Below are 222,988 nucleotides of genomic sequence, written 5' to 3'. Positions count from 1 at the left end.
TGGTCAATGGAGTGTTTCTTATAATACATGATTCATATCAAATGTGGAAGACAGCTAGATGGGACAATGGGGAAGCTTCAGGTTCTGATTGTGTGATAGCATTATCAATGGTTGAACTTTATAAAATTTCAAAAATATTTCTTTCAATAAACCTCTTTGAAAGCAAACTCACCACGGCTGCACTGATTCTTATTACATTGCATGGGACTGATGGTTACATGTGGATTCACAAACAATGGGCCCCCGAGCACAGACATGGTAAAGAGCCACATTTCCAATTTACCAGAGCTCCTTCAACCCACTTCACCCAAACCACACACACTCAGTGTTCACCCATAATAGCTCGATTTTAAGTAGCCTTTACTTGTTATTCACTCAGTTTATAAACAGCGCACAAATACACATTTACATACTGCACTACACAACACTACAATACAAAGCACAGCACAACACTATAATACACAACACTACAATACACAGCACTTCACAACACTACTCTACAATACACAGCACTACACAACACAACACTACAATACACATCACTTCACAACACTACTCTACAATACACAGCACTACACAACACAACACTACAATACACAGCACTGCACAACACTGCACAACACTGCACTACACTACTCTACACAACACAACACTAAATAAACTACATACACTCTGAACACAAACGCAGCAGACGAGCATTAGCCTGGCATTAGCCCGCAGTAGCTGTGGCCTGTAATTTATATTTATTGCCACAAGGTGTCGCTATAAACCTAAAATATGAGACTCGTACCATTTTGAAAACAGCATTTCATTATTTCCCTCCCATGTACTTTAGTTGGAGCTTCATGTATTTACCATCAGTTACTACACAGCAATGATAACCATTATTAAAACGACTCATGATCACATCAATCTTATAAACAGTGAATAGTTTGATATGTTGTGGAACATTCACTTCTATTGGCTTTATTACAGTAAACATGAGATCCCACAGTATGAATGGGCCCTGGTGGATCTGTGGTCCAGGGCCTCGGATGAGCTCCACGCTGTCCGGCCGCGGTGTGTCTTCATCCCGGTGACATTTCGGTGATCCAGGCGCTTTCAGGGCGTCTTCCTGGGCCGTGTCCGTGTCCAGAGCGCGTTCCTCCCGGCGATTGGACCCGCGGCGTCCCGTAAAAGGAGTCAAACTTCTCCATTGCACGTGCAGAGTGTCTGTCAGCGGTGCGCGCCGTGACGACGCAGGGCCGTGATTGGACAATAGCCTCGTCGCTCAGAGCTCAACTCCCATTTGATTGGATAACCCAAGAGCCAGTCGGCGGCATCGCTTGGTGATTGGAGGAGGGGAGGAGCACGTTAGTTCGATGCCAGCGGACAACCCTGTTGGGTGGGCGGATCGCAGCGGTGACAGCGACGCACGGAGACTCCTGACTAAAAGTGTCAAAAAGCGGACAACTAACGGTGAGTGGCGCGGAAACAAGACGCGTGTGGGTGAGAGTGTGTGTGCGCGCGGGGCGGAGGTGTGTGTGCGGAGTGTGGAGCGTGTGTGAGCGCGCGTGCAGGGTGTGTGAGCAGTGATTGTGGATCACCTCTGCATCACGGTGCAGGAGGATGCTGCCTTCATGGGCTGCTCGGAAACTCGCTCCCTTTCTAGGGGGAGTCCGCCGAGTGCGCACGCCCTGTTCGTAATGCCAGAGTCAGCGGAAAGAGCAGCTGCAGCTGTCGTGTCAGCGCCACCGTTCGATTCCCGACTTTCACTTTCCCCTTCTCCGACATGTACATGCACTCCTACTCTAGTGGGCAAACCAACATGGTGGCCCGGTTAATTCCCGGCAACACGGGGGTGCGCACTGAGGAGTTGCACTGTCACAGCGGGCAGGAGGAAAGTTGTGCAAGCTGTGTGTGTGTGTGTGTGCGTGCGTGTACGTGTGCGCGTTTGGACTCCATTCATTTGCAGTGTGTGGGAGTCCACGTCTGAACAGCTAAACGACTTGTGTTGCACTATGTTTAGATCACAAAGCCACTGTAGTTGACCTCTATAAACTTAACCCTGTACGTGCATGGATCTTCTACAGTTAATGTTTATAATATCTTTGTTCCTGGCTGGGTCCGTGTTTCTAGTTAATATTCTTCTGCTCTTCAGTCTGATCAAATCTGAAAATCTGGAGAGAAGAAGCATATTCTCCTCCTCTCCACCGCCCCTGTGCTTTCAGCTCCTGTCACTTCTCATCACATGTTGCTGAGGATAAACCTCTGTCGTTCCCTTTTTTCAATTCCCTTCCTGCACTGATTTACACTCACCTCACAGATAGCCCTGGTCCACATTATGCAATGCAGCAATCCTCCTTTAAATCTGTACAAAGATGATAATACTCAGCTTTGATCGATGTTCTCAGAGAAGAGCTATGAATCCACTGAGCGTCAGAATATAAGAAACATCTCTCACTGCAATGAGTTGATTTAATATCTTTGTGACCATGTAAATCAAACCTGAGCATCTTGTCTGTGATAAAGTAGAGATCGTGGTTGAGTTGTTGAGTTGTTGAGTTGTTGTATAGTATGTCCTCTTGTTTACATTTTTCATAGCTTACAAATCATAGTCTTGGTTAGCGGATGAGGTTTTTTCAGTTGTAAATACGTCCTTTATGACAGTTTTACTATTAATAACCAAGAAAATTCCGGAAATAAATGGACATGAAATAAATGGACATGTAGTTTTCAAAGTGATGAACTGTGTCGGTTATGAAAGATATAAAACTGAACTATTCACATCATGCATTGAACAAAGCTCTAACAATACATTAATCCGCTGTTTGATTCCATTGTGCTCAGCATTATATCCACACGACATGATTGTGTTGAATGTTACATAAGATGATCAGCCGCTCCTAATGATGTCCACAGACAGTTATCTAATAACAAAACCCCTTCCATCACTGGGGATCACACCTTCTCCATCTTGTGAAAAAGATTGATTAAAAAACTGCTGCACAGTCTGACACGGGCATTGCTTCCACTGGCACTGGGACATTATGTACTGTTTTTGTTATGTATTGTCTATGACAATATCATTATTGTTGTGTTGACGATGTGCTAGCTGGCATTATTGAGTACGGTAACCTACTCAGTTTTCAAAAACACGCATTGAGATTTCACGCCTGACTGAGTCATGTTGCCCAGTAATATGAGACTGTGCATTGAGTGTGTTGCAGTGGGCCAGTATTTAGTCATGGGGATGACTGGTGTTAAAATTAGGGAACCAACGGGGACAGGAGGCACAGATCAGACACCACCAGCTTAGCAGTATTCATCACCAGGTTTAAATACTACAAGTGGGTCCTCCTCACTAGCTTACAGGCAGTTTGTATGCTCCCATCAACTAGACCCAAGATACACACTGACGATAATATTCCAGTGAACCAATATCCTCCTACCCACCCCTGTCTGAACTGTATGAGTAATATGCTACAATTAATGTCCAATTACCAAGAGCGAGTACAGTATAAAACCATATAAGACTTTTTTGAATGATGCTAAATTGTCTACTCATCGTTAACAATGAAATTCCCCTGAATATCTACACAGAAACTGACAAAAACAGGAGAATCCCAGCAGAGAGGATTGTACGTCACCCTACCCCCACCCCACCCCTCCCTGTCTCCCTCACTGTCTCACTCCGTCTATCCAGATTACTCTCCAATCCTCCACAGCCAGATTACCGAGTGGGAAATAAGAGGTGGGACTGATCTAAGGCCCGGAATTCATTATGGACCTGATCCAATCGCATCCCTAAAACGTCCCACTGCTGGTTGCCTCTCTGTAAGCCTGCCAAAGTGATCAGGTATTAGGCCCGAACGGCTGGCAGCCATCACACAGGTCGCACTCAGTGACATTCTGACTTGCTCCTGAGCTGCTGAACTGAACAGTGTCAGATGTGTGATGCACAAGTTTCATAACATACAGAGATGGATGGACATGAAACACATGTTGTGCTGCACCTTAAGCTGCTGTTTGACCTGGACTGGGTGTCTCCCAGCTCCCCTGTGGTCTCTAGAGAGAACACTCAGCTGTGCAGGAGAGAATAGATAAAGAAACATCTTCATTTCTCAATTAGAAACATTACAAGTCCAAGTGAAAAAGTGTGTGTCCTTGTCTTGATCGATACACGGACACATAATGGATTTATAATAAGCATCAATACACTTTCATAGCAGGAAGTGCCCTCTTCTGTTCAGTGTTGCTCTGCCTGGTGGAGGCTTTGCGTTACTTTGGATTCGTATTGTGAAGCTAGTTGTGTTGAAACTCCTGCTAAGATGAAAAACTCTGTAAGTGCAGCCATGTATTAGAACCACTGCAGCATGACTGGTGCCACTAAGAGCAGATATTTCCACTTATTAAACTTCCTAAAAAGAAAACCATCTGTTTTATTCCCTCACTCTTTTATAAATACACCAGCTCAGCTCTTAACATTCTGCTACAGTACATCTGAATCAGTTTCCTGAGCAGGCCCACTTTAATACTCAGCGGCCTGTTGCCAATTTCAAATAGCACTCTCCGTAGTTTTATAGTTGTGGATTTTGGATTCTGGGGGAAAAAACTCTTAAGTGTTCTGAAGTAGAGAAATCTGACTGAACAATAAGCTGATGAACCATGTAACAATGGCAACAAGCATAGATTCTGGTGGGACATTGTCTCTGTCCCAATTCAGGGGTCTTCTCCTTCGCAGGCCACGTATAGAACACAATAGCTGAACCGAACTGAGCAAGTTCTACTGAGGATTTCCTTGATCGGCGTCAGCAGCTTGTTGTTTTAACACGTGTAGCTGTTCAGTTGAGTTAGAGCCTAAAACTCAGGCATCAGATGTTTGTCTCTTGCCAATACCTCTTTGAAAAATGGTTAGTCACCAAAGCGCAATGGATCCTAGGATAGGTTGGGTTGGGTTTTGAGGGATCCACCCATTGGAGCCTTCTTTTCTCTGGGATGGAGGGATGCATGTGGAGGATCCTTTAAAATGGCCCCTGAATCGAGACACAGTCTTTGACAGTACACTGTTCCTGGTTGTAAGTGGGAAAACAGTCACCGCCTGGTTCAGCATGACATTCACTAAAGCTGCAAAGTGGATATCTATGTTAGACATTAGCCACTTTCAGGAGAAATTGGGTAAATGGATCAATTAGACGAGTTTGCTAGAATCTCATGTCGGACACTGGCGTTGGATAAAGTAAGCTTTGTTTAGGGAGCATCGTTGTAGGGTTGGTGGAATGGTTGGTCGTCTGGTTTCTCATAGAACCCTGAAGTGAAATAATATACAGCACACTGCGTTTAATACCTGTAACATATTCAAATCCAATGACTGTTTGCTGCAGAAGGTTATTAACGTGAAGAAAGTATGTAAACCACTGTCAGTGTTTTCAAAAATGGTATTTCAGTCTAGTTTGATATATTTCTTCTGACTAACAAATGTGCAAACATGAATAGTTATTAGTGATCAAATAATGTCATACAAAGTCTAATAAACAAATCAATGGTGTATAAAAAGTATTAGTTCAGTACTTTTTCAGCACATCGTAACAAGAGGTCTTTTTTCCCAGCAGCCCCGTTGACATGCTAGAGCAGGTGTTGGTAAACACATTAATTAAGGGCCTGTAGCTAAAAAGAGCAGAGGCTTAATTAATGTGTTTACTCACACCTGGGTTAAGCTGCTCTAGCATGACAACATGGCTGCTGCGAGAAAGATCTATACCATGATAATACTGAGAACATTGTTCTAGTCAATCTAACCTGTGGGTAAAATCCGGAGAATCGGCCACAGAGTTTACCCAGAGTCTGTCTTTCACACATGCACAACGCAGCAGGAGGTTTTCTGCACGGACGCGTTCACAACAGCATCAATTCCTCTGCATTATTCAGGCGAGAGGTGGAGCAGCCGGGTGCAGCAGACAGAGACAGGAGGTGACGTATGATCAGCAGCAGAAGGTCATCTGGATTCTAATGTGATTGTAATGTTCCATCTTCACAGTGGGTCCAGAGGGAAGAGTTTATAAAAAAAATCATTTCTGTTTGTTTAATATTTAGCACAGTTATATATTCAAAAAAAGAACTCAACCAATTGGCATCAAATGTTGTGGAGGGATGGTGGAGAGGAGATCAAATCAAATCAAATCTACTTTATTGTCCCGTGGGGAAATTAGTCTTGGGCCAAAGTGCTACGGCGGCTGCAGAACAGTACATTGTACAACAAACGACAACAAAAGAAAACAGTACACAAGGAAGGACATATCACGTAAGACCCTGAATAATAATGCAGAATAAAAGTGAGTTGAATATTGCACCTGCCCTAAAAGCACGTAAAATGATAAAACACTAAAAGGATATAACAAGGCATTAAAACACAAAACCCAAAGTATACAATGTGCCAGACAAAGTGCACAAGTTATTGAGATATGTGACCAAATTCAGCACGTCTCCATATTGAGTAGCGTGATAGACATTTGGATGAATGAGAGCCTGAGGCGGTTGGTTTTACACTTACAGGCTTTGTAGCCTATAGGAAATAATCTCCTTATATTTTATACCCAATCACTGCCTGTGTTTAATTATGATTTTTCTCAGCTGCATAATGTCACCATTTTTCTCCTCTATGTATTACATAGACCACAGGTTTGCATCTATATATGGGAAGAATTATTAGTGCTCTTTTGTGTGTGTAACTCTGTTCTTCCATAAACAAACATGGAGGTTCATTGGATACGACATAGACCAGAAAACTATACCTTAAAATTATACCTCACACCGTTAGTAACACTAACCTCTTTTACCACCAACACAAGGATCATGGATGAGATTTACAAAAGTAAAGGGGAGAAGTGCTCAAAACAGGGAAGATATAAGGAGGAATAAACTAACAGACCGTTCCTGATTGGGAGTGATCCTGGTTTCTTCACAGATCCAGTCGACTGACATCAGCTGACTGGATCTCAGAGATGTGTGGGAGTGTCTCTTGATCTTCAAGGCACTCTCACAGATCTGTCTTTTGGCTCTCCAAACACGCACACACACACACACACACACCCTCCTTGTGTCTTCTCACCATAAATTATCTTTAGTGAGCTGTTGTGTTGAAGCTTATTTGGGAGTTTTCGGTCACGGGTGAATCTGAGGTGCAGGAAAGCTGATATGGGCTCGTCAGTCAGGGTTTTCCCGACTGTAGCAGGATACTCTCTTCAAGGTCGTCACACTGCCTCATGCCAGCCTCTGTCGAGGAGTCAGGAAGCAGAGGAAATCCATAATGCATGTGCTCCTGTGCTGCCGACCGCTGCTGGTGTTGAGCGCAGTTTAGTCTGAGACAAAGACCACATTATCCTGACATGGTGAGGCTTCCTCACTTCTGTTGTACTTCACCTTTTTTTTGACAGGACAGGTTTTATTCTCACTTGAGTTCCTTAATTGTCAGAGATCAGCGTGTCCTTCATTAGACTGTGTGTAGCGTGGATGTTGGGAACATTTGGAGCCAGTTGCATGATGGGAATACCATGCGTTTCATGGTGGTCAGAGTGGTGAAGGAGGGGTGTGATTCAAACAAAGTGCTGTTTGTCCACTTCTTAAGAGCAAGTGTTTATTGCTGCTCCAACTGCTCAAAAGCATGAAGAAATGTAAAAGATGGCTTTCATAGAGATAATCCCTCAAAGAGGCCCACACTTTATGACAGTGGCTCTTTGAAAGGTATTCAGCATGTTGCACTTTGTAGTGCACAAAGTTGCGTGCACTCGATTGGGAGTTCAAGTTTGAAGGAATCTGTTTATTATGCTCTTTATTAATAAACCAGTCAGTTGGTCTATAAAATGTAAGAAAAAGGTGAAAAATACCTTCACAATTGCCTCTGAGGCAACGTCTTGAAATGCCATATTTTCTTTGATCAACAGTCCAAAACCCAAACTCAGGTCACTATCCTAGAAGGCTAAAGAAATCCTAAAACACTCATGTTAGGGAAGTTGAAACCAGAGTTAGTTAGTTGGTATTATTTCATTTTAAAATGCCCTCAACCCTTTCCTTATCAGCCGTCGCACCAAACAGAATCCAATCTGTGGATCTCGTGGGAAATATTTAAATCAGTGTTGACCCTACATTCGATGTGGGAAACGTTTCATGTGGTTAACTGTCAAATCAATGTGGCTGTAAAGATTTGGATTTCCACCAAAGCATCTGTTGTAGCTCAGTTGTTAGAAGTGTGCAATTAGTTCAGATTTATGCTCGGAGACGGTTCAGCCAGGTATGTTGGCTTGTAGTTAGGGTTAAGATTAGTCACAGCCAAATGTAAGTCCAAACCCCAAATGGCTTTAGTCAGGTTTCAGTTTGTACTGATCAACATTAAAGCTAAATTAAATTCTTGTATTTCTGTATGGGCTTGTTGTTAGAATAACATTGAGGTAAGTCACAGCCAGATTCCTTTATCAATGGTCACTCTTGCAGGACTTTATCATACCCAAAAATGCACTTCTTTTTTCATTAGAGAATAAGAGGAAGTATGTTTCTCAATTGATTATTTATCACAGCTTATTGATAATTCATGTATAGCAGCTTTTAAATCGAATGGGCAAATGTGTTCGCTAAGGGAATGTAAAGCAGCAAATAGCAATGTGTCTATGTCCGTCTCAGTTTCCCAGAGACTAAATAGAGTTTTTTATCTGTTTGACCAAAAGTCCACAAGCAGATTGTTTCCAATTCAGGACCAAAAGTACAGCGAAAAGTAGCATCTTGATTGCTTTTGGAAATGCTGCTGGCCCTGTTTTAGTTTGAAAACTCTGGGATGTATTTTAGTGTGAAAGGGCAGAAACTGAGAAGAAAACAAATGCAGCAGTGTGGACAACCTATAGTGATTGATCCCAAAGTGCTGCTGACTTTGTTGTCAGGTCTGCACGAGGCCAGCTATTATATTAAGCAATCTGCGACGATTCCTGTGGGATTGCACATGCCAGTATACCTGCATGTAAAACAGTGTTGAAAAATAAAACATATAGGTGTGAAAGGAGCCTGAGTAAATTAAAACTCCTGCTCACTGATTCTTTATCAAGTATTTACATGTTTTAATAATCAATGCGTCAGGGCAACGTGTTAAAACAACACTTAGCACTAGCTCCGAAATGTGATGAGTAATCCCCAAGACATTTTAGTTAACGGAGTCAATCATGTGTGAGAAAGTTCTACCGACTTATTACAATGTCATTTTTCTGCTTTAATCGTGTATACAGTGCTTGTTAATAATATACGTTGTAGTTTTGTGGATTTATAAAGTTTACAAATGGTGGCAAGTGACTCGACCAACAACTTGTCCGATTCTTTTGGTTAAAGGACTCTTTTCTCTCAGCAACCCGTCGTACCCTGTGGTGACTTTTCACAAAAGATGTCCATATGCGTTAGTGAGTGTGAACACGTACATGGATATTTAATATGTGTGTGTGGCTGTAGGGGTGGAGTCTGACATTGCGTGACAGCGGCGGATTGAATGAATGAAATGATGGAGGGAAAGAGGGTAGAGAGGAAGAATGGGATGATACAGAGTGAACCGGTTGCTGTAATCCCCCCCTCGTAACAGTAGCAGCTGGAGCAGTGTGTTGGCGACCCGGCTTTAATACTGCCAATCAGCCCTGATGGGAATTATACAGCAGGCTGAAGAGGGGAGCCACACACATGGGTGGATAGGTAGATGGACAGATATGGTTGAGAGGTGTTCTAGGCTAATATTGCTAATATTAGTGAAATAGAAAAATATAATTTCCTGTTATCTTTTCATATCCTCTGCTCATTTATAGTTTCATAAATGTCTTTAGCTTTAAAGTAGAGATCTGCTCCTGGTTTCGGATGTTAAATTACCCTTAAATGTGACTGCACATAATATCGAAAAAGGCGTAGCAGTGCATCCTGAGAGGTATGATATAACAGAAATGCTATAATCCTAGCTTAGTGATGAATTCGAAAGAGTCTGCCAGACCGTATGTAATTAAATAGACAAAATACCAAGAAAAAAGGGTAAAGGAGAGTGACTGAGAATGCTTGAATAAAAAATAACAACGGAAATGTGCAATGCTGGGGAAAGCCATGGCTGGAACATAGTGTTTTTGGCCATCACTCAATAATTCATATGTTAATTATGACACATTTGTTTTACCCATGTCCAATTGGATAAAATTAAGAAGTCATATTTATCTGTAAGGTCAAAGGTCATCTTCACTGTGACGTCTTAGCGTTCAGCCATCGGCCAAACCCAGGAGGAAAAGAACTGGAAGATAGTGACCCTGTTTCCTGCCCGTTGAGTGGTTGGCAGAGCCTGTGAGGCGAAGTGGTTCTTACTGTTTGACCACATTCAGAGCAGAATAATCTTTAGTGTTCCTTAGTGCCAGTTAAGAGGTTGAATCTGAGGTTACATGTGTAAAAACACAGTATTAATATCCTCACTGTGAATATTCAACTAGAGGAAGAAATGCTTGCTGCTGCTTTGACAGTGACTCAGCCGTTGTCAGGATTCTCCAGGTGGAAGGTACATTTTTAGTTGTGTTGCACATATTATATCTTTGCGTGACACAGCTGTTATGATACACTAACCCTGTACTATCGATGATATATTATGGAGGAAGACATGACAGCTGCCAAAGAGTGAAGACAAAGTGTCTTGATCCCCTCCTGCTGGCGGCAGTATAGATCACACATCCCGCATCCTCCATGTTAGTGGCTGGGGCAAACTAAGGTGTCAAAGATGGTTCCTGTCTTTTTAGGTAATTCTTATCACACTGATGTATAAGACTGATACTGACAACATAACCTACCTTATTTCTCCCATTAGTTATATCCATACTTCTCTATTTTCAGTAAATATATATGATATTCATATGTATAGTATTTTGTAATATTTGAAGATGAATATAAATCAATTGTTGGCATGTGTAAAAGAATCAAATATCTGTGAGCAGGCATCAGGAATGTGAAGCATTTAAGTTCAGGGTCAGGTTCACGAGTAACGGGGCAGACAATTACGTTTTTTGTCACATGGAATCCACTATTGTACTGGGCCAGCAGACCAAGCTGCAGTGTAGACACACATTAGTGAATACCCTCTGGCATGTCCTGGTCGTGGATGAGTGTGGGTCCACTACCAGTGTGTGTTCAGTGTTTGTTTTGGGATTAGATTTTGACCTTTGTGTGTCTGCCTGTGAGAGTGTGCGCGTCTGCCCTGCTTTGCATTCCATTGCGATGTGTAAAGCCTCATTCTGCAACAATAGGGCATAGTTCCCAAAGTGTGTATGTGTATGTGTATGTGTATGTGTGTATGTGTGTGTATTTCAGGGTGTGTAGGCGAGTGGGGACATACAGGGAATTCATTCAGTCACTGAGGCTGTGGGTCCTGCCCAAAAGAGGTGAGGGAGGGAGGGGAGAATGAGCAGCAGCAGGTGGAGGAGGGGCAGGCTGAGCATGATGGAGGGTGTGTTACCTGTCTGTCTGCCTGTCTGTCTGCCTGTCTGCCTGCCTGTCTCCTTTCAAACATGGATGCTAATGGGATAAAGCAAGTGTTCAGTTATACAGAAATCCAAGAGTGCTTGCTGTGTAATTCTATTAAGAGTACAGGACTCTCTCTCTTTCTCACTCACCCACTCTTTCACACACACACACACACGCACACACACACGCACACACACACGCACACAAACAGAGTCAAACACTAGCCCCTTTACTTCGCCCTCAAACAGGGCCACTGTGGGTCCCATCGAGGCACTGTGTGGATGTGAGAGCAGCAGGGGACACACACACACACACACACACACACACACAGTTGTGTCTCCATGACTCCGAGGTAGATGACGTTGACCTACATAGACTTCCTGGAGACGTACTCTTATGTTAACCTAAACCTAAAATGAAACATGTTTTCACCTCAAAATGTGACGCTTTGCTTTTGTCCACTTAAGGAAGATGAGTCCCCATGTGTAAACAGATTAAGGTCCCCACAACATGAGTAATACCTGAAACAAACACACACACACACACACACACACACACACACACACACACACACACACACACACACACACACACACACACACACACACACTCTAAATTAAAACCTTAAATTATATGTTGCCATCAATCCTCCTCTGGATGCAACACCATCTGATGAGGCTGATGGGACTTGGACAGAAATAGTCTGGTGACGCACTAAAGCAAAGAGTGCACATAGGCCTGGAAGTGTGTGTATGTGTGGTCATACACTGGCTATACATGTATGTGAATTAACATGTGATCACATTAACATGTGTTTACCTGGGATAAATGGTAAAGTAACTGCTCACAGGTCTTTCTGGTTTAAAGCCTTTTCAGTAGAGACAGTGAGGACATGCATGTGTGCATCTACCATATGGACAAGATCATTATGTAACATCATAGCTCTTCTGCCCAAATATAGTGCATAATGAATAGTATGTCATAAGCAGATGAATAATGCAGATGGTGCAAGTGTGTAAAGGCTTTCCCATGTAACCGACAATGTTTGCTGTACAGACTAGAGAGCCCTGTCTTCCTTGTCAGTGATGGTTTCAAACCGTGACAGAGGAGAGGAGAGGAGAACTTTCATTCTGGGATGGAAGAAAGATGTAAAGGAGCAGTGGGAGGGGTTCATAGCAAGATTCTTCAAAACGTTTTCATAAGATTATGGGTAGGTTTAGGTTTGTTCGGACAAATACATAGAAATACAGAATATCCAACATTATGTCCGCAGCTTCCTGATCTGCTCGTATCAGCCTGTGTGTCTGTGATGTATGGCTCTATTCACTTTATGATATTTAGATTTGCCGTGTGTGTGTGTGTGTGTGGCACTTAATAAGCACATTATTGTTAGACATATCATTGTTTTCCGTCAGCTCTAATGTATAACAGCCTGCAGTGTTGTTGTGTTATGACTGACACTTATAAATCCAGCATTGAACCTCTGTTCTGAAAACATTGAAACAATAGTGATATATGTATATATTAATAATGTAAAACCTGACTAACTTACCTTTTCATGTAACAAACGTCCTAAAACGAGTGTGTTCTCGTTGTCTGACACTTTTTATGCAATATGAAAATATTATCAGTGGATCTCCCTCCACCTTCCGCTCTGTGCGTGTGTGTTTGCTCAAGTAAGAATAGAACATCTGAGAGCAAAGTTCACACAGAGAGGATATTTTTAGAGTATTTTTGTCTCTGTCCTCATATGTTTACGTGTCACTCCAATGTGTAGAAGCAACACTGGCTTTGGTTTTGTTTCAACTGCAATTAGGGATAATCCAAAAGCCTTAAAAGACAGTTGCTATGTAGTAATTGTAAAAGATGCCAACAATGGCTGTTCCATGCAATCCATGTATTTTGTACCTATCTTGCTACACAATGTACATTGTTCGCTCCTAATATTCATTCAGTCTAAACTATTACTACTACTACTTTTGTCATAGTTTCTGTGGACCCTATTAACATTGAGGGGGCAATGGAAAGTATTAGCTTAGGAACAGGGAGGTTGTGACAGCAGGAACTAGGCCCTGCTCAGTTTTTATAAGTTGGAAAATACCTGAAGTAATACAGAAAAAGGCCATTAGTGTCTTAGCTCTGCAACTGCACCTAATCACTCACACACACACACACACACACACACACACACACACACACACACACACACACACACACACACACACACACAACACACAACACACACACACTTCCTTCCTTTAGCTTTAGGCCACTCCCTGTATATGAAGACAGTCCAGGGGCCTGCAGGCTCTGTCTCTGACTTGTTCTTTGCCTCTGACCTGTCATCATCGTCTCATCTCTCATAGCTCGCTTAGTAGTCGCAAAGCCTGATAGTGAACATACCACCAGCCTCTTACATACAACTGTGTGTTGGTGTGTGTGTCAGAGAGAGAATGAGTCAATGAGAGATTTGTTTTCACAGTATTTGTCATTACCTGAATTGCTAGGCTGTGGGTTGAAATGAGAGAAGTGTGTATTAATTGTTGAGTGTCATTCTGAGGTTTCAGAGAATGTTAGTGTGTGTGTGTGTGTGTGCGTGTGCGTGCGTGCGTGCGTGCGTGCGTGCGTGGTTAGTTGATATTACCAAAAATAAAAAAATTGTAAGGTTACAAAACTTTCACCCACACTTGAAATAATGACTTTCACCCAGACAATACAATATTGATACTTTAACAGCAGTAGAGGAGAGTAGAAAAGGATCCTTGTAGCAAATCTTCACTTTTTGGAAGCAGTTCCATGTATTTGTTGAAGGTTTTATAGCTCTGTGTAAACGCTGCAAACACGTCGTGCTGTGAGCCTGAAGGCTGAGGTGTGATCTCACAAGTCCAGAGTACGGAGATGTTTTAAATTAAACACCCCGGCTCAAAACTTCAGTTAAACTATCATCTTTTAGTTATTACTTGTCATTGTTTTGCCAATACTGTGATCCACCAGTCCGAACCAAAACTCCATACACATATGTGTGGTTGGTGGCTCTATTTGAAGAAGCCCTAAGATTCTCGTGCTCCATTCTCCTCGTGTTTGTGTGTTAGGGTGTGTTGACAAACTGCTGTGATTGTGTGGCTTGGGGAAATAGAATGAATGGCCTGTTGGGAATGTCAGTGATACCATCTCTCTCAGATTAGTGGAATGGCAGCTGGACACAGGGACACCTAGAAAACACACACACACACACACACACACACACACACACACACACACACACACACACACACACACACACACACACACACACACACACACACACACACACACACACACACACACACACACACACAAACATACGGTACACAGTAATAAATGGTCATTCTGGGGGATTTGCCATTTTACTGTCTGACATTATCAATTAGACAGTTGTTAATTAGCATATGTTACAGTTAACAAGTTGTACTTTTCCTAGAAGTATCTCTGCTCGTTATATTCTGTCCCACTCACACACAGAGACACATACAGACACCACTGCTGAGCCCGTTGAAGTAGATCCCCTCAGGTTTGTGTATCAATTAGTAAAGTAGATTGTGAGAAAGAGAGAGAAACAACTAGTACAAGTTAGTTACATGTGTGTCACCAGGTGCTTGTCAAACTGGTCAAGCAAGTGACGGAAGTCCAACCAGTTCCCAGCATAGTGAGAAAATGATTTTGTTTTAATTGATTACCAGTTAATCATGTAATTAGGGAGATTTATTAACAGAGATTATTTTTACTATAAAGTATTAATGATACCCCACACAGAGAGAGGGAGAGAGGGAGAGAGAGGGCTCTAAAAGTGCCTCATCAGCTGTCTCTGTATATCAGCTGGAACACAAACAGTAGTGTGGCTGTTGAAAAAAAAAAAGGGGAAATGCCTTCAAATACACACACACACACACACACACACACACAAAATGAAGTGGTGTGCTCACTGATAAACAAGACTGCCCTGTCCCAATGAACCACTTGGCCCTACCCCTTCATTTTGCATGTGGCTGTGAAAAGGTAGTGTTCCTTCAAACACTCCTTGACCCACACTGTTTCTTGTAAATTGCTTTAGGAACAGAGGAAGCAAATCAACATGGCGACCACTGCGGGTATCTTTCAAAATAAACATGGAAACCTTTTCAAATCCAGCGCAATATCTGTAGCAAATGAAATGTCATTGAATCGCAGTGACAAGCGTTTCAGGGAAATCATTATTCAGCCGTCTAAACAAGCATGAAACAGTCTGAGTGAGAGTAACGAGTAAATTGTGTTACTCCCATGAGTACTTCCCCTCTCATGTTATAACGTTTTCAGTATTTCAACGTTTTCACGTTTTCATAGTTTCTATGTACAGGAGTAACATCCATTACTGTTCTGCAGTGGTCAGATCTGTCGCTATTATAATGTTGGTTGGCTGCTGATGACGTAGCGAGTGGTGTCCCAATTCCTAGGGGAGGATTTTCTAGCCCTCCCCTTGTGGCTCCGTTTGGAGGGGGACACTCCCAGCGAAGGGCACTTCATATCTAGGGTCGGGCCAAGGGAGAGGAACTGGGACAGAGCAAAAGGTCATGCAGTATATCCTCTCTCCTCCCACGTATACGTTTAAAGATGGATGTGTGGTATCACCAAGAGTACACAGATTTTACATAATGATGAAGATGTTAATCATAACTTGTGCCTGTTATTTTAGGAACATTATTTTCGCTGCACTCATCAGACTTGAAAATATTATGTAAAAGTGTAAATGATGAATGCCTCTTGAATGTGTATTTGACCACAGCCACATTCACAGTCGTAAACTCATTCAGTCAAAGCAGCAGAGCGCGCCAACTCTCATTCTGTCTCCCTCTCTTTCTCTTTCTAACACACACACACACACACACACACACACACACACACACACACACACACACACACACACACACACACACACACACACACACACACATGCTCCCACATGCTCCCACTATACACACCCTCCTGCATGGTAACATAGCAGGCTGGGCGTTCAGAGGAAATGTCCCACCTCTCTTAGAAAGTGACATCAGAGGAGAGCTTTCCACACAGTGTCTACAGGCCCGGGACACCGAGCACTATGTTTTTACAGACCATGTTGAGGCCGTCTACTTAAATACATATTACACACTGTACTCATCATACATGTGTGTGTTTGACAGTGGGTTGAATAGTTTTATTAAATGTCACATGGCCAGCATAATATTCAAGATGCGGAAACCCCCCATTATTATGGCTGTACATGGTGATTGAATGATTTAATACTCTGACTGATCTACTTTTTCAGTGAGTCATAGAGATCCTAACATGATGTTTTCACTTGATCCACACTGATAACGTGGATCTACGCTCACAAACCAACAGAAAGGCTGCCGACTGGATGGCTGTGCTGATTGGCTGATTTATAGCACGTGTCTCTATCATTGTTTCTCTTTCACCCGTCATAAATTTGGAAAACGGTTCAACCTGAGCTGGACGACTCAATGTCAGAAGTGTTTGATGGTTTGACTCCTCACAGTCTGATATTTGTCAAAGCAAAGTTATCCTGAAGCCCTGTCAGAAAACAGACGACACCTCCAGAGGTAGTACAACAAATCTCCTATTGTCTACCACATCAAAAATACTAGAAAGATGCTGAGTGATTCACCGAGGATATGGTGACATTAGATTTAAGATATTAATGCTCACCTTAGAAATATGATCTGTCAGTGTTTTTAAGACAACGATAAAAAGTCCACAGGCTGGTTTGAGTCTGTATTTTCTCAATAGAACATTTCACAACTGAGTAGAAAGTTCAAAATTCTGATCATGGTGTGTTGAAAAGATCATGATATGAGTCTTTGGGAAGATCGCCCACTTCTAGTGATTGTGATGAGTTGTCCATCTTTAAAAAAGCTCTTTGATTCATTCATGTTTTTCTTACGTGTACTTATTGTGAGATTTAAAGAAGATGAAGAATTGGCGCACATTTTTCATTTATTCTGTCTTTTACATAACCATTGTCTGTAGTTGTGAAAGAGTTGACAAGAAGTATTTGTTTCACTCATTTGAAGAATTTGGAGCACATAGATGATACTTCTGCAGAATGTCTTTATAAGAAAAGAGCTTTCCAAACTGGTTATAGACCAACAGATATATTGTTTATACACATTAGGTTCTTATCTCTTAATTTTATTTAATTTTACAGGTTTGATTTTTCTATTTTGAAATCTGAACTTCTGCTTAATGCAGTGAAAGATGACAGAATTTTTTTTTTTTTTGTATCATTCGTAACAAAAGAGTTTTTAGAAAATTCTAACAAAAATATTGGGGGTTATTGCTAAGAAAGTAAAATGAAAGCGCGTCCTGTTTCTTTTCTGATCATCAACTGATGAAGGATGGTTTATTGTGGCTATAAAAATAAAAAGATTAACCTGAAGTTGTAATAAAATCTAAATAATAATTGTCCAACCAAACACAGAATGTGTTCCTTACTTTGAGTCCAGTCAGGTAACAGTGACTGTTATCTGGTTTTAAATGTCTTTATCCCAAACAGGCGTGCTAATGTTTGGTCTTTTATCTGTAATGTAATACTCAAGCTCAATATCGACTTATATCCTATATCTGCACATACATTATACAGAATAACTTTCCTCCTCTGTCCATTTCAAAGCCTTAGTCTCTGCCAGATGGATCCTACACTGTGTTTCCTCTCAGTGCTCTGACCATGTGACCACTCATAATCATAGGTCCACATAGTGAAGGGATATTAATCTGCCCTATGGTTGTTTTACTGCCGTATTGTCCTTGGACATTGGACTACTCTCACTGGCCAAACCTTTAGAGTAATAGTTAGTGTAGCTGGAGGGAATCCAATATTGACATTGCAAACACTAATTTTAAGTTGTGGATTTTATGGAACCAGACATGTAAATCCCTGCTCCTAACAGCAGACTGGTCTGTCGCAGGCTCCCGGCAGCACAGGGATATCATTCAGTGTTTGACCATGACCGTGCAGCATGTCAGGGAATGATCGAACACTTTGTGTGACTCAGGATGAACCTCTCACTTTTCTCTTACTTTTTTGGCCGTGTGACTCCAGGGAAGAGACATTTGTCTTTTCACATTTCTTAGATAATTATAGCTAGACCACAGCAGCTAATGCTGCAATGCCTTGCTCGGCGGCACAGTCTAGATGTCTCAGCAGCTGTTATGTATCTGGTTTCAAACCTGCAGCTGAAATGCACAAGTGCATATATCAAGTGTGTGTGTGTGTGTGTACACATCCATCAAGCCCACACACACACACACACACACACACACACACACACACACACACACAATATTTAATTATGGATTTTTAGGTCTGAGCCAAGAAATAATTAAGGTTTAATGATATTCAAAGAGTAAACTTCTTATCATTAACATGTTACCATCTATATTGTTATTTAATGTTTAACCAGGAAAGATTAGATTAGATGTAGATCATGTGATAGTGTTTGTCTTAATAAAAACATTATCATTGTGCTAAAAATCCAAATATGGCAGCAGGAACCGAACCATCTTTTAACACGTCATGGGTTCAAACATGTTTCTATCCAGTCTGTGGCTCAGGCATGATTCATCCTGGTGTCCTTTAGTCACTGAACAGTCTCCAAGGCTCCTGCGTTTAGCAAACCAGACCTTTCCTCGGGATTAACCCAACAGGACATTACATCGTTTTGTTGTATATTAGAGGAACAGGAGGTGAAAATACGGAGGGATTTTTTTGGATTAGATTCACAGTGTTATGTCACCCATCACCATGACAACTGCTATATGAGCCTGACACTGCTAAGCCTATGGAAACTCCCACAAATACACGACACGATTTTTCTCCGTTCTCTTTCACTCCCTTTTCGATTTACAGAACTTCTTCTCTCAGTCTTTCACTCCATTATCTCGACTCTGCAGCTACTTCTACTACTTCTGGTCCCGAGGACACACACTGTACCATTAATGCTCATTGTTTTCCACTTGTGGCGACTTTCACAGATTGCGAATTAGTATAGATCGATAATGGTCCAGGTTTTACCCAGAGGACACATCCCATCAAGGTTTACTGCATCAGATGCATTTGCAAACCACACAGCTCAGAGTCTACCGGTAATAAAAAGTCTGGAGAGAAATTCGAAAACAAAAGCAAATACACTGTAGATTACCTACCAGTGTCTCTCGGTTAAAAGAAATTGGGCTACAGTCTTAGTCTTTTCAGTTAATTTGGTGGTTTTAATATACGCTTATATCTGCTGATCCATACATCATGGTTACGCAATTTAGATATTGATCATACAGTATCTGACATAGCGAAATAACACAGGGGATGTCTTGATTTCATAAACCTTAGTTATGAGCTTCCTGATCCAAGTACTGAAGGTCAAGATTCAATAATGTCTACAAGTGTAAATTATTAATACGACATAAATGAAAGTTCAGTTGGGAGCATGACACCCTGACAGGAGATGACTCACTATGTTGCATTTGTTGGTAGTCAATAAACGTTCTTGTTCGTTGTGGGTGTGCAGTGTAGCTCCAGAGTGGATGTTCTCCTCTCATGAACTATCTTTGACCCGCACAGACAATGGTGTACAGAGAGCACAGAAACTGACAGCAGCCGAGTTTAATTAGTGACAGCTGATATGAGGAACTGCCAGCGGCGTTTGTTAGTTCAACTGACGACACCATCGCTCGGGACCGACTGAGAAGCTGCGGCTTAATATTTTCTTCGCTGACTTGTGAATGATTCTAAGCATTGGAACTTACAGTGAGCCTGTGTGTCTCTCCAACCACAGTGTCTGCCCCCAGTGTCACTGCTGAGCCCAGATAATATTTCACATTCACACGCTCATTTTCACTGGTTTGTGCAGAAGCTTGTTGGATGTTGCACGTTGGAGCCCTTAACTAGTTATGAACAGCAGTTGCACAGTGGTTTCCCCTCTTTGACAACAGTGTGGCCACGATTGCAGTTTTGAGTGAGTTGAAAAAAGAAAAGATGTTCAAAGTCTGTGAACATATTTTGTCACCATAGCCTCTTGTAGCATCTCAACCAAAATCTTACTAGTAAATGCAATTGAGGGCCCTGTTGGAAGATACAGTAGGTTTGGGCTGACTCAGGACAACTGAATAAACAGTGTCTTTACAAACTCCAACTTATATTATTAGATAGTGACTGTAGATTGTATTAGAGTTTACATCTATTTTTCTTTTTTCAAATGTATTTTTGGGGCTTTAATCACCTTTAATGGATAGGACAGAGTAAGCTGGTGAAAGGGGGATAGAGAGAGAGTGGGGGAGGACATGCATACATGGCCGTGGCCCAGGAATCGAACCCAGGCTACGGGTTGAGGCCTTGCAGAAGCAGTTACCGAGTGTGGACAGTGGGGAACAGAGATGTTAAAGTTAAGACTTTAAACATCATCACAAACATCTTAATAAAACATTAAAAGCTCAGTATTGAGTCCTCTGATCTACATCCCAGCATTAACATTAATGTGAGCTTTTGCATCCAAGATATTTTTGGCTTAATTTCTGGATGGTTGGAGATGCGTCATATAGCAGTTTGTTATTCATACTATAACTGAAGTTTCTATTTCAGGATTACATGTAATAGCACTTAGTAATGTTTTGTGGACCACTAAATAAAAAAAGAAAATGCGGCAAGTAGACTCAGGGACTTTTATCTCCCTGGCTCATCTAAGAAAAACAACTATGCAAGGACATCAGCAATGCTACCACAATATTTGCTATGTACAGGATAGGTTTGTGATAATGCCTATTGCAATTATGGTACAAAACGGGCTTCTATAATACATTTTAAACACAGTAATTTATATAATTGCAAGTTCGATCACTCCCGTGTTTGCTTATTCTGTCGTTTTGTTTACATACAAAAGTGTTGTGTGGAAGCAGATTAAGAAGGAGCTTAACCTTCACCTCTGCTTTTTGGCAGGCAGAGGAGACCCACCCACCGGCCCGTGAGCACACACACACACACACACACACACACACACACACACACACACACACACACACACACACACACACACACACACACACACACACACACACACACACACACACACACACACACACACACACACACACACACACACACACACACACACACACACATATGGGTTTGAAGCGCAAACATAAATGCACAACTAATCCACACATACACTGGGACATTTGTTAGCAGACTACACAATAGAAACTGCCGTTTGCGTGGATTTCCTTCCTTTGTTGAATCCAGATTATGTTTGACTGGCCACACCACAATCATGAGCAGAGGGTGGAAAACAGGACCTGGGCTTAAATTGAGGCCCCTCACAGGGTCTAAAGATCCTCGTATTTAGAATTGTCTTAACCCAAATCCATCCCGCTGTCGCAGCAGACTAATGAAAAGCTTCTGCTCCTGTGGTCATGTGGGAAACCACTGTAGAAACAGAAGCTGAAACACCCAAATAGGAACATGCTAAACTAGACAGTCTTTTTCAACCATTCATATGATTGCTATTGGTCTCTTTCTGTGTTTTCTTGCTTGGTATGGGTGGCATGGATCACTCGGCTAACTGCAGCCAGCACAGATGACGTACAGTATGCTAAACACACACACACAGATGATGTGGGGTTAAATATGGAAACTGGAGCAGTGTTTCTGACCAGCATGGTTTTGTGGTCAAGGCAACAGCCTTCCTGCGACACACCCTGCAAGGTCTCAGCACTGGGGACTCACTTACTGCTGCTGATACACTGGCAGCCAGGCATGTAATGAGCACACACACGTGTAGTTTAGATTCATTTATATGTCTCAGACACTGATTTCATAGCTTGTAATACTTTATGTAATTTATTTTTTACTTGTTGACTAACTAATTCAATCTGATTAAATGAAAGAGGACAGATTCTTAAAATAATAATAGTATAATTTTAATTCGTCAAGCCCATTGAAATAGAGGCCTGGACCTGGATTGGTTGTACTATATGTTCTATTCAATTTCCTTGTAAAATACAACAAAATGTCAGCAGAACAATTTAAACCTGTATTGGCAATGTTCAATTATATTATATTTGTGTTGTGCCAAATTACAACATACATTATGTCAAGGCACTTAAGTAAGGTTAACCCTAACCCATAACAAGCATGCACACTATTACTGTAGCAAGAACAAAATATGCCTTTTAATGGAGAGATGGGCATCTGCCTCAACCGGTTGGTGTGAGCGGAGAAAAATTAGGGGAGAGAGGAGAGTTGGCTGGAGATGTGATGCAGCTTCCAGACATCCAGGGTCAGCAGGACCCCTGCAGATTCTGGATGATAAAGCCTGTCTCACAGTTGGTGTTGCAATTCATCCTAAAGGATCTGGTTAGGGCTTAGAGCTCTGAGAAAACCAGTTAAGTTTTAACTGGGAAAACCATATCTCTATTTCTGGAAGTATACCTTTGTACCTGTTCTCTTTCAAGTCAGTGAATGGACAATCCAGCAGATGGGGCTGTGGAGTTGTGTTTGAGTTTCAACCGCTCCTGTTTGAGGCTTGCAACTAGTCTCAATATATTTATTAAGATAATGATTCCAATCTCAAACCTAAAAATAATTGTCTAGTAGGAAGAGTGTGTGTCATGAAAATGTGTGAGATGTACTTTCAGTGAATATAGTAACCTCCACTGATTTGTCATGCGGCTGCAGTTTAAGAAAGAATGGTTCATTCATATTTATGTGTGGATATAAATGTTGTTGACTGTCAGATAGAAACTAACACCACACGTCTCATGATAGATCACCTTTGACCTTTAACCACAACTTGCTGCTTGAATAGTGTGAGAACAGGATGTTCAACCAAGAGGCCAGAGATGTAGTGTGTTTGATTCAAGGAGGGTTGATGACACAGAGGTTGTCTGGGGAGCAGAGAGAGGCTGGCTCCTCCTCCTCCTGCTCCTCCTGCTCCTCCTGCTTCTCCTGCTCCTCCTGCTGCTGCTGCTGCTGCTGGCACCGCAGATAATCTGGCATTATAATTGGAGGATGACACAACACGACTCTGCAAGTTCCCCTGGTGTCCATTGGTCAGCCGAACTCCCAGATGAGCTGGTGACTGCTTGGATGAGGGTCTCTTTGTGTCACGGAGCCCATGTTCAGGTCCAGATTCTGCCTCTGTGTTGTACATGCATAGTTTTCATGTTGTGTAATCCCAACTGAAACTGTGCCTCCCTGTGGTAGACAGTGGTATTATGTGTAGGTTTTCCTCACTGTGCTTTGTGTAGCTGCTCTCCAGAAACATCAGGCCCAGGCCTTGCAGCTTGTGGCCATTCAGTGTGTTGCTCAGGGGCACCTCAGCAGGATGAACCCCACACCACAGGGTTTGGATCCAGGTTCTCTGGTCTTGTTGCTGTTTGCCAGTTATGTTCACATCAGATTTTGCCCTGAACACAGAAAGAAATATATTTAGTCGTTTTGTTCATCATTGTAGATTAAATACATGCAAAATAATGAGGAAGGCTTTATTTTCGGTTTTCTATTTCACCATGTGGGACTTTAACGTGATTTTGACCTCTTGCTTCCTTTCACCACTCTTTCTCTATTCTGCTTTTCATCTGATTCTCTTCCTTATTTTTCCTCCACTTCCTGCAACGTTTCCATTTCAGCAATTTACAATTACAACCATGATCAATAAGAATGATTTTAGTCACTTGAAAATAAAAAAGGAACCCTTTTAAAAATGTTTGAGGTTTAAGTTAAATTGGTCTATATTTAGTTGAACATAGAAGGTTTGTTTTAGAAACTGCACGTTTCACAAAGCCATTGTTTCACTTGCATTTAGCATTTTCTTCACTGTAATTCAACTTGTAGTAGTTAGGAGTAGTGGCTTCCCATTATTTCAAAGTGATCATTTCCCAGAAACCGAGCACTCTCTCCCTGAGAGTTTCCGTAAATTAAGTTTAAAACCACAAATTGAAAACCTAACTGAACAAATTAAATATAGAATTCAGATTTTCTGGTGTAATTCTTTCATTTTGATTATATCTTCCGTATATCAGTTCCTCTTAACTATTTTTGAGCTGAACAGAAGCAGAATGAATCATGAATCTGTTTCCCAGTCGTCTTCACATTTACAGATTACAGAACTGGCTCGAGCTGTGTCTGCTACAGTGGGAGGAAAAAACTTCTCACCACGTGAAGCCATGTTGTGTTTTTCTAAAGGTTTTAGGAACAGGAGCTTGGATGTTTAGTTGTAACATGAGAGAGGTCTCCCAGACTTGTTGACCTCCCTGGTGAATGTTCGTCTGCAACCTGATCTACTTACATTTAAAAGTTGGGTGAACATGTTGTCAAAGTTGTGTCAAAGTGCTGAGGACACACAAGCACACACGTTTTACAGCATATTAGTTTTTTTTTGTTGTATTTCTTAAAAAGTAGCCCCCCCTCTAAGAGATGAACCCTATACATTGTATTGGAAAATGTCATCACTATTTCTGTATTTTTTCTTGATGTTTCGTTGGACATCACCACTCATCAAGTGACCGTCCCCTTGCTTATCCCTGTGTCTCTGTGTTTGCGTGCAGTCATGGCGGAGTTAGACCTGAGTCTAAGTGACGCGCTGACAGATGCTCCTCAGACGGGGCAGGTGGAGAACCTGGTGGAGCGGGACTTTGTGGCTCAGCTGGAGGCAGAAACCTTCGACGACCAGGTGGGGGAGACGGTAGGAAAGACGGACTACATCCCCCTGCTGGACGATGACACCAGGGCAGGTGAGACGGATATGTTGAGGACAAGGGAAATAATCGTTTTTTGAGAGATAAGCAGGGCTAACAGGAGTGTTTAGAAGAAATCACCACTGATCACTGACATTAAAAAACATTAGAGTAAGCTGAATTTACAGTGTCAGTTCAACATCATGTCAAGAAATTGCACGGAAACAGCTTTTTTTTGGTCCTCTTTATACTACGAACAAATCTGTCGTATTGATTTGATTAAAATCTCCCTGATAAAATGGTATTATTTTGATCTGCTCCTCTGAATTTGATCTGATGCATCAACATAATTTTGGCCCAGATGAAAACGTGTGTCATGTAACATAAACTGCAGCTGCGCCCTAATGACAGATAGTCTCAGGCACCGCTGGACACCAGCTGCCATTTCTGATCTGTGGAGGTGTCATTCAGCCACAGGGAGGATAAAGGGGCCTGAGCACGAGCCGATTTCAACCTCCAAGCTAAACATTTGGGATGTAAACTAGAAGTTTTGTCCTCTGAACAGTTGTAGTGCAAATAGTCAATCTGCGACAGTGAAGATGTGTAAGGTTCAGTTCCAAGGTCACATACCTGATGATCCCTGAAAACCCCTGTCCAAGATCCCTCATGGGAACAAGAGCGTGTCCTCACCAAGGTCATGGGCTTAGGATGACAGTATGTTATCAGCTACATGTTAATCATGTCATGTCATTGTGCAGGGAGGGAAGTAAAACAGTACGATTGTTGATGTCACTTAATTTGCTCGTACTCATTTACTAAAGCTTATTGATGATGCTTCACCAGGTTTTAGTTCTTTTTCTGCATCGAATGTGCAGAAGAAACAAGTTCCCTTTTAACGTTTAACTTTGTTGTGTAGCATTGGAACATATTATATCTGGTGTTTGTGCAGTTGTAGCCATTGAGTTTATTATACTTTTATACAGTGTTTTTATCTTATTGATCAAATTCACTTGTGAAAGAGCCATTACCAAGTTGGTAAGCTGGTGTTTCTGTTGTTTGTTTTTTATCATAGTCTGGTTGTAGTCATCATCAGGCTGATAGGAAAGGTTTGATTTGCTTTTGTGTGACATTTAAAATTTTTTTATATATACAGTAAAAAATAAAGCCAGGAGATAACATCCTGTTTAAAATATTAACACTAACTATTGCCTCTTACAAACAAATAATTACAATGACACAAGGTTTGATTGGATACCTCGAGTATGACTGCTTCCTACTGAAATAGAGCATTAAGTAGCACACAAGCTAAAATCTTTCACCTTTATTACTACAGTGTCCTCAAAGTAAACCTGATTAAAATCTATAATCTATAATATGAAAAATAAAAAGCTGCTTTCACAGACACTGTAAACAAAGACGGTGAAATTATTTACAGGTCAACAAAGCTCTAAAACATGAGGTCTGGATAGTTTTCGAGACTTGTCATGTTTCCGGTCAGTGTTAGATTTTGATGTTATATGTTATACATAGGGAGCATGGATCTACATCTTTGGTTGGGTTAAAATATTAGATGAGACGGAATCAAAAAGCAGATAGGTCGTAGGAAGGTCTCTAAACAGATGTATAAATAGTGGATGGATCAAATATAGATCTTAGCACATAACCAGATAAAGAGAAGTGACAGTGGACTGGGGATGACTCGGCTCTCAGGCCTGCTGTGGTCACACAGACACTTTGGTCAGACAGTCAGACAGTCAGACTGTGTATGGGCACTCGTCAGTGGCAGCCGGCCGCAGGACGAGCCGTGGGTGGCGTTGCCAGTGATCAGCTGTGGCACGCTGTGTGCAAGTGGACAAATGCTGACACGCTGAGTGCCAAATAGCAGGGCTAGGCAGTCCGCTGTTCATTGTCCCCTGTCAGCGAGAGATCCAGACGAAGGAGGAGAGTTTCTATTTTATTTGATTGTTTTTTATTCAGAGATTATGTTTTTTGCACTGATGCACGTGTAATGTGCATTTCGATTGCCTGATGTTTCGGTGTCCTATATGTTAATGTGTGTGGACTCTTATGAATCCTACATTCTGTTCTGAATGCAGTGAATGTGCATGTTGCATGCATGTTAGAGGTTTTGGAGTTTTGCATGGCTGTGTGTGTGTGTGTGTGTGTGTGTGTGTGTGTTAATGTATTTGTGTGTGTGTGTGTGTGTGTGCACACCTTTTTTGTTGCCTCTTTAGGACGTTTTCCAACATAAACTCTGACCTTGTCAGGACCAGTAGACGTCAAGGGGACCAAAGCCTGGTCTAATGAGGCTAAATATAATTTCTCCAGTTTAAGGTTAGGGGTCAGATGTTAGTAGTGGTTAGGTTAAGGTTAGTGTCATGTATGAACTAGTCCTGGTTAAGGTTATAGATAAGGTTTTGGTTAGGCTGTCCACAATGAGTGGAAGTAGCTGCAAAGTCTTATGGCTTGTATCACAAAGCAAGTTTAAATATATATATTAAAAAAGGAAATGCATTCTTGTTAGGGTTGTGTGTTGGTCAGAAACATTGACATTTTGTTTCTTCAGTTCAAAGCATACCATTCATTTCTATACTTAAGGTTGTAATTATGTTTTTTTCTGTGAGAGCTAATTGACCAATTTAATAACCAGCTCTGTGATACTGGTTATTAAGGAGTGTCAATGTCAGGCCCAGGTAACCAAATGACATTATAACAAAGTTGAACTCAATGCATGATCCCTTAAGGCTCCGTAGTAGTGTGGGTTGTAATAGTAGTATATAACATACACCTTTTTACACGTGCACGTACATGTGCTATAAATGTGTATGTGAGTGTGTATTTTGTAATATGTGTGTCTATGTGTGTGTGTGTGTGTGAGTGGTCTTGTTGCTGCACTATATAGGAGTAAATAAACAACTACACACACACACACACACACACACACACACACACACACACACACACACACACGACCCCCCTACCGGTTGTCTCATCCCACACACACATACACACCATGAGAATCACAACACCCCCCCCTTACTTTTCCCTCACATTTGCATCTAATTCCTCTGATCCCCCAACTTTTATTGTTTTATAACGTCCATACCAACTGATGTTAGGACACACAACTACACACATCACTACACACCCCTCTGACATGCACGCTCATGTTATATACTACTTGTAATCACAGGGTTGGAGGTTCAATTCCTGGCTTGACAAAGTACCTTAAAGGGATAGTTCACCTAAAAATGAAAATTAACTCATCATCTAGTGGCCACTATGCCGATAGAGGGGTGGGTGAAGTGTTTGAGTCCCCAAAACACCTCTGGAGTCTCAGGGGTAAACTTTGTTGCTGCCGAATCTGATACAATTGAAGTAACCGGCGACCGAGACTGCAGACGTAATAATACAACTGAAAAAACCTGGTGTAAATGGCGCCGTTTCAAGTTGAATTTGAATTTGACACGACACGAGCAGCAACAAAGTTTACTTCTGAAACTCCAGAGGTGTTTTGTGGACTCAAACACTTCACCCTTCCCTCCATCGGCATCGTGGTGAGTAGATGATGAGTGAATTTTCATTTTTCGGTGAACTATCCCTTTAAAGCAAGATCGTGAACCCCATTGCTCCCAGTGGTTTGACCAGCACCTGGCGTGGTACTGTACCTTGCTACCATCTGTGTGAATGGTGAGTTCAATGTGTGTCTGTTGTGCAAATTTGAGCGACTCAGCAGTCAGATGTCACAGAGCATCACCTCCTTCAGTATCCCACACTGACACCAGCTGACGTGCTGACATGCTGCCCTCCTCTTTCCCACAGCCTGACCATAGATCGACTGTGTGGTATTAACATGCACACACACACACACACACACACACACACACACACACACACACACACACACACACACACACACACCTAAAGTGCGACAGCTATATTGAGGAGCCTTTTAAAAGCCTAAAATGGTCAATGGTCGTCCATTTAAGTTTGTTGTATCTCTCCATACAAACTTGTACGATGTAGATGGATTTTCTATCTCGTCTGGCCATTAGCTCTCAGTAGTAATGTGTTTGCTTGTTTTGTGCGTGTGTGTGTGTGTGTGTGCACGCAGACACGGGTTCTGCATTGGAGAATGGAGAGCAGGAAGCTCATGGGGTGCAAAAGCCTGGTAAGACATATCCCACAGTTCCCTCTGCCGCCTGTCAGTCTGCTATAAGGCCTCCTCATCATCCTCATTCCTCCAGTCATGGCCTTTTTCAAGTCTTTTCTTGTCTTTCAGTCTTGTTTACTTCCTCCTTGTTCTTCACCTCAGTTTATTTCTGTGTGTTTGTGTGTTTACGTGCAAGCCCTTTATACTGGCATTTTAGAGCAGGAGCCGCTCTTGTTGCTCTCAAGCATCCTTTCAAGCTCCTCCTGAACAAGGCTGCTGCTCTCATAAGTCTCCAAGAAGCTCAAATTGGGGAGTTGAACTGAAGAAAATGCCAAAGTAGGGATTTTAAAGGCCTCTCCACCCCGCCAGGAATCTAATTCTGCTGCAATGACAGACTCCTATTCCTCTGGGCTACAATAGTTACCTATAAATGTGTGAGTCAAGAAAATAATACGTGGATCAGCCTTTAAAATATTATCATTACAACCCTAAATTCCCACAAAACTTACCAGATACATGAAAAAATTAAAGATTTCTCTTGTACCTGAAACTATTTAACCCTGCACATTATTACACATAACTCACTATTAGTTTGTGCATTGTAGTAGCAGGGAGAACAACATCATTAGAGGATTGTAGGAGGGGGTTGTCTGAGTCTCAAACTGTAGATTCTTTAATCGCTTTGGCACTGCCAGGACCGTCTCCATTGTTCCAGGAATTGTTTCACAATCAGTGAAATTTACAAGACCACCTAAACATCCAAAACATAGTGGCTGTGAGTAAAAGTATATTTTTTCTTGATTGAAAATAATGAGAATAAATATTGGATGTTGCTGCAGGTGTATTAAATGTGATAACATAATTGACCTTAACTGTCAGTGTGTAACATAATAATATCAGCTGGCTTTAAACACTGATAGACTGTCAGGTTTAACATGTTTCTCTTTTATCGTTAATGGGGGTGGGACATTTCTTGTCTTTCACCTTAAACATTTGATTTAAAGTGTCACCAGTGAAAGTTGCATTGCTTTCTCCAGCTCAGGATATACACACAGGAGTTAAGACTTCATTTTCATTCTGCTGTGAAAATGCAAATGAGTTAAATTGCATAATCAATTTATGAAAATTATACTTAATTGGCAGCAGAAATTGTTGCCCTGATAACATCAGCAGCTCTGCTGGTAACAAATGAAATAACACGGCCATTTACACATGTCCCTTTTACTAAACACTCCTATTGTCTACTTCTAATGCCAATGAATCATTGTAGTCTAATCTCATATCAGAGATAATTAGCTGCAGGGAAGAGACTCGGCTCTAGAGATGAATGTTTATTGTGTCTAGTGACGAATCCTCCTTGCCTGTTGGCTTTCTGCTTTTACCGAAATAGAACAAGAAGAGAACTGTTTCTGGTGTGTGTGGGTGTGTGTTTATGTGTGTGGTCCTATTTGGAAACCAGCTTATCGGTTGTTGTTTTTTTAGTATTCTGGTCTAATTTTTCCTCAGCCTCCATACTCCACACACACTCCTGCTCCTCATTTCACTTTGTTCCATTTCAAACTTCACAGCTGTGCATGCCGCTGGCAGTGAAAGAATGTTGCACGCCAGCATGAATTAGTATGTAAAAAGTCTCCTACACTGAAAACATGCAATTAGCACATATATGTAAAGTAGAACATATTGTACAAAAGTCAGTTCAACAACAAAACTTCAAAAAAGTTCAACTCTACTGACTGAGGCAAACAGCAGGGTAAGAGGAAGTGATGCAGACAGAGATCTGATACACTGACTCTACAGGGTGTTAGGGCAAGAGCTGTCACAGATGTAAGAGATAAAATAAACACTACCAGGGGGAGGAGGCCTTAGACTATGAAGTGAATTGACCACTGTTGACAAACTGTGCTTTGCTTGCACAATCAAAGTCTCAAACCTAAAGTGGCCTTCCCAGGGTCTTTACAGCATAACACAATGTCAACTATGAACTAGTCGTACAAATGGCAGCAGGTTAGCTCTGAAAATAGCACATGCTCCTGGCTAGAGGTAATGATGCTACATTGATAAACAGAATATTAATAGAGCTATTTGGATCAATTGGGTGGCTCCATGTTAAATTCCCATCCACTAACATGGAGGGGATGGTGTTTATAACCTATACTGCAGCCAGCCACCAGGGGGCAAGCAAGACGCTTTGGCTTCACTTTCGGGGAGCTGTCATGTCGTCCACCTTTATATACGGTCAACACAATAGTGTTGCATTGTGATGATGTGGTAACTGTCTGAGCCCTATTTGGAAGGTTACCAGCCTTTTGTCCATCGTCCTAGATTATTCTCAGAAAAAACTATAAACAGAAGGTGTCTCTCTAAATTCCACTGAACTCTAATCAGTACAAGTGCAACGTAGGAAGGTGAAAGCTGCCCAACCTGCCTGCTGCCGTATTCATGATCTGCATATGATCCACTTACGTGTCTGAAAAGCTTGGTGGGGACGGACGCTGCTGATGGTGGGAGGAGTGATCTGCATGTTAATCTGACATCTGCGTTGGCATGTTCACCGCTTGGCTGTCTGGCTGTTTGCATGGCATGGGGTGGCTTGTGTTACCATGGTTACAGAGCAGTATGTGTGTATTTCAGTTGAGTGGATGTTCCCTGTAACTTTTGGTTACAGTTCTGTCTCAGATTGCCCAAACTGTCCTTATAATGAAATCTGCAGTGTAATAGAAAAGGACAGTGTGAGGTGTGGCATAATAATTTTATTGGGGCTACTTTAGTGAACAGAGCATCTGGCTTTGTCGAGGTGCGTTGGATTCATTCATCATTGTTATTCAAGCGAACCCCTGGGAGCAGATGCAGGACGCAGGCGGTATAAGTAGCAACTGGGTCAGAGAATTGAGAGCGTAAGCTGAATCCTGACAAGAGCAAATGCAGATGTGTGTATGTGATGCTGCATGTCACCGCTGCTGCATGAATATACTGCATGGCCTATAAAGAAAACTATATATATATATAAATGAGTGTTTTCCCAAATAGTTGACCAATGAGCACCATTGAAAATGTCATGTAGATAAATCTGGCACCCGACCTGCAGACGGACATAAATCTGGCATTTCTCACGTTGGTCAAGTATTTGACATTTGTTAGATGAGTAGCAGTTGATTTTTTGACAGCTTTACTAACCTGCTTTCTTCCTCCCCCCCCTCCTCCTTATCCCTCCCTCTCATCCTACTTTGAAATGATTTATTATCTTGTACTTTCATTTCTCCTTTATGCCACTTTATTTTGTCTCCTGTCCCAATGAATTTTGTTTGATGCACTTATTTTAAATTTCCTTTCCTTCTCTCCCTCCCTCACTGCGTTCCACCCCATACGTTTATTACCCTTCCCTCCTGATTTTCTCTTCATCTCCCTGATTTTTTTTCTGTCCCCCTCCTTTCTCAATCCCCCATGCTTCAGAGGACTAGAACCCGCCTCCACCACCATGCCGACTGTCAATCAGCTGTGCTTCCGCTTCTGTGCACCTTTTCCCCGATCCCTGTGCAACACACACACAGAGCCACCACACAATCTACCCCAACTGTGGCTTCTTTGACCCCATGTGAAGAAGAAAGTCTGAGGTTGCGTCCACATTAGACGTTCACACACACACACACACACACACACAGACACACAGACACACACAGACATGCCATGCTCTCCTGACTTCAGCACACGCTGTTCCTCCAAACAATGCTGGCACACTGTGATTCGCTCCTCTGGGCAAACTGTGTGTCTCTCACACACAACTGATTTCAGTCACATTTGAAAGTCAATTTGTTTTTTTATTGTTTGTAGTTCCTTTTGGCCATTGTCCAATGAAAAGTCCTCTACTCAGTTTTCTTTTCTAAACACCTATTAACAAAGATTTATAGATTTTATTTAATTTAAGGTATTTAAAAGCATACCGTGGCAAATTAATGCACATTGAAGCAGACAGACAAGTTAATGTTTATATCCTCACACACTCCCACACATACACACACAGATTCAGAGGCGTAGACCCCACCGAGCTGCCAACCCTTGTCCTCCTGTCTGAATCCTCTTACACTGAGTTCCCAGTGCTACAAGCCTCATCTGTCAACACCCAGCGACCAGCACACACACACACAAACATACTCACATATTAACCCACCAAAGGACCATTTTTATTTATGTCAAACTGTTTGTTTTTCTCCTGTGATGGACCAGGACTCTCTAACTGCTTTGCACTATTTTTAGATTTCGTTAACCAAAAAGATAAAGAAGTAAATATTAAAGCCAGACCTTGAGTTGACAATCATTATTGTAAAGAATGTAAGAGAGATATCCCATTGGTCTCTGAGTCGTCTTTTGTCCCTTTTCACTGTTGATGAGCTGTAAGTCTGCACTTCTTTGGTTCTTAGAAACTCCTCAAAGTCTCAGTTTATATTGAATTATAAACTTCTCGCCTATTTAATTTGCTTGCCTCCATTAATTTCTTAAACATATTAATAATGTCATGTGTGTTTGTTGTTTGTGTGTTATGCTTTCTTGTGTTGTTATGCAATACATGTAAACGATAAAACACTTACATTCACCTCAAAATAGATTATTAGGTTTTATTCTAGATTTCAGGGTGATGTAGCCACAAGCTATTGAGGAAACTAGCCGACAATAACTGGGCCTCATCCACAAAATCCCCCTTAAATTCAATCAATTTGCACCAAGTTGACCTCATGCATGCACCACCCTTAATGTGAATGGATTTGTTTCATAAAAATCCATGAGTTATTCCCTCTTAAAAAGGTGAAAATTATGAAATAATGATCTATCTCTGAATGTTAAAGGGATAGTTCACCCAGAAAGGAAAATTCACTTATTATCTACTCACCCCTATGCCGATGGGGGGGTGGGTGAAGTGTTTGAGTCCAGAAAACACTTTCGGAGTTTCAGGGGTAAACAGTGTAGCTGATTAGTGACCTATCTTCAGACGTAATAAAACAACAGGAAAAACATAATATGCCTCCGTACTGCTCATGTGGTGTCATCCAAGTGTCCAGAAGCCCCGACATTCAAATTCAACTCGAAACAAGGTCATTTACACTGTATTTTAAGCCTTAAAGTGAAGAGGCCACCGGAAGAGGCTAAGCTTGCGGACCTTGTCGAAAGATATCAGAAGACTTTTAAGCTTAAAACACGGTGTAAATCACCTCGTTTCGAGTTGAATTTGAATGTCGGGGCTTCCAGACACTTGGATGACACCACATGAGCAGTATGGAAACATGTTGTGGTTTTTCTGTTGTTTTATTACAACTGAAGAAGAACTCACCATTGACTTCAATTGTATCTGATTCTGCTCTAACAAAGTTTACCACCTGAGACTCCAGAAGTGTTTTATTGACTCAAACACTTCACCTACCCCCCCCATTGGCATAGGGGTGAGTAGATAATGAGTGAATTTTCATTTCTGGATGAACTATCCCTTTAAAGAAAGAGGAAAAAAATATCTGAATCCGCCCCCTGATGTGGATCTGCATCAAAATTTCTCTAATATGCACCCACCATCAAAACAAATTAGTGTTCTAGCATCTCTTTTTTGTTTTCCAAATACGAGTGTTTGCTTTAAAGCGTGAGTGATCAGAGGTCACTGTCTGGCCAAGAAATAGTCCCTAAGAAAACTGTTGACAAAGAGTTTTATGGATTATCCAGAGAAACTTGTAATGGAAAAACCAATATAACTTTGTTTTCATTCTTTAGTACCACAAATACAATACCTCTTAGCACCATGTATTACTACAGTGGTACAGTAGCATTCTCACAGAGAGATACAAGAAATATTAATCTGAAATGTTCTGCTTAGTGAAAATGTTCACAAGGAGTTGTGAATGAGGCCTAGTGAGATTCTGTGGCCTGCCAACAAGTCAAAAAAGGGCATTTCCTCTCCAAAATGTTAAAAAAGAACAAGCATGTTGAACTCAGTTGACATCAGTGAAACTCATCTGATCATCTAGGTGCTGCTGACAGTAAAAGTCACTGTAGACCTCTAAACAGATGTTATTAGGGATCAGAGGTCGAGCTTAATCCTGCCACTACATCCGTGTTTCAAATTTGTTCACCTTGTAGTGTAATGCACTAAATGTTATTCATCCTTTTTGATTGTTTTTTAATTATTCTTTAGCTGCATGCGAAGTTCATACATGTTGCATAATGGGTTAGATTCAGCCTCTTCAAGTAGTCTGTTCCATATAGTGTCTATCCCAGAGTGTCCTTTTATAGATGTGCCTCTCTCTGTAGTCTGCCTGCACCTTGTGCTAATAAAGCAATATATAACACACACTTACCTGGCTTTGGGTTTCTCTTTCTTCTTCTAACCAACCTGAACTAAATCTTTTATCTACTGTCTAACTGCTGCCTCTCCCTTCTCTTGGCTCCTCTCCCGTCTCTCCTGTCCCTCGCAGCGTTTTGAATTATGCACAGTATTATTTCCTGTTTCGGATATTTTATACCTTAGCAGCTTTTTGAGAGAACAAGACGCTTAGTCATGCTGGCTGTAACCTTTCAGAGGACGTGGATTTTTTACAGTGCGAAGCTTAAAGATTAGTGTGTGTGCCGCAGGGACGTGATTTTCTTTTACTTCAGAAGGATGGTTAGAAAACACATTACTTTATTACTCTCTCCTTTTTTGGGATAAGAATAAAAACCAGCAATTGCGTTTGCCTTGTTGCTTAAAACACACATAGAAAAGGAAATAAAGGGGCTTTTACCTTCTTTAGAGAGGTTTGTCAGGTATCAGTACATTAGAGGTTCTCTTTCCAAATTACAGGCAGACTCGCAGGATTTAAACATTAAAGAGCTCATAATGCACAGAGTAGAGAGAGATATCATGGCAGAAGCTCATCTGCTTTTTCAATAGTTGGCACTTGATTACACTGGACCATGCTCAGCTGTACTAAATAAAACTTGCACAAGTCTACCGACCTAAACAACAAAGTACTTGCCTTTCAAAGTGACAAGTATGAGTGTTCATTGGTTTGACACCCCAATCACCAGTCAACAAAAATGACTTAATGTCATATTTGCTTCGCATTTTTCATTCTCCCTCATTATTGTGACATAGGAATCCTCAACTCAACCAAGTCCAGTTGATGTGTTTTTTTTAGCACTTGGATATACCATGACCTGGATGACTGAGAATCTTCACAGACATGAATCCTATCTCTCTTGAAACATCCTCCTAAGTATGTCAACTTATCTGTATCCTCTTTTGTGGTTTAATAGCATCCAACTGGAGAATTAGTGCCACCAAGTTATTATCATAATGCTCCCAGCTTCTAAAATACAGTGGTGGGTGTAAACACAAATTCATTTGCATATTATTTTCCCGATTCTTTGAAAAATCAGGGGAAATGTTTATGACAACTTCTTACAATGTGGCGTTATTTCCTCCTTTACTTTATGTGTGTAAAATAGAGTGTTGAAGTTTATTTATTAAGGAGCAGTACATCTACCTAATAATTCCACAAACATCTGTGATGGAACACATCTCCTGAACCAGTCATCAGTTTCATTTTATACAAAACACTGACTATAAAATACTCACTGTGGATAAACCAGGTAGGATGAACTGAAGTTTTCTATTGTCACCCTGCACCAGTGACTGTATATACAAAGAATACAACAAAACAGAGACATCATATTGTAGGCCTGTTAGAGAAGTGATCATTAATGACAAGGAATACTTCTGAGCTCCGGAGCATCAACACAGATCAAACTACAGTCCATTCCAAACTGGCAGGTTTAGAATGGGCACTGCAGGATTGTAACTAAATCACTAAACCTAAATAGTCATGTCAAAGTCAACTTTATTGTCAATTCTGCCATATGTACAGGACATAGACGGGATTGAAATGCCGTTTCTTTGTTATTCCCGGTGTAAACATATAAGTAGACAGATCATATAAGTACGCATAATAAGTACTTAAAACATAGTACACAGTACAACTCAGTATACACATAGTATGCAGTCATAAGGCACACGGGGGGATAGGATGAGAGTAGTGCAAACCGGAACTGCAAAAATACTTCATGGGAAGTAATGTAATGTACATCCACAGGATGTAGTAAATAGCAGTTGGGGGTGTGGTGGACCTTAATTCTCTAATGTAAATAAATTTGGCTTGAGGCAATCGATCTCACCCCAAAGCCATTAAGTGCCTCTCTCGATCATATCACTTGATCTTCATCAGCCGGGTTTTGGACGAAAACACTCAGAAGACTTCACCTCACTCTGTTCTGCCAAATTATGATGGATAGTTTGCTTTAGACGTTTTAAAGACTTAATGCTTGATGAAATATGAATATAATTATCAATCATTTAACTAATGGTTAGTTGTGTCTCCATTCGAGCATACTCTATCATGTAATGACCTTGTTGAGTTAAGTACCAGCAGGGTAGCTCGGAGATGACATGCGGTTTTGCTCAGGGTTTACCATCCACTATACTGTAACCTCCAGAGATCACTGTGACCTGTGCAATGCTCTCTGTCAGCATGTGTGTGTTTGCACGCGACAGTCTATATGGGGCAGCCTGTCCTACTTAGACTGGGAGTTGTGGCGTGGGTGATGCAGGGAGGAAAAGAGGAGGAGATGGTTTGAACTCTCTGTGTAGGCAGATGTGCTATTCAGTGGAGGGATCATCCCCTACCTTTCCGAATGTACATCACAAATAATCTCACACACACACACACAAGTATGAACCTCCCGACCCCAAGAGAACCTCACCCTGAACAGCTGCTCTCTAACTTTACCCTTGGATGGTGAGAAGGAAGTTTCAAATACAATAAAATAAGATTACTATATTTAACAGACTGAAGGGGATAGAGACTTGAGGAGTTGTGTATATAAAGCATATAGCCAACCCTCTACATTAGTACAGTACATGATGTGGATCTGCCCACACAGTGAAGACATGCATCATCTGAGGACCTTGAGCTCCTGTCATGGTTCCAGGGTGTTTCATTTATGTATGATCCACTGCATAAATGCAAACCATCACATATGGCTCAAATAGGGAAAGATGTTGAAACCCATGCAGCCATGCCATCATGACATTTGTGTGTGTGTGTGTGTGTGTGTGTGTGTGTGTGTGTGTGTGTGTGTGTGTGTGTGTGTGTGTGTGTGTGTGTGTGTGTGTGTGTGTGTGAACCCTAACAATGAGCATTACAGTCTTGCGAAGCCATAATCCTGCCTTTAGACTCTGTAGTTGCAGAAAGTTTTCTTTTGGTCAGGTTTAATGACTGTCAACAGCTTTTAACTTAACTTACTTGCAGCTAAAACTCACACAGAGTTGATTCAAAACACTGTATATATACTGTATATATGTAAGAACTCATTGTCGTAGCCTCATCTTTTGAAGAAGGAGAAGTTGTCACCATCTCTTTAACACCATAACTCCAGTTACTTTCAGCAGCACATCACCATCACTGTGTAATTTGATAAACTCATGCTGTCAGCCTCTTTTAGTTGAAGAAGTGATGTGTCAGAAATACGGGGTAAATCTCCTTTAAATATTCATGATGCAGCTTTAATCCCCGAGCTGGGAGAAAACATAATTCCCCCCTCACTGATGCCTCCTCCGTCGACGGAAAGCCTTTCATCTGTGTTCCTCACATGTGAAGGTGTGTGTGTGTGTTTGACTCTCGATTCTTATGTCTTGGTGTGTATCCCCACGTATGTGTGTGTATGTTTTTGAGTGAACAGATTTCTCCCTCTTTATTCTCATGTCAGAATAAAGCGCGTGTGTGTGTCTGAGGCCTCACACTTTCCTTTCAGCTTCAAACGTGAAAGGCTCTGAATGGGGAACATCCAGCACAGCATGCAACTAGTGATTTTCCTCCTCTTCGAGTACTTGTTCACTTCATCTGTTGATTTGACGGGTACTGACTGCACAATCCCTGCTGGTGGGAGCTAAACGCAGTCCCCCTGCTAGACTCAACACATCCATGACTGCAAGGAGAAAGCGTGACAGCTGGATTGCAAATTCAGGCAAAATCCTTCTCGGTAGTTCAACTCCTTAATCCTGCCAATAAAAACTAACAAACACTGACACGAAGAAGGTCAAAAGAAAGTTAGAGGGGATTAAAATAGCGGCAGAGGGATTGCCTCCGCGTTGTTTTCCTCTAAACACACAGACAAACACAGGCTTGTTTTCAGGTGAGGGCATGGACGTGTGGAATATACAATGGCTTGGATTGGATTCAGAAGGAAAGGCAGCCTTGTTTTGAGAACCTCTAGGTCTTGTCAACCTCCTGCTTCCTACACACACACACACACACAGACAGAGAGATGTCTCATCCAATGCACCTTGCTTCTCAACCGCCTGTCAATGCACATCACCCTCTCGCACACGGAATTAGTACCAGCGTTGCATTAGCCTCCTGACTCTCTGTAATCCCAGCACCATTTCATTTAGAAACACATTTTTACTCATGGAAAAATGTAACCAGAAACGTCCCAAAATGCTTCTTAGCTCAGACATTTTACACTTTGGCTCATCTCAGGCAATATAATGAAACAATTAATAATAACACCACTAATAATAAGAATTTATATGTGAAAGTGCCTTTCTAGAAATCCAAGACATTCAGACAATAAAACAAACCATTAATGCATCTTCCCATTTGCTGTAGGCCTACTTCCCAAATGGATAGAGCCTATCCCAGGATGCGGCTTTTGTATTGTTTGTTTTGCTGTGATCGTAATAGATGCTGTTAATAGATAAACTGTATACAGACCCATGTCTCAAGAGAGTTAATGAACTGAAGGGCACAAAAACAAGTGACCCTCTCCCATCACCCACCCAAGAATAAGTAGCATCATCCCCCTGGAGTGATAGATGAAGAACCTGATGAATAAGTGGATGGATGAATACTGTAACTTCAAAGACTTGACTAGTCAACAATATAGTGAACAGCATTGACTTCTCTGTTCTTGTCGGGGGGCATTTTAAAAGAAGCACAAAGGTACTGGACACTATCTCACTTTATGAACATGGGGAGGGTCAGCAGGTTCACAGGGAGGGACTCACATTACTAAAATGCATGCAGGGTCGGACTACTAGACAACTGTTGTTTGTGGCTATACTAATGATTCAAATCTTGATTTTTATATAACTGCCCATTGTAAACATACCTATTTGGAAAGGGCTGTGGTGATGCTGGCTGCAGCTTTCTCTCTGAAACTGTAAAAGTGGCCTGCAGTGATTGAGCGAGCATCACCACTGCTGCACAAAAAGCTGTTCACCTGTTAATTCAAACTTTGGTGAAGGTCGACTCAGTACGTAGAACCCCTGAACTGTAGAATCAGTTGTCTTTGCCGTGAACAGTTTGTTTTTGACCACGTCTACAGAGCACTTACGCTGAGATACGTTGAGCCCTAGTCGCCACTGCTACAGAGCGCTGGTCGCCTGTTTATTTTTGGGCTGTTAGCAAACCAAAGTGTGAAGCCAATAAGATGAGCCACATACAGACAGACATAGATTTCTGGAATTGATAGATAGATAGATAGATAGATAGATAGATAGATAGATAGATGTTTGAAATGTGACCATCACTAGGCACAACACCAGATATTTATGAACCTGAACAAATCATGTGGGCAAACCTTACAAGTGTTTAAACCAGGCTAATACTGTACATCTGTTGAATTTTGCCTCATGCATGTCCACATCACATTCATATACTTTACACGTGAGGTAAATACCAACAGAGAACCCTGGATATACTATAGTTTTGTTGATGTTGGTGGTATCTGTGTGCATTAAGGCCATGTGCCCTGTCTGCTGCAGGAGGAGCTCTTAAAGTTAAACCTTGGCGAGTTACTGGCTGGATTAAATAAAACTAGGCCAAGCTTTGATCTCCTATAATAACTGGTCAAAGAACCAATGGAGGAAGGAATCCAGTATGTCGCTGTGGTTGAATATCCAGTCGCTATAGGTGGGGAAAGTATGTCAGAGTAACAGAAGGGGGAACTCTTCACACAGTGACTGGGCATTATACAGCATCATTAACCACAGAGGCACTGTCGGAGTCCTTTTTACTCTTCTAATCCCTTCTCCAGATGTGCGATCTCCCCGTCTCTCCTCATCATACGTCTTCTTTCTCTTTCTCTGCTATTAAATTAATTCCATTTTGTATTTCTCCTCTTTATATTCCTGGAAGAAATGAGGACCCCTAGTAGGACCCCTAGTTGATGTTACAGAAAAAATGTTAATATATTTCCCATAGCTCTATAAATCGATAAACCTGATCTAAAAAATAAAATAAAAAAAATATATATAACCTTTCACATTCATAATTTCTGTGTGGGTAAAGGTGGACAGAAAGAATTACTGACCAATTCAATCTGATCCAAGGTCTATGATTAATGCTGTGTCATGGCTGAATCAACTGGACACTCTGAATGTTTGTCCTCACCAGAGAATAGCACTCTGTCCTCTTAGTGAACCATCACTCTGTGCCTGTGGTCCTGCGGTGACCCTGACCCTTCCGGTTCTTAGTATCTATCCTAGCCTGAGGAGCTGGTGCTGAGGCAGAGGAGCCGGGAGAGGCTGGAGTCAACTGGAGGACAGCTGCAGGACGTCAGCCTGTCCTACCCTGTCCTGCCGGGTCATCCCAGATTAGTTTTGGTTAGGAAATCGTAGGGCGTGATATTGATGGTGAGGCTGCCACAAAGTGCATCTCTACCACTTGTTCTTGAATTTTAATATACAGAATAGCCATTTATAATGTTAATGTACAAGCTGCCTGACAAACATCCTAAGTAGGCCATTGCCTTTTATCCAGAGGGTGCCTGATTGATGAAAGAGCCAATAAATATGTTCACTTGCAAAGGAGGTTCAAGGATATAGGCTTCTGCCATGTTTAAATTGGTAAACCTTGTACGCCACTGAACTACTAATGTTGTTTTTGTTCCTGGTACTATAGTAGCGTATGGTTCATCAGGACAGAGACTATCCCACAAGATGTTAGCCACAAGGTTTAAAGTTCTCCGGTACTATGCCAGGACAATGCCAGGATCAATCCAGAAATACATAATTTTATGTCTATAGAAAATGTAGCAAGAACATGGGTTTACATGTATATATCAATTAGTTTTTCCATATCATCAACGCAATCTTAATTTGAGAACAGTACACCTATACAGTACGTATACCTATGCCTCAGAGACCAATGGAGGCAATAAGTGTTGTAAAGTTTAAAAGATAGATGTATTGGTGATTCACTGTGGCTTTGAAAGTTGTGCTATGACTTTAATGCAGTTACCAGACTATAGTTTCCAACTGAGGAAATGGTGAGTAAATAAAGCCTTTTTCTGACATCAGCCTTAACATGAACATTCACATTTAGAAACTACGGTTCTTGTCTTTCTTAAACCAGTCAATATATACACCATAGCCTTCATCCATCTGGCTTTTGGCCTGCAGTTTTGTTTATTGTATTTGTACTGGTTGTAGTAAAACATGTTGTAGTCAGACACAGATATTAGCGAGATCAAAGCAGAGAGATTTACAAAAGAGTGGACTGAGGGTGGGATTAAGCTCCTTGCAAATGCTACATTAGTAGTATTAACCCTTCATCACCTTTATCTGAGATGAGGTTTGTGTGTGCATATATTTGTGCGTCTGTGTGTGTGTGTGTGTGTGTATCTTGTTCTCACAAGTCCATTGTCCTGACCCTGTCCTGGCACTGGGTCCCTCCAGCTGACTGAACAGTGGGAGATCACAGTCACTCCTTTGATCCTGCTGTGTCAAGACCAATTCCTGGTCCCTGGGTCCACGTGTAAGGGTCTGCATACATTTTGTTACCTTAACCAAAGGGTCTACACAGGTCCCACGTGGACAAACGTGCAGCATTAAATTTAAGTCCATGCAGAGTGGCTGCACCACAAGTGCACTAACTGTGCTTGACACAAAAATGCGACAAGTGGTTGCATTGTGTAGCTACACATTCAGTTGCATTAGTGCTGCGGAGTCAGACTAAAACAACTAATGCAATATATCACAATACAACTGCTAATAGATATTCTCAAATGTGTTTTTATTTATTTAGCAATATCCGAATGTTGATTAAAGCTTCTACATACCAATAAATACCCTCGCAGGTGTTCTTATTAATGTTGCCTGACACCTCTCAGGTCTGTGTACGATTGACATATTCAGAACATTCCTGTTGTTGATCTTTGTTGCATCTGTTAGCGTGCAGCAAAATTCCAGGGCACCTTTAACCTCACATGAGTCCGAATAATAAACGCCTGTGTGTGATAACTGGTGTGGATAGATGGATTTATTAAACTCAAAAGAGAGCATCGTATGGATGGAAAAGTAAAAGTTATACACAGAGTTGGGTGATTGATGATATATGGGATTGCCAGGTCAAAAAGGTTTGTTGAAAACTTTGCTATTTTCTCAATTGTAAGCAATGCGATGAGAAATGTAGTGCACATAGAGACCAAAACCACACTCAAGTCTCTAGCTAGCACTGGATTAGTGTGCCTTGTGTCCCTGTGTCATAATACCTTCAAAAATCCAATAACATGGTGAGCAAGAAGTGACGATTTTATTCCCAGACAATCAGATGGTGAAATTATCACAGGAATAGAAAGTGTAGGTACTGTAAAGCCTGAGTCATATTTCAGCTGCTGCTGCTGTCCTCAGAACAACCTTCACAGTGCTCCAGTGCCACTTCCTAAACATGTCCATGCATGAGGGGGATTTGTCATCTGAAGACTGTGCTTGTATGTGTGTGTGTGTGTTCATTCTAGGCTATATTTGTCCATTTTATTCTGTCAGGTCAGCCAACTGTCCACTAAGCGTGGTGTCTGACTTTGTGGATGTCTGACTGGCATCATTTTGTTTGTGTGTGTGTGTTCCTGTCTGAGTATGAGCGTGTACTTTGAGTGTGTATTTATTACTATGTGCATGTATGCTGGTGCATGTGCATTACAGTAGTTTTTCCAAATTAGTGCAGCTCCAGCAGAGTAGCTCTGAGTGTGTGTGTGTGTGTGTGTCTGTCTGTGTCTGTGTGTGTCTGTGTGTGTCGGTGTCTGTGTGTGTGTCTGCCCAGATGCCTCTGAGATGGAAAAGTCTATCCGTCAGACTCATAGTTGCTCCAGCCAGTCTGTCTTGCAGTACTTCGTCCTCACACTGAGGTCAGCAACCCCCAGCAGCAGCAGTTCTTACGTAATTTGGAAATTTAGTTCAGACTAAACACAGGACCCGATTTTTAACTCTGAGAAGAAGTATATTATTTGTCCTATTCATCAGATCATTGGTGTTACAGCTCAACAAGTTTAACCCACACAAATCTCTCATCAGCATTGTTCATACATCCTCACTTGATTTCATTGTGTCATTCGCTCATTGCAATCAGTTGTTGTTTGTCTCACATCCTGTTTGTATTTTTGTATTTCCATACATCATAATCAACGACACATTGTGAGTTAATGCAGTCAATTTTGCAGTGAATGATTCAAATAAACAGCCGGAGCTTGAAAGGTCAGCAACCTAATTTCACTTTAAATTTTTTTACTGCTTGAGAGAAAAAAACTAAAGTTAAGTATTTCACATTGTTTGTTATATGCTTAAGTAAAGTCAGTAATTGTGCACGGTGCAGCACTATGCACCATAAACTGTAGCCGTTATAATATCTTTACTTCAGAGAACAGTGATTTTGCTATTTAAAATCATACTAGTGTTGAGAGGTAGTAATTGTAACAAGCATGCATATAAGAGAGGAACACATTGATGTTAGTAAGGAGCCATTGTACAGGACACTGCTCACATGGCAGCAGACATGGGTCAGGTATTAGATCATATTCAATCTCAAGCACTTTGCAGTGACCATGTTACATAAGGGGGCACCCACACACTGAACATGTCTTACAAAATATTTCTGGATCTCACAGGTAAAGGGAGCTGGTCTTGGCAGGGATATAAAATGCACATTACAGGTGTGAAGTTAGAGTTGGGAGTTAGTTATGCTGGTTATATTTGCTCTCATGTAAAAATGTTGCTGCCAAAGTTCAGTGATGCTGTAGATACCTTGTACATTATTATATTTTCTCATCTCAAAGGAGACAATTGTTAAAGGTCAAGACAGTAATGCCACCGATGACACTGTACTGAGCCTCCTATCGGAACAATTCATGGAGCATGTTCATAACACAAAACCTACAGACACACACAGACACACTCCCTTTTGATGCGTTACTGTTGGTCTTCTTCCTCCTTTCAGGCTGAGCAGTTCAGCGCTGGTACCTTAAACACCGTACAGTGTGTGGAGCATAAATCCAACACGATTCTTCCTTAGTGGTCTTGACTGACTTCACAGTCCATATCTCCGTTTTTCCCAACGACGTCCAAAAAAATGAATGTTAAAAGATTTACTTACAAAGAGACTTAGCCAAAACAATCTCAATTTCTAGAATGTGTAAGGATTCACCTACCCAGCCATCCCATCCATCAAGGGGTTTGATGAAGGTGTTGTTGAACCTGTCTTATGGTCTGAGGGGTTTGTCGTGCAAATACGTTTCAGTACCAATTGATCTAAACCACTTCGTTTAGATTCTGACTGATATGGATTTTTGGTGGCCAGTTCGGATATTAAGTAGTAATACAATTTCTGATACCGATATTTTGGCCAATAAATCAAATGCTTGTGACAAAGAAATGTAATTAATACTTGATATTTTAATCTTATGGGGAACTGCAACAGTCCACAATATAATTTTGGGTCTTTGTTAAGAGTCTGGCAACATTACACATGTTTTCCTCAACGAGAAGTCTCACTCTCAACTGTGCAGCAGTTCATCCATCCTCTGCTTGTTGCTGCTCTCTCTCTCTCTTCATTAGCTCCTTAGTTTGTTGGAGCTCTAACAAGTAGGGATGGCCATCATAGTCAGAGGTAAAAAACAAACTTCTCTCTACAACTTTCTCTCTCTCATGTTTCCACCTCCGTCTTCCTGCAATAACCTAAGTCTCACAAGACGTGAGAGTGAGTCTCACTCCAAATCTCGTGACACTTGGGTGGTTGCAGGATGATGGAGGTGGATGGTGATGGTTGAAAGTCCAAAACCTTTAGTAAGTGCCATTCATTTACACACCCACATTTACAAACGAAGGGCCCAGGTAGAAAGGTACCATTATTCCCCTTTAAGAACCACATTATTAGGCACTACTCTCTAGTCAGTTGAGTCAGCTGAGTCTCCTCATATAACTGCTGATTTTGCCCGAGAGATGTTTTCTTTGAGTGATTGGGACCTACCAGACAGCTACCAGCTTTGAGGATAAGTACTTATGTAACCTCCCTCCCCTGATATAAAACACCCTCTGGTCACAGCTTTGAAGTAAGACTGTTAACTGCCCTGTTGAAACCACATGGTTTAGTAAGGGCTGAAAATGTAAACACGAATACATAATTTAAGGTTTTCATACCAGTTCCCCTGACTGCCCTTTTCAAAGCTGCTCAGGTTGATTTCAGCACCTTGGACAGCGGGACAGCTCAGCAGGAAAGCTGGTTTCCCGCAAAGCTTCCACTTCACTGACTTAACCAAGAAGAGCATGGAGACGCTGGGTGCATGTAGGTGTGTTTGTCTTGGCCACACAACACATCTCCTGTTTACATCCCCAAATGTTTGTTCACAAAGCAGAGAAAGAGAGAGAGAGAGACAGGCAGAAAGACAGAAACTGTGAGGAAGAGCTCTGCTGCATTAGTGTTTTTGAATCAATCGGTGACCCTGCCGACAGAGTGTTTTTTTGTGTGTGCCGTCGAGACAGACACAGTCACCCCGCCATGGCCTCTGTGTGTGTCTGATATATGGAAGCGTTTGTGACTTTGGGTAGTGTCCTGTCTGCTCGCTTCACTGTCACCCTCTGTGTATGCTGCTGGAAGAGGTTTTCCACTGGTGCCTCCCTCCTTCTTTTCCTCCTCTCCTCTGCCTCACTTTCTTCCTGTGTCTGTTCTGTCCTTCATTCATCCCTCCCTTTTTTCCTCCTTACTTCCCCCATTTTGTAATCCTCTTTCCCTCTTGTCTCTTGTTCTTTGCTATCCTGTAACTGCTACTTTAATTGTCCATGCATCTTCCTCCCTGACCCTCTCCCGTCTTTTTTTCCTTATCTTTATTCTCCCGCTTCTCCAGCCACATTAAATCAGGCGGTCGGGGAGTGCAGCCTCAGTCAGGGGTCTCTGGTTGGAGGCTGGCGCAAGAGTTGAAAGGTGACTACAGGAGTAGTGAGGGAGGGAGTGGGCTGCAAGGGGGGAGGCGCTAACTGGCCGGGCCCGGGACCTGAACCAGACAGACAGAGAGACGTCACACCAAAACCCAGACTCCTCGACTGTGATTGCATTCCTGTGTGTGTGTCTTTGTGTTGGGATTGTGTGTGAGTGCGTGTATGACTGGGGGTTCACAGTGTTAGTAGCTCAGAGCCAGTTGAGGCTGCAGTGGAGACAGACAGAGTCAGAGGCACAGAGCAGCACATAGCAAAAACCACTGAATGTTGAGTTGCATGGGACTCGGATATCTGCTCTTGGGAGGAAATTCGGCAGGTGAGAGAGAGCGGGTGTGTGTGTTTGTGCAGGTCCATGTGAGCATTTCGTGTGTGTATTGTGAGTCCACTATGTACGGTTGTTTGTTTTGTAAATGCCTTGGAGTTATTTCTGCATATTTGTGTTCAGAGGAGTGTGATATTTAATAGCCTCGTGCCATTAATTATGGTTGTACAGTAACACGTCACCAGTGAGGAGGGAGAACTCATGTTAGATAATCCTTGTTGTCACTGCAGGTTGTAAGCTGACCTCAGGGGGACAGATAACAGCGTCACGCCCAGAACCTCAAGGAGAGGTGCGGCCACTCCCACTTGACCAGAAGCAGGCCGCGGCCACAGATTTCTTATCAGGTACGGAGGTCAAGCACAGAAGTCCAAAGCAACACTTGCACGAAAGGAAATGTAATAAATATCCTTACGAGCAGTTATACGACTGATTCCATGAATGCATAACTTTTTGACGACACTAATGGTGATTTGGCATCTTAAAATATTTTTTTTATATTAACAAGGAAGGTGTATAAAATTTCTTGTCAAAGCAATTGGTTGATTATGGACTATATGCATCTTGGAGACAGCTGCACTTTTTCTTCTGCTAGTGGCAATGATTGTTATATAAAGTGAAATAAAATCTCAAGTAAAGTCAGACTAGATACATGAATCTCTAATCGCAATTTCACTCGACATAAGATTTTATTAACTTTTCACTGAATGACTTGATATTACATTACATTTCATTTAGCTGACGCTTTTATCCAAAGCGACTTACAATATTCTTACCAAGAACAAAGGGGAAAGTTATAGTAGGAACTTTGAATTGTTCTGATCATCATGTTGCACATGCAGGAGGTAAAGTTGTGTTTGTCAGCGCACAGCACCACCAGATCAGAATCAACTTTAAAATCGGCTAGTAACTGAAATATTTTAATAAATGTGTCGCTGGTTGTCTGTAGCTTTCAAGATACAAACAACAATTTACAACTAAACAAAGATAAAAAGCCAAAGATAAACAGAGAAGCATATGTACAGACACAAGTTATACAAATACAGTAATAATGATGTACAGTTATTTTGGAGACCAAAGCTCTCAGTGCAGTACTGTACTCAGAATAATATCACACATGGATTATCAACAATGATAAACATTTTGCATTTGATTTCAATGCTTTATCGCCTATTTACTCTCCTGTTTTGTCTACCAAATCTAAATGATTAATGCCTTTACGCCCACCACCTCATCTTTTCCTTCTCTTCTTGTCCTCTATTTACGACTTCATCCATCTCTCCATCCCCCACCCACCATTTTCTGACAACTTTTCTCTCTTTCTTATGTTCCACTCTTGTCCTTCTCTTTTCCCCATGCCTCCCACCCACTGTTCTTTGCCTCCCTCATGTCAGCCTCCATGGCAGGTTATATAGATCCTCTGGACTCTCAGAGCAGCCCTGCCCAAATGATGGATACTGACCTGATGGGAGCTTTCTCAGGTATAGCTTTATTTGGCAATGGTAATATAGTTTTCAAATGCAGAGAAAATGTGTATTTGGAGTACACACACTTGCTTCCCCTCAGTAAGATTACACTATATGAGTGGGCTGCACATATTGCATTATTCTTGATGTACCTTTGACAACAGTAACATTACTGCAAAGCTCAGTGAATATGTAACACTGACCCTGTATACCTGTTCATCTGCATCTGTCCCTTAGGTTTCTCCCAACCTGGAGGGAAGGGGGTCAATGTAGAGCTAGGAGCTGCAACTCTCCAAGCAGACAGGCCCCCAAGTATAGCAGAGCCCCAGCACGCCACACCCCCAGCAGGGTTAGAGGCCCCTAAAGAACACGGCCCCATGCTGCCTGAACCCCAGGTTCCTCGCAGCCCTGCAGACCTGACAGCAGGTAGGACACGTGCAGATTAGCTCACATGCCACAGACAGACGTGTGTATCTCGTTCAAAGTAAACCGGTCTTCTTCAGCAATGCTCTACTTCATTTATTTGAGGGGAATACTGTAACCTAATCTTTTAAAGCTTGAACAGAAATATATAGATGATCTAGAATGGGATGTTTTAGTATGAGCAATAACTTGACACATCAAATGCACAGAAATATAATATTTTATATCATATATAATAACTAGTAGTCATCACGATTATAATGACCCAATTTCATAGCATTGTTCGCAGTGGTACTTCAACTATAGAGTCTTTGAATCATGATGTTCTTCCATTATTTTTCCATCCGCTGCGTTCTAACATCAGTGGCAATTAAGAAATGTTTTTCTATATATTGTACAATCTACATGATCGTATAGGTACATGAGTGTTGCTGCACTGCCTGATTCATTCCACAGAGGGGTGCAGTACTCAGATCAGCTGACTGTCTTTGCTGTTCTATAGCTTCTTCCTTACGCACCCACTCCATCTTCAATGGGGATTCAGCTCAAGGTCAATGCACATCTGATGCTGACATATATAGGGGGTGTGCCGTCATGTAATAGCTTCAAGATATATATACGGTATACATGTGTTGAGTGTGTGTGTGCGTTTGTGTGTGTGTGCGTGCGCGTGCGTGCGCGCGTACATAGAGAGGCTGTCCGTGTCTCTCAATGTTCACTCACCAGCATCTCACCCACCAGTGGCTTCCCTTCGCCCCCATAGGGCGTCTCTATAGTTCAATGCATGTCTGAGCCTAGTTGGCGTGACTGTCACCATGCTGTGGCTTGTGGCACCCAGTAGAGCCACACTAACATCCCGTGGGGCCAGTGGAACCACGCACAAAGCATCACAGCAGCTCAGCCCCCATGGTTCCCTGCTCCACAGCAGGTGGAAGAACCCTCTGTGCCTGAGTATTAAGAAGCAGGGTACAAATACCAGTGGTGTTGCATCTTCATCTGGTGAACACTAGGATGTTAGACTTTGCTCAGAACCACATAACCATGAGCTGAGTCCAAAAATATGCAGCCTAGTGACAAATTAAAGGACAAACCTCATTTTTCTTAGTGTGTAGAATATTGCATATTGAAAGTAGATGTGCCCATGTAGGTATAACAATAATAACTAATCACGCTGAGTGGTGTTTAGAAAAGTGCTGAGCAGGTTCATCATTCAGGTAAAAAAGGTTATAGCCACAGAGAATCTACCAAATAATTCCACAAATGTCTGTCTGTCATGTCTGTATGTGAAAAGCATATCTCGAGAACAGTTCATCTTATCCGCCTGGCATGTGTATTCTTAATGGCTCGAGGAAGATCAGTGTCAAACTTGGTGCAATTTGGACACAGGAATCATTGGGAGTGGGGCAGCGCACTAGTTGGCGAGTTGAGCATTTCTTCTTCTACATTCTTGGATAAACTACAGCAGTGGTCGGCAACTGTTGGCCCGACTGGTCGACCAGCAATAAAATCTGTCCTGCCAGATCATTTTGACAGTTTGATTATTTTTATTTTACCGTATCTCACAAAGTAAAAGCACAATCTTCATTCTTGGTGCTGCAATACTTTGAATCGAGCTGAATTACAGAGCATTTATTTCGAAAAGTCAAGAGCCTGGGTCTGAATTTTGTGTTGGTTGCTTAACACACCTCCAGAATAGCCAACATGCAATAGCAAAGCGATAACAATTTCATTTTATGAACACTGACTTTAAAATGGTGCAAATAAAGAGAATTGGATTGATCATGGCTGACTTTTGCCGTTTGAACTGGAGTTTTATTTGTTTTTGCATAGACCCAACAAACAACTGCAATGTTTGAATTATAACAACTGAGCAGTGCATCAGTTTAACTGCAGCTAACAGAGTCACAGCTCGACCTGCTCTGATGCTGACAGAGGTGATTCATTCACAAACTTCTGTAATTCATTTGGAACAAGCAGTGAAGGCAAAAAGGAAAAAGAGACGACACCTTTGAACTGGTGTGTGTGTGTGTGTGTGTGTGTGTGTGTGTGTGTGTGTGTGTGTGTGTGTGTGTGTGTGTGTGTGTGTGTGTGTGTGTGTGTGTGTGTGTGTGTGTGTGTGTGTGTGTGTGTGTGTGTGTGTGTGTGAGATCAGTTAACGGATATGTGAGAAAACTACGAGGCAACACATGGTGACTCAACAATGCAGCAACCACCAACCCTGATTTCCATATCACATGATGCGGAGTGCAGATCTATGAAAACAACTGTTATGAGTCTGCATGACAATCTATTGAACATATTTACAGTATATTGCATTTTTTAGCATATTAATAATCTGAATATCTCCCACTACCAGTTATAGGAGCACAAAGAGCCTAACTGCAAACCAGATCCCCTGAATATTTGGTTGGTCATACTGGAATAATTTAAGACGACAGGATGAAAATATCCTGTGCTGAATAATTAAGATAATGTTACATCTATCTCCATTAAAGTGCAGTAATTGTAACAATTAATAATTACATATATAGCCTATTAATTAGACCTACCCTCAGTCACTGGTTTAGCTTTCCACTCACAAGTGCCATTTGGAGACATCATATAAATAGATTTCATTTTAGGTCTAAGAAATATCTAATGCACATTCCCAGCCTGACAAATTAACTGCAGAGCTTGTTTATATTTTAAATCCTGCTCTGTTGACATCCATGTTCACTTACATTGTTATTAACTTCTAGAGCTATTCTCATCACCAGTGGCTGATCAGCAGATTGGATAAAACCACCGTGCTGAAACAAAATACCTCTATAATTTTGTAGTTGTTTAATACCTCTATCACATGCAGCATTTCTGACTGGATGCAAGGGCCGCTGAAGGGCCGTGCTGAAGAGAAGAACTAAAAAGGGAAGAACCCAAAATAATTATTTAATACTTTTGCAGTGTTCTGTACTTAAGTGCAAACAGTATCTGCGTTTGCATGCAGAATGGCTGATATTTGCTGCTCCCCCAAACCTAATGAGATTGCAACACAACATTTAAGGTATTCTCTCTCATTGGGCGTTTTCTGCCTCCAGGACGTGTACGTTAAATGAGCATTGTTCTGTCACGGATTCGTTAAAATTAAATATGACCCTCTTGAGAGCCACAGTACTGTAAGAGGTCTGACAGATGCTCCACTTTAGCTGTGTGTATATATGTGTGTGTGTGTGTGTGTGTGTGTGTTTGTGTTTGTGTTTGTGTGGCCAAACTGGGCCAAAGTATAAAACCAACTTTGTTTCAGAGGGACATTTTTCCTCCAATTGTTTTCCTCTCATCTACATCTTCTCCCTTTATTACGTTCTTCTATCTAGAATAAATTCAACCTGACATCTGCTATTTGCCATCATTGGCCGTCAGACCTAAGCTTTATGATACAATGTCCTTAAACCAAAAACACTGTTTTAGTTGCAGCATTGTTGCCTAATTGACCTCCTTTCTTCCATGAAGCAGTATTATTTCCTTTTGTCTCTGTGTCCACGTTATGTGTACATGATAGACACTGTGTACGTTCTATTAGACGGATGTTAGTTACTTTCTGTTTGATCTAGACTAAGGGAACCAATTCATATGCACATATCAACCCACCCCCAACTTTAAACTCTCCCCTCTTCACCCACAACAAGGTGCCTTAGCCGACAGCTGGGTTGACCAGGGTGGCTGCCTGTCTTCAGACCTCCCTTTCTCTCCCAGCGTAAATACGATGATCAGTCGCCATGCAAGCCATCTTGCAGCCAGCCCTGATGACCCACCTGACATTTGGCCGAGCCGAGAGAGCACCGCCTATGCTGGGGGTGATGAAAGGGATACAGAGGGGTCGGACCGAAAACAGAAAAAGAAGAAGAAAAGGCGACAGAAAGATGAGGGATCCTACGAGAACCTGGAGAGCAGGGGTCACCCTGAGATGCAAGCACTGGGAGAAAACACTCCCCCGACAGAGGAGTTCTTCCAGAGAATTGGCCCAAGGCGGGATAGAGGAGAGGGAGGCTGGGAGGAGCAGCTTGGGAAGAGTGGAGGCCGAGGGAAGAAGGGGAAGAGCAGGAAGAAGCTTCCAGAGGAGTGGGGAGTGATGGCAGAACCATTTGTTCCTTCGTCTGCAGCCACTTCTCAGATCACAGAGGAGGTGATGATGGATTTAGGGAGTTCAGCTCCAGCAAACCTGGAGGCCTCATTTACAGAAGTGGACACCAGCCACAGTCCCTGGAAAAAGGAGGTCTACCCAGATGAAGATCTGGTTCCTGCCCCCCTGTCCGAAGACCTGTTCTCCCTAACAGGTGCTCCCATTGGTCCACTGGTTCTGAACAGCGAGCTTAAAGCTACAGCAGCTCCGTTCACCATGCGCTCAACTGGCAACACTGCAACACTTGGTTCGTCTCCCATGACTCCTCACTTTGGTGATGAAGTTGATCTCTTGATGGAATCCGAGAAGGCCAGTTTGGGCAACAGCCAGGCCTTTTCTCCATCTTTCTCTCCAGACGATGAAGTGGGTGGTGACTTGGTTGACAGCGGGATGTTTGGCAATACCAGTTCCCTGCAAGAGTCATGTATACAAGTCATGCCTGAGGAAGACACCTCGGCCTTCAGCCCTGCCTCGCAGTCTAGTCCTGGCGTTTCACCCAAGGGTGAGGTGTTAGCCTCAGCTCCACCTCTTTCACCGTCAGACGCGTCATGGCTCCTGAACGACTCGCAGGTTAGCAGCAACAGCGAGATGTTTGACTTCAGTGACATCGGCACTTCAGGTCCTCCTCTGTGCTTAGGCTTGTCCTTCAACACCCCAAGCCCAGCACCTCTCCGCTCCCCCAAAACCACGGCACAGGAATTCCAACAGAAAGAGCCCAAAGATGAAACATCATCCCAGAAACAATCCAAGAAGTCTCGTTCTTCATCGTCCTCATCCTCAGTGAAGAGTCCCACCTCGCCAGGAGCGAAGAAGCTCCCTCTGCAGGCGTCCCCTGTCGTCAGCCCCTCTTCCCCTCCATCGGTCAGCCCTCTGGGAATTCCAGGATCTGGTCTTAACCCTGCAGCTAAGCCCTTCTTTCCCAGCTTTGCTGACCCCTTGGAGGAGCCAGCTGCGGTCCCTCCACCTGCCCCCACCATTGAAGGTTGGTTGCAGTCAACCCAGGACAACGTAGAGGTTAAATATAGAGTAACTAACAGAAAAATACATCATGCATGACCTTCTATCCAGCTTCAGTAGTTTAGAAATTTGAAATTCATTAGAGATTAGGTAGATAAATTAGACCCTTTTTCATTGTTTCTTGCATGGACACATTTGTCTTGGCTGGGACTTTTTGGCGTGTCTAATATGGTGGGTTTCTGAGTGACTAACGTTCGCATGGACTCAAGTGATGACCAACTGGGGCTGTGCATTGGCTTGACCTTTATCTGCGGTTCCCCATGATTCACTGCTGGGATGTTCTCACGATTAACAGAGTTGCTGTTGACAGGTGTGCTGCAACTAACCAATCACCGGGTCTTTCTCTTTAGCGACACCCCTAGGCATCTTCACCACATGAAAACCCCCCTTCTCTGTTTCTCTTCTGTACAAGTGTTTGTGTTAACACTGTAGTCGTGCTCTAGTTTCTTTGCATCCGGGTGTGAGGTGTCACTCTGTCTTCTTCTGTCTCCAATTAACTCTTGGCTCCTCACTAGCTGCCTGTCTCTTTACAACTTCCTCTAGAAAAAGACTTCCGAGGGCTTTGTTGGTTTCATGTTAACTCACCTTTGTTGTTATGCATCAACAGTTTACATCCTGCTGTGTCTCCTGAGAGTAACTTTGACAATTTCAAATAGTAATTTGCTGTTTTTGTTGATTTTACTTTCCATGTTCTGTGATGATTGCTGCCTTGCTGCTTCTCCAACATAGGTGAGTCCTACTTTAAATCCTCCTGTGGCTTTGTTGTGTTTTGTTCATGCCCCATTATTGAGATACATCAGTGGTATGCTAGCACAATGACAGATGGAAAACAGTTGAGAGCTTCTTGACACATTTCAGCAACAAGGTGACAGTTGCTGAGAACAGAAATGAGATGCAGCCACAGTTCATGGGGGTTGTTGGTCTTTGCTGTGAGCCATTCATTCTCTGTGCACAAGTAACAAGTGCTTTCTTGCCATTCCAAGTGTTAAGTAAGCCACAGTCAGTATAGGCCCTCGATTTCAAGAGGGCCATCTGCTCCTTCTGGAAAGGCAGCAGGTTCTTGAGAAGGTCTTTCTGGTATCGACAGCCTCTGCAATTTGAAGATGATTCGGTTTTGGATTCATCAGACTATGGCTCGTGATATGCAGTGGAGCAGTTTGCTCCTTTTCGGTTGTTTTACGAAACCTTATCTAAGATAACAAGCTTCAGGTACTGACCAAAAGAAAATGTTCATTTTCAGCAGACTTGGAACTAACAAAGTTTACTGCGGCCAGACATGGAAGCTAAAAATCAAATAGATTTACACTTGTGCCTATGTGTGTGAGTGAGAATGTGGACGTCACCTGTATATGTTCATGTGTAGTGATGCATCCATGTGACTATTATAGTTTGTGCACATGCATGTGTCATTACTTTCAAGTGCATGTTTGTGTGTCTGCATACGTGTGTGTGTGTCTGTGTGTGTTTGGCCTTTTTCCAGAGGACCTGAAGTGTTTTGTGCGTATACTGCTGTGATTTATGCAGATGCGCAGATCCAGAGGATTCATTTCCTTGTCCTTCCTGTCAGAACTTCCTGTCTCTGCCTCTCATTGGAGGCTGTAATGAGGACTGAGCCAGCCTTCGGTGCACCACAGGAACAGCAGTGTTGAACCTGGCTATTAGGCAGCTTTGATCAATGCCCCCTACTTCCTTCCACAAGAACGCAGGGGCTAGTGTTAGTACATTTTTGCCACTTGAAAATGCCATGAAAATGTCTGAATAGGGTGATTTATGCTGGTTGGGTTGAGTGTTAATCCCTGATACACACAGAGTGGTTTTGTCTTTTGTGAATTTGGATATGTTTTGGTGATGTGTGTCTCTTATGCACGTGTGTATTTGCTGTCAGTGCATGTTTTTGTGCACGTTGCAGCAAAATAGGAAACAGCACCATGTAAGACACATGGCACCATTAACTGTCTGATTTGATTTCAATGAAGGCTCTTTATTGTGTGTTTGTTGTTTGGAGCATATATCTGTGCTTGTGTGGCTGTATGTTGTTTTTTAAAGAGAGAACAAGAACACAGAATGCTGAACGCAGCTGGCTCTGTTTGCCCTTTGTGTAATGAGACCCTTTGTCAGTATCCAGGGTGGGTCTTTGTCACCCAGAGTGATATTTAAGCCTTGTACAAAAGATAAGAAGGCATGTGGAGCACATTGAAAAAAACAAGAGGAGAGAATTAAGAGGGTCACAGAGAGGGGCGTACAAAATAAGAGTGAGGTAAATGCATGGAGGAAAACTGCTGAAACACAATAAACTGGAGTTAGTAATAATAAGCTTTTCATTCATTTTGAGAGAAACTTAATGATGTAAAAGAGGAGTACAGAGATAAGAAGAAATATTGTTTTGTGCACCACAGGAGAGAGACGCAAAGGATAAAGAGAGAAAAGAGGATTCTGTGGCAGACTTGTGGGAGAGATAGAGGGATATGCAGAGGTGAAAGAATGCTGCTAAGAGGGGATGGGTGTGAAAGAAATATACCTTTGGGAGACTTGTGTTTAAAATACTGAGGTGCAGAGGAGTATTAAAACAAAATTGACAGAAAAACCGAAGGCAAAAGGCGAGTAGGGTATGAATAAAGTATCAGCACTCCACAGTGTGGTGGTAGATCCTCTGTATCAACATCTGTCATTGTGACAAGGAAATATGTGGTCTTTTCAAATCTGGATTATTTTACGTCTAAAAGTCAAACCAGCCTGAACTGCAGAGGGTTTAAATGATTTGTCTGTCTACCTTCCTACCTTCAGGCCGACTATTACTAGAAAACCCCAGAGTGTTTCCGTCTTACTGTACACCACAATTTACACATCTTTTAATAGTATGAATTCATCACCCAAATGCGTTAAGACATAGGCATGTGAACATGAATATTCAATACTCATTTGATGGAATAACTTCATATGAAAAGTGACCTACAGCTGCAGTAACACAGGACTCAGGTATGCATTGTGTTCGCATTTGGCAGTGGGAGTGCCTGATGCATGGTACTGGTGCAATCATCATAACAACAACAACCACAGTGTCATGCTTGGGACACACAACATAGCCAGCTTTGTACTAATGTAACCATTCCAGTTATCAGTGCAATGTTTAAGAGAAGTTTTGGTTGTGACACAACAGCTCCTTCACTGACTGAGGGTTGTGCACACAAACGCACACACATACACACACATTCAAGCACAATAACACATGCTGTACCCCACTCCTTCCCATTCTCACTAAGTAGGCAATAAACTTATATGTAGCCACAACCAAGGTTGCGGTCCTAGAAGTTTATTGCACACTTGATAGCTGTCAATTTTGCATAAATGCACATACGACTTTAGGGTTAGGGTCTCTTCTCTCTCAGATCGTAGTGTTTAGCAAAACAGGGGCATAACATGTTTTTATTTTTATTTTATAGGTGGATCTTAGCGCCTTTGTGGTCACATGAACTACATACTTAGACATGACTCTATTTCAGGACTACTACTACTATAGGCAGGCGTGTATAGAACGTATCAGTGCTTTCCACTGTTATTTAGGCTCCTTTCATTGGGACGCAGGCTGTTAGATGATAGCCCATAAGGGACATCTGTACAGTATGGCCCCTTCCCTGGACCAGGGACCATGAGCTAATGCCTTTTGACGGCTTTAGGGATGTGTTGGGATTTTGCCTCATTGGTGCCACTGTAACAGCCAACAGCTCACTGTTGGAGAGAAGTGTGAGTCACTCTGCGTTATTTGTTCAGATGACGCTTCAGGAACAGATTCTCACCCCATACAGAGATGGCCCCATGCCAGCTGTGTGGGCTGCACATAAGATTTAATATATTTCAATATTGACATTTTAAAAAAGTAGGCATATCAACTCAGTCAGTGAAAACTTTGGTGAGTTGAGTGCAGTTTGTCTCCTACATTGTAAACATCTGTAAATATGCTGCAGATCGTCTATTTGTGTCGCTTTTCCAAGATTTTCTGGAAGCGAGGTAAGCTTGTGTTCGTGTTGACCACAGTTTTTCACATCTGTACACCCGCAAAATCTAGGTTTCTTTAGTCAAAGGCTGTGTGTTTTTGTATTTAACAGAAATAATAGAAAACCACCAATGATGATCCACTTCACTGGTTGGCAGGCAGGGGGTGGTGCTGGGTGCTGACCCCTATACCTGCTGGATCAAACCATATCTAAAGACAAATGTGTCAGTGTACAGTACAAGAGATTCAGACCTTGAATTAGATTTTTGTTTTTGTTACAGTTTGGCTGAAAGGACAGAGAAATGGTGCAATTTCATTCCATGATTGCAGAGAACAATATCTTTAATGACATAAGCAGTATCAAGACTTTTTTCCCCCAGTACAAATTTCAACACAGGAAACAATCACATATCCTGTCAATTTAAATATCAGTTAGCTTTCTCCGTCTCAAATGTTTTCTTTTACACTTTTTGCTCAAACACATAAGTCGACCATCAGCACACATACATGTGGCCCCCTCCTCTGACCAGCCACCAATAATTTTGAACCATGGCATTATAATTAGATCATGGCTGTGTTGTGACATTACTTAGCTGACTTTAACAATAGATCAGCTTTGTTTATGCCCCAAACTGGTTGTCCATCTGTGTCCATCTGTGTCCATCTGTGTCAATCTCGTTATCGCGATATCTCCGGAACGTCCAGATATAATTTATTCAAATGATTTAAATTTAGTGATCTAAAATCAGATGTCATGGTCACTTTCACCTCACCAAACATGTTTTTGATTTTTAACTCGAGCATCCATACAATGATGGTCACATACACTTAACATGTGTTAATAAATTCATTCTAGACCTCATTACACATATTATAAGAGTCTGGAAAGACATGGATTATGTTTGTTTTTCTTGTCTGAACCATCCATAGTTTGACTTGGATCTGTGAGCAAAACTTACAATACACTTTCAGAATAATGAAAGCGATGCTATACCATAATACAAGACATCAACATGCAGTTTCTGCCATGATTGTAGCCGATATATTTTCACTTAGTGAATGTATGCTTGTATTTGTCTGTCTCGCTTCATCAGAAGACATTCTCTTTGATTATTAAAATGGCTCTTATGACTTATAATTGGTGGAGCTGAAGAAAACTTCGACTCTGTCCATGGTGCTGAAACTCTATCAGAGGGGACATTCACTTCACCCATCACCACAGTTATTTATACACAGAAAAGGAACATCATTACTCCTTTTCTATTAAACTTTATTGCATTATTATTATTATTTCAGAATTGTGGGATAAGACCACCCCTTTATCAGAAGTTTACATGAAAAGTTCACCATTTTAGACACTTATTAATCTTTCCTGTACTCCTTGAAAACCTTTCTTCTGTAAAAAGGTGTTGTTTCCCAGTTAAGTAGAGCAGAGTTAAGCTTTGTTAAGCTTTGCTTTGGCAGCAGGTGAGTAAACAGACGGGTTCATACTTCAGAGAATTGTAAAAAATATGATTTTGTTCCCTAAACGAGTAGCATATTAAAACACATATGGTATCATCAGTGCTATAGGTCAGTTCTGGGTATGTGCCCTTTAGTCTTATGGGTGGTCATTTATTTTTATAATGTTAATTACCTGAGATACATTCTGTATTTGCTTATATGTGAGTCTTGTGCGTGTATTAGATTGATATAGAGAGTCTGTTTTGCAGATTTAGCTTAAAAAAATGTATTTAAACGGATCCTGAGACTAAAGTTTTTGAGAACAGAAGAAGCCAAGCCACTCCCCAGGCAGACAGACTTCAGACAGACTCAAGAGATATCAAGAAAACAGAACAACTGGAACAGACAGATTTGAGGCAACGGATTGTCCTGAAACACACAGGACAAAAAAGCAGGGAGATAAACAAACAGAGCGACTGGGAGGTTTAGACAGGAACTGATTTATGGATGCAGATGAAGACAGAGAGAGAGAGAGAGACAGGCATACAACAAGTTTCAAACAGGTAAGACATCAACTTAAGAGACCCTTGTAGACAGAGAGGCCGATAAAGAAAGTAAGACTATGTGCATGAAACTGTGACATGCTTATAAAGAGGTAAATACAGGGATATGTAGACAGAGCTACCATAAGACATACAGTACTTTGAGATACAATCACATTACATTAAATATACAATGTAATGCTATTTTCAACATAAAATCGTGTTGTCATTTTTGACTGTTTAGAGTATGATGCAGAAGTACTGGGAAAAAGTATTTTCCACAACCAGTAATTTTTAGTACATTTAGATATTTCAATACAGAAAGGTTTCTGAATAGTACTGAACAATAATTTGGAAAAGCTACTGTATAGTCTTCAATCACCAGCTCTTAAACCAGTGGGAGAAAGACAATCCTTACCAAAAATATTAGTTAAAGCATTTAAATGTACAACAAGCACCAAATATTTTGGATGGTTGGTGTACAAAGTATTTTTTCCTCATCCTAACCAAGCTCAATCAGGCTAAACCCAAGGGGATGGAATATTATGTGAATGTGTATGTACACTGTTGACATTTGCCTCTAGACCTCGTCTCTACCCTGACGACACACAGTTCTGCATGGCAGTGAATGGGAAGTGGCAAATATAACCCAATGAGCGATGGGTTTGTTCTATGTTGTTGTGAAACTAGTGTAGTAGTAGTGTAGTGCTTCAATAGTGTTAGATGTGTAAACTTTCAACACAGTGGCTACATATAAGAGAACACTTTAAAGGTTTGATTGGATTATTTGAAACACAGAGACATATGCTGGAGTACTTAACTGACTCTCTTATAATACGTTCATTGTGAAAGTCAGCTATAAAAACTGAACCTGTCATTTTTTAGATTGGATACATATGCAAGTAAAGAAACATTGCACCAGTTGTTTTTCCTTTGAAATGATGCAGGACTCTGAGACAGACTCTCGACACGCAGACGAGCAGGCACTGTGCTTCCATGTCTGGAGAACAGCTCTGTTTGTTGGGTTATATACACACATTACTTTGGACAACTCAGGAATGTTGAAAGTCTTCATGTGATAATGAAACTTTCACAACATCCTACTTTGTAACTTTTTAAACACTAATTTGTCTGTCTAACCCGAGTGCATCGCTATTAAACAGTCACAAAGGAGCTTCGCTTATCGTCTTCAGTAACAAACGGTTGATGTGTGAACGTCTTTCTATATAAACTTTTGTAAAAGGTCTAATTAGTATTTTCAAGTTTTGGTTGAAAGACAGAGACACAAAGTGCTTTTGAGGGAGGGACAAGAGGAGGAGAAGAAACATGGAGGAGGGGTTGCTATAGAGACTAAGGATCAGTTGTTGTTGCCGTAGGAACAGCAACAGATGCTGGACTTAATGAGACACTAGACTGACAAGGCCGTTACTGATGGACATAAACACAACTAGGACATGGACATAAACAACTACATAGACCTACAAATTCTAAAAGTTACTGCGAACTTGCGAACATTTCATCACTTGCGAACATTTAATTTTATTGGCTACGCACTTGGCCTGGGCCCAGGGAAGTGCAGTGCGTAGTTTGGTGAGATTTAAGACATGCAATATGTTTAAAATTGAATAAACAAATTCAGGTTAATTTTTTAAAAAACATTCAGTCTAAAAGTTTCATTGCGTATAAACCAGGAAGGATAAACCAAAACCTCACTCCTGCACCATAGACTGTTTATAAAAAGCTCTGCACACAACGTCCAGCCCAAAGAAACTATAAAAACTATATAAAGGGACAGTAAGTTGTCAAACTGTCTGATGACAAGGAATAATTCTGAAGTAGCTCCTGAGCATTAACACGGTACAAAAGAACAGCCCATTCCAAAGATACAAGTTTAGAACGGGCACTGCATAGTGACAATAATGCAGCAAAAATTGTCAGAGGTCCAGCTTAACTTTTATAAGGGACTCATGAACACAAGCAGGGCAACATAGCAAAATGCAGAGCCAGAGAGAGCAGGAATAAGACTGTTTGGGATTTTGTGGTATAGGGTTTTAGAAGTGATTCCACTGCACAGACCTCAGTGGGAGGTTGTCAGAAACAGCAAAGTTTCCCTTTGTCAGCATCTTAATTATGTAAAACAAGTAAACAAGACTGGTCACTGGTGCATATCTGTACCAGTCTGTGAAATATATTCAAAACCAACAGGGAGCAAGAGACAGAGATGAAGAGTGAGGAGGGAGACAGATTTACCACAGGACCATCAAAGAACAGCATGAGCTAAGCAGCAGACAATCAAGGCGCACACATTCTGCGCTGAGCTTTGCAAAGTTCAAATTCCTAGCATGTGTGTGTCAGTGAGTATAGAAATGAACATTCAAAAGAAATTGAAAGCTGTATTTTAGTCAGTGGAGGAGAAGAGAGAAATACTGTGGGGCAGGGATTGAGCTGCAAATGAGAATAATCTTCCAGCAGCCTGAAGAACAGCGAACAGGATGGAGTGATACTAAAGAGCAGCGAGCCTGCATGGTGCTGAAGGGGTTTTACCTTCTTTCAGCCCGCATGAGTGATACTCAATTTGCTGTAATATGCAATTTCACCACTAGATGCCACAAAATGTTACACAGTGAACCTTTAATAACACATAATACAATTGAAATTATGATCTAAGTAAAGTTATGTTCTGACCTTTATTTTGTATGTGTTGGTGCCAGACCTAGTCTTAAAATGCAGTGACACGCCCCTTATATGTTTTTCAGGTCACATTTTTAAATCTGTGTACTGCATCATGCGCTATACCCTATAATAATACATTTTTGATACTTCCCGTGCTTCACATGTCTGTATCGCGATAACATAGGAGCAGCCGTAGATATGAATCTCACGCTTAACATTTTCATTGACATTATTTTCATTTCCCCTGTACCATCAGCTTTTAGTTTCAGGAGCCAGGTTCCAGTGCTCTGTACGACTGTGGTTCCTCGTGGTCAACGGCCTCAGTGTCCTCTGGGATAATGAAGCTGATGGTTGGAGAAGCTAGAATGGCTTTCCGTGTGTTTACACCTCACGTGTAATGGACACTTCATGGTGGTGGTAATGGACAGCAGGGTCTGAGGTTGTATGTGTTTTGTCTTCATGACAGAGGCGTCAGTGGGTGAAGCAGATGTGGCTACATTAGCTGAAGGCGCCAGGTTCATTTATTATGAATGATGAACTTAGATCAGGCGATTGCAGCTGCTTCACAGGGAATAGTTGAGCTGCTGGTTATTATGTCATTAATTAATAAATATGAATGAGACTCTCTCCTCGCTCTGTTATGGGCTGTTTAGGCAAATGAAGTCATTTTGTCATCAAGCAAAGCAACCCTTGATGACAATGAATAGCAGATGGATAAACTGGGGGGAAGGTATGGCGCCAGTATTTCTGGCCCTGGGTTTTCCCTGGGTACTCTGGTTTTCTCTACAGACCAATGACATGCAGCTTAGGTTCACTGGAGACTATTTACTGCCCAAGAGTGTGAATGTGAGGGTGGGTATTTGTCGCTATATAATGGACTAACGATAAGTCCAGGGTGCACCCCCGCCTCTCGCTCAATGTTAGCTGGGATTGGCTCTAACCCCCCACCATGACTCTTAAAGGACAAGTGTTATATAATAATGGATGGATGAATGAATAATATGCTATTAGGGGTAGATGGAAACCCAGACCGGATGTGAGATGATTGACTGAAGTGAAATGAAGTGAAATCAACACAGCTTTCATAACTCGTGTTTTCACATCCACAGTTTAATGTCTCACAGATGTTTCCTTTATGTTGTTTGTTTGTTGCTACAAACACAGGGGCGGGAATAGACATGATAGGCTTATTTATTGTTAGGTTATTATTATTCAATTATAGACAGAATTGGCTTGATGTAGTTTCTCCTGCTTCATCTCAAATAAATACATCAGTCCCCTATTCCCCTATTATAGTCATCTTAATCTATGAATGAATCCCTTGGAAAATGGTGATAATTAAACTACAGAAGCTTGTAGAGCTGAAGTTATAACTCAGCTACAGTATGTACAGTACATAGCCGTGGTCCAGGTCTAATTTGATGTATAGTCATCCCAGCATATGGTTCATCAGCAACCGAGGATAGCCACATCCACAGCTGGTATAGTTTTCATGCTACAACAATAATTGTCTCACCCAATGTAAAAATCTAAGGTGAGATATTTAACGTTTGTTTCAAATCTAGCGTCTAGCTGTATGGGATAGCGTAATTAATATATTCATAGTGATTTAAATGAACTGAATCAAATCCTGAGATCAGTGCCAGCACTAATGTACTGTAAAGGGCATGTGTATTTCTCTGTGATATATTGTAGTGAAGTATAGATCGTCACATTCATCCCTCATTCATCTCTCCATCATCAGACTTTCTTGCTTGATGTATACGATTAATACAAAGACGCCACTGACTGAAGAGAATTCTTTGGCTTGTGGCAAGACGCAGAGTACATTAGCATAGTGATATACCATCCCTGGGGTATGTTGCATGTGAATAACCCTCGCCCTCCTCACTTTCACACATACACTTACACTTACACTTACACTTACACACACACACACACACACACACTGTTGGCTTTCACTGTTGCCATCCACCCTCCCTCCATATCAGCCCATGATTCTTCAGACAAAACCCCCATCCTCACCACCAAACATGCCCCGAACCATTTCCCCCAACCCCCCATGTGGCTCGAGTCAGCACACTGATGAGGAACCATGCAGTTACCATAGCAACAGGAGGCGGTTGCTTTGGCGACAAAAGGGAAGAGGGGCTTCCTCGATGTTTAGCGAGGATGGGGAGGAAGGCTGCCAAGGAGATGCGATCGAGCTATAAATAGACATCACTTTAAGACTGTCTGTCTCTCTCCATAAATTGTCTCTCCACCACTTCCCTCATGCCCACCGCTCCCCACACCACCATTACACCTATGATCATCACCTCTTCCCCCTGTTCCTGCTTTGAGTGATATATTAGCATCCAGAAAAATCCCTGTCTGTATTCAGTTAACAGCAAAGGAATTTCTTCAATTTTTAGAAAACTTGCTGTCTGCCATTTTTAGAAATACCACAACTCCTGAATATCCTGCGTGGGAATGTGTGTTTATTACACATTTTACACTGAAGCAGGATGGAAGATGACAAGACGACCATGTTGGCTGATATAAACAATAAAACACAGATTGTGTTTGTGAGATAAATAAACATATTGAAATAAAACTGGTTACATCACTAATATGTAGCGCCATCATTATGAACTATTACTATGAGAGTGTTTTAACACATTACATGTTTTGATTGTTTTTGGTTTGTTCAGAAAGACAGGAGAGGTGAGCATTTCCTTTATGTACTGTATGTAAAGAAGGAGGACATCACTCCACTTCCTCCAGTTTCAAAGATGAAGCCAAAATATCCTGGATACGAACGCTGCAATAATGCGCCTGTGACGTAGAGACGCCAGAGACGTGCAGTAGAGAACAGGGGATGGAGCCGTAGCATGGTTCCCCCCTGATACACGTTCTCAGACAATCGCGAGTCAGTCTCAGCTGTCAATCATAACATTTCTCCCTGTCAATCAAATCATTAAATTAGTAATTAAAACCAAATTTATCCAAAACATTAACACTTGAACATGTGGAGTGTTATAAGAACTACCTAAAATGACAGAAAGTGTTTTTTTTAGCCCAGGTCCTGTCAACTAACATGGAGGAGGCAGGGTTTATGACCTATACTGAAGCCAGGGGGCGATTGAGAGGCTTTAGCTTAACTTTTGGGAAGCAGTCATGTCGTCCATAAACCTTGAACAACAATAATTTTAGGAAAAACAGGGAAACCCAGATGGTGTGTTGTGGCTATTTAAGCACTGGTTTGTCCATATGTGGGTTACATAGGCCCAAACAGGACTGGGCTATGTCCGTTTGACACAAAGCAGCTGGGATGTTTACTGTTAACTCTGAAGCTAAAACAATTTTTCCAACAAGCACTGGAATAATAACACCGACTCGGTTATTAAACTGAAGCATCACCATCCAATGAATCAAGCAGCAACAATTAAACCCATTGACTGGAACAAGCCGTGAGCAACTCCAGAGAAACCGCATACATTACTGTTTGTGTTTCCCCCCCTAACAGACTTATCACACATGCTGTTGCGTTTTAGTCATGCTTGTGTGGTCTTGGAGATTGGCTGTATCAATTTGGTCGGTACTCAGCTGTGGTCCAGCCTGAAAAATCTCAGCAAATAGAGGATGAATTGCAATTTTGTGCAGATGTTCATTGTCTCCAGATGATTCACTTTTTTGACTTTTAAGATCCCCTGACATTACGCTAGTGCCACCAACAGGAAAGTGTTTACACTTATCCTTTTTAATAACTAAACATATACATGATGGATGAACATAAAATCTTGTATTTATATTTATGCCCCCCAGAGGATGCATCCTAATGATTTTGTTTATCTCCTGACTTTTGTAGCTCCATCACCAGGTCAAAATTTCTACTTGGTTATGACTAACTTCATGGATTCTTTTTGGAATATAGCTTATACAGTTTTGGAAATCTCATTATTTTGTGAAAACCAAGCTGTTTCCTGTCTTTTTGTCCTGAATAAACAACATCCCATAAAGGTGGCACGTGGCCCTTCAGTGGCCACAGATTTAGTCTTTTCTGTTTGCCCTCATAATGGCCTGCACGGGTTATTAGGCACAGTCTTCCAGTCTGTCGTCCACTGGGATTATGTAACACTTTGTATAGTGTGTGTGTGTGTATGTTTGTGTCTTTGCCAGCCAACCAGTCAGACAGGGTGAGGTCATCTATTTGGTGGACTGTGTGTGTGTGTCTGTGTCTGTGTTGTCCCCATCGGACTCTGGTGTCAGTTTTGTACAACAAGCAGCAATCAGACAGGGAGAGAAGTTTGGAAAAAACCATGACAGATGTGATACACAGAGGCAGCGACAGTACACCAGCCTCGAGCTTGTCTACCCACCTGTCCATGCCTCCTTCCCTCCCTGTCTGTCTCCCTGTCTGTCTGTGCAGGTGTGATGTGAAAAGAGTGACAGTCAGTGACTAATGTTGTGATGGAAGGATCAGGGTCATGTGACCAGACATGCAGTTTGGGGAATGGAACAGGCTCTAGCCGATATGACAGTGATGTGATTGAGATGGTTTCCGGCCGAAACATGCTTTCTAGCTGTGGTGTAGCTGCCTTTTAATGGTGTCCAAACATGTAGGCGTCACCAGGAGCTGTTTGAAGGCCCACTCAGATCTCATGTGAATCCAATCAGGGTTGAGAACAAAACCCACCAGAGACAGGGCCTGGTACAGACCCGAGCTAGCAGGTCAGCCTTGGGTAGCGCTGGAAACAGCAGTCATCCAGACGCAGCTTCTGGAAGGAGTTAAATTCCATAACCTGTGTATGTATGGTCATTTTGGACCAAACACGATGGCTCTGGCTTCTCTGGCCTTTCCACAACAGGTTCAAAGCAGTGATTGTTGTCACTTAAGCCTATTTTAAATGCTGAGCGAATACCGCAAGTCAAATTTGACCAAAGTTGGACTCAACTTGAAGCAACACTACGATTTGCTTTGCCAGAGGAAGTTAAGGTTTTATTTGCCCCTCGCTCAGGGTAGTTGAAAATGAAGCAGGAGGCGAAGGTTTGTGTGACCTGGCCCATCTAGTTAATTTTGTTCTATGGGCTGACATAGAAGTAAATAAGGTTAAGGTTAAGATAGCCTTTAGATTGGGATATGCATGTCTGCTGTGATGTGGCAGTCAATGTATTTCACTGACGGTCAGTGTAACTGCTCTAAACCCAAACAAAACCCATAAGTGAGGGTTAGAAAAATGACCTTTACTGTTTTTGTCAGTGCAAAAACAAGATGCAGTGAATAAATCCAGACAGTGCCCCTCAGCCATGGTTGTCGTCCTGTCCTGCCCTGTCCTGTAACGGTGGCAGGATGTGACATGTCTGCACACACAGAATATCCACTGCTCTCATTCCACTCCAGCCTCCTTTATCCCCACTTCTTTATGACTCTCTACCTCCCCCTCTTCCTGCCACTCCATCTTTTACCTACCTTCTTCTAGTAATTCTTCCTGATGCCCTGCTTTCATTCTTCTTCGTTGTTCCTCCAGCTTTTCCTCCATTCGTTCCTCTATCCATCCTCATCTGTCTACGTCCCCCTCACCCACAGTCCCGCCAATCCCTCGCTCCGTCCCTGTTTGCCCTTCTGCTTGTTAAAAATCATTGTTTTCTGCCAAAGTTCACCCTTTAGTCCAAAGACACAGCCACAGGAACGGCTGTAACTGGCGGCTATTTTGACTGGCACTGGACCCACTCCCCTGAATGGGAATGTGTTCTCAGACAGTCTCATAATTGAGCATGCTGTGTGTTATTAATCACCCATTACACATAGAACATATAATATTATCACAGCTAATCTATATATATACAGATGTGTTTGCATCTGTAACTTAATTAGAGGAAAGTAAGTGTGTGAAAGCAGTTTGCATGTATTTATCATTATTATGCATTTTTGTGCAGATTATTGTTTGTTTTTTCAGTGTGGATTATTCTTACCTATACCTGCAAGGACTTTACAGATGTGCAAGTGCCTTGTAATGCTTCCAAGGCCTTAATGTGAAACATCTGGAATGTTAAAGTTTACCAGACAGTAGCTTAAAGCTGGAGTGCAGCACTTTTGCAAACGAATGAACATTTGCTAAAGCCCTCGCTAGATAAATTCACAGTGCTCATTCAGTGACAGGGAAATCTTTATTTTTGCAGAAAACTGGAGAATTACATCTGGTTTCTGTGACAACATTCCTGTACTTAAATTTAAAATAACAGCAGAATAAGAACAATGTTTTTCTTAAAAATACAAACAGAGCACCAGAGTGGTAGGTAAGAAATATCTACGCATTGGCTCTACTGTGATATTGAAATGCACGGAGTGGGTCAACATGGAGGAAGTGTCGAGTTTGCTTTAACATTAAACTCTAAACAAAAAAAACAATCACATCAGAAAATAACCAGTGCATTATTAACTCACACTCTGTCCAGTAAAAGTTTGCCAGTGTCATTTCATTTAAACAGAAATTGCGTTTTTTTAAACTAGAAGACAAAATACGCCAGAATGGAGCTCAATTAGTTTCTGTGCAGGTTGCCAAGCCGACCTCCTGTGAAATGCTTTCAGACTTGACTCTGTTTGTCTGGGTTAGGCTGAATTGAGTGTATGTGATTATAATGTAAGTACATGTATAGGCTTGTCTGTCTTTTATGAATATTCTTTACATGGTACGTGGCAGAATGAATACTCATGTACATACACTGTGTGAGAACATTAATTATTTTTATGTATTTCTAGAGCTTGTGTGTGTGTGTGTGCGTGTGCGTGTGCGTGTGCGTGCGTGTGTGTGTGCGCGTGTGCGTGTTTGTGCCTGTGTGCTTGTGCGCGTGCTTGCGCATTGTTCCGTCCACATATGAGCAGATTCACTCTGACAGACGTCACAATCTCTTTACCAGAGGCTTCTTTCCTCATCCATCTTCCTTATATCCACCTCTGGGTATCAACTTACATCTGAGGCATTGCTTCAGAACACACCACATGAAATGTGACTTCCCTCAGAATATACATCTGACTTTTCACAGTTTTGTGTGAAAAGTCGACTCACAGTTCATGATATTAGCTCTTTAGCCTTCGCAGCTTCTGCTCTCTGATCTAATCCATCTTTCTTTTTTGCCAACCTGAAGGTTTTTAGCCTTGAGTATCTTTTTTACATTAAACACAGCCCTGGATGAGACAAAGGAGTACACAGTAACTAAGTACAGAGAAGGGGTGTAACAGGTCAGGTAGAGATGAATATTACCTAGAAATCCATTTGCTGCTGACAACTGACATAGACTGTGAATGTATACATGCATGCATATGATGTCTATTGTCTTGAAAGGTCTTGAGTTCAAATTCACTCTCCCACCCAAAGCACTTCAGCCCTCACTCAATCCTCCCCAAGGGGAAGTCAGAGCTGTTTTTACCATGAAACAGAACTAGAGGGGGAGAAAAAGGGTTGAGAGGAGAAAAAACGAGGAGCGAAACAGAAAGCTTGAGGGGAGGGGTAATTACTCACTCCACCACTGTGGGTGGGATCTGCAAACTGGCCTTAGCCAATTGACAGCCACAACTTGGTCACATGACTGCCAGAATAATCAGTGAGAGAGAGAGAGAGAGAGAAAGGAGGGAACAAGGGAGAGAGCAGCACATTCAGTTCACCCTCAGCGTGTGATTGAGTTCAGACTGGAGACACAGCACTGAACACACACACAGAGCACAGAGCGCACCTGAGTGACTGGAGGAAAAGGAGCAACAGCACAGAACAACAAAGAGAAGAGGGAGAGAAGGGAAGAGAAGAGGTGAAGATTACCTGCAGACACCTGAGACTGAGACAAAGGCAGACCGTGAAACAAAGAAAGGGCGAGAAAGAGAATAGAAAGAGGGGACAGCATGTCTTCTCTTTCAGATCAGCAGCCTGGCTCTCCTTTCTCAGAGTACAGTGATTTGTGTAAGGTTTCGTCCCTGACACCCACTGTGTCAGATCAGAGCTGGGATTGGCAGCACCCCTCAGCCATGGACATGGGCACCCCGAGGAGCTTGGTGGTAGGCGATAGACCTCTGGCACAAACTGGACTCACGGACGAAGACAAGCTGTGCTTCTTCGAACATCCAAGCAGGGGCGGTGTGGACGCAGAGCTGAAGGTGCCAGCGAGTGTTGGGGGCATCTCCGGAAGCACTTCGCTGGGTCATGCCTCTCTGGGCAGTGCTGGAGAGAGCCCAGATAGTCCGCTATCCTCCTCTCCATTCCCCTCCCCAGCTTCACCAGGTAGGCTACCCTCTGCCCTGCCTTGTAGTGGCATCAGCAGGGCCTCTCTGCCACCGGTTCCTGGATCCCCAGTCAGATGTGTGGAGCTGCTATCACCGAATAATGCAATGGCTCCACACTCAATGGGTGCCTCACCGATGAAGGCATCGCCGGTAGATGGACAATGGAACACTTCCAGTTTTGCTGAATCTAGTCCAAAGATTGCTATGCCCCAGGTGGCCCCTAACTACTGTGTTATAGGAGTTGTCAGTGACAACCATTTGGAGAGGGGGGGTATAAAAGTCGCTGGAGCCGGGGCACCTCTAGGGGCTCAACAGTTATGCGAGGGTTCTTCAGGGGACAATAGCGATGAGGAAGAGATAGAAGAAGGGGAGGAGTTGGAGCCCTGTTTCATGGGACGGGCTGAGCAGCAGAGGAAGGCCATGCGGAGAGCAATGTCTGAATGTTCCCACTTGTCGGTACCCACCAGTCTAGAGCTGCCTGATAAATACCCAAGTGGAGATGAAGCAGAGCTAGACCAGATGCCATCGCCCATGAGTGGTCCACGTCGATCACCACACTCCATGAAGCGCTCACTGACGGTTGCAGAAGATCAGCCTCAGACCCCACCCCCCACGCTCTCCGCAGCGGGCGCCACGCAAATCGACCTGCGCCAGGCCCCGCCTGAACCCCGCCTCTGCCTCTCCCCATTCCCACCACTGAGGGATGACAATGCTGGTTCCCCTCTCTCACCATTAGATGCCTCAATGGAGGGCTTCAGGGTGGAGAAGGAACCTGGTGGTATTGTGCTTCCAGTGCCCCTCAGCCCCAAGGGGCTCATCGGCATGGACGCCAGCTCTGCTCAGACTGTAGGTGCCAACATGGAAGGAGAAACTGGTATCAAATCTGACATGTTTAAAGATGCTCATTTGGACAGAAAGGAAGTGGATACTAAAGTTAACACTGGTGCGTATGTTGACTTTGGAGCTGGCAACAAATTGACAGTGGCAGGTGGCATAGATGATGACTTCACCGTGGGTGGATATACTAACCTTGGCTTGACCTCCAGCACTAACCCCTTCATCACAATGGATGGTAGGTGGAGGTGATGATTTCTGTCTCCCCTTTTTAACTGTCCTTCTTAGAACCAAACATGTCAGTGCGGGAAAATTTAGTTGGTTAACCTCTTACCTCCGACTGTTCTGCCTGCAGGCTCTCGGCACTATGTAGACATTTGACAGGCTGCTAATATTATCAACGTAAACATGTAAATATACAGACATGTTTGACCCTTGCTTTGTGGTCGCTGTTGTCAATTTCAAATAAAATGGCCTGTTGTAGAAAATAATCTAAGTGCAACGAAGGAGGAAAATATGCTGTTTTAGTTTTGCGGTGGCAGACCACCTGCAGAACGGTGTTGGATGTCATAGGGTTGGGGCTACAGCAAGCAAGCAATTAGTGTCGTCTGTGGCTTTCTGAGTAGTTGTGCAGTCTGTGGATTAATTACAATGAAGCACATGGAGAAGGGAAGGCTTTTCTGTCAACAATACTAAGGACTCATAGTTCAAATAGCAACCCAGCCTTACCCATATATTGAGGTCTAGTCATGAAAGTAGGGTAGATGTCGGAAGATTGCGGGTGTTTCGGTCTATTGATGAAGATTCTGGTTCATTGTTTGACCGTCAGTTTCTAACTGGATTGGATTTTCTGGCACGTGTTTGCAGATGTCTTGAGAATAGCTGTAGTGGCAGAATGAAAGGAGGAGTGTCAGACGGCGAGAGAGACAGAGAGTGAAAGAGAGAGAAAGAAAAGCTGAGAGAAGTCGACAACAACGGAGCAGCCCCCCGCAGGCTACTTGACATTCCATGTTCGTAGTATCTGTTTCATTGTGCGACTCAAACACACAGGACCTATTTTAGACGCAGATTTGTGACTAATTGTACAGTGTGTGTGTGTGTGTGTGTGTGTGTGTGTGTGTGTGTGTGTGTGTATTATATTATGTTGTTTTAGTTTTTGCATTTTTGGGCACAGGTGGCTGTCTTCAGCTGTGACTCAGTGTGTCTGTTCATGTGCATAAGGTTGTGTGCTTCAGCCATGGATGCAACACAATAAGCTTTGAGCATTACTACTCAGGCTGACTATCCAGCTGACATATGGATACAGGGTCAGGACAACACTGCTCATTATTGTTGTGCCTTGTTTCCTGTTTGTCTACAATTCTCCCTCTTTCTAGCCCTTTTTTCTGTCTTTCTGTTACTCTGAATGCTCATTAGATTCCTTGTAAGGACTGACGGAGCCAAAATGGCGGCAAGCAGGTCACGTTGAATGAGGATTGCCTTTGAGCCAAAATGGGGTCATTGACCGGGGAGTGTGACCCAGTGTGATGGTGCAATCTATAATAGCAACCTTACACTTTGTCTCTTTACGTTGTCTGTATATGTCTCTGTTTTGTCCTCTCTGGTCACACTGTGGTTGTTTTCATCACAAAGGCGAGTGTAGCAGAGGCTGCCAGCCTGGTCACTGACTGTTAAAGGGGCAGTGATATTTATTGTCTGCCCCCTGAAGTCTAAATAGGAGCATGGCAGCGTCATCTAGCCACAGGCTGTGTGCTATGTTTATGCATCTGTTTTCTTTCTTGCCGAGGTCATGAAAGAATTTATGTTGCTGCTGTCGTTGTGTGAAAACTATTTATATCTACAGTGAATAATGCTCAAAATACAACTGTTTTCATGGTTCCTTTGGGGAAAAGATTATGCTTGGGGATCCATATACAGTGGTATAATGTAGGCAATGCTTGCATGTCTACTATAGCTACTATAGCTTGGTCTTCTCTATCTCTATAGAGGGGGTATGGGGAATAATGATAAGCAGATTTGAAATGGAGAAAATGAAGAAAGGGGATTGGGTGGGGTAAGAAGAGAAAACAAGAAATAGAGAAAAACAAAATGAGGGAGAGATTGAAATGAATGTTTCATGATAGAAAAAAGGAAGCCTAGAATTTGGTCAACTATACCTGATAGAAGGAGAGGACATGACGATAAGAGGGAATGAACAATGACAAGAAGGGGAAATCAGTGTGTTAATGAAATTAAATCCTCCATAAAGCAGCGTTCTCGCCAATTTGAAAAGAAGGGATTTTAAAAAAGTTAAACCCAAAGACACAAAGCAGATCCCACACTAAACATACACCTGAGCCAGTGGGTATATCTACTGTCATGTTAAATCCTTTTTGTCCAGTGATATTTCCTGATTTCTGGGAGTTTTCCAGCTGCATTCACTCAGAGAATCGAGCAGATAATTGTCTCATAATTTTTCGCCATTAAAGGACAAATGGAATCTTCCCACCAGTTATAGTAAATCACTTTTGGACACAGGCATGTGTTTGCTTTCGCTAATGATTGTCGAATGAAATGCAGCACTGCCTGCAAATGTGTTTGCGTTTGTTTTGTCTTTGTCTTCTTGTATTAAGGTGTGCACTGGGGAAGTAACACATTGTCCAGTCAAACACACCTTTTTAAATGTACTTTTTAAAAAATGAGAAAGCTTAAAGAGCTGCAATATTTATATGGGAGAGTATAGACAACATATTGATCCAGTCCAGATTTAACGGTTGTTGACAAAATGGAAAGACATTTCAGCTTGACGGGCACTGAACTAATATTAATAAAAACAAAAAACAACACACTGAATTGAGGTGTTCAGTGCTCATACATCAGCACGTTTGTTATGTGAGATTTAAGCATTAGCACAATTGATCCTAGCCCATCTCCCCTAATGGTTAAATAAAGATATGTTTGGAACTAATGCGAAGCTAATTTTAGAGTGCAAATGTATTTAAAGATGCATTATAATGTAAAGTGCCTTGAGATAATGTATCTTCTCCTTTGGAGCTGTATAAATAAAACTGATTTGAAGTTAAAGTCAGTTGGAAAATGCAGGTGGACGCAAAAGAGGAATATGAATGCATGAGAGATCTTCAAGGTCCCTTTTCAGAGCAGATATTTTAACATGTCATGGCAGGAAAATCCCAGGTGCTGCTGTTACATGATCACCTGTGGGGGTTTGTCTTGCTGTGCAGGGGCATTTAAATCACCTTCACATGACGTTTGAGCCCCCTTCTTCTGCCCATTATTCTTTGTGGTGACGGCTTTATTAACAAAAACACATTTGATATTTGACATGAATCACAAAGTCATATTGTGAAAATGAATTATTGTCGGCTCTTGGCTGAGCTCCAGGAGTAATGACTGACATCATGCCTAAGCATGTTCTCATAAAATATTTTGTTCACTAATGCTCCATATCATGCTTCATCTCCCCTCAAGGCACACACGCTCTGTCCATTACTGAGGCTTCCAATCAGAAGCTGTGTTAATAATTCATGTTTCTCTTCAGAGGACAATGATCGTTTTTTTTAATTGCCCAGTCATTTTGAGCTCATCCCTCCTCTCATTGTTCTGAAGCTTTATCTTTCTGCGTCACCTTTGCTACCTCCACAAAGGAGGTTTGTTTTTATTGCAATTTCTCTGTCTGTTTTTCATCTTTTAGCTGATTACATAAGAACTGTTGAACCAGTTATTCTGAAACTTGGCGCAAGATTGGGTTTGATACAAGAAAGAACTCATTAACTTTTAGTACAGATCTGGACCAAAGGGCCAGAGCAGGAATTTATCACTTTCGTTAACATTGAGAGTTTTGTTTTTTGGTAATTTTCATTGATTTCCCAGGGAATAATTCATGTATCTCTATAAAAATGAACAGGCATATTTAGGGAACTGATCTCTATGAGTGTGGTGTTTGTGCAGCTTTATAGAATTTCAGGCCACTGTCTCCCTTGGCTGACAGAGTGTCATGCTGGCTCAATGTGCTACTGAAAGAACTGAGAAAATCACCAGGTCAGAATGTATTTGGTACGAACTGAAGCAGCAAGATCGGGTGGAAACAGACAGAAAGGGAAAAGAATGAGTGGTGAACAGAGGGGTTTGAATAAGATGAGAACAAAAGGCTGTAGTCACGAGAACACAGGCTGAAGGAGCCGGGGCGAGAGGAAGCTGAGGTGACAGATTGAGAAACAAAGAGGAATAGAAAATGATGGTTTAGGACAAATTCAATTTTTTTTATCTGTGGTTCACTTGTTGTTAATGACAGTTCTCTTTGTGCTTTCGCCATTAGTATCGGACGATCTTTCTACAATGTGATAACATCGCTGGCAAGAAAAACTGGTGGCAGAATAGTTTCACTGAGGACTAACCTTTTGTTGCATGCTGCGTTTTTTTAAAAGATGAGGAAACGAAAGTCTATAGGGCGAGAAAATCATCACAACAAGGTTCAATTCAAGAAGCTGGTATTTGCTAGAAAGGGATCAGCTGCAATGGTTTATGGGATGTGTAGTTCTTTCACTCTTAAGATAAGTATCTACACAGATTTGTAGCCTTGCCTTTTTCTGTTTTGCAAATTTTTTTGCTTGATTCATCACGTAGCTGGTCGGCCTGGTTTCAGGCGTGAAACTCTCCTTTTTAGAGGATTTTCAATGGAGAAAACGTTACTTTCGGAAAGGGGCTGTGCACAAAGGGATAGAAGGCCACTGTGGAAAAGAGGAAAGAGTGTGTGTTGTCTTTGTAAGGCGGGTGTCACCTCCTCCTGCTGTTTGCTTAAATGAAGCCATTTTCAGCAGCCTCTCCACAGCTGTGACACGGATCAGATTTCTTCTCTAATTAGAGGATCAAGTTGATCTCTGGAGCCTCTGTGTGTTTTTCACAGTGTAGAATACCAAGGTTTTTTTCACCCTCTCCTTTGTCTTGTCACAGCGTTGACTCGTGTTATTTAGGTCAGTATTTGTTTTCCTCATATACAGTCACCTAGCTGTGTTCACTCTGTTTGCTCTAATGTCTGTCACTGTTTCAGGTGCTGGGTCGCTGTGTGTTATTATGTAAGATAATGTCACTGCCTTCTTGTCAAAGCTTTACACCCCGATTCCCTCGTCTTGTTCCTTTCTTTCCTCTCCCTGAGTTGTCCCCCTTTTCTCTCTCTCCTTCACTAACAAGTTTATTGGCATGATAGCACTTTCTAAAGATGCTAATAAACTTATATTCAAAATATTGTTCAGAAAAAGCTGGGCTCAGACTGCAGTAATTCTGGGGCCGATTTTAAAGCTGATTCGCCACCCCCCAGATTCAGAGGAGAAGTATGGTCTGGAACATTTGTTGGCACTAATGTTTAACCCAGATTATCTGGTAGTGTGAGGGGTTGCAGAGCCATTTTGAAACCTCTCAGACTGCCGGCAAAATCATCAGGGCCGCCGTGATAACTATCAGAGACAATGCTATTTTGGAGCCACAATCGGGATGATTCGAGAGTGCCTTCAGAGCTGAACCAGTGAGAGAGACTAGTCAAGCTTTGGAGGAGCTTTTTGGAGTTGGAGGAAAGGCTTGGCGATATGTGGCTAGAATACGAGTGCCTGTGCAACGTGTCTTCTTCATGAGATCATATCGGAGCGGTGACGTTAGGTTGTGCGTCACTAATTCTTTTTCAAATCTTGTAATGAGTGCATGTTTGAGATGAGAGAATTTGTATTCCTCAGGTATGTGATGCAACCCCATTTAAAAATCGGCAGGATTTTAAAACTCCTGTAGTCTGAGCCCAGCTTAAGAAAGTGAATATATTAACACTCCCTATCAATTCTCCTGTGCCTACTTAGTGTTTCCTTTATCTCTCTGTCCACCTACTCACCTCTCAACCTGCTAATCACTGTTTCCCACACTGACTCTCAAGCACTTGAATCAAAGGCTACTGCTCTCTTTGTCTTTGTCTTTGTCTTTTCTTTGTGGTTGTCCTCGTCCTCAGTTGTTTGTTGGAAGTTTTTTCCCTTCTTTGACTTCCAATTAGTCTGCCAGAGCCATCCAGAAACAAGTAAGGTCACAGGAGTGATGGTGAGGGAGAATGAAACCTTGGCTTGTTTTCTTTAAAATGAATCTTTAGTGCAGTGTCATCAGGGATCATCCTGTAGTCAGGTCGAGGACGGGTGAAGAGTTCACATACCAGTGACACAAGTAGCACCTCGATTCTGTTGTTCCTGTTTTTTTTTGTTGCTTTAGTTGTCTCTTGTTAGAGATTGCTATTGCTTTTCATTTGATTATTCAGGGAAATGAATCATGAATAATGAAACCAGATGGAATTGCTTCGTTTTAGGGGGCGCTGTTGAGCCATTTTGCCACAACCATTTCCAATTACTCCAGAATATGTCAATTTTCATCAGGCCTGATGCGCCCGCGAAGTTGGGTGAGTTTTCGAGTATATTCAAGCCGTCAAAAAAAAACCATCAGCTTTGCTTTGACCTCATTGTATCTCTCCTGACGTTTTCTCCGGTCCGTCTGTAAACTCTGCAGAGTCTTCTTGGTTTGGCAGAGCTGGATATTGAGGTCAGCACTGAAACTCTTCTCCTGTACCAGCAATTCAAAGAGCTCCAGATTTAGCAGATTCTCTTTCTCCTGTCCGAGTTCTGATTCCCGCTCACTTGCCTCTAGATGAATTATAGTGTCCTCTGCCACCTTTTTCTCATTTTCGTTGTCGCCACTTCCTCACTGGGCTCCTGATAGTCATCGTACATGATGAATATTTCTTTCATCTTCTGCAGCTCTGCAAGGTACAGCGGAAAATGTATCAGCTGTTGGTCATTCATCTCTTGTGCCATTATGGTCTTTTCCTCGATTTACTGCACTGTTGAGTTAAGTTGTTCAGGTGATTACTCTGAATATGTTACGCTGAAAGAATAACACTTGTACATCATTACATTACATTTAGCTGACACTTTTATCCAAAGCGACTTACAATTAGTGCATTCATCCTCTACGAGGGGCCATTTAGGGGTTCAGTATCTTGCCCAAGGACACTTTGGCATGCAGATGGGGACTGAAGATCAAACCGCACCTCACCCTGGGTGAAAGTAAGCCTTGTTTTACAACTTTAATTCGATTTACATAAACTTTTCACCTTATGATCTACACATGAAGGTGTGGACTGTACTGCGTGATTAGTGGGCGTGGTCCAGAGCCGCCTGACGGACATCAGGTCCCGAGATCGCAAGTGCTCGACCCGCACAGACCTGGGTCTTTTTTTTCATAATTTTGTCATTTAAATTGTTATAAATCTGTAACCTAACTGTATCCTAACGTCCCTCACAGTTTATAGACGTTCTTGCTTTGACCACAAATATGTTATTGTTCCACAAAACTGCAGGAAGTTGATTATTGTACACTGGGCAGTGATTTAACCATTTATGTGATAAACAACATAAGGAGATATCTCCCTCCTGTCATACATACATGTCTTATTCATGTCATTTCTGAACACAGAGACATGATGACACATTTAAAATACTTCCTGAGGGTGTCATCATCTCATCAAATGAATCATTATAAATAGATTCTTCATACACATTTGCAGAATCTGTGGGCGAGGTTTTGGGGCCAGAGGGCTACTGGTTTGTGTTTATAGATTGACCAATCACATTTGAGCAGGCTTTGGCTGCCACGGTTAAACAGTCTGGGGGGAGGGTAAAAGAGGCGGAACACATTGACTGAAATGCTTCTGCTTTTTTCCATTCGTATGCAGATAACTGTTAGATTTGTCATTGTGTGGAGAGACTTTTGGCCTCTGTGATAAAATAAACTAGTCGGAGAGAAAATCGTGTGAAACAGAAGATGGAGTGTGGCCTGGATCTCGGCTGAAGGCCCAAAATATTGTATGTTTCCCCCAGAGGTGAATTCATCATCAGACGATAGCAGATTAATCACAAATGAACAAATTCATTTCGAGATCTTACAAAATACGGGCTCCAGAAGTTGCACGAGAATCATGTGATTTTATCATTTAGTTCCTCAGTATCAAAGACATCCAGTAATACTGGTCTCTACACTCTAAGTAGGACCTGCTAATTCAGCATTGTTAATTGTGACCCTATGTAAACAGATAAGTCAAAACAGAACATAGAGCTCAGGTTGTAGCCCACAGCATAACTCACTGAAATCACAGCAACATGATACTTCCTGTTTACATCCCCCAAAGCCCCCAGAGCATCGTTGCTTTCAGAATTGAAGCATGACTATCCTCCAAGAGAAGAGAGACAAAGTGGGAGAGATAAAATCTTGTCTTTGTTGACCGTATACTCCTCCTTCACCTGAAAGCAAACCCATATTTTACCACACAATGGATTGTGAAGGCTACACATGGTATGTAGCGTCTATCCTCCAAAATCTGTAGAACAGAATCAGTGTCTCCTTAAAGACAGAACAGAATCCATTATGTCATATTCATTTTAAACATGTGGACATCCGAGGATCCGGCCTCTAACGTGGAACATGGCCTGACAAGAGCAAGTAGCTGCGTCTGTGTGCAGCTCACCCTGTTTTTTAGGTTACCATCTCCCGGGGTCAGATGATGCACATTTTTTCATTCAGTGACTCAACAGAAGGGAAATGTTTTCGTTTGGCTTGTTTTTATTGCGTGATGTTTTGGTTTAGTGGGTCAGCAGCGTCACCCTGATTCACAGAGCATGGTCTTCAGAACAACAGTAGTGAAATATCCTACATTTACTAAGTTGGCTTCATTCATATAATTTGCTCTGTATTATATTGATCCCATCTGCAGACACCTTGGGGTGTCAGTTTGGTTTTGGAAAATGTCAGCAAGTGCATAAGTATTTATACTTCCAAAACCAAATTGTTCTTTTCATTGATGAAGGTTTCAGGTGCAGTTTATTTTGACAGATATTTCAGAGCTGTATTTGTATCCTAGTTCTCTATTTTCTGCCTTTCTCTCCAAACTGCATCTTCACTTGATTGCCTGAGCTGCATACCAGGAAGACATCCGTTTTCATCATCAGCAATGTCTGCCTTATCAGATGACATGAGACTGTAGAGATTGGTCCAGACAGATGGGGAGAGGTAGAAGAGATGACTGAGATAGAGGATGACATAAAGGGCTGGTGAATTTCAGCTGCATCAGTCTGTTGCATCTAAAAAACCAGCAGTGCTTTTAAATGTGGGTCATCTAGGAGGAAATATTAAAATAGCAAAAGGCTTATAATAGAAACACAACACAGGTGGAAGTAACAGCTCAGGGTTCTGGAGGCGTAGATGATGGAGCGGTAAGAAGGGGAGAGGCTGCAGGAATTGATGGAGAACACAACAACAAGATTTTGTACAGCAGAGGGATGATCTGTCAAGGGCAGAGAGGGGAGGCAGCCAGGGGACATAAGACTGTGAGGGAGAAGACAACAACCTTTCCTGTCCGATATTATTCTGTACGTGTGTGGTTGAAAGATAAAGATCGACCCCAGTAACCGCAGATTCACCGTATATCATCTCCGCCTTATCTGATCCTCTGTTTCTGTTTACCTTGTTACTGTTGTTTGTGTTCCCATACTGACTCGGATCTATTATGTTCCTACACAATACAGTTACATGGCAAGTGAAGCAGCTGAAATCTGTGTGAGAGCTAATAGGCTGTTGTAAAAAAAAAAAAAGAATCTGAATCACAGGTCACCTTTTGGAGGCAGCTGTGGTTCAGAGGGGAGAGTGGGGAGTCCACTAATTAGAAGGCCAGTCATTCGATCCCCAGCTTCCCCGTCTTCAATGTCCTTGAGCGAAATACTCGACTGAAAATTGCGCCTGATGGCTTATCGAGCTGTGTGTGTGTGTGTGTGTGTGTGTGTGTGTGTGTGTGTGTGTGTGTGTGTGTGTGTGTGTGTGTGTGTGTGTGTGTGTGTGTGTGTGTGTGTGTGTGTGTGTGTGTGTGTGTGTGTGTGTGTGTGTGTGTGTGTGTGTGTGAAGCACTTTAAGAAGATGATGAAGAAGAAGATGAATGGATATATAACAATAATATACATATATATATATATACTTTACCTTGAATATATTCTATATTATTTTGCTTTGTACATTCATTTTTTCAGAGATCTGGTCTGATTTAATATTCAGTTTCAATATTTTATGTGTGTGTAGAGAAATTATATTTAGTCCATGATGGTTATAAGTCATTGATGAGTTCCATGGTTTTGGATTAATTGAACTGGATGTTGCTGTAATGGCACTAAAAGACTGCTTTTGTGTGTTGTTATTTGATAAGAGACCTATTATTGTCCTGATTTCAAATTAAAACCTTTATTTTCTATGTTCTCTCCAGTGAAGTCAGACAAGATGTCAGAGAAGAAGGAGGAGAATCTGGAGGATAGTGTAAAGAAGATGGGCCACTTTGAACCTCTGAACAAAGCTGACCAACGGGGTGTGAAGGTCGAATACGCAAGCACCGAGACTCCAGCGAAGGTGGATAAAGAAACGGAGAAGGAAATGCCGAAAGACACCGAGAAAGAGAAGGAGGTGAAAATTGAGAAGGAGGACGAAAAGGTGAAAGTAACAGAGGAAGAAAAAGTGAAGGCAGCTGACAAGCAGGCAGAAAAGGTGGAGGAGGTGAAGAAGGAGACAGAAAAGGGAAAAGAAAAAGAGACAGAGACAGAGAAAGTGGAGTCAATGCAGCAGAAAGAGGATAAAATGACCAAGGCTGAAGAATCACCGGAAAAATCGGTGAAGATAGAGAAAGTAGAAAAGGTTGAGATAGCAGAAAAGGTAGAGATAGCAGAAAAGGTAGAGAACAAAGCTGAGAAAATGGAGAATGTGGAAAAAATGGATAAAAGTGAAAAGGTTAAAGTGGAAGAAAAATCCGAGAACAAAAATATTGAGACGCTTGAGAAGACAGCGATGAAGGACGACAAAGAGCACATCGACAAGGTAGAGAAGACCCCAGAGCCACAGTCGACAGCCGTCATGTTCGATACTAGTTATGACAAACTGGAGAAGGAGGCTGACAGAGAGACAAAGGCAACGGTAGTGGTGGAGGAAGCCAAGAAAGAGAAGGCTGATGTGGACAAAGCCCAGAAGATGGAGAAAGAGGGCGAGCCGGAGAAACCGTCCGACAAGCCGGCAGAACAACCAGAGCAGAAGAGCGAAAAGCAAGAGAAGCAGGACCAAACACAGGCCGAAAACAAGACTGTAGAGAAAAAGGATGACAAGAAGGACAAGGCAGTAAAGGCAGACGGAGGAGAGAAGGCCAAGAAATTGAAACCTCTAGCCAATGGAAGCAGCACGACACCCAACAAAGACCTGGCAGGTGCAGACAAGAAGACCAAGGTAGGATTTGTTATAATAATAAAAAAGAATAAAGTATGTATGTTTTTCCTCATACCTCAAGGATGCATTTGTATAAAGAGCCCTTGTATTTATGGTATTTTACATTTCTTTTGGAAAGTCGATGGGAGCAAGATAGCAGAAAACATTTAGGGAACTCAGTAAAGTTTATACCCCCTCCAAGGCCCAACAGTCACCTTATTAAATCTCATTTAAATTCAGTAAATCCCTAAATATCAGTCCCCTTTTTTCATCAAGCCCTATTTCATAATAAATAAAAATACTGGATCCGCCCCCTGATCCGGATCCACACCAAATCTTTATGAGTTTGTCTCTGACCCATTCCCCATCCTTGCACCAAGTTTCGTGGTAATCTGTCCAACGGTTTTTTACATAATCCTGCTAAAGTAAAAGAGTTTTAGTAACAGAAAGTTCATCATGCATGCTGCTCATGCTTCTGCCACCCATTTGTTTTATCCCTATGTTTATGTACAGAGCTAATTTAAGGCACACTCTTGTGTTTATAACAGAAGTGATTCTCATTATTATTTTTAGCATGTCATTTTTGATTATATTATTTACGGTTGAACTGCTGCCTGCCTGCTGCCGTTATCCTCCATTATCCTTATTTTTATTTTTCCATGTCCTCTTTGCTTTCCCTCCTTATTTTGCCTGTCCATCCATCCTGTTTGGCCTGTTCCTGCATCACAGCCTGGTGCCGGGTTGACCAAACCGAGCGCCGCTGTCAAAATGCGGCCAAGCTCCGCAGCTGCTAGCAGTGGTTCGCTCGCAGCCCCTACTAAGCGCCCCACACCCACCTCCACCACCTCCAGCTCAGACAAAAAAGCAACCACAGCAAGGGCAGCATCCACAGCCACCGCAGGCCTAAAGCGGCCCTCTACCGGCCCTGCCAGCCGGCCCTTGTCATCAGCCACAACCACCGCCACACGTGATGTCAAACCCAAGGTGAGTGTCGGCTGTCAGAGCGTCTGTCAGAGGCTGCAGATTGCTCAGTTACATGGAACAGCGCACCTGGATGCACAAAGGATTTACACCCAGCAGCACAGTGACAGGTTTATACAAGTCTCCTCTAAGTGCTGTTAATAGTTTTAACCTCTCACCATAAACCCGAAATGATAAGGTCACATTGACTCAGCTGGTTATATAAGAGAAGACACCTGATGGTTTTGGATCAGGTCAAAAAAGATCTTACTATTAAAATGATCTGAGTTTATTTTAATTCAAAATCTAAAACGTTTAGCTCTGTTGCTTTTTTTTCCCTCGTACAAATCGGTTTCCTCCTAGTTGGAGAATTTGGCCATCTGGTCTGTGTGTGTGTTAGCATGCACAGGCTCATAGTACTGAGGAGTACAGCTTCAGGGCTGCCAAGCTTTATATTCAGTGAGTCCAAGCTCGGATATAAGAAAACAAAAGCTGTTGTCCCGGGTAAGGTTACCAGACGTGAGACGTACAACAGTGCAGTTACTGTAATAAAGAGTCAGAACTGGAGCTGGGTTTACTGTCATATATGTACAGACAATGATCAGCTCTGCAGAAACATGTACCACCTACAAACAAGGTTCCTGTGGAATGGGTTTACACATTCTTACTGCCTTTTGTTAATAGTTAACTAGAAGGGCAATCAAAGAGCACATACCTCTGCCAAGACCCACCAGTCCCCTAATGAAACCACATTTAAATTCACTAGATCCAGAGTTTTATTTGGATATGCACCAAATTTCACACACTCATGAACATCATTCCCATAAACATGGCTGATTTATTTCATCAACATCCACACATTATTCTTTGAGAAATCAAGGAAAATGTGATGAAACATCCTATCTTGCAATTTTTAAGGCAGTGAAAAAAAAATAACTGAATCTGCCCCCTGATCCGGATCCACATCAAAATGTTATTATATCTTTCCTGATGCATTCCACATACTTCCACCAAGTTTAATGGCAATCTGTCCAGTATGTTTAGCGTTTTCCTTACAAGAGGATCCTTATACAGACCATTTATCAAACAGACAGACAAACACACACTAAAACATAACCTCCTGAGATGTTAAATAATTTGTATATGTTTTATATGGAAGTATTAAGCTACTGATTCAATATGTATGGCACATTTTTGTTGCTGTTTATTGTATTCAAAGTCTTCAAGACGGAAGTTATAAAAGTTATTAAATCATTAATGAAGTATAACAGGTCCAAAAGGATCACGTCTGCACTGATAAGAGTTAATACATCATTAATAAAAAGGTCATACACGAAATGTGAATGTTTATCCTTGCTGATGCAGTTTGACCATTTGTCCTGAAAGTTTTTCTTTTTCCACGTTGGTTTAAATGTTTCTTAAATTAGGCATTAAAGCTCCACAACAGCAACTTGAATGGGATGTGTGGTGCATGAGATGAAGTTCGTGATTGAGCTTTCACTGTAAACCTTTCAACCTACATGCATTAGAAATCCTTGAAGCTTTTACATCCGTACAACCTCTGGGGCCTCATTAGAAAGCAATACTCAGAAATATTATAAAGCACATATTTGTAAATTGTTCACCTTTATGAAATTACTGCAGTGCTCTCACTTGTAGTTCTTCTATTCCTGCTGGACGTCTTTTTATGTTCCTCTCCTCCTACGTTTCTTGTCTGTGTGTAAACAAGGTTAAAATTAGCAAAAAGAAGTCATCAGTAGAAAAATTATTCATGATGCAGTTTGAATACTAATGATAAGATCTGTGTCAACTCAAAGACCGATTTCTAAAACTGGACATCTGAGCTAAAATTGTCTTTTGATCCATTCACTGGCCTGCACCATGCTTTGGGCCTTAAGCCCCGTCAGCCCTCTCTCCCTCTGTGTGTAACTTAGTGTTACACCACCACAGAGTAAGCAGCCACTGTTTAGCTTCTGAGCGCCCAGGGGTGCTGTGTGACTCAGCTCAGTGTAGCCAGCTTGTTGCAGGGAGGCTCAGCTGTATGTGGAGCGTGGCATCATCATATGGGCTGATGGGAGTGAAATATGCTGCTGAATGAAATGTGCGATCCTCATGAAGCGTCATGCACTCGATCTACATAGTAAGAGCACTGGAGCAAAATATTTGACCTAAAACTTCACAACAAACATTAAGAGCAGCAGATAATACAAAGTGCCCAGTTTTTCATTGATTTCTGTTATATATACAAATTGTACCCTTTATTTCATCATGTCCTCCTGTCCCTCTCTTTCTCTGTTAACATCTGCCTTTTGTGTTTCTCCCTCTACTTAGACGACCATTGAGAGGCGTCCCCTCGTGCCAAAGGCGAGCACTGCCACCTCAAATCAAACAGGCCCCACCGCTGCCACCAAAAATGGAACGGCTACCACAGCAGCCAGTAAAACCACCACATCAGTGCGCACGTCACTGACTACTCGCACCACCCCCACCACTGCAGCCAAAAAGCCTCTGGGTATGGCAGACGTGCTCACATGTGCACACACACACACACACACACACACACGCATATAACTTTTTTTTTGTCTTGGATTGATTGGTATCATTATAATGGAGTATTAAGTCCATGTTCCAGAAATGATAGTTTGTGAAAAATTTGTTTTATTAAGGGAATAATGTGATTTTATGAGAATAGAGTTAACATTTTATGAGAATAAAGTCGAAAATTTATTAGAATAAAGTCGAACATTCATGCTGTCTCCTTTCAGAGGGGGTATATTAAAAGATCAGCCTGTTCCCTGTGTTAAAATGAGAAATATGCAGCAGCTCGTTTAGTTGTTTTAGTAAAAGTTTCACATATAACAAGATACTTCTTCTCATCACCATTACCAGGACTTTAAAACATTGTGTAAGAAGCTGTCTATTCCTCAGAAAGAAACACACAGACTTGAAGGAAATCACTGTTTGATCCAAATGTCCATTTTTGTCTCATAATCTCGTGATATTATGACTTTATCCTGGAAGTCTCTGAATTCATTTTTCTTCAACATGAATCCATCGTGTATTACTACTAAATCGATTAGCTGGTGTTTCTCCTCTGATGAATAACAGTAGATTCATTCCAAATGATTGAGAGTTTAAATGTATTTCCCTGAGCTTTATTCACATTTATTCACACACATTATGTCCTAACGGCTATAAACTGTGTGTGTTTTAGTTCCGAAGACAAACAGCAAACCAGGAGAAGAGAAGAAGCCCAGCACTCTGAAGACTTCTGCAGGTATCAGAGCAACACTCACTTGTTATTATGAGCAGAAACAGAAGATACACTTTAAATCTGTCTGTAGTTTCCCCCCCCCGTACAAGCACATACCTGCAGGAAGGGTCAAATACAGTCAGCCAAATGATAATCGAACACATGGTGCAGGTGAAAGACAAAACGTTGGATGAGTATTTTTCCGTAGACACCCAGTGTTACTGTTGAGTAATGTTGTGATGTGTCACTAGAGCCCTTAGTGGGTACATCTGGCTGTGCCGTCAAAAATTCACTGAGCTTTGTGTTGTTGTAGTAACAATCATCTTATTCTGTTTTTAGTACATTTAGAAAAACTCCCAGAAAAGTAATAGAAATATCTACAATGAACAGTTGCTTTAATTTAGGAAAATAAAAAAAAGAATTTCAGTTTATGAGTGTTCATTTATTTGATAGGGACAGTTCTCATTAAGCAACAGATAAAATACTGTAAATAGTCCCTAGTAGCCAGATTTAATAAAGCAACCTGACATAAGATGAAACTACCGAATATAATTACAAATATAGTAGACCCAGCTGATGTGTTTCTTAAAAGTTCAGGTTTTCAATGTTATTATATATAAAAAAGAATCAGTCAACTTTTTGCAAAAAGAAATCTAAGAGCAGAAGAAAGACTCAGAGAGCCGACCTTTCACATGCGCACAGAAGCAGTGTAAGTGCGACGAGAAGAGCTGAAGCAGGAAATCTAAGCACAGGCAGAGTATACTTGAGTGCAAGCACAGGGTATATTCTCAAACTGAAAGACCATGCTCTCGAATAAAGATATAAAAAACCCATAGTGCCATTATTTCCTGCTAGTGTCAGACCCTGTACTTTTGCTTTCTGCACACTGTTCCCTCCCTTTCTCTTCCCACACAGTTCCAGGTTCCCTCTTCCTGTCAACAGATTAGTTTATATTTTGGCATCATGACAGCTGTCAGCAGGAGTGTGACAGTGCAACACACACTGGCCGTCCAGCACAATGCTGGGCTGGCTCGTACAGAGCGAGGCTTTATTGCTGAAAGGGCCTGGAGAGTTAAAAACCTTCACGGCAGCAGTTTATGGATTACTGTCCCCTCGCTGTTGACAGGAGTTAGCGGCTCCTGCTGATGCAGCCCGGGGAGGTCTAATCTGCAAGGGCTCGTGTGGCAAGTCAAATTACTCTTTAGAAACACGGAGGCAAGCGGGAGGTTTCCTTCAATTAAACACATCTTATATGAGCAGGAGATGTACTGAAGGCTCTCAGGGAGGATCAACAGCAGGACATGTGGCTCAGCATGCCTCAGCATTTCAGCAAAGAAAGACGTATCACTACATGTGTGAGAATGTTGCTGGGCTGAAGTAAAGGATGCTAAATTGCATTCACTCACACAGGAGGATATTTAAACATGGACTTTTGCTGCACTCCAATTTTCTTTTACCAAGTTACAGAATAAGGACGGTGTAATTCTATTCATTATTGACTATTAATTATCGAAAGGTAAACCAATATTCCATTGGTAATGTGTAGCATTATGAATTAATGATTGTTTTCTTCAGCGGCTATAAATAGTACAGAAAAGTCATAGACATACACGTCTTGTTCAGTGATATATTCTCTCTGATTTACAAAAGCAGGACAGCAGCTGTCAGGGAGATCTTAAAGTTCAACTTTAAAATAGGTCTGAATGAAAGACGATGATCCCTCATTGCCCGGTTGTTTTTCCTCTCTGTCTCCGTCTGCTTTGCTTTCCTGATTCACAGTTCACCGATTCACTGTTTTTCTTCACTTTCTCTTTTTGTGTGTTTACTGTCTTTTCTGGCACTTACACCATCTATCTGTCAGGGGTGACAGCCAGTGTCAAACAGACAGTGGTCCTCTGTGGTTCGGCCTTGGTTTACTGTGTGTGTGTGTGTGTGTGTGTGTGTGTGTGTGTGTGTGTGTGTGTGTGTGTGTGTGTGTGTGTGTGTGTGTGTGTGTGTGTGTGTGTGTGTGTGTGTGTGTGTGTGTGTGTGTGTGTGTGTGTGTGTGTGTGTGTGTGTGTGTGTGTGTGTGTCATATCATTGTGTAGTCTATGTTGTTGCATTGGACACTGTATATATACAGGTTAAGTTGTATTTAATGTAGAGAGAGCCAGGTAAGCTTTCTCCCACTATGAAACACACACAACTCTAAATCACACTTGCTTTCTCTCTTTCAGCTGACTCGACCAAGCCCAAGACCACCACCCGCAGCGCTGGTGCCACAACCACCACCACCACCGCTGCCTCTCGCACTCGAATTACAGCAGCCAAACCGGCCACACCATCCTCCAGCACCGTGCCAGAGAAGAAGCCCACGGTGCCCCGCGCCCCCCGGGCCGCTTTCTCTACCACAGCTACCGCCGCCTCTAAGACTGCGACTCGTCCCGGCACAGCGCCAGCCGCTGACACCCGCAACGTCCGCTCCAAGATCGGTTCTACAGACAACATGAAGCACCAGCCTGGAGGAGGGAAGGTAGGTCCACTGGTCACCTGCAGCTGTCAGTCCTCTAGACTGCTCTCTATGTTTTTAATAGCTTGTACCTTCTGACTATCATTCAACTAACATGCTTTGTGACTGTAAGACCTAACATGTTACTCTGGGACTTTTCAGTGTGTGAGCATGAAACACAACCTGGTTACTACATTCTCATCAACAGCTACACTTCTCACCTCCTTAAATATTTGGCTCTGTTGTTTTGGCAAATCCGTCTCAGTCCATGTTCATTTTCTACCATTTCACCCATTCTTCAAGCTTTTAACCCTCACAGGATCTTTGTTGGAACATTTGAGGCATAAGTTGGGAAAAAATGGCAGAGGTTGTTTGTGTCTTGGAATAGTTCCCTGGTTTTTCTCTGTGTCTTCTCTTATTTCTTTAAGGATAATTCCAATTCATAAAACTTTGGTTTTATTTTCATGATACATTGATTTAAGACTTATTTCTTATATGTTGACTTACAACAATCTGTACATTTGCGTTTCTCATCCATACTTGTAGCTTTTAGACTGTTGCATATATTTATTTATATATTACATATACTATATATTTCAAGTATAGTCCACACACCGGTCGAAGCTCGCACAAACGTTTTAATTACCTCCCAGGTAACATTCAGAAGGTTCAGGTTCAGGTTCAATAGGTTCAGTCTGAAGAAGGGCCTGTGCCTGAAACGTTACCTGAAAAGGTTCGTGGGAGCAACAACTGGTGGGCAGACAACAAGAGATGATACCATCCCCCATTGTGAATCCCACCTGCAACGTTTTGATTGGTGTGCTTGTTCTCCATCTTGGAAAAAGACTATAAGAGCAAATCCTGTTGAATTATTTGAGTTCAAAGCAGGGTCCCAACTTTAGGTTCACACACAGGGTCTATCTATATGTATATCAGTAAAATGCACTTCCAAATATCAATACATATTCAGAGATGTATTTACAATCTAATATCGCTAACACAGATTGAAATAGCTACAGTTACACACCTCTCCACTCACATTTATAAGAAGTTCTGTGAAAATAATGGCCTCAGACCCAACTTTTAGTGGAATTATCCTTAAAGTTCTTCTTCTGTATCTGCAACCTTCTCTTCTTTTCTTTCTTGCATCCTCTCTACTCTCATCTCTCCATGTCCGTTTGTTCTTCTCAATTTTCTCCCTTATCTCATCTTTTAGTTTTGCTTCTACCCTTCTTTTTCTTAACCTGAACCTTAATCCCATAACCATTTTTGCCTTGTGGTCATAATATTACTCCCCCTCCTCCTCTCCTTGTGTGTTGTTACGGTGTGTTGTTGTTGTTGTTGTTGTTGTTGACCCAGGGTGGGCTTGTCTCCCCAGGTGTCATCTGCCTCTCAGATCAGGGCTGTTGCCTCCAAAGACACCAGCCAGGGCAAAGTGAGTTCCCCTCTCTATCCCCACCACCATCATCACATCTTCCTCCTCTTCCCTCTCACTTATTACTTTACTTTATTTTATTATTCATACATATTTTTGAAATTTTCTTTTAACAGCTTTTCACATTTTTATTTTATTTTATTAAATTGAACCACTAAGGGGAAAAGCCAGTTTGATAATTGTTTTAAGGTGATTTTAGTAGTAAAAATACCTTTAGTATCATGTACTGTCACACTGTATTCTCAAACATAAACACTTATGTCTGTGGGAAATTTAGAGTTTTAATTACATGAGTGGCAAATTATTATTTCTGCTTCTTTATTTTGCTACATTGTTTTGAATGATGTGGTTTTTCTAGCCGGCAACTTGAACACAGTTTAATCGCAATGACAACAGACTGAATATAATGTCTCATATGAAAGATAATTTGAAAACTAACTGAACAGACTATGATGAGGAAACCTCTTCTCATGACTGATTCATCTTAAAGTTAATGGTTGAATTTAATGGTTTTTTGGGGGATGTGGTTTCAGCTGTAGCAACATGTAGCTGCGCTGCGTCCATGTGCGGCTCATATATGAAATGTATTGAGTTCCTCTGATAAACATTTTATTTATACTGTAGGTGCCTTTCACAGCACTCAAGGTCACCTTACAAGGCAGAGATAAAAAAAATTATAAAATGAACAGTGAATAAAACATTATGTAGGTGGGCCAAATGGAAATCAATCAGACTGAATAAGCTGGTTTAAAAAGATAGGATGGGATGGGATTTTGAGACGGGATTTGAAAGAGAGAGAGTCAATGTTACAGATTTCTGGTGGGAGGAAGTTCCAGAGGCGGGGAGCAGAGCGGCTGAATGAAACTGGTGAAGGAAAGGAGTGATGTGATTAATGGGGGAGTTCTGGACTTGTTGAGGTTTATGAAGGAATTTGTGAGGGAGACCAAAAAGAAGGGAGTAACATGGAAGTATGTGGACCCAGTAACATTATGGATCTGAGCTTGGAAAGATAGTGTGCTGTCAAGGATGTCACCCAGACCCTTAACCTGAGGGGAAGGAGAAACTAAGGAATTATCAATAGTGAAGAAAAAACTCTCTGATTTTGTGAAGGTGGATTGGTTGCCAATAAGGATAAACTGTTTTATCACTGTTGAGTTTGAGAGAATTGCAGGAGAACCAGGATTTCATTTCCTGTAGGCAATCAGAGAAAGGGGTAGGCAGGAAGATGGAGTTAGGTTTGGTGGACAGGTAGAGCTGGGTGTCATCTGCGTTGCAATGGAAATGAATGTTAAATCTATGGGAGATATGGCCAAGAGGAAGTAAATGGATGATAAATAGAAGGGACCCCAGGACAGAACCATGTGGAACACCAATAGTGACTGGAAATGGCTTCTTCTTCATATAAAATAGATATCTGTGGTGTTCTTTCATGGTGTTGTTACCCTCGAGCCATCCAGATATTTTACAGCAGTCACTGCAAAGAGATTCTCCATTTACAATTGCAACAAATACAGCTTTAACAGTAAATGGCTGATTGGAAAGTTTTAAGGATGTTCTGCATCATACTTTAGTCCTTTTGATTCCAGACATTTCTATGACAGGATATCCTTTTTGCAAATTGTTGTTAACATAGTGTTGTCCTGCGAGGTGTTGAACAGTGTTTGACTGTGATGTCAGTCAGAGCGGGTACCTGGTTGGTGGATCGTCCCACTGCTGCAGAGACACTGGTTCAGTCCTTCATGGCTCGACCTCCGTCAAATAGAACAGGGAGTGTGGGAACCTGGTGAGGGATCATGCTTTTGTCCCTGCTGTAATGAATCCTGCTGGTTGATGGTCCTGTGTAAAGCAGGCTGTGTGAGAGACAGTGTTTTATTGAATTTTAAAATGTTGAATTTTTCTTTTCACCATGTTAGGAACAATTCACTTGGGCGTAAAGGTTTTGTCTGATAGCAATATGAGTCTAACCTGCATGTCATAACCCAAATAAAGTTTCCGTCATGTGTTTGTTTAAATGTGCTAAACACATTGTCCTGTGTCTCCATCAAACACATGTTCTGAGACTTCACTGTATTCTCCTCAACAAGGACACATGTTTGCATGTTGTGTTACGTGTGGTGCATGTGTGTGCTTCATAGAATCGATTCTGTGAGGCCTTCACTGGCTCTTGTCTTCGTTTTCTCCAGATTTGGATAAAACAATATTTGGATTATTCCCAGTTCTTATTATTGATCGTGTCAGACATCTTATCAGCCCAGCAGTTGATAGCGATGTTATATGAAATAGTTTAAATATCTGCAGCCATATTGTCCAGGTGAACCTTGCTCGCTTCCCCTGTCCTTTCTTTTCGACCTGTGACGGTGATTTCTCCTCTACACTCTTCTTTTTATCCTCCTTTCTTCTCTTTTTGTCTTATCACCTCTCTTTTCCTCTCCTGTCACGTCCTCTCCTGTCATCCTCTTCCTCTGCTCCTCTTCCCTCTTGCTGCTATGCTGTGTCCATATAGGTTCAGGTAGTCTCCAAAAAGCTGGACTTCAGCCACGTCACCTCACGCTTGGGCTCCAAGGACAATATGAAGTATGTTCCTGGTGGAGGGAATGTAAGTACTGTCTGGCCCACAACCAGCGACTAATTAGTCCAACAATTCGACTCAGTTAAGCAGATGGGAAGAACGGCAGAATCAAAGAAATCTTGTATTTCCATCCCCTTGTTGCTCCTAAAAAGGGTCAACAGTCCTTGGTACCGGCTTTTCAGCCTTTAGCAGAGTCGAGGCATTCCCTCAAAGTCAAGCCACACACGGCCACAGAATTCGGGTTTTTACAGGACAGCATGCAAGCAAGCCTAAAGTACCAGCCCCTTGCCCACAACCTGCTTCACAGCCCCCTGCTCCCTTTATCTCTTCTTGTGTTGTCCTGCCCTGCCACTAACTCACTAAACACCAGTCAAGCAAACAAACACCGCTGCCCTCTGATTGGCTCTGTCCCCGTTCTGAGACGACGGTGGTGTCGCCACACAGATGCGAATGTGGGATTTCTGGCTTTTCTGTCCTGTCCTCAGCTTCTTCTTATGTTGCCTGACATTTTTTGACCTGCCATCTTTACAGCAAGTGTACCAATCAATGAGGTATTATAATGTGATTTTGATGAAAGTGTTCATTTCAATGATGGTGAGCCTGAGGAATGTGTTTTGCCAGGACCCTGTCTGAAATCCCAAAGCTCAGCTTTTTTTTTCTTAGAAATGTGATCGTGAAGTTACGATCTGATTTCTTTGTGTTTGTCTTTGTCAGTTGATTTTTGCCTCAGTATGGAGGAGGTGATACTGTGATCACTGCTTGTCCTATGATGGTGATAATTAAAGGTGTAAATAGAACTTTGATAATATACAGTATATATATATATATTCAAAAATTACAGTATTAGGGCCATATTGAAGTAGAAAATATTCTGAGATTTTGAGAATGAAGAAAAAAAAGTTTATGAAATAAGCAGCAAAGGAGAACCCATGCTCACTGGAGTTCTGCTCCTTCTGGATCCAAAATCTCGATCACCAATCTCATTGTTTTTTTAAATACTACGAAACCCTTTTGAATAGCATGCAGATGTACACGACAATTTTAATCTCTTAAAATTACAACTTTATTCTAGTAAAATTACGACTTAATTCTCATAATATTACTAGTTCATTCTTGAAATCTCAGATTTGTTTCCCTGAAAGTGTCCGTCATACTTTGTGGTGCAAAAAAGTGATCTGAAACTGAAGAGGATAGTATCTCTTATGACCTTCCACCCGGCCTGTTTGTTATCACTGTTGATAAAGAAAAGCTTGTGTGACATTTAACAGGTGCAGATACTCAACAAGAAGGTGGATTTGAGTAAGGTGACGTCAAAGTGCGGCTCCAAGGACAACATGAAGTACAAGCCTGGTGAGCTGGAAGATGTTGTTATGACTCTGCTGTAATAGTTATTATAGTGTGTCTGGACACCCAGTAGATCCTACCTCAATAAAATGCACTACTTTCAACTGACACTGTTCTAGAGACATGTTGCTACAGCTTCAGATCATTGTGGATGGTGCAGTTTGTTGTGCTGTTGAATTGTGTTGTTTTACTGACGTGTCCATTAATATATCAATGATAAATGTTGTAATAGACCACATTGGTTTCAGGAGGATTTATAGATCCATATGTATAGTAATTATTAAATGTGTGCAACCCACCTCAAATGTTGTAGTGATCCTGACACATTGGAATTCAAAGTTACTGAATCAGACTTTTTTAATTTTTTTAATTTAATATCTTACACATCCATGGTCTTAAAAACCTTGAGGGAATGGGAAACATCACTGCTGCTTACAGTAACCATATATGAGTTGACATAGCAGTATAGCTGGTTTCAGAAGTCGAGCTACAACATTTACAGTGATATGTAAGAAAATCTTTTCTATTTATTTTCTTGATTATGAAGAACAACAGTAGAAACCTCATCGCTTTCCACGTCCTGCTTAGAGTGTGAGTGTGTGTGTTCGTCACACTGATGATACTCATGTGTGCTGCAGGTGGCGGGGACGTGAAGATCGGCTCCCAGAAGGTGAACTTTAGGGAAAAGGCTCAGTCCAAAGTGGGCTCCATTGACAATCTGAGCCATTCACCTGGTGGAGGGAACATTAAGGTGAGATCATCACACATGAACACAACCTTGTTTTTACCTACTGTTAAACCAGGTCAATCTCGGAAACTGACACATGCGGAGATGTTTCGAATTTCTTGGACATCTTTTTATGAGCCAGCCCACACAATGAAAATGCAGTTTGAACCGTACATTTGCAAATGAGAATTCAGATATACTTCTTCGAAATAGTCGTTATGGAGTGCATTACAAAGTGTTCAAGATTTGTTTCCATCTCTACCTGCAGTTGTCTGATAGTGGCGACTACTTGATGTAGTCCTGCTGGCAACAAACTATGCATTGCATCACACGCCTTCATTATTATTAGATTATTATAACATTAAACATTCATGACTAATTGAGCTATTATTAAATTAAAGAAACATCCCTAAGGTATTGTTGTTTACAAAGTGTTCAATGCACAAGACTGTGTTGATGTGTGTTGAGATTTAACACAGCAACCGTGAGATGCTGTTGATACCTTTCATTCAAACAGTGTGCCCTGTCCAACTCATTTAGAGGTTTATGGGTTATTTTGTGGGTCGCGCTTGTGAACTTGCAAAAAAAAAACTACTACTAGACATGATGTCACCTGTCCCCTCAGCCTACTGCAGTCCATCTGTGTTTCATCATCACAACCTTCACTCTCCCCCTCATCCTCACACACTGTTTGACACACCCAGTCCTCATCTGCACCCTCCAACTCAGTGAAGATTCATAATCACAGGAACAAACTAAAAATAGCAGTCAGATAATAGAGACCTTGTGTTAACTGAAGTCTATTTTTAAAAATGATTAACACAACTTTGAAGCTCTTCATACCAACAACAAAGTCTGTAATTTGTCCACTCTTGCTTTTGCTGCATTGTGTTAGGAAGATGCAGTGCTTATCTTGCAAACTTATTTATATTCGAAGCCTGAAAGAAAAGAAACAAAGATTGATGTCCATATATGTAAAGCAGTGCTACTTTTTATTTTTAAATGATAACAATGGTCTAAAACCAAACGATGACTGTATCCTAGTACTTAATGTAGCTTATTCCTGTCCATACACTGTTAATAACACAACACAGAACCATGTGTAATATGTTCATTCGTTACCAAGAACACAGAGACAGTAGTTTATTATAACTCAATCTCATAAATGCCATCCAGCTAAAAGAACTATACTTTCTAGAGCAGCAAATGTGGATTAATCCACAACTGAAATTAGTCCACTACAAAGGTATTACTTCCTCGCGGTTGAGTAACATTTTCTACAAACTGCATTGGCTCACTTTTTTCAGAGCTGGTTAAGAAAGGAAATTTGTGATTTCTTTACTGAAATGTGTATTTACCCGGCTTCACCAGGGCTTTGCTATGATATGTTTTGGCATTTGCCGTTTAACATGTTGTCATTTATTCTTCATTCACTCCAATGTAGAATAACAGATCTCAAGCAATTTTATTGCTATATGATATCATACCGAAGAGTTTGCAGCTCAGGAAAACCATTTATACACATGTTGACTGCACATCTGTCTCGTTTCTATTTGATGTGCTTGACTTTCTTTTCTATCACTGCATTCATGTGTTATTACTTTTTTGTAATTCCATCTTTCCCCACCTGAGCCTGGCTCCAGATCTTTTAAGGTTGTAGCAGACATGTGCTTTAGTCTTGTAAGCACAAACTAAACTGCTCTTCTATCGTTTGTAAATCCGTTCATGAAGAGCTATAATCATGGTTATATAGATTTGGAGCCAGGTTGTCCCATCCCCACCAATTGACATGGCCTGCTGTGTGTTTCTAGGCTGAGGGGGGCAAGGAGACAACTGAGGGGAATGGGACCCCCCTGAGTGGCACCCAGGCCCCAGCCCCAAGCTTTGAGCCGGGGGAGGCTGGGGACCTCGCTGCCCACGAGAACGGGCTAAAGGACGGGGCTCCATGTGAGAGCGAGAGTCTCCGGGAGCCCCAGGCCCTGGACTCGAGCATCCCAGAGACAAGTAAGTTCATGTTTGTGCCTCATCCACTGTCAGTTTAGGGTTTGTTTTTCAGGAGGAGATGCACCGACCAGTGATATCATGTTGCCAGTCAACGTCAGAGACATCACGTGATATAATCAAAGCACTTTTCATCCTCATGTCTTTGTGGCTGCAGTGTAAAACTGTCTCTGTTTGTGCTTAAGTTCATCTTGTCTGCACTCCCAAGCCCCTGATCACACCCCCATCTTTTGACTTCTTATCTTACAGGCATCTAACTCTGCTATCCTTCTGCCCTCCTCATCTCAACCCCCCCACAACATCATCTCCTCCCACTCCCCACTGTAATTTTTTTTTAATCCTTTATCCCCGTCCTCTCTCTCTCTCTCTCTCTCTCTCTCTCTCTCTCTCTCTCTGTCTGTCTCTGTCTCTCTCTCTCTCTCTCTCTCTCTCTCTCTCTCTCGCTCTCGGTCTCTCTCTCTCTCCTTTCCAACCTCTCTGCTGCAGATTGAGTCTTTCAAGCTCAACTTCCGCGAGAATGCTCGCTCTCGCACGGACCACGGCGCCGACATCGTCACCTGGCCAGCCCCCCAGGACAACAGCGGACCCCACCCACACGGCTCCTTCTATTCTCTACACCACCACCACCACCACCACCACCAAACCCCCCCCCCAGACTTGCCGCAGCGTCTCCTTCTTTGAGTCGTTGGGCGCCACCGCGTGCTGTGACAGCTCCCCCTCCGCCCCCTCCTTGCTGCATCTCCAGGTGGAGGTCAAGGGGGACGGCAGCAGCTCCTCAATGAGATCTTGACCTTTTCTTTGCCCCCATAAAGCTCTGAAAACCTCCTTCATCTTAAATCTGTTGTTGCAAACTTTTGACTTATCTAATAGTTCTGCTTCATGCCTCTTCTCTCACATCTGAGCTCTTCATTATGCGCCGTCACCCCTCATCGTTTCAAACCTTTCCACCCTCCTGCATTTGGCTGAAGTGACTGTATAGACTAAGCTTGAGCCTCGTTGGGAATCTACGTGAAGGGAAATTAGGGGACTGCAAGGTTTCCGTACATTTGTGGCTGCACCTTATTATAGGAATCATTGAGTTTCACTTGGATCCTCTTTACCCACATCCTGGTGGTGGACTCTGACCCTGCATCACCTCTCCTGCACACCTCAGACAGCAGTTTACTTGTCTCCCGAGCAGCATGGAAACCCTTTCAGACTCACCTACGGCTTCTATCACACACGTACAATAGCTTTGCTTTCCCTCGTGACTGTAGGGGCTGTTTGTTCCCAGTAACCACTTACTCTCTGCTTCAATAACGTCCACAGTAATCCATTGTTCATCTTCATCATCACTCCCTCTCGTCATCGTCACTTACCATAAACAAGCTGAGAAACAAAAAAAAGCTAGACAACAAGTAGGCTGTATGAACATTTTAGGCTGTTTAACTCTTTATTCTCTGTGTTTGTGATAATGTGTTTGAGTGACAAAAGTTGTGTAAAAATGAGCTTTGGTGTTCTGTTCGGTTCTTATTTCTGTCTTTCCTCTTAGGTTTTGATTTTAAAAACAAGTTTTCATTTATTTATTGTACGTTTCTTCCTATATAAGCAATACGGTGTTCGTTATTTTCCTGATAGTACTCCCAACATCTTGGAAACACGCACAGGATTTTTCTCAAACCACGACTCAGTGAGGAAAGAGGCGACATGTGGAGGGAGGAAGAAAGTGAGGAGGGAGGTGTTCCTAGAAAGGTGCAGAAACGAAGCATTTGAGGTATGCTTTACATGAATGGCAAAATAAGAAACCTGTAAGTTTTTGAAATTCGAGAAGCCGTATGTGAGCGTACAGTCCAGCGGGAGATGAGGAAGATGTTGTCGGATAGCAAACGTCTCTGGCGTTAAAGGAGATGTGTGTCTCGTTTGTGCCTCCTGACCTTCATACCTGAAAACTAAAGTTAATGACGAGGATGATAATGACAGAATATCATAGTTGATAAAACATAAGAAACAACCTGGTATCAGCTGTTTGAAGGAAATTGTGTTAACCAAGCGTTCCTGGTAGCTGTGTGTAGTCACAAGTTCAGGTGTCTCCATGAGGGTAATAGTAGCATGTTGTTAGGCACGAAACATCTCTAATAGTGTGTGTGTCCTCGGTGGAAGTACTGGCAGCGGAACATGATGCGGCTTTATTCTCTTCTCCTGTAGCAATGTATTTCAACTGTTGCCTCAAATTGCCTTTCAAATGCATGGCCAGATTCTATAATATCCCCCCCGGAGCTGAAAGCCTGTGTGCATTATGACTCAAAGTGTTGTGGTTTGGTACCATATGTGTATCTCTGGGGAAATAATCTTAGACGGTCAATGTGCTGCTACTCACATGGTGATTTTTATATGGTGGTGAACAGGGCGAACTTTATGATGGTTGCAGTTTCATCTTTTTGAGACATGATTTAGTTCCAGGTGCAGATTTGTATCCAGCGATTCAATGGCTCAAACAGACAGAAATGAAATACTCATGGGATTTTTAACATTATTACAGGTATCTCTGATACATCGATGACATTCTGCTCATTGTCCACTAATACTTCATCCGTTTAGGTATAGTGCTATAACAAGGGCTGGGTGTCGTTTTCAATTCAAGAGCTATAATTGATACCAGAACAACTCTTGATGACAAATTCTATGAAAAAAAATACAACTTCAATTTATAGGAATGTGTATGTTTTTCAGTAAAATTAATCTTTCAGTAAATAAATGGATTTTATAGAATGATTTTCATGTAATTCTAGAACCATCTGATCAAATATTTACGCATCCAACAGGAAATTTGAACTCATGAACTGACAGATTCCTACTTAAAGCTGCGGACACATTTCAGTGAGTTAGATGAAGTTTGATACCCAGCACTTGTTATATTACATATCCATATATTATTTGACTATGAATAAAAATTAACAGAATTTCACAAAAATGAATGTTAATACTAGAAAAGGCCTTTTCTAGAACATAGCTACACAGCTACATTGACTGTCCCAGAGAGATGATATCCGACTACAAAAATTGTCACTTTAATAAAGATTCATAAAACGCTTTGACAAAACTAAATTACACCTTAATTATTAAATGTATCAAAGGTCATTGTGCTGCAGTAATGATGTTTAATTAACAGTTAAATGACTCCTCTTTGAACAAGTAATTAAATTGACCCCTAATTAAAGCAAATGAGCAATAAACTGACGTACACCGCCCTCACCTTTCCTACTCAATCATTAAAAAAAAACGATTCAGTCATTATTTCGTTCTACATTGGAATGCCTTAAAAAGTGAAAAGCTAACAAGCAAAGATCAAGTTTTTTTTTTAAACAGTAATAGGCAATAAATGTTGATTAAAGTCTTCTGAACCAGGGAAATGTTTGAAGTGCAGATGTTTGAGGGCTTTTCTGCCAGCTGAGCGGTACCAGTTGAATTTGTGCCACGCCTGTCACCAAGCTGAAGTTTTCCTTGTGCCTGTCCACAACCACATTTTAGCTTTGCTTTTACCCCAGAGTTTTTACTCACCACTCCTTGTGAGGTCGCACGCGGATGTAAGAAGATATTGTATCCATGCCCTCTTTACGGCCCTAAAAAACAAGAACATCACCGGGGGGTTGGTGGGTGGGAGTTTCGAGGCTGTTCAGAAAAGCTTTTATGTCCATGTACCTTTAAAGGTTTTACGGGGAGTATGCGTTTATGACTATTATGACTATTATTCTCATTATTAGTATGACAAATTGAAAAGGTCTGCCTTTTTCTCTGGAAATGGGTCACTGAAGTGAAAGAATGTCTTTTGAGATATATTGTACTAAAGACGCAACGCTTTTGTATATGTATTTATCGTTGTGTTTGTGTAGCCTCGTGACGGTTGTGCACTCGCGGATGAAGGGGTTATACTTTTGATTTGTGACAGCCAGTTTCACAAACGACGCCGCGGACTTCCTTTAGGGACGAGAGATCTGAACCCAAATACAACAAGCGCAGAAAATCTCATAGAGCCAGATTTTTATTGAAGATGCTGTAAGAGCAGCTTGATTTAGAAACATAGAGCCTAATTATTACAAGAGGCATTTAACAATATTTGTAGTGCACATTTATGAACACACACTAATAAATGATGTCCACAAACTCAGTCTTAAGAGATGATTAGCTCAAAATTCTCGCTTTAAAGATACAGTGACCTCTGTATAGGTTCGTTTGAAAAAAGATGAATGCGACTGAAGCTAACGCACCGGAATCACATGATATTGTTTAACTTAGTACACAAAGCACTGAGTTTAGAGGTCAGTGAAAAAGCCTGTAATTTGGGAGTAATGCATATCAATACACATTGGCTTCTACACGTTGCACTCGAGCAGCCACCTGGCCTGAAGAGTCGCACACACCGAGACCCTAACACATCCTCCTTTGAGATTTAGGCGACTAATTGTAGCTTCTGGGTTTGGCTTGTGTGATAAGTGCTCCGCAGTAATAATCGATCCAAGGAGCCACGTAGAACTTCATGTACTGCTACATGTACTCGTACCAGACAAGTGTAACATTCGCTAATAAACACCTACTACACCTGCAGAGCATGCTGACAAACAATGGGATGTGTTAGGTAGACTTACTATGACATTTGCGGAACCTCCTCATGTTTTTTTGTGTTTTTTCTTTCTTTTTTTTCATTAATTTGAATTTTTTTTTTTTTGGTTTGGAAAAAAAGTGTTTATTGTGATTACTTGTTAATTAGTGATGTGATTAATAAACATTAAATAAAATGAACTAAAACTCTCATTCGTGTTTGATTTATTGTGTTTTCTGTGGGCTCCATATTGTTTTCTGAAAGAATGAGAAAGGATAAAAGTGTAAATTTTTAATCCAAACAAATGTGATGATATTAAGGCCTCGTCTGCACAGATAGAGTTTTCTGAACAGAATTTAACACATTCGCTGCAAAAGTACGTTTTTTTCTTTCTTTAAGAACTAGTTCAAAAATATCCTTGTTGGTCAACTTGACTAGAACTGTAGGTGCAACCAATACTTATACTAAGGAATATTAGGAAATATGCAGTTTATTTTTATACAATTCCTTCTGGAGTTATGCTGCTGAGGGTTGTTGATGCCCCATGGCCAATTCCTCACACATATCAAACACTGCTGTGTTAGTTGTTTTTCACTGAACGATAGAAAATTTCAAGTTTTATTACCTAAAAGATATGCTCTCCCAGTTTGGTATCCCACCCATTCATTATCTATACTACTGATCCTTTTAATAAGGAGGGGACTGGAGCCAATCCTAGATGAAATTAGTCCATCGCAGGTCCATCACAAGGCCAACACGCAGAGACAAACAACCATTCACACTCACACTCACACCTACGTTCAATTTACAGTCTCCAATTAACCTTCTCACTATCACAAACATATTACTTCGGACTGCCGGAGGAAGCCAGAGAAAACCAATGCAAACCCGGGGAGAAAATGCAAACTACACCCAGACAGACCCTGACCGGACCTGGGACCTTCTTGCTGTGACGCAGCAGTGCAAACCACTTAACCACCGTGCCGCCCTGGCTGGGAATTGTATAAGAGAGAATGTGCTTTGGAGAAAAGTGTGGTCCATGTAGGCCATGTGGTCCCAAGTACCCAAGTAGCTTTGATTACATATTTTACATACAGAGCCTTCTTGTCTTTGGTTCTCTTCTTCTCTCCCTATTTGTCTGTTCCTCCGTGGAATATGTTGTTGAAGTTGTGGTATTTATGTTTTTATGTGTTTAATAGAGTTATAATAGAGAATAAAATTAAGTGAATTAAAAAAAAAACATCAGCCACATCTTATGGCTTAATATAAGGAGTCAGAATTAATCAGTTAAAACACTGTGTGCGTTTAAGGGAGCAGAAATTAGAGGAAAATGAAAAGGCCACTGAAAACCCTCCAAGCTCAGTCTGAGATCCAGCTGGGGTGAAGTCTGTGAGTCACTTTTCAGACTTTACTGTTTTCTGCTTGTGCTGTTTTTAAACTGTGGTTGCAGGATTTAAAGATAAACACTGCAATGCATTCCTCATGATGTAATTTCTCACTGAAGTTAACTGGGTGTGACTTTTATAAAAGCACAAACCAAGAGTCTAAGTCTGAATTCATTAGTGAGTGATGTGTAGAAACTAAGACAGGCACTGACCTCTAGTGGAGGCAGAAAGAAAAAAAATACTACCATAATTTTGTAGACTACATGTGTGTTATTTAACATTTGACCAAACATTAACCTATGGTATGAATATGATTTAGGCCAGACTGTGTGATTTAAATGTCACAATAATTTTTTTAATAAGGAAGCCAGTCCACTCTGAACCAGCACATTAATCCTAAAGGCGGTATAACACGTACATTCAGGCTCCACAGATGTTAAACATGCTACAGTTGGAAAATACACAAGTCTTACAGACAACACTGATGGTGGCTGTGTTCAGTATGAGAGAGAACCATCTATACAAAATATCCGGAACCCTAAGATAAAAGTGGCTGAATGGGATTCCACCTTCATTTATTTTATTGTTTACCTGTGTGTAGTTCCTCCTGTCGCATGTCAACATGTCTGCCTTGATAATTATATTTATTTGATTTTATACATTTCAGGTCTTCATTGTAACCTGGGTATAACACAAGGGTGAAGTCATCACCATGTATTTCTTGGAGAAATCAAGAAATCTTTAGATCCTGTATTCTGCTGAATTACTGTAACCAAAACTTCATAGTGTGAGAAGTAATACTCCAGATAGAGACACCAAACATCTGGAGGTGAAGGCAGTTTGTTTAGCATTAGAGAGTGTGACCTCACCAGAAGGTGTAAAACAGGGATGTTCCCTTTCCCTTGTGCTCATTCTCACATCTCATGTATCTGCTTAAGATCTATGCCCAGATGGAGTCCCAGAGGTCGGGCTACATTGAGCTGGCCCTGCAGTCATACGAACAGACGGCTGCTGAAGAATCTGCTGCTTGACTGACCCACTCCTAGACAGAAATATACAAATTCAATGAAGAGGAGCACCGGGAACCACTTCCTGAAAGATGGACTGACAGAATTGTCTGTTAATTAACTGTTTGGGTCAAAGAGTAGTGACATGTGCTTCTCGACTTGAAAAAATAACTCAGATGTCCATCTGCACATGTGGAATTACACCAGAGAAAGACCAACGATGACTTTGCATGTAATACCCTCTGTTGGTGGATGGGGGCAGTAGTGCGCCTTTTTAACATCTCGCTCTACTTGATGTCAGAAGAAGAAGAAGGCTGTTACTTAGTTACCGTCAACATCTGAAGTTGCTGCGTTGACCGTGTCACCGTTCGCTGGCGTTTTGTTCATTCAGGTAAAATAACTAAACCACCACCTCTGTTGGAAAACGTGTAGAGGTGTTTACTGTCTGACTGTAGACATGACCCGAGTTCAGTTTGATATACGAAACACTCGCTAGCTCATCCAAGCTAACGGTAGCTAGTGGTAAACCAAGCTGGACGGCTAACACGTCACTTTAACACAGGTTAAAGAGACGTGTTAGCCAAGTCAAAACAGTCGAGTTCAGCTGTAGTTAACCAGACTGGGTTTATTACAGACCTAACTTAACGCTGTATAGACAAGACTAGCGCTGTTAGCTAACATAAAGTTTCTACAGCAATGACAGAACAAGCATTTCCATAGCATATTGGGCTATAAATGTTTTCTGGACACTTAAAGCTACATGGTCGTCAAGCTAAAGTCTTTTACCGGATATGTTATTATTATTGTTTGCGTTGATTCCTCAAAGTTCGTGCTTGTTGCTAATGAGTGACAGCTCAAATCCTCTGTGAGCTTTACTGGACAAGAAAACAAGACACTGCCTCTGATCACGCTAATAGAGATGTTGTACAGGTTCTAAGAAAAGTGATGCAAGTATAAGTGATGCATGAATTATAGTCTCACACATCAGGCATCGTTCAGTTATACTGAGACAGCTTTCATGTCAACAAGTGTGGATTTAAAAGTTCTTAAAACTGTCCTCTATGTGTTACACCAATAAAACGACACTAAAAATGTTTAAATCAGGTTATTGAAGCTAGATCAACAGTCCCACGTGAGGGAACATTGCTCCGTTCCTGTTTGTCAGTGTGCAAACAATTTTCATTACATTGGATTTACATGGCCGTGACAAAATCAGTCCATCAGTCAATATGTCCATATTGTTGCCGTGCTTTAGGCATCATGACGAGCCAGCGTCCTCCCTCCAGCATGGGTCGTCCAATGAGTCGCACTGGGTCTGTGGCCCCTGGTGCTGGAAGACCCCCAACAGCTGTCCGACCTCCTCCAACAGCTATACGTGTTGCAACTGGGGTAAGTCCACTGCAGTTTGGATTAATACTACCTTTGAGGCGGGGTTAGGTTGGGGTTAAAAGGCAGCTCTCATTATAGACTGGGTAACTTTGTTAAACTCCAGTGTCCTATCTTTTTTCCTTTCTTTGTCAATACAGATGGTTCCAGGTACAAGCGGTCATCCTGGTATGAGGGGCGGGATCCCAAGTGCCACCGCTGGAGTCCTGTCAGCACAGATCAAAGTGACTGACAGGCCGGTCACCCAACAGGGGCTCAGTGGGATGAAGACGGGCATGAAAGGTATGAAGGGACATCATCGTACCATTTCCCCATTAGTTTCATGTATTAGCTCAACATTTATGGCTACTGTGAATTATGTCAAAACAGATATTACATCATTATAATTCTCACTTCTCTTTTTCTCGACAACGTCTTTCCTTCTTCAATCCCCAACAGGACCTCAGAGACAGATTCTGGATAAGTCCTACTACCTGGGCCTTCTCAGGTAACACATTTGAACTGTACAATAAATATACGGCACAAATACATAAGGGGAATACAGATCCAATAGAACTATACTACTGTGTTATACTGTAAATGCTTTTAGTTATAGCAACATTAGAGAACATAGTAGGGTACATTAACATTTACACCACTGAAAGGCTATGTTGCAGTTGGTTACCACAAAGAGAGAAAAGTCAGGACTAATTCTTAAGCTCCCTGTTGGTACATAATTGTCCAAAGTGAATATGATTGCTTTGCTACAGGAGTAAGATCAATGAGTTGACCACAGAGACGAGCAAACTGCACAAAGAGATTGACAACTACAACCAGGAGAACTCTGTCTACCTCTCCTACGAGAAGAGGTCAGTGGTATTTTTACAAGCTTGTGTCCACACTGTATCAATTATACTTGAATAACAGTTTAAAAAAGATCCCCAAATGACCAAACCTTTGGGGTTTTCTTTCTTCCTCAGAGCTGAAGGTCTGGCTGCAGAGATTAAGGATCTACAAGGCCAGCTTGCTGACTACAATATGGTAAACAGCTGGAAACTTTGTAGATTTTAACCATAGTCAATAACTATTTTCTGTGAGTTGCTGCTCAAAAGTTGTTATACCTGCTACATCCTGGAACTTACAAACAAGAGATTGTAAAAGCACATTTTACATTATAGGTAATTGGCTGATGCAGTTATCCATAATGACTCCCAGTGACTGTAGATCTCAAGTCTGTAAACATCAGCTGATTAAGTGAAACAAATCACAGGCAGTGAAGGAAATCCCGCAGATCATTGGCAATATATGATGGTAAATGTTTGACTATGGCTGTTGTGTCCTGAAAGCAATAACCAAACCTCAATTAAGAATCAGAAGTATATTTAAGAATGTAGAAAAATTGTCTGGTATATATATTATTATACAGGGTTTTTTTTAAGTTTGTGTAAACTCTTGTAATTCCAGCTTGTGGACAAGCTCAACACCAACACAGAGATGGAGGAAATGATGAATGATTACAACACTGTAAGTACTAACCTTTCTGACTGAAACCATGAAAGTTATAATGTGATGAGAATTCCCTCTCATTGCTTCCACGTTCCGTCCTTTCTTCCCAGTTGAAAGCCCAGAACGACAACGGGGCTGAAAGCATCGACAGCATCTTCACCGAGAGGAGGGAGTAAGTATTAAGTCAAAGTTCAATTACTGCTTTAATCGTTATTCAAGGCATTTCGCAACTTCTAAACAAGACTAAGAAGCTAAAATGACCGGGGCAAACCTGACTGTGTAATTAACCTGAACGCATAATCTTGCATGTCAGCAAAAATATAATGTGTTTTACACTTTTCCCTGACAAAGCATGAAGATATCTCCATTCTCTATAGACTGCTAAACTACCTTCACTGGTGCTGTAGTACATACTATATCCTACCATACACTGTAGATCATATTGATACTAATAATGATCCTTCAAGTAAACTAGATTCTACATCTATTCGTGTCTGTCTAAAGCTGAGTTTTATTCTGAGAATTTAAAATACATTCTTCTTGACTACTGGATTGTTTGTATACAACCTCAAGTGTGCATCTTGCAGGAGATCATGTACTAGGGTGTGGGCCACTGGAATGTGGTACCGAATTATTACATACCTTTGTGTGGTGTTCACGTCTCAATAGGACTGGATCGTGTATATTAGGTTTGATTTGTTAGTTAGGAATAGGGAAGACTTCGGTTAGAAAGAGCTTTAATGTTCACATCTGTATGTTTTTGCATTATCTTTGTGATGTCACAGGGTAACACAAAATCGATACAAAAAGCAGAAATGGCTTGGATCACCAACAGTACAACAAACTCACAGTAACAGCCAGTAACTGTCAGACTGATAGTATTTAGCAGTGCTAATAAATAAGTAGGTGAAATAATTGTATCTATTTTGTTTTTGATATGACATCTAGAAAAAAAATATCCTGATGTGTTAAACACCCATCTGTGTAAGAAGGTGATTGGCTCCTTTTAAGGGCACGGTCACAAATACGTGAATCCGAAGCGAATACCGCGGGTAAAAGTTCACCAAAGTTGAACTGCATGCGAAGCCACGCTGCGATTTGCTAAGTCACAGTAAGCAATTGTTTTATTCGCCCCCTTGCTGGCACAGATAGGAAGGGAATGGGAAGTGAAGGTTCACCACTGCTACATTCACGTATGTGTGACCGGGCCCTAAAGCTGCTCTGTGTTCCTTCATGGTTCTGACGAATCCCCCTCTTCAGCAAGTCACTCCTCCCTCTTGATGTATGGATCCTCAAAATACCCATCCTCGTCCTCCTCCTGATGTCCTCGCCCGTTCTGTGTCTCAAAGGTGAAGGTGTGCTGGTTGTGGTATCTTCCTATCTCCGAGAAGACCGTTGAGGCAAAGTTGTCGTCGTCATCCTCCTGTGGGTCTAGCCGCCGATGACGGTAGTTGTGGAAGAGCTTGTACCAGGAAGGCCCCTTGATGGCACATAAAATGAGCATGGAGGTGGTTAGTGCCAGGGCTACGACACATGCTGTGAACTTCCATGTGTTGCCGAGCACAGGAGTCTGGTCTGGTGGAGGTTGGAGGGAGAGGACAGAGAGGAGGGACCGTTAAGCTTGTCATGTTCTTTTTGTTCATCTACATATATAAGAAGATTTATATCTATTCCTGTCTTTCTCCTACCATTGTTTAAGCTGTGGTTCTGGCTTGATGACAGTGTGGTCTTTGGTGTAGTGGTTGAAGCCCGGGACTGTTGAGAGGTGGCCGGTGTTGTTGGTTTTTGTGGGTCAGCATTATTTGCGAGTAATGGTGATGGGTAACACACAGCTGCAGCCTCTAAAAGATCTTTTCCAGCCTGTATATCTGGAGAAGCACAGGTGACTCCAGGTGGCCCTGTGGAGACATTTCACATAGAAAGTCATTCAATTAACGAACATTCACTTGAGTAGTTAAAAGTCCCCAAGTCCCCTAGGACAAGCCCATGGTTTTTAAAAAAGGTCTAATTTAGGTCTTGGTGAGTTTATCTACACAGACATGTAGTGTGAACTTGAACAGGCTCTGCTCTTCTCTCTACCCCCACCATGTTCAGGCGACTCGTATTCATTGCAAACAATAAATATGTTAGATTCAAACTCAAGACCACAGGACCAGCTGTAGACATCACAGCTCATTGATTTTCAATAAATAAGCTCCCATATTTCCAAGCTATTTCCACTCAGAGTTCATACTCCCATGCACCAATGGAACTGAAGGCTAGAGGAAAAAATATATTTTGTAATGTTGAGGGTCTGAGAAATAAATGCTTCTTGTTTGTTTGCCTCTTGTTGAAGGTTCAGGGCAGAGGTTGTCACACCTTGTTAACCTCTATGAGACAAATTGTGATCCAAATAAAATATGATTTTGATTAGTTGATTGAAGAGAAATTGATGAAATATATGAGGACTACAAGAAAGCTGATGATTTAGCACTAAAATACCTTAAAGTATATCAACTATTATTTTGATATACTTGGATAAGTGTATCATACATATTTTTACCAATGGTAATGTTTGCTGCTGTGATCTCTCCAATGATGCTCAGCAGTGGACAGGAACAAGTCCAGGGGTTTCCCTGTAGGTTCAGCTTCTAATGGGACCAGATAAGATCAGGCATTTGTCAGTCAAAATAATACCCTGGTTAACATACTGTAAGTAGAGTTCTGATGAAGGGATTACAGTATGTGTTGTATTGTGTTTCTTTTGAATGAAAAGTCCCTGGCACAGTGATGAGGGACAAACTTTCACTGAAATACACCATCTTTTATCAGTAAGCTATGACTTCCCAACTTGTGAGAATACAAATTTCACAATCGCATGTGTTAACTCTCAAGTCAATGAATGGTTAAATCATCAATATGATTAAATTGACTAATTTCCAGTGTCACTAAAATTTATCTGAACTGTGTGTAAATTGTAAAACGCTAGATGATACACACTTGAAATATTGCTTGTGTCGTAGGATTTACTAGAATATCTTCCTAGATTGTTGTTGCATTGTACCTGTAGTTTGTTTATCCCTCTGAGTAGTTGTGTGGGGAGACTTGTCAGCTGATTGTTGGACAGGTCCAGCTCTGTCAGGACATCCAGGCCAAAGAAAGCCTCAGGATCCAGGCTATAACAACAGCCACAATTCTAATCAGTTCTAGTGATCACTGTAATTAATACTTTACTTACAAGTCTGTAACACTTCTAAGGTGCATCATCAAATAGGAAAATAGTTTCCACAAAGATTACATTTGAACAAATAACTACGTGTACATCCTTAGATTTTTAAGAGTACATTATTTTGACATGTCACTGTGTTCACACAACATACCTAAGATCTATTCAAGTTAGTATTTATTACTATCCAATACAGATTTAGACAAAGGCTAACATTTTGATGTGCCTTCTTATTCACCATTGGATACTGTTCCTGGACAGAGATAGCACTCTGAGGTGTGGAACCACAGAGAAGTACTTGGCTGGTACAGCAGTCACCAGGTTACCATCCAAGTGGAGTTCTGCCAGTGTGGGATAAGAGGCCAGGGCTTGTTGGTCCGTCTCATTTAGAGTGATCTGGTTCCCCTGGACCAGCAGTTTAGTAACTTTGGAGCTGTTGTCATTATGAGGAATGACCTGCAGACCCTTGCTGGTCAAGTTCTTCACATCCTGATGGATGAATGGATAGTTATTACTAACAATCTGAATGAACACGTACAATCACAGAAGAGGAAACGTAAAAAACGTTTTTAAAAAACAGTAATAAAATGTTAAAGAACTTTTCATACCAGAGCATCCTCTCCTGCAGCCTCAGCAACTTTCCCCAGGATATTCAAGACCAGCGCTGCAGTCAAACCCAGCAGCAGGAGAGGTTGCCGGCACCTCTGCATCATGCTAACAAATAGGAAACACAGTTGGTAACTAATGCTTCACACAGAAAATAGACTAATATGATTTAACTGAGAAAACACACAACAAGAGCTTTGTTTTCCCCGCTGGTCAGTTTTGAGCTCTGACTCTCAGTCTCTCATTCAAACAGACTCTTCTGTAGCTTTATCTTTGCAGGTGATGCAGGGTTTTCCTCCATTTCACTTTGATTTGCGCTTAATGGGTTAAACTGCTTTGCTACACCACAGGTTCTCTCTGATTAATATCGGTGTGCACATTAATTGTCAAGTTGGTTCAAGTTGATTATATTATTTATTGGTGTGCAAAAAGACATTCTCGTAACTTTAAACAAATATTATAAGTAATATAATTTCTTGTGTCCTTTTTTCTCCTTTTAGGGCAGCAGGAAACAATAGTTTTGTCTGTAATATAGCAGAACATAATGAAAAATGCTAGAGTTGAATGATTATCAAAATAATTGCAGATTCATATTCTGGTGATCACTTGATGGTTTAATTGAAGTACAACGTATACCATCTGTTAAACTACTTTATTATTACATAATGATCACTGTAAGTAGTGAGCTTTAGGATACAGTGTTCTTGAAGTAAATTTACATGTACTATGAACTGTGAACTGCCTTGCATTACTTGGACACTAACTTGCTATAAAACCTAGTGTGTTAACCTGTAAAGGTTTGAATGGAAAATACACAGAACCACTTCTTTATCAACTGATTAACCTTAATCTGAATAATCATGTTAACCATGATGCATATTTCTTTCCACGCTGAAATATTAACACAAAATACTGTACAATGGATCGTCAAATCAGTTCATGTGTTTCAGCGTATATCTGTCCCTATTATATATTCATTTACAGTAACTGAAGACACTTACCTGCACGTCTACTGGCACCAAGATAAAGCTTTATTCACCTGTCACCCTGACGCAGCCAGCACAGCAAACAACCTTTGTTCCTTGTAAAACACAAAGGCTGACATACCCTGTTCCTGTTAGCTAACGATTTATGACTGGTGAAATGTCTGTCCTCACTTCCTGTCTGTCTTACTTTGGTTAGAAGTATCTTTAAGCTTTTTGTTGGAAATACCTTTTATTTAAAGTGTAGATAATACAGGACATAAATAAATGGGATTAATGACAATAGCCTGTACTTCCAGGGAGAAAGTAGTTGAAGACCGAGGGGAGGGAGTAAAGAAAGCAAGGGGTAAGAATTTTACAGTAATGGTAGGGAGGTGAGAGGGAGGTCCAAAGCATGTTTGAGTTAGGTGGAGGAAATGAGAGGAGGAGGAATGATGGAAAGAAGATATATGGAGAGAAGAGAAGAGAAAAGAAGCAGATGAGTTTTAGATGGAAGGAAATGAAAATGAGACGGATAAGTAGTTAAAAGAGAAGGAAAGGAAGGCATCTGTAAGTCTTTAGACACGTTTCCTCACTTCATCCCTTCCACCCTTTGACCCTTGTATCCTTCCCTGTTGTGCGTTTGCTCCCCAGACGAGAGGAGGCGATCAGGGGGATTGAGGAGGAGATCAGGAGGGAGAGGCAGGTCGCTGATGAAGTCGTCCAATCAATGTCTGCTGCAAAACAAGAGAAGTATTTCACTATGGCTTCAGCCAATGAGGAGCTGTTACAGGTATGAATGTAGTTTATATAGAGAATAAGGAATATAATACTGCTCTTAAGCTTGTATTAGTATAACAGGCATACTGTCAGGATGCCATTGTAGTATATTCATGGCACTGCAATGACAATACTTAAAGTTAGGAGCTTAGTACTTCCCCTTAAACTCTTTTTTGTTCCTCAAACTTACAAATTCAAAAGGTTTGGTATGAAAAAATTTCGATCACGACCTTAAAGGGCTAAAATGTAACTCTTCACCTTCCGTCCTTATTCCGTGACTGAGATCTATGACTAAGCTAATATGGCCCCGCCCCTGCTCCCAGTCTCCCCACCCTCAAAGCGGCTCCTGCAGCTGAGGAGCCTTTTCTAGCTACTGAGCCCCACCCACCAGTTGACCGGATTGGTTTCTTATGTTTCATCATCATAAACCCTGGCGGTCTGTTTTTTTCAGACTGTCACTTCTTTACTCCAGTGTTAAGGTGGAAAGACTGCTTATTTCACTCAAAATATTTCTTTCATCATGTAAGAGGAACAAGGGCAACATGTTTAGAAACTTGATTTTAACTAGAGGGAGACTCATACTTTAGTTTAACACTGTCACCATCTTTATGTCCTTATCCTATTGACCATCTTGCCTCTGTTCTCAGTGCCTCCGTGTTTTGTTTGTTTTGCAGGAGCTCACTGTTCTGCAGGAGGAGCTGGACCTTCTGGTGACCAGGAAGGAGGACTATGAAGCAGTGAGTTGGGTCTAAGAGCGGGGGGGGGGGTGAAGGACAGCAGACAGGTTCCTGCTGGGTTCAAGTTAAATCCAAGACATTGTACATTTTAATACTGTATAGAATGCATTAACATACCTGCTACACAGTCATACCAGCAAATATGCAAAAGATATCAGTAAACCCAGCATGGATGATAAAATCTACAGTGAAATATGTTTCTGTCATTACTTCCCAACATTCCTGATAATAACAAAAGTTACTCATTAAACACAACCTGAACCCAGATGAAGATTAGAACAAAAATAAATGATATCAGCATGAATTTTACATAAGGTCTGAAACATATGTTAAATGTGGAATTTTATTGTGTGCAGGAGCTGGCCCACTCGCAAATAAAACAGGAAGTGGTGCGTCTTCATGAGACTCTGTCAACGCTGGAGGCGAAGCGTGACGCCATGGAGGCTGAGCACAAGAGCCTGGGTTCCCCCCAGGAGGAGAGAGAGAAGCTGTTCAAACAGGTCGGCTCCACAAAAGAAACAAGTCAGCAAAATCCGACATGAAGCAAAAAATAAACACCAAATAACCTTTAATTCAACAGTGATATTTATATAGTCCTATTTTATATTGACCTCAAGGTACAATCACTGGCTTTTTCTACAGCTCACAATCCTCCATTAGGACCATGAGCTGTGGGTTGAACTAGTTTTAATTGAGGTCAACTCAACATAGTGACTCAATAAAGATTTTCTGATTTCCAGGTGAAGGAAGACAACCAGGAAATTGCCAGCATGGAGAGACAGTGAGTTTTCATGTAATCAGTTCCTTGTAGATTTGAAATTTGTTTGGGGTCCTTGTAGTGACGTGCGTGTGCGTGTGTGTGTGTGTGTGTGTGTGTGTGTGTGTGTGTGTGTGTGTGTGTGTGTGTGTGTGTGTGTGTGTGTGTGTGTGTGTGTGTGTGTGTGTGTGTGTGTGTGTGTGTGTGTGTGTGTGTGTGTGTGTGTGTGTGTCCAGGCTCACAGAGACCAGAGACCGGACCACACAAATCACAGAGCAGATCCAACAGCTGGAGCAGGACTCAGAGGAAGCTCAGGGTAAATCACAAAAACAAAAATTTGAATTCATCTATTTTCAATTGATACAACTTCACATTTAATTCATAGTTTTTTCTTGATATATTTCACAGCTACGGTTTCACAGCTATTATTTTAGATTAAGTGCCCTTATTGCATTAACAGACTCAATCTCTTTATAAACGTGCTCTGTACGAGACGATGTGATTAGTTCCAGTTCATGAAGTTCTCGTACCTTTTTTAATGCAAATGATGTTTGATGGAGGATTTGAACCACAAAAATGTAGTATGCTTGATGTTCACACTGGAACTCCAGAGGGACCACCTTTGGTCGAAGTTCTTTAAGGGCATCAGTCGGTGTTTCCTTTGTAAAACTTTTTAATTGTAAATTGTATCAAAGACCGAATCCCTTCAGACATTTTCATTTCATCTTCACTTTGACATTTACAGCAGCTCCTACAGTCAAAGGATGCATTAATGTTTCCATATAAAGTATGAATGTGATATAATAATAATATGACATCTCTTATCATGCTTTTTTCATCAGGAGAGGTTCAACAGAAATACAAGGAGCTGAAGAGGAAAGAGGAGGAAATTGACCGTAAGTAGAAATTTTGAGGAGAACTAGACAATATCAAATGTCATATTATGTACTGAATTATATTAATACACGTCTGCTATTCTATTATTGCATTGTAGCTGATGATGCACCATTTGTATGATCAGTTATGTGTCATCATGTTTGAATTCTGGGCTCCTTGGATCTTCTGTTGTCTGTAAAAAAAAGTTGTTTGATGAACTACTCCATGTATCTAAAATTATGTAAGAATGCACTGCACTTTTTGGAGGAAGCCACCAGGAGTCGCCAGAGTCAGAATATCTCTCAACCTTTCGGACCTCACTGTATAATAACATGCAGCCAGTCGTAAGTGGCAGTAATTTCCTTCCTTTGTTTCAGGCTTCCTGGAGTCATTTGAGGAGTCCAGGTCTCAGGTGCAGGAGAAGATGACACAGAGCCAGGAGGACACTGTCTCCCTCCTGGAGCACAGCAGCAGGGTGAGGAGGAGGGGGAGGTGGTAAAGTAGAGTGTGGACAGAAGGCAAAGGGTAGTAAGAAAGAAGCGAGTGAGCCAGAAAAGTGATGGAAAGCCTATGATTGTGTTTGTGCGTGTGTGTAGAACATGTTGCGGCTGCGTCAGGTGGATACAGTGACGGCCAGTGAGCTGAGGAGCATGCAGGAGGTGCTGGTCAGCAAGGAGACTGAGGTGGTCCAATCAGCGAGCACCGCCAAGGGACTGACAACAGGTAACATGCGCACAAACACACACACACTGACGATACCTACAATGAAATACATACAAAACAAGCAAATTGTTCCTGTTTAACTTTCCCTTCCACCCCCCCAGAGTCGCAGCGTCTGCAGCAGGACCTGGAGAAGGTGCAGCAGCTGGAGGGGAAGATCACAGGAGAGCTCAGCAGCCTGAAGGAGCGCGTCGGCACCATGGAGACGGAGCTGCACACCTACCGAGACCTGGACACCCTGAGACACACAGCAGAGGACAAGAAGAAGGTGACACGGGTCATGCTGGAGACCTGGATAATCATAGAGTACACATTTAGAAATAGACAGAGCTTCGCAAATCTGTTGTACACATTGTACACAATGACCTGCAGGTATATTTATGGCTGTATCTGTTTGTAGTTGGAGGTATGAGCTTCATCAGATTGATCAAGAACAGCCCTATAATCTGTTTCCAGTTCAGACATTAAACTTAAGGACAACCATGTGTTTGTTCGTGTGTTGCAGAGGCTGCAGGACGACCGAGTTTCACTGACTCAGCGTCGAGATTCATTCAAACAGCTGCTGGACGAGATGAACCAGAAATATGAAGCTCTGAAAACCAAACTGCAAGAAAACGAGACTCACGCTCAGGTTACATTTTACACTTAACATTTTCTCTGTGAACTTTTTATGTCTTCTCGTGTTTTTGTCATGTTTTGTCTTTTTACGATGTCAGTTAGTGATTTTCTTGATTCACTAAAGGTTTTTGAGAACATTAGATCAACCCTCGCCTCCCGTTCACTTCCATTCTGAGCAAGCTAGGGGGCTAATAAAACATTGGCTTCCTTTGCAATCTATCAATCACATTTTATTTGTGTAGCAAAGAAACCTCAGAGAGAGCCTTAGTGAGGGATCCCTCTCCCAGGACAGACAGAAGTGCAATAGATGCTGCGAGTGGCAGCGCACATCAATAAAATAACTATATTTACAACATTGTTGAGAGAAGACGAAATGAGATGAAGAGATAATGACAGCTGTAATGATAGAGGTGCTGTCAGATCACAATCCATTAAGATCATGATCCACACTCACGATGTGGCCACAGCAGCGATCCTGCGAATCCGCAGCATGGAGTTCAACCTCGGTGAACTTTGACTGGAGACATCACAGCCTCAACCAGGCTTTGGTGTGTGTGTGTGATTGACCACCACTTGGCGTCATTGTCACATGTTCCTGCTGCCTGCTACAACCTGCCTGATACATAATCTGCATACATGTGACTGTGCCCTAAGAGTGAACCTGAGCAATGGACAGAAACTGTAATAAGGCACTGACACCTCCTCTTTCCGGTCCTTTCTTTTCTCTGTGGAGATCACATGAACTCATTCTGACTACAACATGAGTGTGAGGGTTTGTGTTAATACAGTAGTGAGCCGATGGGCACTGTTGAGGTGCCCTTGAGCAAAGCACTTCAACATTTGATGTTATTACAAACGTGTGATGCTCTGCACATGCTAATCTCCCTTTATGTCTGTGCTTTATTTCGTAGCTGGCTAACCTGGAGAGGAAGTGGCAGCACTTGGAGCAGAACAACTTTGTGATGAAAGAGTGTATCCTCTATCTGTGGCTGTGTGTGTTGGCTGAGTGCTGCTACTCAGCCTCTCCACAGAAAACGGCTCAGTGAGACGTGTCTCTGGTAAAGCCCTTTCATTTGCTCCACCAGTGATTTTTTCCTTAACTGCAGCACCAGTCATCGCTTCGAAATCCCAGGAGAGCGACTACGCCTCGGTGGCCAAGAATGTCTCTCAACAAGTGGCCGAGTACAACAAGTGTCTCATCGAGTCGCTGCAGAGCAACAGGAGCTGAGCACACAGGAGCAGAATGTGTCGTGTTAACACAGCGTGACTGGTTGGTTATCACATCCAGTGAGACTGGTTAGGACAGAAGATATGCTATCAAATATTTATGGTTAACTGTCAATGATACTGACGTTACACTGCTCCTAGTAACCTTCACACATGTGTCATCAGACAGTCATCTTAAAGGGATGGTTCACCCAAAAATTGAAATCTACTCATCTACTCACCACCATGTCGATGGAGGGGTGGATGACGTGTCAGGGGTAAACAGCGTTGCAGCCAGATCCATTACAATTGAAGTAAATGGTGACCGAGACTTCAAACGGTGTAAATGACTCTTGTTTCGAGTGGAATTTGAATGTCTGGGTTTGACTCCACACGAGCAGTATGGAGACATTTTGTGTTTTTCTTCTGTTGTTTTTTTACGTTTTTAAGAATCGGTCACCATTTACTTTACATTAACACCCACCCCTCCATCGGCATAGTGGTTAAATCATGAGTGAATTTAGATTTTTGGGTGAACTATCCCTTTTAAAACTGATGATAGAGGATGTCAGTGGCTCTCATTTCTCTCTTGCAGCTGCTGAACCAGAAATATGTTTGTTTGATTGAATTTGATAGGTAATTATCGAAAATGTTATTAGGTTATTGTATGTCGCCTATTATTACGATATTTTTTCAATAGAGGTTTTAGAAAAAATATCCTTAATCATTATATATAATCATCGTCCTTGTAACGGCAAGAAATAAAAAGGCCCATTTTTCAAAGATGATTTGCTGCAGTTTCTTTTGGCAAAAATGTGTTTGTTTACAACAAACACATCCTGTTGTTCTGAAAGACATTCTGCTGCGTGTCGGTGGGTTGAACTTAGTACTTGTGCTTCTGCAAAGTTTAACCAATTTGTTGACAATAATGTACACAAATTATGAATGCTCAGGATAACATTTCCATTTTTGTAAGTTCCAGGCTGGCAGTAATAAACATTAATTTAGCACAAAATGCTTAATCAACAAGTCCTCTTCTTAGTTTTCTTACAGTGCAGAACTTTTATGTCCCCCGTTCATACCAAAAATATTCTAAGCTACGTGTCAAAATGTTTAGAAAATGACAGAATTTCACTGTAAAACTAAATTAAATTATTCACGTTAGTAAAATGAAAACATGAGAATTGTCTCCATGTGGTCCAAACCTTCGGAGAGACAGATGTGGATGTGACATGTTCATCACAATAAATCTTACTTCATTTTTGTATTTATTGCTTTTAATTACAGGACAAAAAACAGATCAACAGTTTGCATAAAATCCAAATTCTGCTCTAGAAATATATTTGACCTTTCCAGTACATAGATATCAAAGAGTAAACATTTTAGGTGAGGGTGGCAGCAGACTGATCCCTTGCAAATGTACAGTACAGCATTTTTTTTGTTTTTTATTTCAAACTATCCAGGTCAAACAAAAGTACACATGGGTTGTGAGGTGCGTCCTCAGTATATATATATATACACTGGACTTCACTCTTCTTCTACAACAGTCTGACTGGTCCCCATCTGATGGTGATCTGATCAGCAGAGTCGCCTGATCCACTTCAATGCACGAATGATTGAATGAGAGTAAGAACTTTGTGGGACAGTTTGGGGCATAAATAATCTTCAGAGTCAAACTGAAGTCAGTTTGATCTTTCAGGCTGTTCCTCCTTTTACAGATTTACGTTCACTGTCCCCGTCTCAACCAGCGGCAGCTTCTGGCAGCCGCTTTAAGATTCAGGACAAACAACTGTGTTTATGCATAGATTCAGATTCACCTTGTGCACTGACAGTAGATCGAGAGTTAATGGTTATAAAAAACAGAGACAAGCACGTCCACAAGGCCTGAAAGAACCAATGAGCAGCCTGAGAGTTTCTCTCACACACACACACTCACATTAATACAAATACACACACACTTGATTTGCAGAAACTGTAGTTATTCTAAAAACTTAAAGCGCATCCCTAAGAAATGGCTCCTTATAAAAAAATTGTATTGTTCAATTAAAAAATAAAGGCCAACATATGTTCAATGTTATTTAATCATCCTGCAGTTTTTTTGTAATGAGAACCGTTAATTACTTTTACACAGTATGGAGCCCTAAAGTGCTCAATATTAAATAAATAGAATATAATTTGAAAAAAGCCAAATATGATTGTTATTGTTATAATAAAAGGAGTTTTATGGAACGTTTAGAAATCCCCTTTTTCAAAGAGAACCTCTTCCGTTAGCAAGCTCCAAAGCTGCTGCTGCTACATGTAGCATGTTAGCTCCTGTTGGTTAAAGCAACAGTGTCAGAGTAATTCAGAAACAACTGTGGTGTTGATGTTTAAGAGCTACACAAATGAGACACTACTTTCTGTACTTATTCTAATAATAGTTGAATAATTATATAATTAATAGTTGAATAAATGAAATGTTGTGCTAACTGGCAGCAGTTGTTATTATATTAAAGTAGACTTTTGAAAAAAATCACGAGTTGAGTTTGAGTAGTTTTAATGAATTATTTCACAAAATATTGTTGAATGTATTATCTATTTATGCACTATTGAATATTTTAGGGCTCGATGTTCTCCCATTCTATCCTTGAGCAGCTTCAGGAAACTCAAATCAAATACTGGATCAGCAATTAAAACCATAAATCTTTTCATGAAATCACAGAGTGCAGAAAAAGTTGGATATTTCCTTCTTCAGTGTGCAGCACAACATGGACTTAAAACCAACAAGGTGTCTCAATATTACATCTTCTGGACGCGATCCGACATAGAAATAAAACCGTCCAATAACAATACACCTACTTAACATTCCGCTCCGTTTGTCAGTTCGTAGGTTAAGGGCAGGAAACAATGAGAATTCAGCGATGATCAAGCTATACAAGTCAAACCTGAAACCAAAGTGCCCACTGCTCCATCTGGAAGGCAACGGCTGAAATATTTGCGCAACATTAAAAAACATTAATAAAATAAAAGCTGGATGCTGTAAATCCTCTGTCGAGAGCATAAGAGGCTGCACCCAGCACCACCTAGTGTCATTATCCATCACACCGTCTGTTTGGACTCTCTACAGATCATCAAGGTGGCGTCTCACTCAGCACTGGCCACCAAGACCACACAATGACTTTTCCCATTTAGTAGGTGGGAGTTAAACAAGTATATGCGACTGCTGAAAAAAAACAAAATAGCCCTTTGTTCATCTATTGGTTAAAAAAAGAATTTAAGAGAAATAAAATTCACTTTTACACAGGGACCGAACCTGCTGCTACAGTGTTGGTTTTTATTACGACCTGCGGCATATGTCCTGCTAGAGTTAGAAAACTGTGTAATTACAGGGTCAGTTCACTGACTTCATGACTCTTTACTCTGCTGTATATTTAACATCATGTTAAGTCACATGTGGCCACAAGTCAGCAAACAGTTATAGTCTTGTTCTTATGAATGGGAAGCACAGCTAGCTTCCTACAGCCATATATAATCGTGTCGAAAAACTTTGCATCGTGCAAGATGAGATGATTTACACAGCTGTCATTCAGTTGACTTACACAGCCAATGTGTATTAAAGGGAGCGGAGTAATTAATGATCGAATGATGGTTGAATTTAAGGCATAAAAAGGATCTCGTAGAGAGGTTAGGGCGTTTGAGTGACGTGGGAGGAAGCTGTGACGATGGGATGTTCACTCTGCCTCTGAGTCGAAAAGGGTCAAAACAGGTTTTTGCCTTAGGACACGAAGCAAACTGAGGTTAGAGTTCTCCAAGTAGTGGTTGTCTCCAGTAATGAGTGTCCAATCAGAACGACTTAATCTTCAGGAGAGCATTAATCTACCCAAAGGATTAAGATCTACAAGTGTTATTGATGACGTTTAGTTCACTCGGCTTGTTTCAGGCTAGAATGATATTCTTCTACAGTGGCTGTACGTCTTCATTAAGAACACAGACCTCCCTCTGAAGTGTTAACCAGTTCACAAAGAAGGTTTCACACCTGTAATACTACATTATACCAAAACCCTCACAATGCCATATTTTCTGATAAGTTTGCTACTTCATGTGGATTTTCATCTTAAAAATGAATGAATCCTTACAACATGTTTGCAGTGAGAACTGTTTTAGTGCACTTGAGTTCCTGCTTCACTATTTCACCAAGTAAAACAATAAAAAAATAAAACAGAACAAACACAAAGCAGCAAGTTTACCTTCTAATCAAACACAGATCAAGTAACAGAAATGCATGAGATCCATACATGTTCATACACTCGGATTCCTTAAATGAGAAGGTGTACATTCAGAAAACATGAGCAAAATTGAAAATTAGAACGAACATAAAATCCATTTTGCTTACATTACTTTTTTTGATTCTTGTTTTTAATCTTTGAAAACTACTATACACTTCTGTCACACATAAAATCCCAGGTAACCAGTAATAATGAGGAAAAACGGCATAAATACATTATTTTTAGAAAGAAGTGTAAAAGAACCATTTTTCAGTCGAGACTACTCTCCACTTTAATGTAAAAACAAAACTTCCTAATAATTATGTAATAAGTTAATCGTTTCCAACCCTCAGTGCAAAAATATCAAAAACAAACTGGAAGGGAAGGGACTGGGAGCCACTGATGGTGCGCATGAGACAGTGTATCATCTCCACGGAAACAAGACTTTCTCAGGCACAAGTACTTAGACTTTGTCCACCGAGCCCTTGGCAGGTTGAGATTTTTTTTTTCTTTTTTTTCTGAAGTACACAGATGCTTTAGTGCACCGCTCACACACTGCCTGGGGGGACAACAGAAGACTGTCACCGTGGCAACGAGACCAGAGGAACTCTTCGTCTTTCTTCTTCTTCTTCAGTCCGCATTGTCGAATGCTTCTGAAATGTGGGAGGCTGCGTACTTTAACCGGAAGCCACCTGCAATGGAAGCACACAGGCAGCCACATGGACACACACACAGATGTATCCAAACACACAGAGGATACACAGTCAGTGGACAGCTGAGGAAAGGATCAGTGAACTTCAACCTTACGCTGTTTCTGTGTATCCCTGTGTATAGATACAGTATTTTTTACTGAGCTTTTCAAAAGAGAAAACACTGCTCTAAACACTTTTCAGCTACCATGCTTTAGTTGGCCCACATACTTTCCATTGGAAATCTAAGGGAAGCAACCATACACTGCTCTTTACCAATGGTGGGAAGGTGAACTAGATGTTTGTTCACCAAACCAACCAGATAATCTTATGCCGACGGGTTTTTCCTCTTGTTCGCACTTTTGTATTCAAGATCATTGTGGTGTGCAGAACATCAAGTGGTTGGTTTGGTAAGTGTATATATACCCCCCTGAGTGTTTCTATGGTAACCATGAGAATTGACTTAAATTGAGACAGTCCTACAACAAGGTTAGGTGATTATATTGTGTAGTATATGGTAATAAAAACCAGTGTAAACAGTTGCAGTTGAATTCTTCTTTTGAAAAACCCCCAGAAACATACACAGAACAGCTGCTGCAAAGAAAACCTCTCGTAACATTCTCAGCCAGCAGGGGGCTCAGTGGTTTATCTCTTCAGTTATTACAAGAACCGTCAATAGAAGGTGATGTTGACATTTCTACATGTGTGGGTCTAAACCACTGGTGCTAAAGTCGTTCCTACAAGTGGTTGAAATAGAGCAGCTGGTTTTAACACTGACTTAACAGTTAAACACTTTGGGTTAAGGGTTAGCTGATTTAATTCCAGGTAAGAACATGGACAGTCTGACTCCTACCACACTGTCACAGTCTTGGTTTTTCAAGCATCATACTGGTGCCAAAAATACCTGGTGAGAATGAGCTCTAACTTGTCTAACTGGTCTAGACTAATTTCTGGACTTTTGTTTGGGCTTCTGAGAAAAGAAAACTAATGGCTCCTCTGTTTCTCCCTGCTTTGCGTAGCTGCATTACCTTGCTGTGTGGAGTCTATGGAGGGCTGGTTGCAGTCCTGAGCGTAGTGGCCACTGACTCCACAGTTAAAACAGGACACATTGCCGCTCTTCTTATTGACTCCGCCTCCTCCCAGAGTTGCAGCGGGCAGCATCCCCAGAGGATTCGGGTACACGTGCTGGTAGACCCGCTGGCAGAAAGATGCCGCCGGCGCCATCTGCTGCTGGAGGTTGTAGGTTGCGGCTGCGGCGACCGCCACCGCGGCGGCCTGGGTGCCCAGCATATGTGATGGCACGTCTGCGTGGCTGTGGGAGTGAGTGTGGAGGGGGCCGTAGGGGGACTGGTGTGCAGGAGGTGGAGCAGTGGTGAAGAAGGGCGACAGGGTGGCAGCACCGTTGGCCTGGTGAGGAGGCTGGGCCTGGGTGAGGTAGCTGTTACTGCACAGGCTTGTTAGCTGGAAGAGAGGTGGAGGAACGCTGAACACCTGACGAGCAGCTGCTGCCATTTGGTGGGCGGGAAAGAATAAGGGTGCCTGGCAGCTGGGGGGACCGCTGACACTGCTGCTGTTGCTGCTTCGCCCGCCACAGTTGTTATGACAACCACACGTACCACAGCCCATCGGTTGCTGCTGCTGCTGCTGCTGTTGATGTTGTTGCTGCTGTTGCTGTTGTTGTTGATGTTGTTGCTGCTGCTGTTGTTGATGTTGTTGTTGTTGATGTTGTTGTTGTTGTTGTTGATGATGTTGTTGCTGCTGCTGCTGTTGTTGCTGCTGCTGCTGTTGTTGTTGTTGCTGTTGTTGTTGTTGTGGTGGTTGTGTCAGCTGCTGTGGAGTCACTTGTTGCTGCTGGGTTTGCTGAAGGGTAATAGGGATGCCAGGGGCAATGGCGGCACTTCCACAGGAAGAACCACTGTTGCTGTAGGATGTACATTCACTGTGTGCCGTGCTGTGAGTAAGTGCTGGACTGGGGCTGGGGGCGGGTCCAGGGGTGTGGGTGGGCACAGCTGGGGGAACAGCAGCTTGTACATGTCCAGAAGATGGAGCCACTCCAGTGGCTGCAGGTGCTCCTGCAGCAGGCATCACAGATGAGGGGATAGGGGGCAGGGTGTAGGGAGAAGGCAGGCCAGATGGTAAAGTTAAGCCAGGGTGCTTGGCGTGTGAAGGCTCCACATGTGGCAGAGAGGATGCCAGACCTGAGCTGACACTGGCCGGGTCTTGGCAGGGCTGCTGAGGAGGAGAGGAGAAGGACGTGGGGCCAGGAGGCATGACACTCATGGCTCTGACTGGGGCCTGATGTGAAGCCTGTGGCATGGCAACAGTAGAACCACTTCCTGAAGCTCCATTAGATCCACCCAGAACGGTTTTGAACCTCTGAACAAAAGGCTGCACAGACAGACTTCCTTGAGGTCGGACGCCAATCAGTGGAATCCCAAAGGTTGGGAGCACGTCCCTCTTCTCTGGGTCTCCCACAATTCCTGGGCCTGGAATGGCTGGAGGCACTAAGGGCATCTGCATCATCATTGTCCCAGATGAGGACTTCCCATCAGGGGCGATGCTTTGGCTGGGAGGTGGCAGAGAATGCATGAAGGAGAGAGGGGGAAACTCTGTGCTGCTCTCTGGACACAGGGGATCCATCTGGGGCCGGTGGTTGAGGGAAGACAGAGAATGGACAGAGGAGATGTCCCCCACCACAGCTGGAACAGTCTGGTGTGTGAAGAACATGTCTGGACCAGGACCTTTACTGGAGTCATCAGAGTGGCTGTCTGTGTCTAACAGAGAAACAAGAACAGGTAAGAACAGATTGAATCCACGTTACACCAACGTCTTTCATTACAGAAACTGTAATTCTTTAACATACATAGTGTGATATTTTACCTTTGTTGTTGTCATCCTCACTGTCGAGGCTCTCTGGCCCTCTGTGTTGAGGGCTGGATGGTGAGCTGTAGCTTTCTGATGATGTTTCACCAAACGTATCTGGACCAGAACCCCCATCTGCAACAACATCTGTGTTAAACAAACATCTGGCTACTGTATGTATCTGTCCAACAGTATGGTTGTTTGCATTGAGCAGATCTACTGTTGTGCATGTGCGTCGTGTAAACAGTATGGGGCTGAGTGGAACAGGGTCTGAAACCACTGTGAGTAGTAACAGCCTGCACAGGAGAGGTGTGTTCAGCGTCACAATAGGTTTGTTTTCTTATCTTACAACCTGTGGATTTCTAATAGTAATGTTAATTAATATTTGTTTTGTCTGTCTATATTAATGGTTTTGCTTATTTAATCAAATAAAATCAAATAACTCTTCCACAGAACTAATCTAAGTACTTTATTTAAGGAACTTTCTGAGGGGGATTCTACAGTGTCACAGTTTGTCACACAGGGGAAGCATTTAACAGGAGCCTTTATCCCTTGAACCCCATTTTGTGAGCCAATATTATGTAATAGTATTATATATTTGCACACAAAAATTGTGAATTAGTTCTTAGCAGTTCCTGTTTGCAATAGACGTAGATCCTGTTTGCAATGTGCAATTGGAGTACTGAGTGATAAGGATATATGTATTTAGGATTATGAGGATTTATTCATGGTTGACACTGGCGATAATGTCATCCTTTGAAACAGTGCAGCTGCACTGAATCTAAATAAACTGTATGTGCATCATAGTTGTGTTCGGATTTGACTAAGTTATAGGAGGAAGTGTCTTTCCTTCACTCAAAGGGAGTTGCAAGTCATTTCATATCTGTTTCACTCATTCACAACCTTCCTGGAACTACACGTTCCCTCTCTTCTGTTGGTCTTTTACATCCAAACGTCACAACGGCCATCCAGACACTCACCTTTCCTCTGAGATGACAGAGCTGGCACCAAACTACCATTGGTCACGAAGGCAGCTCCTTTCCCCTTCACCTTGTCCCTGAAGCAGGCAGAGGTGTAGGAACATCAGCAGAGAAATACAGTAACAAGAGATAGAGATGTGGAGTCAGTGGCAGATTATATATACTATAGACACCTAAACACGTCAAGTTCTTTGTTCTGCCGTGGTGCAGTCAAATACACAGTCACATGTCCATATAGATTACACATCTGATCAGATCTTAAAATGCAAAGGTGTTTACTTTAAAACAATCCACTGCTATTGGCTTTAATGTGAACTATAAACTTTAGGATTTTAGAGATCACACATCTAGATTTTAAGTTATTGGAGAAACAAGCTGAGCAAACAAATGACATATGAATAGCTGAGCTACCTGTCAGAGGGCAGGACTCTGCTCTTGGTTTTAGTGACTGGGTGGCTTCTCTTCTCAGTGTCCTGGTGCTGTGAGGAAGAAAAAAAAGTCAGAACACCAGCAGTCAGTTTTCAAAGAGCACCTCTCACATTTAGGTGATTCTCTGTCATTACGTAGTCACTACAAAGTTAGACAGTAATTACTATAACAGAACTACTGTGCTTGGTTTCTCACAAAGGTGAAGATGATGGTGTCACACACACACACACACACACACACACACACACACACACACACACACACACACACACACACACACACACACACACACACACACACACACACACACACACACACACACGTTAAGTTTTTAAGATTTTAGTTGGACAATCAAAACATGTATTACTCTTTCATGAATTGTTCGGCCCAAAGTAGTGCTTTTACATTTAAGTACTTTTTATGTAATTCTACTGACCAAAAAAAACAAGGATGTTTCTGAGAAATTATACCTGAAGGACTCTTCAACTTCTAAGAAACCTAATAGTTTCAATTCATGATGATAACTGGGTGAAGTTGAAGTTATTTTAAGTAATAATTAGTACAATCACAGAAAAGAATAAGCAGAGTCGTGATGAAGAGGGTCAGACATTTACTGCGCGTTGAGCCTCTGTTATGCAAGTAACTGGAAGAGAGAGAGAGAGATGTTGAGAGAGAGAGAGGATGTGCTTTGTCAGCATTGTGCTTTCTCTCCCCCACTCACACATGCATGCAGTCTTGACCTATATCAGTGAGATTAGCGGTGCGTACTCCCATTCACGTGGTATTGTGTAATACATTCTATGAATTGCGCGCGCGCACACACACGTACATGCACACACACACACACACTCTTACTGACCTTCATGTATCTACCATGTATAATGATTAACTACTGTTCGTGGAGTTGTCCTTAACTGTGAACTGTGCTGCTGAAGTTTACAGTTAAGTTAATGATAAACACAGCTACGAACCTCGGACGGACTTGCATGTGAGCAAAGAAAAACATCTTGAGCCAGAGAGGCCTCCAGCCCAACAATCATCCCCTACATAAAGCTAAAATGTACAGTATTTCATATTTAGTAGTGAGCTGTTTTTTTAATCTGTGATTTTCATTTGTACAAGAAGCTGATTTTGAACACTGATCTGTGGAAAAACAACATTTCTCATCCACGGGAGAAGATAATGTTCCTCTTCTCATTTTGAATATAACCCCTGGATAGGTGACACAAGAAGTTCCCCACTCACAATCTGAGATTGTTGAAAGTTATAAACCACCAATAATCTCTTACTTCAAGTTGAGTAATCCCTAAACAACTAAAAACATGTTTCTTGTTAAGGAATAATCCATTCATTATTCCACTCTGTAGAATAATAGTCTTTAAGGGTAGTGTAAGTGTAGTTTAAAGGCTATAGAAAAGTTACAGCAGAAGCACTAGCTGTTGCGGTGGATTGAATTTCAGAGATATATTGCAATTAAGCTACCTTTGTTTGTCGCTTGTCCTGGAACTCAGTTTCTAAATGGACCTACAAGTCGGACTATTGAGTTCACCTATTGAAAATAATATGTAGGCAGCAGCAACAGTACTGTAGACAATACAAAGCAGGCAGCAGTACCTTCACCTGCTCCGCCTCCTGACTGCTCCTCAGTGCACAGCTCTTCTTCCTCCTCTCAGCAGGACCATTGACCTCTGCAGTGTGCCCCCCCCTCCAACTGTCTCCCTGAGAGGCTTTGGCACTTGAGAGACTGATACAGAGGAAAGTCATTTAATGTGATGTCCTTTCACATGTGTCTTACATCATTCTCATTAATATTGAATTCTAAAAGTATGCATTGATCCATATTTTTTCCATTCCCTCCTGTATACAATTGTAACATTCACATCCCTGTTGGAGATATACACTTTCTATAAAGTAAATATTACCTTTTATTTCTACTAATCAGCTGTTGTTTTTACACAGTGATATTACATTTCTAGATGTTATCATTTCTCATTGGGATGAAAACATTTCAGAAAAACAGGTCAGACCATGGAGGCTCTACTCACCCTTGACTTGGGCTCTTGGTCCCATGCTTTTTCTTGTGTCCCTGAACATACGACTCTAAATCTGAGCGACAAATCAAGAAAACGTCATTACAACAGCTTCTCATCAATAATCCAGGTACAGTGTGTGGTGTTAAATGCTTTTCGTATGTGCTTTGACAAGAAAAATCATCAGGACTTCATTTTAACATGAACACCGGCAAATTTGAACATATATGAACAGATCACAGACCACTGCCAACTATTAGCTGTTGATACTTGTAGCAATGCCTCATAAAGTAGGGTTCACTTTATGAATAGGCCATGTTATACAAGTAAAGAACATTATTCAGTACTGCTCACATAAAATTCTCAATTTGCTTTTTATATTGACAAGTTTGAGTCAAATGCTTTTTTAAAAAGGTTAAGGAAACGTAATGCAATTATATTATATTTCCTTATCCCACACAAGCAGTACTGGTAATGAGTATAAACACAAGACACAGCTAAATGATATGTAATGTAACAAGATTTCCCAGCATGGACTGAGCACGGACTTATTGTGAAGTTTGAGCTGTGACTGCTGGCGCTGAACTCAGTCCTGCCCATGAGCAGGCAAATATAGCTTTGAAATATGAGGATTTGAAACACAATCAGCCTTTCTCAGCAACCTCCAAAAATAAATGCTGGTCAGCTTGGTGGGGCTGTTCCTTTGTAAACACACTCAGGTCTCACTCACTGTTTATACAGTGCATTTATTTCACACTGCTCTTGCTCTGCCAATACTGCTCCACACAGAGGAAAACACAGAGGAAATAAAGCTGTGATGGAATTTCACTTCCTCTCACCTTCCTCCTGACTGGAGGCATCGGAGCAGTCTCCCTGGTAGACTTTGCCCAGCTGGCAGTTGCCTATAAAGAAAAAGATTTCTTGATTTTTGACACCGGTGCTTCATTGTTTGACATGTAAGTCGAGATCTAAATATATCATAAACGGCAAATAATGACGAACCATGTTGATTATTTTTTAGTCTGATAAAGAGGCATAAAACCATAACTTTCTTCAAGGCCCAATATCGCAAATCTTTGATAGTAAAACTCAGCAGTTGGCAACATTTTTCTTCATGTTGATGGAACAATGATAGAATAGAAAAACTAAATTGTTCTCTGTTGTCAACGTCCCTCTTCCCATTGAATTATGTAAGAATTTGAAAGAACACACCAGTAGATTTCACAGCCATGTCAAGGCAAACAATTAATAACACTACTATGTGTGTTCTGACTGTAAAAAAACAATTGTTATCTCAATGCCCAGGCACATATCAAGAACTATTCAAGTCATGATGAAAGCCAGTTTAATAATTGTGGAGTGAAAAAACAGTGACACTACTATTTTAAGATTTAAACAGAGCCTTTAGTGCACATGTCTGATGCAAGACTGCAGTAATGTTCTTGCTCCTTTTAATACCGTGAGTGCAATTAAAAAAACTATTCACTGAACATAAACAAAAATGGATCAAAGGAAATTTTGTCCAGCTTGCTCAAGAAGAAGAGGAAAGTGAGCCTGTTGTACAGGAGGACACAAGTTTGAAAAAAAAAAAAACCATTGTGAGGAGATCAGATGACTGAGACTGAAAAGAACAGATTCAACGTTAACCCATTCCAAAGGCATCATGTCATTCTTAGTTTGATACTCACATCTGCAAGAAGTGGGTTTAGCAGAGTAAGTGGAGTCACGGTTGAAGAAGCGGCAGACCTTTCTGGTTTGTCTGAAGACTGGAGGAGCAGACAGGAACTTTTCCCTGGAAACACAAAGTGACACACTTCCTTATTCACATATATTTAATTGTACATCTATAAGAAGGAATGAATTCTATGAAAAGACACAGTTCCATACTTCAATCACTGTGTGGCTATGATCAAACCATAACACCAGACTGCAGTGCCTTACTGATAAAACAACAAACATTTGCAACCATCTGTGGAGCTGTCATGTAATGACAATTTGTTGCAGTTATACTAACATACTGTAGTTAAAATAATAAAACAAAAAGCTTTCGCCTGTCAACGGTGGAGCCAAGACCCATAAAAGGCGAGAGACTTGCAAATACAAGCAGCAACAATGTTTGCAATGCAGCTGGATTTGGGGGCCGAGTTACTGATGAAAAGCCTGAGCTCTAAGTTTCCTTTCACACAAAATGAAACTGATGGACACAATGCCCCGTGTGTGTGTGTGTGTGTGTGTGTGTGTGTGTGTGTGTGTGTGTGTGTGTGTGTGTGTGTGTGTGTGTGTGTGTGTGTGTGTGTGTGTGTGTGTGTGTGTGTGTGTGTGTGTGTGTGTGTGTGTGTGTGTGTGTAGCTGGCTCTGAAAATGATGCCTGAGTGTGATTCGACAACAGTAAAAAGGTGCATGTAGCATTGGGACTGATTTAAAAAGGATCATGATACATTGGTAGTGAAGCTGTTCTCTTTAGATCAGAGGTTTTCTACGTGTGAGGGCTGCCTCCTCAGTGGGGGCTCAGGAGAGAGAGTGGAGGATCAGTGGGCGGTATGTAAGGGAAATGATACTAAATAAGTTCAAAGGGACGAGGGCTTATCAGTGTTCTGAATACATAGTCAATGGAGTTTGTTTTAGGGATTTGGCCGACTCAAACACTGACAACAGTTGGAGCTGCAGCAGTGGCTGTAACACAGACACTGAGGAAATGAAGCTACAACAAAATGCCCAGTTGCTGTACATAGTTTTAGATTCAACGTGGGTGACAATTTCAGAGTGTGTGATGACATTTAAATGTTCAGTGTGTAAGATTTAGGTGAAAGGGATCTATAAGCAGAAATTGAATATAAAATGATTTTGGGGATGTTTTCACTAGTGTGTTTCATCTAAATTGTACGAATTATGGTTCTTTAACCTAGAATAAGCCCTTTATAGTTAAATACTTTATATTTACATCAGGAGCAGGTTCACTCTACGGAGGCCGCCATGTTTTTTTACAGTAGCCCAAACCAGCCAACTAAACACCTTTGAAGGCTACCACAGGTTCTCTTTCATCTTTGAAAAGGGAGGGTGAGGTGAGGGGTATTCAGCTGCAACATGCAACTTCACCACTAGATGTCACTAAATTCTACACACTGAACCTTTAATGTCCATCGTGAGTAAAGATCCACAAATATGATCAAACCAATGATTCTCTTCTGTATATCCATGGTTTACACGACAAACAAGAAATACTAACACACAAAAGGGTTGTCAAAATATGACAGCCCAGCAGTAGCTTAAATTCAATCAAGCAGCGCCAAATTGCACACACTTATAGATAGCAGTTCCCTAAAAATGGGTTTTTCATCGAGATCCATGAATTATTCCCTGGGAAAACGATTCCAATTTTTAAAATGCCATATTTCACAATGCTCAAGAAAGTGAAATACAAATTCCTGCATCCACACCAAAGTTTTAAGGGCTCTACCATGACTCATACCACATCCTTCCGCCAAGTCTCATGGAAATTTGTTCAGTTATCTTTGTGTGATGTGGTTTCAAAACAAACAAACACAAAACATACAAGCCATCGACAAACAAGTTGACAGGGGTGAAACATAACCTCCTTGGCGGAGATAAAAAACAGTTACAGGCCGCAGCTGAATGGCACCGAAACTCAACTCCACTTAATTGATTGACACGTTGACATAAGCTCACATTTGATGGTTCTTACATAGCTGGAACACTAACATGCTTCTCTGTCCATTCATATTGAACAGACATTAAAGTATGACGAGCAGATGGACTGCTGAAAAAGATGCATCTGGGGAGGGTGGGAATTTGGATCATGTTGCTGAGATGAGGGATGCAGCCGTCTTGACTCATTTTTGATTCTGAATAACAACCACAGACTGTAGAGCTTCGCCATTTACAAGAAGTTATGTCATGTGACAACCAACAGCTCTTTCACATAAATGGTTATTGAATACCTATAGATGTGACTTAACATCTTTAATTTGGATTTCTACAGGTGAGAATAACAACAATTTACAGCGTGGGTGGTAGTTCTCTCTTTACTGCACTCTGACACAGATTGAGATTGTTTTCCAGATTTATTACACACAGGAAATGACCCTGAGACAGACACTGACCATTTTCTACTTGCAGGACTCAGACTGCAGCCTTGTCTTCAGTCAAGGCTGCAGTCTGTAACATTTTCATGTGGCAGAAATAATTGAAATGATATCTATCATGAACATTTCCAACATTGCAGATACTGATTCTCACTAAAGGAAACAATTGCGGTAACAGTCATTTTAAGAATGCTCAAACCACTAAAGCTGATTATGTTAATATTGATCAGTAATAGGTAATAATACATTATTATTTGACACATTGTATGTGTATCTGGGATAAGTGTAATGTACCTGAGGTTCTTCTCCACCTCTCTGCTCTCATACTGGTCCCCCTGGTTCAGAAGCCTCAGGATGCTCTTTTCAAAAGACTCAGTGCACTGATCCTTAGGAAGCTGCAGAGAGAAAGGTAAACAACAGGCAAGATTCACTGAGAAACAGGTTTGTGAAAATAAAGAAATAATCACCTGCATGTTAACCACTGCAAGTCGTCTGTGTATAAACATGTCTTATCTGCTATCAAATGCAGGCATAAAGTGGAGAAACTGCTGAGGTTGTATTACTTGTTTACTTACAAGTAATTAATCTCGTAGAATCATGTTATTCTGTGCCTGAAAGTTATGTTTGTAGAAAATGTTGACATCACCCTCTCGTTCCACACTATAGGCTCACTTAAGGCTCTTAAGTCATTGCTAGTGAAGTGTGGCTGGCAAAGAACTGGAGTTTTCCATTTTTGCAGGACTCATAACATGGTAATTTTGTTATGGCAATTGATGGGTGTTTAAAAAAAACTGTATCTTCAACAAAAGTGCATATCTCACCTTAAGAAGGAAGTTTTCCAGTTCCAGGTGGGTTTTGGTCACACAGGTAGAAGAAGAGTCTGACCACTTCACCTGAAACACAGCAGAGAACGACCTCCATCACTACATTTGTCTATGGTGAGAAAATTGACAAAATCAACGTCAAAAAATTCAAACTAAGTAGATTACAATTACATCAAACGTGTTTACATGATCCATATTTGGGATTACATCGTTTAAGACCAAAAATAAAGTTGGTAAAAATACAAACTGGTCACATTCACTACCTATGGTAGTTTTTCCTTACTCTTGTTGAGGGTTAAGGACAAAGAATGCCCTATAAGACAAATCGTAATTTGTAAATATGGGCTAGACAAATAAAATTTGATTTATTGATTAACGCACACTCATGGTGTCACCAATGTCCGAAGCTCCGACAGACACACTGTTTGATAGGTATGAATCAAAGTGACAGAGGTCAGCACATGAGCAGTGCCTGTCTGTGCTCTGTAAATCTTATCCAACTGAGAAAAAGAGACTGAGAGGCTGCAGTTCTTCTGTAGGGGCTGGGGGGCTGCCCACAGTGTGGGTGTGGGACAGTGCCAGATAAGCCACCAGGGCCAGTTCCATAGACGGGTAATTGGTAGTTTGCTAAAAATAGACACATTACTGTCTCAACACCAGCTGGCTATATTTTCTTATGACAAGTCAACACATAAAAATATTTTTTCTGGTGAGAATATCTTTACTAGACTGGATTTGTAGATAATGTAGATAATTAACTCACCTAGCTCAGACAAAGATGTAACAATTTGGTAAATTAACTTTAATTAGGGAAAATGAAGCAAGATTTTCACGTCATAAATCAAACTCTCAGCAAACAAGCCCACAACCTCAGAGGGTTAGTGGGTGATACACACATACGTCACACAGACACGTACACATGTCAGAAGCATGCATCTACTTAACAGAAATCAAAAGGCCTCAGATAGACATTACCACTTGACAGTTATTAAAAACGTTCATATCTGTAATGTTTATTAATTATGCTACTTGATGAAAACAGTGCATGCCTATTTAGCTCATGGTTGCAGATATGAACACATGTGAGAATGAGTGTGATGGGTCTTTGCGTGTGTATCAGTGGTCTGTGTCCAGATGGCGAGCTGAATGCTGCTGGCTTCACTATCAAAGCTCAGTCAAGCCAACAGGACAGTTAGTGTCTCATCTCCATCTGTCTTGCTGAATTTTTATTTCTGTAAACGAGGGCTAAATATGCCTATTAAATACTGTGAATTTGTGTTGAGATAAAATTCATTTTTGAAACGACAAGGTCAACAGTAGTGACTCAACTGCCACAAGATAGGCACAACTCACTGTCACTGTAGAATTTGAAACTTGGATTAGCTGAGTTCCACTGCCAACTGGGGCAAAACAACAACAAAGGATACAAAGAAAATGTGTAATCTAACAATATGGACACACGCAGAACCACATGGTCAAGTGGGATTTGGCTGCTACAAAATACATGGCAGCCACCTTCTGCTCGACCTAGCTAAAAATGGTACCACAATGGAGATTTTAAAGAACAAGTAACCAGCACAACACAACAAAAAGAGAAAGTGATGCCAAACAATGAGAGTAGACAGCCACCAGTCAGAAAGACACCTCATGTTCAAACTAGTATATGGTGCCTATAATAAATAATGACTGTGCATAGGGTGAGTCCATTAAGTCTTTTGACCCATCAGTGAGGACAGGAAGTATGAATTGTTGTCAAGTAAATAACTAATCCTGACACATGCTGCTCATTTTGTAAAAACTACTACTAACAAACAATGACTAATTATTTTGAAATAGGGCAGGAGCAAGTGTGGTACTTGGATACTGTGTATCCATTGTGCGTCAATACTTGTTCAATGGGCTGTTTGAGGTTTAAGACTTGCTTTTAGGGTTAACGTTAGACGTTTAGGGTAGCATTAGAGTTATGCATCTAGTTGTGATGGTTGAGGTTAGGGTAAGGGGCTACGGAATGTATTATGCTAATGAGTTTTCGCAATGAGTTACAAGAATGTGAATATGAGTGTGTGTGTGTGTGTGTGTGTGTGTGTGTGTGTGTGTGTGTGTGTGTGTGTGTGTGTGTGTGTGAGCACTACAGGAAACACTAGACATAACTACAATAATCAGGACCAAGTCTTACTGAACTTGAGATTACATACGTTGTAGATAAAAATGTCAAATCACACTTAGACAAGACATTTTAAGCTGTAGCAGAACAGTATCCGTGTGTGTGTGTGTGCGTGCGTGTGCGTGTGCGTGTGTGTGTGTGTGTAACCTACCTCAAAGTTGTATTCCTTGTCTATTCTGGTCCGAGAGATGCCCCTGAGCACAATCCCCTCTATATGCACCGCTGCAACAACAACAGAAATCACAAATGCACTATGAAGAGTTTGTGATGGGATTTCTTACTGGGATTAGGCAACTACTGACAAACACTGGTGTGTGTCTACTGAAAGCCTATTCAAATATTTAGGCCCATACAATTATCTGTGTTATTATAGTGCATGCTATGAATTAATCAGTACTTTCCACTGTGCATGTCCACCTACAACCCTAACCTAGAAACCAGACCAATCATATTCACTCTTGTAGATGGGTCTGGTCGTCCCCCCCATCAGATAATTTCCCTTCATACTGAAACTGGTCAGGCCAAATCAAACATTATAAGGCAACTAAAACCACTTTAGATAGTAGAATCCAGCCCCTTATAAAATGGGTCTGGTTTCTGTCAGAGCAGTACTGCTAAATTATGCTTTGTTAACAACCAAGATGGCTGCTGCTGATGGGGAGAAGTCTGTTGAATCTGCTATACCACAGTATTAACTGAACTGGTATAATCATGATACTTTTCTCAAAGAGCAGAACAAACAGCTGCAGGTAAGGTGTTTCCAGACATTTGTCTGTTTGTCTGAGGCATTTTGGTCTGCGAGACTTTGAGCTGGGAAGTTTCAGACCCAATCACAAATGTGAATTTGTTTGGCATCACCAGATATTTACAGAAAAACCAGAAGGGGGCTCTACTGTCACTGTTCAAACTGCCAATATCAACGAAAACATAAAGAACAATACAGGACCAAATAAATGAGAAGGACAAAGATTATCATCATTATACAATAGTTAGAAATGTCCATGTTTCATTAATTCATTAAGTTATTTGACCCTTGTTCAAAAAATATTTGGGCAGATTAAATCAAGAAGGCTGAAGAAACTGGAAGCACAAATTGTGTTATACCTGTATCAGATTAGTAATGATTGTTATATATGCACTGTTTCAATTCACCTTCTCTTTGTGTCACCCAGCGGCTGGAGCGTCGGCTCTGACACGGAGGATGTGAAGCGGTACACTCTCCCAAACCCAGCGCTGGGGGGGGCAGGAAATCCACTTTCTGACCTGTGAGCTCCTAGAAAAACAAAACAAACAAACAAACAAACAAACAAACAAAAAGCCAGTTAGTTACTGCCTCATACTGGTTTGTTCACATTGTCATGTTATATTTTCAACTTACAACCTGTAGTTTTCTTTTACTATGAATAGCTTCATGTAAATGTTTATGTAGTTACTCATGAAACACACTCACAAAAGGCCCGAGGTAAATAATTCACGTTCAAGTTAAATAGTTTTATGTTTAAATAACAAAGCCCTGATAGGTGAGTCAGTGCCTGTAAAATCATGTTAGACAGAGAGAAACAGAATAGAGTCATCAGTAGTTTGTCCCTTTTGGAAATGAGAAAGAAAAATGTATCCAATATTTTTTATCGTATATATTATTCAGATTCCCCAAGTTCTGGTGTATACACTGACTAAAAGCTAAATTGAAACCCCATAAATTCAGCTGAAAATATCTATACAACTTTGACTTAAATGTTTAATAGCTTAAGACCTGCAAACATGTGTGCAATACAAACACAATAGAAATATATGCAAGTGACAACAGCCAAGCTCCATCATCCATATAAACATTAACACATAACCTGTGGGATTTAAAAAAGGCAACAGAGTCTAAAAATCAAAAGGGATGGAGCAGACATTATGTCAGCACACTGACCACACACCGGTTAGCAGTGTTTGTTTCTAACCTTTCACTTACTCACCGCCCCTCTCCCCACTCTGTGTTTCAATAAATCTGACAGTGCCACAGTCCAGACACAGTGCAGCCCTCTAAAAATGGAGAGGGTTATTTTATTAAGAGGCGAGCATCTTCACCAGGCAGGGACCTGACTCAGGGTAATGATGTCAACCTCACAGAGTCGTCTAGAACAGACAGCCTCGCTGACTTGATTAAAGGTACGCTCGTTGTGTAGAAGCAGCACTCCACTGGTTTAGCACTGCAACACTGACGGACTAACCAAAGAAAAAAAACATTCTATTTGATACAGTCTTGTTTATTTTAGCATCTAGACCCGCCCTCACAGTTTAGTGTGTTATGTTAGTAGTGCTAATGTAGCATAGAGCCTCAAGCAGAGATGAGGGGCAGGATACAGAGGCTCACTTCTTCTATTTTTAGCATGTCTTCAGCCACAACCGACCCTGGCTTGAGTGACATCGCTTCAGACAATTTAAGCAGCTCCCTCTGGAGGAACAAAAACTTTAAACCATATGCCGTAGTTCTCCTCTACACCTGAAACAAACTCTGATGAGGAAAATAGGTGAAGCTCCTCTTTTATTTGCACTTAACAAAAATGTAGTGGGTCTGGTACTTTCTTATTTCTGGTTATATTTAAACAATATCATGTGTGGTGCCGCCACACACAAGGATAAACTGCTTCTGACACCTGATCAGTGGACATCAAGCATAAATGATTTATTAGGCAGAAACAACAATCTCTAATTGACTTTTAACTTTTTTTTAATCATTGCTTTTTTTCTGTGAGACCACTGATAGACTTATTTATAACAGATACTAACAATTGATTTCCAGTCATTGCTTAGCTGATAAGAACATCCCTAATGTAAACTGCCACAAGCACCATAAGTGTGGATTAGACAGCAAGACACTTGCACAAATTAAGATTAATTATGGTGGACTTCAGATTAGGGATTTTTCATTTTATATGTATACATACAGTCATGTTAAGTACAGCCCATGGAAATTTACTTTTTAAAAGGTTTGTTGAAAATTTAAACCACTCTTCCATGCAAAGTTCCATCAGATGCGAGATCTATGAGGGGTTTCATGCAAGTACTGCCCATTTTAACAGGATTCACCTATTGGTTTCTGTTGGGATAAGTTTCACTTCCTGAGAAACTGTATTTGCCCTGCAGCTAATACGCCTCCTACAACTCTAACTGTCATTCATCTGTCCAGAGCACATTGTTCCATAAGGCTGGGTCTTTCTCCAATATTCTTCTTGGATAAAAAAGGCTTTTATCCTGGGGCCTCCCATACGGGTCAAATTTGTGCAATCTCAATAAAATTAGATGCATGTACTTTGACACTAACAGTTACAAGAGTTGCATATACTGTATATATATATGCTATTTTACTTCCTTTGCCAAACTCACAGGCATCCACAACAGTTTTTTTTTCCGTTTCGGCCCTGGAGAGCATTTCAGATCTTGGCATGACGACACCGCACACTTCGAAAGCAAAGAGAGCACCTGGGTCTAGATGTCAGAGGAATAAGACACGTTCCACCTGCCCTCCCTGAAGAGATGGTTATCATTGGTACCTAATCTGGGAGACCTGATGTGGTAAATGTCAATACATTTTATTCTTATATTATATTTGTTTGACAACCCGTATTTAAAGGCTCTAAATCAAAAAGGATAGTTAATAGATAAATATATTGAGAAAGTTAACAATTTCCATAGGGTGAAATTATTTTTTAACATGACTGTACACTTCACAAATGCTGAAACAATTCACCAATCAACAGAGCTTTTACCATTATTATTAGACAGTCTCTGGTCAGAAAGCCTGAGCTCTCTGTGGTCAGAGGCCGCACTGACTCACGCAATAAGACACCATTGCCTAAAAGTCATATACAGTAGCTTGGTGTTTATGATTTCACACGATACTGCATGCTTCCACAGCCTGGAGGGTTCAATTTCAAGCAAGCAAGACAGTGGTTCTTTCCCCTGTTAAATCGCCCCAGCCCGGGGGGAGGAAAGTTTAAATTAGTTTGGAACCAGATGGAATGAAAACTAGCTCACTGCTGACCTTTGTGGATAATGGTGCATGACTCAAAGGAATGCAGAGGTTGACTGATCGAGACAGAGAGAAATATTGCAGAGAAACTGCCCTTATTGCCTTATTGAGAAACCCTGCTTTACCCAACATCCACACTCATCATCATTATTGTTATTCTTATTGGTGCTGCTATCACTAATTATTAATATATTGTTATTACAGTGCTTGAAAACAACTATATGTACAGCTGTCCCTGTCTATCTCTCTCCCTCTCGTTTCTCTTCTCTCAAACCGACCGCTCGAGGCGGACAGCCCCCCCCCCCCCCCCACACCCTCAGTCCACTTCTGTCTGACGTATATTTTTCTCTTCACTGTCAACAGGTGCTTGTTCACGGTGGGATCTGTTGGGTTTTCTGTATATTGTAAGATCTTCACCTCATTCTGACAAATACCTTGAGGTAATATATGTTTTGATATAGTGCTATGTAAATAAAACTGAACTTAACTGGGTTGAAACAGTAGGTTGATCTGCAAGGTGAGGCCTTCGGAAGTGTTTGCCTATTACACATCAGAGGGATGACTGCCGTGGTTATGTAAATAAAGTCACACATGTGCTCCAGGTCTCAGGCATGTCTTTCAGTATGTGCTCTGCTTTTTGGATTCATTGAAGGGTCTAATGGTGCCCTGTAGTTTAAGCGACAAAATGGTAGCTGTGTAAAATGTAGACAAAAGCTCTGATAACTATTGTACTTTACCTCCGCCTAGGAGGTTATGTTTTCCCTCCTGTCTGCTTTCTTTGTTGGTTGGTTGGTTGGTTGGTTTGTAAGACTGATAATGCAAAAAACAACTTCACAGTGCAGCACAAAACTTGGTGGAAGGATGCAGTATGTGTCAGGGAGGAACCCACTAAATTGTAGTGTGGATCCAGAAATTCTTCATCACATTGCTTAAGAGGGACATTTTCATTGATTTCTCAGAAAACATTAAATGGTTCTTGATTAAATGAATCAGGCATATTTAGGGTTTGTATTTCTCAGTGGGTGCCGCTTGATTGGATTTAAGGGGACCATGGGCCTTGGTGGAGGTGTCGGCTCTACTGTGTGCCATGCTACTTTCTAACAAACTTAAAAGAACTGTAAGGATCACTCAAGTGCCAAGATAGAAACCAGCTAAGTTATGTGACATAACTTCCACTGCAGACATGGTGAGAAAGATGAGCTGCTGCCCTGTTTGGTTGGAGTGAAAACCTACGGACACCCGGTGTCAGGTTCAAAAGCTACAAGTGAAACAGAACCACGTCAAACACCCACTGTGGCTCAGTTACAGCACGGGTCAGCCGTGGAGAAGCAATCTGGAGTAACTGGATAACGAACGATAGCAATGATAATAATAATAGTGGTATTATCAGTAAAGCACTTGGCATTTGATCTGGATACAGCTGTAATGGGGACAGGGCTTTGCTTCCAGGGAGCTTGTTAATGACTTTAACTACAGGGGGCATTTAAAAAAGGTAACAGCAGCAAGAATTGATCCACAGCCCAGACAAATAGGAAGCTACATAATGGCTCCGAGGCAAAGGAGCTGTACCCCATGTATGTGAACATGGCTGGGGTCAGTGGTTGGAACCACATAGCTACTACCAGTTTATACAGTATATGTTAGCTAAATCATTTAGCATGGACCCCAGCTCATGCTCAAGAAAGACGTTCCCGAAGGCAGTACTTAGCATTAGCTATCATTATCTAATTAGCTATAAGTGTATAATTTACTTATTATTCCTCCCATAGACAATTACGTTAAAAACAAACTCTCGCGAAAGGTACAACGCAGAAGTTAAAAAACGTTAAGCTAGCTCAGCGTTGGAAACTGCAGTGTTGGTGGAGTTACCGTTGTCTGGGCGTTTATCCGGAGCTGACTCCGGCGTCTCTCCTCTATAGCCAGCTCGATTTTGTCCAGCTGGCCCCGGACGGTCTCCCGCTGGTGGAAATGGAAAGCTGGGTGCAGGGAGGCCATGGTGAAGAGCAGCGCCAACTGCTCCAGAGGTCCCGCCGCCGTCTCGCTCGCGGAGAAGCCGCAGCTCTGCTCCGAGCGCCCGTACACGCTCCCGTCCTGACAGGGCGGGTGGTGCTGGTGCTGGTGCTGGTGGTGGGGACCCCTGAACGGAAGGAGGGAGTAGTCATAGTGTTTGTAGAACAGGGCCGGGTCTACATGGCTCAGAATCCCGAAGAGTATTCCAGCACATTCCCTGCTGTCGGACCCGAGGAGGGACAGGCACACCAGGAGTTTGGAGCGAACCACCGGGTCGACCACGTCCGTCAGAACGCCCAGATCGCCCGGGCTGTTGGCCCGAAACTCGAAGTCCCGTAAAACATGATAATCTTTCCTGGCGAGGTCCTCCAGATAAGATCCCAAAAAGCGGAGCTCCAGGGGTTGGCACATATGTAGGAGCCCGCACATGAACTCGACGCGCTTGGCCGGGTTTAAATGTAGGCCGAACCACTCGAAGACGGTCTCCTTGTCCAGCTGGGACGGGGACTCCTCCAGCCCGTAGGACCCCGGGGAGGGAGATGCCGCCCCGGGAATCCGTTGGTGCGCCGACCGATCCAATGAATCGTCCTCGACCGCCTCGTCCTCCCCTTCCTCGCCCGTTTTCATCGGTAGTTTCATTTTCAGCATTATCAGCGGTGCGGGAGAAGCTTCAAAGAGTGAATAACGGGTGAATATTCATCATTCACAACTCACACGGTTCGGTAACGCCGGAGAGAGCCGCGGACCGTCTGTGGTTTAACGGGGTTTTCACGGTTTACTGATCAACTGACGCGGCGACGCTGCTGGAGCTGCTTTCCTCTGAGTCACGTTCTTCTTCTACTCCTCATTTCCGGCAGAGTGGATACGCACGGTTAGCGCTTTACCGCCATCGTGTGGCTGTTGGGGGATGTTCTGAAACCTAGAGTGGGCTTTTTTATCAATGAAACCAATTAAGATGCAGGATGCAAATATTTGTATCTTTGATTGTTGGTGTCAGCTGACCGTGGACTATGATTACAACAAGACAATACAGACATTCTACCATTACTGACAATAATTCCTTAATTCATTTGTCATTGCTGCTCCCTTCATCTCTATCAGACATTTTCTTTTCTTATGTACAAACACTTTAAACAATGACACACTTTTCCATTCTCTGTTGGACATTTTCTTATAAATACATTAAACATTAATACACCTCTTCATTTATGTTAGAATCTGTCTTCTCTCAACAATGTTGTAAATATTGTTATTTTATTTATGTGCTCTGTCACTCGCAGCATTTATTGCACGTCTCTCCGTCCTAGGAGAGGGATCCCTCACATGTGGCTCTCTCGAATGTTTCTACATTCGTTCCCCTGTTAATAGTTTTTTTTTTTGTAGTCTTTCCATTTCCGTGGTAGTGAGAGGATGTCACACCTTGTTAACCCCTATGAGACAAATTGTGATATGTGCATATGGGCGGTACAAATAAAACTTGATTGATTGATTGATTTTATGAGGGAATGAGGTTTAATATTCTTCTAGAAATCTAGTGCTCTGTTTTACACATATCATTTTGTCTGAAAGGTTTTGTCCACTGTACTTTAGCCTTGTAACTCAATATGCTTCTTCTGAAGTCATTAATATCACATTATTCAAACTGTTTGCACAATGAAATTGTTTATTATATGCAGGTACTACAATCACCTTGACATCCAATCACTTTAACATAAATTTCTTTTTTCGTTTTTGTATATGATATTTTCCAAGTAAGCTAATTTTTTGCCTCTCTAATCTCAGTGGTTTTTGTCTTTTTCTATCCAAGATGCATAGATTAACCTGTTGCATGGGTCCAATGCTGCTGTGCCTACATTTCCCACAGCAGCATTGTGTAGACCGTTAACCCACTTCTTCTTCTTCCAGTTCTTCCTATGTACAGTACACACACAGCAGTTTACACATGGCAGCTTTGTCATATGCCATGAGGGGCCTGACACCCAGGAAACCTGGTGCCATGCTGGAACACCTTCTGCATGGCCCCAGGTTTCCTGTGTCAGTTGGTCATGGATAATATGATTGAACACAGGGTACTGTTGAGAAGCACTCTAAAGCGCATCATATTTATGATACATAATTACTTATGAACACTGGCACCCCTCAAGGATGTGTACTCAGTCCCATACTGTACACACTCTACACACATGACTGTGCAGCCTCACATGAAAACACCACAATCCTGAAATTTGCTGATGGCACAACAGTCCTGGGTCTCATCAGTAACAACGATGAATCAGCCTATCGCAGTGTGGTGGAGGACCTGGTGCTGTGGTGTCAAAACAACAACCTGACGCTCAGTGTCAGCAAAACAATGGAGGTGATGAGTGGACCTGAGAAAAGGGAGGAGTCAACACACACCATTACACATTGGTGAGACTGAGGTGGAAAGGGTCGACACCTTCAAGTTCCTCAGTGAGGACTTCACCTGGACCCACCACATCACTCAGCTGATCAGGAAGGCACAGCAGAGGCTGTACTTCCTAAGGAGGCTCAGGAAATTCAAGTTGCCATCAGGACTCCTCTGCAACTTCTACCGGTGCACCATATAGTCCATTCTGACCAGCAGCATTACAGCATGGTATGGCAACAGCACACAAATAGGCCGCAATCACCTGCAGAGAGTGGTCAAATAAGCCCAGTACATCACTGGAACGACCCTCCCACCTCTGCAGGACATCTATCAGCAGAGGGTCCTCAGAAGAGCCCGGAACACCATCAGAGATCCCACACCCCCCCCCCCCCCAGCACCACCTCTTCACACTCCTTCCATCTGGCAGACGGTATAGGAGTGTGACATGCAGGACCTCAAAGCTCAAGGACAGTTTATACCCATAAGACTGACGAACATCTCCAAGCCACTGCCCCCTCCCCCTCCCACCCTCCACACATAACCAACAAGGACTTAATGCAACTTTTTGCACATTGAACAATTTGCAAACAGTGAACATTATGCACCTTGTTGTCTTTTTGGACAAATTGTAATAATTCTGAACTGACTTTTATACTGTCTTTCACTGTTTTTAGCACACCTAAATCCCCTAATCTACCTCAGCTGTTACTTATCTCTTATCCCTTTTATTTATGATTAAACTCAAGTTTCCAGTATGTATATGTATATATTTAAATGTTTCTAAGAACTAAGAATTGCATTGCATTGATAACTTGTTCATTTCTGCATATGACAATAGAACCTTTGAACCTTGAACCTTTTATATGGGTTTATTATAAATGAAAACAATATAGACTGATACAACTTTTAAAACAAGATTTTCACACATGCACTTTCTACAACACAGTCATTAATGCAGGACCTGCCATAGTTCATATCATACTTAAGCAAATTCCCTTACAAATATGCAGCTGGCAGAGTTTTGATGTGGAGTAACTGAAATGCAACAAACAGAAATGATATTTAGAAGAAACAATTATTGAGTCTTATTCTGCATCTTCAGGCAGCAGAGTGTTTTGCAGAACCAGAGCAGCTTGCAGAGCCTGAGTTAAAGCAGTCTAATCTTCTGGTGGCCACCAGACTTCTAACCTTAACATCTGGGGTTGATGCAGTTACTGTGGATCCAGCAGGAGGAGTCGTTTGGAGAGGTGGAGATGTTTTCACAGCAGAGTCTGAGGTTTCTGAGGTAGGTGCAGGCTGCTCGGCTGCTTTAACCTGGCACAGTGACCAATCCTCCTGGATGGCAGTGATAGCAGGTTCATTAGCACAGAGCACACATGGCGGGGCCCCAGGAGAGTCTGTTTCCCTGGGTGGCTTTTCAACAACATCGTCACCATCAAAGACTGATGTAGTGACGACATCAGGAGGCAGAGTCAGAGAAGGTGGTGAAGCTGGAGATGGAATAGTCTGTGGGCAGGGTGTAAACCTTCCACTTCTTCAGCATGGCAAATTGTCAAATGCTCCATGGCAGTAGTTATGGCAGGAGTTTTTGGTGCTTCACTTTGCAGGACGTGCATGTCACTGAGGCTGAAATGGTTTCATGATTAGTCGCTATTCACACAAAATTTGTACAATAAGTTCAAAATGGCAGTTTGGGGCATGGCTCCAACTCTTTGCCTAATAGCCTGTTTCCTGAATTTTAAAGCAGGGGGGCTTTGAATTTTAAAAACTGTCCACTGGGGTAGTGCAGTTGAGCCATTTCAGTAACATTTTACTGAAAGACTGATTTTTTAAAAAGTACAAGCATCAGCATTAAAAATAGTTGCAAAGTGCTCAGATGCAGAATGGCCCATTTGAGAATAATGTATATTATATAAATGATGTACTATGTGTCCATGACTTTAATGTTGCAGCTGGTAAAGTTGTGGCTAATAGGGCTGGGTAACTTGTAAATTGTTTCTCGGGGACAATAAAGACGATTTATTTATTTATTTACTAAGATATTGAAGGGATTGGAGATATGAATGAAAGGGGGAGCGAGAGCCAGGAAGATGCCCTAAAATCTATTAATTTATAATTGTACAATTTGTTGGTTTTGACTATCTGACTATTTGCAAAATAACTAATCACTAAAATATCAAACAAATGAAGTGCAGTAAAAGATAACAATAGTTTTTTCTAAATTGAAATGAAATCCTAAAGTGTTTAAATCAAGCAAAAATACCTAAGTACATTACTTCAGTTCATGTATTTAGCTCTTTTCCACCACTGGGTTCTGAGGAAGATAATGAATAAAATCGAGTTGGTTTTTCACTGACTCTCGTTGAGGCAATACCACCCCCTAATGGAAATATGTGACAATTACAAGTAGACATAAGGCAGAGTGGGTAAATGAGGCTGTTCTGAGATGTAAAGTTGTGTCACTCAGTCATAGTTGCTTCTCCAATGTCTGCCTGGACTGGATCTGAACAGTCAAAACAGCTTCCCTCTTTTTCTGACTAGATTTCCTGCATTGTATCAAAACACTTGAGGTCAAGGAGGTCAGGTACGCACAGGCAGGAGAAGACATCCAGACAGCAGAGATAATCCCCCCGAATCGACCCTGTGAGAAGTAAATACACAGTAGTGGATTTCAAACAGAGGAAAATACACTCAATCCATTTTTCAGCCCTTCAGATATGAGAATCACAGAAGTCATTTGCTTGTTTGGTTTTAATTAATTTTTATGATTCTGTCTGAAGCTGTAACTTCACCTAGTAAAAAACAAAAGAGCAAATTTTATAACACTGCCTGAGAAATTATGCCAAATGTTTAAATCTTTCCTTTCCATCCAGTGTTTTTTTCTAATCCCGTGCTTTCTTGAATAAATTGGAAAAGCCCTGTGCATGAGATCATAGAGTTAAAAAGAAAATGTTGCATTGGATCTGCGTCATTTTTCACCACATATATTTCCCCTTGAATAAAGCTTGGTTCAGTAATCTGGAAGGACTATTCAGATTTTATATACAGTGTGTGATTCAGACACAGCTCGTGACCTTCAGTGACATTCTGAAATGGTTGAATGTCAGCCTGCATATAGTGTAGAGTAGGTTTTTTAATATTTAGATGCAAAAAAGGTGCCTTCCATCCCTGTTCTCTCTACACACAGCAGGTCTAGTCAGAATAATTGTGCATGTGCATGAAAAGGTGAAAACAATACTGTCATGCACCCAAAACCGAATCATATCATTGCAGTAACCAGAGACTTGGAGCTCATCCTAGTCCCCTGTGTCGTCCAGCCTCGTGTGGTCTGCCTGGAGAGGAAGCAAATCCACATATTTGAGCTTTTATTTTTAGAACCATGTTTTTTTTCTGTACATTTTTTTTCAATTTTTCGTATTTTCTCAGCTTGGAAAGAACTGGCAACTGCAGAGCTTTTAACCAGAGGTAGGGAAGTAGCAACCCTGATCAGGGAGTGTCCCTGAGAACAAGCTCCCCGTGTGTCCCCAACAGGGGGCGATAGCAGTTCAGGCTTCTTGTCCTCGGAGAAGCACAGTGCTAAAAACACTGAGGTCTGAGTGTGTCTGTGTTGAGATGCCAAATCAATGTTACATTTCACTTAGAGCCTTTTTATGTGGGATCATTGGAAGAGTTTTTTTGTTCTTGCGCAGTAACACATTCACATATCCACACATTCACAAAAGGAGAATCTCTGAAGTACTTTTGGATCATAATCTGCTGAACAGCCCCTTTGGGGAAGCAATAATCAGCTACTTACAGGAAAACAGACTATAGATATTGGAGGATTGCTCGTTATTCATCTCAATCCCCTCTTTCAGTATCTTCAGTTTGATTATTGATGGTATGTCATAAGCCTGTTATAAACCATACATTATTTTGATCTTTAAAGCTGTTTTAATCTGTTTTGGGGGCTGTTTATAGGATTATGCTGTATTCTAAATTCTATATTTTGTAATGAAAAGACCAAAAAGACACTAAAGGTTCAGTGTGTAAGATTCAGTTGAAAGGGATCTATTGGCAGAAACAGAATATAAACATGTATAATCATCTTAATTGTGCAAATGGTTGTTTTCTTTACCCTAGAATGGGCAATTTATATTTAAATACTTTATATTTACATAATACCACAGGTTCTCTTTCATGTTTGGAAGGAGAGGGTGAGGTGAGGGGTATTCAGCTGCAGCATGAAACTTCACCACTAGATGTCCCTACATTCCACACACTGAACCTTTAAGGGAACAATGACTAAAGAGTCCCTTGATTCTAGAAAAGCTGCCGTGATTTGGACAAAATCACATGTGGAGCACAAAACGTTATTCTGACAGTGAGGGAAAAATGGACTCATTGAAGAAAACATTTCCCTCAAATAAAAATGTGGAGAAGCCTTGAAGGACTCACAGGATACCTTGAACCTTGTGTGTAAAACTTCAAATTGCTTACTTTTCCTAATTTTTCCAGACAGAACCTTATGACAAACATATTTAAAAAAGGAAGTACAGTTCACTGAGTTCAAGTTGTTAAAAGTCACCTCTGATTATCTCTGTATTAATTTAGCAATTTTCTGAAACACTTGCTTTTAGGAAACAAAACTAAAACTACACCCCCCCCCTACCAAGGCCCAACAGTTCCCTAATGAAACCACATTTAAAGTCACTTGATCAAGACTTTTTTGGGTGGGATATACACCAAATTATATACACCAAAATCAAGATCCGCAAATTAATCTTTGAGAAAGCAAGGAAAATGTTGAAAAATGCCCTATTTTGTGAAAAAATACCTTGATCCACACGCTGATCCAGATCCACACCAAAATTTAATGGATTCTTCCCTGTCCCATACTGTAATCTCCCACTAAATATCGTGATCAAGTAGTTTTTGCTTAAGCCTGTTTACTACAAACAAACCAACCAACAAACAGACAGGGGCTAAAACAAAAACTCCTTGGTGGAGGCAACACAGGACTATTTACAGCTGTAGATTATCCATACCCACCAACTGAATGATAAGGCTTTAATTAAAATTCTCACAATAAAATGTCGAACAAAGAAACCTGTAGTTAAATCATTATTTTGTCGCAGTGTTTCGCTGTGTGCTTTGTCATCACTTGCACCTTGCAGTGTGTCGCTAACCTGCACTGTAATTACACTCCTGAATAGCTGCAGTAAAAACACGCTGACCACAGTGGTGCCCCAGTTTACAGTGGGACATGACTGCAGATTACGATTCAAACTCTTCATATGAGGCCTTCATTTCAACATAAAACCATAACGTTGGATTAGCTGGATTAGTTAGAAGTTGACAAGTTTTAAGCCTCTGGTGTTAGCAGTGATTTAATATGGTAATAACTGAAATTTAGATGCTTAAACACACAAACACGGATGCATTGCCACACTGGGGTCAGTCCACACACCCTGTCTTGACTGTGAGTGTGTGTATGAGAGTGTAAATCCTTGCTGGATCCAGATTTGCCTCTGTAGTGTCATATTCTGTGGTGAAGCTGGCCATGATTTATACAGTAAAGGCTGCCCTGACACTCCTACCACTCCCTCTGCCAACCAGAGGGAGGACTGTCACCACAGAGTCAGGACTTCACTCTCTTCACTCTCTCTCCTCGCACAGTGGCGTTCCATCAGTGTCTGCTCGCAGCTGGAGGAGAAAGGTAAGGCCCATGTCATCCTCTTTACGGCACGTGTTGTTATGTGGAGGGTACACCTGAATTATCGGAGAACTCAGGCTGGGATCATATTTCTTGACGTATTTACAGCATATTGCACTAATCAAACTCTGATTAGTGGTGTCAGTTAACTGGAGACCATGTTAGAAAAGTTTGCATTAGTTAGTTTTGGAGGATATGAGTTTTCTCTGTTCATGATGGTGGTTGTTTGTCAGTCTGCTGGTTGTACTTTCATTTACCAGTTACAGTATCTGCAGCATATGGTATCTATGTGTGCATACAGTCATCAACACTGTTCTTAAGGAATCTCTCCCGAAATTGTTATGCGAACATGTATTCGGTTTGGCCATGAGTGACCAGCCAACAGGACAATGAGAAGACAAGCTAAATATAAAGTCTAACTGCATACAGTAAATCAGCCTCTGTGATTATGGGTCAGCGAGGTCCTCTGCTTTAGCACAGGCACCAGTCGCTCTCTCTCTCGGTCTTTCTGTCTCTTGGCATGTCAGAGTTATGCTGTTCCTCGAGTCTGAAGACTGAAATAGCTTTGTCTTCCTTTCTAATTACCATACGTACAAGTGCAGAATGAAGTGAAAATGATGGAGAAGGTGTGTGGGCTGGTTTTCACGATAGTCCAGGGATCAGACACCAGTTTCTGGTCTGGGACATATAGTTTTATCTTGTAAAGGTCACTACATTGCTGAATGTCAGAAAAATATAGTCTTCAGTAGCAGTCACCAATTATCTGTCTTTACATGGCCGTTAAAATACTTTGGTCATGTTATTTTTACTCTGGGTTATTCATGTCATCGCTGAACTTAAAGCACTATTTTTGAAGGAAGAAATAGCACGAAGGAAAAGTACAGTTCATAGGCAATAATATACATATTTGCTCAATTGTCTCAGTGTTGTAAATACTGTTATTTTGCTGATGTTCTCAGTTACTCCCTCCTGAGAGAGGGATCCCTCACATGTGGTTCTCTCTGAGGTTTCTACATTATGTTTTTTCTCGTTTTTCCTTACTCTTGTTGAGGGTTAAGGACTGAGGATGTCACACCTTGTTAAGCCCGATGATACAAATTGTGATTTGTCAATATGTGCTATACAAATCAAATTGGATTGATTGATTGATTGAATTTACATGGGAGCTTTCTTGGTCTGGTAAGATCAGTTGAAATGTTTGTTAAAATGAGCAGAGGCTAGATAGATATTATTAACAACGAGACACTAAACAAGGTTACAAATTGATTTACAAATACCTGGGAACACACCAACACGGAACAAAACAAGAAAAACATAAGAAAGATAAACAAACAACATCCGTTAAAACCAACCAAAGATCAGGCATTAGAAGGCTTTGCTATAAAAATATGTTTTAAGAGGTGATTTAAAAATTGTTAATATGCTGACAGGTCACCCTTAGTTACCAGCCCTGACTTGGGAACTACCATCAACTTTGGTTGCAAGGTTATGGCCTGGAGCAGGGAGTTAGTAGCTGCATATTATAACTGGGGGTTTAGACTGTGCTGAGCTTTAAAAGTCATTAAAAGAATCTTAAAATGAATCCTAAATTTAGCTGGCAGCGAATGAATGGAGGGTAGAATTGAAGAGATATGGGTCCCATACGCTTGAGAGGCAGCGTTCTGCACTACAGCTGAAGCCGAGACACGGAGGAATGACTGGAACATGTAAACAGTGGACTGCAGGTGTGAGAAGACAAAACGCATGAATAAGCTTTCCTTGGTCAGGAAAAGACAGAGCTATTTCATTTTGGTTATATGTCTTACATAAAAGTAACATGATTTAATAATGTTAATGACATGGGCTTCAAAATTCATTTTTTTAAATACTGATGTGAAATTGAGGTTACTGAGCGAGTTCTCAGACTTTCCTTTACCTGAGCTGTCTTTAGGCTTTAACTCCATCCTTTAATTGTCGGCAGAAGTTACATAATCTCACTTTAATCCTTAAATCTAAAGAACAATATCTGTTTTTTCCTTCCTCCGTGTGTACCTTAGCATTTAGATTTCTTTACAAGTTTCAAGCCACTGCAAATAGATTCTAATACCATAGTGCAATGAATTAAAATAATGACTGGAATGTTGAGAAATTGCATTTAAAATATAAAAAAAACCCATTAGTATTACAAGGTGTGTGTAGATGACAGTAAACAGGTCTTTTAAAGAAGGTGATAAATCTAAATTTACTCCAAATTCAACCACACTAATAAAATAATATCCTGGCCCCAACAGCACATAATTTATTACAATGACCAAAATAAATTCTCAGCTATCAGTCAGAATATGAGCATTTAAGGGACAAGAGCCTGTTTACTGGAATTTCTACCGACAGTCAACAAGTCAAGGCTCCGAGCTATTCCAACATCTGCGCACAAGGAATGTTCTGTGATGCCCGAGCCAATGGAGGCGGCTGATGTGGTTGGTTCGCTGCACTTCTGGTTTGCCAAATGTAGAGTGAGGTTTGGAGGAATTCAAGTTCAGGGCCCACCTATCAACATACAGTGTCTGTAATGACTAATGCGCTTTAAAATGAAAGAGAGAGGCAGCGAGGAGAGGATGTATGGATGGATCCGAGGAGCTGAGGAAGGATAAAATATGAAGTATATGCAGGGTTTTTTTTGGGATACTAGAGACACATTTAGAAATAGAGAAACACACGAAACCATTCTCCTGCGGCGCACTGTCAGTGTTTAATGTTATTCACTGAGGCCTCACAGATCTAACTTTTGACTCCTGGTCCTTCTTGTGTTGAAATTGACTCCCATGCTCTCCTGGGATCTATCTGCTAATGCGACTGACAGATGTGTTCATAAAACAAACATCTGTTTGCACTGATTCTGACCATGATGCTTCAGTTAAAATATCAGATGATAAATCAGACAAATAGCCTATGGCATTTTGAGATAATCTGAATAGACCGATTGACTGGGCTCGTGAAGCTTATAAACAAAAATACCTGCAGAACATATCTACATATGATTGAAGTAAAAGTTTACAGAGTTTAGTTGTTTTATTACTTGTGGACGTTTCAAATTTTAAATAATAAGTAAAGTGCAGATCTACTTAAGCAAACATTCTTTCCTTTTTCTGGGTTCAAGTGGCTAATGCATCAGAGTTATAAATGTTTAAGTTTAGCAATTTATGTCTCATTCGTTATTATTAAATTAACAATAACATAATAATGACATTATACATGAGCCATCGAGCACCATGCTCTCTAAAGCTGCTTTCAGACATGCACTTAACCACAGGGATCCTCCGGACTTTCTCTGCAGGGGCTGTGTGTCTGAATGCAAAAGTCAGAGTGAGAGTGGACTTTCTCTGTCTGGCCTCCTCATATAAAGTCTGCAGATCCTCCACAGGATTCACTGCAAGCAGAAAAAAAAAAAAAAGGATGAAAAAGCAGTGATGTACATGTAAGAGCAGATAAAGATGTCAAAAGAGATTGTGTGATATGGGCCGACGCAGGTGTCGATGTGCTCTAAACAAAAACATGTGATTTCCGCAGCAGCATTGAAAGATTGCATCCTGCCTCCTGTATGCTTCACCCCCCCCCCCCCCCCTCACCTGAACGCTCCAGAGATTTCTGTGTTGTTGTGAACACGTCTGAGCAGAGAATCTCCTGTGTTGTGCATGTGTGAAAGGAAACCTCCGCAGAGAGTCCGGACCCAAATCATTCGGACTTCTTCCGGAGGTTATGTCCGATAACGGCTGAAATGTGGCCATTAAGAAACCTATACTGGTCGACCACTACTAATTACAAAGCATTTCTATTGCATGTCCTTTTGAAGAACAAATGTCAGTATACAGTAAATGATTGTAATGTCTGATCTGCATCAGGACAACACAAACAGTGTTTTCACTGAGCTGACTGTTTCCTGATCTGTCACCGCTATGGTTAAACTACCTGGTTAGTGTTCGTGGTCGTGGTTAAATGAAACCAAAACTGACTGTTGGTAAGAAACCGGAATTAAACAGTGGTCTCCCTCATCAAAGTCATTCTTTGTCGAACCATCTGACCACCCTGTCCTCCTCCTGCTGAGGTTTTGTTCACACAGATCAGCAAAAGCAACATTTATATTGATGAAAAGAAGGGGTTAAACCATTTTCAATTTTCTTTTTTACGAAACATATGTGTGTGTTTGTGTGTGGTCCAGGTATTACACTTGTTGTGAGGACCTAAATCTGTCTGCATATTCACATCATGGGGACTTGTCTTCCTTATGGGGACAACAGTTAGACTCCATAACATAAGACGCTACATTTTAAGATGAGGACATGTTTGACAGTTAGGTTAAGAGTTAGGGTTGGGAAGTAGTAACTATGGTTTAGGTTAGGGTAAGTCTCCAGGAAATCAATGTTAATCAAAGTCACTGTAATGTCCTCTGAAGTCATGGACAGTGTGTGTGTGCGCGCGCGCGTGCGTGTGTGTGCGTGTGTGTGCGTGTGTGTGCGTGTGTGTGTGTGTGTGCGTGTGTGTGTGTGTGTGTGTGTGTGTGTGTGTGTGTGTGTGTGTGTGTGTGTTATGTGATTTTAAAACAGATTTGAGCCATATTCACTGATTAACCATAAAACCAAACTTAACTTTCTTTTTCTCTCGGTTGGTGTCCTACATGGTTGTCCAGGCTAAGCCAGAGCTGCACGTTCCACCTGTAACGGCTCAATGACAGCTCTCTGAATGTTCCCTGATGTTATTTGAAGTTGAACATATTTCTAGGTCAGTTAACATTTCTCTATTAGAATTAGAAGAGGTTTAAATCCTCTCGGCGTCCTCGACCCTGTACACCCAGCCAAGTGTTTTCTGCCGAGGTTGAAACTGGGCAGAGTCAAGCAGCCAATGTACAAACAAGCACAGGATTACCTTTCAAATCACGAGATTTATTTTACCCAGAACAGTAGAAGAAAACTGTAACCAACAGAATAGGTCAACCAAACATAACTCCACTAAAACAACACTGCTAACAATACAGGACATTGATTCCACCAATCCCTCCGTGCTAATTCAGTTCTTGGTCTGATCCATTTATTGGGACTCTGCAGTTAAGCAGGCTCCACCCTCAGCCACCTCTTTTGACCTAAAACCAGGATGGAGGACTGAGGTAGCAGATACTGTTACTCCCACACAAAGAAAAGAGAATTAATACAAATGACAATGACAGAATAGTGTCAACCAAATGTGCTTGCCTCATATAGTGTCAAAATGTGCAGTCAAGAAAATTGTGAGACCAAAAATCCTGTGTTTTGTTTGTGCAAAGAAAATTAGGAAAGTTTGATACAGACGAGAGAGAGTTGTATGAAACTCTACATCTATCTTTCAGATTTCTATGAGTGTGGGGAGACAATTTCAGTTGTGTGACTGGGGATGGGACCATCACTCTGAGCTATGATAGAATTCTGTGAGGTCACCAAATACATGAAGAAGCCCCAACCACACAGCCCAACAAAACTAGTGGGAGGATCAGATAAATGTAATTTAGGAAACACTCCCATGAACACGTCCCGCAGTCTAGGATGTAGATGTAGAGGTCTAATCAGGTTAGACCATAGACTGCATGTAAAAAGAGTTAGACTAGTTAACACACTTGTAAAAACGACAGAAAAAGGCTAAATGAATAGGGAGGGAAACTAATTCAAGTATATTAAGAGCAGTTTTAGCTCAAATAAAAGGTAACAACAGGACACTGTTTGTAGAAAGTTATTTAGATAAATTTCAGCAAGCTACATTAATTTAAAGATATTTAATTTAAAGACCCACTTGCTTCAAGCTGTTAGCTACTGCAGAAGATCATGGGGTCCTTTCTGAATCTCTATTACAGTAAGGGCCGGTGCACACTACAGGATAATCGGGCGATTTTCGACCTGATTTGCCCATTCCGACAATCGCGGGACCTTTCTAATTAGAGGCCAGTCGGAGTCGATTATCTGCACAAATAATCCTGAAGTGTGAGGGGTTTATAAAATAATTTGAATGCTGCCAATTTTGTCGGAGCCTCACAAATCTCGAATCGTAAATGTCAAACTCAAAATGTTTGTTATTTACGATAATCTGCTCCGATGGAATACTGAGCATAAACTGAGCTATAGCCAATGAGAGCAAGCTGAACGGGAAAAATCATCAATCGGATGTTGCGTTTTTCTGAAGTCACATTTGATCAAACAGCAAGTGTGTGGTCTTACAATCTGTCCAAATGTCCCTGTTGTGCGTTCTTATATTCTAATATAAAAAATTGGTTAAATCTGTCATCACGTCTGTGGTCTCCAACATTTTTTAAATCAGTTAAGAGTTGAAAATCCTCTATTGTGCACCTAACTCACTTGACTGACTAGACTTGGATCAGTTGATGTAATGTTTTAAAATGAATGATGTCACCAGTTACAGAGTTTCCAAGTCCCTGTTACAGTAACTGTTTGCCCAGTTTAAAACCACTGCTATCAAAAGGGACCCTTTTAAAAGAAAAAATCCCTTTCCCCACATGGAGCCCACAGTCAGCCCAGATGGGCTCATGTTATTGAAGACATATGGGTCTCACACAGTCCACATTTAGCCCACATTTATAGAGCACTTAGTTAACCCATTTCAAGTGCATGGCACTTGTTGCCCATGTTGTCCACATTTTATCCATATGGGTTGCACATGTGCATGTTGACTGGGAATGATGTCTTCATTCAGTAACTTGATGCTGTAAATCAATTCCTTTTATGGGGGCACAAATGAAAAGGGCTACTGGCTATAAATGTGCTGTTGGTATTGGTGATAGTTACCATGAGCAGGATGGAACTGTGCTGAACAGATCAATTTACCAGTTTACATTGTTTGTTTTTTTAAAGTCATTTTCAATATACTCTATATTACACTGTGAGAAAAATGTAAGTCCATTGTTAAAATATGATTCCATAAGCCCAACACAAAGAGGATAAGGGTAAGAGGAGCTGGGAGGAGACTTTGTAAAACAGAGGTTGTGGCAGCTGTACTCTCTTCAGCTCACTGATCCTCCCCTGTCTTTAAAGCCGCTGCCAACACACTGTAGCCCTCACTGCCGTGTTTATATTCCTGTTTTCCCAGCACAGCGCTCACGTAGTTATTTTCTCTGGCCCAGCCTTGTGGTCGGTGGAACCGTGTTTGCGCTGTAAAACGAACACAGAACACGGCAGTGCCATGTGCCATGTTGCATGGCACAACATGAAAACAAATTGTTTTATAGGTAAGAGGAGACAGTGGGGACGGTGGAGAAGAAAAGAGGGAGATGTGGTGAATTCACAAGGCGGTCGAATCTCATCCTCGAGCCATATATTATATATGTACCCTGAGCTGGACTGTTAAAAAATATGTCAAACAGACAAACAGTTCTCCAGCACTGACACAGCTCTATGGAGACACTATGCACGACAGCACAATTTGTTGCAGACGGCACTCAGCACTGTTCTTCACTGCACTGGAAACTTTGATCCCCACAGTGTGGATATTCTAGGGGCCAGGAACTATAGCTGATGAAATGAGAATTTGGAATTTAGACTATTTGTGGACACAGGCTATAAGTCTAGTGACCCCTTGAGGATGGGATATTTATTACATTCCACAACATCACTGTGTTGCTATTTGAGCCCTACTACATGTGGTGATAAAATATATACACTGTAGTCAATCGAGTCAAAATAATAGATCTTCTTACTATGATTCATATGCCTAAGCATTTCATAGGACATCTTTAGTTCAGTGTGGACATTTTCACTTGTGGTTGTAGGAGAGTACATAGTGGTTAAAAAAAAAACATCCTCTGAATGTACTTAACAAATTTCAGATCTGAAATTTCTCAATCTGTTGAACATTTTATGATATTACTACTGTGCAAATGAATATTGTGATGATGATCTGGTCACCAAACACACCAAAAATGAGAATATGAAAATCCTAAGCAAATTTCAGTTAAATGCAACCAGGTTTTTAGTTATGAGAACCTTTAGGTTGATGGGGAGAGAAAAGGGGAAAAGTTCAGGGGTCATCAGAATGAATAGGAGCCATCCTGTGAGGAGAGTGAATTACCTTATTACTTAATTTGTGGCATTTTAGGTCACATACAGTAAAATTTAAGTTTGTTAAATATAGTCATCTTAGCACATAATGGAAATTGCAAGAGTTCACAAATAATATGACACAGGGCCGTTTCCGGATGTCTCTTTGTTTTGCTGTATGTCCATGAATTGCTTCCTCCAGAGTTATCAAACAGCAAATGAAAATGGCGAAGTAAAATCTGAATTTCTCACGTGTTTCAGCTCAGAATCAGCCACCTCTGTCTGGACTGAGGCCGCTCTCCTACAGAGACATGTTGCTGTGGTCGTTATGGAGTGTGATATTACTACTGACCCCGCTGGAGGCTGCAGAGGAAGGGGAAGATGTGCGAGCAGGTCGGAATGTCACTTTTGGCTGCACTTTCAGTGAAATGTGGATGAAATATTCACAACAGAATTTTTACATTTACAGTTACATTGATACAATTGTTTTTGTTGATTGTGTGAGTGTGTGTGTGTGTTTGTGTGTAGGCTGCAGCACAGCTGTGAATGACCTGGTGTATATTGTTGATGGCTCATGGAGTGTCGGAGTCCCTGACTTTGAAATGGCCAAGCAGTGGCTTATCAACATCACCAGCCAGTTTGACATCAGTTCGCAGTACACACAGGTACTGTAAACTGTATTATACTGTATGTACTTCATACTTCACACATTCATTTCAGGGCACACACTTTATCCGTACACATTTCATTTACCTGCCAACTGAGATTGTCATTTTCATTTCAAACACCTTTAGCTGCAATTGTACTTAGAACACTCCAGTATATGATTTTTAAAGGTCTTTATGGCTAATCTCTTAGTTATCATCTAAATATTTTCTCCAGTATAATCAATGACATTTTTTACTGTATGGTAAATGGTCTGTATTTATATAACAGCTTTTCTAGTCTTGACGACCATTTAAAACTGCACATTACAGTTTTACCATTCAGCCTTTCACACACACATTTATACAGTGCATCTATCTGCAGCACTCTCTCTATCAATTCAGTTAAATTTAACTCAATTTAATTGATATAGCACCCAATCATATAACATTAAATATCACACATACTAATACAATGAGACAAGTGGTTCGGTATCTTGCCCAAGGACACTTAGGCATGCAGAATGGGGAAGATTAGGATTGAACCGCTGACCTTCTGCACCTTGTCCTGCTGTATCTGTAGCTGGCTGTGATCCAGTACAGTGACACACCTCGATTGGAGATCTCTCTGGGGACACACCAGGGCGGAGCAGAGCTCATCGAGGCCATACAGGGCATCACCTACCTGGGAGGAAACACACAGGTGGGACAGCACGTTTTCTCTTTGCACCTTAGCTATCACCAGCACCAGCAGGTAACTTAGGACTTCTGATCGGTGCTCACTAAACAAAAGGAGATTGTGCATTTGAAGCTATGGATCAGACACTATGGGATGTCCTCAGATCGGCTGTCTCTGTGGATGCCTTCAAAAAGAAGCAAAACACAAATCTATTCACACGTGAGCAAAAACTTTGTCTGCTGCATTTATCATTTCCTTTTTTTTTTAAAGTTCTATTGTGAAGCACCATGTGACTTCCTCTGTGACAGGTACTATTTGAAATAAACTTGACTTACTTACTTGATTACCTCTAACAGTCATAATATACACGTGCAATATAAAATACTATGTGTGCTCTTATCATAAACTGTGTTAACACTGAAAAATGTCTCGTGCATTCACATTACATGTATCCTGATGACAGAATCACCCAACTGGGACTGTAATGACTGTGAACTAGAAACATTGTGCCACCTGGCAGCTTTCATGGGGGGCGGGGGGGCCCTGAGGGTTGCTGACTTGGTTTTCTCTTAACTGGTTTCCTGGGGCACCAGCATGCGGAAGTGTGGTGGGAGAATAAAACATATTTTACTCTCAAAATATGCTGTCAAATATCCTATAAAAATGTTCACTACATCCAGAACTCTCCATCCAAAAAGCAAACTAATAAAGATAAGTGCTCTGAGGCTGGTTATGGAGAGGCAGGCGACACTTAAGTGCAGGTCCATGAGTGCCAGCATTCGCTTGCAGCAGGTGCAACACGACCACACAGCAACACCACAAGCATAGAAATACACAATAAACAAACAGGCTGAATTTGCTTTATGTAACATGCTCTTTGAAAAATATGACACTGTACCCGTAACCTTCTGCTCATGTTGTGATCTGCTCCCAAGTGGATTTAAAAAAGCTTTTTTATATGTGTGTATATAATTTAATTTGCACTCTGTGATGTAGCGGTCAGTGGCTGAGAACTGATGAACAGACAAGTTCACACATGCGATCCCTCACAGCATCACGGCGTTTTTTCATTCACTGTGTTCTGAATGTCTTGCAGACTGGAAGGGCCATTAAGTTTGCTGTGGACCACGTCTTCGCCGCATCTCAGCGACCCAGCCAAGTGAAGAACCGCATTGCCGTGGTGGTCACTGATGGAAAATCTCAGGATGATGTGGTAAATGCTGTGTATAAAAGCTGTTGGCTGAAATGCTGCAATATGTATTGACTTTTTGTGATGTTTGGCCTAAAGGGAAAAGACTTCTCAACCATTGGAGGCTCATTTGTTGTTTCTTCAGGTAGATGCCAGTATGGAGGCACGAGCTCAGGGCATTACAGTATTTGCCGTCGGGGTCGGCAGTGAGATCACCACCTCAGAGCTGGTATCCATCGCCAATAAACCGACATCCACCTACGTCCTGTATGCAGAGGACTACACCAACATTGACCGTATCCGAGACTCCATGGAGCAGAAGCTATGTGAAGGTCAGAATTTTGAGTCGGTGTGTTTTTGTTTTGTTTCATCTCCAACTCCGGCCATGATCCTGAGTGAGCCTTGGGTTTGATTATGTTTAGAGATTTGGGTCAGGTTTGGTCAGAGGTTACCCAGCTCATAAAACAATATGCTGGGGTTCGAGATTAAATCAGATTCAGAGTGAAATCGAAAACAGTCTCACTCATCAAAACAGCCACAACTACAAATACAACAACAGCCATAACCACAGCAATACACAAAAGCTACAGCTATGTCCCTATTACAGCTGCAGCCAAAGTCACAATCAACAGACGCCATTAATATGAATTATCCTCTGTCGTCATTGTAAAATTGTAATGATAGTGACTTCTCAATGAACATACATAACACCATAACACCAAGTTATGTTCAATTTTGCATTTATCATTTTCAAGCTCAAGTGGAAAACAGATATTTGCTAATATACAGGGGTAAGACAAACTACAGTTATTACATTACGCCAAGCAATGAATTCAGTTATTTTTCAGCACCTAACCTGCGCTCGCTCACTCCTCACTTTGTTGTAACAGCCAGCAGTGCAGACAGATGTGTCTCCTCCCTGCTGTTATCGCTGCAGTTTATCTTTTCTTCTGTTGTCTCAAGAAATGACCCTTTTTCCTTCCAGAGTCTGTTTGTCCCACAAGAATCCCAGTGGCCTCTCGTGATGAGAAAGGCTTTGAGCTGATGCTGGGCCTGAACATTCCGATGAAGGCCAAGAAGATCCCCGGCTCCCTGGTTTCTGAGATAGCATACGCCCTGACTGCAACCACAGACATTACCGAGAATACCAGGTAGCAAGAGTGTGCTCAAGTCCTTAACAATTTGTTACGTTTCTTATTTTTTGCTATTTGTGCATCAATCATTGTTCATTAATTTGCTTCATTTTCACACCAGGGAGATTTTCCCAGAAGGCCTCCCTCCATCCTATGTGTTTGTAGCCACCCTGCGTCTCCAGGGGTCTGCTTCAAAGCTGACCTTTGACCTTTGGAGGGTGCTGTCAAAGGACAAGGAGATGCAAGCGGCAGTGACACTAAGTGGAAAGGACAAAACTGTCACCTTCACCGCCACGAGGCTAAACGAAGAGGAGCAAAGTCTCATCTTTAAATCTGGATTTCAGGTTAGTAAAAGGACTGAGATTCATATCCATACCAGATCAATATGTGAATCATTTTTCACCTCGCTACTTCCCTTTTGTTTGTGCTATGAAGGAAAGAAAATGCTTTTTTTTACTATTTCTTCATAATTTTGATTACATTTGCTCAAATACCTGATCTCTCCCTCTGTTGGTTACTCAGTATTAAGTCGCTCAACAAACTGCGCGTTAGCCTCTAAACACAGTTCCAAAGACTATGAGCCAGAATTAAAAACAACACAGCATGTACACGCATCTTACACAAAAGTATTATCCACATTATTGTGGCTCAGGGGAGAGACCAGTCATCCTCATACCAGAAGGTCGGCAGCTCGATCCCAGTCTATCCTACATGCTGAAGTGTCCTTGGGCAAGATACTGACCCCAAAAATGGCCCCTTCTCATAGAACAAGTGCTGCACATAGATGTACTGTGAATGGGTGAATGGCAAGAAACTGAACTGTAAAGTGCTTTGAGTGGTCATCAAGAGTAGAAAAGACCTCCTGTCTATTTACAAGCCACAGATCTTTAGTTGCACAACTTGGAACTGGTATTGTTCCTCAGACTTTTCTAGGTTCGCTTATAAAAATTCAGAAAAACAGAAAATGTATCCGGGAAAAGTGAGTTTCATTTAATATATTGCACATTATTATTACAAAGTTTCAGTTTTCCATGAAATGGTTTAACAAAATGCTGAAATATGTGCAAATGATAAAAAAGTCAACTAGTATTTATTATGATTTCTCATATATAGCACATGCATGGTTTCTCAGCAATTTCTGTATTTTGCTGTGAACTTGAATGTCTGGAAAGCTGATTATCAAAGTTTCTCAAATGGTTTTATATGCATGTATACTTATATCCTGATATATAGGCCTGGCCAATAATTACAGCGTAGGCGTATTGGTTAATATAAAGAGTGTCGTGTTCCGTGGTGCCGTTTGTTATTTTCCTGCAGTGCCACTAAAAGGATGTATTGTGCGGTGAGTTTGTCTCTTCCAATCTTGAGTTTCCCTTCGTGTTGGTCGCTGTGAATGAACCTGACTTGCGGAGAGCCAAGCTAGTAGTAGTTTAAGCATCATCGCCTGTTGAGTTCAATTTACAGCCGGCCCGGTGAAGATGTAATGTGATGGAAGCCAGGAGGAGGCTCAAAGAAAACGTTTCCTGTGCTAAACCGCTGTATTTACCTCGTGGAAACTAGTTGGCGGGTGTGTAGCACTTGGAGAACATGCCCCTGTTTCCATGGCAGCACAAGCTTATAATACATCCTGTTGGACACACGTCAAGTTGTTTTTCCCGAAAGGCAGCCTCCATCCTTACACACACCTAGACTGCAGGGAGGAGAGGGTTGTAATTATGTTCAGGTTGTGTGTTTCATTTGATTTGTTTTGATGTGGCACGAGGTGTAAGCCTGTGATTTGTCGTTTTAGAGATGATGGTTGGTGTCGTAGCCCCCCGAGGAAACAATAGCTGCTCTGTCTCTTCTCTCTGTCTCTATATGGTGTTTGGCTTTAGGAGAAAAAAGGTGATGGAAAAGGAGCTCTTGGTCGAAATAACTCGGCGGTCATAACTATTTGTGGAGCATTTAGATGACACACATTTTCAACAGAATTAGTTGAGATGAAACACATGCATACATACGAGTGCCAACAGAAATTGGAGGCTGTGTTTAAGATTTGACAAGTTGATAGCTACGTTCACCTTTGCTCATGAATGGAAGCTGTTTCAGTCCCGAAAATGAATAAACCCTCTGTCAATGTATCTTTACATTTGAGATATTTGTTCCTCCTTTCAGAATCTGTATGATGGAAAATGGCACCAGCTCAAACTTCTGGTGAGGCCACGCCAGGTCACTGGTTTCCTTGACGATGAGCTGGTCCAAGAAGTCATGTTGGAACCGATGGAGCCCATTTACATCAATGGGGAGACGCAGGTGGCTAAGAGGAGAGGAACAGACATCACTGTGCCGGTGAGTACACAAATCATAGCTCTAAATAAAGCTGCAGCTGAAAGGTCCAAGTGCTCTGAATTTATTTATTAACAAGGGCAGGCGATCCTTTGTGAAAGTACATTTAAATGGGTTGTAACAGTTGCCAAGAGATGAATGTCAGGTTTAAAGCACTCAATGGTAAAGAAAAGGGTAGAAAAACTCAAAATGTTGTTTGAACATATTGTTGACGTTTGCCATATGATGAGATTTTTCAAATTTGTTTGATTCAGGTGGAGATTCAGAAGCTGCGTCTGTACTGTGATCCTCACCAGAGTGAGAGAGAAACTGCTTGTGAGATCTACTCTGTGGTAAGACCTCCACTGTCACCAACCTGAATCTACACAGGTCACATGTCGAACTTAAAATTCAGTGTGTTGCTGCGTGTGTATGAGGCTACAATGATAATAAAAAATATTTTGTCCCGTCTTTCTGATGCTGCACAGGATGATGAAAGGGTGAGTGCAGTTTCCTGTTTCTCTCACATTTTTTATCCGACTTTGCTCATTTAGCCACAGCAGTAATATGAGTGGAACTCACTGGCAGTGATAATTACTGAAGTGTGACCTTTCTTGAGTGTGAGAAAACATTTAAATCAAAATAATGTGTTTTTAAATGTGTTTTATGAATCCTAATGGAGAAAGCACTGACGGTTTGTGTGTGTTTCCTCAGTGTCCTCTGAACCGCACTGCCACAGCGGAGGAGGACGACTGCAGTAACTGTGCACTCGGACCCCCAGGGCAGCGCGGCCCACCAGGCCGCATGGTAACGCATGCCCACGTGCACACACACGCACACACCTACGCACTTGACTAACCAAAACCTCCGTAAAACATGTCTTCATCTTTTTGTCCCCATGTTGTTTTGCAATAATGCATCTGCTCCAACAGAAGTCGGAGGTTATTACACATAATAGTAGTTATTCACTGTACAGACTATTTATCACATTGGAATATGTAATTTACAAATGGAGGAAAGACCACAACTTGAACTCAAGAACTAGAAAACTGCTAATACATACGTTTCTTCTGTCCAATTTCTTCTTCCAATGATCTTTAATGACTGCATAATTCAATTTAATATAATTAATAATAATAATAATAACAATAATAACAATAATAATAATAATAATACAAATAATAGTGTGACCATGTGTGTATCCTCATAACAATAACAATAACAACAATAATAACTCTAGTTAATCGCAGTCGATTTTTTTTATCCACAGAGGGTTTGGAATCTCCAAATGTCCTTTTGAAAGCTTCTTAAAAGGCAGAACGAAGTACTAAGTTGTGGTGGTAAATGTTAGCAAACGTTCTAGAGTAATTGTTGTGTACCTTTTAATGAAGAAGCTGACTTACTTATAGTATTTGATTAATCTGCCTCTTCATCTGAACTTTGTAGGATACACTATGAGGGATTGTCTATTTAACCTTTCTCTTTGAGGATGTACAGCTAAATGCACACACACATCTGATAATGGCTGGGAGGCATGTCATTAGCAGGCATATGACCATAAATCAAATCGACATTGGACAAAATGTATACTTGAGAGGTAGAGTCAAAGGATCATCAAAGCTACTGCATTTCACTGTGAGGGGAACATAAATGTCTGTACCAACTGCCATGGCAATTCACATAATCGTGTCAAGACATCTCACCCAGTGCAACAGATGTCAGCCTCGTGGTGCTCAATGAAAAGTCGGTTTATCACAAAAGTCATTCTGATTTTATGGAAGCCTCAGGCTATTCATCCAATAATTGTTGAAATATGTCAGTCTAGGCAGGCGTACTGAACAGAGTGTCAGACCACAGATCCGTTCCACCGTTGTGGCCATTGAAATGTACGTGTGTTGTTGTAATTCCACAGGGTTTCAGAGGAGAGAAAGGAAGGGAAGGACCACCGGGACCTGATGGTAAGCCTGTAAGTGCTGATCAGTTCCTTCTACTGTACCTTTTCACATCTTCATACTGTTGACACCAGTCCTTGAGATACATGCTCATGTTGGAAGTCGTCTCTGTCCCCAGGGTAAGGACGGGAATCCTGGGACTCATGGCCCTTCTGGATTAACAGGGTTGAAGGTAACACGCCTACACACTACCTTTCAACAGCTACCAGCTATTCACAATATCTACTTGGATTCAGCTGCTCCATATGTTATCTTTACATTTCCCTAATTAGTTTGTTGAAGCACCAATGTGAGTTTCAGTAGACCAGTGCTTGAAGACTCCTTAACCTTCGGTCTCACTGTTGATGTTTGATTCCCGGTTTAACTTTGAGAAAGATCGGTTATTGAGCTTTGCCATTTTTCATTAGCAAACAAACATCAATCTTTGTGTCTTCATGTCATGACCATTGAAATGCACTGAAAACCAAAATGCTACTTAAAATTCTGCTGCACAATTAGGACCTCCCAGGGTTTCCATGTTACCCCAGTGAAGTCTTAGTTTACACCAGGTGTCTGGCAATTTTAGCTCTGGATTCAAAATATTTCTAAAAGTTTTAAGACTTTACACAACCTGGCTCCTGCACAAAATATCAGTGCTTTTCAGTTTCTCTCCAGGTTTCCTATATTTTGTTCCTCAAGGCCCCTCGAGCCATTAGAACAAGGTTTCTTGGTTGTGTCCCTCACAAATATTGATTATTTTCATCGAATGATTCTGTCTTCTTTAGCACGGTAAATCCTCTCAATCATTAAATCAATCAACCAAATTTTCTTATTTGTATGGCCCATTCTCACAAATCACAATTTGTCTCATAGAGCTTTAAGAAGGTTTGACTTCCTCTGTCCTTAACCCTCAACTAAAGTAAGGAAAGACTACCAAAAAAAAACTATAAACAGGGGGGAAAACGTAGAAACCTCAGAGAGAGCCAGATGTGAGGGATCCCTCTCCCAGGACGGACAGAAGTGCAATAGATGAGCGTGTAACTGAAAGCATCAACAACATGGTCCCATCCTCTGCGCTCATTCATTCTCATTGAGTGATTTGTTCAGTATTGTAATGTTGTAAATTACACACACATCTAAGCTCAGCCATTTGGTAATTTATGATGCTTCAAATTTCTATTATCATATATTCTAAACCTTATAATTGATTTTTAAAGTGATAACACCGCTTGTTCAATTCAGTGAACACTCTCCTGACTTTGGATTTGAGTTCTTACCGATTGTCTTGACTTGACTTGGCAGGGTGAAGGGGGCCCAGAAGGACTGAGAGGGGAGACTGGTCTAAAAGGGGACAAGGTAAATCCTTAAAGCAGCAGTTGTATCTGTACTGTGGCTTTTCTGATCTGCAGCTGGTACTGACAGTCACCTTATGCTACTGATGTTTCTCAGGGAGACAGAGGGCAGCCAGGCTTACTCGGAGAACCAGGACTCCCTGGATCCAAGGTGAGATTACAACTTGTAGACTATGAACCTAACTGCTGCCTGTGTTCCTCAGGTAGGAACCCTCCTTACTGATTCTAAAGGGAACCAATCCTTTATTGTTAGAGTCCTGTCTGTACCTGAAGAATTTGGGTTGAGTGACGCTTTTAAAACAATCCTTAAAACCTGCTTCTAGTAAATCTGTTGCGTTTTTATTTAAACTGTTTTATCAAGTCTTTGGTTTTACGTTTTTTTTATTTATACCTTAAAATATCTCTATACTGGTAGCTGCTGCTAAATCTGGTTAAAACAGCAAATTTTCCCACTGAACAAAACTGAACTTATAGCTGGTTTAATTTACTCCAACTGTAGGTGTGGTACTTGTTGATATCCCTGTCAGTTTAGTGATGAGCATTGTGCGAATTTGACGATATTATGTCTTGTCAGCTACTTAATCCTAAACAACAAATTGTATTGAAAATGTATCAGGAAACACTGTGTGAATCTGTGTGTGAATGGATGAATGTCACTTGTAAAGCACTTTGAGTGGTCAATGAGACTAGAAAAGTGCAATATAAATGCAATCCATGTACAATTTACAATAAAGGTATTTTTGTAATCACTTCTAATGACCTAACAGAATAAATTTAACACCAATTTACAAAGCATTGAAAGTGGTACTATGGGTCCTATTATTAAGTGTTTCAATTTTGTGCTTATGTTTTACATAGGGTCTTCCTGGAGAGACGGGTGAGGCAGGACCTCCGGGAGAGGCTGGATCCATGGTAAGATCGAGTTCTGTTTACCAGTCAAAGTGAAAAACCTAAACACGTTTAGCCAGATACTACAGTAAATAATTAAAATGAAGTAAAGAACAGAACCGAATTCCAATTCTGGTGCTTTGGCTCCCAAGTTAGTCAGACAAATAAATGCTATGATAGTGTTGGATTTGGCTCTGAGTGTGTGTTGGTTCTCCAAAACAGGGGGAGACAGGACTACCAGGCACCGGGGGACTGGTCGGGCCACCAGGAACACAGGTCAGTGTGGACTCTGGGAGATCAGGTCACACCTCACACTCAATGTTGGACATCTTGTGCAAAAAACAAAAATCAATGCTGCTGCTCTAACAGCCTCCACTCTTCTTCACATGCTTTCATCAACTATTACTGAACCTGGACCAAAAAGAGATGTGGGCTTAACCATTAAAACAGCCCCAGACCAAAAGTACACAAAGGTTGTGCAAACATGGATACCCACATATAGGGTTCTGGATGTTTTCTTCTCAAACATTGGTGGCTATTCATTTTACCTTAGCATCAAAATAGAGTTTTACAAAAATTAAATTACACCTCAATGCTTGTTTGAAGTGTTCACAAATCTAAAATAATCTGAAATTGAAATTGAAAGCAAAAGAAAAAGTGGTTAGTTTCTGTAAATGGAGTATAGTACACAATGAAGTACAAGCATAAAATGAGAGAAGTTCTAGTTTTCAAACACCACCCGTTAATTCTCTGACTGTGCTATATTCTTTACGAACAATAGCCTTAAAAGCTACAAAGGAATTTTAAAGCTGTGCCTTTGTGATATCCACTGCTTTTCTTTGCCCACTGGTACCACAGAGGGAAAGTGAGCGGCTTCCTGTGTCTGAAAGCGAAACTAGCCCGCCAACATCCTTTCCCATGTCAGACATAAAAGTATCAACCTCAGCGTAATGGCTCACAGTAAATCTGAATACTCTCTCCTCTTGTCAGTTAATGACACTGACACCGCTGCAGGAGTATGTGGGCCATGTACAGTTATATGGGACGTCCCCAGTGTGGTGACTTGAAAAAGAGCAAGTGGCTAAATGAAAGAGCACTCGCTCACATGTGCAGGCAGGCGAGCACGCCCACCAACTACAAGTGCGTGATGCTATTTTGAGTCTCCTCTGAAGTCTTCTGAGCGCTCCAGCAGTTTGACTCGCAGCCGCACTGCTCAGTAATTTAGGACTCTTCCTGTTATCATAATAAACTGCTTTCCCCGAGAGTCTGGAAGTGTTCTACACCAAGTGGAGGGTGGTGGTACACAGGGAGTAGGAACAGTTGGTGTCCATGTGTGGACTTGTCAGGGGGTTGCTGGTGGTGGTGGTGCAGGGGGGTGTGTGTGTTGGGAAAGCCAGTGAGCAGCTATGACTGTTGTGTTACCTTTGAATGACAAAAACACAAACTGAATGCTAATCAACTTCAATGTGTTTACCAACAAGGTTAATCAATTCAATCGATCAGGAGAATTCTTTTCATTGCTTTTATTATTTCATATTTCTAGTGGGCAATAATAATGAACAAGGACAACATATTGAATATGGTACCAATCTCCTCATTTCATTCTCCATCATGACATGAATAAGCACACCTTCCCCAAAATATTGACCTTTTATATCAAATTTATCACCCAGATTATTTACTGAACAAATATATCTACAATACTAAAATTCACATTAATTTCACAATTCCACAGGAGCTCATCCCACCGATAATGAAGTGGGTTGTATGCTCTCTGCCGTCTAAACCCTGACGTCCCGGTGCTATATGAACCTCACACGACTTCCCCGCATTAGAACATAATGTTACGGCTGGAAGTGCCTAAATTGCTGGTAGAAATGAGTTGTGTATAAACCCCAGAGACAAGGTTGTTCGACCGTAATTAAAGGATGGGGAAAATTATTGTCTGTATACAGGATGCTAATTGCCATGGATGCAGTCGTCTACCAGGGCTTTCCCCTCCTTTCCTGACATGAACTGCTTATGGAACCAGTCAGAGACGGAAAAGTAACAAAGAATATTTCCTCATGTACTAGTACAAAGTAAACTCAAACTTAGCTACATATCAAACGGACATATTGCTGGACCACAGTTACTGACGGTTTAAGATATGAATGATCTCACAGATTAAGATTTCACAAATAAAATAGGTGATCCCTCAATAATATTTGATATGTTCAATATTCTTGAATAAAGAACATGTACATAAGGTTGGCTCTGTCCTACTAAGCTCCAACATTAAAAATCTGCTTATTTTATTATCAATAGTAATCCAATAGTTTAAAATATATGTATATAATCGAATGAAGGACTTCTAATTGCAAAACGATCAGATGTGCAGCATTGTGCACTTTGATAAAAGACCCTAATACCTATAGATACAACCCCAAAAAATAGTTTTGCATATATCTATATGAATTTGGAGCTGTCCATTTCATCATGTCTGTGTTAATAACTAGTTAAATGTCTTGGCTGTGTCGAGCCACTGTCCTGCTGCTAGCGGCTTCCTCTCACGATTCAGTAAACAGCTGAACACAAAAGCTTGTAAGACTGACAGGACCACCGGATGACCCACTTCCCTGGAACAAGCTGGTGTTGATCAGACCTGAGTCGCATCACAGACGGCGCAAGACCAACAAACAGACCGAATTTCTTCCCGCAACAATGTCAGGGAACATTAAGCGTCTTAATGATTTACAGGAAACCGTCTGATGTTTACAGAACACAGGGACGGGTTGCTGTAAGGGCTAATTGGTTGTTGGGTATAATGTTGGGGGTTAAAAGGGCACAGTTTAAATGCAGAGCTTTTCCCGGATTGTCAGACTGAAGGCTGTTAGATGAAGTGGCCTCCGAGGCTGCTGCAGTTTTCGGTGAATTCTGGGTTTCAGTGCGTTGTTATACACACAAAGGACACTTTCGACACTTCATAGCATGATTTAATCTCCTGAGAGGTTTCTTCCCACACTGACTTCTTTCTCTTGCTCTCTCCTACTTCTCCTGTTATTACACTGAAAATCATCATTCGGTATCGGACGTTTTCAGGGACTCAAACTTTCCGATGCGTGAACCAAACTGGCCCGTTATGAACAGCCGCAGCAAACTTATAAAATGTTTTGGTCGCACTTATTTGAGGTACTTTGGGTACATGTTGGTTTTTCTTCTAATATTTGTTGAAGTCTGACAAGGACATTTACCTTGGAGCAGTCTGAGTATAAATACACCAGAGGTGAGCTGAAAGCATGGCACGTCGAACAAGGTCTCAGTTCAGCTCCAGCATGAAAAGTCAACTGAGCAGAGACATGATTCTTTCTCAAGCTACAGTGAAGTGAATCCGGAGCATGTGAGGTTGAGTGAGTGTGATCACAGCTTGATCAGAGAAAACTGTCGGACAAATAGTCATGTTTACAGACCATGTCAGCCTTTTCTGTTGCTTGTGACCAGGCTCAGGACTCTATGAGCATTGTTTTTTGACTGATATTAGTATTCACCCTTTTATTTTTAATATAAAACAACAGAGCCCTGCAAAGGTAGTTTCAATTGTTTTTCATCTTCTGTTATTTGCCTTCTAGAATCATTTCATCTTATAATAGTCCCATATAAAATGCATTACCTGCTCAGTGTTTGGCCGTTTTGGGTTCCAACTAATGAATTCTACAGGGAATAAAGAGACAGAGCGTAACCAGAAGGTTGGTGGTTCGATTCCCGGGCTCCTCTGGTCCACATGTCAAGATACTGAACCCCAACCCTGACAGCTGTGTGAATGGTTGGTGATTGAAGCGGTGCAGCATATAGCGCTGTATGAATGTTTGTGTGATTAAATTCAGGCCATTTATTCAAGGAAGCGTTCACTTTTAAACTCCTCAATGTAAATCAAACACGCTAACATTTTTCTCAACTTTATATGTGAAAGAGTTATGTTATGATATGGTTGACTGGGGTGGGTTGGCATGAAGCATGTGGCTCAAATTATTTCACATCATTAAAGACAAATTGAAAATCAAGCATTTGGAAATGACTGAATGCGCTCTAGTGCTTATCAAACCAGCTTATGACGATTGTGATGTAGGTGATGTTGGTTTGTTTGTTTAGTTTAAAAAGCTGTTGGGAGAAACCTAAGGCATAAATACATGAAACTTAACTGTGCATGGATGTATTGTTGACCTATGGGGGCAAAATATGTTGAAGTGGATCTAAGGTCATAGGGCTGCAAAGGCCACATCCTCTGTGGAGAACTGTGGGATTTTATTAGTACAAGGAGAAGTTTACATTATAAACCCTACCACAATTATCAGAATAGGGCCAGTAAATACGCCTGGAATTATATCCCTTCCTACACAACTACCAAGGAGTAGACACTCAGTGAGAGTACAGTGGTAAAAAAAGAAATATACAGTACATGATATGTACTGTATGTGGGTGCGTGTGTGTGTGTAACAACAGTTGTGATCTGCACAGGACCAAATTACCCACCCGTGTGGTCACCGCCTGAGGAAAACATTTTCCATCGACTGTAAGGAATTTACGTGTACCCATCCATGACAGCTCCATTGAATGTTAATGAGGCCTAAACTTTGATATAGTGTACAAGGCCTCAGGCTAACGGCAGCATGGTCTTTAATCACACACACACACTAACATACAAAAAAACGCACATAAACAGAAAACTGCTATCTTTCAGGAACATTGGATTTGATGTTTGCCACTCGAGTGAAGAAAGTTATCTGCTTTATGGTGGTCGCAGGTCTCTTATTATCTGGTATAGAGATTTCTACACCCAAAATTATGGATTTTCAGATGTAGCTGTGTGAGGTTTTAATGTCACAGAGATAAAGATAGTGTCTGTCATACGCTCTTTCCCTGTAATTAAACAGTATACGTGTAATCTGTAAGGAGACGTTTGGAAAATGTTTCAGCGATCGAAATGTAAATTCTCTTTTATATGTTCTTTACAAAAATAATTAACAACTGTAGCAGAACTTTGTATTTAAGCGTTAAGTGATAGTGGGATGCTGTAAATGATGTTGCTTAAACAAGCAAACCCATGACAATAGTCTTTGTATAGACACTACAAAGAAGCCCATGTGGGTTTAAGCCGGGTTTATTTTAAACTGCTATGCTTGTAATTTAGCAGCAGGTTCAGAGACCTGCTAATGTGAAAGTTACAGCCTCTCCATCCCTCAGGCTGTTAGAGGTCCAAATCATCAGTTGTTCACCACAAGTACAGATTACAGAGCCACGGGGGGGCACATGGTTAAAAAAGAAAACTCTGATGTGGTCAATTATAAACTGAATACTCAAAAATGGATGCAACTGAAGTACAAGGTATTTCTAACCGGACTTTAATAGCTGTTTACCTAGTGAATTAGTTAGTTAGAATTAGGACCTTGATTCAAAAACAGTAGGTGCAGAACGTGAACATTTCTGTTTTTGGCATATTATAGTAAAAGACATACAAGTTTGTATTTAACAAACAAACAAAATGTTGCCTATTCAATTAAAATCTGAAGCATAGGGTCTTAAAGTTGGGTTTGTTGTTATGGATGTTGTCATTGAATCTGTGCTTCCTTGCGTTTGTATTTCAGAAACATGTGCTGCTGAATAGAAGTGAAACGTGTTTCCAATTGTGTTTTCCATGTTCTTTTCTTTACTAAATGCTCCCTAACAAAGAAACATCTGTTTCTGGATTATGTAGTGATGTAATTATTTGTTATTGTTGTTATGCAAAATAAGTTCTTCGACATGACTCATTTTTAGAATTGGTAACAAAATAACAGCATACCATCAGGGTCATATCTATTTAACAACCTACAGCAAGTAAATACATAAATTAAACAATGTAAAAGCTGCAGCATCACACATTAAACTTTTTGTAACGAGGCGATTAATCATGGTGATTATGGAGGCACATTAGTTTGCAGTTTTACTCATGCGAATGCGAGTGAGGTAAATGAGGCACATCCCTCGACACATACTGACCTCCCACCCCGAAACGCACACAGCACATGCTGTTTATAATGGTAGAGTGCACAGACAGGCCTCCTGGAGTAAAGTGACATCATGTGAGGTTAGAATTAATCAGCCAGTCCTGCGCTCGCTGACAGTCGGCTTCCCTTTAGATCTATATTTGTCCCGGTGGACTGACGGTCCTGTGGCCATTGGCAAGATTCTATAGAGCAGGGGAGGAGCGTGGTAAAAAAAGAATGGGGTAGAAAAATATAAGGTATATTTAGTCTGTTGATAACTGCTTTTAATTTACAGACTAAATATAAGGTATTTTTAGTACATTTCAGTCAGAGAGACTTATGTCAAGACACTTTCCATGACACTGTGGGACGTACTCTGGCAAAATGAGCGAAAATGTCATTACATAATTTTACCAGTGCAAAGACCAAAGTGTCATGGAAAGGCTAAAAGCAGAAGCTAAATAATGAGTCAGCAAAATCATATGGCTAACAGGAAAAGGGAAAGCAGCAGGGAAGTGGAAGTCCAAATGGGAAATATATATGGGTATAAATATATGTATATATTCTTATTATGTAAGTCCATTCATGAATTTCTCTTTTTAAGGTTTTAAATACCATTATTTATCTATTCATTATTTATTTGACATACATTTTTAAATGTACATTTACATTTTTGGTTTATCAACAACTCAACAGGTTTAAAGAGAGTAGGGGAAGGACATGCAGCACAAGGTCACATGTGCACTCATCATCCTATGGGAATTATATTCCTTTAATACTTAATTTTTAATCCCATTAAAACAAATCAATCAATTAATTTATGCTTTTGTAATTTTGTCAAATTGTGATAGATTTCAAATATCTTTTGACACTTTTGCTCCTCCCAAACGAGCCAGAGCACTGTGGAGAACAAATGATCGTAGTTACCTGATGTTCTACCTGAACGTGCCAAGCAACCATAGGGCATGTTCAACATATCCAGTATCCCTCAGTGTGAAGTGGTTGATACAGCTTCAAAGACTTTCCAGAAATCCCAGAGCATCCCAAGGCTTCCCCAGGCCAGATGGGATGTATAATCCCTCCAGCATGTTCTGGGTCTTCTCTGGGGTCTCCTCCCAGTTGGTTGCACCCAGAAAAACCACTAAAGGGAGGCCAGGAGTAATCCCTATCAGATCCTTAACCACCTCAACTAGATCCTCTTCCACAGGCTTCCTGTAAAGCAAACTCATTTCACCTGCTTGTGTATGCTATATCTTTCTTTCGGGTCTCTCCTCAAATCTCATGGCTTTTGGTGAGGGTTGGAACATAGACTGAACGGTAACTCAAAAGCTTCAAGAGCTTGTTTCTCCTTACCACAGCCGTCAGGTACATTTCCTGAATATCGGCTAAAGCTGCACAATCAGCCTGTCAATCCCACATTCTGTCTTACCCCAGCTCGTGAGCCAGCCCTGAGATACTTAAACTACTTGACTAGCGGCAGCTACTGACTCTCAGCCCAGAGTGAGCGAGCTGCTGCATATTTCTCCTCTGTTATATAAAAACGTCTGGTCAGTCACACACTCTATTGTGTATTCTTGTATTTCTCTGCTTGTTGTCTTTATCTTTTATTGACGTTTTTTCCAGATCTTCAATTTGAACTAATCTAAGCAGAGTTCAGACGTCAAGCGGTTACAGTCTCGTCAGTCTTTAACAATATGCGGCAGGCTGAAGTGGCAGATTCGTCTGCTTACATGAAAGGACAGTGTCAGAGCACTTGTCTATTTTCTCTTGTTCTAGACCTTGAGAGATTTATGCCATCTTGTCGTTTATTGGACTGTGGTGGGCGTCTTGGCTGTGTAATTATGAGGTCTGCTGCTCTTACGGGTTTATGTGCGTAGTGTGGCGAGACGCTTCAAAGGAAAACAGACGCAGTGGAGAGCTAATTCAGTTGTTTCCTCGCTGCCAACATTCAGAAATCTACACTTAAAATACATATTGGTGAGACCTGGTACCCTCAGTGTCTGCAGAGGCTCAAACAGAGGGAAAGTGCTTCATACCTGCATGGCGTCATACTTGAAGAGCTGCGCTGAACCAGGGCTAAAGTTAAATCATAGAGGAGCTCAGGTTAACAGGATCAGGAAGAGCAGATGAAAAAGGAATCAACAATTAGTCATCTTCATGTGTTCCCACCACAGGAACTTTCCCCCAGGAAGTAGGAACCTTTACAGGAACTCCGTACGATTCCACCTCAGGAACCATGGCATAGATTAAGTACAGGTGAAATGTTTTTACCCCCCAAGACTCCCTGCTTGGGGGGTAGTACTTTACAAAAGTACAGAGACCTTTGGTGTGGGACCTCCAGCACGGTATTTGGTAGAGTACTTCAGGATTTTACTTCATTTGGTCAATGTGAGCATCCTCACACAGCACATCTGCTATTTATTAACCATTGCGAGAATAGAGCCCATCTTATTCGACAAATACTCCTTTCCCTCCTCGCAATACCCGAGGCCAGGTCAGAGATAAAGGGAGAGCTAGGGGTAAATTCTACACTCAAGGATTTTTTAAATATCTAAATCAGAGGGCTCCAAGGACACAACATACGGACACACCATGAATTAGATATGTTTGCTTGAGGTTTAAGTACACAATAAGATGCAAATATACATACATGCAACATAGATAGTTTAAGCATCTCTAGCCTTTTATGGACATGCTGTTAGGATGGGTGATGCGAGGTGGGGAGGGAAGGAGATAGGTTGGGGGGGGGGGGCGTTGATATTTAATTCACCGCCTGGTCTCGTGTGATGCGCATCAAGCTGCAATAAACTCTTCTGTGTGAGACATAAGCTGCTCCCTTATTTCTCCTTTCGCCTGCTTCCAGATAACTTCCATCACAGACCGGAGGGGAACAGCTTGTTGTAACTGTCAGTTGTTCATACATCAGCAGGCCAATGTGTCTAATTTCCCCTGGTCTTTGGTCTGTGTGGCAAACGCCGATCTGCTGGAACCTTTTAGTTCTTAGAAAATAGTTCCAGATACTTCTGGTTAAAAAGTGGCTTTATATTACCTCACAGGATTTTGTATTAGATGAACCAAAGAGAAGAGATTTTAGGACCAAACACACAGACACAGGCAGGTTTGAATTTCCCTGCATACTTGTCATACCTACATCATTTTGAGAATAAACCAAATTGTTTAATAGACCATGTTAAGTTATTGTATCTTTGTATTTTATATCAACACTATTTATATGCCTAGTTAAATATTTAATTTATCCTCAAAATAAGTGGGCCTTTAAGTAGGTTCAGTGCACAAGAGCAGAAGATTTGCAGAATCCGAGAGCGTACGTTTAGCAAGGACGCGGAAACAACCTTAACACGAGGAGAAGGACTCAAACTGGAGCTGATGAGCTTTGTGCAGAAACAGCACATCTGAGTGCAGACAAACGGTTTCGAGCAGGAGCAGAGACAATTTGTGCTTGAGGCTATTTGCAAGGACAGAGATTTTTAATGCTTTCCGCATAACAAAATCTGAACGTGGAATAAAGAAATAATGCACTGAAATTGAAAGACCACGCTCTTGGATAAAGATAGAAGATGCTATTTGAGGGTTACGTTGATGCCATTTGGCTGAGAAATCATCTGAGTATATTTGAAACTGCAAGCGGAGCCTTAACCCTAACCCTAACCCTGAATGAAACCTTACAGCCGAGGCTGCAATGTGGCTGACCCCTACAATGAGCATTATTATCTTTCCTCGGCCATGTTTGTCTAATATTAAGTCCCAGACTTTAATTTAGGAGTAATGTTCTATTTGCACCATTCTTGTTTCCCCTCAACTGATGAGGACTGGGCGATTACATCTGCTGCAGCTGAAATTCATTTCTTTTCATAAATTGCAGATCTTGAAAAGGTCATTCACGCTTGAATTTGCTCCTGATTGTTGCTCCTTAACAAATGGACTATTTCCTCATATTTGAGCAACGATTGATAAAACCTACAGTGACCATCTGTTTTAGGAATTGAGAATTTTAAGTAAAATTACAGACTTGTGATCCATTTGAAACATACAAGGCTTTAGTAGGAAACAATGGGTAATGCTACAAACACATAAGATACATCAAAAAGTATTGAAAAATAAAGCCCTAAAAAAAAATTGTTGACAGGAAATCCCAATGTGGAGTATTGCCAGTTGTACCCTTCAACCACCTCATGACAGTACACCTCAAGGATATTTGTTGTATGTGATCTATTGTTTTTGATATTTATTTGGAGCGGCTGAGGCTCAGGGAGTGGAGAGGGTCGTCCACGAGCCAGAAGGCTATGGTTCAATGCCAAGGTCCTCCAGCCTGCATTCAAAAGTGCCCTTGGGCAAGATAACGAACCCCAAAATAGCTGTGTAAATAAGTGCTGTGTGAACGTGAACATGGATGAATACGACATGTAAAGCACTTCGAGTGGAGACTGGAAAAGAACTGATTCAATCCATTTTCCATTTAGAAGGACACATACCATTAACTCGGATATATCCGAGAGATATGAACATGTTAGAGTCATGAGAGACAGAGAGATATGTAGAAGTGAGATTACTTCCAACATTATCCCCAGATATAGAAATGCACGACAAACACAAAACATGTATCATAGCTAATGCAATACAGACCTAAAAGCTCATCTACATCATAACCATCTCATCCTGTTTACTGAGCTGGTAACATATATCCTGGGACAAATGTCATATTTATTCAAGAGTAAATCTTGTTAACAGAGTTGTATATATATATATATATATATATATATATATATGTTTATGTACAGCAAAAGTGCCATTGCATTTTTTCCCCAACCCCTAACAAAAAAGTAATTGCCCCAACACCAAACCTCTGGTTCCACAGGACACACAGAACAGAGGAACTATGAAATGCTGACCATGTTGAGTGGAAAACAAGGGACACTTGTGTATGTGTCGAGTAGACAGACGAGTCAGAGCTTTACAGGAGGCATCATGTACAAATGAATGGTCTTCAGTGTATAACATGTGTTTTACAGCTTGTTTCACATGGTCATTGCCAGTGCCAGTGTACTATGGTGGTACACACTGGAACCAGGTCACATACCACAGACATCGTAACACATATAACACACATACTTAAACAGCGCAGAGAGGTCTTGCTGGAGGTTTAAAGTTTATTTGCATGTTGTGTTGTGGCTTAAAATGTGTTTGTTTGTTGCCGTTCATTTTTATTTTAACAAGCTGCCGCCTCTCTGCGAGACGTCCGCCCACGGGACTCGCCACACCACAAGCTGCCCCATGCGTCAGTGCTGTGCCACAAGCAGAGGCTCATTACATGCTTAATCCCAACATTGCCTTCATATTCAAACTGCACTAGTTCTATAGACATTCACAGAGTCGAGCAACAATATCGAATCATTGCTTTTTCTTGGCGTTATACACAGCAGGCCAAAGGTTGAGAACAGCCCATCTCATTTGAATATGGAAGTTCATTCTTGACCCTTGGATCATCAAGAGACCAGGAAATCTCCCTCAAAAGTTGACTTACTGGCTTTTTCAGAGCTTTCAACCACATTTCAATTTTTTTGTCAATAAATACAAATACTTAGATGAGAAAAAGCACCTTCTATATTCAAATATTTATTTTACAGCAGGTTTGACAATGCTAGGCAACACAGTGGTGGTTGCAGGCTGACATGCTCACAGTAACAATGCTAACATGCTGATGTTTCCTACATGCTTACCATCTTAGTGCAGTGTGTTAGCATACTGAGATTTGCCATTGAGCTATACGTGAATAGAAGCTGATGAGAATTTCGTTGTAAATCAATCTATTGGACACAAGTATTTTAAGAATCACCAAAGTTATCAGAATTAAAATTCATCCTGAGGGCTCATGAAAGTCTGTTAGTCATAGTCAGAAATGACAACCTCCTGCTGGAGGAAGTACAAAGTAAAAAGGATGAACCGTCTGTGAACCATGCATGTCTGTACAAAGTGTGTCAGTCCATCTGACAGTCGTGTGATATGAGCTAAGCTGCTATAACGGCTAGGAAGGGTATTTCTTTATTTACTGCATATAAATCGTACTATTTATAAATTTACAATAATAGTGTTTAGTCCTACTTAAAGACACTAACAGGTTTTACCTTTTTAAAGAGATTACTTTTCAAAATGTCACACTGTTTTATCCATATTACCGTGGATACAGAATAAAGCAGCACAAAATCCCCATTTATTCTTTCTCCCGTGCATTCATCCATTTGTTCACAAAGACCCTGATTCACCTTTGCTTTTCAGTGCTGCTCAATCACTGTAAGTGGATCTGGTGTGTTTTATACATGTATTCCTCTAATGTCATGTTGTCTTCTTCAGCAATATCTGGTTAAATGATGAGGATCCGATGACAGATGCTAGTCAACTGATGCTACCATGTGGAACCTATTGATAGCAGCAGTAAAGTGAAAGGCTCTGACATGTCTGTTGTGTCCTCAGGGACAGAAGGGGGTTCCTGGATTGGCCGGTGCTGCTGGAGCTCAAGGTGCCCCGGTAAGTTACTTGCTATTTGTATTACAGAAGGCTGCATGAGGGGATTTTAGATTGTAAGCATCGCATACCTGTCAAATGTCAAAGTGGCCAAGTTATTTGTCAATAAATGTTGTAATAATTTGTGACGAGACGGCTCGCGAAACCCGTTTCCTGTGGATTCTGTGGATAGAACAAGCAGCTAGCTTTTAACTGGTCCCATAAAGATTTGTAGGGAGGAATAATCAGGACGTAAACATGAGAGCTGAGATTCATTGCTGCTTTTACACACTGCTGCAAGCTAGTAAACCCAGTGCACACGCTCACACGCTCACACGCTCACACACACACACACACACACACACACACACACACACACACACACACACACACACACACACACACACACACACACAGGGCCTCAATGCAAATGCACCCAGAGCAGACACCGAGCTGTCCTCAGCCTTTGTGTCTGTACGTGGGCAGTGAGCCTCAGCAGAAAGTTCCATTAACTGTTGAATACATCTATATGGTAATAACTAATACAAACCATCAGGAAGAAAAAGCTGATGAATCTACTTATGTCAAGCCCAAGTCACTATTTGTCCTCTGAGGTGAAAAGGCTCTTTAACTCTTGAATGTTATGCCTTTTTTTATGTACTTACTTTAATATCCAATGTCTGCATGAGTCAGACTGCTAAACCCATCACTGTCACACCCCACACCCGCACTTCATCTGGGCCAGAATGTAAAGCAAAGCACAAATAGAGAGAGATCTTAATGTGTGCGTGCAGAGCAGCTTCCCACTGCATCCCCAAACAAAACCCTCCCTTCCTAATCAGGCCGATGTTTGCACAGTGAGGAAAAAAAACGCTGAATGCAGCTTTTATTATTGTAAATAGTTTTACAATACTTCAGCCCCCCCCCCCCCACTGTAATTGCTTGGTAACAATGCAATGTCTTACACTTAATGAATCTGGGTCAGCAGCAAACCACCCTGCTTCTGAAACTATCTGCAGAATAGTTGTGTCGAGTCTATTCAATTAAATATTCTGTCAGTTTACTGTGCATCAAGTTTTCAGTTTTCTCACGTCCTCATGACGTCACATGAAATCATACAATTTCAGAGCCCATTGGCTATCATCTGACGACCAATCAGCCTCTGGGGGCAACTGCCAATATTTTGGGGTTCCCAAGCCTCCATCTTTCTGTTGGCTGTACACCATTTACAGTGCGACTGTATTTTAACCACACAAGTCAAACGTATCTCCACAGAAAACATTCGACTTTTTGTAGGTTTTTGTTAGATCCAGACCACACTTTGTGTAATCCCTATAACAGCTATCTGCATATGAATGCAGATAAATAAAAAAGCTGATAGCCACTGTTTTTTCAGTCAGAGTGATCCACCTCTTCTGCTGCTCAAACGTGATTGGTCAAACTAGAAACGAAAACCGGAATGCTGCCCAAAATCCTGTCCGTCACCTATTTTTGTCTTACCATGACACTTTATGGAAGGATGCATTATGGGACAGGAAAGAAGCTTTTATATTTGAATGTGGATCCAGGACATTTTTTTGGTCACTTTTTTTCAAAATGTTTCCACATTTTAGTTCATTTCTCAGAAAGTAGTTCACAGATCTTAATGGTAAAAATTCGGCATGTTTCGGGGAGTGTGTGCAATTTGGTGCAGATCCAAATTAAAATCCAGATATTAAGTTCATTTAAATGTGAAGCCGATTGTATGATTGTGTGTAAGAGTGAACGTTTTTAGCATGACGGGCATTTTTCTTATTTTGATCCGTCCCAAACAGACTCACAGTTTGTTCTAAAATATCAAAGTAAGATAAATCCGTTAGTCCTCTTTGTGATTGTCTCCTCTCCGTGCCCCATGTGGCCTCTCTCTTCATCTGTCATCCCACCCTCCTCTTCTCGCCTCAGGTACGATAACGTGTAGATAACCACAATCTGCTAAAGACAGATCAGATGCCCTCATCTAGCCTCAGACCTGCTGGTACGCTGCTGAGAGATGGATGCGTTCAGACAAATGTTGTTATGCAGGGCCCGCTTCACTTAAATTATGTTTGTGAGTTGTTTTCTAGGGGCAGAACTTGCTGTCACACTCATTGGTGCTCATGTTACTTCCACAAAAGCTGATGTATCTTATTTTTTATCTCAAATTTAATTCCACATATCCTTCCGTCACAATCTGACAAACCATTGAAATTAAATTGGAATCTCTTCGTCTGATCCGACACTGAAATTTGACATTGACTAAATCTTTCTCCCACAGACAGACTAAGCAGAGAGAACACAGAGGTCACACAATGTATTTCTGATGCTAAACAGGCCCAATGTTGTTACCAGAGTAAAGCCACCATGTCAGACACCTGCTGATATCCAGATCCATCAGCCCCATTCTAAACCCCAGAGATTACACTTAGTTTACTTTATCACACTCACACTCCCACACACACACACACACACACACACAGACACACACACACACACACACACACACACACACACACACACACACACACACACACACACACACACAAAGCACACACTTATCTACAGTGGAATCATCAGTGCAGGTTCACGTAGTCTGAATGCAAAGCACTCTGATCCTCTGGTGAGAGTCTGTGCTTCAGTGAAGCTTCCAAGCTGATGTCTGACAGTGCATGACGTGACAAGACACTGCACAATGTAACCCCTCTCCATGTTTACATAATGAAGTTACATCAGGACGATCTTTTACTTTTTTACTTTTACTTGACAGTTTCCAAACGCTTAGACACAAAATATTAACAACCATGTTTGTCTACAAAAGTGTATTTTCATGCAAATTGTCAATTTGTGCATGAAAATACCAGGAAAAAAAGCTTGATTCAATCTAAATCTAAAATTGAATCTATACTAAAACTTTATTAAATTTCAAATACAATGATTATGTTGTGAAATTTGATTGGGCTCTCTACTTTCAGGGTTTCATTTTTGCAGGACCCAAATGCAGATGATAGTCACTGTGCGGGTAGACTGCTGTGTGAATGTTGAGTGAAGTTTTTTATACCTTATACAGTGCACTAATTGCTTCCCACAATGCATTGTAAAAAGAAGTGGTAAGAGTCCTAGCGACAAGAAGAGAGAGGGCAGCAGGAACAGCCTGACCTGAGTGGAGCAGCACATCACAGCACAAACAGTGGCAAACATGTTTATCTCTACATTTAAAGATGGTCAGTCAACATATTTTTTACCAAAAAGTATTAAAACTTAAGTGTAAAACAAACATTTAAAATTTATTATGGGTTTTCCATTGGCCGTCCATTGTTGTTGTACTTTATATTGTTGTTGTACGTTATAAACATGCGAAAATTACTTTATTACTGGCGCAAAGAAAATGTGTAGACTAGACTAGAATAGACTGGGATAAAATAGAATAGAATAAATTGTAATGGCTCTTGTACAGCTGTTTAGTGTCATTGCTAAAACAAGGAAAGTCGTTTTAGCAGCTCTTCAAGGAGTGGGCAGTACAAAAAGAAGCATTAACATAAATAGCAGCAAAAACATATATAAACAATAAATATTCACCAACACAGATTGAAGGTACATAAAATGGTGCAAAGACACAAATAGTACACAGGGACTGAGTGATGAGGTGCATGTGTGTGAGTGTGTGTGTTCTCAGTAGAGTAGTAGTGGAGCGTGTGTGTGTGTGTGTGTGTGTGTGTGTGTGTGTGTGTGTGTGTGTGAATAGGAGGTGACAGAGGTGACAGCCTTTTTGGCTGTGTTCTATGAGTTCTGTGATCTTTAATCTGGCTGTTCTGGATTTGTCTTGTATCTTTCCTCAAAGGCGTCAGTCTGCTTAGAGGCTGAACTGAAACCAGTTCTGCTGCTGCTGCTGCTGCTGCTGCTGCTGCATACCGTGCTACAGCCGTTCATAGCAGAATAATGGCTGAAGCTACAACAGCTGATTCACATGAGACTAAACATCCATGGGGCTCACTATATTTTTTTTCAGTGTCAGACTATGACTTTTAAACAGCATTATGAGCACTTGACCACACCACAGCGCAGAGTGCAGCGTGGATGCTGGTCTGAGGTCAGTGCATCAGAGAACTGTGCAGGAACTCGGCTTACACAGTATAAAGTCTGTGTTGTGTTACAGCTAATACATTGAGCGTGAACTAGTCACAGTGCTGGATGAAGAGCTGCACATTCATTTTCCCTATGTTTCACTGACATTGGTTTTATAATCAGACACATGACCTGAATTCCAGTGTTGCTCTTTTCATTTTCATTTTTATTATCTGAAAGGAAAAACAGACTTTTAGAAGTTGGATAGAAACAGTTATATTGTTTAGTCTAGACTCTCTGACGATTCTTTCACACAGCTAATTTGAATTTGGGGGTTTGCTGGATGTCACTGGCGTTTCATTAGTATTCCCTCAAAGGAGTTGCTCAATTTGTTCTCACCTTTTTAAACCTTGTTTTAACTCATTCTCCTGAAACTGGCATGGGAGCAGAGGGTAGAGAGTTATTAGTTACATACTGAAAATGTTTTTCTTGCCATGCACAGTGCCGTGGGAAACACGCTTAGAATACAGCCACAAAAACAAACCTTCAAGCTAGTGTGGGGGGACACACCTCAGGCTCTGCAGGCCTGGCCCCTGTGCAGCTGCACACACCACCGCGATGCCAGCAGGACGACAGGCACCTCAGTCTACAGCTGTCTCACTGCAAGTCTCATCCGGCCAAGCCAGGTGTAAGAAACCTGACACAGTGAGAAACTTGTTAAAGGATACACAGACGGCACAAATGATGAGGCAAAGAGAACTGGAGGAGCAGGAGGAACGGAGAGAACCAAAAAACAGACAAGAGCAGCTTATAAATTAATACGTTTTCACTGTTTGGCAAAATTATTGAAAGAAATTCCTCATTTAGTTTTCTTTTTTTTTTATGTTGTGGAGTTTATTCAGGTCTTGTTTTCTGGTGTCCTCATTTTGATCCATGTGTTTGCTTCTATCAGAAGAAAAAGTCTTTCCAATTAAAAGAAATTAACAATAAAAGACATCACAAATTATTCGGTTGAACAAAAGATCCGTGACAAGTTGACAGAACCTTTCCATTTCCGACACAATACAAAATACAACACAATAAAGAACAGGCTGCATGCTCCTGTTCCTTCAACAGTTGAGCTGCTGCTGAAACCTATTTTCACTGATGTAAAAACTATTGGCTTCTCTGAAGTGAAGTTCTCATTACTCCGACGAGCCGGAACACAGTGTCTGCTGAAACACTCACGGATTCTATTCCTTCATGTTTGTCTGAAAGATTTCATGATGGGATTTGTTGTTTGATACATCATCACATAAGTAAACAGCCGGGTGGAGTTAAGAGGTCATTCTATGCTTTAGAATGCGGGTGTCATCTTAAAACCTGGACATCCTGATATGTCAAAAACTGTCCTGATGCATTGCACAATTCTTATATTTGAATCAAGTAACATTGTTTAGGGCTGAAGTACTGGGTGTCTATATATGCAATATATAAGAAATTAGGAAATAGGTACAGCAAAGAAATCTATCTGAGAGTGAGAACTTGATGCAGCATTGTAACTGTGTTTGTCCGTCTCTCTTGTCCGCAGGGTGTTCAGGGACCTTCCGGTGAAGTCGGCCCAGCTGGAGCTCCGGTAAGATCTGACCTCATGTTAACATGTCAGTGCTGTTGGTGACTTAAATCCACCTGCATCAGTTTACTTTAAGAGTTTTTCAATGTCTTTTTCAGGGAGACACAGGGTTGCCTGGGCAGCAGGGACTCGCAGGAACGAAGGTAACATCAATGCTTTTTTCAGCTTGAAATAATCCTGTTCATGTCAACATTCTGCTTACGATGATCAAAATATGTTATATTGTGTGTTTTTCTATTTATCACATGGGTCCTTGAATCTCTCAGTGACCCTCATGTCTGCACATATGGGCCTGGAGATACTGTACTTAGATGAGTTCTGTTGGATATTGGTATTTTGTTGATATGCTCTGCTACTCACGGCATCTATTGCACTTCCGTCCTCCCTGGGAGAAGGATCCCTCACACGTGGCTCTCTGAGGTTTCTCGTTTCGTTCTTTTCCCTGTTAATAGGGTTTTTATGGTAGTTTTTCCTTACTCTTGTTGAGGGTTAAGGACAGAGGATGCTGCACCTTGTTAAGCTAAATGAGACAAACTGTGATTTGTGAATATGGGCTATACAAATACAATTTGATTGATTGATTGGTTGATTGATTGATATATATTTTAGTTTTTTGCTTGTCCCATCTTCCCATAGAATTGTAATGTTGCCAGGGACTGTACTAGAAGACTAGAATATGTCAACAAAGCACAAAGCACCACTGCAGTATTAGTTCCCTTATTTTGTATCAGAAATCTGTATTGTTTGCTGCTTTTGTGCTTCCTACTGATTTGTGAGGGTGGTGGGTTGAACGTTTTTGCATACAGCTACATCCATCACATTTCACATGTTCAGCTGAACACCATGAATGCCTAATGGGGAGAAACTACCCAAAATGTTTACTCTATTTGCACAATTCAAAGTGTTCATGAGACACAGAATTCCTGGAGAGAGTTAGGGGAGCCAGTGGGATGCAGTCAGAGGAAGACTCTGATGACAGGCCTCACCTTCATATGGGACTACACAGAACAGCTCCGAACACTTTTGCCCTTCAACGCACTCAGACGTCCTACAACTTGTTCAAAGCACACTGGCCCTTATTCCCTCATCCTGAAGCTCTGTGCTGGCAGGTGACAGGAAGCAGCTGGCAGCGTGGAGGTGGCACATATCTCACCACAGCCTCCCCAGGCCGTCAGTACAGTCGACAATAACAATGACTGCAGTGCATATGGCATTGAGTAGCGGGAGGAAGGAAAGAAAATCCCTGTCCAAAGGAAAAGAAAAAAAAAAAAACTTGAATAATTAAAGGCTATTGTCCCAACAGGCAGATGAGGAGGGGCAGATTCACCATGTCCACAACAAACCAAAACAGGGCCCAAACAGTCCGCACTGACTTTCCACAAGGCTGATCCGAAAGCCTATTCCCAACAGTTACCTGTGTAATGTAACAAGTGGGCGACCAGCTCTATCGGTTTCTTCATTTGTCTTTGAGCACTGCGGCACATAAAGCTGCTCACTGTCCCGTCCCTGCAGTGGGCTCCTAATGAGATCATTAATTTGGCGCAGGCACCATATGAGTCCATTTGATTTATTTAGCAATGCCATTAAGGTGGTGAGTGGTTGTTAATTTAGCGCCAGAGTCAGACGAGTGTGCGCGGGGTCACGGCTTCACACACAGTGAGGGCACCCCCCCCTCTGGTAAACAAGATTACACACAGTCAGATGGAATTACAGCAGGGCATTGTGAATACTGAGGCCTCCGTGGTGATGGCTGGACACTGCCGTCGTTGCTCTGCCCCCCTCTTGTGGTCACATAGAGGCAGTACAGATACGTGGAGTGAGGAATAGGTTCAGTGAATCAATAGGAGGCTTTTAAGTGGATCACGTGAGTGAGGATCTGCATTGCATAGCCTGTTGAGATGAATTGGTGAAAGGTGATCAACGTATAAAACAGAACATATTTCGATATCTTTTCTGGATCCAGGTGTAACACACATGTAACATAAATTGTATATAAAAATAGATAAAAAAATGCATACATTGAAATTTTTCATTTGGCTTCATTCTCTCTTTGTTATATAAAGCCTTGTTAATACGAGCTAAAGGCTGCTGCAGCCACCTGAACACGTGCAGAGAGGTCATCTTTCCACAACCACAGGCTTCTTCTTTCAGCCTTCATGCTCAGTAGAAAAGAGGACTGCTGTGACGACATGCCTGCAGTGAGCCTCGGACTTATGTGACACACTTATACAAACACGTACACACAGAGTCTGTAGGAGGAGGAGGTATAGGATGAGCCACCGCTCGTATCCAGGCAACCACATACAATCATGTGACGATAAATATACATAGGAGTCTAATTAAATGTCAGCCAATCCAAACAACACCAATCAAGTCTGGCATTACAAATGTTCGTACTTAGCTCCTTTTAATCAATAGACACACAGTGGTTTGTCTCTTATTGCTAGAAATTATGTATTTCATAAATCTGTACTGTCGCAATCAACGTGTTCCCACAACAAACCAGGACATTATATATTGGGTTTTAAAAACATTGAATACTTCATTAACTAAAAATGAAGGAAAATACATGTGCAAATGTCTACTTGACTCCAGAACCCTTAAGGTTGGATAAACTTTAGCTTTTAAATTGTGTATGTCATGGCTGAAGACAAAGGGCTTGCACACTCTTATGCAAAAAAGGATTTATAGCTACAGTGTTTTGATTTGTGACAACGAAGATCCATCACACTTCATTTGATTTGATCCAGATGTGATCCTCAGCTCTTCCATTATCGTGTACACATCAAATTGTAAACAACATAAAACTCCACATTAATCCAATTTAAATCAATGAGGAGCAATGAAATACCTCAGAATGCAAGTTCCTCTGATTAAAGTGATGTCACAAATATAACACATATAATTAATCAGTCTTACGAAGACAATTTATAGTCGTGCGCGATTACAAACACAATTTACTGTACAATAAACCATTCCCCAAACAGTGGTTTACCCATTATAGCCCAGCAGCTGTAGACTTGTCAATCTGTGGATTTCCCCATGTTAACTGGTGTCTGCAGAAAGAGTCATTACACAAAGTAAAACAACTTACAATGAAAGAAGAAGGATTGTATTAAACACGGTTTGTTTCTAACATAAGATAACATAAGTAGTTATGCACTTATGAGTTACTTCCATAGCTAAGGAGCATATCATTAACTAATTACAGACGTTTTTAACATCACACGTTAGTTTTTAAAAGGAGGGAAAAGTCACAGGTCACATATCCACCGTGGTGGCAACATTAGCACTAATCCTACCTTTACCCAAGATAGTAGAACTGTACACTGGTCAGAGGCAAAGGACTCAGAAAGCCGACTTAGAGACAAGATCAGGTTCAAAATCAAAGTACAAAAGTTCAGTCCAAGAGACATCAAAGGTATCAGAATCATCATCATCATCCGGAGTTTGCCTTTCACACATGAATATCTCAGCGGGAGAGACATGTTCACGACAAAACAGAAATCTGTGGTGTATGCAGATGGGGATGGCGCAGCATGCAGAGGAAGGAAGTATAAATTCAGCTGATCATGTAGTTTTGTTTACAGCACATCAACACATCGGCCCCTATCATCAAAAGCTCTCTTGACATCTCAGACGGTGTCTTCTACGTGTGTGTGGCACCGCTTTTTCATCCCGAGATATTTGTATTCTTTTGTTTAAGTCAGTTTTGCATCTGAAGTGTGTTGGAAACATCAACAACACACTCACCAGCTCGCGGTGAATCCTGTGGAGGGTCTCCTGCTGCGTTCTCAAAAGGGCTCATTCAAGCATTCTACAGAAATTTGTCTGAGAGAGTCCAGAGCCTCTCACTTGGACATTCTCACGTACATATCCTCTGAGGCTGTCTGGGATTATCTGGAGTTCAGTGCATGTCTGAAAGCAGGTCATGAGGATCAGAGGTCAATCCTGTAGGAACTCACTCAGGTGGTTTCAGTCCTAACAGAGAGGAGCTTCTCTGTAACCCTGGGTGATTATTCCTCCGAGACAGCCTCACTTACCTGTGGTGTCCCTCAAGGTTCTGTTCTGGGCCCCATCCTATTCTCTTTATATAAGCTGCCCCTGGTGTCAATTTATGTGAAATATGATGTCTCTTTCCAGGATGATGTACAAATCTACTTGCCCTTAAATCTAAAAACTAAGGGTTCACTGCAGCCCCTGCTTTATTGTGTTAAATTACACTTAATAATGGATGAGCGTAAACTTCCTCAACCCAAATGAAAACAAGACTGAGTGTTTGGACACCCTGAACTGCTGGATGTGGGCACCCTTGGCCGTCTCTAATATTCACTCCTCTGTGAAGAGTCTTTGTGTTTATTTTGACACTGTTTTCAAATCTGACAAGCAGATGTTAGGTCTGGCTTCTTTCAGATGAGACTTATAGCCAAGGTAAAGGCCTGTCTTCCCCCTAAAGATCTAGAAAGGGTGATCCATGCCCTCATAACCTCTCAACTTGACTACTGTGATTCTTCAACTCCTGCAGCTAGTCCAAAATGCTGCTGCTTAAACAAAGTGCAGGAATGCTGAACTCAAAAGGTATCAAGATGAACTGGTAAAACTAAAGAGAAACTCTGGCTTCTCAGGTGCGTGTATTCAGGAGAATGGGAAGCATAGGATGATCAGGAAGTGACATGACAATGAGATCGAGACGAAAACAGGAAACAAGGCAACATGTAGAATAGAAATTAAAGCTGAGGTTTGACACTCTTCATGGTTCATTAACTGGACAGGATGTTGGCTCAGTCTTTAAGCAGCCATCAAGTCATGAACCCTGTATACCCTGTAAAAGTCAGCCAGAGAAAACTTTTCCAACCAACTCATGAAGCTAACATCAGCTTCTTTGGCTAGAAAGCTAGGTTTGATACAATCTGTCTGAATATAAGAAGCTTGTTTTTTGTGCCTCTGTCTAAAAATAAGGATTATTATAAAGAATTTAGAGTTGAATCTGCCACTGTTACTATTGTAAACAAGCTTGACAGGCAGCTGCCCTCTAAATCTTTTTTGGGGGATTACCTTTTCAGAATGTGGCTGCCTTTTTTCCTAATATTGTCTTTGCCTTTTTGCTGACACATCCAGAGAAATATTATGCATACTGTGTTCCAGCGCATTTAGTGACACATTTCTATTCACGCATCCATCCCTTATCCTTCGCCGTTCAGAGAGGACTGGTCCAATCCCAGCTGACATCGGGCTACACCCTGGACAGCTTGACAGTCGGTCACACGGCTGCCATTTAGACAAACAACAATTCATGCTCACACTCACACCTACAGGCGATTTAGAGTCGTCCACAAACCTGCAAGTCTTTGGATTGTTAACAAGCACTACTAAAATGTAGTGCTGGTTTCTCCCTTACAGACAGAAACTGTGACGGTAAAATGATTGAATGAATGAATGGTTATGAGTCAGTCAGTCATATTAGACCGTAGACTACAGTCAGTGAAACTATGAGATAGTAGATTTATATGTGTGTGTTTTCTCTGTGGTGAAGGTATGTGGGAAGATAAAGTGATTCAAGCTGTGCTCTGGATACAGCAGAATGCTTTGTTGAATATGCAAACTCAGTGTGTGTGTTTGTTTACAAGTGTGCATATGTGGTGAACATTTGTGTGTGTGTGTGTGTGTGGACCTGAGCCATCTCATTTCTCCCTCAGTGCCTCCTGACTAAGCCGTCATGCACTCTGTCACATTCAGCCCAAAGCAGTGTGTCCGTCTCTTTCATCTCATTCTCTCTCTCCCTCCCTCATTTCCTCCCTCTCTCGCCCCTTCCCCTCTCCTCCCCGCTACCTTTCTGTCTCTCCTCCAAAACCTCTCCCTCTCTCTCTCTGTCCAGGGAATCCAGGGGCCCCCGGGGCCGCCCGGACTGATCGGCCAAGATGGTCCCAAGGTCTGTTCGTTGAACGTTATAATTAGTTATTATGCTAATGGCCTGCTTCTCCCTAACCGCTCGGCTATTCTCGGCCTGTTCTGATGTTGCACCCTCCCTGTTCTCTTGATGTTCCCGTGGAGAAAACTGCCGAGCGGGAGTCGGCTCGTTTGGAGTAAAATTGTAGGTGTATCTAAACATGCGATAAATGCCACTCTGCCAAGGACACTTCATATTGGGACTGCTGGTGTCTGGTTGCATGTATTTCTCTCCTTCAGAGAATTAGTTTAGCTCTCTTATCTTTTCAGACTTTTATGCAAACTGAGGTTTTGTTAATTAGAGGACTAGTTACAGATTGAAGAGCCCCTCTACTGATTTGTTACTGCACGTCTGTACAGTTGCATGATTTGCATGATAACTTTAATCAATTTTGGTCTAAATCAAAGCACCAGTGACTGTGATATTGGGACTTTAAAAAGCAGCAAAACTGATTTTAAACTCACCTTTATGGGTAAAATCAGTGTAGAGCCCAAAGGCTTCTACTTTTGTCTTTTCAAAAAGACTAGCACAAGGGGGACAGGGACACATTCCTCTTTCTCTGACCTTGGATTGCACATCTCCTGTCTCGCTGCAATTTGTATACTCGGCACAGCACGCACAGAACAAAGATGGAAAGAGAGGCAGGGGTGGAAGATCAGAGTTTTATATATAAAGAAGTGAAAATGGGCTCTTTGATGACACCCAGGACCAGCCGGTTTTCAGCAGGACAATGTTGGATTTGCCTGTTCCATCAGTGACCCCTTACAATTCAAAAAACACCAAACATCAATAAACACTGCCACTTATTAACATGATTAGTGAACTCATTATTTCAATTTTATATTTATCATTTCGGAAAAAATCATAGAATTTGAACTTAAACATCTGTTGTGTCCTCACCTGCTTTTACACCTGTGTATCAGCTCCCTATCAGCCCATTAACACCCCACAGAGGTCTGAAGGACGTGTGTTCCATCTGCAGCCGCTAATTGCAGATGGAACACACATCATGCTAACAGCACTGTTACACACACAGTGATCCGCCGCTGTTTCACTTAAGTTATTAGTAACAAATACCAAGCTGCTGTAAAGCAAACACACAAACCTCTGTGTACCTGTGCACCTATAATTTGTAACCCTAAGCGCACATTTCACAGTTCTCGCACAAACACCGGAGAGCAGGGGGGGAACAAGTCAGAGAAATAAATAAATAAGACTGTGTCTCAATTCAAATACTTTCTCACCCTTAGTACACTTACATGTAGTACATTATGTTTATACTGGCGTAGGATGCAAAGGTCGACAGGGTATTGTCGTCTCAAATCAAACATGGCCGTTGTACACTTACCAAAATTGACAATCACATTTGATTGCACTGGTCCAAAATATCCGTCTCACCTTATTTAAATTTGTGGCTGTGTCCGAAATCACTCACTCCTTCACTACCCTCCACTCACTATGATGGACTTCTATGTACAGGTCTATATAGTGGACTCTTCAGCAAAAGAAAAAAAACACTTTCAGTTTCATTGTCAAAGGATTATGATGGAAAATCCCATAATAATTTTAAAATGTTTATTTTGCCCTTAATTATATCAAGTATTAACACTTTCCATGACGTTTGAATGTAGAAATAAACTTGATTGTCACAGTTGTGATGCTGTGATGCACTGCTCGGCTCTTATTACATATTTCACTCCCACATCTCAGATTTATCCTGCCGGTTATACAAAAACAAACTGAGCCATCTGAAATATTAGGTACGCTGAAACAGGATGTTTTATCCGTCTGTGAAAATGCCAGTACATATAAACCTGTTTGTCTCTGTCCTCACGATAACTCCGATATTTTGGATGAGAATTAGAGGGAGTAGAGTCGCCAGGGAGAGAAGGCTGAGACGTGCTGTGCTCTCTCCTCTCAACTCTCCACCGTATAGGGTATAAAAACATTTCACTAAACATTCAGACAGAACTACAAAATGGTGAGATCTCTCTACAGTGGACTACATAGTGATTAGTGAGTGATTTCGGACACAGCAAATTTTTACGTGTGTTTTTATCGGCCCCTTGTTTCACATGATGCGGAAATTATGCTGCCACTGGCGCGGTTGATGCCTCCTTGCTTGACCGTCATTTTCTCTAGTTCCTCCCTGCTGCATAACCAAGATGTTTGAGCATTATGAGCACACCATCCTGGGACTAATAGTGCTCTGCATGTTGCCATATTATTTTTACACTTTGGTATTGCTACCTTTACTTAATTAAAAAAAAACACATGTTCCCCTTGGTGGCACTAATGTCATCGTAGCCTACAACAGACTTTTATTGTGTAATATCTACTTATTAATGAATACTGTCTCACTTATTAAAAACCTGTTTCATGCTCTGGGAATGTGGCAGGACTGGTCTTTGGGCCACTTTCGCCTGTTTAACAGGGAGGAGACTAATAATGTGACTGGCTGAGGGGATAATGATTACACATCACACACTCTGATTTATATTCCTCTGCACTTCACCTCTTTGTGCATGGCAGCCGGCACCTATTTGAATGCAAATAGCAGCTACTCTCTGATGTGTCCTCAGTGACCTGTGTGCTGGTCTCTATGATCGCTGAATACAGCCCCGAGACTTGTTAAAGATTAGATTGAGGAAGGCATGTTGTAAAGAGGGGGCTCTCACGGTCATCTCCAGACAAATGCAGTGTGCGTGTGTGTGTGTGTGTGATTTATTTAGGGAAAGTGTGGAGATCCAGGAGTCGCTGGTTCTTTCGGTCCTGCAGGCCAGAAGGTGAGTGCAGCAGCCCATTATCGAGCAGATTCTGTTGTTTCCCTTAACCCCTGTCCTCACTTCACCTCCTTTTCTTTTGTCTGTGCTTTCTGCTTTTCCTCCTCCGTCCACCCTTCTGACTCGCTGTCTTTTATTTATTCACACAGAGATTCACATCCTACTGCTATAGTGTCTGGTTTCCAAGTGCATTCTTATGGTAGACATGTGATGTCAAAGTCATCGTCGATGATATTCTCTCATAAGCTCCTGGCAAAAGCAGAACTAATGTCCACCAGCCAGGAAAAATAATCCCCGCCATTTGCTGCGGTATCAAAAAAGACCTGATTCATGATGGCGATGATAAACCCTGAGTGTAAAAAGTACAGTAAAATCGACATTTATTTCTTCTCTACTCAAAAATCCAGTAAGACAACAGTAAAATGGCGTAAGTAGCAAAATCAAAACAACCTCAGGATGAAAGCCATGGCAGATTACTCAAATCAATATAATCTTTGTAATAATTAACCACACAAAATTATGGCATGACCGTCAGAGGCTGCTCTTTATGTAAATAACAATAAATCATTTGTCGCCCAGTGGAAGCCAAAGGATGTGGATCCATTAAGCAATGGTCTGCTCTTTATTTACCCAATATGTTTCGCCACAGGACTCCTTCATGGCGCATTACAGAGTGGATAAGAGAACCACCCATATACAGTGCACACTACATTATGGTGTGGAAGCAAGACAATAAGATGCTGCAAAGCCCTACACGCACACTTAAAAATAAAAGTACACAAGAAAATGGGAGCAGGTAAAATCTCTATAGATACTGCATCATCACAAAGATAAACATTCACATTGAATGAATCTTAAAAACTGCTAATACAGTGCAGAAACCACAAAAGTCCTCTTTTACAACGAAAGTATAAGTGCAACACTTTCGTCTTCGCTTCCCCTTTGTTCATGAATTGAAAGTAAAGGATTCAAGATTTCCTCTATGCAAACAAAAGGCTTATTTCTCTCAAATCTTGCTCTCCAATTTGTTGTTTGCCATGGGCTGGTCACAGTAAAAGGCCACTCTAAAATGTGAAGTTTATCTTGAAGAAAGACTTTTATGAGGACACAGCTTCTGACTGTTTGTGCAGAAATCCTGGTGGTTGTGCAAACAGCTGTCTGGGTGGCTGATCTCAGGCAATCTCTCAGATGTAGACGCAGAATATGGCTGTCCTGGGCTGGCAGGGTCGCGCGTGGTTTGCTGTTGTGAGGCCGGTTGGATGTACTGCCAAATTCTCCCAAATAACGTTGGAGGCGGCTAATGGTAGTGAAATCAACATTCAGTTCATGGGCAGCAGCTCTATTCCTGCCAATTGCACGCTCCCTCATCACTTGTGGCACGTGTGCCATTGTGTTGCATGAAAGAACTGCACATTTTAGAGTGGCCATTTATCGCGACCGGTTCAAGGCCCACCTGTGCAATAATAATGGTCTTTAATCAGGGTCTTGACGTGCCTCACCTACTAGGTGGATGGATTATTTGAGCAAAGGTGAAGTGCTCATGAAAATAGATTTTTAACAAATGTGTTTTTTTCAAAGGGGTCTTGTAGTTTCATTCCCTTGCCAATTGCATTTTTACACTATTTGCACTATTTATTCCCCAGTTTAAGCAAATCTGCTTTGCCGCCCTTGTGAGTTTGAGAGAATTCAACATGGTGGTAGGATTAATAGGGGCTCTACTAATTCCCCCCGAAGGGATCAGGGTGTGATCAGGGTGACAGCTTTCGCCTTTTCCTTTTTTCTGAACCAACCTCATTCTCAGTCTCTTCCCTTCCATCCTCAGAGCCATCCTTTTTTTTTTATTTCACCAGCCTGCAGTTCAAATCCTGCTGATGTGTGACAGCTACACTGTTAATGCCACTTGTTTGTTAATTGACACGTTTCTCGGCAATTACGCCCATAAATGTCAACCATTGTGATGTTAAATAGACTCTGAGTTGTCTCTGTTCTGTCACTTAATTACAGGTAATTGGTTATATGAAGGTGTCATCCTTCAAAGCAGATCTTGCTATAGTTTTTCTTTCTGGAAATCAGGATTTTAATGGAGGAAAGCTTTCACTCAATCACCTTATAATATTTATTTAACATTTACTTAACCTTGATTTTTTTTTTTTCTTCCAGTGCAACAGTCTGGGAATTTATTGCAGTCGACCCAATTGCTTGTCACACATCATAGACTATAAAGATGGATGGGGCATCTCCACTTTCCAGATATGAAGCAAAAATATCCCTAAAAAAGTCCGCGCAGTAGTGATCGGGGGATGGAGCTGCGGACAATCGTCAGTCTCGGCTATCAATCACGACTTTTCACCCCGTTTTAATTAGATCAAAAAGCTAATTAAAATCAAATATACCTGTGAGAAAAAAAAAGATCTGTCATGCACTCTCTAATTTGGTCCATGTCCCATCTATTAACATGGAGGAGGTAGGTTTTATAACCTATACAATTGGCAATTGAGACGCTTTGGCTTCGCTTTTGGGGAGCAGTCATGTCGCCCATCTTTATATACAGTCTAGGTCACACATATAATTTGACCACTTTTTAAAACATATTATAGCATTTATGCAGCTCTTGTTATCTGTTATCAAACATAAACATACAAATGATGGTTAATATGGTTTTCCATAGTATTTTTCTTCAAATGTTTACTTTTTAAAGCTGATTCCCAGAGATCAATAACCTTTGACCTTTCCAGGGCTCAACGGGGGAGGCTGGTTTTCCAGGGCAGCCAGGTGGCATGGGGCTGCCGGGGTTCAAAGGTCACAAGGTCAGGAAGCCAATGAGGAATCAATCAAATAAAAAGAAATGACTTGCCTCATTTTGTTTTCACTAATCGACGTCCACATTTGGACTTGAAGGCGCCACTTCATGAATGATTAATGGCGTTAGCTGTGAGGAGCTTACATAATTTACATGTTGTACTGCAGAAGTGTTGACAGCTTAACATTATACATACTTGTTAATGCATTATTTATTTTTCGGCTCAGATGACATGATTAATTTTAATGATGCTGAAGGTCGTCCTTCACACATCAAAAGCAGTACGCCCTAACACAAATACAGTGCAAACAATCCTAATCCGGATCAGTCGCTTTAACGTGCTGTGTTTGTTTTCTGTACACTATTATGTAAACGGAATACTGATGCTATTTTTCTAGTATTAACTCCTCAAACAGCATATTATTTTATGAAGATGTCAAACTGTCGGTTTTTCAGTGGGACATGTTCTAATGTTCTGTGTTGTATTTTTAGGGGGAGAGAGGAGAGGCTGGCTCCAAAGGAAACCAGGTATTTGTGTCACACAACTCCTGCATCCAAATGTAAAACTGTATTGAGCATGTTTTAGTGTTTCTGACTGTATCGTTTCTGGTGAAGCAGACTGACCGGGTGGAAAGTCTCACAAACTCACATGTAGCGATCAATAAACGTGTGTGAGTCATATGTGTAAACATCATACCACGTCTCAAATTAGAAAAAAAGTCAATCATTCTGAAAACGTGAACCTATACAGGGTTTCTACAGGGTCTTAAAAAGTATAGAATTAAATAGTAGAATTTAAGGCCTTGAAAAGTCTTAAATATGTTAAAATATTACATACTAGTCTTATTATTATGTTAACTTTAATTGAATACTACTTCTGTGATGCTTTTTTGTGAAGATATGTTTTGATGACATGCATAGTTTGTGGTCTTGGGAGATAATGTTCAGTATCAAGCCTTATTCTCTACTAGTCTGCTTCACCTTAACTTCAACTATGAGGAAGTGTAAGTAATTCTGATGAATTTAAGGCCTATGTCAAGTACGACAGATATGAGGAAACATCAGAGTCCCATTTACTGTGGTCTTACAAAATCTGAAAAGGTCTTAAGTCTTAAGAAACCCTGCCAAACAGCAAATACCTTTTTTAAAACATTTATGAACACAACTTATAGTGCTACCATTGGATACCTCTCTGTCAGTCATCGTATCAAACCAGCAACATTTAAGATAAATGTTTGGGAGGCTGACTGACTGGTTTCAGGACAGATGGAAATTGTTCAGAATAAATCCCAGAGGTGATTCCAGACAATTTAAATTGACCATCCTTGAAACTGACAAAATCTGATTACACAAGGTTTTTGATTAAAGAGGATCTAGTTTAATTAATTTGATTATAGGATTGTAATGTGCTGATCTTAGTCGAGAGTTCCCTTGTGGCTGCTGCGACAACAATCTGCTCTGAGATTGCACCCTTTGCTCATTACGGGAACTCTGGAAGTCTAAAAGTGTCATGTTGCACTGATTTACATCAGCCACTCTACTTCGAGCATTGTGAACACAGCATCAATCACAAAGTGAGCAATCACAGCATGTGATGAATGCTCAGATTCACTTGCTCCCTTGTACACGCGCTAATGGAAAACAGTGCGAAGGCCCAGCGGAGCAGAGAGAGGAGAGCAGTGTGTTACAGTGCTGCAGGATGCAGTTGGAAAAGCCACACACAAGATAAAAAGTCAGGTTTGTTAAAGGTCACCGTTAGCCATTTCCTATTCCCTCTCTCCCTGGGTTTCTCTTATTGGCTGCTAGTGGTAATCATGACCTTTTCTACTGCTCACACACTGAATGAAGATATGGACCAGCAGACAGTGGCACACACACAAAACTACATTGACACACTGTTGTTGCACGTATTCACTCTCATCCTCGCACACGCACACACACACACATTTGTACTTCTATCTCAGTGAGGACATTCATTGTCATAATACATTCCCTAGCCCCTTACCTTAACCATCCAAACTCAATGTATAACCCTTAAGCTAACCTAAACCAAATTCTAACCCTAACCACAAAACCCAGTCTTAACCCTCAAACAGCCGAATGAAAAAGTGAGGACCAGTCAAGATGTCCTCACTATAAAAAAATGTCCTCACTCTGTAGGGTCTATGCTTAAAATGGTCCTCACAAAGAGATATAAGTAAAAGAACACACACACACACACACACACACACACACACACACACACACACACACACACACACACACACACACACACACACACACACACACACACACACACACACACACACACACACACACACACACACATCGTGTATGGAAGCTTATTCACACAAACCTTCAGTTAATCATGATGTATGTCTTTGCAGGGGGAGAGAAGCAGAGATGGAGAACCTGGGACTCCTGGTGTGCCTGTAAGTGTAGAGTCATTTTACTTCCACTGGGTGGCAGCGAAGATTATGAGATGGGTTTAGCAGAGACACTGTGGTTTAAATGTGTGTTTGTGGTCACAAATGTCCCCTCAAGGGCATAAGAGGAAAAGATAATTCTTAAATACAAAAAGCACTCCGAAATACGATAAGAAATGTTTTTTTCTGCATTAAAACAAAATGACATCAAATTTTAAACTAACTTGCAGTTAATTTGGACTTTTATAATATCCTTTGTGGGCCATATTAAATAACTAAAGACAAATTTCACACTGAGCTCTCTGATGAGATGTCTGAAACTGTTTCTCTTTGACAAGGGATCTGATGTCACATGGGAGTGATGATGATGTTACTCACATTCGGTTGTACAGGATTGGGTCAGTAGGTCTTGAGCGGAGCTCTGCACTTGCTTTGCTAACAGCAGAATGCTGCCTCATAGTCAGATTCAAGAATAGAAAACTTGAGCAAAGGGATGTTGTTGTACTGAACTTTGAGCTTGTTGTTGCTTGGCAAATCGATTATTTTAATATTGGGTGGACAGGCACATCTGTTCCACATTTCATGTCCTGAAGCATCTCACAAAATGCCATTAAAAATAAAATAGCCCAGGTTTTTATTTCTGCACAGTGCTGGCACACAATGTTCAACATTGCCCGTTGCTAGCAGTGACACAGCAGCAACAAGGCATTCCACAAATTCTCCTTCTGAATGAGGTTTCAACTTCTCAGCTATTAGCTCTCTCTCCACAAAACTTGCCCGTGTAACACTGTCTGTGTCAGAATGCGATTATGTGGAAGCTGGTTATTGGGAACCGAAACTCCGCCAAAGAGCATTAACTTCATTCAAGTGCATTTGTCCTTGCAGCTCATCCAGTTCAGCGGCTGTATTTTCAGTTTTTCATCACTGTGACCACATCCCTGCAAACCAGGCACAGTGACTTGTCCTTTACTGTACTCGTTCATTTCTCTTAGAAATGGCACATTCCTCAGCTGCTTTCCTTTTCTCGACACTCACCGTTATGCTTGTAAGTTATGACACTTTACAGCTACATGCATAGCCAAGGTTTTGAAATAAATTCCAAAACAGATAAAACATATGAAATATTATTTTGGTCCGAAATCCTCTAATGCAAGTCACAAATAAAAACTTCAACACAAAATACATTTAAGAAACTCAAATTATATAACAAAAGTCTGAAACTGACTTTACAATGTACTACACAGGATAAAAATTCAACAGCAATGAAACTGCAATAAAATGCCAAACAAAAATCAGTGCAAGTGAACAGCTGTACAGAGCAAGACAAATAAAAGAAAAAGCAGATCACAGAAGAGACAAGACGGAAACAAAATTGAAAGAACAAATTGATCCAAGCTCCATAGAATAACATAAAATAAAATAAAATAAAATGTAGTCTGCGAAAAACAAAACTTTCAGAAACAAAGAGGTAAGAGACTCTGTTTAGGAACATTGTCCTGCAATCTCAGGCCCCTCATTTTAAAGCCACTGCCTGCGTTAGGTTCAACCTCAGACCAATAAGAGGACTGTGGTGTCACAGTTCAGATTCTTGACAATGGTAAGATGCTAAGTCAGTGCAGGTTGAATTACGGTCAACTGAAAATCAATGGTCACTTTGCAGTCGGGCAAATTGAAGCAGTCTGTGCTGGCAAACTCTTCTGATGCAGTGAAGGCAGGACGGTGAGTTAGAGAGAGTGAGGCCACACCATCAATTAAAACAGTGACATTCTGCAGCAAAACTGATGAATTTCAGTGGAATCACCATGACCAGTGGATTTGCTCAGAGGCAAAGGAAATCCATGCAAATCTGTTGCCTCTAGTTTCACTCGGACACACTCATTTACACTGTTAACTTATACCAAAGTCAGTACAATGAGTTTTTTGTATGATTGTGTCATATTTGTTGTGCTTCTCCAACTGCTCTCCGCCAAAGAGACATGGGCATTAGAAAGTTAACACATAGACATATGCAAATGTTTCTCTTGAATAAAGTGTGTGAACCTGCTGTCCCATTCAGCTAATGAGCTTATTTTAGCTTATTTTTACAGATAGTTTTCTAAGCTTGGAGAGCTCTTATGACAATGATAGACCTTTTTAACAGAAGACATTATGACCAGTTACTGCACTAACGATGACTTTGCTCTGTTTGAGTGTCCCAGTAAACCATGACGGCACCAGAACAGTGTCTTCTGTGAAAAAGCTTATTGTGTCTGATGAGGACTGGCATGTTCCCAGCTGATTAGCAGATAAAAAGATCTGTCTCTGTCAACATACAAATACAAATGTAGTATATATATATATTTAATGATATATTTGCTTACGCTAACGCTGAAGCTAAGATGCAATTCCGTCTAAAATAATTTTTAAATCTGAGCAGTGAGGAATGATTTGATGTTGGCAACAAGATGAAATGAGGTTTCATTAGGTGAAAGAAGCAGAACAGTACAACTGATTTAACATGTTTATCTATACTGAGATTATCATCAGTAATTGCTAATGAAAAAAAAAGTGATATAAAGTGCTGTGCTATCTGCAGCGGTTTTAAGCCTTCAAGCCTTGCATTCTTAATTGATACATTTTGGGAACAACAGCAAATGAATAGAATCGATCAGTGAGTATCAATTACTGAGGCATCGATCTCTATTGTAGAAAGAATTCAGTCAGAGGCGCGTGTGTGTGTGTGTGTGTGTGTGTGTGTGTGTGTGTGTGTGTGTGTGTGTGTGTGTGTGTGTGTGTGTGTGTGTGCGTGCGTGCTTGTGTGTGTGTGTGTGTGCGTGCGCAGCAGGATCTTTATTGCAGAATTGTGTTTTTTTGCCTGTGCCACTTGAGACAGATAAAACGATTGTATTTCTCAGTGTGCAGCTTAACGTGCACACAGTGTAGCCCAACTTCCATGTGACACGCCCTCAAGGCTAAAAGCATCAGCCGTGAATCACAAGTGTGTCACCCCCAGAAATGAATATGACATATTTTTGCCTTCAGACAGACTTCCTAATTCCTGCAGGATAAAACTGCACTGCAGGAGAAGAGAGGGTGTGCTCTGTTTCAGTTATTTCCTTCCTCACTTCCACTCGTCCGCCAAGTAATGTGGCATTAAGATTTAGGGCAAAAAGCGAGGCTCTTCTGCAAAGTGATTAGCGGAGCTCAGGCTCAATAAATTAGACATTTTTGGGTTCAGGGGGACCAGGAATAAAAAGATACTAATTACACAATGATAGTTCCCCTATTGCCTTTTTCTTGTGAAGGTAACACAACACGGAGGAAGCGAGTAAAGAATGGGAGGAAAGTGAATGAGGTGTGGACGCAGGGTTGAACAGAGGTGGGCAGTTGTTTGTTTAGAGCATCCTAAAAGTTCACATCCATCACAGATAACATATGACCCTTACTCCACCTTCACTGCATCTTCTATACAACCTTACACATTGGAGTGAAAGCTGGTTAGTGTTAATCATAATAAAAGTGTGTCCATGTGGGTTTACGTGGGTCCATACCATAGAAGTGTCTCTGAAACTTGAGGTTACTGTTCACCGTTGGAATATAAAAATCATTTATGATGTGATAACCCCTATGGTTACGATTTGGTTAGGTTGAGAAATAATCATGAGGCAAGACTATGATGTTGTTATGCTTTCAAATTAAAAATGTTGACTGTAAGATTGAAACGGGAAATATCATTTCCTGTTAACCCATCCACCTCCCTGCAGATACTTTGTTGCTTTATAATGACGTCACTGCCGTGACACACAACAAAGGGTTTGTCACACAAACCCAACTCGCAAAACTTTGCAGGTGCTCACAAATAAATACCTGACAGCTGATTGGATGAACCATCCGTCATAACTATGTATCACAGTTGCCCAAGCCAGTTGGTAGAAGAGCAAAAACATCAGTTAAAAACACATAATTTCTAGCATAAATAAAAATGGACAATGACCCCCCCCCCCAAAAGTAAATCCAAAGCACCTTGATCTCCCCCTAGTGGCTGGTAGTAAATGGATCATAAACCTCACATATTATTCAATTTGCTTCAATTTATTCAATTTATTCAATTTATTCAATTTAATTCAATTTGAATCATCTTTTACAGTCTGTCATTTGTACAGTAACATCTCAAGGAGCTGCCAGTGTTGTTAACAAATAGTCGCTTCTCACCGCCATGTGACTTCCTCCCGGCTTTACGTCATAATTTCTACAGCAGCTTGAAGGTGCTACCAATGTACACATTAGCCTTTTTGAGAATGTGGTTTCCTTCTGTCAGATGTGGGATTGACAAACTGAAACTGGAGCAGTGGAAGGCCCAGATGAACTGTGATACAGACAAAGGATACGAGCACTAAAATAGAAACAGGCAGACGTGACTGCTGTTTGTAATCAGTGTGGATCATGTGGAGCATTAGACTGTTATTTTGTCATGTTGCCATTACCAAGGCATGACAGTTTAATTTATTTCCTGTGTGAGGTTGTTTCAAGTGTTGAATTTCTTAGTCAAGTCCCAATAGCTCTTAAAAGTTCTATTGTAGATAAATTAGGAATCCTTCATCCTTGAAATGAGCAGGAGTGTTGTTTCCATCGAGTCATCTGCACAAAGTTACCTTTGAAACTTAGGTAGGTGGCAGGAGCCTGGCTTTTAAGTTGATTAATAAATACATTTATGTGAATTAATGAAGAACAGATAAATAGGGACCTGTCTCCAGGGTTTGAATGCACACTTTACATGTAAATACATCACTGGAGAATGCTAGCTGGAAGAAGCAGTGTTTATGTTCTCTGATATGATATATATATATTTTTCTATGATTAAGCTTCCTAACAGCCGACCAAGCTACTTGTGTCATACAGCATTGAGATGGCTGAAATCAGTCACCTCTAGAGGAAATGAGGAAGGATTTTAAGGGAAACAGAGCACATCATGAGCCTCAGATTCATGTCCTGGTTCTTCATTTTAAACAAAAGCCTCACAGAAATGGTGTTACCACCGCAGGGTGTTATTTAAGGACCACTGTCTGCATTTTTCATCACATAAGAACAAGTTGTACATAAGAAAAAAACTTTATTTAATGCATTATAATAACCAATCTAAAACAATTGGTAAGCCATCAGTTTTGACAGAGAAGAGAACACTCCTGCATCAGCCATGCAGAGCAGCGAGCATATCTCCTCTGACATACTGTCTCAGCCTTTGATATGGAGGCAGAAGTTTCTAACTGTCTCTCTCCATTTCTTCCTCTTCTCCTCCCTTCCCCACCCTTCTTGCTCTCTTTTCTTTCTTCCATCAGGGCGAAGTGGGACCCAGGGGAAGGAAAGGAGAGGTTTGTCGAATTAGACTTTGCGGTATTAGATATAATCCATTCTGTCTTATTCTTCACCGCGGCGAGAAGCCCTGTCAAGCCTGCACGGCTGCTATAGAAGACTTACAGAGCCAACACCTCCAGGCTGGGGGAAATCTGGCCCCCCGGGCAAAAATATACATCACAAAAGCACTCCTTTCTAAAAGGCGCACACATCGTAAATATCAAACACTTACTATACTGTCTGCAGAATCACAAGTTATGTAGCCTCTCCCCGTTGTGCCAGTGCTGTACAATTTGGAAGATATAATTGAATATACACTATGTTATGCTTTTTGATCACTAATAAAATCTAGTGAAGTAGAAAACATTAGAATGCTGTATATATACCTGTAACTGCTATACTATAATAAGTCCTGCTTCTGTTCTTGCACAGATCAGTTTCACCACAGTGGCACATGTACCACTTGAAATTAATTCTAGAAAACAATTCTATTTAAACAATGGTTCCTTGATTTCAGACAGAGGTCGGGAAAACCAGGCCTCTCTTTTCTATCTAGAGGATGTTGATTTTGTGAGTCGAAAACGACAACTGTCCACGGCAGATATCATCAGTTGTAGCTGATATTATCAACCAGGCTATCAGCTCGCTAATTATCCCTCCGCGAGCTGTCTCCGGCTGACTTTTAGTGCTTCAAGCTGACTTGTTTACAAATCAGAGCGATGCTAAAGGGTCTTAAAAGAGACTGAAACTGCATATCCAAGGCAAATGGCATCCTCACCGGCTGATCCATGTGATCCAGTGTAGGGCTAGTCAGTTATTCTATTAGAAAGATGTAAGAGCAGACTGTTATTTTGGTCTGACATAACCCTTTTATAGTGTTTATTTCTTACACACAGACCCACCACAACATTAAAAGTGGGTTCAAATGTTCTGCTTGCTTAAGCATGCTCATGTTGACATCTAGTTTATTTTAATTTGACAAGAGAAAAGGGTTTTAGGATGAGGGCTAACTCTCTGATCTTGGCTGGGTTACATTTCCCTCAATTCCCCAAATCCGTTAAGAGCAGGACAGAGCTCCTAAGCATCCTAAACTCTTTGATAATCCATTTTTTTTACATAACATGTAAGCACTAATGCAACTAACTAACTAAACTAATGTAATCTAGTTAGTTAATGGACTGCAATTTAGCCTTGGTACTAACAGAAATAGTTTACTATTTTTGGTAACTAATTAACCAGACACGCTAATGATTGCAGCTAATGTTGGGGAGCTTATGTAATAACTCACTGTTTATTTCAGTGCTTGTGCTTTTGCTCTTTTATTGGTGGCCAGCCGTGCCCTATATTTGGACAATATTTAGGGGCGGCACTTAGCGAACATTCAATTAATCTACAGCACAATTTGGTAAATTACTGCCAACAGTATCAGGCCCCAGTTTCTTGTCCCTGTGATGTTAGATTTTCTGTCTCTCCTCCTGCTTTTTCAGAAAGGTGTGACAGGCGACATGGGCCAGAGGGGTCCTGAAGCAAAGAAAGGGGACGTGGGCCACATGGGTGCTGTTGGTCCCAGGGGATTTCCGGGTGAGGATGGGTTGCCAGGCCAACCGGGCCAGCCAGGATATCCAGGGAAACCTGTGAGTGAACCAAGAGAGAAATAATTGGGCTGGAAGATACAATCAGTGATTTCCTGTCTGGACTAGGGGAGTTATGTTTGGGAGTAATGGGGTGCAACTATCAGTGTGTGTGGGCTGCTGAATGTGAAGACAAAGAGTGGAGCGCTGACATCCTGTAAATCTGCAGGCATAGTCAATCACAGGATGAGTCCGCTTTCCTAGTCCCCGAGTGGATTCAGCTAAAGAAAGGTGTAATTGTGTGTTGCAGGGCAAACCCCCCTCAGATGCACATCTTATCAAGCTCTGCACTGACGTTCTGCGAAGTAAGTGTCTGTTTTTTCTGTCGACCAGAGGGGAAAACCACTGTTTCCCTTGGTTCAGTCTGAATAAGTTGTCTCAAATTGAAAGCTGCACATTTCACATAATTCCTTTGATTGATTCTCATTAATTAAAACAAACTGGGGTTAATCAGGTTAATCTGCTATTTTGCTTTCGTGGAGTGGCGCTACGTTAAATAACACAAAACATATTGGATGGTTTTCATTATTTAGCGTTATTGACATGAATGTAAATAACCAAACACTCCCTAACTGTGTAAATGCCTTTGCCATGTTTACCCTTTATCTAAAAGCAACTCAAGCATGAGATGCCTCCCATTTAGCTTCTACGCCTCCCTGACTCGTTAACTCACATATTAGCTCCTAATAACAAAGATGTAAATGTGAAGGAATCCAATCCACCAAGTGGATACTTCTTGCTCTCTTTAGCATTGCTTCTTTCTTTTGCAACCTTGAGTTTGGAGAAAATAACCTTTAAAAGGTAGAAATAATAAGTTAGTATAGTTGGGGGATTGACTACCAGTTCCAATGTAGTGGTGCCTAACAGTAGAAACCCTAAGAATGTTGTAACCCTGTATATTATATAGACCTCCGGACTTTGAAATGATAAATTCAATTGAACAACACTAATAGTACCTTCTGGCTGTGCCCTACAGATCAACTCCCAGCACTGCTCCAGACCTTGGCCCCCCCAGCAAGGTGTGAACCCTGCGAGAACATCAAGGGACCCCCGGGCGAGCCAGGAGCACCAGGTACCAAAGGCTCCATGGGAACTCCAGGCTACCCTGGCAGGAGCGGCTCTCCAGGCTACCCAGGGCCAACTGGACTTCAGGGTCCTGCAGGCATCAAAGGTGATACGACCCATAATGTATGAATTTGTTAAGGTACTCGTCGACACCTTATGAAAGTTCATGCTCTCTGTAGGCAATGCTTCCTTGAAGACGGCGTCTGATTCACTGTCTGAAACTGGGACAACAATCTCTCTTTACCCCGAAGACAACAAAAGCAGCACATCTCCGTGAACAAGAGTGCAGGCAAAATTTTCTGTTTCTTTTATCAACTATTAAAATCAAAACAGTGTCAACGCCTAACAAATTGGATGCGTTGATGTTCACTGTACCCCATAAAACAAGATCATTAAACAAGTGAACATCAGTGAACGCCAGCAGAGCAAAAGACAACAAATACTGAATGCATCCCAATAAGCTGTCTGTGATTTATCACCACTTCGAGACAGGGAATGGCTAATCAGCTGTGAAAGATGCCAAACTGTACCACTCCTCTCCTGTGGACTATTTCCGTTTGCTAGTTCAGGAGAAGAGCAACACCAGAGGTGTGAGGTTTGGTTAGGAACACTGAGGGAACAGAATGAATGCTGAATGCAGTGAGAAAAGGGATTAAATGTCCTGAATGACATTTTATTCACACAGCATCTTAAAAAAGGTAATTGCACTCATGTCATTTGTAGATGGACCTGTCTCTATTGCTCAGTTAAAGGGGCAGTCTGCAGGTTTTACTTATTAAAAACCGTTGCATAATGCCTTCTATCTCTCTGGCACTGTTTTGTTATGTCACACAAGTACAATTCTAGACCAATGGAGTACGCCTTTAAAGCCGTTTTCAGACATGAACTCTGGAAAATGTCCTCACAATGGGGTCTGGACTTTTCTGGTTCTGGATGTTTGCCTTTCACATATTAAGAAGGCAGTAGGAAATTCTCCGGTTACATCTGTTGACAATTTTTTTTTTTATCTTGAGTGTTGAGGTGAGGGGTGGCGCAGTACTCCACAGTCCGCCACAGAGGTTGTGTGTTTTTGTTTACAGCGCATCAACACCGGCGTCACAAAAGGCTCTCAAATTTGATTGTCATTTCAAGTTGACATCATCGCCGGTGTCGTCGACGTGTATGATTTTTTCTCTTTTCTCTTTGTTAGTTCTTTTTGTTTTGCATTAATCGCACATCATCAGCAATGCACCCACATGGAGTTTCCAATAGGGGGCTGGCAGGAGAAACGCTGCAGAATAAGCACAGCAAGTGACTCGGACATTTGTGTTCCCACATACAGCCCCTGCTGATTATTTCAGGAGATTATGTGGGGTTCATGTGCATGTCTGAAAGAAGCTTAACTTTTATTTTAGTTATCTTTGTTCACATAGAGATCAAGGGAAAAAATGATGAATTTGAGCCAAGGTTGGCCTAAGATGATTCGTTCTCTTTTTCTCTGTGAATTATGTGTCTACAAAGTTTCACTGGGGGGGTATGAACATTGCGTGTACTGTAATCGATGAGAACTTTGTAGACTCAGGCTTCAACAGAATGTTTAAAGGAGCTAAATGAAAGAATAATGAATTTTTCAGCTGTATTACTTACACTCAGCCATCTGGAGGGACAGATTTTCCCCAAGAGATTCCTCCAGAATCCTGGGGAGTGGTGCTGCGCAAACAGCATCCTGCTGGCAACTGCATTCAGAGGCTTTTTACCCACACAAGTGGCACAGCTCTGAAGACGACAACATTGATTAGTCTGCCTGTCAGTGCACCACTTTGGTTCACACAGAAACTCTATCACTGATTAAGAGGAAACTTTGAACAAATCCCCCTGGTGCCCAGAGACTGAATCCCACTAGTGATCACCAAACTTTTTTATCCTGAGCCACTAAGAGGTTGACATTTTTTTTAAGTGAAATGTCTCACCCACTAGTGGACGGCCATTACATTTACTATGGGTATTAATCTTTCCCACAGGATAGATTTTAATAATGTTCATCCAATGACTTTTCATCTCACACATCATCAGGTCAAAATCTTATGTCGTCCAACATATAAACGTGGTATTTCGTGGTAATTAGCAAATGTTAGCATGCTCACATGAAAATTATGATGACGAATAGATTACTATATTAGCATCATATATACAGCCTCACAGAGATGTCAGCTCTTAGACTTGTTGCCCTGCAGAGATTGTTCTGAGGTTTCACACTTTAAACAGCTGCAGACATTTCTCTTACTCCAACTTGTTTCGGTAACAATAATCAGTTAAACTTGTTTAAATCCTGTCTGATGATAGTGAGGTGTTCCAGTGTCCACATGGACCACTGAAACTGTTAAGTTAAGAGTAAGGTTGTAAAAAAACAAATAATGTAGCGAGTTAGTGGTTGATAAGTTGCTGTATTGTTACATTTTAACGAAAGCCTGCAGACTCGGCACAGGTCTGGACACCGTTAACAGAAACACACCTTTTACTTTGTTCTGAACCTGACAGCTCATTTACAGATACTCAAATTGTATTTGTTTTTAAAGCAGATATATTGTGTCCTCAGGTGACATGGGATCCAGAGGACTCAAGGGCAGCAAAGGAGAAGGTTACCGTGGACCTCCAGGACCACCTGGACATCCAGGTATGTAAAAAGTGCACCTATCCGCACGCTTTTCTGAAATGACTCTCAGATCTGTGCACGAATGCACTTTTAACAAAAAGGCACCTGGGCTGTTTGTAGTCTTACATTTTTAATACGTTCGTGGGTGGATCCTGTTTGTACTTAGTTCTCAATGAGTACTATTAGTGACAGCATGGTTGGTTTGGTGAGGGAGATGTGACGGCAAGATACAGACAGTAAGTGCAGTATTTTCATCACATATGAGTAGATGTAATTTATGATCCAAATGATGCTATTTTTAGTTAGAACGATGACGTTATTTCCATAAATGACGCAGAAATACCGCTGATACAAAATTCAGTTTTATCTTTCTTTATCCCTGCAGGAATTCAGGGTTCCCGGGGATTTGATGGAATTGGCCATTCAGGCAATCAGGGAATTCCTGGAAAACAAGGACCTCAGGGAGACCCTGGTAAACGGGGAAGCTCAGGGGCTCCAGGAGTGTGTGATATTTCAATGTGTTATCAGACCTACAACCTCAGGGAACATTACAGCAAAGGACCCAACGTCTGAGGACATGGCAGTGTGGAAGAGGCTGCTTTTATGGAAGTGATTTACTGTATTAGAGATTTACAGAAATGTGTGTGACTGTGGACTCCTTTATGAGAGTATGTGGGAAAACAGCTGCATACCCCCATGATTATGGATTTCATGATCAAAGATGGTCAGCAGGCTCGCAGTAACTTACTGAGATACCAGGCTGACATGGCTAATTCAAACTTTAAACTTGCAAAGTTTGACAGCAGGTTTAAATGGTGGTTTCTTATCCTGAGTTAATCTGATAAGCACCGGAATGGCTGTAACTGAGACGTGTTGTTTTTTTGTGTAACTATCGAGAGAATTCATGTTTGGGAAAACACAACAGAATAGCTACCTCCTCTTTTACCCGAGTCACTCTTTCAGTTAATGATACAGAAGGTTTTGCTAACAAGGCCAACAGACAAGCATCCCCAGCAGTCCGCACAAATATCCACACGCATTCACAAAAACAGACAAATCTACTTAATAAAATAAAGAACCTTTAAATATAATTAATAAGAAATCACCTATAAAGCCAGATAAAACTTCGGCCTTTCCATACGTGGAATAATGTGGCAAAAGATCCCATTTTGACAACCTAACAAAACTGATCCAAAATGAATACTTGATATTTTCTATTTAGTTCATATTATAAGTACATTCTGCTAAAACTGCATATTAATGGAAGTGGGCATTACTTATCTCTCGTGCTGTGTTTGAAAGCTGTGGTTCCTTTGGCCTCACCAGTTGAGATTTATATCGACCTGTGAAGTTAAATCTACCCTCAGCGCAGCTCTGTTCCAGAGAGAATGATTGTATCAGCAAAGGATGTTAAAAGTACAGTACACTCCTTGATGTAACATTGGGATATGTCACAATGGAGGAATGGAGCACATCCTTTTCACACCTTTCACCTTTTCATCTTGTGAAAGACAAACAATTAACAAGATAAGAACCTACAAAAAGAGTTCAGGAATGCGTAAGATAAAACCTGCAGATGGCAAGCACATGATTCTTCGTTTTATTTTACAGTCAGCCTGCTTTAGAGACTGTATATGTGAAAGAAACGTTACTATCACCAGGGGCTGCGCTAATCAATCACTGTGGCAGACAGAGCTCTAAAGGATCCATTCTATTCTGTCTATTTTTAGCCGTCATCTTTTCTTTTTGCTTATCAATTTTATATTGACTTATTTTGCATCGCATTTTGGTTTGCATGGAATGCCAATAAGTCTCAAGAAAGTGCCTCAACTGCAGATTCATACAGACGTTTAGTATTGATAGACATTTATTTCTGTTTTCCCCGTTTTATATTTATATCCTCTCATGTTTTAGGGGAAGAAGCCTCACTGTTTCTGTATACGTCCACATTACTGTCAGTTCTAACTCAAAACCTCCTCCATGTTTTCTGTTGTCTAGATAGATTTCGCAAAGATGCATCTCCACAACACTAATTTCATCAGTGCCACAGCAACATATTGTCCAACTTTGTTCACTAATGAACTACTGTTTATATTTATCATCCAGTCACTTTCATTTTCCATTTCTTGCTCTAGATTGAGTCACCATTAAGTGAACAATACACACATCACTGGTTCACTTTACAGCCTCCCTGTGGCGCATAGGGCCATCCCATTCCTGGTGGAGTAAAATTATGTAAAACTATTAGAAATCATTTCTTAATTAAAATGCTACGTTTTTACGAAGAAAAAAGAAAAACTCATAGTATTATCATTTGAAATTTCCTGGTTTACCAATCATAATGACAATCCCAAATAAGAAAGTCAGCAAAAAAACATATCTATGTTGTAACTAGCAAAGATGGCTGTATTACTTTTACGTTGGATCTGAATAAGTATCTCTGTGTGCCACTGAAGTAAGGTTTAGTCACACCAAAATTTAAACATTTCAGAGCAAAATTTACTATGGGTATTAATCAGCTGTTTGGTTGCTAGCTTTTCTTATTTCCACTGTATCCCGGCCTTTGACCAGGCCTTTTGTCTGAGGCCTGTGCTCTGTAGCTTTGGACACTCTGATAGCATACAGACAACATTCATGGATAGCAGCGCAGTTCCACACTCCAAAAACTATCAACCCCACGCTTAAGACGCTTTTGTTGGCTTCCTTTTTCGCTTTAGCACCTGCTATCCCTACATGTGTTGTTAGCTATTTAAAAAAAGACAGATCTGGGTAAAGATTTAACATCACTTAACTAAAGACAACATATTAGTTTTGGGATATGACAAGACATAAAATGTTTATCCGCCCCCCCCAAAATTCAGACAACTGTTGTTTCATAGCTGTTCACCGAAATCAATGGATATGTCGTCACAAAACCCCTTCAGATGCCTCGTGGAGCAACAACCAGATGACCACCTCTCTGAGGACAAAAGTTTCCAAACAAGTGTTTGTTTGTTGCTCTCAAAGTATCTCTGCTGTAAGAGTAGCACGCTTTCGTGTACATAGTCATTCAAGTTTTAAAAAGTGGTGCGGATGTACTTTAAGTGTGCATTAAGCCAACAGATCTGCTGGAAGAGTAATGATTTTAGAATGACTACCCTACTATTTATTACAATAATCATTCCATTCTAATTTTTTCAATGAAAACATAATTTTATATATTTTACGTGTTAGTATGCTAATGCTAATCTTCCATTAAACCATCACACCGCTTACATCTTAAGCGTCCAAATGTTTGATTTCAGAGTTTGCAGGCATTATTTTATTTAGAATTTAATGGACAAATGTAAAAATCTATAGCTTGGCTAGCAGCCCTTACAAGTTTGACAAAACAACAAAATAGTAATGCTTTTGAAATTTGTAGTTTTCCAGCACTGTAAATTTGCCCTACATAGTAAAACCATAAGGGCTCTTCCTCTGGGGACCATGAATGCTGAAATGTATATAATTCTATATTAATTATTATATCTGGTACAATGAAATGGTGAACATGGAATGGTTTTATCCTCTGAGGAGCATGAATGTGATCAATAAAGTTCAGTTTTTAATCCTATTTGTAAACAAATTACTCAGGCTTTCCCTAAATAGCTAAAGCAGATTTTAAGTTTTTATGGTTTCATTATTGCAAGCTCAAAACACTTGAGCTTGCATAGACTTTGAGTTCCATTTAACCAAGTGTTTTACAAGCCTTAACTCTAACAATACATGCTACACACTAATGTGAGTCACGATGTTAAAAGTGACTCGTACAGCGAACCGTCCGACACACTTACCTCTGCGCTGTATCACTTGTCTGTGGACTAACAGAAAAGCGGTAGAGAAGAGGCTCCAGCATCACAGTCACATGTTTTTTCTACACCCACTCCAGCCTGCTACCTAAAGCTTTTTGTAGCAGTACATCAATGTCACGCTACTTCCGCTTTTGCTACTGACTAAGCTCCCGTCCTTCTGCTGGGTACAGTCTCACATTTAATGCTGTGAGTCTGAGAGGTGCAGCTGTGGTTGGTTTGAACACAGTATCTTCTGTATCATGAAAAGCTCTCTTTTTCTATCTTATATATAATCTGTCATTCCTGAGTGCTGACACCTACTTAAAGGTGTCAGCCTTTTCTGAAACAATCTTCGCTGTCGAAAAAACAATTTTTCCAGTGCAGATGGTGACATGATTTGTTACATGTGGCATTTTGAGTTGAGTTTTGCTATCACGTCAGAAAACAAGGGTTAAACAAGATCTTTAACCAGGTTCTTGAAAAGGACTTCTTTGCATTTCAAGCTTCTGTAATTGAAACATATTCTACGAAACATTGATTTGTTTATATTTTTCAAAACTTAATATGATGTTTAATATCCATGAATGCTGGAATGATATTTTTGTACCTTTTATTAACAACATATGAAAAAACATGGCATTATTATGTTTGTTGTAAAGTTTTTTTATATTGAAATAAACTTTAATTATGTAACATTGACTTTTTACTGACTATACTGCGATTTTTAAGTATATTTCAGTCAGGACAGATTTTGGATGAATCTAATTCAAAAGGATCCATCCTGTTTATTGGCTACATGATGGTGATATTGATCGATCTTTGATCAGCAATATGTAGTGAGAGCAACACTGACTGCACTATGATCCTGTCAGCTGACACAGCATTAAGACCAATGCCCTCAAACTCCAAAGGTCAGATCTGTGCTGATTGGTGAACCCAGCTGTTAAGATGCTTTCACAACTGTTTGGTTTGTTTAAACAAGTGAAAGGAAACAGACCGACCACAGTGTTACACAGACAGTTGTTTTGGATAGTCAGACCTATCTCAGCAGTGCTGTGTCCCTGCAGCCATTACCATACTGCTTTATAGGCTGTGGGCCAAAGGCTGCTATCTGCCTAATGGGGTCAGACTATGAAATATTTTAGATGGTCACTGTGTCAGATTAGGGTCATTAGAGAGTCATAAATTCTGACATGACAGTCAGAACATTGCTTCCCGACCAATCACTCTTGCCATCTTTTACAATGTGGATGACGTCATTAGAAAGCACTTGTGACTGACTGACCAGGGTCTCTCTTTTTTATTGTGTCATGATCATCCCTTGAGGAAATGTCCAAAAGGCAGAGGTGTGGTTACCGCAGCTCAACAAACCTTTCCTTTGTTTCGAAGTTACAACTCGGGACACAAACATCATTACTCTTGTATGTATGAATTTGTGCGCAGATTCCCTTATTATGAAGAATCAGACAAGCCTGTCTTTCTGTCAGGACGTCGAGGGGCATCTGAGATGCTGTGTCTGTGGTCATCCATTGTCTACACACAACACTACACCAATATATCAATTGTTGCGCCAGTTGCCCATTGATTGTTTCTGAACCCACAGCCTACGTGTTCCAGGTCAGGCAATAATTTAGCTGATACCCCTTTTGTTTTTTAAATGATCATCAGTTCCAAATAAATGTTTCTGATTGTTGGAAGCTTCAAGTCAAGCACAAAATATAAAAAATTAATTGAAGTTCCACAAAAGTAAGCAAACTGTAGAAAGTACTATGTTGCAAACCATTCAAAACACATTCTAACAAACTCTTTTACACCGAAATTAGCGTTAACACACAAAAATAGGCCATTGACTAATTTCCCTTTACCCGTATTTGAAAACCATTTCGTCAGAAATCTTTTTGTCCTGCATCTTGAATGATATGTAGAAACAGATCACTGTTACACTTCACAATGTTTCTTAAATGTAAAAAACAATAACTACCCAAACAGTCATAGCTATTTGAGTGCCAGTAACTGGAAGGGAAAGGTGAAGCTACAAAAACAAAGAAGTAGACATTCAACCAGCACTGCCGATCAGAGCTGATAAAAACCTGTGTGTCTACTGCAGCATCATTTAGACAAGATAAGATAAGCTTTATTTGTCACATACGCAATTACACATGGTAAAGTGAGTAACTGTGCAAGTATGCAAGTTTTCAGAGTCCGGTTTACTGTACAGATTATACCCAGTCATACTGTGGACAAAAGCCAGCTGTTAGTGGATGTTAGTGGTTTTTTTGACCAGTGGAAAAGGGGCCAAACAGAACGACAGACACTCAGAAGCTGAGGATACTGCTGCCAGGTAAGTTGTTTAATTATGTCAGCCAAGCAGGTTTGTTTTCAACCACGTGCATGTGTTTATTTGTTGTCAGCAGAATTAAAGACAGATTTTGAAAAAACAAGAAAAAAAAAATATATATATGTACTGTATATATTTTGGAATATCTAGGAATTATTTTTTTCTCTCTCTTTTTTCAACATTGAAAGATGTTGGCTTTTTTTTTTACATTTTCACTGATCTCCCAGGAAATAATCTTCATTTCAAATTGATCTACTCTTTTTCATAATAATAATAATAATAATAATAATAATAGTAGTTAATACATTGCTGAATGTTTGATGCAGTAAATATTGGCAACCTATTAAATTGAATGTCATCACACTGGTTGTAGTCATTGGACTTAATCTAAGGACAAGTTCATCTAAATGAATAGATTTAGCTGAAAGGGATCTATTGGCAGAAAGTGAATGTAAAATAATCCTAGTGATGTTTTCACTAGTGTGTTTCATCTAAATTGTATGAATTGTTGTTTTCTTTATCCTAGAATGGGCCCTTTATATTTAAATACTGTATATTTATATCGGGAGCTGATCCTCTCTACTGAAGCCATCATGTTTTTTACAGTAGCCCAGACTGGACAAACTAAACACCTTTTGAGTTTTCATGACAACTGAACGTTTCCACAGGTTCTCTTTCATGTTTGGAAGGGGAGGGTGAGGTGAGGGTATTCAGCTGCAACATGACACTTCACCAGTAGATGTCACTAAAGTCTACACACTGAACCTTTAAGCTAAATTTGACGAGAGCAGACAGAGATTGAAATTAAAGAGACACCATTTATTACAGAGGTTGTATCTGCAGATGACCTAATATGTCAATATTTTTTTCATTAGCATAAAAACTTTTGTACTTAATTTGATCATCTTTCTGTCCTTGGACAGTTACCTCCATTTTAGTTTCCTTAAAATAAACATCTGTACTCCTAGGCCTTGTTTAAAATGTTTTCACAGTAAATGGCCTGTTCAGTGTTTGTGTGGGTGTATGTGTGTGTGTGGATCTTGTTGACTACACACTGTGTCTTTATTTTACAGTAGCAGCACAGCAAGATGCTGACCGGGGTCGTGGGGGAAGTGTCATCCAGTCAATCACAAAGAAGTCTCCCTTAATCTTCCAACAGTGGGCCACTGGCAGGGGTCTGTCTGTCTGACTCTGCAGGCACCTTTGGATGAATTCTACTTTGCCCGCTGAGTGTGCTTATGTAAGGAAACCCTGTTTGGTGCTAGACGTCTGTCTGTGCACTTTCCACTCCTGAACATTCGACATCTTGCATAATTTACACCACTACACCCTTTTAGGTCGGACAGGGCACAGGTAAATGCTTCAGTTGCTCTGTACAGCTCTGCTGTCAGGTGAAAAAGCTCTTCCACTTCTTTTTGTGAACGATGTTGGCAGTGGTTAGATCTCAGGCTCTGTGGCACCGCTTTTCATTCGGATCATGTGACACTCAGATCCATGTCCCAATGTCAGAGCAATGTCTTCAATTTGATCTGTCCTGAACTTGCACCATGTCTCAAAAAGACATACGGTTATTATCGCAGGACAAGAATTTAGACCATTGCTTTGGCCTGTTGTTGTTCCTCCATCCACATTCTTTATACTCATTAGTTTGTGTTTGTCAGCACTTGAGATATATTCACTTAAGCTGCATTGATCATGTATGATATTCTACTTAAGTAAAAGTATAAAATAAATAAACAAAAATGTATTCAAGTACTTAAATATACCTAGTACTTGCAAAATGTAGCTGGTTTCCTGATCCAACAGTCTACTTCATCCTTAACTGTGCCAACTGTATATTTTATTTAACACAAGAATAGTACAGACTCTGTCATATGAATAAAGAATGATGATGCAGATGATGCTACTGACAACACTTCCATTGTCATATTTATTAACGATTGAGTCATCTTAGGTGTTTCTTACTCTCTCAATCCCCCTCTTGTTGATTACTTTAAAATGATAGACAACTATGTGAACATGTAACACATTATACATATGTAGTGGAGTAGAAAGTACAGATACATGAAAAATCTACGTAAGTACAGCAATGAAGTAAATGCACTTTGTTACCCACCACTGATATTAGTACATATTCCAAATGTATTTTGGGGTTTCATGGCCTATATTAGTGCTTTTGCATCACACACCCAGGTTGAGCTATCAGGGATTGTTCACAACTGCTGCAGTAAAAAAGCCCCAGACCACAGACCAGCAGTTCCCACATGTCTTTCTTCTTTCACTGCCCTAAACAGGACAAGCCTCACAAAGAGATCTCTTCTTCTCTGGGGGCTCTGCCTCTCACTTTGGATACATTTATTTTGAGTCATCGCTGATGTTACTCTCTCCCAGACCTGACCTGATGTAAAACACTAAAGCTTCTCTTGCACCTTCGTCCGTCCTGGGAGAGTGATACCTCACATGAGGCCCTCTAGGATGTCACACGTTGAGCCCTATGAGGCAAATGGTGAGTTGTGAATACAGGCTATACAAATAAAGTTTGATTGATTGATTTTTCCAGTGTTGGTCTGTATGGTTGACAGAATATTCTGAATATCTCTTTCATCCTGTTCCTTTCTCTCTTTTTTAAAAAAAACCATAGCTCCCTACTCTGTGTTGTTGACCTGCACTGTGATGGCTGTTGGACTGCACCTTTGTTCAAAGAAAAACTTGTGAGTACGCCTTCTGTCTTTGAGTCCCTGTTTGCCATCTGCTCTATATCCTTACTGGACATTGTCTGAACAGATAGTATACATTTGGAGCCTATAAAGAAGTCAATGTATGACGGTCAATAGCAAATATTTACTTTGAGTTTGATATTATTTATTTTAATTTTAACAGTTTAGGGAAATGACTTTAGTAGAATCAGTCTGAAAACTGACACATTTTAAGCACCCGTAAAACTAATGTGTTTAGACTTCTCAGATTATATTTGAAACTTAGACATTTATTTCTTCTTTCATTCCAACAGCTGCAATGACGAACAACAACCAACCTAATGTATCAGAGCTGTATCAGTTCAAAGTCCAATCTGGCACTTTGCATTCAGAAGTCGTTGTTCCCTGTAGTGGTAGCTGAGGGGATTCTAAAAAAAAGGTCCCAGTAGAGAAAAGCGCATAAAACCATGGTCTGTTTCCTTGGTCTGAGCCAAGTGAACCGACCTACAGTGACCTCAAAATTCATTACATTCAATAATTTAATGAGCAATCTTTTCATTTTTCCATTCATCTGTTCACAATAACATTTAGTAAAAATACACTTTTACCATTCATAACACTTAAAACCTGCTTTATCTTTACCACCGCAAAGGAGGTTATGTTTTTTGCCGCTGTACTTTTTTGTCAGCAGGGTTACACAGAAACTGTTTTCCCAGAAACAGTTTTTGGCCTTATTTTTTGACATTTTCACCGATTTTCCGAGAATGATTCATGGATCGTGATGAAATACATCTGGCAAATTTACGAGACTGATGCCTTTGGTGTGTGTAATGTGTTGTGCTTTGTCTGACTTTAAGGAGACGGTCGGGAACGGGCGGGGGTGTGCGCTCTACTGAGTGCTATTCTAGTTTATACATCAACTGAAAAAATAGCCACTAACCGAACATTAAATAACAACTGATAGTGCAATGAAGATCAGCCTGTGATTGAAAAAATATAATCGTCCATGTGGTTTTTAGCACTGAGTGTTTGTATGAACTATAGTGTAGCTATAAACGGCAGTGGACAGTGCACTATATTTCATAGCCGTAACTGTTTTGTATAAACAGGACATAGCTGAGCACAGCCACACATCAATTCACTTTGGAACAGACAGCAGTGGGTTTTTTTTTTTTTTATAAATTACAAGCCACTGTGATGTGGATGAGTGATGATGGAATCTCCACAGAGAAAAGTGAGCATGATGGCATTTTAAAGTGTCATTTATTTTGTCATTTGTGTCACTGTGAGAATGCACTATTTCTGGAAATGTATAAAAAATCCTGTCTTACACACTGGGGGTGTGTTGTTTGAAAGACAAGGGCCTGTCTACCTGACAGGTAATTAAAGATAATTGAATATGTTACTGAGCTGAACTGTAGGAAGTGGAGGATCCAGTGATTTGGTGCTCAACCTCAGTTGCTTTGGTTTTGACTTTTATAAAGGATTTCTTTTGAGTCACCCACCTTTTTTGAAATGCAATACTAAGTTACTTGAGTTTTTTTGAATTTTTG

General features: G+C 41.2%; 5 protein-coding genes across 14 annotated transcripts; 3 read left to right on the top strand and 2 right to left on the bottom strand.

Moving 5' to 3' along the window:
- The first annotated feature begins 1,355 nt into the window (after positions 1-1,355).
- Positions 1,356-99,518, top strand: LOC117754222 (microtubule-associated protein 4). 8 transcript variants are annotated; one of them, XM_034573024.1, is made up of 19 exons: positions 1,356-1,458; positions 25,096-25,281; positions 29,339-29,395; positions 48,207-48,320; positions 49,368-49,454; positions 49,677-49,865; positions 53,525-55,000; positions 83,097-83,518; positions 83,555-84,097; positions 84,806-85,060; positions 87,368-87,548; positions 88,251-88,313; positions 90,506-90,801; positions 92,156-92,212; positions 94,716-94,808; positions 96,050-96,131; positions 96,764-96,876; positions 98,664-98,856; positions 99,340-99,518. In XM_034573024.1, the coding sequence occupies exons 1-19, from the start codon at positions 1,362-1,364 to the stop codon at positions 99,342-99,344; spliced, it is 4,509 nt and encodes a 1,502-aa protein (XP_034428915.1). In that variant the 5' UTR covers positions 1,356-1,361; the 3' UTR covers positions 99,345-99,518. The 8 variants fall into 8 exon arrangements, with proteins under 8 accessions (XP_034428915.1, XP_034428914.1, XP_034428910.1 ...); XM_034573023.1 differs by lacking the exon at positions 99,340-99,518 and adding an exon at positions 99,103-99,247; XM_034573019.1 differs by lacking the exon at positions 99,340-99,518 and adding an exon at positions 98,977-99,095 and having other exon boundaries at positions 98,664-98,880.
- Positions 99,519-106,126: 6,608 nt separating this feature from the next.
- Positions 106,127-122,408, top strand: ift74 (intraflagellar transport 74). The gene is made up of 20 exons (XM_034572307.1): positions 106,127-106,212; positions 107,077-107,210; positions 107,348-107,489; positions 107,646-107,694; positions 107,957-108,055; positions 108,167-108,227; positions 108,651-108,710; positions 108,803-108,864; positions 114,120-114,258; positions 114,920-114,982; positions 115,339-115,482; positions 115,723-115,763; positions 115,976-116,055; positions 116,582-116,635; positions 116,993-117,090; positions 117,212-117,338; positions 117,440-117,603; positions 117,841-117,966; positions 118,865-118,925; positions 119,066-122,408. Exons 2-20 carry the CDS (start codon positions 107,082-107,084, stop codon positions 119,179-119,181), a joined length of 1,815 nt encoding a protein of 604 aa, XP_034428198.1. The 5' UTR covers positions 106,127-106,212; positions 107,077-107,081; the 3' UTR covers positions 119,182-122,408.
- Positions 109,247-114,114, bottom strand: LOC117753858 (leucine-rich repeat-containing protein 19-like). Of its 3 annotated transcripts, XM_034572309.1 has the most exons (8): positions 114,062-114,114; positions 113,505-113,601; positions 112,506-112,611; positions 112,136-112,386; positions 111,736-111,847; positions 111,235-111,322; positions 110,381-110,590; positions 109,247-110,267 (listed from the first exon to the last, which is right to left on the bottom strand). In XM_034572309.1, exons 3-8 carry the CDS (start codon positions 112,608-112,610, stop codon positions 109,957-109,959), a joined length of 1,077 nt encoding a protein of 358 aa, XP_034428200.1. In that variant the 5' UTR covers position 112,611; positions 113,505-113,601; positions 114,062-114,114; the 3' UTR covers positions 109,247-109,956. The 3 variants fall into 3 exon arrangements, with proteins under 3 accessions (XP_034428200.1, XP_034428199.1, XP_034428201.1); XM_034572308.1 differs by having other exon boundaries at positions 113,505-114,103; XM_034572310.1 differs by having other exon boundaries at positions 111,235-111,319; positions 113,505-114,103.
- Positions 120,419-144,370, bottom strand: zcchc2 (zinc finger, CCHC domain containing 2). Its single transcript, XM_034572305.1, has 15 exons — positions 144,256-144,370; positions 143,375-144,197; positions 138,637-138,757; positions 137,636-137,706; positions 135,318-135,389; positions 134,791-134,891; positions 132,082-132,185; positions 131,233-131,295; positions 130,409-130,469; positions 129,978-130,107; positions 128,346-128,413; positions 127,935-128,011; positions 126,973-127,089; positions 125,121-126,866; positions 120,419-124,095 (listed from the first exon to the last, which is right to left on the bottom strand). Exons 2-15 carry the CDS (start codon positions 144,161-144,163, stop codon positions 124,034-124,036), a joined length of 3,582 nt encoding a protein of 1,193 aa, XP_034428196.1. The 5' UTR covers positions 144,164-144,197; positions 144,256-144,370; the 3' UTR covers positions 120,419-124,033.
- A 7,191-nt stretch (positions 144,371-151,561) lies between these two features.
- On the top strand, positions 151,562-214,164 carry si:dkey-225n22.4 (collagen alpha-1(XXI) chain). Its single transcript, XM_034572808.1, has 32 exons — positions 151,562-151,602; positions 159,909-160,040; positions 160,176-160,312; positions 160,875-160,994; positions 162,067-162,183; positions 162,305-162,491; positions 163,145-163,310; positions 163,414-163,636; positions 165,447-165,620; positions 165,872-165,949; positions 166,085-166,096; positions 166,311-166,403; positions 167,509-167,562; positions 167,667-167,720; positions 168,830-168,883; positions 168,977-169,030; positions 169,738-169,791; positions 169,990-170,043; positions 182,259-182,312; positions 187,936-187,980; positions 188,076-188,120; positions 193,853-193,906; positions 196,657-196,710; positions 199,443-199,514; positions 200,000-200,035; positions 201,895-201,939; positions 207,249-207,281; positions 208,752-208,898; positions 209,146-209,200; positions 209,872-210,066; positions 212,536-212,613; positions 212,978-214,164. The coding sequence occupies exons 2-32, from the start codon at positions 159,959-159,961 to the stop codon at positions 213,163-213,165; spliced, it is 2,814 nt and encodes a 937-aa protein (XP_034428699.1). The 5' UTR covers positions 151,562-151,602; positions 159,909-159,958; the 3' UTR covers positions 213,166-214,164.
- Positions 214,165-222,988: the final 8,824 nt, after the last annotated feature.

This window comes from Hippoglossus hippoglossus, chromosome 20, assembly GCF_009819705.1.
Source record: "Hippoglossus hippoglossus isolate fHipHip1 chromosome 20, fHipHip1.pri, whole genome shotgun sequence".
NCBI lineage: Eukaryota > Metazoa > Chordata > Actinopteri > Pleuronectiformes > Pleuronectidae > Hippoglossus > Hippoglossus hippoglossus.
The sequence above is the reverse complement of the archived record's forward strand: the minus strand, read 5'-3'. Positions and strand labels throughout refer to the sequence as shown.

Coding starts and splice junctions, on each gene's coding strand:
- LOC117754222 (XM_034573019.1), top strand. CDS start 1,362: ATGCCAGCGGACAACCCTGTTGGGTGGGCGGATCGCAGCGGTGACAGC. Junction 1,459..25,095: donor CAAAAAGCGGACAACTAACG/GTGAGTGGCGCG, acceptor GTTTGCGTGCAG/TCATGGCGGAGTTAGACCTG. Junction 49,455..49,676: donor CCTGATGGGAGCTTTCTCAG/GTATAGCTTTAT, acceptor TCTGTCCCTTAG/GTTTCTCCCAACCTGGAGGG.
- ift74 (XM_034572307.1), top strand. CDS start 107,082: ATGACGAGCCAGCGTCCTCCCTCCAGCATGGGTCGTCCAATGAGTCGC. Junction 114,983..115,338: donor GGAAGGAGGACTATGAAGCA/GTGAGTTGGGTC, acceptor TATTGTGTGCAG/GAGCTGGCCCACTCGCAAAT. Junction 117,604..117,840: donor CAGCAGAGGACAAGAAGAAG/GTGACACGGGTC, acceptor CGTGTGTTGCAG/AGGCTGCAGGACGACCGAGT.
- LOC117753858 (XM_034572309.1), bottom strand. CDS start 112,610: ATGATGCAGAGGTGCCGGCAACCTCTCCTGCTGCTGGGTTTGACTGCA. Junction 112,387..112,505: donor CTGCAGGAGAGGATGCTCTG/GTATGAAAAGTT, acceptor TTCATCCATCAG/GATGTGAAGAACTTGACCAG. Junction 110,268..110,380: donor GAACCACAGCTTAAACAATG/GTAGGAGAAAGA, acceptor AACCTCCACCAG/ACCAGACTCCTGTGCTCGGC.
- zcchc2 (XM_034572305.1), bottom strand. CDS start 144,163: ATGCTGAAAATGAAACTACCGATGAAAACGGGCGAGGAAGGGGAGGAC. Junction 134,892..135,317: donor TGGAAAACTTCCTTCTTAAG/GTGAGATATGCA, acceptor TTCTCTCTGCAG/CTTCCTAAGGATCAGTGCAC. Junction 127,090..127,934: donor TCTGTCATCTCAGAGGAAAG/GTGAGTGTCTGG, acceptor ATGTTGTTGCAG/ATGGGGGTTCTGGTCCAGAT.
- si:dkey-225n22.4 (XM_034572808.1), top strand. CDS start 159,959: ATGTTGCTGTGGTCGTTATGGAGTGTGATATTACTACTGACCCCGCTG. Junction 167,721..168,829: donor CTGGATTAACAGGGTTGAAG/GTAACACGCCTA, acceptor TTGACTTGGCAG/GGTGAAGGGGGCCCAGAAGG. Junction 182,313..187,935: donor CTGGAGCTCAAGGTGCCCCG/GTAAGTTACTTG, acceptor TCTTGTCCGCAG/GGTGTTCAGGGACCTTCCGG.